Source organism: Hippocampus guttulatus, chromosome 18 (genome assembly GCF_054856545.1).
Source record: "Hippocampus guttulatus isolate MCC_2025c chromosome 18, RoL_Hgut_1.0, whole genome shotgun sequence".
Taxonomy (NCBI): Eukaryota; Metazoa; Chordata; class Actinopteri; order Syngnathiformes; family Syngnathidae; genus Hippocampus; species Hippocampus guttulatus.
In genome coordinates this window covers 6,107,714-6,354,062 of record NC_141278.1, presented here as the reverse complement: position 1 = coordinate 6,354,062, position 246,349 = coordinate 6,107,714, and the positions used below count along the sequence as shown (strand labels likewise).

General features: G+C 44.1%; 16 protein-coding genes and 2 long non-coding RNA genes across 29 annotated transcripts; 9 read left to right on the top strand and 9 right to left on the bottom strand.

The window, feature by feature from the left end:
* Positions 1-58,109: 58,109 nt before the first annotated feature.
* On the bottom strand, positions 58,110-80,144 carry LOC147190867 (uncharacterized). The gene is made up of 3 exons (XR_015103627.1): positions 80,047-80,144; positions 76,411-76,585; positions 58,110-58,187 (listed from the first exon to the last, which is right to left on the bottom strand). It is a non-coding gene; the product is annotated as an uncharacterized LOC147190867 (long non-coding RNA).
* Positions 80,145-119,579: 39,435 nt separating this feature from the next.
* cdca8 (cell division cycle associated 8) lies at positions 119,580-124,280 on the bottom strand. The gene is made up of 11 exons (XM_086136815.1): positions 124,177-124,280; positions 123,835-123,927; positions 123,545-123,673; positions 123,347-123,387; positions 123,192-123,267; positions 122,634-122,701; positions 122,470-122,552; positions 122,063-122,158; positions 121,815-121,944; positions 121,598-121,684; positions 119,580-121,417 (listed from the first exon to the last, which is right to left on the bottom strand). Exons 2-11 carry the CDS (start codon positions 123,923-123,925, stop codon positions 121,388-121,390), a joined length of 831 nt encoding a protein of 276 aa, XP_085992941.1. The 5' UTR covers positions 123,926-123,927; positions 124,177-124,280; the 3' UTR covers positions 119,580-121,387.
* A 117-nt stretch (positions 124,281-124,397) lies between these two features.
* Positions 124,398-125,904, top strand: airim (AFG2 interacting ribosome maturation factor). Its single transcript, XM_086136038.1, has 4 exons — positions 124,398-124,820; positions 124,991-125,170; positions 125,248-125,366; positions 125,549-125,904. The coding sequence occupies exons 1-4, from the start codon at positions 124,552-124,554 to the stop codon at positions 125,587-125,589; spliced, it is 609 nt and encodes a 202-aa protein (XP_085992164.1). The 5' UTR covers positions 124,398-124,551; the 3' UTR covers positions 125,590-125,904.
* A 57-nt stretch (positions 125,905-125,961) lies between these two features.
* On the bottom strand, positions 125,962-127,415 carry cldn35 (claudin 35). The gene has a single exon (XM_086136036.1). The coding sequence runs from the start codon at positions 126,717-126,719 to the stop codon at positions 126,030-126,032; it is 690 nt and encodes a 229-aa protein (XP_085992162.1). The 5' UTR covers positions 126,720-127,415; the 3' UTR covers positions 125,962-126,029.
* An 834-nt stretch (positions 127,416-128,249) lies between these two features.
* ago4 (argonaute RISC component 4) lies at positions 128,250-144,303 on the bottom strand. 3 transcript variants are annotated; one of them, XM_086136033.1, is made up of 19 exons: positions 144,118-144,303; positions 139,602-139,773; positions 139,388-139,508; positions 139,022-139,203; positions 138,727-138,863; positions 137,960-138,094; positions 137,692-137,779; positions 137,414-137,561; positions 137,188-137,307; positions 136,895-137,056; positions 134,579-134,727; positions 134,241-134,425; positions 133,979-134,138; positions 133,684-133,855; positions 133,452-133,595; positions 132,578-132,712; positions 132,371-132,472; positions 132,021-132,220; positions 128,250-131,925 (listed from the first exon to the last, which is right to left on the bottom strand). In XM_086136033.1, exons 1-19 carry the CDS (start codon positions 144,134-144,136, stop codon positions 131,817-131,819), a joined length of 2,640 nt encoding a protein of 879 aa, XP_085992159.1. In that variant the 5' UTR covers positions 144,137-144,303; the 3' UTR covers positions 128,250-131,816. The 3 variants fall into 3 exon arrangements, with proteins under 3 accessions (XP_085992159.1, XP_085992160.1, XP_085992161.1); XM_086136034.1 differs by having other exon boundaries at positions 134,579-134,712; XM_086136035.1 differs by lacking the exon at positions 144,118-144,303 and adding an exon at positions 141,435-141,702.
* Positions 144,304-145,157: 854 nt separating this feature from the next.
* Positions 145,158-154,065, top strand: clspn (claspin). Of its 2 annotated transcripts, none has more exons than XM_086136873.1 (24): positions 145,158-145,370; positions 145,875-145,992; positions 146,211-146,593; positions 146,822-146,971; positions 147,058-147,114; positions 147,203-147,275; positions 147,367-147,469; positions 147,713-148,284; positions 148,360-148,548; positions 148,709-148,863; positions 148,966-149,135; positions 149,389-149,438; positions 149,545-149,744; positions 149,875-150,394; positions 150,519-150,552; positions 150,766-150,823; positions 150,940-151,070; positions 151,208-151,369; positions 151,482-151,603; positions 151,685-151,815; positions 152,015-152,135; positions 152,807-152,874; positions 153,064-153,225; positions 153,696-154,065. In XM_086136873.1, the coding sequence occupies exons 1-24, from the start codon at positions 145,344-145,346 to the stop codon at positions 153,819-153,821; spliced, it is 3,882 nt and encodes a 1,293-aa protein (XP_085992999.1). In that variant the 5' UTR covers positions 145,158-145,343; the 3' UTR covers positions 153,822-154,065. The 2 variants fall into 2 exon arrangements, with proteins under 2 accessions (XP_085992999.1, XP_085992998.1); XM_086136872.1 differs by having other exon boundaries at positions 152,804-152,874.
* Positions 154,066-158,337: 4,272 nt separating this feature from the next.
* c19h1orf216 (chromosome 19 C1orf216 homolog) lies at positions 158,338-161,580 on the top strand. 3 transcript variants are annotated; one of them, XM_086136876.1, is made up of 2 exons: positions 158,338-158,455; positions 159,477-161,580. In XM_086136876.1, the coding sequence occupies exon 2, from the start codon at positions 159,499-159,501 to the stop codon at positions 160,495-160,497; it is 999 nt and encodes a 332-aa protein (XP_085993002.1). In that variant the 5' UTR covers positions 158,338-158,455; positions 159,477-159,498; the 3' UTR covers positions 160,498-161,580. The 3 variants fall into 3 exon arrangements, with proteins under 3 accessions (XP_085993002.1, XP_085993000.1, XP_085993001.1); XM_086136874.1 differs by lacking the exon at positions 158,338-158,455 and adding an exon at positions 158,476-158,599; XM_086136875.1 differs by lacking the exon at positions 158,338-158,455 and adding an exon at positions 158,616-158,825.
* Positions 161,581-171,273: 9,693 nt separating this feature from the next.
* Positions 171,274-172,506, bottom strand: cdca5 (cell division cycle associated 5). The gene has a single exon (XM_086136756.1). The coding sequence runs from the start codon at positions 172,369-172,371 to the stop codon at positions 171,613-171,615; it is 759 nt and encodes a 252-aa protein (XP_085992882.1). The 5' UTR covers positions 172,372-172,506; the 3' UTR covers positions 171,274-171,612.
* On the top strand, positions 172,498-180,144 carry psmb2 (proteasome 20S subunit beta 2). The gene is made up of 6 exons (XM_086136757.1): positions 172,498-172,702; positions 173,158-173,280; positions 173,364-173,434; positions 179,530-179,692; positions 179,776-179,825; positions 179,969-180,144. The coding sequence occupies exons 1-6, from the start codon at positions 172,612-172,614 to the stop codon at positions 180,065-180,067; spliced, it is 597 nt and encodes a 198-aa protein (XP_085992883.1). The 5' UTR covers positions 172,498-172,611; the 3' UTR covers positions 180,068-180,144.
* A 1,951-nt stretch (positions 180,145-182,095) lies between these two features.
* Positions 182,096-191,051, bottom strand: tfap2e (transcription factor AP-2 epsilon). 2 transcript variants are annotated; one of them, XM_086136754.1, is made up of 7 exons: positions 190,867-191,051; positions 188,943-189,386; positions 186,930-186,984; positions 185,917-186,148; positions 184,765-184,883; positions 184,212-184,350; positions 182,096-182,959 (listed from the first exon to the last, which is right to left on the bottom strand). In XM_086136754.1, exons 1-7 carry the CDS (start codon positions 190,903-190,905, stop codon positions 182,698-182,700), a joined length of 1,290 nt encoding a protein of 429 aa, XP_085992880.1. In that variant the 5' UTR covers positions 190,906-191,051; the 3' UTR covers positions 182,096-182,697. The 2 variants fall into 2 exon arrangements, with proteins under 2 accessions (XP_085992880.1, XP_085992881.1); XM_086136755.1 differs by lacking the exon at positions 190,867-191,051 and adding an exon at positions 190,210-190,508.
* LOC147190858 (uncharacterized) lies at positions 182,834-185,547 on the top strand. The gene is made up of 3 exons (XR_015103729.1): positions 182,834-182,979; positions 184,715-184,893; positions 185,418-185,547. It is a non-coding gene; the product is annotated as an uncharacterized LOC147190858 (long non-coding RNA).
* Positions 191,052-191,985: 934 nt separating the features above from the next.
* On the bottom strand, positions 191,986-196,135 carry ncdn (neurochondrin). Its single transcript, XM_086136412.1, has 8 exons — positions 196,024-196,135; positions 195,718-195,948; positions 194,504-195,536; positions 194,020-194,189; positions 193,438-193,676; positions 193,072-193,287; positions 192,759-192,901; positions 191,986-192,603 (listed from the first exon to the last, which is right to left on the bottom strand). The coding sequence occupies exons 2-8, from the start codon at positions 195,901-195,903 to the stop codon at positions 192,179-192,181; spliced, it is 2,412 nt and encodes an 803-aa protein (XP_085992538.1). The 5' UTR covers positions 195,904-195,948; positions 196,024-196,135; the 3' UTR covers positions 191,986-192,178.
* Positions 196,136-196,233: 98 nt separating this feature from the next.
* Positions 196,234-209,366, top strand: kiaa0319l (KIAA0319-like ortholog). Of its 3 annotated transcripts, none has more exons than XM_086136410.1 (26): positions 196,234-196,340; positions 197,588-197,794; positions 197,954-197,996; positions 198,403-198,687; positions 198,784-198,887; positions 200,050-200,318; positions 200,392-200,466; positions 200,655-200,874; positions 202,127-202,225; positions 202,385-202,482; positions 202,865-202,955; positions 203,207-203,299; positions 203,395-203,527; positions 203,710-203,815; positions 204,142-204,264; positions 204,384-204,507; positions 204,624-204,756; positions 204,908-205,056; positions 205,257-205,408; positions 205,732-205,870; positions 205,965-206,124; positions 206,366-206,508; positions 206,699-206,821; positions 206,955-207,045; positions 207,181-207,272; positions 207,387-209,366. In XM_086136410.1, exons 4-26 carry the CDS (start codon positions 198,653-198,655, stop codon positions 207,578-207,580), a joined length of 2,946 nt encoding a protein of 981 aa, XP_085992536.1. In that variant the 5' UTR covers positions 196,234-196,340; positions 197,588-197,794; positions 197,954-197,996; positions 198,403-198,652; the 3' UTR covers positions 207,581-209,366. The 3 variants fall into 3 exon arrangements, with proteins under 3 accessions (XP_085992536.1, XP_085992537.1, XP_085992535.1); XM_086136411.1 differs by lacking the exon at positions 196,234-196,340 and adding an exon at positions 196,635-196,925 and having other exon boundaries at positions 198,403-198,593; XM_086136409.1 differs by lacking the exon at positions 196,234-196,340 and adding an exon at positions 196,635-196,925.
* A 1,027-nt stretch (positions 209,367-210,393) lies between these two features.
* Positions 210,394-218,919, top strand: cap1 (CAP, adenylate cyclase-associated protein 1 (yeast)). 2 transcript variants are annotated; one of them, XM_086137659.1, is made up of 14 exons: positions 210,420-210,540; positions 211,812-211,865; positions 213,286-213,390; positions 213,639-213,739; positions 213,930-214,007; positions 214,160-214,303; positions 214,395-214,480; positions 214,590-214,695; positions 214,817-215,012; positions 216,129-216,310; positions 216,427-216,550; positions 217,321-217,403; positions 217,495-217,638; positions 217,736-218,919. In XM_086137659.1, the coding sequence occupies exons 3-14, from the start codon at positions 213,288-213,290 to the stop codon at positions 217,817-217,819; spliced, it is 1,431 nt and encodes a 476-aa protein (XP_085993785.1). In that variant the 5' UTR covers positions 210,420-210,540; positions 211,812-211,865; positions 213,286-213,287; the 3' UTR covers positions 217,820-218,919. The 2 variants fall into 2 exon arrangements, with proteins under 2 accessions (XP_085993784.1, XP_085993785.1); XM_086137658.1 differs by lacking the exon at positions 211,812-211,865 and having other exon boundaries at positions 210,394-210,540.
* ppt1 (palmitoyl-protein thioesterase 1 (ceroid-lipofuscinosis, neuronal 1, infantile)) lies at positions 218,917-221,959 on the bottom strand. The gene is made up of 10 exons (XM_086137661.1): positions 221,831-221,959; positions 221,101-221,223; positions 220,427-220,536; positions 220,221-220,348; positions 220,074-220,144; positions 219,898-220,000; positions 219,728-219,818; positions 219,546-219,644; positions 219,396-219,467; positions 218,917-219,285 (listed from the first exon to the last, which is right to left on the bottom strand). The coding sequence occupies exons 2-10, from the start codon at positions 221,213-221,215 to the stop codon at positions 219,163-219,165; spliced, it is 912 nt and encodes a 303-aa protein (XP_085993787.1). The 5' UTR covers positions 221,216-221,223; positions 221,831-221,959; the 3' UTR covers positions 218,917-219,162.
* A 79-nt stretch (positions 221,960-222,038) lies between these two features.
* LOC147190852 (ras-related GTP-binding protein C-like) lies at positions 222,039-225,847 on the top strand. Its single transcript, XM_086137660.1, has 8 exons — positions 222,039-222,186; positions 222,289-222,416; positions 222,810-223,013; positions 223,084-223,283; positions 224,235-224,349; positions 224,456-224,598; positions 224,665-224,813; positions 225,266-225,847. The coding sequence occupies exons 2-8, from the start codon at positions 222,333-222,335 to the stop codon at positions 225,421-225,423; spliced, it is 1,053 nt and encodes a 350-aa protein (XP_085993786.1). The 5' UTR covers positions 222,039-222,186; positions 222,289-222,332; the 3' UTR covers positions 225,424-225,847.
* Positions 225,848-226,009: 162 nt separating this feature from the next.
* On the top strand, positions 226,010-238,189 carry LOC147190851 (four and a half LIM domains protein 3-like). 2 transcript variants are annotated; one of them, XM_086137662.1, is made up of 7 exons: positions 226,010-226,382; positions 227,311-227,390; positions 233,677-233,849; positions 235,914-236,088; positions 236,816-236,985; positions 237,125-237,311; positions 237,443-238,189. In XM_086137662.1, exons 3-7 carry the CDS (start codon positions 233,694-233,696, stop codon positions 237,592-237,594), a joined length of 840 nt encoding a protein of 279 aa, XP_085993788.1. In that variant the 5' UTR covers positions 226,010-226,382; positions 227,311-227,390; positions 233,677-233,693; the 3' UTR covers positions 237,595-238,189. The 2 variants fall into 2 exon arrangements, with proteins under 2 accessions (XP_085993788.1, XP_085993789.1); XM_086137663.1 differs by lacking the exon at positions 226,010-226,382 and adding an exon at positions 227,213-227,231.
* Positions 238,190-242,486: 4,297 nt separating this feature from the next.
* Positions 242,487-246,057, bottom strand: meaf6 (MYST/Esa1-associated factor 6). Of its 2 annotated transcripts, XM_086137548.1 has the most exons (8): positions 245,919-246,057; positions 245,055-245,170; positions 244,879-244,966; positions 244,738-244,783; positions 244,475-244,667; positions 243,726-243,755; positions 243,277-243,310; positions 242,487-243,178 (listed from the first exon to the last, which is right to left on the bottom strand). In XM_086137548.1, exons 1-8 carry the CDS (start codon positions 246,006-246,008, stop codon positions 243,164-243,166), a joined length of 612 nt encoding a protein of 203 aa, XP_085993674.1. In that variant the 5' UTR covers positions 246,009-246,057; the 3' UTR covers positions 242,487-243,163. The 2 variants fall into 2 exon arrangements, with proteins under 2 accessions (XP_085993674.1, XP_085993675.1); XM_086137549.1 differs by lacking the exon at positions 243,726-243,755.
* Positions 246,058-246,349: the final 292 nt, after the last annotated feature.

Genomic DNA, 246,349 nt, shown 5'->3' with positions numbered 1-246,349 from the left:
CACACAAAGGAAACGTGCACCAAGGCTACTCGCATTGTTTTTCGCATGAGCATTTTTGAGTGCGGTGTCCAGTTAACACCCGGCGGATGCCAAAAAAGTTCCATAAGACGGGTGACCAAACTTTTTTGTGAGGCTAGTGGTTTTTGGAAAACTAAGAAATGGCCTAGCTTTGTATCCAGTGTTGAAACTCGAAGGCATCACTTGAGTACAAGGTATAAATTTATGGAAGTGGGTTTTACGTTGTCTGTAATAGAAAATACAAATGAATTTTGCCAACGGCAAGATGATTTTACAAAGCGTGCGTAGTATAAAAGGCAACCCTCCTCCCCCCCTCACCCCCCAGCCCTTTCTTCCTGCTGTGACTTTTTGGTGAACCCTCAATCATCTGCCTCTCCCGGGCAAAGCTCGATATCCTCCCTCGGTGAAAGGTGCCTACAATCTTACCTTTGACTTACTTTTCGACAATTCCATAATCCCTTTTCACCTGCCCCCCCCCCACCCTCGCCTCACTTCTCTCACCCCTTCGCTTTGGCTTGACTCCTTTTGGCAATCGCGTCGCCACTTCCTCTCATTTTCACACCGACGCCAGCCGAAGTGAATATGCCCTAAATATTTGATGATGTAACCACCCCCTATGCTTTTGCAAGACGCGTTCAACAAAGGATTCGATTTTAATTCGTGAGGCTCCTTTGCTCCGACATTTGGGGAAGAGGTGGAAAGCGTGAAAGATTGACGGTGCGCTGTGTTTCACTTCCACGGGATACAATACATCAAATGAATGTGATACAATGATAAAATGTACTCTGAGATCACTTGCGGGGACTTGATAGCTGGGGGAAAAAAATGGTTTGATTAATTTTGCTTCATGAAGATATGATAGGGGGGCAGGGGTGGGGGGGGGCGTTTCTGTATATCCATTTACTCAGCGCCGAGAATTTGAATTCAGCGCAAACGTCTAAAATGTTGCCACTGATGAACAGCTCTTCGATAGTCACTTCAACAACGATGGCGCCGGAATATCTTTTTTGAATCGGTCAAATCATCCCATTGTAGTAATTAAAGAGTGCCGTGATTAATAAATACATTCCGGCAGTGGCGTGCGGAAAATGATGAGATGCCATTTCTCGGAGTTGAAAGCACTCGTTTCTGCTCGCTCTCTCATGCATCTGAGGCTGAGAAAGTTTGACGGCTAAATTAGGCAACCCGAACGCCTGTGCAGCTTTTAAAATGCTGGTTTTAATTTTAATTTTTTTTGTTTGCTGGCTTATTTTTCTCTCCCTCCGTTTTGTAGTAGTTTTAGATTTATTTTTTTTGGTGCCTTAATAAATTAAATTGGTGTTAAGAAAATGCATTTTGTATTTTCCTGGGCAGTGTCTGTGTGGTATTAAAATGTTTTTGATGAACTGAAACCTTTCTATGTGACAGACATGCAAAGAACACAGAAATCAGGAGGGGGGGTGTCGGGGGGCACACATGATTTCACTGCATTTTGGACCCTTGACTACTTCAGTGTATGTTGGATTGGGGTTTTTTGTGGGGGGGGGGAGCTTTTCTGAATTGCTTATGAAGCCCAAACACCTTCGACATCATTTTGATGCGACTGAATGCAAGTGTCACGCTACCAAACGGTGATACAAAATTGTACCTTGCAGTCGAAGCGCATGAATAAAATGAATGCGGGGTTGAAACTCATTTAGTCAGTCGACACTTAAGATTTTATTGTCTGGAATGACTCTCAGAGCGGTCATACCCGGTGCTTCGCTCATCCCGTGAATAATTCACTTATGACAAGCATGTCTTCATTAAATCAACGTCATGAAAATATTTTGCTTTTCATGATCGTAGCAGGGATTGTTTGTAAAACACTTCGGGGAAGGAGCGTTTGCTGAGAAAAACAGGAGTCCCTGGGATTTTGGTCTCAGTTTTCGACTGAGCTTCAAAAATGATTTCTAAAAAAACGGGCTTCTGACGTCGGCAGTTATGATTCGACTCTAACAAGAGGGGTAGACATTTAACATGAAATAAGTGAAGTCGAAACGGGACACGTGGAAAGATATTCAAGGCGATAAACGGAAAAATTGAACAGACGGGTGAGAAGAATAGAGATGGACGAACTTTTGGGCGAAGAATGTGCTTTGAGGTTCCCGTTTCATTCCTCTAAAGTAGTGGCGTGGCGGTGGAGGGGGAGCTTGGATTTTGAAAGATGAGTCGACATGTAAGCAAAAGATTTTTCGCCACCAAGTATCCCCGAGGGTCTTTCTCTTACTCATTGTAGTGCAAAAGTTGATTGAGAATTTCAAGCAATCGCCAGCACATTTTCAAATAAATACAGGAAGAAACGACACAAAGCGGCCTGAGCAAGGCGTGATCCCATTCAAAAGGCTCCGCAAGAATACGCCTTCACTCCAGATCAGCTGGAGGAAAAGCAGCGCTAAGGGAGAAGCTCAAAGCTCTCCCTCGGAGGAGCTCAACGGAGAAATGTGCGGACATGAAGGAAGATGAAAGTGGCATGAAGACAGAGAGAGAGGACAGCCGAACTTCAAACTGTGGTGGCCAGTGATGTGGCATGCATGGAAATTTTGACACTGAAATGGAATGAGAAAGCAAGGACGGATGCTCAGGTAGATTTAGAGTGTTACATTTCAACCCCCCCCCCCAACCCCCACTCCGCCCCCAATACCAAATCATGGTTGTAGTAAAACTGCAACTTTGTGTGAGTGGATGAAAATTAAGCTATCGCTGCGATCATTTTGGTGAAGCCAGTCAGAATGTTTTGTTGGATTTAACTCCACGACATGACATGACTCCTTCTTGTGACCGGCTCCAAGTGAGCCCTGGCTTTCGATCATTTAGAAGCTCGAAAATGACGGCACGAAATAGACCACCTGACCCAATCAAAACTGTTTCTACCATTTCAAAAATGCTTATGCAAGCTGAATGATGCAATACTTGGTCCGCCCGGCGAGTCGCTCGGCTTCCAAATCTCTTTGTGTGAGCAATCAATTTTGCCAACCTTTCTGGCAGGAGAAAACCTTGATGTGCAGAAAAACTGGAGAGAAGTGCACCACCAGGAAAACGTGTATAATTTAAAAAATATTTTACCGGCAGCATGGTGTGCTGAACCTCTTTAATTTATTAAATCATGTCCCCCAGACACAGGCTATTAAAAGATACAAACAGAGTTTGCTGTTGTTGTTTTGTTTTTTTAAGCTGCTAATGTCTTCAGGGTGAAGTAGACGTGCGGGAGATTAGTTGAAATCAACATGAAGATGCTTGAACTCTGCATGAACCTGAGAGTATTGAAGCTGCATTATCAAAATATGCTTTGCACCGACATTTCAAAAGTTAATAAAAAAAAGGGGAGGGGGCTGGGGGGGAGTAAACACAACTCACTTCTCAAGCTAGTTTGCATTTGTGTCACTCACATTTCCTACCTATCTTATCCAAACACCTGTAATGAGGGCTCCCTGCAGCGTGAGCATCAAAAAACATTGAATAGACAGAGAGGGGGTGGTGGGGGTCGGGGGGGGGGCATGGGGGTCTTGAATTCGTTTTGTGTCATGTTAGGTTGGATGCTGCATTTGAGACTGCTGGGGAAGTTGAAAAACTTTACATGGAGCTAACAAGGTGCTGTAAGTCCGATACATAATTCAACTGTCAAAAGCCCCGACAGCAAAGATATATATTTTTTAGCAACCAGGATATTATTTTTAATGTGTCATACAAAGGCAGCGCAAAGTCATATATCTTGACAATATCGGTACAGAATCGTGACCTTATTGAGGAGAAAAAAAAGGCTTTTGTCTGAGCCGTGTTCCATCGTTCTAATTACAAAATACACATTTTAACCCTTTGAGGGACAGCGGTTACTACAGTGGACAGCTTATCATGTTATCAGGTTACAGGGTGCATGAAAGGGTTAAATGTCACTATGCGCGGTCATTAAACTGACATCTTTCCCACTTGAGAACATTGTGCACAAAATATGAATTCATCATAGCGCCCAACACATACAGTATATGAAACATTTAGAGTACACTATTGTCGACCCTTCACCAGTTTCTTGAACCATTTCTCACAAAGAACAACTCCACTAAGACATTGTACAGTGTCGGGGGGTGGGAAAGAGATTTAATTGTTTTTTTGCCCGGAGCTAAACAACAGCCATTATTCACAGCGCTTTGAACCGCAGACCAAAAAGAGGTTTCATGATAAATTGAAGTGCTATGAAGTGGAAGTTTATGTATGTCAGGGTCATGTTGACCAGTGAGGGGGAAGCTGGAGCCCCACAATCACATTGGTGCTGCAGGAGGTGAGAGCTGAGAAGGCAAAGCTCTCAATTTTCCAGTCGATTTATTTCCCAAACTTCACTTAAGGTCACAGGCTCTGGACAGTGACCGAAAAGGATGCTCGCAAATATAACCTGCCAAAATGAGTGTTGTGTGAAGAGTGACTCGGGCTCACTACACGGAGATAGGATGAGGAGCCCGGACATCAAGAGCTCAGACTCCTTCGCACTCATGAGTGGTTGGCCTGCCCTCAGAGAGGCTTCTCTGACATCTCGATGACAGCGGACAACGGTGACAACGCAAGTCTGTCGCTTAAACAGCAAGGTTAAGGTCACGCGTGCGTTGAGAGACCAGCACTTTCATAGTCACACATGAATTAGGTTTCATTTCCTCCCTGCATTCCTTTCGCTGCTTCGATACAATATGTCCACGCAAATACACGTGCAATGAATCACCCGCCCACCCACGATACGTTAAAATTTGAGCCAGACCATATGAGAAGCATTCAACATATTTAAAAACGTACTAAAGCACACTTTTTGAAAAAATTCCAAGCAGAAAATACTCATGCTATATTGTCTGTGTACAGACATAAAACTTTCTCTGGCAAGTCTACATGGATGTATCTGGGGCTATCCCTTACACACTTTGCTAAAAAGGAGGCAAAGTGCTCTCGCATCAACCTACTTAGGTGTCAGTCACCGTGAAAGTGCACGGCAAAACTGAAGGGACGGTCTAAATCTGCGCATGGGCAGGCTAGACTATGATTTGTTATTTTCGCAGCACCGTAAAAGCAGGCTCAGCATGGCCCATTGAATAAAAAGAGCATTGTGCGCCGTGGTGGGCGTGAACACAACTGACCTGATGCACTGCCAATCGAAGCGACTCTTTGCATTCCCCTTTAAATGTGGTGTGTGAGAGGCACCCCGAGAGTCCCAGGGTATCAGGCGGCAATCTTAACCATTTGACCATAGCTCAAATTTAAATTCACCATTTTGTTTTTGCTTTGTTCTACGCGGAACTCATTTTAAACATTTTGTTACTGTCTAACGGGTCGATAAACAAATAAACAAAAACGTTTTTTATTGCAAACTTTTATAAGACAAACATGAAATGCGTTACAGTGACTTTCAAGTGCCCTCATGGTCAGCTAGGTGCCAGACAAGCTTCAAGTGTCTTGCTTTTTTGGAATGAGAAAAAACATTGCCGTGTCAAACACAGAAAAAGCCCAAAGGTGCCACAATTGACGGCTGGACAACTTATGGAGCATGTTCTAAACACTCTCTGTTGAGCCTGACACGTACAACCAGAAACTGCTTGACTGTAAAATATAGCAGGCGTCCTCACTATCTCCCGAATCAGCAATAATAAAGCACACACATGCGCACGCACATTTTAGGAAAAGCATGTCACCTGACTGACCAAGCAAAACTGACACCGCGCAGCATGTCACACAACAAAAATGCATTTAGCGCCTTTGCGGGCGTCAGGATTTAATGGGAGTGTGCGCACGCCCAGATTTAGCGTGGCCCTCGGAGGCGCAAACACAAGGGTACGGTACATTAAAGCTTTTGACTAATGGAGGAAATATTGAAGTTGGTTCATGTTTACATGGAAATACAGATGAGAAACAAGAGATTTGGGGACCCATTAAAAATATACCATTAAGCCCCCATTAGCTGTTTAATTTTGGTGTGCTGAGAACCCCGACTAGAGCGAGGCCCTTGACGGCATCCCGACTTCCCTTCTGTGTGGCACCCCAACGTCCGATTGTGCGTGCAGCTGTGCTGCCTGAAGGAAAAGTAGGCTACAGCAGGCTTTGGTCACATCACATCTTTTTTTTTCCTTCCCCTTATTTAAGAAAGTCAGTTAGTACTCGTCCTGCATCCAACTAGCACAAACCAGAACGTATGAAGAATGAATGTAACGCCCACTCTGTATTTTTGTCATTTTTAATTGCTAACTTTTTTTTGGTTTTCTAATTTGTCATTGAAAGTAGAAATTCTTAAGTCGTGGGTGTTGTGACACGATTAGTTGAACTTTGTCAAGTAGTCGAACGTAATGCAAATTGATTCCATTTTTCTTGGATCTCCGTCTAGCGTTGGATTGCATCCAAAAGGATGAAACAGGAAGTGAGACAAAAGGGTTGGGATTGAATCTTCTGAGGTGTTTCAAATGACCTACCACGCTGATATTTTGTAAGTATATGTACATTAGTTTGACCCTGGAGCAGAGGGATTTCACACCGTGCGTGGAAAAGTTGTTGACAAAGCGAAGGCAGCTTGCTGACTTTGTCAAAATGCAAATGCCTGATCGCAATGTTACCTTCACCCACTGGGGAGCCGCTGTGCAGGAAGAGAAACATCTGTCCTCCTCCATCATGTCGACAAATGTGAACAAATGACACATTCGCTCAAATTTGCGCGAGCTTGAGTTTTTGGAAAATGTGAACATTTGTGTCCATTACGAGTATAAATCATCATTACATTTGACTCGGCGCCCTGTGCACGGGGGCTGCAGTATTGAGGCATGGCGGACCCCAAATGCAGATGCCGAGGTGAGGTTGAGGCAGGAAAAATGCCAACAATTCACCATCCTCACCGATGTTAAGATTTGATACAAAAACGGAACGCATTGTGCCGACTTCTCTCACAGTCTAACCGGTATACCTACACACAACATCTGCTTTGACAATCTGACTGCCTGCTGTAGTACCGGGACTGACCTATGAGAGGCAGTAGTGTGCTAAAATACGCCGACAACAGAAGAAATAGTCAAAGAAGAAAAAACATGGAGAAAGCTCAGCTGACAGTTAGCTTTTTTGGGCAATGTCAGTCGTATGTATTCTTTTGGTGAAAATCCGCATCAACGGCATGATAAAATTTCAGACTCATGGTTATAAATGAGGCCTGAGGCGATTGGGTGTGAGTCTCATTCTTAATTAGCAAGAAATGAGTGTCCTAATCCGTCAGAGCAGCGCCGTATAGCGAGCACAGAATATCAGATCTTTAGTGGAGGCTTTTTTATCCGGAGCACCTTGCATGACGGAGAATGTAAATATCGTCGGCATGAGTGGGTCCATTGGGAATTTGAAAACACAATGTGTGGTTAGTGTTAGTTTCTCATGTGAATCTTTTTGATCGATGATAAAAAGTAATGAAGCTGGAGAAAATATTAAAAAAGGCTTTTATGGGAGTACATTAAAGTAAGTCATCATTAGCGGCTGCATCTAATGGTGTTACCTTACGGTTATAGCCGTTTTAGATTTTAGTAAATTAACTTTGGAGTTCCTTAAAAATTCCGCACTGCCTCCTCTAATTAGCAGGACTCTGATTCTCTGATCATCGAGTCCCCCGCTTCTCTCACTGAAAGTCAGCCGGGATAGGCTGCGGCTCACCCATAAGCCCAAGTGAGGATCAAGAATATGTAGAAAATGGCCAAAGGAATATTCAAGACTTTTTCTTGTGGCGGGCAAGCTTATCGTCGACCTCATCTCGACAGTACCTGCACGTTTTTGATCATAACCGCAAAACAGCTTTATAGCCGAAAGGAGACACCGTCAAAGACATCGCCATCCTTGTTATGCTATTTCACGATCGTATCATCGTCATTGAGATTAAGCTTTAAATCTACGCCGACCCCTTGCATCTTCGCGACGGGAGTAGTTATTTGTATGCGGCTGAATATTGCCGGGTTGATGTCAGCGTCCTCCCTCAGGCCGGTTATTTTTAAGGCCCCTACATAATATACGCAAGCAGATGGAAAGAGTCCGCGGTAGTTATGATTAGCGACATTTTAACATCAAATGCGGGAACCATTTTCCTGGCTAACGCTCCCTTTTAGGAGGAACAGGGGGCTAAACTGCAGATTGCTTGGTGGCGGAGAGCCAAACAATACAGATGAGGCAGATGCTGAATGTGTGTGGGGCCGTGTGCGTGTATATGTTGGACTTAAACATTTTTTTTATTTATTTTTTTTTTTTTGTATCATTGACCAATGCTACCACTTTCTTACCCAAGACCAGCTTATGGTGTGCACACACCAAAGCACATAATTACAGATTTGCTATGCAACTCTATTTTAATGGACTATTCTCCATCAGCTTTTTCACTGTGCCATTTCCCAGAATGTCATTATTTCCACTTCATTGAAAATAACGATATATTGCACGCCGCACGGTTAAGATATATTTCGGTCATGCGTGCAGGTCTGTTCGCTGGGAATTTATTGCGTTCAATGTTTAAATCCGATAAGTTTTCCTCCATTGGTGGTGGTGTGTTGATTTTGTTCTAAATGATTGTTATTGTAGGAGAAACATCCAAATATTAAATCAATAAGCCGCATGCCTCTAAATAAAAAGTTAATTTAAAAAAAATTGATGAACAAAAAGACACAATCAAGTGATACAGGCAGCGATATGGACAGCGGTGATATATACCAGTGCATGCATCAACCTGACAATTCTTACTCGACTACGATAGAGTCAATGGAACGCACAATATTGTCAATATTGAGCAATAATAATATTCGGATAACAGAGCTACAGCAACGTGAACACCCCCCCCCCCAAAAAAAAAAACGTGACAGGAGGAGGGAGGAATGTCTTGACTACGGAGACTCAGCTCCTCAGAGAAAAGCTGAGCAGCAGAAGCAACTTACAGTAGAACTGTGGTAGAAGTCATCAATGATCACTGATTCAACGCCCTGGCAGAGTAATTGTGAGGAAAAATTCAATAAAGGCAATTTATCAAGCTATACGTTCAACAAGCAGCGAGCAGCTCTATTTATAATACACCAGCTAGTTCAATGTGCTTCACATAATTAAAAGGAAAACACCCATAAAAAACATACAGTTTAGAGATGAAAGTGGACTTTCCTGAAAATTCTGGAAAATGCAAATAGTTTGTCCACCTTTCTAATGTAGTCGAACAAAAAATATCCGTTCAAGTCCTTTTCCTCAAGCCATGACCACTTCAACGTGTTCCTAACACTCGCGTCTATTGCACGTATGTCCGCTTGCCTGTCTACCTGTTTGAACATTGCGCTGGGGCCGTACCTGGCCGATCACGCATGAATTAGTTTACACAAAACGCTATTCAAATACTCGACATTCAATTAAGAGATCAATCTGCCTTTTGTGTGCACCCTTTGTGGCTTGCGTTCTCACCGAAATGTCGAAATCTCGGAAATATGGCGAGGCCATGACAATGCGAGGGGAGGCGTGTTCCTGTTACTAGTGTTCGCGCCTCAACATGGCTACACTCGTGAAAACAAAACAACGAACTCAAACGCGTGTTCGTTCAATGTTGTCAACTAATATCCGGATTAATTTTAGGCAATTTTTCTTCAATTTTCCGGAATCCAGAATTCCGGGAAAATCCGGAGGACTTTCATCTCTAACAGTTAAAGTTACATTAAATGGTAACCACCGTGTTAAATATTGAAATATGTATGATACATACCTCTGGAAATTACATTGCATTACACATTGACACACACAAACCGTGTTCCATACATAATCAAATACCCGATAACATGATTATCCCCCCACCCCGCCATACTCACACATGCATGCAACACACTCACACAAACACACACTCACGCAAACCTACACATGTGCCCCCCCACCCCCCCACCCAGTACCCCGCGAACGACGCAGCTGCTCTTTCACAGAGGCACAGCAGGGCCGAAGCGAAACTATTTCAGGCCGGGGCGGCCAGATTGAATTAAAGCCGGATTAATCCCTGCAGAATTTGTGTCATTCTTCCAAGCAACACTAAATCCAAATCAAATTATACATCGTGTACCCACAAGCCACCCCCACTGACGGCAAACTGCCGCATCTACGACAACCTCGCCCAACACGTCACCCGCTCCTTTCTCCTCCCTGTTTTCCCGTTCCCGTGATCGCACATTTCCGCCAACCCCCCCACACCCCCACCCCCCATCCTCGCCCAACCGATCCTTTGTTCCTCTCCAGCTGTGACCGATGTAATGAAAGTTAATTGATAGCGACAGTGCCCAAATCCAGATGAGGAATCGTTAACTGAAAGAGGATTTTAGGTCGGTCATCGGGTTCATAGCACGGATACTTCTGTTCTCTACAATTCTCCTCCCGTCTCTGAATTGTTTCAAATTCTTGCATTCAAATGCATACATCGATCCCAATGTCAAGCAAAGTACAGTCATACCTTGGTTTTCGACCATAATCAGTTCCAGAAGGCTGTTCGAAAAGCGATTTGTTCAAAATCCGAAACTATTTTATTAGCCCATGATTAGGGGGTAATACACTATGCAGAAATAACGAAAAAAAAACGTCCAATTTGCGTAAATCACAACAAACACGTCTGCTCACAATGAACGTTAGATGAAGCGTCACTTCCTCATGTAAGGAAGCCAAGAGGAGTTGAGTGGCGTATTCGGGTTTGCTCCGTTTGGTCGAAAACCGGTTTTCGGTCATAATCTGAGACATAAAAATCTCGAATTTTCTGGTCGAAATCCGATTTCGTCGATAACAGAGACGTTCGAAAACCGAGGTTTGACTTTAATATCTTAAAATGAACTCAAAACTCTACTGGGAGCCAGTGAAGAGACGTCACTGTGGTTTTGTGCGCCCTCTTACGAGCTCCAGTTAGGAGGTGAACAGCAGCATTTTAGACCAACTGGAGACGCTTGAGGGAGGCCCGGCTGCTTCCAGAATGTATTGAACACTTTGATTAGCTGTACGGTCATCCGTCCATTTTCTTTCGTGTTTGTCCTCAGTCGCATCACCAGTGAGGAGGAGCTAATCCAAAATTTGAAAGCGGCACTCTCAAAATCTAACTGTATCGGTTGACATCTTGTACATTTCAAAGGCGGTACGTGTAATACGTGAGGCGCAAAGCACAGATATACTCCACAGTTTCCAGTAAAACCTCAAGTGAGGAGCCACATCCCTTTTGCAGAAGATTAAGCACCGATGGATTACACCAAATCCAGACACTTCATCCCAAACTGGCTGGAGTTGTTTGGGGAGCGGCTTTTCATCGTATCTATTATAGTCCTCTGGGATCCCATTTGCTGATCACTTGTAGCACTGTAGGCTTTGTGTGTGTGTGTGTTCACAAAAGGTGCTTGGAATGCTTGCGGGTCCACAATTGTTTTGTGGGGTTTTTTTGGCGTCCATGTAATCCCCGAGAGAGAGCTCTGTTGTTATTTCAAACAAACAAACAAACAAACTATACCACCACATATACTGGTGAAAGTTACGTTTTGTTTTGTTTTGCTTTGCGCTGAAAAACAAGACAGATTTATTGATTGAATTCTTCCAGTCTGAGGTTGTCGTGTGTCATTTGAATCACAATCTGAAACCAAAAATCGGGGAATAAGACGAGTGGACTGAGTCACTGGTTCTCTAGTGTGGCTTGGTAGGAAGTCACGACGCAGTTTGCACTTAAATCACTGTCACCCATCGATCTAATCTGGGAAACGTTAATCTACAATCTGCCTTGAGTCACTGCGTCACTCTCCGGATAAGAATTCAAGAGCCACTTTGTGTGCGAGTTGGCTCGGATTTGCCATCTTTTCTATGTTTAAATCGGAGGACAGTTGGTGTCATGCATTGTATTGAAGAGTATGGCTTTAAATTAGCGTGCGGGCGTGCGTGTGTGTTTTTCTGTTTGCGGTTCAGGGACATGGAGTGGAAGATGCGTGAGGGAGAAGCGAGAGAAGCCGAAAACAACAGCAGCAGCAGCCGGTGGCGTGAGGCTGTGAGATGAGTTCATTTCCTGACGGGGCTGACACACTCGGCCAACGGGGGAAAACCTGCTCGCTCTCTCGGGGTCTCTACCCCTCTACACACACACGCACACACAAACACACACAACCACACACACACACGCACACGCACCCATTTGCGTGTTACCTTAAATCACTCTGTTGGTTAAAAACTAGTGTCAGTCCTCACAATGTCAAAAGTACAAGAACACACACACACACACACACACATACACACACGCACCCATTTGCATTTCCTTAAGAGGACATTACAACTTGCAATCATTTGCTTAACCTGCTCCAATACTCACCATAGCGCCACCAACAACCCACATTATATTTATAATGTAAAAGGATGAGGTCATAAAATGAATGCAGAAAATCTGCCTCACCAAAAAAAATCTTGTACTCAATTTTTAGCGGCACTTAGGGAGGAATTAATTTAACAATACGGACTAGATTGTAGTTTGCGCCGGCATGGAGCACAGGTGTTGTATTCACTTGCAGCTAAATAAAACAACCATGATTGCAATCTGTGAGATTGTTTAGGTGTATCCAATGAAGTGCCATATCATTCCAAATGTGTAAAAAAAAATTTATTAGGCAGACTCACGATGTCGTGAGGGCAGTGTAAGACCCAATTTATGTGTAACACTGCCATCTAGTGGTGAACAGTGACAGTGCAAATTAAAACTACAGTGACCAACTGCTATTTCACTGAAGGGCATCCGCAAATTTGTATATTCGCAAATTCTTTTTCTTTCTCTCTTTTCCAATATTCTCCTTTTATATTTAGGATTTTTGTTGGGGGGTTTTTTTCAGAATTTCTTTCAACTTGCCCCCGCCTCCATTCTTTGTGGAAAACACATACAGACTGTTTGTCAGCATTTTAATAAATCTTTGCTGTTTGGTTTGAACAAAAAACGAATTCTCATCTTCCAAGCAATCCGTCGGAACGGCCATCCCCCCCAAAAAAAGCAAAAGCCACAGAAGCCAGAATGGAGAGATCAAGTTTTCTTGCTAACAGTCACAACCTAAGTGGCTAAACTGGTGGGGGGAAAAAGTGGGGAAGCCAAGTGTTGACAGCGCAGCCTATCAGCAAACAATGTTGCCTGCTTTTGTATCATCCCATTCCATCTCACCCTGCGATGAAAAATTGCGAGAGCATTGTGACGAAAAAAGGGATGAAGAGCACATGGTGGAGGGTCAGGAGAGTATGAGGTGAATTTGTCCTATCTTGTGTGTCGCTTCCCAGTAGCTCCCGTGCAAATAATTCTCGAGACATCTCTATAAAAAAGAATAGGATCCAACTTTTTACCAATCTCATCCGTCTCAAAGCGATTATTTTTTTTGCAATGATAATCGAAATATGGTTCGCATTACTATAAAAATAGACCCCATAAAAAAAACATACAATGAATGTCTTTGAAAATCAAAAGCTGTGCTGATCCTTCAAGTCAAACAAGAACAACACTCAGCGGGGTGTTCTTTAGCAACGCATCAAAACAAAAATGCGAGTCAAAGAGATAGGCGTTTATTGAGGTCGGTTGTTCATCACGGCAGATCCGAACACGGCCAAAGCTTTCAAGTAAGACTTGAAAGACAAGTAAAAATTTCTTGAGATTCAATGAAAAGAAGACAGAGGTGATATTGTTTGGTCCCAGTGGCCCTTGTACATTCCATCCTGTAGACTTGGGCCCCCTGTCTCCTTAAGTTAAGTCAACAGTCTCAAACTTGGGCCTTAAACTGGACAGTGATTTCAAACTCAATCGGCAAATTGGTGCCGTTGTTAAATCCAGCTTCTTTCACTTTAGACAGCTGGCCAAAATAAAACCTCTCCTCTCACATGAACACTTTGAGACAGTAAGTCATGCCTTTGTCACATCCCGGCTCGATTACTGCAATGCCCTTTACTTTGGAGTCAGCCAGTCCTCCATTAAGCGCCTTCAGCTGGTCCAGAATGCCGCTGCTCGCCTCTTGACTGGTACTCGTAAGAGGGAGCACATAACTCCTACTCTGGCATCCCTTCACTGGCTCCCCATTCATTTTAGAGTTATTTTCAAGATCCTCTTATTTGTTTTCAAATCTCTGAATAATCTCGCGCCACCTTACCTCTCTGAGCTCATCCGCCCCTACACACCTGCCCGGCGCCTCAGGTCTGTGGACCAGAAGTACCAAGAACTAAACTGAGGCTCAGAGGGGATCGAGCCTTTTCTGTTGCTGGTCCCTCTCTCTGGAATGACCTCCCACTAAACATTCGGCAAGCCTCCTCGCTGCCCATCTTCAAAACCCTCCTCAAAACTCACTTGTATTCTTTGGCATTCGACTCAGCATGACTTAGATTTGTTCTTGGTTTTACTGTTTGGTGCTTTCTACCGCCTTTATTACCGATTTGTCTTACTGTTTATTGTGCATGTTAAATTGCTCCATGTACAGCACTTTGTATGCAGCGATGGCTGTTTGAAAGTGCTCTATAAATACTGTTGACTTGACTTGACTTGACTTTTAAATTGCAAGAAAATCAAGGTCATGCACTCCACTTGATTTGAAGACACTCTGCTTTCTCGATGGGATGTCAATGTGTCTCTCACTGCGAGTGTGACACCGCTCACTTAGAAAATGCAGAAAGTCAACAGAAGTGAGAGGCATTCTATGTCAAAGGGGGAAAAAACCCACTGATTTTTTTGTTTATTTTTTTATTTTTTTTACGATCGGCAATGCAGACCAAACTCTGACACCAGTCATACAGGGACCTAAAATATCAGGGAGTGTATTACAGGACTCTCCAAAACCACAAAGGCCGGTAACCAGTCCAGGGTGTACCCCACCTCTCACCCAGTCATCTGGGACAGACTAAAGGCTGATCAGCAACTCAAATGACGACAAGCAGAATAGAATTTTCTTGTTTATTCTTTCTCACACACATAAAAAAAAAGGTTTCAGTCTGATCTAATATTGGTTTCCGTATTTAACACCCACACAACAGCCTGCTCAGCCTTCACATTCATGTTTATGTAAAACAAGAGAGTGGGCAGGCCCACGCACACGCGAACTTTGCATGGCTGCCACAGCGTTACACCGCCCTGGCTCTTGACAACAGTCTAATTGGTAATTATTCACATGTCTCCCTCTTGGGAACCGACGATCCTAATGAAATTGCTTCGTGTGTCTGGGGTACAGACAGGTCTTGAGCTCACCCTCCCTCCTGCTCCCCACACACACACCCACGCAGATCCAGCCCAAAAAACTAGTTAATTAACTCGACCACTGGAAGAGACAACTTCTTGAAGCAACTTTTACCAATAAAATGTAATAACCTTGGAAGACTGCAAATTGAACTCATTCAGTACCAGCCAATTCTGGACCAAGTCTGAAAAGACGTTTAAAAAACGTCTTTGGGAGTGAATGAGTTTTAAGGTGTAGGGGGCTTTACAAAAAAAAAAAAAAAGTATGGTAATGTGTTCAATATATATTGAAAAAAACACTACAAAAGGGCCCCAGTGATGGTTGTCATGTATTAAATAGATTGCTTCTCATCCAAATATAACAACAATGTAATTTTCGTTTTTAAAGAGCAGCCAGTAATTGATGCAACGATGATATGGCTGAGGAAACAGTTGACATATTGACATATCCAATGATTCCTCCCCCCGTTATTTCACCGAAAGCTAGAAAGCCTGAGAAGGTCGCCGTGAGAGGAAGAGCCGAGTTAGTGCTGTCAGTCACAAGAACTGAAAGACGATGACAACATAAACTGACACCTTGAGACAATATGTGCCGACTTTGTTCTTGCTTACAGACACTTTTCCGCATGACTTCATCCTCCCCGCCCTCCTCCGCCAAACCCAGAAAACCCCTTGCCTGTCATGACAACATATTCACCTAAATCTGGTTGTTTTGACAGGACAAGAAAAGGTTGATGTGATAGGTCGCCGTCGCGGGGTACAGTACGCTTTACTCGTGTTAAATGCCTGAGGAAAACTTGCACAGAAGAGCTACTGCACAAATAGCTGCAGTATGTGAGGAAGGTGTCTCATCTCGCCGGGCTCAAAGCAGACTCGCGTCCTTTGTCCCTGCGTGCGCTCCTCACCCTGAAATTGTCGCGGCATCGAGATTTCAATCCGAAACGGGAATGACTGGAATGACAATCTTTTATTGATGCCAACACTTACGGGGGAGCCTGAAGTTTAGCCCTGCTAAATTGTAGATGAGGTGTCGAGAAGGAGAGAGGATTGCGTGCCGCAGGTTATATCGCAGGGAAAACATGTCTTCGGAATCGGCCGCAAAACAATATAGACCTCATGAATAATATATACCTGCTAGTATAGAAGCCTATAGGAAGGTAGGGGGAAAAAAATGAAAATATGTATGAAGAGGTGGGAAGTGAGGTGGCCTAAGGTAAGGGAGGCAGACAGAAAGAAGGAGCAATTTGCAGCAAACTGGAGTGACGGGATACGTCCAACTTATTTGACTTTGCCGTGTTTGGCGTGAATGTCAGGTGTTCGTTTAACATAAGCCTCGAGACCATGACGTGACAATTGGCGAGGGAGAATGAAAGGAGGAGGGGGGGGGGGGGGGGGCTATGGGGAGCCGGCATTAAAATCAGACAGTATGGATGGGGGAATGGGGAGGTGGGGTTGGGGGGGGGGGGGGGGGGGGGGCGTCTGTCGCTTGTTCCTGCTTGCACACGAAATGCATGACGGTTTGCAGATGCCGTCGAACAAACACAAACATTTTGAAAAAGAGAAAAACAACAACAACGATGACAAAAACATAAATCACTGTCATTCATGACCCCTCAGGGTGTCATCCAGTGCACCGTGGAAATGTGGCAGATTTCCTTTGAAATAAATGTCTCGCCTTGCCATTAATATATTTATATGTGCTTATGCACATGATTGAAAGCACATCAAGTGAGACTTTGAGCTATATGAGCTTATTTCTTATCTCCCAAGACAAGTGAGCATGACATCCCCCCCTTCCTCTTCCTCTTTCTCCCCCTTGTGCTCAAACCCCCCCTTCCTCCTCCCTCCTCCCTTCCCCATCTCAACACGCTGCTGAAATGGGATTTGAGCGTTTGGGGTTCATTCGGCGGGCATCGAGTCTTGAGGACCAAAAGTTTCTGTTCCGTTTTCAATCATTTAGTTTGGGAAAGTTGAAGCGGTACCCACTCGCACCCCCGGAGACATGCAATATGATAAGAAGGCTGTCTCAGATCTGATAAGCAGTTTCATAAATACAGAGTAAAGTGAAAAGGACAAGCCTATGTCGCCTGATGGAACAGAAATAAAGAAAACCCATGTGCTGCATCTTAAAATATCGCCTTGTGTTCACATCTAGAACAACGCGTCGCACGCTGGCTAGCCAAGCCAAGAGAGGCGCCGCACACACTCACACCCGCACGTCCTCATGATCCATTTCAAACAGGATATTCTTCTTTTTCCTCTGCCAAAACAATTCAAGAGTCATTAGAATTGAACTGCCGTGCTTTTACCATGCTCCCATAATGACCGCCTACACTGTAATTTGGAAAAAGTAACTCACGCTTGATACGCCGTCACCTTTGCAGTTCCTTGTTTGATGCCTAAAACACATATTCGGGCTCAGTTAAATGAACAGTCCTGCCGGGTCGACCCTCTCTTGTTAAACGGTCCTCGGCCTTTGCGGCAATACAACTGAAGACCGACTTCTCTCTTTTCCAGAACTGATGAAGCGGCATCGCTTTCATCACGTCGGTCTGCGCTTTATGGATGATAGCTGGGATGACGCTCCCAAACCGTGACAGTGGAAATTCTCAGATGGTTGTGCTCTGTGATTATTAGGGAGTATATCTTTGTGTAGCCGTGGGTGTGTACCCATCGCAACATTTAGTAAAGAAATTCCGCAGCGAGGGTGCCATGTATCGCAAAGCTCCCAGTTGTGGATGTCTTGGGAATCGTGCCCGATGTTGAATATTATGATCAAAGGTAAGAGTAGAGTCATGCTTGGGTGAGGGGGACCGGAGGGGGCGTCAATAATGTAGCAAAAGGCAAAGAAAGCTAGTTTACGAACGTAAAACGAATGTCGCTTTTTCAAGGTGAATGCGGAGTCAGTACAGTGAAACTCCTCTACAACAAAACCTACATGGGCGAAAATACCCCCCTAGTGTGAAAAAAATCTTCATGCATTACCACCATTCCCACCTTCCTGACCCCCATACAACGGAAAAAAACCTAGTTGCGTTATACGAAATCTTTTTCTCTGCTCTTGCCTCGTGACGAGATTCACTACAATGAAGTCTAATCCAACAGCGACCTCTACTGCTTCGTTCGGAAACGGCAACTGAAAATGAGAAAATGTAGTCCATTTGCCCCGTGTCTTCCCATGACCCGAATGACTGCTCAGTCAAGACATGTCAAGGCACATTTACCGATGACATTTGACGCCAGCTCCCATCTTGACTTTTCCTCCCCCAAAAAAATCAATACGTTTTGATGTCGAGATATTTGAAGTCGATTGGTAGAAAATTGGACCTGTCGGATTGAAAAGTATGGTTTAGAACTCAAAACAGGAGCACAGATCTGACTTTTGACAAAATGAATAGTCTTCCTTTCATCTAGACATAATACATGAATCCCTTAAAATGTAACGACTGATATTGAATCTAGGATTGTAAAAAACCTTTCCACATTCAACGTGTGTTGCGTTTGTTTTCTTCGCTGGGATGCAATCACAGACCCAGCCACTCCACACACACACACACGCACACACTCAAATCAACACAGAAAGCACAGCAAAAGGCACCTTGACAAGCTTAGGAAGGTGCCAGAAGAAAAAGTATTTGCACATAACACATTTGGTAACTGATTTAAGATGGGATTTGGGTGAAGGAGAGCATGTCATCAACAAAATCAGATGGGGCGGGGCATAATAGAACCCGCCCTCAGTCGCTTTCTAGTTCCTTTAGGAACTGTGTGAGGGAAAGGTCGGATAGCATGGAAATGTATCTGTATTGAAGGAACATTTGTTAACTCATTCACTCCCAAAGACGTTTTTAAACGTCTTTTCAGACTTGGTCCAGAATTGGCTGGTACTGAATGAGTTTAATGAGAGCCACGCAAGAGTTTGAATTTTTCGAATCTAATCTCAACTATCTCGACATAATTTCAAAAACCCAGGACTGACTACATACAAAAAGCCAAAATCCATTTTTGAGCCAGATTTACCGTGGTGAGGGTTCATTCTAAGCCAGAACTGTCAAAAGTGTCGAAAAAATATTTACATTAGCAGTAGTTAGAATGCCTTACTTAACAACCGATTTGTGATTCATTGAAGATGACTGGTTTTTGTTTTTGTTTTTTTTAAGGCATGGAGGAGGTACAGTTTTGAAACTCAAACAATAAAAAAAGGGACAAAAAATTTTGGGCGAGAAGGGAAAGACAGTACTCATACATTTGCATTTGATGACGCGTAGATAGATTTCACTGTGCCGCAAAGTGCGAAACGGAATATCCACTTCTTTGTCCAACATCTTGTTGCTGTCTGACCCTGCTAATCAACAAACCGACAGTGTTACAAAACAACGACCAAACTATTCTGTTTTTCAACGAGTTTTTTTAACATTCATTTCAGGTTTGTGTTTTCGGTCTTAATTATTCCCCGTCCAAATGGGTGCAATGTAAGATGCTGAATGGCAGCCAGGCAGGTGCTCTCTGCAACAAAAGGAAGCTAATGACACTGAAAGGTTTCACCGCAGGGGGATTTGCTCACTGCTCCCTGCCTGCCCAATGCCGGCATGTCAACTGCTTTGACCTTTGTAGTAGTTAGGCACCATATACTGTACGCACACACCAATAACCGCGCACATGCATCCTTTCATTCTCTCCCGTTGCGCAAGTAAGAAGCGGACAGAACCATTTACTCAGAATATCGATCATCTGGCATCTGTGTCAGGGTTTTTTTTTTTTAGGGTACGGTGGCAGAAAGGAAGTAAGGAAGCGCGGATTGATGACTTGTCAGCCCGCTGTCGCAGCAAACAGAGAAAGCCTTGTCATTAATAATGCATACATCACCATCGAAAATTGACAGAAATAGAAACCTTGGCAGTTATTGATTTACCCGGTACTCTAGGTATGACATACACACTCGGTGACGCTCACTCGCGAGCTCGTTAGTCCATCTGCACACCTCCCCAGCTCCAATGGTAAGAAACTATGAAAATGACTTAACTTATGTGTTCCATTAGTAACTATCGATACTTTTCGTTTCCTTTCACATCTCTGTGATCCCCTCGCAGAACTGACAACCCCATTTCCAAGACCGCCAGAGTCGAGGCCCCGTAGGGAAAGTCTCCCTTCCGATCGGAAGCACGTGACTCACAATGCTTGCTTCCTAACGTGTGAGCAACTTCCGTCTGTTCGCATTAAATATTAAACGGCGCGGACGATCTTTTTGAAATCTATGTAAAGGCATCCGCGATCTGTTGCGCTGCAGGATAATCGTCACTCCGCCATGTCAGCACACGACCCGCCTGTTTTGAAACACCAAAATGGTGCTGGCACAGAGCAACAGATGACTTATTAGCATATAATTGCGGTAATTCTGTGATCAATTTGCCAGAGGTTTGTTTACTCACTAACTCTTTCCGAGCAGATGTGCGGCTCACTCCCCTTCCGTTCACTCGGTTTCACAGCAGCCGAGGAGGTGTGACGAAAAGCAGAAGCTTCATTAAAATGCATAAGAAAAAGGCTTCTTCTTTTAAGTGGTGAGAGCACACCTTTGCTACTTGCCAAACATATGCATATTACCGTCTGGAAATTGTGTGTGTTTGGTGGAGGGGGGGGGGGGGGGGGGTCCGGCTACAGTCAAACTGCACAAAAACCAATTTCTTTCTTTGAATACGTCTTGAATTTTAGCGCATGAATAACAAATTAACAGTTTTTAACTGTTAAAAAAAAATAAGAGTTTTTAAGAAATTTCTTAAAAACTGCACAGCGGGAAATGAGGGTTTTGTGTGAGTTAATCACAGCAGATGATAGCAATTTGCGAAATCAAATTAGACTTTCTCTTTTAAAATCAACGTTCACCCTTTTACTATTTCAAGTAGTAGGACATCGTTTTTTTTTTTTTTCAAACAAGGTGCTTGAGCACAACTTGTGAATCCAAAGTGAATAGAAACGAATTATTTGGCAGTTGCCACGTCAACAGTCATGCCGTCACAATTAACTTTAGTTTCACAAGTTTTATACCACACTGTTGAGACAACAACAACTAAATGTTAGCGTGAAAAACTGAGGCTCGTACATATCATACAGTAGTGTAAACTAGTCAGTAACGCATAAATTGTCAACAAAGCGCAATCAAATTGTATTCGATTTTGGTTGGAATGGCATCCTGGGTATTTCCGACCCAAATTATCCTACACACTCAATAAAATGACACCTTCAGAGCCCCCAAAGTGGCATGGATGGAGAGAAAAAATAAAGTTTCTCATTAAAACGAGAATGTTTCACAGGAAGCTAGCTCACGCAGGTGAATAAGCTAGCGCTAGCTAGCATATGTTTTTTTTCTCCATGTCACTTTAGGGGCTCCGTAAATATCAGATTACAGGAATTTTAAAAAAAGAAAGAAAGAAAGAAAAATGACGAGATGTAAGTCTGTAAAGGAAGTAAAGATGGTTTCAGCTAAGTTATACAACAAACGTGAACTACTTTACACAGTTTCAAGTGAACAGGGGGAATAGTGTGGAAAAGTATCCGAAATAATTAGTGAACGCCAGCTACTTAACCCCTCCTTTTAAATTCTTCCTGGAGTACAGCGTGGTGCCTGCCAGCTGTTCCTCCACAAATGAGACAGCTGTAGAAAAATGTAATGCGACATGACACGGTGCCTCATGAAAAAGCTGAACTTCGAGGACCTTCATCAAACGTTGGGAAATATCGGCGCGAGCAAGCCGCCGTCCCCCGACCGATGGCGCCACGGGAGCTTTCACGGCATGACGGCGGGACAAATAGGAGCAGGCTGGCGGCAAAAGTACGCAGGCAGCACTGAATTTATTCCGACACCAATTTTAAATGAGCGCCGTTGCTTTTTTTTGTTGCTTTTTTTAAATGGAGCCATTTAAAAGTGATGATTTATTCAGCAGGACTGAGGTTTATTGGATTGGACAGAAAACGGAGGGAGGTTTGATGATGGTCGGAAATGTGTTTTTGGATGCACGGCCATTCATTTCATAGGTCATTACCTCCACAAGGGAGGGTATACTTTTAGATTGTGTTTTATTTTAGCGGGGATTACCTAAAAAAAAAAAAAAAACTTAAATCAGTTCCCATTAGACTATATGGAGCGATGGCACGATCTAGTTCAAGGTTTTGGATCCACAAATTTAAGCAATATGAATTTAGGATATGTTTGGGTCACACGTTTGCCTCAATGACAAACATTTTGGGGTTGAAGTCTTGTGTTCTTTTCAGATATTATTCACAAAGCATTGAAATTGCATTCCATGCGGGGTACATCACCGAATGAATTTTTACAACTTGATTTTAATGAAGCTGTATATCTTCATGTTACGGAAGCGTGGGCGCTTTTGGGTTAAAAAAAAAAAAGCATCTAATTTGGTTTGGATCATTTACATATGTAAAAGAAGTTAATAAAAGGTGCTTGCGATGGCGGCGTAACGCATGCTTTGCCTTTTTATATTGCTTCATTGTGACACATACAGCAAACATTGTGCGGGTGTACATCATTCTGTTTTGCTGTGATTTGAGTACCGTAGGCGCTTGAGGTTTATTGGGGGCCAGAAAAAAAAAACTTCTTGAGAGCAATCGGTTCTGGCGAGTACAGATGGGGAAAGTGCATACATAAATGATTGATGGTATTTAATAGTTGCTCCATTGCACTGAGATTTATGAGTAAGCAGAGTTTACCTAAGTAGCTTATTCATCACGCGCAAAATATTTAGACTGAGGATGATGCATACGAAACCAACATTTGCTTACTTTGATCCCCATAAGAAATGTGATTGGATCAATATTAGACAACGGCCGTGCGAGTTAATTATTCCGACGTTCAGGGAGCTGTTGTCATTCACGTTTACTCACATGACGAATGGCAAACATCTCAAAACTATTTTGCTGAGCGGAGGCAGTTCACGGTGCAACTTTGAAATGCACTATCCATTATTTCTTTCGGGCGCTTTTAAACAGCAGGCACTATTTTGCTCAATACTAATGCTTGGTGTGGGCGTGCATTCTTTGTACCAAAAAGGTTTTGAGTCCTAACTTCCTCTCTTGTGTTCAAGGAAATTGCAATTGATGATGCAAGCGGTTCAATGGGAGCGCAGAGTGCTCATGTTAATTTGTCTGTTCTTCTTAAACAGCATTTAAAATTTATTCCAAGAGTTAAATAAGAGGAGATATGTTTACCAGGGAGGGGGGGGGGGGGGGGGGGGGGTTACTTTGTACAGTATGAAGCAATTTGACATGAAGTGGATACATTAAATCAAATACACGCACAGTAGATCAGGGGCGGGCAACTGCGGTCCTCGAGGGCGACTACCCGGCATGTTTTAGACCACAGGGGTCAAACTCAAGGCCCGAGGGCCAGATCCGGCCTGCCACATCATTTTATATGGCTCGTGAAAGCAAATCATGTCTGTCAACTTCCATGAACCTGTAAATCTGTATCGCGATGTCAAATTGTCAGGAGGAAGAAATAACATTGAGATCTTGCGGTAATTTTGTTAGCCTGTTTACACTTACTTGAACAAACTACTGTAATATAGTTGACTTGAGTGATTTCACAACTTAGTAAGCTACCAATTTGTTCTGTAGAAGTAATGATACAATGAGACGATTAAACATTTATTTGGTTTCACTGGCGGGGAAGACTGACAAAAACGAGTTTGCCACCCCTGTTTTAGACGTATCCCTCCTCCAACATCTAAAACATACAGAATAGCGGCCTTCAAGGACCGGAGTTGCCCACCCCTGGAGATGATCGCTAGATCGATAAATGCTCGTTGAAGTCAATGAAACTGTGTTAAAACATTTATCAGGCTCTATAGTCGGCCACCCAGAATGAAACGCATCATGAAACAAGTCAAATTGTCTACATTAAAAAAAAAAACACTAAAACTAAGTTAAATGTGCAAATGCGCCTTCAGGCTTTTGGGATGAAAATAGCATGAAGTTCACCGATTGATATTCTCACGCTGGAAACATTTAGATGAGGCAGAATGTTGAAACTCTCCAAAAGGAGTATTCGGCCCATTTTGACCTATCCAGTTCATTTTCATCTGGATGTACTGTAAAAATCATGGGAAATCATCTTTTGATCAACTAAATGTCTTCAGTGTACAGTTAACACAAAGGAATTGACCCTGCCATTGCAATACTTTTGGACAAATACACATACACACACTCATATATTCTATAGTGGGGCGTCATGATGATTATTTCAGTCTCGTTGCCTTATATGATATGTGGCCTAATGTCACACCTTGACATCATGGCAGCAGTTCAAATCCCAATCCTACTTGAAACTTGAAGGATCCACGCTTGCATTTGTGTTGAGCCAAAGCGTATAAAACAAGCAGCCAGTCTAAGTCTCTTTCATAGAAAAACACCCCCTCTACTCCCTGCCCCCCTGCTGCCATGTAAGTCAAGCCTCTGCAGGGGTGCTCTGGATGGGACTGTGCCCCTTGTCTTCGCCCCCCCCCCCCCTGCCCCCGGTCTTGGCTGCCGCTCATTAGGAGACAACACGACTTGTCAAGCATGGAAATGAATGCGCTCCGAATATTGTGCGTGTGTGAATGGTGGTATAAGTGACGGAGGGGGATTGATCGATTGTGTACAGTGTTAACGGAAATTGTTATTGAGCCGGCGCCTGAAGGAGATGATGAGAAAGTGTTTCATGATGTCATTAGTTGTCATCCAATCAGATGTATGACAGCAGGGGGTTGAGGGAAGGCGTTGTGCAGACACAAATGTCTCTAGAGGTCATTGTGCTGCATTTGAAGGGGGTAAATGCCGAGAAATAAAACAACCGAGATGATGGACACCCTTATGCTTAACTATAGTGTTTGTTATGGACGATCCGTCACGCGCAGACGCCCAATAACAAAACGTTACCAGGGATTAGATTACGGGGAGCATCCTCCCAATCACGCCATTCCAGTTCTCCCTTTCATTACCCACGTGAAATTGATAAGAAGATGAAAATGAGAACCACGTCGTCTCTTCGGACCGCGGCCAGTCGGGCCCCGTGGGCGCGGGCGCTCGCCATCGAGGCCTGCCCCCAAACGCTGGCCCCCGTGACAGACGGCCCCGACGAGGGAAAATACTGTCCATTTGTGTATTTCCCCAAGCGCGCTCTATCAGTGCCAAAATAATGAAAATATCAAAATGAGCGTGTTGACTCCGACATGTGCTCGGGCCATTAATTCAAATTGCATTAAATCAAACTCATGAGTGATGGGATCGGTACCCCATTGCATATTAAAAATAAATAAATAAAATGACTTCTGTCATTTAATGGAAGAGTTGTAGGGATAGAGCAGACCAGAGCTATGTAGCTCACCATAATTACCTGATACAGAAGGGAATAAAAATAGATTTTTGCCGTGTTTTTCCATTAGCCTTAAGAGGCGCACGTCGTGAGCATTAACCAGCTAATGAGACTCCGAAATGGATATGTCATTATCTCCCCCCCCCCCTCCCTGCATGATTTAAATGAGCAATACACGCGACGCCGAATTTGTTGTGTGTTTGTAAAGCGCAAGACAAAGATTCAGATGTTAATTGTTGTGTATTCATTTAATCAAGGCGGGTGTTATCGTTATTGCGCAATATAGGATACCCAGACCAAATAGGCTTGTAATTTCGTTACGGACATTAAGTGGCATTGTAAATGAAAACGTTGCATCAGCCCCTTTCTCCGTCCTGCTCAACCTCGCTTGTAATTGATTTATTAATAGGTGAGCACCGTATTTAAGGGGTTGGCACATCTGCTTCACGGTGAAAAGGTTTCTCGGTTTAAAACTTGGTGAAAGGCATGTTTGCCCGGTGCGTACGGTCTTTCTTCCAAATACCGACTAGGTAACAGATGTCTGTGCATTTTAAAGGAAATTTTCTTCACGGGCCGGTGCCAACAAACAGATACTAATTAAAAACCGAGAGATAAAACACTGGCATGTTTTTTTTCTTTATATCGCTATCAAAACAGAGCTACAGAATGAGAAACCAGAACGAGGATCGTTTTTAAACAAAATTAATGAGACCGTTTGGGGCCATCTTCACACTAAACGACACATAGCAATTGAGTAGCGTGCAGCTACTGACGCCCCCGCCTCACACGCTCCACATTTATTTGAACCACGAAAACATGGCGCGATTAGCGAGGAAGAAGCGTATTGCTAAGGAGAGAGGGTGGGGGGCGGGGGGGTTGTAAATCTGTGAGAGCCTCAGACAATCTTAAGAGTCCGAGGTGCACACGTGCACTCCTAGAACGGAGCCCAGTGAGGTGCAAATGCCAAATGATGTTTGCTCTGGAAATCGCCAGCGGCTCCTGTCATCCTGCTGTTTTATTGGAGCCTCAAAGAATCCTGAAACAGAACAGGACACTATCTTTCATTGAAAAATGTCATCTAAATTTCAGACTGGACTTTAATGACTATATTAAAAGCCCGTTAATCCAAGGTAACGTTAATTTATGGTCATTACCTAGGTGCCTATCAAACACTGTTTTTTATTGTCAGCTGCCACATTACGGGGGGGGCATGTGTTAACAATTTTGAGAATGACCGTTAATTAATGGAGCGAGTCCTCTCCGGTAAATGGCAGGCCTTTCACCGAATGCGTTCTCTCCTTTGATGCGTATTAGTTCAAAAATGTTTGACATTTGATCTGCTTTTTTTTTTTTTTTTTTTTTTTGTCACCTGTATTCCTCCTGGCTTCTTTTATTTCCAGCCCTAAGGCAAATTCACTGCTTTATTTATTTATTTTCATTGTTGCGAGACGACCAGAAAATATTTAACGCCGCCATGACACAAGAATTTCTCTATTTCAAAGCACAGAAGCGTTGAATTGATCTCCCCCACCCCACCCCCTCCACCGGCCACTGTCTCAACATTAATTTTCGTGAGCTTCCTACCAGATGAAAGATAACCGCAACCGTTTGACTCCGCCGACTCCCGCATAAACTTACAAGTTAAAAACCAGACGGACTTTTTAAGCCCACCAGAAGCTCTGACTCTTTCAGAAGAAAGCAAAAGAGAGAAAGAACACCACTGGCAAAACGAGACGCCGTCGAGTAGAACGGATGGATTCAAATTAAGAGAACAAGGATAGAGAAACAAGGTCTGAAGAGTCGATTCATTTGGAGGGTTTTTTTTTTTTGCGCATGAGAGGTCAAACAACTTCAAGACCCTCAAGCAAAATCGAGTTGCCTTCGTCGAGCACTTAGACTTACACTTAGAGAGACAAGGCATTGAGTTGTTAAACTTTCAATTGCTCTGTAATTGAGCTTGAAATTGCCTCATATGGGACCTGAACAGCGAACTTATCGTCACCTTCACATATCTTGTTTACTCCCTCTGTCACATTTTTTTTTTTTTTATCATCTGCCTTGCATCTGTTCCACTTTCTCCTTTCCGTGTCCTCTTTTTTTTTTGTTTGTTGTTGTTTTGATCAAATGTAACATTCACTGGTTCGAAACCCGCCAATCCCGAAAGGCTGACATGACTTATTCGAAGCATTTCCAGCGCGGTAAAGCAATTACAGTTCAACGTCACTCTTAATTATGCAGCGCTACCTTGACTTACAAGTTTAATTCATTCCACGACCATGCTCGTAACCGCCACCATTTTCATACGTGGTTTGAAGGAAGAAAATTAGTTGAGTTACGAATTTGGAAATTCTTATCTCTAGCTACAAGAGTCCATGCAAATTAAAGTGTAATACCCACAAACATGCATTTTCTCTGTGCGGACAAATGCAGAGATGTAAGAAAAGAGAGAGGATTATTGGATAATGTGGAATTTTCACAGTGGTGATTTTAGAACAAATTAATACACAACGAAAGCAAGGGGATCAAAGTATAGGAGAATTTCCGTCACTGATCAGAGTCCTCTTTCATTCATTCATTCATTTTCCGATCCGCTTATCCTCACTACGGTCGCGGGGGGTGCTGGAGCCTATCCCAGCTGTCTTCGGGCAGTAGGTGGGGGACACCCTGAACCAGTTGACAGCCAATCGCAGGACACACAGAGACGAACAACCATCCGCGCTCACACTCACACCTGAGGACAATTTGGAGTGTTCAATCAGCCTGTCACGCATGTTTTCGGAACGTGGGAGGAAACCGGAATACTCGGAGAAAACCCACGCAGGCCCGGGGAGAACATGCAAACTCCACACAGGGAGGCCGGAACCGGGATCGAACCTATGACCTCTGTACTGTGAGGTCGACGCACTAACCACTGGACCACCGGGCCGCCCTGAAGATGGGGAATAAAATTTAATGTGGGAGGAAACCGGAGTACCCAGAAAAAAACCCACGTAGGCCCGGGGAGAACATGCAAAGTCCACACAGGAAGGTCGGAACTGCAATTGAACGCGACCGGGGGAGGTGCCTCTGCACTGTGAGGTCGACGCGCGAACCACTGGACCACCGGGCCGCCTGATCAGAGTCTTATTTTTATTTTATTTTTTGTTGTGCAATCACAATCCGGTAATGGATTTGAAATTGCAAAAGTCGTGTGACTAGGATTACAATACGATTCTCACAATGTGTTGTGAATGACGAAAGTGGTAAACAAACCACTTGCATGAATACACTGGGAAAACATTTTTATGCCCTTTTAGTGCAGCTTTAAGCTAGCTTGGGGATATAAGTTATGTCAACTGAATATGTGCATTATTATGCTATATTTCGGGTCAGCTCCCAACAAGGACAGTTTTAGAACATTTAAAAGCCACCACCCAAAACAAAAAAAACCCCAGAACAAAATCAAACCAGGAACCGAAATAGTCCCAATTTCCAGTGACACATTCCCTCAGCTACATAAATACGTATAGTTGCACTCACGCGATAGTACTTGGGCACAACTCGAATCTTTTCTGCTTGGAGTGCTCGTCCACCTTGCAGAAACAAAGTGTTCCAAAAAGCCAAAAGAAAGAGAGTCATTGCGGCATTCATCCCTCGGTTCTTAGATTGGAGCAGAGCATTGAGGTTGTATTCTTGACGAGCCGATTTTCGGAACGCTTGCTTGCCGTTGTCAACAAATGCTACAAAAGGTGTTAGCGAGGAGGAAGGCGAGGTAGACTGAATCGCACGGTTGTGTAGAGCGGGCCAAGCAAACATATCAGATATTGGGCCCCGCGCAGCGCGCAACGTCAACAAGCACACTCGGCTGATTAGCCTCCCCAGATAGTGACGCAAAACAATAAATACACCCAAACTTGTACAGTGGTGAACATCGGGGAGAGAGCAAGCAGTGTGCTTTAGTTATATGTGGAGGTTTTCCTTGGCGGGGGAGGTGGAATCAGGAACCTCCAAATACAACCACACTAAATGTAACCTGTTTCCTTCAGGGGTAGGATAAAAGGCCCTTTTTCAGAGAGAGAGCAGCCCGAAGGGCGCTCATGCACAGCTCATCTTGCGATCATGAGACAGATTCATTTCGACATTTAATTTTAGACATTTACGCTGGCATCAATCGATGTGAGAAAAGTAAAGTGGCGTGACATCCTCTCTTCCTACCTACGTTCACTCTATTATTGCACTTAGGGCTTTAATCATCCCCCCCCCCACCACCACCACCACTGCCGCCACTCTGGGGTTTAGCAAAGTAATGATCTGGCGTGGCTATTAGGATTGTAGTGGAAATTTGATCATAAAGATTCTGAAAAGAGAAGCACTCTTTTGCTCTTTATTAGACCCTCAAGGACCATCGAATGTTGAAAAAAAAAAAGGGGAAAAAAACGACCCTGAAAGAGAATGAAAGACTGAAGTATGTGGACCAGGATTGTGTTAATCTAAAAAACGTTGGCTCATCAGTACTTTTTTTTTTTCCTTGAAAAACCTTTCAATGTGTGCTCCTCGGCATGCACTTTGCTCCACACAAAGCAAGAATAATTCAACATCATCTCACCGTGCGATCAAACAAGCTTCATTCGCAGCCTGACCACTTCAAGATGGCGCCGCGAGAGTGGCTGCCTTTACAGCAGCTCCTATACTTTTTTGTTCTTCTACTTTCTACCTTTTATAACTTTGCTGCGGTAAATTGTCTCCATTGTGAGACGAATAAAAGTTTTCTTATTCTTTACAATATAACGCATTGAAACCGTTGACCGCCTTCTGAACGGACTATCGTGAATCTGATGCATCCGCAGGTTTCCATTACGTTGGATAACCGCTCACGCTACCCATGAAGGTCATTGTATACAAGAAACGGAACTGGCATGATTATTGAAGAGAAAGAAAGAAAAAAAAAGATACACACATTGTACAATTATGATGTGGTTCATTCTTGTATCGTCATTGTGAGCTTTCTCTCGATAACACCTTTCAGAGGGGAATGACCCGAAAATGACCCGCACACCGCAACCCTCATCCTCTTCCAATCAACGAAATGATTATGTTTAAATTGCAGGCCACTGAATTTAAAGTGGCCTGCTTCATGCTGGTGTTGGTGGTGAAGGTTGCTCAAAGGTCAGAAATGTTGGAAGTCGTACGCCGCAAAGAGAATTTTCACTCGCACGAATACAAAATCATTTTTGGGAGGCAGTTCTTTTTTTCATACTCGGGGGGGGGGGGCTTTATATCAGCTGGGGGCATTTGAGACACATTTGCGAGATCAATTCGCATTGATATTCTGAGTTTTAACCCATAGCTTATTTTAAAGCAGACTGATCGGTCGATCTTAGTGTACAGCTCAATTCAATGCAATGACATGGGAACTTAACACTTAAAAGGACAATGACATCTCCGTCGCATGCATAGTTTATGGGCGTGTTGCCCTCTGCCACCCGCATAGCACCGAGGTTCCTGGTGCTAGACCCTTGGAAAAGGCAGGTACAGTACTACTTGATTATTATTATTATTATTATTTCGCACACTATTGATAGTGCCAGGCTCTAGTGGAGGCGATCATTTTGTGCTTATTTTTATTTATTGGAAGCCTGGAAGCTGACGGATACAAACCAAGCAAAAGCAATGCGATCAGAAACCGTGTGAGCAGAATTGAGATTTCAGGAGGATTATTTCCAGAAATCGTGAATACCAACAGAAATAATTCAGCATCGACGTGCCTCGAGGCGTTTATTGATTCTCGCCGTTTACGCTCGGTGCTCCGTCTGCACCTCTCGCGCTACGCCTTTCTGAAATAAGAAGACACAGAGACCCCTGTGAAGAAACCTACTGGGGAATTATCTTGACTTTTACACTGCGCACAACCCATGCACGGCATAACAACAAGCGACGTTGAGTTTACTTTCTTCAAACATACTGTAAGACTACTTACCCCCTATACATTCATATTTGCCGTCTATTTTTTTTTTAATTTAAATTTTTTATTCCCCATCTTCAGGGCGGCCCGGTGGTCCAGTGGTTAGCGCGTCGAACTCACAGTACAGAGGTCATAGGTTCGATCCCGGTTCCGGCCTCACTGTGTGGAGTTTACATGTTCTCCTCGGGCCTGCGTGGGTTTTCTCCGGGTATTCCGGTTTCCTCCCACATTCCAAAAACATGCGTGACAGGCTGATTGAACACTCCAAATTGTCCCCCGGTGTGAGTGTGAGCGCGGATGGTTGTTTCGTCTCTGTGTGCCCTGCGAGTTCTCCTCGGGCCTGCGTGGGTTTTCTCCGGGTACTCCGGTTTCCTCCCACATTCCAAAAACATGATTGGCAGACATGATTGAACGCTCGAAATTGTGAGTGTGAGCGCGGAAGGTGGTCCGTTTCTGTGTGCCCTGCGATTGGCTGGCAACTGGTTCAGGGTGTCCCCAACCTCCTGCCCGAAGACAGCTGGGATAGGACCCGCGACCCCTTGTGAGGATGAAGCAGATCGGAAAATGAATGAATGAATGAATTCCTCATCTTCATATGATATTTGCTCATATTTCCATTCAGAGAGTGGGCCTCTGTTGGATTCATTGTCCAACGGACACCTGATAGAAGGAGGGCAAGGACGTTCAGAGGGTCTAAAGTGTGCAGCGAGCATAAATGAGCCCGCACACTTTATATTTTATAAATCCGCCGACATAGCTTGTAGAAATCGCCGCAGGAATGAGGCTCGTTAGGGCCACGTGTCAGAGCCTGTATTCAATTACGAGAGACTTTTATAGTTCCAGTCCATTTATGCGGCGAGTCAGACTAACAGACACGACTACTTAAGCGAGTCCTCGGCAGCTGAACGGGAGGGAGGAAGAATACTTTGTCACGCGGAAGACTAAGGTGACTCAGTATCCATAAAGCCAGTCATTTATGCGGCGTCCAACCTGCATTAATACTGCAGGCGCTGCCCTTGGTAATATAGCTGAAGTCCTTCAGAAGTCTTTCTAAGAAGTCATGCTTTTTTTTTTTTCCTTTTAACAAGAACTTTTCTTCAAAGTGCCGGTAAATGACAAGCTAAGAAACTTCAGTCAGACGTTAACTTTGATCGGTAATTAAATACGGGTGCGCAAGTGTGACTTGAGGGTGGTGGTGTGTGAAATCTTTGGCAGCTTGAAAAAGGGGGGCCTTTGCTTATACAGTAATGAGCAAGATCAATTTATAATTATGAATTAAAGCGTTTAAGACCGTTAGCAAAACACTGGCTTGGACGATGGATCGAAAACATCTTTGGAGATTGTTGTCAACTGGCTTTGCCTTTTGTTTCCGCAGCTGACTGGTGGCCAATGTCGGTTGTACCGTGCTTTTTGCTCAAAGTCTCCTGGGCAGGCTCCTTTCACCCGCAACCCCACCGAGAAGCATTCAAGAAAACGGATCAATGGACGGCAAACAACGCTATCTGGCCTTTCCCCTGGATGGAAATACGCATGGAGTCTAGGGCCCCCCACCACCAACCCCCCTCCTTCTCGGCCATGGACTGATAAGCCGGGACTGTCTTCATGATGAGCAGACCTCGACGAAGCAGCTATGACCTGTACACGCATACACGTACACAACTGGACAACCACACGCGCATACACATCCTTGTTATCACCGTCTTCATCGCTCCGATTCTTTTTCCCCCGTGACGTGGTTCGATGATGCGGAGCGCAACGGTGACCGTGCGGCTGGTCATCGTCGGCCGCGTCGCGGTTACCCTACCCTACCCCCCCTCCCCCCCTTCCCATTCATCCCCCCCCTTATACATGTTATGTCTTGTGACTTGTTGTAACTGTCTAATGCTTATTCATGTGCTCGGGTCTTTTTTATCCTGGACTTAAATTATCCTCGGAAGAGGATAGTTCGAGCGTGTTTTTTTTTTCCCCTCTCCCTACCCAGCGTTTTTCCTTTCTGAATTCTGATTGTAATTTCCCCATTGCGGGACAAATAAAGGATATCTTATCTTATCTTATGAATTATTTTCAGAGGAAAGATAATTCAGTGATGTTTGGTCGTTTGCCTCTTCCAATCACAATTTCATCCATCCATCTATTTTCGAATCCGCTTATCCTCATGAGGGTCGCGGGCGCGCGGGAGCCTATCCCAGCTGTCTCCGGGCAGCAGGCGAGGAACACCCTGAACTGGTTGCCAGCCAATCGCAGGGCACACGTAGTCATTAGTTCCAATTTCCATGGTGAAAACTGTTCCAACATAGCAAAACTGCAAAAACCTCTTCAATACGGGCGCCTCCACCACTCCTACCCCGGATGCCAACGGTGCGCAATCCGTTCGCGTGAGCTAACGCGCAATTTAGCGCCCGCCATTTGGGATCTTGGTCAACCAGTTCATTGCTTTTTGCGAACTCCACAAAAGCTGCATCGTGACTCACGTAAGTTTGACGACCGCAAGAAATTGTCATCTTAAAAGCACTTCATGCGTCAGATCCGCATCTGTTGCGAATTTATGGAAAGTAGAGAAGGCATGGCAGCATTAAATAACTGTACAGAGACTTCTGGAGAAAGCGGACGAGCCATTTGGATTAAGAAAAAAACAAAAAAGATTTACCACTTAAGACCTCCTCAAGAGAGCAACAAATAAACAGCACGCGCGGAAATGCAACGCGTTCTCCCGCCATTTATCAACATTAATCCCGGTGTGCATCTTTCCACCACCCCCCCCCCCCCCCGCCTCCCATCTGCACTCATGTCAACGGCTTTTGTATTCCCACCTCAGCTCTCTATAACGTTTGCACCTTTCGCTCGACATTTCCATTATGCATCAAGTGTCATGATGCGGCACATGAATTTATGTAGAGCACCCCGACGTTTGCCTTCAAATGTATTCGAGAGCCACGGTAAATGCCACGCAAATTAATATTATTCTCGTCTGTGCACCTTTTCATGTTTTTGTTGATGTGAAGATTACATCAGTGGAGGAAATCCGCAAGGGATAAAGCGAATAATCTAGTCCCTCCTCATGGGCGTCTGATCGTCTTTTAAAATGCTAATTGCTCAGGAAGTAACTTGAAGCGCAAACTCTGGTCGGAGCTGCAGAGGCAGCTGAAGACATCAGGGTACAAAAAAAAAAAAGAGAGTAAAACGACAAAAGAAGAGGAGAGAAGTGGCTTGAAGGGTGTTTGGAGGGTAGTTCGCAGTGATGGAGGGCGGCAGAGCAGAAAGCAGGGGGGGGAGGGAGCGCTAAGTGTAGAATAAGATGTGATATTGTTAATGCTACAGTAAATTAATATTCACGTGAGGTCATCCATCAGGAGGAGAGCAGGCGAGCCGTGAGAAACATGATAATGGAACCTGTCGCGAGGAGGCAGAGAGGAGCGGCGAGGGTGTGGAGAGGGGTGGTGGTGGGAGGGGTGAGGAGGAGAGGGGAGGATCTATAGGCATAAAGAAATGAGGGAAAGCAGAGACACGCATCAAGTCGGAGGCGAGGTCAGTGATGGAGGGAGGGCGATGAGGAGAAAAAGAGAACAAAAGAGGCGTGTTTGATGGAAAGCGAAGAGTGAGAAAGGGGAGAAGTCGTACCACCAAGTTCACAGCTTTATGGTGGAGGGGGTGGGGTACTAGATATTTGACCTCCTGTGGCCACAACATTAGGCACGCATCCACAATGCAGTTTGATCTAATAAAGCAGGAGTGTCAAACTCATTTTTTGTCGCGGGCCACTTCGGAGTTACGGCTTCCCTCGGCGGGCCGGTGCAAAATCTCGATGTTATTTATTACCCAATTTGACATTTCGCTACAGATTTCAGCAAGAATCATGACAGTTGACACACATGATTTGCTCCCGCTGGCCACATAAAATGATGTGGGGGGGGGGGGGGGGGGGATCTGGCTCCCCAACATTCATATTGTGACAGATGAATTGAACAAGAGGGAGGCTATCGTATATTTCTCTGGATGTAGTTTGCAGTCATACAGTGGTGTGAAGCATTTTTTTTGGGGGGGGGGGGGGGGGTTGTTTTTGTTTTTATAATCCTGGTCTCCTCACTGTGAAGCAGATGTGCTTTACAACGTCTGTCTGTTTGTTTGCAAACTTAAAATTGGTTTATGCCATTAAAAAAAAAAAAATGGAAAAAGTTTACTTGGAAAAAAAAAATAAGTTGAATAGTTTCATGTTAATGCTGATGAAATGGAGAATATAAGTAGGACCTTCACATGACCGGAAATAGTTTTAGATGAAGGGTCAGCAACCTAAAAAAATGAGCCATCATGAAAAAATTGTTTTTTCATTATTTGCTGCAAAGTCCTTTTTACTTACTGTGACAATATACATAAAAAGAATGTGTGTTTGTTTAGTTCTTTTGTTTTTGGTTTTTTTATAACATCGGCCATCCAGGTTAGATCCGCATAGATTGATTGATTCGAGGGAACTGGATTCTTCTTGTTTGTTGAATTTTGTCCTGTTTCCCAAAAAAAAAAAAGACTGAATATATTGGATATTGCCCCGATATGTCTGCATACTTGTACTTACATACTTCAGATTTCCGCCACGTCCAATATGACAGCGAGCTGGACGTACAATTCGTCACGTAAGGTTGTATCTATGATCACGGTAATATCCAAATTTTGAATTACTTTACGTAATCAATCATTCGCGATACCGACGGGCCCAGCAGAGGGATGAACGAGCCGTGGGTTGCCGGCACTCGTCCTCGTTGATACACGTCATCCATCCCACACGGATCCTTGTTTATGACATGTACCGTAATTGTTGTTCGAAAACACAATTGAGCTACAAACGACAGTCATTGAAGTGGTGGTCGGGATCCAGCGAATACCCCGCCGTGAATTTGTGAAATTGTCGGCTCACACTTTTATGCGTGTCTCTCGCTCATGTCCATATTTGCGGTGACGCTCAGTCTGGTAGGCGAGCAAAAGGCATCAGGTGAGAGTCATCTCAACATCAATGCTCGTCATCAAAGAAGCGACCTAAGGTGGCATTTCTGACAGCGGGCTGCTGTTTGCCATCAGACGTGGGTTTTTGTTCTCCGCCAGCTGCTCCCTGATATCATATGATATTTGCGTGAGCTCATCCATCAGCAGGAAGGGAGAGCATTGTTGTTTTGAGCGTGGGAGCGGCGGATGTGGGGAAACACATTGTGGATTGATTGGAATGTTTTTCGAAGCATCACAGTTGCAATTCTATTGTTTGTCATATTTTTCCATTAAAATCGATTGTAGGGGAATTTGATAGATTCTGTTTATGTTTTTGCAGCATGTCTGCAAAATGTTTAACTCATTCACTCCCAAAGACGTTTTGAAACGTCTTTTCAGACTTGGTCTAGAATTGGCTGGTACTGAATGAGTTTTAATTGTGGTTTCAGAGAATGATGCCCAAGTGGCGGCCAAGTGCTGAATGTGGAATGGATGTGGAAAGAATGTTTTTTGAGTCCTAGTTTTTCCTGATGTGTCCCCTTATCCTCATGTGGGTCGCGAGCGTGCTGTAGCCTATCCCAGCTGTCTTCGGGCAGTCGGCGGGGGACACCCTGAACTGGTTGCCAGCCAATCGCAGGGTGCACACAGACGAACAACCGTACGCGCTCACAATCACACCTAAGGACAATTTAGAGTGTTCCATTAACCTGATACACATGTTTTTGGAATGTGGGAGGAAAACGGAGTACCCGGAGAAAACCCACACTGGTACAGGGAGAACACAGCAAGGCCACAGCTGGAATCGAACCCTGCGCCTCTGCACTGTGAGGCAGATGTGTCCTACCAGTCACCCACTGTGCACGACCCCCCCCCCCCCCCCCCCCGCCGCCGCCGCCAGTGTAATTTAGTGCCTGCAACTTTACATGTACGTTATATTCATTCCAAGAGAAAAATGAATGCTTAATCTGAACAGTATGAAGTCGACAGAAAACATGTCGTATCAACAGAAGTGCATGTGCGTATGCGGGAATGTAACACTGCGCCCTTTGGGGACTCAAATCTGCTTACAAGGTCACATTGTGGAGACTCACCTTCCTTTTGTGGACAATCAAGTCCCAGCATCATAAATCATTGCATTTTAGTGTAAGGAGGGGCAAGGGTAGGTTTAAAAATAGGTGGCAGTGGTAAGAGAACGGATAAGACAGGAAATTAATGTATGTCAATGCAATGTCGTCTGATGTCATCGAAATAGGAGTCGAAGGGGGAGAGCAAGAGAGAGCATAGGAGTGAGTCTGAACGTGGAATCCAACTCCATCTATAAATTACTATGAATAATTAAACCACGGGAACCCCCATGAGGATTTCAATGTACAGCCAGGGAAAATGAAGGCATGCCGTGTACGCTGAGCAGCCTGATGTGAAAGCTACCCGGGGCAACTCTTGACGCTAAAGCCTCAGGGAAGAAAGCCGAGCATAACAGGAGTCCAAAGACAGACGGAGGGAAACGGTTTTGCTCCGTCAAGAGGTCGTCAAATTGAAGGAAAAGCAGAGGATGCCTCGACGACACGGAAAAGGGACGAAGTGACACAAAAAAAAAAAGAGAGATAAGCGAAGGTAGTCTTTGGTCCCTGAAGCAGCTGCTGCAGGCATCAATATGAATCTCTCCAACATTCGCATATCGAATGCACCGCTCACCCCCTTTACAGGTCAATGCGGTGTACGACTTGCATCACCACGATGAGCAGGGTTCAGAGAAAGTTGTTGCGCGGAGGCTAGCTGCTACACTTGAAGCAGAAATCGAAAGAAATGAAGGGAGCCCCTGTTAGCTAGAGCAACTGACAACAACAACAAAAGCTAATTTTGTAATGAGAGAGACTTGGAATATTGGGCTGAGTCTTCCAGGAAGGATTTAAAAAAAAAAAAGAAAAGAAAAAAAAAAGCACACTCGGGTTGACTTTAACCTTCAGAAGTTCTTCCAAAAATAGTAACACGTGTAAAATGGCTTCTCTTCTAACGCCGTCTTCTGTGATTTGCATGAAAGGTAACTTGTAGGAAACTTGTCTTATGATGTGTTAAACTAGGCCGTCATTCCGGTTTTGCATACTTGAACACTACACACAGCATCAGAAGGTCATTGCGCCTTGTGAGAACAGAACTCGACCGGCCTGGTTGCACACATTGCAATGAAAGCACGTGAACTTTTCAACATTTTCTCACACTGACTTCAGCGGCCAGTCCAAAAATAGTCAATTGGAACATTTTGCTTAGTTTAGCCAACATCATATCAGTACCTCAAATTGACCCTGCAACAACATATGCATAAGGATGACAATTAAGTTTGCACAAATCATTGATTTTGCGCATCACAGCCAATGGGGACAAAGTAGGGACAAAGTCAACATCAGCAATCAGGTATAAGACAAGGAGAATATTCAAACGCAATTGCCACAAGACCCGTGTGGCACATGCAGTGCCGTTTGTGCCAATTTGGCTTGCAGGTCCGTCAGCTCCTTGAGGTGACTTGTAAAGATAACAATGGGCCAATCGTTGCCTAATTACTATAGATAACCGGTTCAATAAATTCTTCTGGTCCAATTTCACTTTAATTGTCTCAATTGGTTTCAATTAGATGCTGTTGTTATTTGAGGAAGGGGCGAAAGTTAAAGCTCGGTCTCGACAGGGTATGTTAGTAGCTCCCAACATCCCACATGTACTTTGTAGTACATGCCTGAACGTCCATAAAAATACATCACTACACACAGGTGGCTTATGTACTGTGCGCTAACAAACGGCAACATTCATATTCTTCTCCACTCATTATTTAACAACTCCAATTTAACAAGAAAGTGCTTTGCCATAACCGTGTCTAAAATAATATAAAATCCCCGGCATGTTCATTCATTCGGTATCTGTGGAAATTCACAACGTGGGCGCGAACCAAGATTGATTTTCTCACCGGCTAAGTGATGGCGCTCGGATAAAAACAATGCCGAGTTTTGACTGACGCTGCCAAATTTTCATTGAACAATGTCTTTATTATTGTGGTGGCATTTTTATTTTATAACAATTCAAAAACTGCACTGCAGCATGCCAAGTGCCGCTGTTATTTTATTTTATTTATTTTTTTGCTGGGGGCTAAATATAAAGTACACAACAGAAGTATAATAAAACTGAAATAAACCTGGCAGTACAACCGCCACAATAAAAACACTGATTTAATACCTCACCAACAGTCAATTATTTCCAAAAGAACAGATTTATTTTTTTTTAAATAGCTCCGTGTCAGACTTTATTTGAACAAGGGGTAATGAGTTCACGCCTCCCATATAAACGCGTGCAGAAGAAATGAAAAGGAAAAACGGCACGTGCCCCATTTCTAGTTGAAGATGTCTGTACACAAGGCGCCCTTGAACAATGACCACGATGAAGTTACGAAACCGCCACCAGAGCCCACAGAGTGTATAGTTTCTAGGCGTAAAAGCCGTTGATGTGTTCTCACATGTTCTGAATGCATAATGGGCAAAAACAAGGCAACATCTGAAGGCCCGTATACGAGTATAATGCGCTACGATACGTTGCGCCATCCGAAATGTTCATTTCAATTTAAAGATGTCGATTTCTACTGCCCGTTTTAGTTGCCCTTTTCAAGTGACTACTTGTCATTGCGATAATGCCCTCCATACTTTGTAAATGTTTCACCGAGAACTTTTCTTCTTTCCTTCGCTCTTAATGGGGAGGGGGGGGGGGGGGGTTGTTTTGTTTTGTGAATGCACACAAACACTCGTCTCTGTTTGTTTTTTCGACAGACTGTACAAAACAAAGCAGCAGAACTGGTTCGGAGGCAATACGTGTCTGGATAAGACAGCGAGGAATCTGAAATTATTGCCCTTGCGGTTGTTGGTATCTGACACTGCACATTTGAAGAAAGTCTGGAGCTCAAGGTTTTGTTTAGCTGTATATCGGCGGGCATTCACTTTGTCAGGTCATTTGGCCTCACAGAAAATAAATAAATAAAAGACCAGACCAGGTCATGAACGCAAATGGTCAAAATGACCTTTATTGATGTTTCGGTGACATGAGTAATTGGGATCAGGGAAGTCAAAAATCCGATGTCAATATATACGAAGGTGATAGTAAAGGGACTGCATGGTGGACGGACGACACACTGACTGCACAAAAAGATCAAATCTCGACATGGACATCATAAATCCATGTCTAGATTTTTCGTTTGTAACAGTTTGAGCTATAATCATTCCGATTAATATAATGCTCACGGGAACATAGATCTAGAGAGTTCAATTCCGGCCCAGTTACTTTTATGGCTGAAACATGCTTGCAAGTTAGCATCTGGAACACCACAGCTAACACCACAGCTAGCTTACCTTGCTTGTTTCCGTGAACTGACTGACCCGTCGCTCGGGCGTACAAGGTAGTGATCAGCAACAACGGAAAACCTCTATGCAGTAAAAGAAATGGTACCCAGTTGTAGGGTGGGGGGGGGGGGTCCTTGAACAAGGCACCAAACTACATGGGGCTACAAGTTTAGCCATTTGAAGAGGACATTGGGGAGTAGTTTGAGAGCACAAAAACTAGGGCAAAATGAATTCGACCCAAGTGGCGGGGGGGGGGGGGGGGGGGGGCTTAAAATCGGGAGGCAAAATGTCGAGTTGAGCGAGGAAACAAGAAAAGGAAAGAGATAATTATAGAAATGTGAATCTTGCACTCGTGAACTTCACTTAACCTCTCTTATGACTGTTGAGTCTTAAACCGGCGTCCTTTCATCTTGCTTTTTCGGCCCTCCTCGTGAATCCTCTTTCATTTTGACTTTTTCACACACACACCCCCCACCTCCTCCCCCCCCAGGTTGCCTTATTCACTCGCTTGCTCTCCGTCATGCTTTTCATATTCAGACGTCTGGCCTCCCTTTGGGCTCTTCCCTTCCCGTTTTATCTCCTTTTGCCTTGACTATTCCTTTCATCTCTCCGAGTTTGCGTTCTCGCCCGGCGACCAATCAGAAGCCCTATAATACGCAGAGCACAGGGCTTGAGTCGTGTCATTCAATGTATTTATTTGTAACAATTACATCATCAATAGACAATCTTGGCAACTTGTTTCACATTTTGTTTTTAAAACGCGGCCGTGGGAGAACTGTCTTAACGGTTCATGGTGATACAAATTCCCATCCTGCACACACGATGACTATCTACAATTTTTGTACTGCTCTTTTGTGTTCATATCATGATACATTACGTTTATTGGTGATCTTTGTCTCCCGGCTTTAACCTATCGGACACGCTGACACCCGGCACCAATCATCTCTCTCCTCAGCTATGGCAATAGAGACTTTTCCCCGTAAATGACGTAACAATGATTAACTGTCAGGCAGCACGATAGAGCATTTGGTTCGCCTGTGCGGCACACGGTCAAAAGGTTCTATTTTAGTTGTCCTGTACGGCAAACGGAACATCTGACCTCTGATTTTGAGTGAACACTGCGGCGGTGGGCGACGAAACCCTCTGATTCATATTGCATTATAGATGATAAAAATGATCATCTACCAGAATAATTAATGTTAGGGAGAGCACTGTGGAATTAAATCGGACGCTCCAAATTACCCGGAGGTGTGAATGTGAGTGATGGACTGATGATTTGATTGGAGGTAAATGTGTTTAAAATACCAATATAGCAACATACAGTTTGTTGAATTCAAAAAAATAAAATGATAAAAAATATATATTTAAAAGTTGTGTAAAGCTTTATATTTCAACAGCTGTTTTAGCAGTCAAAGCATAAAGGGGGCCTTCGGGTCAGACGGCGTCTGATGCACTCCGATTCAGCTGCACAGCATTATGCCGACTCAGCTTTTATTTGAAATTAATCAGCGTTTTTAATTAGCTGTTCGCTGCAAAGTTTGTGTTGCAGCTGGTCGTGCTTGAGTCAAATGAGGCGGGAATACTTTTTTTTTTTTCTACCTCATGTTTTAAAATATGCAAGAATGTATTAATGGGGAACAATTGGATTACAGAGAAAACACAGTAGCGGTGTTGGTTTTTGACTACTTTTGTCAAATATGTCCAATTGTGTCTTTTCTTCTCCACCTGCACGTACTCACTATCATACTAAGCTTGACTATTGACAAGCTGTCTAAATATTTATCTCTCTGTGGTGATGCTAGCCGGATTTTCAGCAGTGCCCTTTGAGCCGACAAGTACAATAACATGAAGCGGATGCACAGAAAAATTAACATATGATCTTTAACCTGCCGTGACTTCAAACAATAACGTGCAAACATGTACATGTGACAGGAGTACACCGATGAAGGTCAAAAAGTGTCCACGCACAGAAAACGAGACGTGGATTCTCTCCTTTGTTGTAAAAGGATGCCGCAGCTTTCATAACCATCTGGCCTCTGACGCTATGAAACACACATACACACCCCAAGACACAAAGTCTTTGTGAAAAGCACGGATATTCACACATACTTTGTCTCCGTGACACAAAACACTCCGTTCCCAAACATGCATGCAAATGTTCTCTCCTTTCTCCGGTGTATCAACAAAGACACTTCAGTGTTTACTGAACAGCAGGGCTTTTGGTGTTAAAGTTCTTCTGACAGTCGAGTTAAGTTCAGGGACTCTGACTGAGAGAATGTTTTCAAAATATATGCACTGCCCCGCAAAAGTCTTTTTTTTTTTTTTTTTTGTGGGTCGATTGAAAACATTTGGGTATGTCTTCAAAAATTTAGATTCGGGGAATGCATAAGTAGCTGGCATTTAACCATATAAGCAGATCAGTGGAAAAGCCGAGACTTTTGGTAGGAAACAGCCAAGCAGAGCGACAGAGCAACACATGCCCCCCTCCCCTCAGGCACCCCCCATCATCCCACAAATACATCCGAATTTTTTCCTCAACACACTTCTTCATCTGCAAATATATGCACACACACATTCTTACAGTGTGTCCCCACACAATACACAAGGGAGGCTGAAAGCGGATGTAAACTCTCATTGCTGTCCCCGTATCCATCATGAAATGTCAGGATGTGGTTGCGAGGGGAGGGGGGGTGGGAGGGGGACCATTAGACTGCACTGTCGTTTGGTGGAAGGACTACCTGCGGTTATACACCATACAATATATATGTATATACGATACGGGTAATATATGGGCCAAGACACGGAGGACAGCGAGGATGGCGTTGAATATGGAACGGTAAAATTGTGCTATATGGCCGTGGGCGCTGTGGTGGTCGGAAAGGCTTTGAAGGAAAATAGCAGGGAAATAAAAGCGCTCAAACTGGCCGTTTCTTGCCAAGTCGTTCATTAGCGTTAGACTCAAGTGTCGACAAAACCGGATTCTAATTGGAGGCTTTTGTGTTTCAAAGACCCTGTGTAGGAAACACTCAAAGGACAAAGCAGCTGATTAAATCTGACCGGCAGGGATAGTTGAGGATGAGGATGATATTTGCTTCATAATACACACAGATACTGCAGAAAGTAAAGTACAGCTATGTTCCCTGCTAACTGATTATTACCTCGACTACATTGGCAAACGGAAGAACGACATTTAATCAAAGTTGAACAGGTGAGATTCATATTTTAAAGCGCGAAACAGCGGGACTATTTTGAGTTACTCTCAGCTTCAGAAAATAATGGCCATCGCACATTCTGTGCCGTTGACAAAGTGTTATCGAGCTTCAAAAATGCTACCATCACATTGAGGCTTAAAGAAAAAGACACATGACAAGACAAAAATAAATAAATAAAGGAAACGTGATTCTTAAACGTCACTGTTAAAAATGTTAAAAAAGCACTTCCAATTAAGTCTTACATTGAGCGGGGCTATCGGCATCTGGTGAACAAAACTATTCAAATCACCCGTCGTCTAACTTAGTGACTTTTCAACTCATTGGATCAGGAAACTTAACTAAGTGACTTTTAAAGTCAGGAAATTAGTATCTATGGCCACTGTACAGCTTCTTGTCACTTCACTCTGACTAGAAGGTTAATGGGTGATGTTAACAGTCATTTAATATTCAATCACTGTCCAATTGTCCGCTTATTAATTATTTTAACACGCTTCCCTCGACTTCACTTGGCCTTTGCCTTCGTCCTCTCCCTGATTCTCTCGGCTTTTCTGACATTTCATCCCCGAGCTATACGTTTGCTTTTGCGAGCGATCCTTTGCCACTCCTGTCCTCTCAGCCACCTGTTTTCCTCCCCCCCCCCTCCCACTCCCCCACTGGCTCCCTTTCCATCCTTTTCCTCGATTGAGCATAAGGGAGCTAATGTGACCTTTATGTGCTGTCAACTCCTCGTATGGCCGTCAGTCATCTGATGGAGCTGTCGGCAAAAATGGAGCCCCGCCATTAATGTATGCAACCGGCCCGCCACTGGCTGAGACAAAGCACGACAGGAGCAGGGGGGGTTGCAAGAGACAGAAAATGACACATACTATATCAGGAAAGGACCCGACACAGACAAGGTGTGGAAGCCATCTCTCCTCTGCTATCTCCATTTGGTTTGTTTACGTCAAGATAACGGTGTTTTGGCCCTTAAGGAGCCAAAATAATTTGTATCGCAACCAGGCAGGGAAAAAAGTGGGGTACTATCTTTGAGCTCTTTTTTCATCCCATCTCATTATCACTCTTGAGTCATAAAGGAAGAGATTTAGTTGCGCTCATCCTGCCCTCCTTGTCTGCGTTTACCCGCTGTGGTAAGTCGCTATCTGCTCCTGCCACTGCTTTTTCTCCTCGACCCGCCTCCTTTCTCAAGCGGCCTTCAGTCCCCTTACTCCCTCCTCTCACGATTTTATTAGAATGCATCTTTCGTTCTTTACAGCCTCTGCTATTCTCCAGCTGCCGGCATCGCTCGCCCCTTTTCGTTTATTCCTAGCGCTACCTTGTTAACAAGTTTAATTCACTTTCCTCTTGACGCTTATTCTCATCTCTAATCTTCTGCAACCTTGATGCTCTCCTCCGCTTTCACATTTTTGCTTTTGTTTCTCCTGAAGTTTACTGATCAAAACAAAACGTAAAGCATTTTCAAACGAAGCAAGAAAAGTTATGGGACCTGTCTCCTAACCAGTTCATTAATCAAGGCTAGACCGCACCTAGTGTGCCTTGACTCCTAATTTCCCCCCATCATAGGGCCCTAAATATTGACTCAAAACCTACCAATGTCGGCTGGAAAGCTCAAGATGAAGAGGAATGATACCTTTTTAGCAGGATAACGATCCCAAACACAAAACTATTGCTTCAGCGCAAGAAACTGAACGTTTTAGGAAAGCTGAGACAGAGTCCAGACCTCTATCCAAGTGTCTGGGGTGACCCGGATTTAATAACATCACATTAAAAAAACAAACATATGTAGTATGTTTTTGATGATTATTCTATAATATTGTGAATAAAATTTATATATATGTATATATATACATATATACACATATATACGTATATATACAGTACATATGCAGTATATGTATATATACATACATACGTATATACAGATATATATATACATACAAATAAAGGTTATCTTAACTGTCTGCTGTCTATTAAGTGCAGAGTGGAATTTTCGGAGTGTGGAGCAGCTGGCTCAGAAGTGATTGCCATTTAATATGTAGAATTAATACATTGACATTTCAGACCCAATCATACCCGTTTATTAATTTCTCCGGAAATATGACATGGGCTTTAATGACAAGCCAGGCTTATTTCTAGTCTGACAAATACAGGCGAGCACCTGAACGGGTGTCAGCCGTAGATTGAAATATAATGGAAGGGTGCTTTTTAAGGGCACTGTAAGTGCACCTCTTATTTGTGATTGAAGCTCATTAGGAAACACGGGTGGTTGGCAGATTTTTGCACTCAATGCCCGCAGCGTCTCAACCAGAAATTCAAATCGGAATATGGCTGGTGTGCGCCAGCATGGCGGCGAGCAGCTGCGTTAACGGTTCTCGTTGGCACGCAAGGTCAGTTAGCATTGTAAAAAAAATAATAATAATAAATAAATAAAATATTGGGCCGGTTGTCCCAGAATTAAGCAGGAAGTCAGAGAAAAGGCTTGTGTCTGTGTTGACCCCGCATAGTGTATTTTTCACGGAAATTAGTATGAGTTGGGCAGCAAAGGAAGAGGGCAGTAAAATGGAGAGGCGAGTAAACAGGGGTGCAGGAAATTAAGGCATGAGTGACAGGCCGCAAATGGAGATAAAGAGGAACTATGACCCTGTCAAATGGATGTCGCCGTCAAAAATCTTTCCACTTTTCCTCCCTACCTCAATTCCACTTTCATCTGCGAGCACAGTCTTCCCATGAAGCAAATGAAGAGCACTTCAAAGATGAGATGAATCAGCCATTATCCCCCCACCCCACCGTATCCCCCGATCTGAGACTGTCAATAGGATGAGCTGACACGCCGTCCTTCAACTTATGCTGACTTTTCAACACGCGTTTCGTTGACGTCGGTGGAAATCACCACTGAGGGCACGATGACACTAATGAAAGGACTTTGTTCGTTGTTCACCCTTTCGATTTAAGATGTGCATCTGTGTTGAGATTTCATTTGAGCGTATGCGGTTTCCATCAACAGAACCCCAATTCCGCTGTATACTGTGCAATGATATGAAAGTTCGTAAATTGTAAAATGAGGGCAAATATCAGAAAAGCAACGACATATTTGGTTACTCAAGTGGTACCAGTGGTACTCAAGTGTAAAACGAAAGAAAATATCAATGAGCAATAATTGAATATAATTGGATTACAAAATACATATTATATGAGTATGGTTAAGTAACATAAACAATGAGGATGTGATTTAATACTAACTAAATAAAGTATGAATTCATCAGAGAAATATCCATCCATCCATTTTCCGATCCACTTTATCCTCACATGGGTCGCGGGGGGTGCTGGAGCCTATCCCAGCCGTCTTCGGGCAGTCGGCGGGGGACACCCTGAACCAGTTGCCAGCCAATCGCGGGGCACACAGAGACAAACAACCATCCACGCTCACCCTCACACCTCGGGACAATTTGGAGTGTTCAATCAGCCTGTCATGCATGTTTTTGGAATGTGGGAGGAAACCGGAATACCCGGAGAAAACCCACGCAGGCCCGGGAAGAACATGCAAACTCCACACAGGGAGGCCGGAGCTGGAATTGAACCCGGTACCTCTGCACTGTGAGGTCGACGCGCTAACCACTGGACCACCAGGCTGCCTCAGAGAAAGATTTAAAATAAAAATACGACATGGTTTTGCCTTTGTTTCATTGTCAGGTCGAGTGCATTTAGCGCTCGCATGTTCACCTCAGCCCAGAGGTCCAACATATCAATGAACCGAAGTCGATCGTTAAATCACAAGACTGAATTTGTCTTGCTTTTTTTTCTTGAAGATGGAGGTAAAGCAAGTTCACCTCCCCAAATAGACGCACCTGTCAATAAAACGGAAGACGGTTCAACCGTGGGTGCGTGTGTTGACGTGTGCGCGCAACCCTGCTTGAAGGCGGAGCTGGAACCAGAACAGAACGCGGAGAGGGGGCAGCTGAACAGATGGCGTTTGCTAACTTTGCACGAGTGCTGTGGCCTCAGGTGGCTGAGGGGAAGTGATGTGAGGTGAGATGGCGATGATGCGCCGTTCTCATTATGGCAAGCCCGATGCTCAGCTCTCACACCACCCACCTCTGCCCTCATTTTCCCTTTTTAATAACAAATTAACAACGGCACATCTTTCCGCTTTAAAATTACACTGTCTTTTCTTCAAGCTTAAAGCACAGAATTAAGGCAAGGACACATGACCTCTTGCATTCTCTACTAATGAATGCGAAGCAGTACTTATATTTTATAATCATCGACAACTAACTTTTTCACGGACTTCAACTTTTGCGTGCAAAAGAATCGAAACGCTCTGAAGCTAACTGTAAAGAGATTTCTGACCAGACCTGGAGATTCTGAGCCATTTTCACTGGAGCAACGTGTTTTACTGGATTTTGACTGATCTTGCAAGGCCCACAGAATATTTGGTTTGAATGCTATATAAACATGGAGCCTACCAAAATAAAGTTTGGACTCTCTTCTTTCAGCAGAAAAAAAATATTTTGTTTGTTGTCTTTTTACATTCTTCAGCAATCGGCATTACAAAATGGCTAAGTTTCATGAAAATGGCGATTCCTGGGCAAAAAAACGGAGATGCTTTTTGTAAAAGCATGCATTTCAAGCACGTGGGGCACCGCTGCCACCTACTGGTCGCTTTTTTCCATGATTTACAATGCAAACGGCTTATTCTCATTCACAGATTGCATCAGACCCTCCTCCTTTCTATGACGCAAAAAAAAAAAAGATTTAGACATACAAGTAAGGCCTTGGTAGGCGGGGCCTAATTTTAAAAAGACGTACAAGTACGTCTTGTGGAATGAAAGAGTTAAATGCTCCAAAATGTATTTATTTTCATCGAATGGGTGAAAGTCCTCGCTTTTGGTTTCAAGGCACGGCGGGGACACACGCGAGATCCATCTGTAGCCGCTAATTTGAAAAGGGATGCGCCATTATGCACGATAATCCATTGTGGTTACCTCAAGTAAATCATGCACACCCTGCACCAAGCTGCTGCAGTCCACCCACACAAAACATTCGACCTTCCGTTCACGGCAGACTAATTAGTCATAAGCCTTTCTCCAATTAACTCAAGAGGACAAGGTGACATATTTGAAGACTTTTAAGGAGGGGGTTAGGATACCCAAAAAGGGGCCGCATGGTGTACATTTGAGATTACTTGGCATGTCTTCCCCACAGTCAAGAGATCCCCGGGTTCCGAGCGCAATCTGGAGTTTGCACGTATGGCTAAGTCGACAACGTGCATCGCAGGCAAGCAAAAGTTGCTGCCCGAGCAGATTTCCTGACGACGATGGCGGCACGCAACACACCTCATTAGCAAAGCAACATGCCACAGCCGCCTCGCTCCGAACCTTTAAACGTACACTAGTTAACATTTAGTAGTTCCATCTAATTAACAAACCGCATTCGACACACGCAAGGTGCTCACTTTGAAACCCGCTTCACACACATAACACTCACACAAATGTTTTAATAACCCATAAATTTGTGCTTACTGCACATGAGCCGTGCATGAAAAGAGACGACGGGTGAGATGGCAAACATTTTCAGCTCTCTGTGCAAGCATCAGCTGGTATCTCCGCCCCGTTGCCATCGAAGCACATTCATGAATAAATGTATGCAGAAACTCCAAACAACATTGTAATTAAGATTAGTGAGATGTCTCGAGATGAATCATGATTCCTTTAAGCATGCATATCCAAATTGGGCCGAAGGCTTAATGCCTCTGGGTCGGCTATGACAGGGGCAGCAATATGTTTTAATGAGTCCCGAGTCCCTGGATGAGACTCTACATTTGTCATTCAGGTCCTGGAAAAAGGACACCGGCAAGACTATACGAGGCGTCTTAAAAAGTACTTACATGAAGCTCCGTTTTTAACTCATTCAGTACCAGCCAATTCTGGACCAAGTCTGAAAAGACGTCTTTGGGAGTGAATGAGTTAAATGAGTACGTGTTTTATGAGATGATTCCGTTGAAAGATGTTCAAGGGAAGGAAAGGTTTTGAAGAAGAAAAAAAAAACTTATATGGCTGTGTAATTCGAGCAGATATGTATTTTGTTAATGAAGGTATCAGACTGGATTGGAAGAGCTGCATAATAGGCAAAAGCAATGCTAGGTTTGAATAAATTGTCATATAAAGCACAACTGCATAATTTTTCCGTTGTTGACGCGAATCGTTTGAGTGAAGCACACTGACTGCATGATGCGTCTTTATCTTTAATTATATTGTGTTTTTGCAGCAGCTGAAGCTGTAACAAAGCACCTTACTGAACCATTATATATATATACAGTATATACAGTATATATATAACAAAACCCACAGCATAAAACTTGGACGGTCAAACAATCGTAACAACTATTCCTGCATTCACTTTGTTGTTTGAAGCAGTTCGAGATGAAAGAGGAGAGCAAGAAAAGTTAACCTTAGGGTGCAGTGTTCTTTAATCGCTCGGTTCAAGAGGCTACATGAGTTGCGACACAATGGAAGCAGCGAATAAATTAACTTTTAATTAGTCATATTATATTCCAATTTGCACCGCTTGTTTGTTAAAAGCATCTTTGTACATTTAGCTAGCAACTCAATGCCGAGCAAGCTCAGTCCGACAATTCGAATCGAAAGGTGGGAGGGTTCACCAGTCGTAATTATTGGCCGCAACAGCCAAATGTGTATTTTAAAAAAAATGGAAATAAATATTGTTGTGCTCAGTTTGAATCGCTAAGCAAACATCGAGCGCAAATTCAAAGTGACGTGATTATTGGTAATGTGTACGTACCAAAAAAAATAAATGGATTAATTTTTGCTTCATGCACTCGCCAAACTCTTCATTCGATATAACTGCACAAAAGATGAACACAATAACACTTGCCGTTCGTAAAAAGGTGTTTTTTTTGTTTTTTTTATAGCTGAATAATGATGATGGTATCTTAATGATGATGTCCTGTACGGCAAAGTCAGCTGCAGGGCAAAGGCATCTCCCAGCTAATGGATTCGAGTTCCCAGCGGCCATCTTTCGACGGTCTTCAGAGACGACTTGATGAAAGGCGCCACACAGATTAAAGACTTTCTCCTCCAGTTCAAAGTTGGAGGATAAATGTGAAGTATTGAACCGACATTAATTTGTCCATGCATGTGCATGAGACTCTCCGACTCACTTATTAACTTTCCCCAAAGCTCTGAAGTCGACCATAAAAAGCGAGCAGACGAGACCGCGTTCACCTTTTAAGACCCAGTGTGGCTCGATCAAATATTGATTACATTGGTGGTCGCCGCTTGCGGCAAAGTTTCGGTAAACTTTTTTTTTTTCTCCCCTTAAGTATCCGCTCATTTAAAAAGCGTCCGCCTTCGCCGAGAGCCAGAGCAGAAAAGAGCATAAAAAATACTAAGCGTAATTAAAGGTCATTATTCGAGTATAAAAAGATATCCGGAGGTGCAGTCAAAGGTCTTTTGATGGTGGACTCACCCACTCACGTTTACGTGGGGGGTGATGAGGCATTTCTCTTTGCACCCATATATTCATATATCATACGGACCGGGACTTGGACAGAAAGCAAGTATGCACACTCGCTCGCATGCCAAGAGGGCGACTTGTGTGAGAGTGGACCACGATGCCAGGCCACTGACTTCCATCTCTGGGGTGGTTGCCTGGTAATTAGTTTTGTTCTAATGGCTACCTGGCAAGGTCAAGAGATTCCTGTAAGCCCTCCTCTCTGAGTTCACCTCCTGCTCGCCTCTTACGGCTAATCACTCTGACCCATCTTCTCTTCACTCCCAACAACGTCGCTCCCTCAAGAAATCACATGGCCTCACTCCTCATTTGGCCCGACCCGACTTGAGTCAATGTTAAGCCCCCCCCCCCCCGTGTAATGAATGCGCTACTTCCAAAGCTGTTTATTCTCTTTGCCTTATTTTTCGACAGTTTCCTTGTCAATGCATAATAAACAATACCTCCCACACGTAATTAACACTATCCCAATTCTCCATCTGGATTATTATTTTTTTCCCCCCATTTTCTCTCACCTCCCACATTTGGCTTACGCTGTACTTGTCTCCATAGTTCAGCGCAGCTGAAGAATTTCATTTTCAAATCATTTTTAAAGCACATACTGTATTTTCTTCACACGAGCCACCGTGATCTTTCTATTTGATAGTTGATATTATTAATTATACAAAAAAATTCATCCATTCAAATTGGCATTCGGTGAAATATGTCATCTGGACCGTTTTCAATTGTTTGCAAAGAAAGAAAAAAAATCCAATATTGTCATCCAAATGAGGCAACATCTGTGAAAATAGTATACATTGTTCAGTACAGCAAAAACAACGCGTGAGACAGAGGCCTGTCTAGAATATTTATGCCAAGCGGATCCATTTATCTTCGACTCAACACAAGTCCATGGTGATCCGTACGCAAGAGTGCGACATAATTAGGTTTTTGTGGAAGAGCATTATAGTCGCACCACTCTTTCTTGCTAATAGCACGCAAGCAAAATGAGTCCTTGTACAGAAACACTTTCCAGGCAAATGACATCTCTAAAAGGAAACCGTGGAGACAGACAGGATTAAAGTTTCTGCAAAAGGTAGAAACAAACAGAAAAATTAGTCCACCCCAAAAATATGAGACATACTGTTGTGATAACTGCGCTGTGGACGCAGTCACCCCCTTTCGGATCCGGGTCATGGCACCAAGTGAAAAGCACTGGGGACCTTTCGCCGGCCCTTTATCTTTCATGCTCACTATTACTGACATCAAACTACTGATGACTGTGCATTCTCAGGTGAAATGTTCAATTGATGCCAGAAAGATCGACTCGTCAAGCACTGTTCTGTCAGATGCAGAAGAAGGTCAGTCTTCTTCAAAATGACCACTACTTTTATACCGCTTGGGCCACGCCCATGAAGTCGCGCAGCATAACATTGTCTTGGTCTCAACTATATGTGTGACTCAAGGCCAAGCGAGAAGACTGGTCACAGCAACACAATGGCCGAGCTCAAGTCACCTATCTAGTTGTGAGGCTTCATCTAACAAAGATGTTGCACCAAAAATGACGATTGTCCTTGGCTAGGCAGTCTTCCATTGGACCAGAAAAATAGGTCAAAAACTAGGTGCTCGGAAGAAAGTCGGCTGATCGCAGAAGCTGTCCTCAAACAACACGGTTCCACAGGAGTGCACTGTACAAATCCATTTGGGAGTTATTTCAAGGTGAGTCGTTTCCCACCGCCTCGCCCATTACTTCATAGCTGAGACTTCGCTCGGGCACCAAATTCCACTTTAATCCCTGCTTCCCATTCTTGACCCTCCTATGACCCCTGACAATTGTTGACCCTCTCTATTGCTTACACCGTCAGTATCTCCCCATCCCTCAGCACCCCTTGAAAGAAAGAAATAAATAAAATCCTGCAAGCAGCTTATGTGCACAAAGCTCATTTGTCGCAGGAGTCACAAAAAAGCAGCTGTGCTATTTTCTACCATATGATGAAAAGACAACACCTCGGCAGATTGCTGGAAGCGGAGGCTGTATATACTTTTTTTTTTTTAACTGGGAGTTGTTGATAAAAACGGAGCCATACATAAAGTACAAATCAACCCATTGTGTCAAGGTCTCAATAAAATTTCCTTTGTATTTCATTTGCATTTATTGTCCATCATACCCTCCTATGTCAGCCAATTAGCTCGGCCTGTCGAGTACTTGTTTTCACGTCAGCTGCGTGCTATGTAGTTTCTTGTGCTCCAAGGTTTTAGTGACATCTTTAATAGGTCCATGCTTTACATCCGCTTTACCTCCGGTGTTTTTCTTTTAGGGTTTTGTTCATGAAATATTTTTGTTTTTCCACTCCTGGCTGCTCTGGTTTTGATAAATATGATAGTTGAGAGTTTAGTTACTCCATTTTACAAATTCAGTGAAGAGGGTGGGATCTTACTGGAAATATTTTGTCTCTATGACAAGGAAAAGACACTTCAGTTATTAGGCATTTACTCACAATGTCATGCAGGACAATAGATCATTACTAATGACATTGCGAAAGAGTCCGTGTGTGTGAATAAATGAGACTCTGGTGTCTGGCACACCTGGTTCACTGAGCAGCTCATTTTGGAGCCCAGGATTAGGCCTAATTACCGCCATAATTAGGGAGTCGCTGAGAGCCACGCCACGCCCCGCCGCTATCGCCAACGGCGCACAGCTTCGCCAGCTCGGGCAGCGGGGTAGGGAGATCAAATGAGCTCTAATTGATGGCAGCTTAACATCATAAAAGCTGATGGCGGGAAGGCTGGTGCGCAGCTGAGTCATGTCAATGCGAAAGACAGGTGGGGGGGGTGGAGGGGGAAGGGGGGAATATTCATATTTATGAATAGGGGTTATAACTGGTAAAACAAGAATATAGAGGACGTGAATGCCATTCAAAGGGAAGATATGCTCCACAGACAACATAATGTCAAAACAAAATGGGATTAAAATGTTTGGCCAACGTTTTGTACCCAAAAACACCTGAGATGGGTCATGTGGTGTTCGCAAGCTGAGTCGTGGTTGGTCGTTACCCGAGCCCTGGGCAACGGCGATGTCATTTTCATTCAACAGCAAGTGGCAAAATGGCCACCACCTGACATGGATAGAATTGGGTAGATTTTGCTGCCTAATTCATATTCCAGAAACAGAATATTAGTCAGGATGCTATGTTTGATTATATAATAATATTTTTTTAAAACATATTGAATTATTTATTCCATTTTTTTTTTCACCGACAAATCAGATTTGGGGCATATAATTGCAAGTGTATGTAGTGTTGCTGAGTGCAAAGGCAAGCTCACAAGAAGCCTTACAACTGCAGAACATTTTCGCGGAGGTCCCGGGTGACCACAAAAAAAAAAAAAAAAAAAGCACTAATTTCCTTGATTCCAAATGTCAAGTAATTATGGCAGCATGAGGCAAATTGCCGCAATGGATTTTATGGATTGAAAAATAATTAGCGGGGTCACCCTCGAGGTCTCACTTCCATGAGGAAAGGATGAAATGTATTCTGTGCTTACTGCGATCATAATCCGAATAATTGTTCAACCCTTTGGTGGTCCCGCAGCTGACCGACCACAGAGGTCCACAGGGGACGGACGGGATTGACTGTCTGACAAACAGAGAAGGGGCCCTCCAGTAATGGACCTGTCTGGGGTTTGCGTTTATTGCCTCATCTTAAAGTCATAATGGCTTTCAATGGACAGGACTGTTTGGATGTCTGACAGACACAATGTCTGGACTGCTTCTCGACTAACAGCCTCTGTAAAGAGTTCCCAGAACATTACTGGCTGTGGGACATAATAGACTAATGCCAACCTTTATTTATGGCTATTCCAAAGCAGTACGGCTATAAATTTGAATACCGTACTGATGGATAATAAGCTATCAATTCACTATAGTATTGTGGCATGACATGTGTTATGCAATATTTAGAGGCTAAAGGATTTAAACGATGCAATCCTACTGGACACCTGCCCAATCACAAGGTCTGCATATACAAGAGGTGCGGTTAGCTTGTTTCCCGTTGGACTTCCGAATGACGTTTGAGTTCATCCATAGTGGTATGAAGTCATTTCATTAAAGGCTCGAAGAAATCGATACGTGATCTTCCGGGCAGTCGATAAGTGGTCTTGTAAAATAAATGTCATTGTTCAAGGTCACAGACACACACCACTTCACTTAGCAATGCTATCAGTGATGCACACTCACCACAAGAGGCCTCAGAGCCTTTAAATTATATCCCAAACATTGATGCATAACCGTATTTGTCCGGAGTTTGGCGCCAATGGCAGTCAAACCGCTGATTTACTCGAGACTGGCTCACACGGTGAAATTAGATTGATAATACAGTCTCATAAAACAATGTTTAAAAAAAACGGCCGTGGGAGTCCCAGAAGTTCAGAGGCGGCCCACGGAGGCCGCTAAAGCGGACGCATGATAGACGATGTCAAATTTGTGATTTGTGATGAACTCACAACACTCGACCACATTAAATTTTCATGGTGAAATTGTAAATCCTTGAGACAAAGAAAGAAAGGAGAGTTAAAAAATAATAATTCAATACCCGACCCAGTAACCCTCTTCAAGATTTCAACAGACTTTTTTTTCTTCCACCATTTTCCCTCTTCATACATATTTACGCAACAGGATGAAAGGTGACTGCAATTACAGTATGAAAAGACTAACTAGCAAATCTTTGGCAAACACAACGGCAAATGAACAACCTTCAAGGTCAAGGAAGTGTGCTTTCCGCAGCCCGCGGAGAATGACACCGAGGTTAAGGACACACACAGCGGAGGGGATGTCTATCAGTTTTGGTTCTTGGAGCAATTCCCTTATTTTCCCTCCGACTTTCATCCTAAGCACCTGACCTTTTCTCCATCAGCCCCCCGCCCCTCTCCTTCCTCTTGACCCCCCCCCTCATTTTGAGGAGGGGGAGGGGAGGAGCGCCAGACGTTAAAGAGACACCAGGCAAGATTGCAAATAATCATGCTGGAGTAAGGAAGGCGGGTTTGGCGAGTAAATGTTAAAGGCTGAGTGGGAGAAGTCAGGGAGGGTCAAGGTGGGGGTGAGACGGCAATCGTTTCTCCTTCTCTCCCTCACTTGTCTGTTTTTCAAGGGTGTAAAAAGTGCTGATTCAAGGCCTCGTCAACTGATTATTTTGTTGCACTCTATGTTGATGTGATCAGTGTACATTCTGTATATGATACTTCCTTGATATTTATATCCATATATGTGCATAGAGTAGATCCAATTCAATATTTCCGCACTCCTTGAACTTTTCAAAATATTTGCTTTGCCCTTGATTTGGAAAATAACACTCTTGATGTTGCCAGAGGAGAACATTGCAGGTGGCTGCCAAAAATCTAAGGAGGCCCAATGCTTCAATGAGGAGTTCAAAGTAAAAACTAGAGAGCAGAAATCTGGCAGCGCAGTTGCATCACGGGGCGGAGGTTTCGTCAGCACGGTTTGGGTTCACTCGGTGATATTTGCCGATCAGAAGAACAACAACAAAAGCAATGACAGTGGGGGAGAATTTGCTTTGGAAATCCGCAAGAGGGTCTCACTTTTCGTTTTAGCCACCGGGGCAAGGCTTGTGACTGCGTGAACGGATAATAAATATCATGGCGTATTAAGGGCTCTTTACAACATAAGAATTTTTTTTACCTACTAATCAGGACACTTCCTTTTCTGTGTCTGAGCTTTGTATTAACGCACAAAGTCAATCCAAATCCCAAGCAGCATGCCCCGTCATCCAAAAACACCGCCCCGGGCTATTTGGGGCTTCTTGCGCAGAAGGCCTAAACAGCTGGCAAGACAACTGTCAGCCATCCCAAAAAAGGGGCTGCTCTATAATTCCCTTTCATTTTCTCATGACGGTCTTCAAGCGGGAAGATGATGCAGGAAGAAACAGGTGTCGCATGCATAAGCGACAGAATTGAATGTGATAAACACAGCTCGCCTCTGTGATCCGAGCACGACTGTATTTTCCACACTTAACGGCGCACTGGATTATGAGACGCACCTTCAATGAATGGCCTATTTTGTCATTTTTTTCATATCTTGGATGCACCGCATTATAAGACGCAAGCTACAATTCGTCCACTAGATGGAGCTACGCTCAAGGAAACGCCAACAGAACGATCAGATGTCAGTAAAACTTATTTCATTAAGCAGCAACACAGTTCACTTAACCAACAGCAAGTTATAACATTGACTCGTTAACGTCGAACTCTCTTGCCGCTGCTCTATTTCCGTGTTCAACTGCGAAACCGATCGCCTTAGGTTTGAACTCTGCGTTGTAAGCATGTCTCGAGCAAGGAGTCATTTTGGGGTCAACATATTACCGTAATAACCATACACAAGGCGCATCGGATTTTAAGGCGCGCTGTGAGATTTTAAGAACATGGAAGGCTTTTAAGTGTGCCTTTTAGCGCAGAAAATACGGTACGTTCTACTCAGAAAATATCCTTACCTTTTTTTCCAGCCCCCCCGAGATCAATGTCCATCTCCATATCAGTCCCCCTTTCACCGTCGCCGTCTCCCTCACAAGGCGTAGAACGATCAATCCTGAAAAAAGAGAAAGAAATTAGAATCGAGCGGGGAACCCTCTCATTCCGAACGTCCCGGAGGAGAATGCGAAGGGTAAAATTAGTCGTGTTGCGATAGTGGGGAGGGGGGAGTCGGCAATCGATTACACAAATACAACTAATTTCAAGAACAGTACAAGATTAATTAACAAAGGAATGGAGGGGTTTTTTTCAACTTGGCAAGTCGGCGTGCTGGCTGAGATGTGCGGGAAAATTGACCCAAAGTATTTTTCCAAGACGGTGGCGAAGAAGGAATGGAGAGACGCCTTAAACCGACACCGAAAGGCTGAATGTGCAGTCTTAAGTAACACAGACAATATTCTATAACGACATGTTTGGCGTCTCGTAAAGCTCTTCCAAATAAGCCGAGTCGGCATTGCAATGTCTGCCGTGGCGGGAAGAATTGAAATGTGATTCATTTCATTTTGAATTTGCATTCATAGGAATGTCCGCGGCTGGGATACACTTGAAGAAGATGTTTCTTGTGAAGGCTTCATAAGAGATCTGCAAAGCGTGTGGCGGAAGGAAGTCCAACGCTTATCGTCAGAGATTTAGTACAGAATTTCCGAATACAATTTTTTAAAAAAACAGATTAGACCAATTGAAGACATTTTGAGAAATACCACCTGGGGTTATGACTGTGTGACACGCTCAGGATTAAATATGAGCTTTTAAATTCATATTTTGTACAAAACAATGGATGAACATTTCCTTGAGTGAAGCTCCATCTAGTGGACGCATTGTAGATTGCGTCTTATAATGCGATGCGTCCAATATATGAAAAAAATTACAAAATAGGCCATTCATTGAAGGTGAGCCTCATAATCCAGTGTGCCTTTTCATGTGGAAAAGACGATACATCGAAACTGAATATTGAGCAAAAAGATAGCGGACATCATTTGAGACTTCGGAGCGGACTTCAACCCTGCAATTTACAACCTCTTCCCATTCACTGATCGCAGGTGTCCCAAAAAAAAAAAAAAAAAAGCAGAACTGCTGGCCTGTTTTGAATTATTGACCATCTATTGTAATTCTGTGGCTAAGCCAGCGCTTAATACTGGCCCTCTGGCCAGCTATCAACCGAGGTTCAGTGAGGTCGCTCCACCGAGCTACGGTATTGTCTCTGATTGACTTACGGATTAGTTTTGCCTTAATACCTGCAGCCAAAACTAACCACTGTCACGCTCCTGCCTGTCAGTTTCCTGCCGGCTGGAGAGAGCTTTGTCTGACTGACTTTTTGATACCTTTTCATAACAGCCCTTTTTTCTCTCTCTCTCTCTCTCTGCATGGATGAAGGGTGATGGGGCAGACAGAGGGGGAATAAGTAGAATGGATAATATAATGATTAAAGGGGATAAGGAGAAAGGGGTGTGGGGAAGGGGGGGGGGGGGCACAGACTGCAGAAAATAATCATAGTACATGTGTGACAGCAGGTGAAAGGGGAGATTGAGAGGTGGCACAGAGAAGCGGAATGATGCGGGGGGGAGCCCAAAAAAAAAAAGACCAACGATGGACTGATGAAGACCTGAAAGAGACAGGAAATGGATTTATATTCACCGCTCATTTTGCGCTCCGTTTGACTTTTGGAAGGGAAGCAGATGTGCCGCGGTGCACACCGACAGCCTCTGTCGGCTGCGGGAGTGATTCACAGGCTTACAGATGAATATGGAACAAGCCAAGTCCGCGACATTAGCGGGCTCATTTCCCGCAGAGAGACAGACATTTAGTCAATCCGTCACTTTTCCGCCATACGAAGAGACAGAGGGCGGCGGGGGGTTTGGGGGTAAGAAGAGACGAGGCCGAGGCAGACCCGCAGAGGAGCGGGAGCGGGGGGGATTGAAATGACAAACGAAATGAAGGTGGCTGAAAGACGGCGGGGACAACATGACATGAAGTGAACTTGCCAAGTATGTTTTCTGGTGCTGCCGAAGGAGGGTTAACAAATACGCCGTCGAGGTCACGCGATCCAACAAGACGTCTCGCCAAGTCTCCCGAGCGACGGTCACGGCGCTATCGAAAGCAAATTTGGATCTTTTACGCAAAGAACTGTCAACTCGTGTGGTTGTGCAGAGCATTCCTGCAAATAAAGAGATCATTAGTTCTACCAGCTACAACTCAACAGATGGCCAACGCCAAGTTTTAAAAACAAAGTAAAACATCGAGACAGCTGTTGTAACATTTATCTACTAATTACATTTTTTAAATTTAAAAAGAAAACGGCAACAACAACATAGCAGGTAGACATGTTTCAAAGTCAGTCATTCATGAAGCTGACTGTGGGCTGCAAAGCAAAAAAATATATCCATCCCTCCATTTTCTAATCGGCTTACCCTCACATGGGTCGCGGGCGTGCTGGAGCCTATCCCAGCTGTCTCCGAGCAGTCGACGGGGGACACTCTGAACCGGTTGCCAGCCAATCGCAGGGCACATATCAACAAAGAAGCATTCATGCTCACATTCACACCTCGGGAAAATTTAGTGTTCCATGAACCTCCCATGGATGTCTTTAGAATGTGGAAGGAAACCAGAGTACCCGCGGAAAACCCACGCAGGGACGGCGAGAACATGCCAACTCCACACAGCAAGCCGCAATCGAAGCGTGCACCTCTGCACTGTGAGGCCGATGTGACGACCACTGTGCCGCCCCCAAAAATATGTATCATCTAAAATCAAATATATTGTAACACGTCGAGTTTAAATGTCTGTTCTGACCACCCAGAGGCAGATGTGAAAGGCCCCAGATCACCCGTTCGCCTTCAACGGTATGGATTGAAATTTAGTAGCAACATTGTATTGTACCGTTTCATTGAAGCCGACGTGGTAAATCCAAACCCAGAGCAGTATCCATGCATTTGATAAACAGCGAAAGCACGGTCCGAAGCCAAAGAGGCCGAGCCGGCCGGCCGGCGTGGAACTTTATGACCTCTGAAACTTGACTGTTAAATCTTTATGACAGCGTTTACAACTCAAAAGTCATCCATAGGTTGCGCTGTTTACGACTCGCTCCGCCAGACACTATTTCACCAACTTCTCAGCCACAAGTGCACTCCCGCAAAAGAAAAATCACCTGCGTCGACACAAAAGGACGCCAAAAGGCAAGAAATGCAGGACGCTGCTTACGTGCTGTCGCCAAGAAGATTTTGTCCGTTTCCAATAAACACGGTATGATCCTTTTCATGCACACATGTAAAGGCACTAAATGTAATTATAAAAACTATACCGTCCGAGCGAATACAACACAAGTGCTTCTGTCTGCTCTGAAGAGTTATTCAGATAACTAGCATAAAGAACATACTAAGAAGTTTACCAAACTATCAGTTTCACTCCAAATCACTAAATCCAATGAAATCTTCATTCTCGGGAGGTAGACGATGCGCCGCTACCTCTTCTACATCGCTTACGTCAGACGTATCGTTGATTTATCAACACAGGCTGAGACCGCCCTCTTGTGGTTTAATGTGAAAATAACATGTGAAATGACATAATCATGTGTTAATAATTTCACACATAAGTCGCTCCAGAGTACAAGTCGCACAAACTATGAAAAAAACTGTGATTTATAGTCCGGAAAATAAGGTAATTACTTTTCTTTTCTTTTTTTTGCCTTGGAAAGAGATGCAAACCGCTGCTAAATCCAGTCACGTAGCCGCAAGCTGGAAAGCCACCACATAAATCCCAATTTTCAGCAGGTGACGATTCTAATGCCGTTTTCTCCCAGAGTGTACCAAGTCTCGCGGACATTTTTCAGTCCTCTATTTCAATGAACCCGATTAGTACCTCCGCACAGCATACTTCGGCAGTGACGCTCTCCACCATATGGTAGCGCCGCACAGCCAAGCTAGCGAATGTGTCACAACCCCAAACGTATCACAGCTCTCCACCTCCCCGCACTTGTCACTGTAGCTTACCGTTTGCCGCTCTGCAAATTATAAGAGACACACCAATCACGCAGTATAATAACAGACATCAGATCTTGCCTCACCATATGGCATTGACACGAAGCTGAGGGTGGCTACGCTATCAATGCCAACTTGTGGTATGTTGGACAGCGAAACATAAGACGAACATTTGTTATTGTTTAACAGGGTGGTGGTGGTCGTCAACAGTGTGGGTAAATTGGCTTCAGATGGTATGCTTGATCAGAACCGCCTCAAAATGTAATCTGACCTCAATGCTCGGGGGAAATTGAATAGACAGCAGATGGACAAACAAACAAACAAACAAACAAACCAATACAGGCAATACAACCTCTGAGTTGAAGGTAAATATCAAGCAACGATGCCGTCCACAAATCTCAGCAGTTCTACCGAGGGCCGGTGGGAGACACGGGTTGTATTAAGCTAGCAGACATGTCCAGTAGAACAGTCGGCAACTCCATCAGTAACACCTCTTGACACATAAGTGCATTCTTCCTCACTAGTGGGACTGCAGCATGCGCTACAGAGTGAAAGACGATCAACAACCGGAATGGAAGAAAGATGCTGAAAGAGACGAGAAAAAATATGTATAAAAATAGAAGCTGAATGGGAATGATAAGGAGATGTAGGTGAGAGGATTCTCTGTTTTGCCCTAATGCGGATGTTTATTAGAACTGACAGTGCAAAACCTTGCTGTTCTATTTCAGCACATACTACCCAAGAAAAAAAAATCCAGAAAAATGCTAAAACTTTAGCTCCCTCCCAAAAAAACCAAAAAAAATCCAGAAAAATGCTAACACTTTAGCCCCCTCCTTTACATAATCATGTGAGTTTAATTGTTTGTTATGATCATGTACGGTTCCTCCGGATGCCGTCCAAAGCAGAAAACAGCATTTTTGGTTTGCTCAGAAAAGAATCTTAATGGCAAATTCCGGTAAGTGTTTTGGAATCCCAAAGAGTACCTGAATAACCATTCAACAATGTGAGACCTCCCCCAGGGCTTCTAATCGCAGCAGGCAAGACATCAAACGCTCCCATTTTGTACATTTGCACTCTCTAAAAAGGGTTAGCGAAGCTGCAGCCAAAAACGTGACCTTCACCAATGTAAATGGCTGAAACAGGGTCACCAAAATACTACAAAGTACAATCCAAATTTGGATCATAAAGGCACACAGCCACACACGAGGCCGCCACTTTAAAAGGTAGGACAACGGGAATAAAAGTATCTGACTCTCTTCCTGTCCAAATCTCATCTCAGTGGCTCCCATTTGCCCCCCCCCCCCCCGCCCCCACTCCCCATGCCCCTTAAAGTGGAAGTTGATGTGACGTTAGCATAGCCTCAAATAGTTCAAAAGCAATTTGATAACGCCGCATGCTGCCGCTCCTGCTGATCTGCTCAACCTCCCAATAGTATGACCATTTTCTCCGTGGGACCGCCTAAGTAAATATCTCACTTAGCTCCAACAGCCATGAAGTGGCTGTACAACTCGGTACACGAAGAGAACAGAACCAAAACGTGCTGTTAAACGATACGGTGCGCGTCTAAAATCATCAACTATAATAATTTGTAACTTGGGTGCGAAATAGTAGCCAAAAACATACTAATAGTACACACAAGTGGATCTTTGATGCGTACAGGGGGAAAGAACCGCATTTGGGCAGCATGTGGACCTTTTTTTCTTTTTTAAGAGAGCAGACATCTGCTCAACCGCAACACTAATGAAGAGTACTGATATTTCATGATATTTTTCGACAATGACCAGTGATTCATTCATGCGTACATTTCCACAGAAAGCTGTTTGCGAACAAACCGATGCCTCTAAAAAAAAAAAATCAATCAATCAATCAATAAACAAATACTACCACTACAGGATGTGTGACACGACTCCCAAAGACATTTCCTTTCTTTGCGACGTAAACTCACGTGCGCATATATTCATGAGCACGCACACCTTTGTTTTGTAGCTTTCCATCCTTCAGCTGCTAGACAGTGAACGTTGCTCGAATAAGACAACAAGCAGGGAGGCAGGAGACCTGACAAGAAAATGAAGAGGAGCGGTAGAACTCGGGACTAATATTGGAGGGCAGAGAGAGAGAGAGAGAGAGAGAGAGAGAGAGAGAAATGAAGGGTTTGCTGTGATCAGAAAGAGAGATGTTGATGAAAGTCCTGACAGCGCTCGTCTCCATCGAGTTTCACCATCCCGACAGCTGGACAGACTGCTTATGCAGCAATACCCTTCTGTGTCTTCCGCTTTCTCCCTGACTCTCACACACACACAGTCTGCTCATTGTGGGTCCACAGCTCATCCTCCTCTTCTCTATTCCCAACTTGTCTCCCGTTTGCCTTGTCGTGCTACCCTGCCTGCCCCCCTCCCGCCTCCCCATCCTCTCAGCGCTATTCTATTTTTTTTTTCCTCCCCTACACGCAGTCTCACCTTCAAGCATTTCACATCTTTTTCTCCCCCTATCTTGTTGAGATAACCGGCCACCCTCACTGGCATCCATCCTGAACACGACCAAGCCTTCCACACTGCCTGAACTCTGCCTCCCCTCGCCGTGTCAGTCAGGGTAAGAGGTCTTTTTCTTTTTTTCCTTTTCGTGTGCTGTGAAGAAGAGATTGGAAAATGATGGAGAGAAAGTGGAATATACCCATTCACGTACAACTAGATGACATACAGACACTTCCTTGACAATTCATTAAATTAAAGTTTGTGATCTTTCTGGATAATAGAGAATTCTGTTTTTTTTTCTTGCAATGCTGGAATGAGATTAATTAATTAAATTGTTAGTTACTCAAAGGGTTGATTATTTTTGCGATTAATCAGCGGATCGGATTTAAAAAAGTTCATTTCCTGAGAATGCAGAAAAAGGACAGACAATGAGTCAGTGACCAGTTCGATTTGCAACATGTCACAAAGTAGGAAATTCAAATAATGATGGAACCCTTTTTTTTTCTTTTTTTTTTTTAGAATTTAACGATCCTAAGAAAAACGTTTACTCTTGATTTTGTGCATGCTTGTAACAGTTTTTTTTATTTTACTAATATTGCAGATAAGATCATGCAAGCTGCAATGCAACTGCCCCCAGTGAAGCAGCGCTGCTCAACGGTGAATGTCCGCCACAATATCGGGTTGAGCCGCCGCCTCTGTTGTGTGCACTCAAATTTGTCAACAATGTCATTTGTGCGACTACATCCTGTCTCGCGTTAAGCTGTGCCGCAGCGGATGAGAGAGAGAACTGCCGTACTCGTTTAAACGTTGCCTCTGTAACCCCCCACGGACGACATTGAACTCAAAGTTTGCGCCACCAGGAAGAGACGCCATTACACCTGTCCTCAAATTACTGCTTCCACAGCCCGCATGAATTCAATTTATGGTTCTCTTAAGCTTGACCTTGCCGTAAAACTGATCAGCATTCTCTCAGGGGAACGACTGTCAGAGGAACTGGTGCCATTCAGAGGGTAAAATCCAAATCCAGTCAAGTTGCCTTTGGGCTACTTTGTTCCTGGAATGTCACTTCTGTAAGGGCAATTTACATTTATTTCCCCGTTGTATTTATGAGAAGAAATTGGCCTCTTCTATTGTTTTTGTACTTAGACCAGGGGTGTCAAACCCATTTTTTTTCCGTTGGAGGGCCGTTATGACTGAAACCATATAAAAGTTCAATAATTACGGTTTATTCCACTATTGTTTAAGTTACTGTAATGAGGGGTTTGGTAACAAGAAATGTTTATTTATTGAATTAATAATATACTGTATATATAATTTTTAATCTAATGTTATTTATTACATATGATAATTTTACATTTGGTAGAGATTTTAGCAAGCATCATGGAAGTTGACATTCGCGGTCCACACGAAGTGATGTGGCGGGCCAGATCTGGCCCCAGGGCCTTGAGTTTGACACCTGTGTACTAGACTGATGTATAATGATCATAGGTTGGGCAAGATGTGGTTAAAACTGCACTCAAAATCTTCACAGCATACCGACTTTCCTGTGATGTGGGGTCGCAGGGTTGATTGAGTTTTTGCATTTCATATTTGTGATATTGTCCTTGAAATCTTTCACAGTTGAGGCCGACAGCGAACGGGTGGGTTTTGAACACTCAGCTAAAACCGCCGCCTTGAGCTTCTAACGTATCCCTCTTCCTCTCTGAAGATTTGGACGCTGTCAGATCTCGAGCTAGGAGATGACCTCGGGTTCATCGTTACAGAAGTGCTGACCGAGTACGAATGCGACAATAGCTTTTTGCAGGGCGACTAGAGTGCCGCTTCTCTGTGGTCCACCTGTGTTGACAATGTCCTTCAGAAGTCATGAGACGGCTTCGCTATCAACCAAAAGCAAAATGGATTCTGACAACGTGGCGGTCATGGGATTGGAAGAGGAAAATGCTGCGAGTGGTGCCACGATGTTTGGAAGTTGGAAATAGAGATAAGGTACAAAAGGTATGAAATAGAGGTGTGCCTTGATTGGCGAGTTGAATTACCGTAATTTAAAAAGCACCGTTTTGTGTAAGGTTATTGGAGTTGATGAAAACTAACAACAACAAAATACAATCAAAATTGTCAAATTATTTTACTTCACGAAATAAAATAAAAGCTTTTTTTTTTTTAAAGGCAAACTGAAACATCTGATGTTTAGAAAAAACGAATTCCAGTATAGCGTGAACGTCCTTGGCTTTCGTCTTTGTCAATGTCATACATGAGCTTTTTGAAGTTCATTTTAGATGTAGTTGTTGTTTTATCTTGCACCCGACAAACGCCCGATATTAAACGCCCAAACTAATACTAAATCTAACAAAAGCTCAATTAAAAACGAAGCCTTTTGGAAAAAAAAACAACCCTGCTCTAAAAACTAATAAAGACCAACTTAAAAACAAAAAAATCAAAATGATTTTTTTTAAAACTGTATAAAAAAAAAAATCCAAACCTATAAGAACTCTTGACGTGATGACGTGGTATCGTAATTCATCCACCCACCCTCTGATTGGTTGTTAATCAGTCCATTGCGCAACCCCCCCCCCCCCCCCACTCCCCGCCTGTCACCCGGTCTGCTAGAATCGAGTCCAGTAACTCACAACACCAAATGAGCACAAGCGATATTTGCATGCCAGGCAAGCGATTGTATCAGCTCGTAAAAAATGCTCGTGATAAAAACACAGATGGTGTTCATGCGAATTGTTCCAGACACGCTAATCTTTAAGGCCGTGCCATTGTCTTCTGCCATAGCTTGCAGTTTTGTCATACACGATCTTATGCTGACATAAGGAGGGGATGCATTACCTTTTCCCTGTGCATTGTCCAACTCTATTATGTAAATAGCTCGCTCTTCCACCGGACATGCGTGCGTGTGCGGGTGGCTGCAGGCCAGGCCGACATACACAACGCTGATTTACATTTCCTCTTGTCATTTCGGATTTGTCATTAATCTACCTGCCAAATGGATTGTTTCCATGCTGCCATTGCACGCATTTTTATTTTTTATTTTTTTGTGCAAGTGAAACGGTTGAGGGCAATTGCGGCTTGCGCACAAGGACATTTCCCAGCGATTACAGAAGACAAAGGACATCAACTGCGCCTCAAAGTATGGATGGCTCCCGCAAGAGACATACATGCCATATGCCGTGCTCACGCGCCTGCTTAACCACTTCTACGGATGAGAAACAAATCTTTTCCTCTCGTCCGCGTCTTGCATGGTTTGGCGTTATGGATGTTGGTAGGTTGACTGACTGGCACACCAAAAAAAATGAAAAATAAATCCAGCCATGGGTAAGAGTGCATTTCCTTTTTTTGCATTTTTGTCCCTCTTTTCATTTCTCGCGTTTTCCTTCACTACAGTGAAGACATCCACACAGCTGTAGCATTTTTACAGTATATTGTGTTGGGGGTTTTTTTGTTTTTTTTTTTGAATGAAGGTAGCTTCGGATATCACAATCTCACCCAGGGGATTGCTTGTTTGGGAATAATTATCTCTTGCAGATGGCAGAGAGAAGGAAAAAGAAGAAGGGGGAGGGGGGGGAAGAAAGGATGTGTGATGCATGAATATACGTCTGGATTAATAGACAAAGTGGTGAAAGTACACTTTGGGTGAAAGTTTTGTGAGACCTGACAATTACACGACATAGATTTGGATCTGGATAATCCAGCCAAGTTCTTCTCATTCTTGATTTTTTTTTCGGACCTTCCCATGTGTACAAGGTCGCATACAGTCGCACACACAAAAGGGCTCCCTAATAAGTTGGAAACTGAAATGTTCAAAATTTGAAAATTTGTATCGGTCTAGTTAAATCCCTGCTTGATAGTTTCAGACTCTGAGGTCCCAAAATTATATTCTGACAGGCGCAGGTCAGAAATGGGGAAAAAATAATAATAACATGCAATTTTGCCATTCTTAATCCAAATTCTGGCATTTAATATTCATTATTCGGCACACTGCACTTCTACACGCACATAAAACCAGAGTCTTATTGAAATAGAACATTTCTAAATGAAACTGTTAGAATAGAACAAACAAGACATCGGATTGGAGATTAAATCCAGTTACCGTTTTTTGCGTGCTGGACAAGCCTGCTGAATAGATTTTCCTGTTTTGTAGCAGCTCTGCGGATATTCCATTGAACCCACCTGACTGCAGTTTGTGTAATAGCACGCTACATTGGCTTATCTATTGAGGCTGACCAAATACAAACCCAACCAAAGCAAACGCCATCAATCCCCTGCTGCTGACGCCGTTTCCCCAAACACGCGTGCGCATGCAACGCACTCGAATGTAAATGACTGCGGATGCACAATGATGCAATGAAATGCCAATACCCCGACTGATCCGACCATTTTATTTCCTTAAACCCGCCGCCTATCAGTTTCCTCTTTCAATGTTGAATCTGTCCTCTCTTACCGCGCCGTGTCTTGTCTTTTCAATCTGCTTTAAGAATGCTGACAGAGCCAATAAAGAGGAATGGATCAATGCTACAGATTCAGCTTGAGACGAAGACGACTTCAAAGCCGGAGCAAGAGAAGGGGTCAGAGGAGAAGAAACTAAAAAGATCGTGTCAGAGACACGGCGGAAGGAACAAGATGAGTGGAAAAGGAAAAGATATCAAACCAGGTCGCATTACCTGTCTAGGAGTGTCTGGTAAATTGGAACAGTTAAAAACTGTCTAAACCAGTGGACAGAAGAAAAAGACCGGTTAAGAATTGATTACCCCTGACATCATAAACTAGCATATGAAACCAGTACTCTCAACTGTGAACAATACTCTTTGCCGGCGAACCCCACAGTGAAAGGCAGTAAAATAATACCTGAAGTTGTCACAGCGGCGTTTTTCATAAGCCAAATTGGCCATAAAGTCCCAAAAGTTTTTATACATTAACCTTAAATGTCTGCGAAATGCTCTGCTGAAGAGAATTTCGTCAGTTCAGTTTTTGAAATATTGAGGCCGGTCCAAACCTGCACCCTCAAGCAACCCGGATGAAATCCTGATAAACCAACGGTATGTGAAAGCATGGCTTGTTCGCCCGCTCATTCTGATTTGACTCATGAACAGCTGCTAATTTATGACATGAGAGTCACTCTCACTCCTCACACGTGCGCCCCCACCAGCCCAGTGCCGGAGGGGCACACATAAATCTACCTTATCACCGTTGGAGACAAGGGCACATGAAGGACAGTAATAACCATGCGCTGACCAAATCAGCCGCTAATCTCCTATCTTGTTTTCATTGTGGATTTTTTTTAACCCTTTTATATACATAAAACATAAGGATTAGGGTTGCTGATTATGAAAATACGATTTAATACTTGGATGTCAACCACAAAATGGCTAATTGAACATCCTCGAAAAAAAAAATATGAACCTTATTTAGTAGTCATAGTATTTAGTAGCGTGTGTGCGTACCATGCATGCGTTTCTATGTACATGAAGTCATTGCTTCTACCTCTAAATTTTAAAAATATAACGTCGCAAACACTTTGATCAATCTACAAGCTGCTTGTACTGAGAATACAGCTGAGTTGAGTTGGTTTCTTTAAATGGGGCACCATGAAGGGGAGAAATGTAATCCCGAGGGCCCATGATTGACAGGGGCCTTAAAAAATATTATTTTTACTTTGCGGAATTGATTTGGTGGGACCCCAGATCCACGGTTGCGCCCCTGACTGTGAGTCAAACACGTTCTGGCTCCTTATCATCCGACTGCTGTTTATGCCAATTACAGAACAATGGGGGCCTTCAGAGCAAATCAGAGGATGAATGAAGGAAGGAAGCTTCAGTTCAGGCTAATTACCAGGCTACTAAAGAATTCAAATGAGGCTGAGAAATTCAACTCGTGACATACCTTGCAATGTGAGATTTGGACAAAAGAAATTTAAAACAGCCTAAAAACAACCTGAGGAGATTAACGACAAGAAATTGAAATTATAATATTAATACACTGGACGGAGGCATCATGGTGTGTGAGAGAAAAGGGAGAGCGATCAGAACACAGAAGCGAAACAAAATGGATTATAGTCGGAAAGGATATTATTAGTGCCCCCCCTTCCCCCCCGCCCTGCTTCCCCCTCAGTGCACTGCGCCCTGCAATGCTAAAAGGAAACAGAGAGCAACCGGGCCCACTCTATTCCAGAACAACGTCATTGATTCATCGATTTGATATGTTCGCGCTGCAATCGTACAACGTGAGCGTACATCCACACCAATCGTTTACTTTCACCGAGGCCGAACAGGTTTGTCTGACTTGTTTTGATTGAGGAATCATGACAAATGACGCCGTACTGTTTCCATATGGCGCATCTCCAAAGACTAAACCAGGAACGAGAATCATCGCTCTGGACAAAATATGTTTTGTGAGATTTTCTTTGCAATCATGTTATTCCTTTCTTTCTCTACTTCCCCAAGACACCATTTCCCTTGGCCCATACTTAGGCATTATTTCAAGTGCGGAAAATCCGAGCATTTTCCTGTAATTAAATGTGCGCATTAATCATTCACATGCACGTATAAGTACACGTGTCACTTAAGCTTGCTTTTTATCTTCATACTCCTCTTGGCTCTTTCTCTCAAGAAGGAGCTGACTTAATTGACACCCCCGCTACCCCCGCCCCAACTAATAAAAAATAAGCAGTGCTGCTGAGTCTGGATTAGACTCAACAATCAACCAGCTTTTGGAAGAAAAGGCTCCTAAGAGAGGGGCCTGGTAGTGGTTGGGGACATCCCATCTAATGCAATTTCTTCAAGAGATAAATGAATAAACCCCTCACGGCATGAGGGCGAAATTAATTTAAAACGGTGACAATGAAATCAAGACGGGATCGGAGGCTACACAGAGGAGGTGCACTGATACTTTTAACATGACGGCGAAGAAAGGATGGCTTTTATGTTCTTTGTACACAAGCAGCTGCTGATTTTCGGGGAAGGCAGAGCATGTGGGAAGGTGAGCTCTAATTATTGCCCGCGGAGAGTACTGCAGCTGTGATTGGCCAAGTCAATAAATAATCACTGCAACGGAGAGACAGGAAACAAAAACGAACTATTTACCTCGACATTAGAATCGTATCCAAGTGCAAGTATGTTTTCATAACACTGCTACAGAAACTGTGACAGAAAGCAAAATTTTATTTGCAATTTCAAAGAAACACATGAATACCAGCGTATATGATCAACAATAAACAGGAGCCTCCTTGTTCTCAGACCAAAGCCATGTCTAAAATAAAAACATTGCTTTGGGACTATCGTGTGGCCAAGGAACTACAGGCAAAAAACATTTGTGGGTTTGTCTCTATTAGCAACGAGGATGGGTCACCTATACCCGCAAATATCTATTGAACGCTCTAACACCACAAAAAGTCGCGTGATTTCCCGTTTGACGCATTTTGTTACAGTGAAACTCCTCTACAACGAAATCATGTTTGCAGAAAGAATTTTTTTTCACAACAGAGGACTGTAGCAAATTTGATCTCAGACGTAAACATGAACCCACACACAAAACGTATATGTGTACTTTATTTTTATTCCAATAGTGCATAAGTATGAGCATTCACTTATTTGACACTTCATATAGCCAGCGTAGAAAGAAAGGGAAAGAAATTGCGAAATTTCCGATCAGCATTTACTTTCACTGACATCAGTTTCTTGCATTATGTCTTTTATTTTGCCTCCTCCATCTTATATTTTTATTACCTTTATCCTGTCTTCAAGCGTGAAAGCTTTTCTTTTCTTAACTCCTTGGTATGCAAAGATCCGTTTTGTCGCATTGTAGCAATGAAACGTTCGCGCTGCGTCTGAAACAAATACTTCCTGTACTACTGCGCATGTGTAAAGCAGTGTGGTGGTTGCAGTTGCCGTTTCCGAACGAAGCAGTAGAGGTCGCTGTGGCATGCTGAGGTTGCGGGAGGCTTGTTTTCGTTGTAGTGAATCTCGTTGCGAGGCAAGAGAAGATTTGTAGAACGGAACAGGGGGACTTTTTGTTGTAGGGGGAGCAGAAAAGTGGTTATGGCTTTCACACGTGAAACATTTTTCACACTAGGGGGGTATTTTTGGCCAGGTAGGTTTCATTGTAGAGGAGTTTCACTGTAATGTGCACTGGGCTCTCGAGGCTTTGGAAAAAGGTGCGACCTAGAGCAACGGAGTTGATAAGGATTCACACTGTTGGTCCAAGTGCCCAATTCCAATGTAATGCCTCTGGAGTGAGGTGAAGCCCTGCCCATTTATTTGATGAGGGAATAAACACATTCAGCTGGTGTTTACGTTGAAATAATTCATAATTGTTGGATTGAAGACAATCAATGTAAAGCATGAACCAGAGAAATAAAATGGAACATATTATTCTCCTCACATGCACGGGGGTAGCCTCACTTGCCTACCCTGACTGCACAATCCTGGTCCATACACTTCATTCATGAGTGTGCATCCGTTACTCGTAGCCAAATTTGGAAGAGGCCCAATTCCAAACTGCAGATGCACATTAAATTATGGAACTTCAGAGAAAAAAAACAAAATCTGAATTGTATCACTTTAAGCATAAAGTGTAAATTCTTGCTCATCCTGAAGCAGGACATGTCTGAACACAGGACAAAATTTCAGTCAGGTTTCACTTTCAATAGTCCGTCAAATTGTGGCGCACATACAATATAAGATTTTACTGCCTTTATGGGAGCTCAGCCCCCATTGGCTCCTACATAACTCAAAGCCTGATAAAGACATCCTGTTCACTATTTCACAAGGCCGTCTCCTGCTTGACAAAACACTTATCTTTATGTGTTTTACTTTGCGCAGTAAAAGACAGGTACACTGCACCGACAGATTTAAAGATCGCAGTTGACCTTGGCAACTGGTGACACAACTGGGGAGATAAGCATTCAAGAGAATGGGGGGGGGGGGGGGGGGGGGGGGTTGGCCATGTGAGCACAATCTGCCTTGGTCATTAAAAGTCTTTTAATGATCATGTGGCCCAAACACCCACTGACTCATGTCTGTGAATACAGTTTAGCGAATACATTATGGAAGATTTTTGCCTCATTTGTCTCAATTGTTGGAAGCATTAAAGCCAAATCCCTTCTTGTGTCGAACGTGCTAATCCGATGACATCAGTAATGGCGGTTGTCAAGTTGTGGCTCCAGCTATTATTGGTGATTTGATTTTTCACGGTCACATTTTTTATTCCCCGAGTCGCACCCAGCTGGCAGGCGCAGAGCTGGAACTAAGCTCATTTTCACTCGCTAATTACAACGCTTCCTTAATAAATGCAATGAGCTTCACGGCCATGTTTTGCTGTGTTGCCTTTCATAGAAGGGTGCATACGTCATGTCGCAAGTTTGATGATTTTCCGTTTGATTTAGCAGAGGTGATTGATGGCGTAGCGCCCCCCCCCCCCCTCTCTGAAAGCGAGGATGAAAAATGAAAAATGTGTTTTTCAACCACGGGCAAAAAAAAAAAAAAGGCACAAGCTCATCTGACAAACTCCGGTTCCGACATGGGCACAGGCGCCTACAATCGCAATGGCATAAAAATGCATCTCCCTCTTTTTTTGCGCCGCGCACCTCCATGTTACTGCCTCCTTAATGGATGGAGTGAAAGGAGGGTCTCATTTGCCATGTGTCTGCTCTGGACTGATTGCAGCGAGGTGATGAATGGCTGATGGAGGCTCGGTTGGGGTGCAGAGGAAACAATTAGTGCCATGTTGATCTCGCCTCTTCTCCTCTGCCCTCCATCCATCGCTTATCATCGCCCCCCCCCTCCCTGTGTTCTCCAAGTCAATCATTCTCTATCTGTGTTTGCCATCTCATCAGCTCGAGCATCTCTCTCTCAAAAAATTCCCACCTAAGCGCCATTAGTATTAATATGCAACATGAGGCAAGAGGGGGAATGAATAAAGGCGAAAATAGGGAATAGATACATGCCGACTGGCAAAGAGGACAACGGAGTGCCTCATTTTTGTCATGACAGCGTCATCAATGTTAGCCGGTTATACGGGGAAGGGGCGGAGGGGTTTGCAAAATAAATGAATCGGGCACGTCCCTGTCGATTTTGTTTTGGCTTCATCATCTCTGTTGTGTTATTTATTTTTACAATGTCACCTTCAAAGACCACCTTGCGCCTGCCGCAATTAGAGTCAGCCGCCGCGGTGATTGCTTAGCAGACAAAATCTGACCCGCCTTTCACCTCCCAAGAACAAAAGATATTATTCCGTCTTATTTCCGGAGGGAATTGCAGTTAGTCGAAGAAGACGGAAGACACTACGTGGTGTTGATAAATAGAACGTGCTCCAAAATCATTTTGCACTATTATTTGAGAAAAATGAAACTACAATAAAAGGTGACCTCTATGGGCCAACGCCCTTGAGCTTGTCACCTCACATATTTACGACACTCGGTCAAAAGAAAAAGAAAAAGGACCAAACATTGCAAGAGGATAAAATATATAACTAAGAATAATTTAGCAAAATAACAACCCCATTCTGTCAGCTGTGAATGACTCCAAATAATGGAAGGATTTACTTTGGGGTAATGTTGGTGAAATGGCTTAATATGTTTAAATCCTCCACTAACACCGTTGATTTCGCTTTCCTACTTAATGTTGTTTTTTTTTTGTTTCCTACTCAGTGTTTCCTTCAATCGTGTTTGATGTTGGTATCAATTCGCAAGACTTTGTTTTACCTCAGTGGTTCTTTTTCAATTCCAGAAACAGGTCTATTCATCCTGTTTTGCAAATGAAATTAAAAACAGAAACTCTTTATATATCTACAACCATACTAACAAAAACAAGTTGGGCGTAATGGTTACATTTGCTTTTTCTTGCGTCATTTTGGCATTTTACCCCTTGTAGCCAACAAGTAGAGCCACATTTAAATCTCTACCATGGAAAAAAAAAAAACACAAAATTTTTTGATTGGGTATTCATTCATGAAAGAGCTGCCAAAGTGTGTGCAGAAAAGCTCTGCGGGCTTTTGCTAGCCATTATGAGGAACCCTCCTGGAAATGAAGAGAGGGAAAGGGCCCTCAATGGGCTATTGATTTATTTATTTTTAAAGATAATGCGTGTGGGAGTGTTATTCTGTGGTTCAGCCATGGTCGTAGGTAGGCTGCCGGACATATGCTCACTGGCCACTTCATTAGGTACATCTGTCCCATCTCATGAAATCCAAACACTGTTGATTAAAAATCTAATTCTCATCCATCCATCCATTTTCCAGGGTCGCGGGGCTGCTGGAGCCTATCCCAGCCGTCTTCGGGCAGTAGGCGGGGGACACCCTGAACCGGTTGCCAGCCAATCGCAGGGCACACAGAAACGAACAACCATCCGCACTCACACCTAGGGACAATTTTGAGTGTTCAATCAGCCTGCCATGCATGTTTTTGGAATGTGGGAGGAAACCGCAGTACCCGGAGAAAACCCACGCAAGCCCGGGGAGAACATGCAAACTCCACACAGGGAGGCCGGAGCTGGAATTGAACCCGGTACCTTTGCACTGTGAGGTCGACGCGCGAACCAATGGACCACCAGGCCAGCTAATTCTCTCGAGAGTAATTTTTGATGCAACTCATGAAATGGATCTGTCAGTGACCACAGTGATATGGGTGAGAGGTGCGTAAGGCTCACGGCTCGGGGGCCCTTGGTTCATTGGCGACAGTGGGTGGTTCCCTTTTCCTCTTTGACCAGACAGCTGAACAGGTCAGTTAAATATATTGCGGCCAGTGAACATACATCTTCATTAATCCTACTTGGATCTAAAAGTGTCGCTAGCACACATGCGACGCCGTTCAAATACGCACACACGGTCGTGTTTCACCTACCCGCTGTGGGTCCCGGAATGTGGCTGACAATGACAGAGAAGCAGAACAGCGGGTAATGGAGTTTGTAGCAGCGGAGAGTGCATCACGGCGACAGATGCTAGTCCCCTGGGACACTGTGAGGGACGAAGCACTCATTCACTGGCGTCGTCGCATCGTGGGAGGACATGGAGTACCCCTACGGACACACACGGGTGGAGACAGTGATATGTTACACATTCACAGATGGTCATGGGACGGGAGGGGAATGGGGCTTGTTGAACCATGAACTGTACTAAGAGATGGACAAAGCTAGATTTGGAAAAATGAAGCCAAAATAGAAGCCAGCCTGTCAAGCAGGGGTTTGGACTTTTTTTTTTCTATCAGCATCAATTTCAGTTCTCTGGTCAGTTACTCTAACTGAATTTGTGAAGAAATAGAATTCATCAACACGGGTGAGAAGTCGGGGGTTAATTTTTTTGAATAAAATATGGAGGGCAGCTGCCTAATTTTGGGCCACAACCATATTTAACTCATTCACTCCCACAGACGTTTTTAAACGTCTTTTCAGAGTTGGTCTAGAATGTGTTTAAAAGCGACATCATGATATCTATTATCAAACCAACATGTCGACATTTTGTAACCCTTAAAATTATGTCCAAAAATACACTAAGCACCAACCTCCACTTGTCAAACGCTGTACACGAATCATCACGTCGACTCATTATCACAAACACTCTGACGAGAATACACTCAAAGACCTCTTTGTGGCTGACTACGTGTCGCACTTTTCTGTTTAAAAAAAATATATTCTAGCACATGACACAAGTACACATTACACAGTACACCCAAAATTATCCTGCCGATGTTTGTTGCTACTGCAACCACTGTGCTGCTCTGAAGTCATGCTCAGGAATTGCTGTTAAAAGGGGAGTTGGAGAGACCAATTTTATGCTTGATGGACAAATGTGTCTGTGTCTGGACTGCAAGGCGGTTTGGACCACATCCTCTCAAGGATGTCTATGCTGTGATTATGGTTTGTGCCCAATTTGAATTGCAGTGCTGCCGCCTCACCAAACAAATGGGACCAAAGTACAGCCCCGAACACGTTTGTCCGACTCTATTATATCAATTACAGAAGCGGCATTTTGCCAGCTTTACACACTTCACTTGACATTGGGCTAAGAGTTTCCCTTTGTGGGAATGATTATTTCATAAATTCAACTCATCTTCATATTTTTGTTTGCATTATGTTTATCGCTGATGTATTCAGCGTGCTGTCAAATGATTTCTCTGACTGCCGTCGGTCCTCGCACATAAAGCACTCATCCAAATTAACTCATTCAATCCCAGCCATTTTCACTGGAGCAACCCCCTCAATCCCAGCGCTTTACTGGATTTTGACTGATCTTGCAAGGCCCACAGAATATTTGGTTCTAATGCTATATAAACATGGAGCCTACCAAAATACAGTTTGGACTCTCCCTGTCGGTCCTCGCACATAAAGCACTCATCCAATTAACTCATTCAATCCCAGGCATTTTCACTGGAGCAACCCCCTCAATCTCAGCGTTTTACTGGATTTTGACTGATCTTGCAAGGCCCACAGAATATTTGGTTCTAATGCCATATAAACATGGAGCCTACCAAAATACAGTTTGGACTCTCTTGTTTCAGCAGAAAAAAAAAATCTGTTTCTTTTTCTTTTCTTCAGCAATCGGCATTACAAAATGGCTGTATTTATGCATGCACACTATTTATGTACAAAAGAAAAAAATTCTCCTCACACCAACATTTAATCGTGTTACGTCTGAGGAAAAAAAAAAAAAAGAAAAACGCCACACATTACCATCACATATTGGAGACAAGAAGAGTTGAATGAGCAATTAGTTCTTTTATGACAGTACGATAGACCTCCACAGAGCGATTTGTTTACAAGAGGCTTTGCTAATGAGCATCGAGGTGGTTAATTGCAGAGCATAAACAAGAGGCTTTTTTTTTTTAACAGTCCTTTAACCGTAACAAGAATTGCACTCTGAACGTTTGGTCTCGCTTTAAATGAAGCCAGCAGGAGGGCGTTCTAGCCTGAATACACTTTGTGCGTGAAATACAAGATCTGTCAAGTAGGACGCCCGGGTGACATACAAATGTCTAACCTTAAAAGTTGTACTCCTCAAGAACTTGATATTCAAGACGGGGAGACTTGACATCTTCCGCCATCAAATTCTCCTTTCCTATATTGTGCAGCATAAAGCACTTTTGGGCCTATATTTGTGACTCTCTCCTATAACACGCTGCCCTTGTCATGTCCCACCTCGTTACCATAAAGTTACATTGACTCATTCCAACTTGAGGATGCACAACCTGCTGTGTGCTCTATAGAATTGCTGCCTCAGTCCAAAAAAATAAAAAAATACTTTCAGTCATTTGCATGCGCTCACCGGTCTCCTGTGTGAATGCATGGAAAGAGCGGTAAAATGGCCCTGTAGTTGTTGCGACTCCATCCATAGCGGTAAAGCGGAAACATGCTGAGGCATCTGCCTGATCATTTGGAATACATATACAGGAAACGGGAATTCTTGCATAATTATCTTTTCCCGTTTTATTTTCATTTAAATGTAACATTAATGGATTACTTGTATGTGTTGTCGATGAAATATGCTGTGGGACACTTAAAAAAAAAAACTCACAAATAGCCCTGATCCATCCTTTGGACACCACTATTTTAGCCCGTGTGTGTTTGTGTGAAAAAAGAAAAATAGGTTTTATTATGCAGACTATTTATTTGCCTCTGACCAATATATTATACTGTATGGGACATGAATGGGAAACGACTACAAAATATTGTATGTGCAGAAGGGCACTTTTGCAGCTTCACACGGTAGAATGTCCTCCTGCAAAGCAGTCAAACATATCCATCAAAGACAGGCGGTGTCGTATTTGTCTCCCTTTGTGCAATTCCAGTCGGCTACAAGATCCTTTATTGGCACGACATTGAAGTTCATCTTTGTGACCATGTAGGAACCCTATAGCAAACTCAAAATAGCCTTGATGCGCACACACACACACACACACACACACACACATAAGCACAAACAGGCAGGAAGGAAGTGAAGCCCACCGTAATGTAATTTTGTCTCGATTAAAATGGTGGGAATTGGATCTGAGGTAAAAGGCCATGTCAAGAGAGAACAAATGGGAGCAGCGGCGTATGGCGGAAGATGAACGAGTGTCCGGGAGATTGAGAGTCGGGGTGGAGGGAGACAGAAATGATAGTAGGGGGAAGGGGGCGGGAAAGGGGAGGGGGGGGGGGGGGGGGGGTTATATGGGTCTATATTAATCCGTTATGGAGAAGGCGCCTTGCCTCTCGACGCGTGATGACCTCCTTGTGTGGAGGGGAGGTCATTAACTTTCCACATGATCATTTACCACCATTATATGTTGCTCCTCTCTGGTGGACTACAAATTTACCCTCGTACTAGTTTCATCCATTTCTGCTCGACATTTTTATATATATATATATATATATATATATATATATATATATATACAGTAGATATATATTTTTTTACAATTATTACATGTTTGTTTGTAACAATAAAAGGCAAGGGAAACTAGACTGCACGGATGAGGCTCTAATTATGCAGAAAATGTAAATACCTGAAGGGTAGTGAATGCCGAAGTTGAGAGCGACGTTTCGTTCCCTTGAGCGTGGTACGTAACTTTGATCTCGCGCCGAAAGATTCCCGAGCAGCCGCCGATGCCCCTTGGCCTCGACTGCAATGACATATGACATCTCAAGGTCAAGAACGCCGCATGACGTGCTACTTTGCACAGTGGTGTAAAAGTGCGTCGGTGCACGACACTACGGCAAGATGCTGAGCATTTAATCGCTAACCTGAACAGTCTTACGGAGGACAAAGAGTATGCTAACACATCTCGGGGGCACTTTACGGCATGCACTGACTAAATTCAGAACACTACTTTTCATAAACAACATTTTTGGACTTTGAATTAATTGTGCATTCCCCCTAAAAAAATAAATATAGTGTTATACTAACACTACTACAAAGTATTCATGCTAGCAATGTAGCAGCCATGGCTAATGCTGGCTTGTTTACAGTGCTAATGCTATCTTTGCGCTGCTATATTGTGAAAGCTGCGACTTGTGTACCCGCCTCTCGTCTCAAATCAACTGGGATTGGCTCCAGCTCGCCAGTAACCGCGAGGACAAAGAAAACGGAAGGAAATGTGCTTCTGCTAAAGACAAAATTAAACCTCAGGATCCTACAAGATGGCTGAGCTCCATCTTGAATGAAAGCAGACTGTATTCACGAGTTTTCACACTGTTTTTTAATTCGTATGCTGTTCAGGTTTGATGACCTCTTGCATTTCTCTTAATTCCCCCCCCCCCACCCACCCCGCCCCCCGCTTGACTTGTAGTGGCAGTTTTGACCAGCCAGCCAACTGATCACATCACATTATGTACCTACCAACAACAAGATAAACGACAGTATCTGCTTGTGCGGTTCATTATATGCTAAACAATCCAATTCAACAGAGTGACTCTACACCCAGACAGAACACGACAAGACCGATGAGACCGTCTTGCGTCCCTGATATTTCCATACCGTGTGGTGACCCAGAGTCTATGTGACAGCCTCGTCGGAATAAACACATGCAATACACGTGTAACTGACACACATCCAGGACTGTATATTTGTCAGCGAGGGAAAATGAGCCCTTTCCTGGCACCGAGATCCGCCAGACGTGACAGAGTGTATTACGCCGAGACGTCAGATTTACAGAAGATTATCAAGGATGATATCATCACCTGGAGCATATTCTTTGTAGAATACACAAGATCAGTACGAGTTGGTTGACAGCAGGCTTTAAAAAAAATTGAAGAAAAAGGATTGGGGCTGAGTACACAACATCAATCGGGTTTCTTTTCAGCAGGGTAGCAGTGTGTCAACCAACGTTCTTCCACTTTGCATATTTGGATATTTTATGACAAGCCGGCGTTTCACGCGATTGAGTTCATCTTGAAACTTGATTTTAAATTGGAACTTTCACACAAAACGTTGACTTTCCACCAGCAATTTTTTTTTAAAGTCTCTATGGCAAAGGAAAAGGGGGGAAAAAAATGTTTTAAAATGAGCGGTTAGCAATCGGTATATCAGTAGTCGGAACTAAATTGCGAAATTATTTGTCCATTTTGCAAAAAGAAAAGAAAGTTGGCAGAAAACAGTCCGAGTGAGAAAAGTGTCATTCGTTGGACGCCATACACACTGTAATGTGCAGCTCCCAAGGGTGACTCCGGGCAGAGAAAGTAATCTGTGATGCCGAATAATCTCTGATCTCTTTCAAAAGGTCAATACATAATATCAGACGGCCAGATTGTCTGCGTTAATTTCATCCAGAATGTTTCAGCAGCACACAAGGGGCAACGGCCTCAAAACCAAAGGCGAGGCACCCGAGTCGCATGCGTCACCCGCCAATTTTAGGACTTGGCTCAACAAAAACTTCTGAAAGGCTTGACTTCAATTAGACTCAAAACATCACTTGAAAAGGAATTTGTTCATGTTTTGGTTGCAGCATTGAAACAGAATTCAAAGACAAGACTGCAACTACGGTATACTGGAACATCGGACGACAACGTCATCCATCATGGTGAAACCTCTTCAAATGTGTTTACAGTTTGGCTCACGGATAGCGAGTTAAACTTTTAGCGATTTTTTTTCCCTCCCAATTAACTCATTCAATCCCAGCCATTTTCACTGGAGCAAACCCCTCAATCCCAGCGTTTTACTGGATTTTGACTGATCTTGCAAAGCCTATAGAATATTTGGTTCTAAATGCTATATAAACACTTAGCCTACCAAAATAAGGTTTGGACTTTCGTCTTTCAGCAGCAAAAAAACATTTTGTTTCCATTTTTTTCCATTCTTCAGCAATCGGCCTTGGTAGGCGGGGCTTAATTTTAAAAAGACGGACAAGTACGTCTTTGGAATGAAAGGGTGAAGACGATGATAAAATGATGGGCAACACGAAGAACGATTTGGAACCATTAAAAAAAATAATTATAAAGGTGTTAGCATTGACATGTATACATAAACAGTTGCCTATTTTCAAAAATAGGCAACCACCGATTTTTTTTTTTTTACTGCACTTAGTTTTGTACACCCGTCTTGATGGGTGGGCCAGGCACTTCACAGAACCAAATTTTGTATAAAACCAATTTAAAAATTACATTATACAGGAACATGAGTATATGTGCCAAAAATAATAAGAGCCATATACAACCAGTAACATAGACCATTAAATAATTGCTTTACAAAAAAAAATTGTTCCAAATAGATATCCAAGGGCATATGTTGGAATTTATATTGTCATGAATGTTATACACCCCACTCTCCCCCCCCCCAAAAAAAGAAGAATAAAAAAAGAAAAATATTTCCATATGGATGTTACAAACAGATGATTTTAAAAAATCATAATAATTTAACGCAGCACAAATAAAAGTGATGATGGCAGCACAGGTATTCAAAGTATCGATTTTTCCGAAGCAGATGATGAAATTGCAGCCGGGCTTGATCATTGTTTTGAATGGAAGCGAGCGCCAGATATCATCCAGACGCGCATGGCGTCGTGCAATCGCATCCAAAGGCACCCGACCTCAGCGTTGCTCATGGAGCGTACACACCAAAAGAAAGTACCCAATCTCACTTGACTGCAGAGGGAAAATGAGAGGGACGGCTTGGAAAATTGAAGAGAATAGGAGAGAGTAGGAAAAGAAAGTGACACCGGAAGAGGGGGGAAGATATGTTTATGAAAAGTAAAAAAGAAAGAAAAAAAAATGAAGGCAGGCAAGGACAATTGGGGATAGACGGGTGGGAGGGGGGGGGGGGGGGGCTTATTTGAATGGCTCTCAGATTTGACTGTCTTTCTCCTTGCTTCTCATTGACGGAGTCCGTGCCTATTAATGGATCGATCGGAGACGGGGGAACCGCTGAAAACATTTAGGGAGTCATTTCAAGTTGAGCCTGACTTACCCTCGTCACTGTCAAAAGACAGTTAAACATGACAGCCTCAAGTTTGGATTGGGTCCCAAGAGTGGAACGGTGGAACTCTTTGCTTTTTCCTGCTTTCCTTTTTTTTTTTGTACTGTCCTCTTTTCTCCTGCCTTTATTTTTTATTTATTTTTTTGCTGTTTAATATCAGCTCATCAGATCTGACATTAAGAAACCTGTTTTGGGCTCAAAGTGTCAGCTACAATTTAATGCAAACGTCCACGGGCCTCATTTGTCACTCTGGGTGTCTGAGCACCCGACGAGTTATGATTGTGCTGCGCAATCATAAAACAAATTCTCATGATGAGTTCAGTATTTAGTACAAATATTACATTGTCTTTGTGTATACTGGTTTACATTTAAGATTGAGGTTGTTTTTTGTTTTTAACTAATATGAGCATCAGCATGCATGTTTTATTAAGATTAAGATATCCTTTATTTGTCCCGCACTGGGGAAATTTACAGTCTACAGCAGCAAGATTGTGGGTAGAAAGAAGAAAAAAAAAAAAAACACCGTTCAATTAAGTGCAATATAAATACAAATATGGATAAGGTCGCAGTGCTATTTACAATTGTTTTTCACATCATTTAATTTATTTTGTATTTTTTCAGCAGCCTGACAGCACTCTAAACATAAACAGTTATGTACACGTTTCAGAAAATGCTAGCTCTTACTTTTTAGGATGAGGCTTGTTAAAATGTTCTTTAAAAACGCTGCAACGTTATCAAAATCAAATTTGAGTCCCAGTTACGTTTGTTCTAAAATGTCTTTTTTTTTCCTTCCATGAAATCTGACGAGTGATGGGTGAGGTTGCATATCAAATCGTTACTGCGTGTTACTTCCATGAGCTCAGTGAGTCGTAATTTCCTCGTTTTAGAAAAGATCTGCCGCATGATTTCAGAGGTATCTGATATTATATGTCAGAACTGTAGGTGCCCCCTTGTCGCACTCAATCGATCTCTTATCAGACTTTCCGGGATTCATTTCTAATTTATTACTCGATGCCAGACAATATTGATTTCAAAGAATATTCAACTAAAAAGAGGCCTAATAGCTCAGACTGTCTGTATATATTCCACTGAGCTCAATATTTCAAAATCTGATTCCTAAGAAACTGGAGCTGGAGTCAAAGATAACGTCAGAGCTATTTTTGCCGGCGCTTGGCACTTTAAACCCATTTCCCTCAGTATTCCCTACTTAAAGACATTTGCAACATACACCAAAAATGCGCGTTAAATATTAACGCATGGCCAATTTGTGGGATTTTTGTATGTACGGTCAGACACGATGTCGCCCACGATTGATGTTCCAGTCAAAGTTAGCGACGATGGACTGTGAGGCAAACATGCCGACGACCTAAACGCCATTCTCCCTTGTCCCGCGGTTAGCTCGAACAAAATAGAAACGAACATACAGTATCTGTCTTCAAATGGAAAATAAAAGCCAACATCGCCAATCGATGTTCTTGTGCGGTGTTATGACAATAGCGGGTGATTATGTTCAGCAGCAACATTCTAACATAGGGAATGATTGGTAGCCACACCGTCCAACTCGGAGGTGGGGGTGTCAAATAAATGCCTTCGCTTTTTTTTTTTTTTTGGTCAAAAAAAATTCGATGGCAGATGACACAGTCACATGTTATGGGAAGCTGGTCGAGAACTCTTGTCTTGGAAACCAAGACAACTAGTATAAAAAATGATAAGATTTATTTTATTTTATTGTGTGTGTGTGTGTGTGTGTGTGTGTGTGTGTGAATGCTGAATGATTGCCTTCTCCGATGGTTATCGTTGAGCAGGGTTTATGTTTTGTTTTTGGAACGATTGTCTTCTCCGATTCTTATTGTTGAGCAGTGGTTTTATTTTGTTTTCGGCTCCGATCTTTTTTCGTCGAGCGATGGCCTGAGAGTTCCGACCTTGAGGGTCACGGAGCGTTGATTGTTACTCTGATTCTTATCGTTGAGTCGTTTTTTTTTTTTGTTTGTTTTTGTTTTTTTGTTCCTTTGCTCCGACCTTGAATTTCATCAAGTGTATTAATTTTATTTTATTTCATTTTTGGTCTTGAGAAGACTGAAAGTGGGAAAAATGGGTAACTCACAGAGTAAAAATGGACCGGAACAAAATTCCGAATTTATCCTTCCCAATTTACACTCAAATAAATCTCATCTCATTTTTTTTATAATATTTGTTGTCTTGGCTTCCCTGGACAAGACACTCAAGGGGCATTACACGACCATTAGAGAGACAACGGACAGCATGACAAGGAATCATCTGTGTGTGTTTTGATGATATCGCCGTGAACAATGAAGTACCCCCCCCCCCACCCCCGACCCTAGAGGCCTCTGTGGTGAGATAATAGGAGAAACTACAGGACTTGTGCTGATAACGTCCCTCGAGGTTGTTGAAGACAAGTCTGTTTTTGGAGACGTTTTCACACACCATGTCACCCTCTCTCTCTCTTTCCTACTTTCTCCCTCCACACACACAAAAACAAACAAACGGAATGCATTTGGGGATACTGAGCTTCATCGATTCCTTAAAACATCCATACTCCACCAAAAAGATAACTTGTTTGTGTCTGGAAGAAACCCCCTAGCAGAGTATGATACAGGATATCCATCCCCGTATTTCATTCGTCGCCAATGCTGAGTGTATGTAAATTTCTGACCGCGGCTAACGAACGACGCTGCACAAGGATCGGCGTTCCCGGCGGAAGTCTGCACTCTATCGAAATATAATTGTAGGTCTGAAACGGGTTCTTGGTCTGACAAAGAGAAATGACAGTTTGAAGAACACTTGGAAATTGTGAGCCTCTCTGGTCCCGGCGGGATAAAACATTCAAAGAATGTGAACGCAATCTTTTTTTTTTGCCTTGTCCGTGTTTCATGCCAGTAGTTAATAAAATGGACACGACTGTGAGGCATGATGATATTTATGTAGCACGCGGAGATCATTTATTCGAAGAAAAATGACTTTTTACTGGCCCATGTATGATAGCCTGATTTATTTTCTCCTTTTCAGCGGTAAAATCGCCCGTATTCACACTTGCTTTTCTCTCCTACTTACAAAATCTATAAATTTCACCTCGCTAACAGTCACAGGCTACTTCTCCGCTCCCGCCGCTCAGGGCTGATTAACTCCGAGGACAAATTGCAGCCTTGTATCTATTAGCGCCATTCGGGTGCTGGGGCCGATTGAGCAACGGCAACTTAAAAAGGTCCACAAAATACGCTCCCGACAAGCCGCTCGGATTTTGATCCGTTTGTAGCAAAAGGAATAAGCGGCACATTAAGAGACATCTTTTTTTTTTCTTTTTGCACGCTGTCTATGCTCTGTAGTCAACCCACATCATTCTACCCGACTGCACTTGCTGTCCTTGTAAAATAAATATGATTGCACACGGGAGGGTCGGGGTGGGAGGGGGTTACATTTAATTTGTGCAACACAGAGTCCCAAGTCAAATTAAAGTGAGTATTTACTGGCAATACATGCAAAGCAGGCACCAGAACAAAAGTTGGGGTGTCAAATGAATGACAAGTAATATATGAAAATGCCCACAAGTTATCCCTGTGGATTCTCTCATCCATTCCAATCCCCAAGCAGAATAAAGTCCACATGAAATGTAGACGCCCCCCCCCAAAAAAAATGACAAAGTGATTAAAATTGAAGAAGGGGGTTCTATTTTGACCCGAGGTGAGATCCGCCCCCCCCCCCAAAAAAAGTTGTGCCAACACACCACTTGAACGGGTTCTATTTTAAACCGTCCCCTGTGTTCCGCGCACACAAATCAGCATCAGTGGTCGACTCGATAAAATACGAACACAATGTCTCCCCCGTGGGGTGCATTAAATGATGTCTGAAAATGGTCTATTAACCTTGCAAGTGAGCGGTGGCATCTTGCCAAGCAGCCTAAAGCTGCTATGATAGCGGCTTGGCCAAAAATAACTGGACCAATCAGTGTCCTTGGAAGAGCACAAAGAGCAGGCCCTTGTTGATAAATGACAGCCCCGCCCCAAAAGCGGCACTCACCAATATTTTTTCAACTCGGTGCTTCTTCTTGGGTACAGTCGAACCTCGTTTGAAAAGTAAGCCCGTTTACAACATGACAAAGTCTCGTGTTCACATAATTCATTTTCCAATTTGCCAATTTTGCTTTACAACGAACACCTTCATCACATCATAATAACGACCAGATTTTTCCCACCAATAATGAAAAGGCCTTTGTGACAACGAAACGCGGGGACGCCAACTGTCGCCGTGACCTTGCTCGTGAACAAAACGTACAGCGCGGGATTCCTCGAGGTGCGGTGCAACGAGGTTCGACTGTACCGATGAATGTGACGAGCTACCCGTTTGACACGCACTTCTGGAATTTTGACTCGCCAATACTTGATTTCTATAAATCTCTGAACGCGTTTACGTACGGTCACTGCGACAGCATTCCTGGGAAATCACAATGTCCCATCACCAGTGTGCCAGTTTGAGGACAGGCAAGCGGGCTACTTCTGAGGTCCTAAAGGGGCCACCTGATGCCCGCGGGCGCCATGTTGATGGCCCTCAAGATGTGAGCATAAATGCTAAAATAGCTCCGAGTTTTATCACAAGGGGACAAAATGTTCTCATGAAAAGAAAAACGACGCAGTAGAACTAAAAGGTTTGAAAAGAAAAGACTCGTTTCACAAGATACGATGGGCACGAGTTCAGCAAGAGCCATTAAGCGAGCAGACGCTTGATGGGACCAAAATGGATCCTTTGGACGCTTGTAGTATTTTCGTCACTGCTTTTTGGAAAGAGTCGGCCCTTTACCAATCAATTGACAAGCTCGGCTCTTGCTTTGTTTTTGTTTGTTTTGGTTTTTTTACCCGATACTATTCGAGAAGATGAGTGTTGGGGGGGCAATCAATCAATAAATAGCTGATCAACCACATGGTGGCCGCATCAATTGCAACTGTCGAGCAAATCCCCCCCGCACGGGGCGTCGAAAGCTGCCTTTCCTCCGTCAATCACAAGTCTGGATCCTGTCAACATCAGTGTCATTGATTGGCACATGGCCAGCTCGCCACACACTCACCAAGTGTGCGTGCAACATTCCGTGCCTCTCCGGGCATTTGCGAAGCCGGCAACCGGTTAAAAAAAATAACAACAGCCGTCGTCAATCGAGGAAAATTGGTAAAATGAAATTCTTCACCTTTATTAAACATCGGGAAACGAATCCATGAAACAATTAAAGATTGTTGTTGTTTTTTATCCGCGACATAGTTGCTCTGAAAAAACACTACATCACAGTTTCCTGTTGAAAGATGGTGAGGAAAAATAGTTCAGAATTTTGGGGGAACTATTTTTTTTTTTTTTTTGCCCTTTATCGGCACAGAATAGATCTGAAACTAGACTGAACAAAACTGAAAGTTTGTGAAGCTACAATACCGCATGTCTGAATAAAACTATTTTGCGTGCATTTATGGACATTATTTCTGACGGGAAGCAATCATAGCGCAATTATGAATCGACGGTGACAGGGGCTAATCTACATGTAAAACGCCAACAGAATCTCAATTTTAATGTGTGGAAAGAAACATTTTAGCGCACCATGAGGTGTGTGGCCTGGCCCACCTGTATTATAGTAGAGGTGATGTGGGGTTGCCGTGGCAACAACACAGATCCTATTGTTCTTTCAATCCACTTTAGCATCCAACTGATTTCAAGGCGTTTCTTTTCGATGGATTCGAACTAGACCTCGGGAATCTGACTGATTCGACACTCAGAGCCCTTTGAATACAAATCCTAAAATTCCAAGTCAATCAAAAAAAAAAAATGACACTGAAAATTTTGGGGGGCGGGGGGGTATTACTTCATTGCAATTTATCAAGTGGTTGCACTTACTCAAGTCATCTGGATCCAGATGATTTTATTTGACGTGACCACTTGACCAAATAAACTTGAGTAAATTCAACATTTTGTTTTGTTTTTTTCAGTGTACAAGCAACCGAGACTAAGCGGCTACTTGATATCGTCCATATTTGCGGGGGGGTTATATGTTTTCCCTCTCACAAGGGCATTGGACATAATGAACCAAGTCAAGTCACGTCAAGTCAACAACCAAAGAGGGAAGTTAATCGGGATGCTCACGTTTACCAATTATTTTTTGTTTGTTTGTTTTACTTGCTTGAAAATGATCTACGTTACGTTGTTATTTAAAACACGACCTGCTCTCTACCAGTCAAGGGTCAATCAAACAGATTGTGAGACACGGACCCTTTTGAAATCCGACCATAAAACAGACTCTCTTGTGTGCACTTCCGAATTTTTCATCTACTTCCAGATGTTCTTCAGAACCGCTCCGGGGACCCGTAGTTTTCAAGTCGGGGGGCGTGTCATGGATGGCCTTGCAAATTATTCACATCAAAAACATGACATTTCCACAGGCACATCCCCGGCCGGCTCTTATCCTCTCTCACGTGCCCGTGGTCACGCAAACACGTGACCCCGTCAGATCAACCGCAGAGACTGCAGAGAAGTCATACACCTGACTATGCTAATGGACACACCGCAGGCGCCGTCGTAATATGGGCTGAAATTAAAACTAAAATTGCTTTTCTAAAACGCACACTCATATCGAAGGGAAATTAGCGCAACCTAACATTAACACAACACGCACATCCCAAAAGGCCCCGCCGGTGCTCTTTCATTACTTATTAATTCTTTCAGACAACCTTCCTAACTGCCGAGCTATTTCAGGGGGCGCAATGATCTTCAAATCATGTGCCAGTGAGCCAGTCGCTTCCTGCCCTCATCACTCTCCTGCCCGAATCGTCTTTTTTTTTTTTTTTTTTTTTTTTTCCTGAGCGCGGGTGGGGTTGGTTGACAACAGCCGTGGTCGGACAGGGTGGAGGGTGTTTGCACGTAAAGCGACAAATAGAGAGACCACAGTGCACCGCAGGCAGAGAGATGTCAGCTCTGGCAAGGGTGGCGCTGTGCAGTCACACAGCGCCCTCTATAGGTCACTAACGGAACCGCCATAAATGCCACAAAAGAAATGTTGATTTTTTTTTTTTTTAATCATGTACAGTACAATGTAGCACTTTTACACCTTCCAAAATCTGGCTATTTATTTGACTTAAACTACAACTTTGTATGAAAATGTTCGTACATCAAAGTAAGGTCATATAGAGTCCTCAAACTTAAAATGGTCTTTTTGGATCCATCCATCCATCCATTTTCCGATTCGCTTCATCCTCACAAGCTTCGCGGGGGAGCTGGAGCCTATGCCAGCCATCTTCGGGCAGTAGGCAGGGGACACCCTTAACCGGTTGCCAGCCAATCGCAGGGCACACAGACGAACAATCATCCACGCTCACCCTCACACCAATGGACAATTTAGCGTGTTCGATCAGCCTGCCATGCATGTTTTTTGGAACGTGGGAGGAAACCGGAGTACCCAGAGAAAACCCACGCAGGCCCGGAGAGAACATGCAAACTCCACACAGGAAGGCCGGAGCCGGGACCGAGCACACGACCTCTGCACTGTGAGGTCGACGCGCTAACCACTGGACCACCAGGCCACCCTGGATCCAGCTTGGAAAAATCTGTAGTCAATCCTATTTCTTCCTTGTTCTTGCTACTGTAAATGCCCATGCTATAAATCTATTCATGCTGCTACCATAAGCCCCCCCCCACTTTGTCTGATATGAACTTTCTTTGTTGTTTGTGGTGCTTCAGGATCTTCCTTTGCACCAGTATTTCCTCTCTGAGTCTTGTGCTGCTTCACTGCAGCGTGTGTGTGTGCGTGCGCTGTCACCCACGTCACCCACACACTTCGCCTTTAGTTCCCGCCAGTGCTCCCTGCAGGTATCGCTCAACTCTTATTTCATTTCGCTCAGCATCATGAGTCCTACCTCTCTCACGCTCGCCTTGCCCTTGCCCCCGAACGGTTAAGCCGCTTCCCAACTGAATCTTCCACAATGAGAAGCTCCTATAAGACTGAACATGAAATCAAATGTGCGATACCCTCTCATCCGTGCTCCCGTCGGTTTGTTTGTAGTTTATCAATTGACAATATTCATCTGTCGTGTAGTCTGTGGAGTAATGGGAAAAAGAATCAGCGCATTCTCGTTATTCGGCTTTTCAAAAGACATCTCAAGAATGCAGGGGGGGGGAAAAGACCAAATAAATAAATAAATACGTTCACAGTCACATTTTGAAACCATGAGGCAAACCTGTGTCCCAATACAACGTAGAAAAATAAATAAATAAATAATCTACTTTGCAGCTCTGATTTAAAAAAAAACAAAACCTTTCAAATGTGTTGACCAGTGTAATTGTGTCCAAAGATTGTAATACAGTAGTTATAAAATGTAGAAAGGGACTGAGGAGGGTATGACCTTCAATAATCTTCATCTACTAAACTGAGCTAAAATACTTTCCATTTTTCATCCTCAAATTGACGGCGTCAAATTTACTGTGCCAAAGAAAATAGTATGCTGCCATCGAGTGGCCGACAGTGGAATTACACTGAAAAAGATGAATGATGTCATTTCAGTTTGGTGATTTACTTCTCGGCAACAAATTGAGGAATAAAACTGGTCGTCAAAGGTAGCAAGAAGCGTCGTACTGACCGTTAGCACGGTCCACAAAGATGAGCGGGAACTACTGCACAATATGATGTACGAAGCAAAGACGTCTGTGAAGGAGAAAGGTGCAAAACAAGAAGATTGGGAGCTTTCGCATGGAACTGCACGAGTGTCTTAAACCCCTGCGGGTCCAAAAGCAAAGCTCAAACCTTGCATCTGCCTTTCTTTTTGGCAGCTTGTTATGTCCGCTCCACTGTGTAGAAAGGGCCGAGGTGACTATCACGCTCTGACTCAGTCACCAAGTGGCAATTGCACTCCACAGGAAAAGGAAGAAAAAGCTATGCGCTGTCTCCCGGATTGCACAAGTCCAGGTCAAGCTATAAGCACCAAGGCCGGCCGACACGTTGATGACCCGCTCGTCATTTTTTTTTTCCCTCGATATGAGTCAAGACTGATGCACAAGAAGGTCTGCACTTTACACCTACTCTATAGCCCGCCTCATCATTCCGGGCCTCGTTTTCCTTGAGGAGAGCCGCATCAGCGATGATCATATTGCGTCAACGGATTTTCATGCCTCCGCATTGTTTCAGCGCGAATAAAATAAGTCACAAACTCGAGCAAGTCACGACAACGGAGCGAACAATAAAACACTTGATTCAGTTTGAACCAATAAATTAAGTATTTGATGCGCTTTTGAAATTGTTTTTATTTGGAAAAAGTTTGATACCAATCAGAATGTTAGGCTCCAAACAAGATAGATTAATTTATATTAATGTTGTCAAGATCACTGATCTATTTTCTCATTAATACCACCGCCAATGTTTTTTCTCTCACATCACAGAAGAAAAAAAAAATCAATTTTCGTATTTCATTTCCAGGAAACCAGCGTTAAAACATACACAGCGTAACCAAATTAAAATTGAACTGTTCAGGCTCTATTGAATCGCGTCGCATCCCTTCAGATGACGTTACATGCCAAATTGAAAAACATGCTATGGAAAAAATTCCTGTCGCATAAAAAAGCATCAGTCTCAGTTGGAAAGGCATTCGTTGGTATTCTGTTACCGGGGGAAAACAAAGCAGCACCCTCGCAAACGCGCACACACGCCCACGCACGCTCATGAATATGAAACAAGGGCATCACGATAGACGGCTTAGTATTGCCAGATTGTCCTCTCAACAAAAACTATTTCATTTAAATTAGGACATATGCAAACTGAAAACGTCCAGTAGGACAAAATGTTGGGCTTGATTAAATAGGAGCAAATTGACTTTGTTGTGGAAAATCGTTTATGACTAGAAGGGCTCCATTTTTTTCCAGCTGATTACCTCATTTAAAAAAAAACTAATTAAATTTCAAGGGTGATTTTTAAAAAAAGGTGTAGATCCAGAAATGTATGTATCCATCAGTGAGGGGAAAGGATGCAATTGAGGAATAATAATGCAAACTACTGCCACCCACAGGACTGTGGTGGGCCTACAGCAGTTTGTACAAGGACATTAAAGATTTTTTTTTTTAAAACATGACTATGTCAAAAACTAAAGAAGAATCTTCTTTAGTTTTTAGCGTGTCTTTAGGAAATTCCACCAGCTGCCACGGCACTACAACCATCCACTAAGTCCCAAACAAAACCCAACCAGTTAATATTCACCAAACCCCTCATTAGTGAAAAATAAAAATGTATATTTTTTACAAATTCAAGATATTTTAAAAAAACAAAAGCCGCATTCATGAAAAACAGAAAAAAAGTAAATAAAATTTCAAGAGACAAGTATACTTTTTTTTTTCTTTCTTTTTATGACGTACTATCACGACAGTGCCCCGGTGACTACTGAGCGAACTTAATTTCCCGCAGCACTGATTGGACAAGCAATGAAATGTGATCATCCGCAGCCAGTGACGTCAAACGTCTTTGGGAGTGAATGAGTTAAGAACCACTGCTCTCGAAGCACACGCAACGGCCTTCGGGGGAGGTTTGCCTTCTACATTTTGACATGCCTCCACCAATAGCAAAATCCTGATGGGGAAAGATGGCTGTTCATTTCGCGGTTTGTTTGTAGCATCAATCGGAGCTATTCTCCACTAACCTAAAATGGAGCCTGTTACTGATATTTGGATAATTGACGTAAACCGCCATCATCTTCCATCATCCCTGTGATTTGGAATCCTGATTGGACAAACAGATGAGCGCATGACTTGTTTACGATGACTCGAACAAGCGGGGAGGAAAAAAAAAACAATCGTGTGCATTCTTCAAAGAATCCAACAACCGCTACAATGTTGAAAGCAAGGGCGGAAAACCTCCTCACCCTCTTCTTCCTTGTGGCTTCTTCTCTACCCAACGTGATTACCGGGAATTTGTTCATTTTGGCGCTACATATTGCAGCGTGTGATTAGGCCTCCGAGACAGACGAGAGCAAAGCACACAGAGCACGATATATGACATTGGGTTTCTTCTGCCTGGCTGTGCCTTTGGCTCTTTTTGGAGAGGTTGTGTTGAATTACACCAAAGAGCTGCACGAGGGCAAGACTTCTGCGATGTAGCTTAGCGCGCTACAAGGTGAGTACACAGCTAAATCTAAAAGGATACTGCAGGGCAACAATAAAACAGCCAGGGAGAAAGTGCGTCGGGGCGGGTGGCGGGGGACCGAGCATCGGGGAGGAAAAGGCGGGCGGGTTCAATGAGAAACAACACTGAAGTGTTAGAAAGACAGGGACAAAAGAGTTTCCCTCGCCTGCAGCATCTTCCTAAGACATGACTAATACATCACTTTCAGTCCATCAATCACAAGACTCAAAGCATCGATCCACATGTCTTTATACCTTTGGAAAATAGAGTAGATGCAGTGTTCCACTTGACTAGTGTCATGTATCAGGGAATCATACATATCGGTTCTTTTTAAAAAAATTGTTGTCTTTTTTTTTTTGTGTCGCCATTTATTAGCTCTATTCATAGATACTTTACAAAGACGTTCCGGAGGATTCACTGACGAATCGCCAAATTTCGACTGTAATTTCGAAGGCGAGCATTGTGATTTCAGTGCAGTAGCAGGTAAGTGAGGCTTTTCAAGACTTACTCTGCGACTAAATCACTAAACAACCAGCAGTCGAATACGGAAGAGGCTAAGGCGTAACATTACAAATGCTTTTACGCCGCCACGCTCACGAAGACATTGCATCCCACATTTCTCGCCGTCAGAAATAAATACCGAATTTTCCGCAATAAAAGGCACACCTGAAATCCTTCCATTTTCTTAAAAGCTCACAGCGCCTTAAAATCCGATGCGCCTTGTGTATGGTCATTACAGTAATATGTCGACCCCAAAATGGCTCCTTGCTAGCCACATGCTTACAACGCAGAGTTTAAACTTAAGGTGATCGATTTCGCAGTTGAACACGGAAATAGAGCAGCGGCAAGAGAGTTCAACGTTAACGAGTCAATGTTATAACTTGCTGTCGGTTAAGTGAACTGTGTCGCTGCTTTATTAAATAAGTTTTACTGACATCTGATCGTCGCTCTATAAATCAGGGTGTAGTGTAGCGTTCTCTTGGCATTTCCTTGAGCGTAGCTCCATCTAGTGGATGCGTGGTAGATTGCGTCTTATAATGCGGTGCGTCCAAGATACGAAAAAAAATGACAAAATAGGCCATTCGTTGAAGGTGCGCCTCATAATCCAGTGCGCCTTTTAGTGTGGAAAATACGGCACCGTACTTCGCACGTACAAAAAGGAAATCGCACATCCACACACTGTGTCAAAGACGAAAAGCGTTTTTTTTTTCCCCCCCTCGGAGCCTGCTTGCTTGCTTTCGGATACCTTTAGTACGGTCGATACAGCTCATTTGTAAAGTTCCTTCCGAAGAAAGGAAGGGAACTTTTTGAACCCTGAACTTTTGTTTCCCTCTGGACACCAAGCAGAACATTCTCTGTGAAATTAAGTTACTCTTTGGTGCAATTCTCCCTGCAGCAATGCAGGATAGAGGCATTGGAAGTTTTGTGCCTTTCCAAAATGCCTTCAACTCAGTGGAGGTGAAAAAAAAAAAAAAAGAAAACATAAAAGTATTTTTGGACACAGAATTTCCAAAGCTTAACAATTAAACTGCAGTCACTTAAAAAGAATGAACTCGCGGGAGGGAGCCACAGTTGTCACATGCTCTGCTTCGCTCAACCATGCGGTCCAAAAGCAAACACTTCTGACAGTTGGCATTGAGCTTCAATGTTACGGCTGCGGCGAGCCAAATAAATGCGCGTGTGTTTACGAGAGATAGGGGAAAAACACACATCAGTCTATCAATGATTGTTTTGGTTTTTTTTTTAACCGAGTATTCTACCGAACGTGTCGTATCCCCGGTGACGGATTCAGCTCAGCAGCGTCCATTTGGAGGGACAAGGCGCAATCGTACACGCAACAGAGCCACAGCGCCGATGCACTCAGTCGCCTGACTGGACATCGGCAAATTGGCGAAAAATCAGGTCCCGCGCGGTGAGAGCGATGAGAGGATGTAAACAACTCGGTTTGACGACACTCAGGAAGGCACGGAAATTCAAGTGTGTGTACTCTCGCTTTGAAAGGCTACAGAAAGCCTTTCAAAACGACATGATTAATGATGTACTAAATATCGTGAGATAAATTGCTTGAACTTGATACAAAGTCATTCAAACATATTTGTACAAAATGTTTTTTTTAAGCATATGGCCGAGATTTGACCGTTACCTTCGAACGACTTTGCAGTATCTTCAAGCGGCATCGCCCATTCAAAACGGTTCACTCCAGAATGGATGGAGTGACGTTTCAATTTCTACAATGGGTCACATGAAGGAAAATATCGGCATTTGCCAACAGATGTATGCATTGGTCCGTCAAATCATTTCAGGTTTTATTTCATTGAGCTTATGTGCTAAGGTCATTGGCGCGTGTGTGATCATGCAATTTTTTTTTCTCCCTTGTTAATTTTGCGAGGCTCTTACATTTTTTCTTCAACTAAAAATAATTGTGAGTTGTGGGGTGTTTTTTTTTTTGTTTTTTTGCAAAAAGCCGCCTCCTCGCCCGTCGTGACACTCACACAGCACTAGGTTGCGATTGTCAATATCGCGACAATTTTTCATCCGCGCTGAATTTTACTGGACCCGGCCGGTGGCGAGACGATAAAAGGACAGTAAAACTTAGTTTGTCAGTTGCTTGCCTCGCGAGGAGACACAAAAACAAACGACTCGTGATCATGACTTATACCGTGGATATAAATCAGAAGAAAAAAAACTTGGTTGATGTCCGTGTGGGGAAGAGCTGTGCTAGATTGAGCTTTTGGGGGTTGGGGGGGGGGGGGGGGGGCTGCTTCATATTCCATCACTGTTGTGAGAGGATGATGCCCTGCTACATCAGGGATAGACTTCCCTGAAATGTATTCCTTCACCTCATTCACTCCTTTCCCCATCTCTTAATTAACCCCCCCCCTTTCTTCACCTTTTTTTCCTCCCTCATTCGTCTCATTCGTCTTGGTGTCTTTCACTCGAGCTCTCAATCTCTCTGCCTTGCTGCGACACCACGGCTGCCGCTGATTGATGACGAGACAAATCTCTCAAGGACGGGGGGGCACCTTGTTAAAGTCGGACCGCGTGCCATCTGTGGGACCAAATGGAGACGGAAGGACTAAGTTAGTCTGATTAATTTGGCAACCTGATAACGAGGTTCGAAAAGGAGGCAATTACACGAAAATGGATGGAATATTTTCAGAAAGCATCCATGGTAAAGTTCAGTTTGGGAATTTTTCAATTTATGAATATTTGATCATATATGCGAAAATGAACATGCAGGCAAATTCAATTTGGACTTTGGATGCGATTGTATTTTGCTTATGGATAGTACTATACTTACTGATTGTGATTTTTGTCCTAACTGTGGATCAGTTGACCGGTTACACCACCTTTGTCAAAGTCAAGGCCCGGGGGCCAGATCTGGCCCGCCACATCATTTAATGTGGCCCACGAAAGCAAATCAAGCATGTCAACCTCCATGATGCTTGCTGAAGTCTGAACCCAAATTTCAAATTATCAAATGTAATTCGCAATAACAGTCATTCTTCTTAACGTCTAACTTTAAAAGTAGTTATTCATCAATTTGTTGTGTGCTGTGTAAGTAATATGTGGAGGGGATTCAACATTTTAACGGTTTCCCAAAATTCATAACGGCCCTCCAAGGGAAACCGCAACTACAACGTGGCCCGCGACAAAAATGAGTTTGACACCCCCGAGCTACACGATCAGCAGGCTCCCGGATGGTGCATGTGCTTTGCTTAACGAGAGGTGCTCAACTTTGGCCCTCGGGAGTTCTATGGTGGGGTGCGCCGCATGTTGATAGCAATTCATCCAGGCCCTGCAATAACAAAGCAGCCCCAAACTATGAAGCCCCCTAGACCAGTCTCCGGTGTGTTCCTTCCAAATAACTCAACTTCGGTCCACACAATTGTGGAGACAGAATAACTTTAATTATTGTTAAGACTTGGATGAAGATCACATCAAATGTTATGACCAATTTGTGCAGAAATCTAGGTAATCCCAAAAACTTCAAATAATTTGCTTTGGAACTGTATTGTTATGGCACCGTACTCTTGTTTTACACCCTTGCCAGGCAGCACAACTGTAAGGTCCTTTATTTTTAGCACCCCCGCAGAGGGAACGCCACCAGAGGGCTCGCAAGATGGGCGTGTCAATTGTCATTTGCAGAGAAGTGGGGGCAAAAGGGAATCGGAGGGATCCACTGTCTGTGGTCGCCCCCCCCCCCCCCCCAAAGGAGTGGGCTGAGTCATTTTGGACAAATAGTGACAAGCTGTGGTCTGATTAATGATGTGGAGGTCGATGTTTTTTCACTACTTCACATCAGCCCTGAGAGAAAGACTGTTGCCGTTCTGTTAGATCGTTTGGGAGTGGGGGTGGGGGGGTTGACTATATAGTCATATACCTTCAATTGTGATACATACAGATATTTCATTTAAATAAAGTTCATACTTTTACGTTTACAATGGGCAAGTGGGAAGTATTCCGTAGGCATTCCGGAAAATATTTTCAGATGTCATAAATCTATGCAAATATATGGTTAACATCATCAAACTTTTTGTAATTTTGCCCTCTTTCCTTTGAGGATTTAGTGTTTTCCTTCGTTGTATCCTGGGGTAAACAGACCATAATTGAGCAGCCGGTCAAACAAATCGAAATAATTGTCGTCGCGTTTGTAGATGGGGGAGAAAAGGGACAGGGATGAACAATGGAAACAAAATCGGAGAGGCAAGGCGATGCCACGTCTGCATTTACAAAACATAGCCGCCTTGTCCAAACAGATGATTTCTCATTGCCTTGCACTGGCGGAATGAATAAAACAAGCACTCAGTCGCGGGCCATGAGTACCTGAACAAATTGTGATGAATTGGTGTCCTCCGCAGTCAAATGAAGAGAGCTTGTTTTGAAATCAGCCAGCCACTCACAAATGGAGATTAATGTAAATCGCTTTGATTTAATGCAACCTATTGAGCACTCTGCGAGTCTGATCATGACTAAAGCATGGTCGTTCAAGGCCACTCGCAACTTATGAGGAACTTTTCCCTCTAATCATATCAAGACTCCTGGCTCACGACTGCTCGGGGTGATCCGAATTAAGAAAAGGATTTGATCCCGCGAGTCTCAGACGTACAAAACGGAGGCCAGCGTCGTTAAACTACCTTTTAATCACCATGGAACGCAACACTAGCAAGCATCATTCGTGTAAATGCAACTTTTTTTTTTTTTTGTAGTGTTGACTATGCAAACATTCAATCTCGCATTCTCGATTGCTATTCCGTCCTCTCCCCCCCCCCACTTCCTCTTCATCCTTTCCTCTCCTCTCTTCTCCCCAGGCCTTCCACCGACTCATTCAACATTTATGGCTGTCTGGAACATACGCTAGCAGCAGAAAAACCAATGGGCGTATAGTCTTATCCGAACGCCAGCAACCAACACGGGTTATTTGGTATCTGACTAGGCGGGTTTCTTTTTCTTTTTTTTTTGCTGCAAACGCTATATTACATCAATTCTCTGGCGGCATCTCACGGCTGAAGACTTTTACTGGAGCAAACAGTGTCTGGAGCTCAAAACAAATCTCCCCCACGGGGGCGTCCTCTTAATCTTGTCAATTTCGCCTGTCATTTGAATGTAAATCACAAGTCTGCTTTGGATCGCTAATGCGGCGCAGGGTGCAGGATGGCGGCTGAAGCTGCGGTGGAGCACTGTGATAATCTTGGAAAACGTGCAACTGCCACACCAGAACAGATTATGACACTTTTTTTTCCCTCCCCCGAGCAGGAGCGTTATATGAATGTTCCCATCTTTAGTCACATATTTCTTCTCCGAAATTGAATCGTAGCAGCTTCTCCTTTCACAGATTTGCACTCACAACCACGGATTGCTGCAGTTTTTCCCTTCCGGCTAAATGACATTCCATTGATTCAAATTGCTTTTTTTTTTCTTTTTTTTTTAAACCAAGGTACTATTTTATTTTTGCTCTTTCGGGATTTAAAAAAAAAATAATCTCAATGTGGCGATAAAGTGTCCTGTGGCACAATTGGCGAGGAACACCGGCCGTTTAGTCTTGTCCAAGTGACATTTGAGAGAATGAATACTTCGTACCTCCGGGAAGCCACAATAAAAGAGAAATGTATTTGATTAGCATGATATGGTGTGAGAATGGGCCTCTCCGAAGATTGAAGGAACGGCAATAGGCTTTTTTTTTTTTTCGCTTCCACTTCGCTGAGCTCTTTTTATGTGGTGCGGAGCCTTAATGGGCAACCATTGACATGCTAAGCACATCTGTAGTTGCAGAAATAGGGATTCAGCAGTTCATATTTCAGAAGTTCTTTCACTCCTATGCCTTCGGCGTGGCCGTTACATTCAGCCAGGTATGTTAATAATGAAAGGTGGTTTTCTTTGGTTGCTAATCTTTCTTATTTGCTTTTTTTCAGCCACTTAGGGCAATTTCGCTCGATCTTGTGTTTGAATACATGGCCCAGTGGGTATTCAAATGAGATGAAATGGGATTATAATTACGTGAGAACCCTCAAAGGCAATCCCGGCGCAGTGCTTTTCTCTCAGGCACCACCGCAATCACTGTGGGGGAATATTAATTACTGTCAAAGCACTGTGAATGTTATTAGGATTTCTCATTATGTATCTTGCAGTTGCTGGTATGACTAAAAGCACAGGAGTGGTAGCCACTTAAATTTCTGCATGGGTCCTTTTTGCATCGACAGTGGAACATACAAAGTCGAACGGAATCTATTCTGACACACTGTTTGATATTCAAACTGTTCTCATTTTAAAAGTACGTTTTCCATAGGAGTGAAAAGAAAGTGACGGAATCAATGAGCATGAGGAGAGAGGAGCGTCGGCGTGAAGCGCGGTTACGTATTTGGACCTGAGAGTCAGTGCTTGGAATTGAAGCGGATTTACACGCGACAGGAGAAGTGAACCAATCTCTTTTTTTTTTTTTCCCCCGGCGGTTTACTTTCAAACTGAGCTTGTAGCAGACACATTTTGAAGCTCATGTCTCGGACCCGCAGGTGAAAAGACAGTTTGATTCTGTCATTTTTCATCGAGAGCTGCTTCAGACAGCAAGGCGTATGCTGGAATATGCTTATGATTGCATGACTGTCCATATCTTATATTCGGTGTTGTGTTATAGTACCGTATTTTGTTACCGTATTTTCCACACTAAAAGGTGCACTAGATTATGAGGCGCACCTTCAATGAATGGCCTATTTTGTATTTTTTTTTTCATTCACTGGGCGCACCGCATTATAAGATGCAATCTACAATGCCTCCACTAGATGGAGCTACACTCAAGGAACAACCAACAGAACAATCAGATGTCAGTAAAACTTGTTTAATCGCTTTATTACAGCCGCAGCTATTGTGAAAGCGCTATCTCAAAGATGTATTGGATGTACTGTATGCACAAAAGTTACTGCCAATTCATAAGCAACACTTGTTTTTTGCCTGCTTTCTTGGCTTTTGTGGAAATTTCTTTTCTTGTTCAACCTCGGCCTTCCTCCCACTCTGCCCATCTTTCCCTCCCTCCCACAGGCACAGTGGATCAGGGCTTTTCAGGTGATAAATACCTTGGACCAAGGGCTCACCAGCCACCGATTCCTGCCACTTTACTGTGTCACATTGTGGCCGAGGCCTCATTAAAAAGGCATTAGCCTCCTCTTGGTCCCATGATGGCCATGTCTGGTTCAGTCCCTGCCGCAGGGATTTATTTAAAAGTGGCGGCTGGAATAGATAAGGACAGGAGAGTTAGTAGAAGAGAGAGAAACTGAGAAGGAGGGGGAGCAGGGGGGAGATCTAATGAAAGGGAATATTTGGTTGGAGTGACAGAAGAGTCGGAGGGCATGGCGTGTCTGACGATGAACCCAAATCTGGTTGTCGAGGGACAAAAAGAAGGCGGGCGCAGGGATAACTAAAAGGAACCCTCTCGTGAGTTCATATACTATCCCACTCTAATTGAAACCAGCCAATTAAAGCCACCCAGGTCTCACCTTGATAGGGTCAGGAGGGAGGGATGTCAGGGGTTGGCAAGAAGATTAAAGGGATGCCGGGGCTGGACGAGATGGGAAGAGGTGAAAAGCTGAGGTGGAAGGAGAGGGAGGAAAACACAAGGGGAAGCATTTGCCGCGCATCATTAGTAAATAAGTAGTCGGAAGGGAGGCGGGAAGGAGAGAGAGAGAGAGAAGAGGGGGGCCGAATGCGGTGGAACATGGAGGAAGCCCACTAACTTGATCCCACTACTGTAATGCAGGAACTGTGGAAGCCGATGAAACATTCAATGATTAGTTCTTAAGTATATGTGGTATTCAAAGACAATTCTGCCATCGGTTGAAACGTCACCCACCATCAAGTTCACTTCAATCTAACCATCCATCCTTTTTTTTTTTTTAAATACGACTTGTCCTCATTAGGTTTTCAGGTGAAGTGGAGCCAATTCCATCTAAAATCCGGCAAGAGCCAGGACACAGTTTAGTCTTCAATTGACCAAACAAAAGAAGCTTAGCAAAGATTCAAACCAGAAAACCTCTCGAGTGAAGCAAATGTATTCACCACGACAGTGAAACTCCTCTACAATGAAACCTACATGGGCGAAAATACCCCATAGTGTGAAAAAAATCTTCATGCATTAACACCATTCCCACTTTCCTGCACCCCATACAACGGGAAAAAAAACCTGTTGCGTTATACGAAATCTTTTTTTCTGCTCTTGCCTTGCGACGAGATTCACTACAACAAAGTCTAATCCAACAGCGACCTCTACTGCTTCGTTCGGAAACGGCAACAGCAACCACCACACTGGTTTACACATGCGCAGTAGTCCAGGAAGTATTTGATATTGTTAGTTTCAGACGCAGCAAGAACGTTGCATTGCTAAAGTTGCTACAAAACGGATGTCAAGCAGCTAAGAGAAGAAGAGCTCTGATGCTGGAAGAGAGGGTAAAAGTGATCAAAATGAAAGACGGAGGAAACAAAATAACGCTGATCGTAAATTTCGCAATTTCTTTCCCTTTTTGTCTTTCTACACTGACTATATGAAGTGTCCAATAAGTGTATGCTCATAATTATACACTATTGGAATAAAAATAAAGAGTTCACATACGTTTGTGTGTGCGTGTACACATTGGTTTGTGAGTGTGTGTGTGTGTGTGTGTGTTTCCATCCGAGATGAAATTTGCTACAGTGAAAACCCCCCTGTTGTGAAAAATGATTTCGTTGTAGAGGAGTTTCACTGTATCACCGTACTGCTCCAGCAAACTAGCAACTAGCAAAAGTTCATTCAGATCTACCACAAGGATAAAAGCGCCTGCCCGTTGAAAGAGCCAGCCACCGAATAAATGAGAGAGTAAAAGATGGGACGATAAAGTCAAGAAAACATCAAATACCGTGACAGTCAGACAAGTGTTGCGGCAGACTTTGGGTGGGCCTGACAAGAGATGCAAGGTGACAGACTATTTATCGAAAGCTCCGATTCAAATGACGCTGCCCTCTGCCCTCCTTTCCGTGATGGATGGAGGAAAAATAATTGCGTGGTTACCTGTCACCGCCGACGCATGTGTGTGTCCATCCATCCGTTGACAGGTTGAGGAAATAAAGCACGGGTGCGGGTGGCTCAAATGCAGGATGGGGTCAGACAGTTGAGCATTACTCAGGTGCTGAAGAATCCGGTCTGGGTGGTAAAATAGCTACAGACAGACGGATCGGGGTGTCAGTTGTCAGGCGCACCTCAATCTATACGCGGTTGGCGGTTCAGAGATCAGACAGGAGGCATTGAGGGAAACTCGTGTACCAATGCAGATCAGAAAGACGGGGTCATGCGCACGCGGAAGTCTCAGGTGGAAGATCAGCTCGTTTTCTTTGGGAGGGGGGGGTGGTTGAATGGGGCGGGCGGGGGGGTGTCTTTTTTTGTACAGTTATATACAGACAAACTAGTTTGGAGTCTTGGAGTTTGACTTTACTGTCCTTCAATTCAAGCTGGTCTCACATATTTAGCATAAAATCAGCGTTCGAATGAGGTTGAGCTCGCTAATTTGCCAATGATCATTTATAGCACGTGTGTTAAACTCAAGGCCCGAGGGCCAAATCCGGCCCGCCAGGTCATTTTATGTGGCCCGCGAAAGCAAATCATGTGTGTCAACTTGTTAAAGTCTGGACCGAAATGTTAAATTGTCACATGTCATAAATAACGTATTTTGTTATCCTGTTTACACTCACTTGAACAAGAAGTGAATAAACTATGATAGTTGACTGATTTCAAAACTAGTAATCTATTCATTTGTTGTGTACAAGTAATAATTTTGTGGTTTCACTGTCATAACGGCCCTCCGAGGGAAGACCTAACTCCAAATTGGCCCGTGACTAAAATGACTTTGACACCCCTGATTCATAGCATAATTTGGTGCGCTGTCAGTCTGTTACTCTCTGACTAAGGTCTCTAATTGGAGGCAAAAATCAAGCCTTGAAATACTTCATTTTGTTCTGTGTGTGCATTGGCGCACAGCTTGCTCCATTTCTAACCAAACTCTTGTTGACGTAGCAGCATGAGCACAGCGAGGCCATCAAGAAGTAGTCGAAGTAGACAATATTGCACATCCCAGGATAGGAAAGTTCTTCATCTGGCAATTAAAACCCATTCAGAGCATCAACGGTAACCGTCGAAAAAACATTAGCGATGCTAAGAACGTGCCTCTGGAAAATGTTGACTGCAACCACAGCACATTTCGCCTGCTGCTGTCTAACAGTATGTGCGGCACATCTGTGCTGCCCAAACATCGGACCACAGAGCATCCCACTGCTTTGCAATATGAAGCAGTTTTTTTTTTAATCTTTATTAATTATTAATCCATCCATATCATGTTTGCTGCAGTGGGAGCATCAAATAAAAGGAGCTGCAAACTTAATCTCCTCTTCTCGCTGTTATTTCTGTTTCCCGCTGAGAGTTCTTACCCAGAGCCCGCAAACTTAATCTCCTCCAATAAGCTTTTTTTTTTTTTTTAAATAAAAGATTATTTCTAATAAACGAATCAGAAATGCGTCCTTTCTGTGAACCGCGTATCGATCGGGTCCTTGTGTGCCAAGCAGCAAATTGTAACTTTTACAACTTTGAGAGACTGTGGAGAACTCAAGACATACCCAGTTGGTACGTTTTAAGTTAGAGATCCGTTCTTTGTTGTCGAGTTGAACGTCGAGATCATGTCGCGACATGCTAAAATTGTTTAGCAATTTTAATGGGAGTTGTGTTACTTAAGAAAGAATTTTAGACTTGACATCGATCTGATCGGCCAGATCAGACCAGCAGATATTTTGCATTTTCACGCAAAATCGGCCGAATCGGGTGAGTATAAGAGAAAAACTTAAAACAACTTGGGCCAGTTTCTTTCGACAGACAGTCTGATACTTTATTAATATGAATCAACTTTTCATCATCCATATTCATATTTAACTCGGGATGTTTGTCACCAGAGACGAGCGTGTATGTTTTAATCAGCAGTCTCGCAGTCACTTCAAGCTTACTTACAAATTCATAACTTCTCCTTGTTTATGTGCAACATCTTTTTAATAATCTCACCGCGCATGGAGAACAGGACGGGGACGAGGGAGGATGTTGCTGAAATAGTCAGACAGTAATGAGACGACAAGAGCGCAGACATTTTTGCTGACGCCTGTAGAATCCCCCCCCACCCCCCCAAAGTAACTAATAATAGGATTCCTTACACTCTCTCCATACATCGCACTATTCCTTATTATTTAATCCCTGCTCAGCAGGCATGACGTTCCCATGAGCGCGCTCCTGTATCAGCCTCCCAAAAAAAGGTCAAAGTTGAAAGGCAATCAGTTCCCAGCCTTATTCCCTTAGAGGTGATTTACTTCCTGCGTCTGCATGCGAGAAGGAGCTGGGTGAGGGGAGGTGGGCCACTTCCACGGCACGATGGTCAGGGGGCTTGTTTACGAAATTTAAAAAAAAAAAAAAAAAAGATGGTGTGCGGTCGTTGAGAGAGACCCTCATAACGGGGTTAATGACAAGAAAACCTTCATGGAAATTATTAGCAGTAAGAGGCGGGGGAAAGGGAATCGATGGCCTCGCTGGATTACAAATCAAGTATCGTCAAATCTCAATAATATGGCGATTACTAATGTAAATTACAACTGGGCAAAGCTCACCACACTGCAGCCTTGAAGCACTTTATGGTTCAACAAGGCCCCGGTTTCTACTAATTGAGCTGTTATCTTTATTTGCAGTGGTCGCTGGGATATTACAAGATGCAATGAATGAGCATTAAAATGGTACCGGTAATTGAAAAGGTTTTATTAGTTGCAAGATTATTTTCGTGCGTTTATCGGACGGCTCAACCAGCCAGTAGTATGCAAGTCTGCCTATTAAAAATCTCACATACCAGAACTCCTATCACCCAAAAAATAACTCTCTCACCAAAAACTAGTTAAAAAGAACTTTACATACCCCACCCCAAAAAATTGCAACTGAAATACACCAAAAACCTCTCTCAGGCACATTAAAAAACTCACACTGATAGACCTCTCGCTCACAAAAAACTAACATGAACCAAAAAATCTGTTATGCACACAAAAGAAAACACCAAAAAAATCTACCAGACATTATGAAAAAAAAAAATCACATTTAACAGAATAATTTCGTTCCACGAATGTGTAATGACAAAGCAATCCAATCCAAAAACTCACACCTAAGAAACTCTCACCCATCAGGTTTTGGTGAATAACTACGCAAACTCCACAGAGGTCGGGCCGAGCGGAGATTAGAACCCGAAAAATTATTTGTGTTGACGTACCCCCACACAGATTTCCACAGACTCTAAACTGCTTGCAGCTGTGACGTTGATTGCATTAAAATATTAACAAACAAAAGCCCAGGTGCATATTTATTCATCCAGGAAAACGAGATAAATGCTGCGTTTGTGGTCTATGATTAGTTTGTAATGAGAGCTGTGTCCTTGTTCCCCCCCAAGCCTATTAAAACGCAGTATTTCTCAAATTCTCCCCTACAAACTGGAGATGGGTTACATTATGTCTTTTCTAACATCATGTCTTTAATCAAATTCCATATTGGTGAGGAATACTGTTACTACATTTGAAACTACGGTGGACATAAGCCTCTCGCAGTGGTTATTGCATCCTGGCAGTCTTTTGACTTAAAAGTACAGCCTCTTGCAAAACTGAGCAACCTACTCAATTGACATTTACGAGCACTCCAAAATACCACGAGGACACCCGGTGCCCGCACTCAGCTACACTTTCTCTTCGTCGTAAATATGCGAGCTCTCCTCCATGGAAGTCAGTGAGATTTGTAGAGTGATTTTTTTTTAACTCATTTAATGGCAAGGACTTTTTTTTTTTTTTAAGAATGCAGACATTCAGTCACAGGTACGCCGATGTATTTTTTTTTCACATGGTAGGGTAAAGAAGGGTTTGAAAATGGCTCGTATTGAATGAGTTCAAACACACGTGAAGAGAGGTTACACAGCTAAGTGAGCTTTTACCTTGGGTAATACACAGTGAGCTGGGTCAGGCCGAATTCCACTCGTTTATGGCGGAATAACCTTTAACCCCTTTCGCAGTCAACCGTGGAGCAATCTGGCCAATACAAACCTGGAGTGTGGAAACATAAAAAATCTGAGGTATGATGGATTGGGATCGTTCCAATGCGGAGGCAATCCATTGACTTTGGTTTTAGTGGAGGTGGGCCAGACGGTGTGGCCCGATAGCGACTGATAACCTTGCTAGCGTCGGGATAGAGGATGACAGAAGCAAGTGTGACGGCCCATTTATGGAAGGTGGCAATTTGCAGCTCCTGGAAAGGTGGACTCTCACTCGGTCCCAGACAACGATCACACCGCATACATCGTAGCTCTCTTTACAAACTAAACACTGTCTCGACTCTTATTAAAAAAAAAAAAAAAAAAAAAAGATACAAGTTGATCGTATAGGAATTCAAACTAAAACGTGATAAAAATTATAATCCCAGTAATAAAATGTTACAACTATATACAGTAAAAGAGGAAAAGAACTCTTATTTACGAAGGGTCATTGAACACATCAAATGCAGCAGAAAGGTTCGGACCATTAATACAATCGCCTAAATGAAAATTAACAACATGAACAACTAGGTACAGCAAAACTGAAAAGAAATAAACATTACTGTACCTGCAACACACTATGGCAAGAGGAAAGGTGAACTCGCACTCGGTCCCAGACAACTATCACACTGCATTCCTCAATGGCTCTCTTTACAACTGAAACATTGTCTTTAATGTTATTAAATGAAGAAAAAAAATACAAATTGATCGTGTAGGAATTTAAACTAAAGCGTTATGATAATCCTAGTAATCCAATTATACAACTAGATGCAGTAAAAGAGAAAGAGAACATCATCACTCTCATTTACCAAGTGTCATTGAACACACCAAACGCAACACAGACGATTGCGTAACAAGAATGGCGGCCGCGATGTACTGCGGGTTCGCATCATTAACTCATTCACTCCCAAAGACGTTTTTAAACGTCTTTTCAGACTTGGTCTAGAATTGGCTGGTACTGAATGCGTTAATACAATCGAATAAATGAGAAATAACAACATGAACAACTAGGTGAAGTGCCGCTCGGTTCCGGACAACTATCTGCGCAACAAACGTTTACTACTTAACTATTGCAATACATCCTGATTTATATCGCGCTTTCACAACAGCTGCAGCTGTAACAAAGCGCTTAACAAAACAGTCAACTAATAAACACAACACACAATATAAAACACGGGCAGTCGTGCAATCCTAACCACTTTTCCCTCATATGCTTGTTGTTTAAATTCAAAGTTTCAGTTGTCAAAACGTGACTTGAGTAACGAAACCGAAAACAATGTGGGCTCAGAACAACTAGGGGAACTGTTTGAACACATCACACAACAACATAAGGAAAAAGTAAATGATATACTGTTTTAAGGTCTGCGATTGGCTGGCAACTGATTCAGGGTGTCCCCCGCCTACTGCCCGAAGACGGCTGGGATAGGCTCCAGCACCCCCCGCGACCCTAGTGAGGATCAAGCGGTTCGGAAAATGGATGGATGGATGTTTTAAGGTAAAACTGTTAATTGATCCGGATTACAAAATACATGTGACTCACCACTCCACATTCCTCGTAGCTCTGACTGAAGCGAAGGCGGGAAGCAGGTACCACCTTTTGTGCTGTTACGTCACTTAATTGAATATACTTTATGCGTAACTTCGTTACACATGGATAGATGGATATTTCAAGTTCTCACTTCCAAAAGTTGGATGTTAGCCCTGTGCTGGCCAATAGAAGCAACTAAATCCCTCGTGGATGGGTTTTCCATCTCACCTCCAGTTTTCCAATCTGTTTTCAATCTATTGCTGCCAAAATGTAATCAAGTCTAGATCTTGACAATATTGACCAGTCTGTTGAATGATGTCAAATTCTATCGAGCTGCACTTGGCAATTATGTGCACCCATACAAACTCATATCGGTGAAAACAACGCATGCGCGAAGGCTAATAGCTTAGCCTAATGTACTCCTCTGCCAGTTCAATTAGATTGTCAATTACACAAACTCTCCCGCTCTTATATTTGCCTTTAATATGTGCGCGATATCGAACGGGCACAGTGGAAACGCTTTGAAAGTCTCTCAATCCCCGCCGTTGAAAGTAATAACCCTTTTCATTAGTGTGTTGTCACAGAAACTGCACATTGCGAATAAACCAGACAGATAATGTGGGTCATTATCAACATGTCGGTGCATTTTATCCCGATAGACAATAAAATGGAACCTGCCGTAAAATTAATCAACCTACTAACAATTGAATTATTTATTAAATGTATCATATGCGGTATGTATCATTTGATTTGGTCTCCTTAGCAACACGGTGAGTAATGAGCAGTTGGTATGTACTGGAAGAAAAAACAAGGTATTTTTACATTGTATATATATATTTTTTTTTGTTCTATCTTCCGTTCTTGCACACCCACGTTTCCCCCATCTCAGTTCCACCTCAGCCCACCTCCTTCTGTGTAAAGCCTATAAATCATATGGTGATAGATTAGCCCCGCTGGGAATGTCCCAACCAGAGGCTCCGGCGGGCCTCACTCACCAGATACACTCTTTTGTTCTGAACCCACATCAAGGGGGGGGGAAATGATATTTACATGAAGGCCACTGATCCCAGGAAAGGGAAAAGAATAGATTCCATTCAAAGAAACATTTTCCCGAAATGGTTTGGTTTGTCGTCAACTTCCGTGCACCGCCGTACCGCGTGATTTTCATTTCCCCAAATTCCCGATGGCCGTGACAGCTATTGACACTCAGTGGAACGTCTAATTGGCGAAGGTATGTTATGCAAGTGGGTGTAACAAAAGTGACAAACGGAATGGTTACAGGGTGCAAAGGTCAAAGGTTAAAATGTGACTTTTAGGAACCTGGAGTATCATTCTACCTTTTCTCCAGAGCCTTCATTCGTTTAGGTTGAGTCACTCTTGGGGGGGGGGGGGGCGCGATCTCCCGCAATCATGTGCAATTCTTAGTGACAAGCTAGAAGGCTTTTTAATAAATGAAAATAAGAGGAAATTTCTGCCAGCCGACAGGAACCTGGAAGCTTTTCGCCGGTTGCCTGTTAAAAGTGTCTCGGTCTGTATTATACTGTGGCGCTTTTCGGGGATGGCTCCAGATAAGAGTAAATAAAGCTTTTATTGCCTTGATTCCTCCAACGATAGACCTGGCGGTGTAATATAGCCACTGGGATATCAGGGGATTGGTGAAAAATAAGGATGAGAACAAGGTACGATGAATCCCCCCCCCCCCCCCCCCCCCGCCACCTCACCCCACATCCCGCCCCCACGGTGAAGCAGACGGAACAAAAAGCTTGCAGCAATTTAGAACATAATTTCTTATTACACGTAGCACACAAGCATTGCAAATTGTTGTCAATTAACATTCGAATGACGCGTTTGTCTAATGAAAAAAAAAAAAAAGAAAAACGTCAACAAACCACTTTCTCATCATGAGACAGGCGTTAATCAAACACGAAAATGGCAAGTGAGCCTTGTGGTAAACGTGCGGCCGCGCGTTTCATCTGCGGACCGCCACCACGTTAACACGTGACCCCCCTCCCCCCACTCCCACCCCTCGCTAAACTCCCCGCCAACCCCACCAGCCCATTATAATAAGGTCATACGCGACAGGAAAGCATTTCCCTTCATCACCTCCGTCTGCTCGCTCGCATATGGCACAGATGACACTTATCGATCCAGTATTAAAACTGCTAAAGACCCAGCATCTAATCAATACATTGCCACCACCCCGAAAATTCCTTTTGTGCAAGAAAAGCTCTCAAGCGGTTTGATTAATGTCTGACAGCACGGCTGAATGCTTTCTGAAAAAAATATATATATATACTGTATGTTTTTTTGTTTTGTTTTTAACGTTGATTTTATCAATTAGCATGATAATACAATACAATACAAGCTGATTTATATAGCGCTTTCACACACAAATGATTGCTGCTAAAAAGTCTCCCGTCGTGAATGAGAAGGGCCACTTTGATAGGTAACAAAAGGAGTCGGTTGTGTTCACTCCCACATTGGCGCAAACCACCCTTTTTTTTTAATGCACGGGCTTGCATGCAAAATGACCAACAACCAGTCTAAGACGTCTGATCACATACTTATGTGCCACGCTGGATTTGAGTCGACCCTAAAAATAGGCTTTGTGGAGTCAAAGATTGTGTAAGAAAACAAAACTTTGATCATATAAAACTCTGCTGAACACAATCCTCCTTGGTAAATGAGACACATTAGGCAAATCAGTCTTGAAATGCTTTTCAGACAAATACAGAATTTATTTTCTTAGCGCATGAGAGTGACTATGGCCTCTTCCCACTTCCATCCAAATTCAGGTTACCAATCTTGGATTTTGATTTGCAACAAGTATTAAAAGAATCATCATTGTAACTATGACGATCATTATGGTGATCCTGCAGCCTTGTACTTCTTCCTCTCATCTGATTGCGCTGGAGTACCAAAATTCAGCAGGGGAACAAACGGTTTATTTCAATTAATTTTCAATTCACAACTTCGACAGCAAAGAGTATTTAATAAAAAATAAAAATAAATAAAAAGGACGACACCCATCCCAGAGTGCGGTACTCTGACCCTCGCAATTTCCGTGGAATTGTTTAATCCTCCCAGTGCGACGTGCTGCTTGACAAGGAAATGTTAATTACCCGTGTACATTCGACGCATTCTCTTGTTGACTCTTGACTCCAATTTGCACATCAGTGGATTGCGATTTTCAAGCGCCGCAATCTTCTGAAAGCTTTCGGAGGGTGGAAGGACGCCGCTTGCTTCAACACCGCCGCAGGCTGCGAGTCACTGTGGGACAAGCCAATGAGCTTTGTTTTTGTTTTGGGGTTTTTTGTCGGCCATGTTGATCTGTTTTCTTATAGCTTCCCTTGCTTTGCGAGGGAAAAGTCCCAGCGATGTTGGTATCCAGGAGGAACAGAGGACAAAACAAAGGATATCAGAGAAGGAAAGAGTGTGGAAGCAAAGTGGCATGGTGTTTACTCGGCAAGAACTAAGTCTCAGAAAAGATATCCGACACAGATAAGACCTGCGTGTGATTAGAAATGCGTAATGTTGCAGACTTTGGTTCAAATCTTCCAAAAGAGGGAGGATATGAGCAGTTGCGCTCATCAAATTAATCGTTTACATCGTAGGGTCGGCGTGTTTCTTTCAGAACAAAAGAAAAGGGCACTACTTCAGGCTGGAGTGCTAATAAACATTTTCCACATTTCAGTGCTCACCCCGGCAAGGATGTGAAGGTCAAAAGCTCTGTGATGTATAACAGCCGAACTGCCAGCTCAGCATTTTTATTTTATTTTTATTTTTTTACACACGCGCCTCAGCCTCCCACGAGCAGAGATAAACATCAGGGAAAATGATGGGAGCATCACCTTGACTCGCGCGTCCGTTAATCTTTCCGACACGAGCTTTTATTCGCTTCAAATGTTTTTTTCCACTCATCCAAAAGTCATCAGTACATCATTCGCTCATCGCTAGCATTCATACAACCATCGATACCAAGTGTCTATGCCAAGAGCAATTTGGGGATTGTATGATGACTTTTTTTTTTTATTAATTACGGTATCTCTTAAAAGGGAGAAACTGAAAGATGATGCAAATTTTTTTTCTGCTTGCATATGTTGCTGCATAGTTGGGTCTTTAAAATATCTGATATCCATCTAGTGTGAAATTTAGTCAAATCCAGAACTTTTTTTTTTTAATTAGGCATGCTGCGATGACATCACTGTGACGACATCACGGTGCACCCAATAGAACAGAAAATATGGCGTCGGAGTGATTTCAGAGTGACATGGAGGAGAAAAAAAAACACGAATGCAGTGTTCCGAGTTCTTTGACACAAAATGCCGCACGACTACCCCCCCCCCCCCCCGCCGATTATTGCCCCAGACGTACATTTCCCCAAATCGCTTGCCCAACGCCGAGTTGAGGTATCCACAGACTAAAATTCCAATTTCATCTTTAATTTAACATAAAGGGTTATGCCAGGATATTAATCAAACAGATGGCAAATGAAGCTTTGGGAGCCAGCAGACCGTTCTTAAGTAAATAGTTGTTTGAAATATTCACTGTGCTGTCACTCAAGTTATGTTAATTAACAAAATCATCTATGTAGAACATTATCGTATTTAGAGTGTCTGTGTGTGTGTGTGTGTGTGTTTTTATTGGGAATGGAGGGATCATTGTGTTGTAACTCTTGAGGCAGCGCCCCTAATCATATCACTCACCACTGCTTCTAATAAAAAGAGGAGCTGGGAATGAAGATAAATTGACCCCCGCCTCCCCCCCAATCGATTTATTGCATCAGAGGTCCGCTGCCACAAATCCAAGAGACAGGTGTTTATCAAGCTTTCCAAATGGCCGGCTGTGGAATTTTGTGGGTCTCACAGGACCAATATAAACATTACTAGCTCTTACGTGACATATTCCACATCCAAGCTTAGAAGGCAATAGGAGAGTCCACCGTCGCTTTTTTTTTTTAAAGCAGGATGTTATGTTTTATTATAGAGCCAAAAAAAAAAGTATGAATGACACACGTTTAGAGGTTGTGAGCGCTCGCGCATCCAAATGGAACCTGAGGGATGTCTTCCAATAGCCGTAAAGCATTTGATTGACCACGCTGGAAAAACACAATGTTTAAGATGTGTCAATGCTGTACGCCTCTCAGTGTTCACGACCGAGGGACAAAACTTTACATAGGAGCAATGGCAGCATCATTCCCCCTTGAAAAATGTTTTTAATCCATATGCAATTAAATGCGCCACTACACCCCCCGCCCCCCACCTCTTTTTGATTGATGAATAGTTTACTGTTGCTTACCTAGCAAAATCTGACATCTTCGGCTCTCTTCGAATCAATAAACATGTTCAGGAATAACTGACAGTGCGATTACAGGAGCGTTATTTTTTTTGGGGGGGGGGGGGGCATTGGGGGAAGACACCATTTTTGATGCAGCTCTTGGATTCTGCATGATGTGCAAAAGAAGATAATATTGCTGTGCGGTCATGAGCAGAAAACTTGCAATTCTCCACACAACATAGTGCAGATGATAAAGACAATTCTTTCCCCCACCCTCCTACAGTGTGAATGGTTCGACATTTGAACTTTAAAAAAAAAAAAAAAAAAGAGGGACCGTTTTGTTCAAGGACAGAGTCTCGGACCCTTTGCGTCCTTCCCAGTCTCCTAATGAATTGGTTTTAGCCTCTTTCGGAGCAAATTATCCTTCCCTCCCCTCCTAATTTTCCAATTTGCTGTGTCATTTATACCTAATTGAGGGCCGCACGGGGCTGCATTACTCTCACAAATAGGGCGATATACTTTATTGAAGGTCTGCTTTATACAGAGGAGCTGGTAAAAGCAAACATCAATTGTAAGAAGTATCGAAGATGGGGATTTTCCCCAAGAGGCTCTTGCAAAGAGGCTTTAATTATTTCTCAAAGGCAATCCCCCGGCTATTGCTACTCGCTACCTACCGCGACTCATTTTATGGCCTCGCTCCTCCTCTTTCTGTAATGGAGATAATTAATGAGGTGAGAATTCACTTTATTTCATCCCTGCTCCGTCGCCTTGCCGGGAATTTGTATCACGTATTCATTGAGCCAAATAAGAAACGAGTTTTCAATCCGCCCGAGTCCGGCCTGAAAAGAAGGGAAAAGTTATCTGCCTACATTGGGCATCATCTGTTTGGATCTTATGAATCATAAAATATATTTTTTTTCATTTTTACGAAATAACACATTTAATTGGAAAGTGTTTACCTTTACAATCAGGAATAAATTATATAGGATTATTTACAGAAAGACAAGTCAGGAACCAGACTCACAGGATACTTCCTTCGAAACAAGATCTACATCATACCTTGATGAGGACCCCCCCCCCATATGAAAAATGGTTAGATATATGTTATGAGGTAATATTTTGGTCTGCTGGCTTCACAGCTAACAACGAGGCACTCTAAAGCAACCTAACTAGCCCAAAGAACCGGTCCACAGCCATCGATGCAAGCAAAGGCACTCAATTTGTTTCACATTAGATTGGATGAAATGAGAAATCTGATTTCGAGCCTCCAGTGATGTTAACGATGGGGAAGGATGCATATAGTTGGACTCTAGACAGTCAGCGTCGACGCACCCATTTAGTTACAGCTTCTACTGTAATACAAGCTACTATCTGAGGAACGCCAGTGCATTTCCTGTCATCTCACAACGTTCCTATACTACACACATACACGCCGCAGCTCTCCAACCCCTGCCCCCATGAGCACTATACACACATATGTTGATATTACAGAACAACAATCACCATCCAACATCATGTCCTTTGCTGAAAAATATCTCCGTTTTTAGTGTCGCCAAGGGAGTCCAAGGAAAAGCTTGTCCGTGCGCCATCAGCAACTCTCGCTTCGCTTCCTTCGGAGCCTAATTTCCATCGGATTTTTTTTTTTTAATGGCAGCAGATGTTCTTTTCAATCCCACCTGTCATCAGGGACCGACCATCAAAACACCATCAGGACCCTGCTGCTCACCCCAACAAATACGTGTCTAGAATGCAACACGTACAGGGGGGCCCCCCATCCAGTCTGCCGTTTCACCACGTCATCATTTTTAGGTTGTCAAATGACATTTTCATGATTTTTTTTTTCCGATGACAAACATAGCAAAAGAACGGTGTCAACCCATGGTTGTTTCACTATGGATTGAGTGAGAGACAGTGGCAGGAGACGATGTAACTTTGTGAATAAATCGATTAGGAGAGCACTTGACGGATGGGATTTATAGGCGGCCCCGACGCGATGGAGAATTCATTTCTCCGAGAGAACGTGCCCCCAACAGGTTCATCCGTCTTGGCGGGAAATTTGGCAGGTTCCCCAGGGGTGGGAGCTCAATTAACCAAAGGGCTCCGGCCCGTCAGGGGGAGAGAACAGCTCTGTCGAGGAACGCGCACGGAACGGTTACAGCCGAAACCAATTGTGAGGTTGAAAACTGTAAGAGATTAAGACATGTATCCATGACAACATAACTTACTACAATGGTAGAGAAAGCAGCAAAAATCTCCGCTGAGCAAAAGAATCCATCCAGAAATGTGGCGGACACCCGCACGTGTTCAAATGTGGTCATTCATTCAACCCAGAAATAAGTGGCTCTTCTGAGCCAAATCCATCCATTTTTAACATCATTCATCCTGAACAGTCTCGCGGGGAGTTGCTGGAGCCTATGCCGGCTGAGTTCGGGCGGGAGGCAGACTACGCCCTGTTCTGGTCGCCAGTCAGTCGCGCGGGCACATGTAGAGATAAACAACCATTCACACCCACATCTACACAATGCCACTTAGTGGGAACCCAAAAAAAAGTCTCAAACCAACCAAGCATTTTTTACCAACATATATTCAAATTAACGCACAAGCCTGCACCGAAAACAACATGATGTACAATCAACAACTGATTTGCAAAACCTCCTTCCGCACACAACTAATAAAATGAAATTAAGATGTATGCTCATGCAGACATTTGCATGTCGGCCTACATGTGCACCGCCGGCGCAATTTATTTTTTTAATTAAATCCTATGTAAGTCATTTACTTGGATCAATTTGAAGTGGTATTAGATTCGTGTGGATCACAGTTTGTAGCATATTTACAATTTAAAATACCACGAGAGATACTGACTCGCCCTCCTAAGGTCCTTTGAAAGCTTGTTCGGAAATGTTTGAGACACACCTAAAACACGGTCCTTAATTAATTAGAGGCTTGAAATTGTCCTTCGACACATACAGAAAAATGGAAATCTAACAACAATCAGCTTCTTGAAAGGTTTTAACCCCCCGCCACGCGATATTGTTATAATAAGACAGATGCGCAGTTTATATTTTGACCGTCGTTGAGTCACATTGTGTCAACGAAAACATTTGACCCCAATTTGGACAGCTGCCATTTATGACATCAAGCACCTTAATCTGATCGAGACATTTGACAAAATTGGACAACTTGAAATTAGTACTTCCCCAAAGGCTTAAATTGAGCTATGTTGAGTCAAATCAACGTTCTCGAAAGTGGTTTTAAATATCGTGAAGTAACTGAAATGTTTTGTTTACCTGCGTGAGACGTACTAAAGTTGAGTATCCAGGTATGGTCTCGGGTCGCGATATCTCAGATTCCAATCCTTCATCCCGTACATCACAGCGGATGATTTCTGTGGAAAGGGTTGCTCCGCGGCCTCAAAATCTGCCCCGGCACCGCTGCCTAAATGCTTATTGACAAGCCAGCCATTCATGAAATATGGCAATCGTACGGAAGACGATTGGGGCCAATTAAGAAAAAAAAACAAAGTTGGCAACATACGCACTTTGTGTCACTTTCATCTTTAGAATATCAGAATGCTTACTTAAAGTAAGAATTCTGACTTTTGAGTCTGAGACACGAATTTCGACTTTTAAGTAACACTGCCGAGATAAAAGAAAGTATTTTGCCAACTTTGTTTTTTTTTCTTCATTGGTCCTTATCCTCTTCCGTACAATCGTCCACCCAACAAGAGAATTGGGGGAGGAAAAAAATAAGATACGACCCATTCGGATGCGAAACTGAAGGTTCAGATATGTAGAGCAGGTGTGCAAAAGACTTTCGCCAACAAGGGAGTTAAACTGCATGCACTGCTGACCACAACATCTGTCGTTTTCGAGGCTACGGAGGTGATTCTTTTTTTCTTTCGGAAGCACCGCAGTAGTTTGCGCGGTGAGTGACAGCAGATGATCAATTGCTTAATAAAGACCAAGTGTGAAGTAAAGTTGGCCAACCATATTTTTGAGTAATATCAATGGCTGAACAATTAGAAGCATATTTCCGTTATTTTTTTTAACGCAACCCTTCCAGATTCTGTTTAACCCTTAGCAACGCCCTTGACAACGAAAATGCTTTTCTTCGGCAATCTTCGGAAATGACGTCACATGGAGAGATGCGAGGGAAGTCCTTCCATTGAACAGCATTGTTGCATTGCTTGTTGGTAAGATGCCACGGCGGTGTGTGGATGGAAGCGGGGCCAGGGTTGGTCTCTGTCAGGGGCAGAGTTTCAGTCCCACGCCTTGGTGGCATATGAGGCATGAGAAGCAAGCGGGAATAGTTTGAGAGCATTTGTGCGCTCGACTGCAGAGACTCAAGGTGAGCCCCGGCCTGACCCACTGCCGCATCCCAGGTGAAAACCCCAACTAGGTCTTTCGGTGTCATAACGAGCTTCTAATTGGCAGTTCACTTGTCCCTGAAGGTCAGAGTGCGTGTTCCTGTGCCAGCAGCGGGAGAGGCTGCCACTTCCTGCCAACAGCCGTGTTACGCCACTCACGAATATCCCTCTGTGCAAACAAAGTCATGAAAGGACAAGGGAACTTGGATCCGAAGCAAAAAGCAAGAGTTTACTGAGGCATACTGGGGAAAATGCAAAGTAGAAATCTCCAATTTAAAATTATTTGTCAATTTATCATGATGTCACTTCATGGAGACGGCAATTATAGACTTGGCTTCCCCTTTATATATATATATATATACTGTATATATAATTTTTGTACAATCCTGGTGTTCAATGCGCTCACCCTCATCTAAACATGATACTCCGATTCATTTTGTGCTTGTAGAATATGAATTAAGCAGAAGAAAATCCACCTGCTTTTATCCATCTCAGGGAGTGGCCATTTTGCTTTGTAAAGCCACCTGTCATCTGAGGAAAAAAAGAGCTCAAACTCACCCCTGACCCGAATGAGGGCAAGCAGTGTCGACAATGGATTAACAAGCAACCTAAATATATTCATTTTAAGAAAATGAAGCAAGCATTGCACGAAGGGTGAATGTTGTGAAATTATCTGAAATATCTATAACTACTCCGAAATGGAGGCATTTGTTGTTTGAAAATATTAAGGGCAGTCAATGAGTCAGCCCTGCAAAAAATGTCAATGAATAGATGCTGCCATCTAGTGGCATTTTTGCTGCAGTTCAGCTAATACATTCTAATCTAAAGTGCCCCCTCTTGCGAGTAATACTTGGTATTGCAATTGCAAAGCTACCAAAAAATATATATGTACAGCTGAAGTGTGTCTCCTTGACATGTAGGCGAAATAAATACCCACAATTACGAAACCATGATATAAATAATTGTCATACATTCGGTGTTGGCGCTCAGTTCCTTTCTGTATTATGTACATTCAAATGAAAAGGCATACAACCAACAAAGCACCAGTTTAACCCTGGAGAACCCACGGGGTCAAATTTGGCCCCTATAAATTCTGCTACTCAAATGCTACCCTTAAATCCCAAAGAGTCAAATTTGGCCCTAAATCCTAAATTAGGATTAATGCATTAAATATTTGAAAAAAACATTTTTGTGTGGCGGCCCGGTAGTCCAGTGGATCGCAGCCCGGTAGTCCAGTGGATCGCACATTGACTTCACAGTGCAGAGGTACCGGGTTCGATGCCAGCTCCGGCCTCCCTGTGTGGAGTTTGCATGTTCTCCCCGGGCCTGCGTGGGTTTTCTCCGGGTGCTCCGGTTTCCCCCCACATTCCAAAAACATGCATGGCAGGCTGATTGAACACTCTAAATTGTCCCTAGGTGAGAGTGCGAGCGTGCATGCTTGGCAACCAATTCGGGGTGTCCCCCATCTACTGGCCGAAGACAGCTGGGATAGGCTCCAGCACCCCCCGCAACCCTAATGAGGATGAAGCGGTTCGGAAGATGAATGAATGAATGTATGAATATTTTTGTGTTCAGTGAACATATAGCAGTCATTTAATGTAAAATGCATCATTTTCCAAAGAAGAAAAGGGTTCTTGGGTTCTCCAGGGTTGAAAGAACAACTGAGCCACGTAATTAAAAAAAAAAAAAATTTAAACATCCAGGTTTAAGAGTGTGAAGCAAAAATAAGAGACATGGTTGAGTGCCCCCGAGGTTTAAAGTAGAAATTACAGATAAGACCCCTAACATTACAAAATGGCGACAGAACACAAATGGAAAAATGTATGCATTTAAAATGCATATTTCCACACAGACAGCAGTTAAATGAGTGAATTCCAGGGAATGTGTTGGAAAACAAATAAAGAACAGCACTCTACAACACCAAGACAATCTTTTGAAATAGACATGGGGGCGGGGCAGATAAAAAGCATCCAATATTGCTATTTTACAAATCAACAGGAGGTGGCTTGCTGAGATCTACGATTCACAAAGTGATGTGAGGCGATTCTGTTGGAGAAAGAGAGAAAAACCATTTGAAAACAAATGGCACTCCGATCACTATACATGAGCATTGTTTAAACTCAATAGGGGCTCTTCCAAACAGGCATCGTCCCGCGACGTAACGTGTTAGCTCTTGGGCGTGTCGCGTCAACCTAGCATCATCCAGATATGGTGGCGATACGCTACCTGCAAACTGCGAATGCTCCTCGAGGCCGTTTCACCCAGCAGGGACAGGTCCACCGAATCCACCTGACTGGCCAACAGCTGAATACTCTGAAAGGAGCCCCACAGGAAGGGAATCGCAAAAAAATATTCACAAGGACACGGGAGCCATTTTCTTTTTTGACCGATGTCGCCTTTGGAGGCAGATTTTATTTCAGGGCAGGTTCTAAAGTGCACTCACCTCTCCATTCCCAACCGGGACACTGATGACAATTTCTTCACTGCCGGCTGAGATGGGGGAGCCGTTGACGGAAATGCTGAAGACCCTCTCTTTGTGGCGAGGAACTCTCACAGCTGGAGTCTTGGGAAGCCTGAGATCGGCAACGTTTGAAAATTGAGTCACGCGTTTGGACCTTTTGGCCAAACGACATCCTCACAGATGCAGCCGCGAGCAACGCCAGGTGCGGTGCCACACGTTGGAGCAGTTACCTGGGGTCAAAGCGTGGCGTGATGAGGGGAGTTGGCCCTATCAAAGAGTAGTCCAGCAGGGTCCTGGCAGGAGTCACCACAGGATTCCTCGATGATCTAAATTTAGAGAGCACGTTAATCAAGACAATACTATCTTGTAAAATCTTTTTTTTTTAAATTGAACCCCCCCCAGGATGTACTGAAGGGGATATGCGTGTCATTTTTGTGTGTGTGTGTGTGTGTGTGTGTGTGTGCACTACAGCCACAGTTATTTTCCACACCTAGCGATTAACTTATTGTTTTGTGTTTTTTGTTATTGTAAAGTGTCCTTGGGTGTTTTGAAAGGCGCTTATAAATAAAATGTATTATTATTATTATTATTATAACTGGAGCACAAAGTCAAAGTCACAAACTCATTCCTGTCCTACCTTCTGATTGGTGCATTTTGTTGGCTGACTGACAGAGCTCTGGCTCGTTTTGATGTCGTCGGGGGCTTCCTTGAAGTTTTCCCCTGAATGCAGAAGAAGTGGTTACAGACAGACACTGTGCACAGATGACGTATGGTGCATGTCAATCAAAATGAGCAAATCACCTTCCTCAACGTTCTGGGTGTGTTTTCATCATTCAGACTGGATTTGGTTGCGGCCTTCTTCTTCGACACTGTGTGTGTGGAGGCAAGCAATAAAGTCATTGCGTCTGCTTTTAAAAAGCATCAAGAGGCTAATTCCATCTAGTTTTTTTAAATATTGATAATACATAATCTCATCTCCACGAATATGATCTAAAGGTGACAAATTATGGAAAAATATCTTTTGAATTGTTTGTCTACAAATACCGGATCTATCTTCGCGACCAGTTCTGCGCTTCCGCAACACAGTGGAACAGCGCTTAAACATTCCCTGCTGTGGAGGGAGTCTCGGGGTCTCCAATAATGCCACGAGTCACTTGATTTGTCACATGACATCCTCCTATCGTCGCCAAAAAGGTTGGCAACACTCAATTAGCACCTTAAGTGAAGCAAATATTAAGTGCAAGGTATTTCTTGACCCTTTATGTATTTACATCTAAGAATGACGGGGACACCAGGGAACTGTTTTAAATTATGTCCATCATAAAATATTGGGGGTAAAAAACTCCAGTACTATCATACTTTTCTTGACTGCTTTCATGAGAACTGCATGGTCTTCTGCCACAACATTCTCCACAATTGCTGCCTCCTCTTGCCTCTGCGAACAGATTATGATAGATACTCTAAGCAAGGTTAAAAAAGGAAGACGAAGCCCGGGACACTTAATCGCAACTCACTTTAGCATCATCCACGTCCGGGGACTTGGGTTTCTCAACCTCTGCAGATAGACAAGGAAAACATTGAAATGGTTTTCCATGTGTAAACCACTCCACTATAGTGCGGGGGGGTTGTCTAACTTTGACAAATTCTAACAATGAGTAAACAAATTATGGCTGGCAATAAGAAGTATTAATGAGATGCAGTCCTACACTTACTGAAATGTTCCATCCATGTCATTTTGCGAACATTGGCTGGGAGCTTAATGAGTGCCACATTATAGCTGTTGCGAAGATCTCTCAACATCTGGATCTTCCTCTCTTGCAGCTGTCCAAGTCTTGTTTTTACTGTGAAAACAATATTTTAAATTAACGAAGAAACGTCAATGGACACAAACACTAAAGAACGTACTCAAGTGGACAAAAAGAAACAAAATGACAGTGATGGGTACGCATGATTCCGAATAACTATGTCTAACGTTTCCATCCTCTTCAACACATTTTTTTACCTTCACTGTCGAAATCATCCAGAAATGCTTCGAGTTTGACCATCTTGGGTGATTTTTTCCCTTGCTTAGTTGGTCTTTTCCTGGGAGCCATGACTGGATGTAGAAAACAAGCAAAAGCTAAACGTTTTAGTCGTAAACTACATAGCAAATAAAGAAAACATTGACAAAATAGGCTACCATGAATATGCAGCTAAGTCGTTATGCTCCTTTGAGCCGCATGGAGGTTGCAAGATATTTTCGACTTTAGCATTTAGATTCCGATCGTCCAAACCGTTTCATTCGGCCACCTAAATCTACAATGTTGCAACATTTCAAGTGTTGTAGGTTTATAAGCAATATTACCTGAACCTTTTTCGCTCACTTTCACCTTTTAAATCGCGTTCTTTATGACCAATTCCTCCTTTCAAGGCGGTTTGCAAACCGTAGTGTAATTTGAAATCCTTGTGGGGGAGGGGCTAATACCCAAAATGCACCAATCAGCTATTGATATCTGACGTCACTTTCCATCGAGAGCAGGCCAATGAGAATCCAAAACGTCACCTATTTACAGTTTCTGGCCGGAAATCGGCGAAAAACCAACATGGAACCATGTGAATTGTAAAACAGGAGCGACTTGCGTATTTATTTGAAGAGTTTTGTTTTGTTTTTTGAAGGGAACCTGATAGAAATGTGTTGGTGTCTATTCGATGTGCACCAATTGTTCAGATCGATCCTAAAATGTCGAAATCTGCCCTACTAACCATCCATCAAGCGTTGAGGAGAAACTTCCATAGTCTGGAAAACAACCAAAAATTGTGGAAGACCGTCTTAGCAGAGTGCATCCCTCTGATGGCATCTCTAGAGAACTTGGCAGAGCAGTCGCGGGCGCTTTCCAACGTCCAGATCTCCAACACGCCGCTCAAAGACTTTCCAGAAGTGGAGGAACTGCTGCGTTTCAAGCTCTCGCAAGCTATGGATACGGTCTTGTGCAAACTCCACGAAAATATGTAAGTAGATATGCGTCACTAACAAAAAGAACTGTACAAAGATGGTGGTAAATGGTCAAAATTTAATGCAATCAAAGACAGTGGGTGACCTTCATCGTTGTGGTACTTTTCAGGGTTAACATGTGCTAGTTTTACACTCCTGTGATTATTCCCCTGACTCTTTCTCCCAGGGCTTCACTCCAGTCACTGAGAGACTCTCTGACAAACCAGGTCTCGACAGTCGTCCAGTTGTACGAACAAAACACAGACACTCTGGATCTGGTCACAGTAACCGAGCGTTCAGCCACCATCCCATCAGTCGTCGACATGCTGGAGTGTCTGCAGGACGCACAGCGTCACTATCGACAACAGTATCCTCTTGCCGATTGCTTGGATATGGAATTGTATCACGTAGTCTGTTGTGCCCATCCTCAAATCGTGTGTTCAGATTCGTGAGGAGGAAGACTCTGCTGCACGCACTCAGTTCAGGCAACCTCAACTTTTTGGCAACGGCTACCAAGAAATGGAAAGAATTGGACACTCCCGGCGCAGAGGATCAAATCTCAGGTTGATGTTAATTATTAGTTTGTGCTGTTAACATTGAAAGAATATGTGCTACACTCTCAAGCGCATTGATGTGAGTTCATGTCCTGTTTCGTGTGAACGAACGACCGTTGAAATTGCCTTGGTTGCATGTCAGATCTTGCTTGTAAGGCTCATGAACTAATCGCTTCGTTGTCCAATTTCAGATACACTTTGCAAAGTGTCCTTCTTCGTGGAGTCGAGCTAAGCGGAGGGGAAACGGACACGGGCGCAACGCTCGCGCTCTGCGACGGCATCGCAACGGCATGAGTGCGAGTATCAGAAGAACCAATACAGAATTGGGAGATTTATTCACCAGATCGATAAGAGATAACAATAGGGTCTTGTTTTGGAACAATGAGAACAGCTTCATTGTGTTTCCTTTATTGACAAAATGTCTCCCAATGAAATATATTTAATCATACGGCACACAAAAGGACAGGGACGCACCCACACGGAGGCTGTAAATGACAGGAAATAACTTGTTAGCGAAACATAACACATTAAACAAGCATCGTAGAAACCTGAGTGGGTTGTTTTTTTGCAGAACACAAAAGTAAATAGGCAAACATCAATATAGTCACTGAATAATTGAATACCTTTTTTGTCATTTTGCCATTGCTTCTCGACAGCCGGAATGTCTTCTCTCTACACGTATTCTTTAAGCGGGAGACCGGTCGACGTGATGGTTTTGGGGAGGTTGGGCGCAGACGCGGGCGAATTAGCAAAGCTGCGACCCGCGTAGCCCCTGCGGTACCTGCCGCCCCGCTGCGCGAGGGGGCACATGCTGCTTAGCACAGCTCCGCCGATCATCAAAATAACCGCGGCGGCCCAACCCAGATAAATGGCCTGCCCGAGCTCATGTTTATGCATGACGGGCACGTTGGGGTTGTAGAAATCCTGAATGACCGTGTTAGCGGTCCAGGAAACCGGAATGAGAACGCACAGGCCCGTCAGGATGAAAAGAATCCCGCCGGAGAGCGCGATGCCCGCCTTAGCTTGGCGGTCATCTCCGGCGCAGGTGGTGCACTTCATGCCGCAGCAGGACACGGTGCAGGAGAGCCAGCCCATGAAAATGGCCAAACACATGAGGGCGCGTGCGGCCTGGATGTCGGGAGGCAAGGCCAGCATGGAGTCGTACGTCTTGCACTGCATGTGACCGGTGGTTTGGTAGATGCAGCTCATCCAGATGCCCTCCCACTTGATTTCTGACGTCAGGATGTTGCTGCCGATAAAGGCCGACACCTTCCACTGAGGCAGGGCCGTGACTGCTATCGCCATGATCCAGCCGGTCACGGCGCAGGTGAAGCTGATGAGTTGCATCCCGGTGTTGACCATGGCGACGGCCGAGGTTTGGCCACGGCGTCGGGAGCTGAGCGGCAGTTTTGAAGGATGGAAATTGTTCTCTGGTCTTTGTCGGGATTAAAATTTCCCCGAGTGTATTTATTGGCTCCCTATCTGCACCCAAGTGACTTCTCTCAGCTCACGGTGTCCCCTTCCGCCTGGCATCCAGTTGCTGCATCGACCAAGCGTAAATCTCCCCACCCCCCGCCTGACTTTCTCCTGGTATTAGACATCCATCCGGTGAAAAGGATCACAGTGCCACACACTTTCTCCTCCTTCTCATTCCTGAGCTTGACTCAATGCATTATTGAGTAGGCAATAGCTGCGCGGCCACCTGTGGCAGCCCTTGGGTGCGGGATTGATGCGGGCGCAGCGGAATTGAAGTTCAGCAAGGGTTTGGAAATTGGTCTCAGTCCCCGACTTTGCTCGAGTGGAATTTCCAAGCTGCCTCGTGTTTCAAGTTTAACAATCAGACTTGAGTGCGAAGCTTTACCTCGATGGGTCCGGCTCACACCTCATATCAAGCAAGATTAAATCTGCCGCCCTTATTTTGTATAAAAATATCCACGTCGTCTTGTGAGCGATTCCCAAAAGAAAAGATCTTCGAGAAAGGTGGAAAAACACGCAGCGTGAACTCGTCATCCAACATCGTCGCTGTGCAGATAAGCACTCTGGGCTCCGAGCCTTGATAAAGCCACTTCAGACTTCAGCTGCCGCTCGGCTTTACCCTCCCCACCCCCCCTCCTTCCAACCGCCTTGAATGCTAACAGGGTAGTCCGAAAGGGGTCAGATTCGGTGTTGAAATAGCAGGTCGAATGGAAGATCAAGTGTGACCTGCCGTCTTCAAATGTGGGGGGCGCAATACTGACCGTGTCCCCCATTCACATGGATGCAGTGGGGGGGTGGGTAACAAAAGGAGGTAGAAATGGATGGATGGTTGGTGGATCGGTTGATAACATTGGGTCCTCGACAAAGGAGACGTACGTGCAGTTTCACGTCATGGCACATTTCTTTTAAAAAAGGAGCAGGTCCAAAAGTTGCTTTTTTTTTAACACCACAATGAAAGTATTAAGTCATTTTGAAAATAGCAAAAAGTAAAAACGTCGGCTGTTGTACCCTGACCAAAAAAAAAAAAAAAGGGGGGGTGGGGTTTGAGACCCTGCCGTGTGATTTCTACGCGATTGTGATGGAATTGTTTTTTTTTTTTTTAAGGGTAAAATATCCAACATAAAAGGCATTTTAAACTTTTTAAATCAATACTGTTCTTCTCCCCCCACTTGCATTATATACACCCAACCTCCATGCGCTCATGAATTAAATATGTCATGATGAAGATCTGTGTTTCGGGTTTCCTTTATTCTGTCGCACAGCTCACCGAGGTAACAGTGGTCATGACAACAGGTTGGGACACAGGGAGCGGGAGGCGGTCTCCATTGTGAGATTTGTGGGCCGAAAACGCCCTCTTGTGACAAAATGGATGCACACAGAGGCCTGATAAAGCAAAAATGATCAGAAGACACAATGTTACGGGCATAAAATACCAATTTATTACTTTGCACATTAACACAAGAGTTCCCTGCAGGCTAAAAAAAGAAAAAAAATGTACTTGAGCAATACCGTGTGAATGGCCCAATACAAGGGAGGGGGCTCTACAACATGCCCCAACTCAGCTCAGAAAGTGTTGGACAGCTCCATCCATTGGATTGAAGCATTCCAATACTTTCTATTGCTATTAGAGAACACTGACAAAATTGTAGAGTAGAGCCAAGTTGCCCCCCCCCCTTCAAAAAAAAAATATAAAGAACTCCATTAAAGATAAGTGATATAACAAAGTGATCATGGGAATTGAAGAGCTTTCTCATGCTTTCTCCCCATTTGGGACAGAAATAACTTTTTATTTCTAATATGCGACTTGTTAGGGGATGGGGGGTGTTGCCATGGAGACAGGAGACTCCCCAAAAAAAAAAAAAAAAAGAGGCTCGGCCACAGGTACAAACCACGAAGAAGACAATGTGGAGGATCACAACTGTAACTAGGTAAAGAGGAGAAGGGGGTGCTCTTAAACTGGCCCGTATTTGAACAAAGTACCTCGTTTGAATTTGAACGTGGCCCAAAGAGCAGACCCGCCCTCTCCCCCACAACACGTCTCCGCCTTACAAAACAAAATTGACATTGTGTGGGAATCTTAAACAAAAAACAGATATTGCTAAACAGTTTCAACAAAGTGATCAACATTTACACCCAAAAAGATTTTGATTTTTTTTCTTTATCCTTATAAATATGATTCCAAAAACGTTTTTTTTTTGTTTCCTTTTAAGTAGGAGAATAGTTTGGCATGCAGGCAAGCAAAAATCTAGTTAATGAAAATGATCTAAAGCCTATAACTATACCACCAAATGCACATCCCCACTGATTGATACAAGCAAATGAAACGTGGTGGGGGGGAAAAAAATAAACTAAAATACAGGGACGACAGTAGACCAAAAACCACAATGGCAAGAACGACAGCTTTGTTTTTCCTGCATTTTCACCATCCAACTGGGCTATATTGCTTTTGTGCTGCCATTTTTACGAACAGCACACGACGGTTAATCCGACTTTGCCTTCGGCGAAATATTCAATCGGCAAAAATGAATATTAAAAAACAGCCCCATTTGCCTTCAAGTGCCTCCTTTCACGCCGTTCCAAAGTTCCGGACAAGCCACCCTTCTCTCTCGGCTTGAGGCCAACGCGCACGCCTTCAACAGGTAAGTGCTCAAACTCATTCCGAATAAACCTGCTGCTTTACGGGTGGTTTATTACAAAAAGGGTTTTACCTCGAGCTGTACCCCCCTGATGAGGCGTGCACGGCGACTGCCAGCCCGCGCACTGTCGGCTTTCCAGAAGCAACGCTCTGAGGGCGCCGCTTGCGCAACTACCGAACGGCAAGCAATGCTTTCATGGGTGTTAAGTGGGCAGTGCTCACGCTAAAGTCGATTCGGTCAATCCAGTGTTTAAAAAAAAAAAAAAATCATGAGAATGAGAAACTCACACCTTGTATAGCAAAGACTTTAAGAGTTAAAAGGGGTAAACATCAAATACAGTCATTGAAACCATTTAATTAGAAAAAAAAAAAATCTCATTGCCTATTGCAAACCGCTTGAAAACAACCCCACCCCCAACCACCCAATCTAGCTCCACTACAAGTACGATCCCTGATTGTCTCCAGCCAACTGGTCAAAAACCGGCACACAGTGACACACAGAGGCAGATCTGTTTCATCACTACGGAGTGCTACACAAAAGCCCCAAATTGCCACGAAGCTTCAAGCTGTCCTTGGACCAACAAAGGAAGCATGAGTTTATCCATGCCAGGGGGAGGGGGTGAGGGGGTGGCACATCTCCTCGCCATTAGCCGGGATGCTACAACAAAATTCCAACCGCCCTTGACCTGCAACCGCTGAACTACTTGGAAAAAGATTCACCGCAACCGACTTAAAAAAAAAATCACAACAATTACAACACCGACAACCACCACGACGTCATCAACGGTAGCACTAAATTCTAAACAGTTGGGATTTTTTAAAGATAACCACAAAAACATCCTTATATTAAATTTTTTTTACAAATCTGATTTATTGATTCGTATGTATAAATGCATAAAGGTAATAGAGATCGAGAGTGTCCTCTGTTACTTGCCTAGCGTCCCGGGTCAGTGCAATGAATTGGCCGTCATTTGGAAATGAGACCTCAAAACAAAAAAATATATATACACGACTGTTTTCTGGCCCTAAAAATTACCACTAAAAGATATTTATATATATAAAAAAATTCCAGCAGTGTCATCATAAAGTCTTTCAGATAATCAGGTCCAAAGAAAAATCCAATTTGTCACACTGCTGATACGACCACTGTGCTGCCATTTGTTTTTTTTCGCCAAACAGATCCCGACCTCCGACATCACTGTCCCTCAGATGAAATGTCACGCACAACTGGAAATCAATCGTCGCGCGTGTGCAAATCCCGCCCGTCGTCGTCAAGGCGTTACCCGATGTGAATCAATACGTGACCCAGGACTGCTAGAAATCCCCCCCACGACGCCTCGAACGAGGCCTGCTAAAGTCATTTCTGTCAAAGCTGCTCTAGAGATGTAAATATACTTTTTATATGTACTGTACGCGTGAATAGGAAAAAAAAAACAACAACAACAAATCTGAGGCATATACAGCAGTTATCTCCTCAATTTCCCTTTACAATTCAGTGGCCTGCCATGAAAAGCATGTGGACACGCAAACGCACTCAAACCGACAGCACAACGTATTTACAGAGACGCGCACGCATACACCGGCTACTCGTTCGCAAGGATGGGAGGAAAGTAGGAATGGGTATGGACACCCAGGTCACCTCGTTTGTAAAAGACTCAAGGAGGAAAAAAGTTAAAACACACTCATAAAAAGGAAAAAAATATATATCATATATGTACTGTATATATACTCATTCTCAAAAGGTCAAACCCCCCCTCCATCTCCTCATTTGGAGTTCCCTCCCGACCACCCAATAAAACCCAAGACCTTGTGACAGATTTTGCCCTGGTGGGCTTTGAGGTAAAAGTAGATCAGAGTCCTGCTTAGCTGGGAGAGCGAAAGAGCTTAGTCGACGCAAGTGGTGCCGAAATACTCCATAGCTCAGTGTATCTTAAAAATACGAGTGCAGACATTCAGATTCAGAAAATAAAATGAAATCAAACACAAAATAATGGCTCAATTAGTAGTAGTATGTATGTGTCTCTTTTTTTTTTTTTTCTATTTTCCTGTCATTTTCCTCTGCGCATTGGAAACCCCTGCGGGTTTGCAGTGCTGAATTGCTGGTTAGGACGGCGACTTGACTCGGGGGAACACTGGACTGAGCCTCGTTTCATTCGAAAGCTAGTGGACACAGAATCCCGTCCAAAAAAAATGTCGCTCCGATGCACATTTGAGGGGAAAAGTGACTATGATGAGAGGGGACAAGACGACGAGGAAAAGACGAGCGGTGAATGGATTTGAAAAATAATAATGAAAAATACAGACGGGATTGGAAGTCCAAGTGTGGACGGGCGGATAGGCTCCCAAGTTCAGGCGAAGTACATGGTGTGTTGGGTGTCATAGTGGATCTGAACCGCCTTGGCCAAAGCTTGGGGGTCACGGCCGTTACTCTGGCCTGACACATGGCTACCCTCAGCACTGCAAGACCCAAAAAAAAAAAACAAAAAAAAAATGGAAATAAATGTTTGTCTCGCGACACCAATTAACAATTTCCAACGTTTTTGCAAGCTCACCTGTCATGGTCTTTGTCCACCAAATGGTATCGGGCACGGAAAGCCACCAGCCTGGCGTAGTAGGCGGGCGCCGGGATGGAGACGGAGCGCGTGCAGCGCACGTACGTGTGGCAGAGCTGGTAGGTGAGGAGCTGCAGCTCATCGGCCGTGAAACAGTTGTCGTCCCACAGGACGTGGTAGTGGGATGGACGGCTGGTACCCTGATGTGGCAAATGGATTTGACAGTGGTACCTTGACTCCGAGTTGACATCACGTGATCATCCATGACCAAAAGTAGTACCAAATCGTATGAACTCAGAATGGAATTGCGCTATAAATTAGTTTTTGGGATTTACAGTCGATTGCCTCACCTGAATTCCAGCGTGGCTGCACAGATAGAAATCAAACTCCGACGGATGTGTAATGGTGCTGTCCACTGTGGTGCCAGCTGGCACGTTACCACTCTTCCCAACCTAAAAGTGACACACGGAAAGAACACAACCGTTTATCATGTAGTTTTAAAATCATAAAATGAATGTTCGACATTTAAAAAATATATATATGCAAACAGTTCTGACCCTCTCAGCTTTGTCAGAGCAGAAAAGGCGCGTGTGGTGGCGTTTCTGCACGACAATGTAGGTAATGCCGGGCCGATAATCCTCCTCCAGACTGATGCACGCCTTCCTGATGGCGATCAACTCCGGCCATGCTACCTGAAAACAAAAAAACACAGGGCTGTTCTTAAAAAAATAAAATGGAAAAAAATCTGAGTAGCAGTGTTAATCGTCAAACAATATTTCTCATGCACTGCATTTCAATATCCAGTTTCCTATGGGAACATTTTTTTATCATGGGGTATTACAATAGGTTCTATAATAACCTGGGAGTTTGTCTTTTATTTTATTTTTTTAAATCATAACTAGTCATTCTAAAAACAGCAAAATTGTAGCCGTTCACCAAATTTCCAGAAATTGATCAGCCTGTGGGAAACATTTCCAGGTGTGAGCATCGGTTAGGGGTGGCCGAACTACAGCCCGATACATGACAGAAGATCCTGCAAAAAAGGTTCGGGCAACTACAGATGCACCCGCCACTTTCAATCCCGGCAGAGACTTTATCAACTTGTCTTTTATACAATGCATGGGCTGAAAGATTTTTTTTTTTAAACAAATCCTTTTTCTTTTCACATACGCATGACGCTCTCCCCGAAGTTTTCTTGAAATGTTTTCATTCCACAAGGCAATCAACTATTTCACTCAGAAAATTATTTGTGCGATATGCATTGTAATCTTTGGTCATTTCCCTTTTAAACGCCGCAGGTGTAGCTGATAAATAAAGCAGTTTGAGACGCATAGCAGTGATCTAAAAAGAGTCAAAAGGAAAGCATATTTTCTGCACTCCTCCACGCATAATTAGGAACTCAGCAGACAGAAGATGTGCGCAATGCAGAACCTGTTTCATCTGGCCTTCAGACACACCGCCCCGGTAGTAGATGATACGAGTGGGCTTGAAGCGCGTGGACTTGTAAAACTGGATCAGGAGCTCCCGCACCATGTTGGTCAGATCTTGGATGACCTCCTGACTGAAGAGCTGCTCCTGAAGAGTCCAGAAAGTCTTGTCGTTTCCAAAGACAGGGTGACATTGCTTCTGGGGTTAAAAAAAAAAAAAAATAGCGCTTACAAACCTGGGACATGTCTTGACGGGACGTCTGGACTCTGACTGTAGCGCAGTAACGGCTGGGGTGACCATCCATGCTGCCCACAACCGCCGCTATCGACGGCTTCTTCCCATCACCTGCTGGAGGGTGAGTGACATCTGCACCCAGGAAGATGACGGGCTGCTGGAACACGGACGGCCTGAAAAAGGCAAAACACACACCCCCCCAAAAAAAAAAAAAAAGTCACGGAAGAGCAAACGATTCTTTTCATATTTGCTGGAAAGCAAACCAAGAGAATAAAACGAAGAAAGGCTTCCTCGACCTCTGGTGCGGCACGAGGACGTTGTTGATGCCTCCCAGCTTGGCATTGATCTTGAGGCAGAGGTTCGAGAGAGTTTGTGGGGACGTCTTGACCACATTCTTCACCTGAACACACTGGGTGGCCATGCCGAGGAGGGTGTCTCCCACCCGCTTCACCTCAGCTGCGGAGAAGAACCCACAGGTGACCAAATAATAATTTCAGCCTCATCTCCTTTTACGTCGTGCAATGGGGCAAAAGAAAAAAGAAAAAATGGTGCGCTTACCGTAGACGGGCGTTTTGCCCGGCAGGATGACAACAATAAGCTGCAGACCCACATAGGACATCTTGAGGTGCTTGAACATGGGCTCCACACTGTCCGCTCCTTGCGCGTATTTACAGAAACACGGCTGGCCCTGAATGGGCATCCCGGCATCCTTTGAGATCTTACGCAATTGGTCGGTGAAGCTCCTAGCAAAATGAAGCCGGGCTCATTAGCGATCAGCAGAAGCCAGCCGAGGCTCTCCATCAAGCGCCAACGTCGTCGCCCGGACTAAGCGTGCCTTCAAGCGCACGAAAAGCTAAGCAAGCGACGTTTCTGATTTGATCCAGTCCGGCACTCACTTCAGCAGGTCCTCTCTGCACTGTTTCTGCGGCGCGAAGCAAGCCACGGCCCAGACCTTGATCTCGATGCCGGCGTAGAACTGCTTGCCCCTCATGTCCCACACGCCCTGATTGGGCGTGGCCACCGTTTTATTCTGCGGAGAGAGTCCCTACCCTCTTAGTCAACCCCCCGGTTGGACGAGCCGATACACGAGGTTGACTTGCATGAAGAACGGAGCGCGCTTTATGTTTTGTCTTCCAATCAAATCCGTTCGCATTGTGGGATGACTTGCACACACACAATATCTTCACTAAGGTTGTAAATCCAAATCCAAAAAGCTTTCTACTTGGTTAACAAGCTTTACCAAAGTCTATTAAGAGCCTCGTAGGCCCCTGAGCAAATCACCCGAGTAGTTAATCGCAGACATTTGGCGGCAGCATGGGCGAAGCATTTCTCTAATTCTGAAAGAAATACCCGAATACAGACTTGGATTGAAAGTTTTAAAGGACAAACGTGGTATCAGTCAAGGATTATGTCGAAATGAAGTCATGGAGTATGTTACAAATGAGCCTTTCCCAGATCAAGTGTGTGACTTTAGGCAGTATTGTCCCGTGCCCCCCCACAATTGAAAGAAAACAGCATACAGTTTTTAAATGAAAAATCAATACAATTCATTCATAGCAATGAGAAAATTTTAAAAAAGGATTTGACAAGTCCACATTTAAAAGTGTTCACTGGAAGCCGATTAGACTTGCTGTCCCAGGTGGCAAACGGCCAAGCGTTCAACTGAGAGCGGAAGAAAAGAGCGCCGGCGGGGTTTGAGCACTTCAATCAAACAATTTGAACGACTGTAAATCAAGCGCAAAACAAAAAAAAAAATGGAGAAATCCTCCCAAACGCTAATAGAGAAATCAGGATTACGTTTCGTGTCAGCAGAATGTCAGTTTTATTTCCTGAATGAAAGCCAAATTGACCCTCAAGTGGCTTAAAAAAAAATTACTGCTGGCCACGTGCTGGGTGATAAGTCTCATCGACATCCCCGTGGCAACGCATTCATCTCACACTCACTTCCTCGCAATCCCTGAATCCCCATTCAGCCTCTCTTACTAAAGAGGAGCATCGTGCTGGGTTAAGTTGACAGGCAGGCTCGAGTGTTCAAATACGGATGCAAACATCTCAGCATTTCCACATGGATCAGCATGAGAACATTGACAGCCAATTTTTGTTTTCAAGCACGCAATTTAACGTCCTCTCTCCAGATGCGGGCCGGATGGCTGAATTGAGATTCGGTGGGTGAATCAGCAGTCTTTTTGTGATTAGACCAAAGCCACCCATATCATAACCCCCCCCCCCCCCCCCCACCACCCCATACACGTTAAGAAATTAAACTTTGTGTACATATTAACATCTTTACCGTCTATTATATCGGTTATTTGCGCAACAGCTAGGTCCTCAATGTGGGACTAATAAAAGGTCATCTTCAGCATTTACAAATAACATACCATAGCTCCACAATTAGCGGCGTATTAAAACGACACCATTTAATGCATCATATGATCAAGTCAAGTCGATTAACGTGGAATACGATGGAGCACACCGGCGCACCCTCGGCAACTGTTCCAGTTTTTCACATGGCGCCTTTGGAAAACTAACCCCTGGTAGCGAGGATCTGCACACCGAGACTGCTGAGTTGCACCACAGGATTCCCCCCACGCAGGGCTAGTTCCAGGTCTTGCAGGGCAACTTCATTTAATCGCTGCACTCGTCACCGCATTTTCCGCACGATAAAGCGCACCTTCAATAATCGGCCTGTTTGCATATATAGGGCGCACCGCATTTTAAGGTGCAGAGAACAAAAGTAACAATAGTGGCTGCGGTTGCGCTATGCATCCACTAGATGGAGCTACGCCAAATATAGCTTTATTTATATTGAGCTTTCACAACCGGCCGCAGCTGCAACAAAGCGCTTGAAAGAGCTTTGAAAATACTATGCCCAAGAAATCAGAATATCGATCTATTTAGAAGGTACATCGATTTATAAGGCGCACAGTCGATTTTTGAGAAAAGTGAATGTTTTCAGGCGGGCCTTATAGTGCGGGAAATACGGGAGTTTGTTTTTTAAGGTGATGTTCGGCCCTTGATAAAGCCATGTGTGTTTATTTTGATTCAGCACGAATAAGGCGAGCATGAATATCGGTAACTCAATACGTTAACTCGTCCTGCAAACCTGGAAAGAAAAGCCCTTTGTCCAAACATTCGCTCTGACGTAACGCCAACCCAATTCATTCATCATTTGGCTCGTATCCCCAAAAGTGTCGCCCCGTCCCGATACTCACCCTGCCACAGTCCCTCCCTGTGTCTGTACTCACCCGGCCCCCATACTGTAGCATGGGCGCTGGGAGCACTCGACCGGTCACCTCGGTCATGTCATTGTGCACCACAATGCCAAATTCCTTCAGGTACGGGTCCGGGCCCCCGACCATGCTGTTGCTTTTGACCTGGGCGAGATGAAGAGAAGGTGAGGATAAAGAGGCGGGCGGAATATACGGTAATGTGGTTACTTTGTGTTCGAACATTTGACAGAATCCCCCTCGTAGACCCAGTGGCAATTCCAAACATCTTCACTCACCAGTCTGCTGATCTCTTCTTGTCGGTCAGGGGCGGAGCGTGCGGTCGCTTTGATCATAGTGGACGTCTGGTTGTCTGTCAGTTTTTTGATACAGCGTTGTCCAGCTACGATGTTACAGACCTACATTGCAAGCGCCCATACCAAAAAAAAAAAAAAAAAAACAGTGAGCGCTCATTCTTTTTTTTTTTGAATGATGTTTCAAGTGTAAAAAGAATCTCCTCCTCACCTCCAACGGCAGGTAAGTGTGCTTCTGTTCCTGCCCGACTTGCAGACACGGTAAATGTGGATACTTGAGCTGCAGATTGTACTTCTGCTTGAAATACTGAGCGACGGTGCACTCCATTGCCTGGCCGTTCTCAAGCTGTAAGGGGAACCTATCCAGAAAAGGACAACGCGGATCAACGGCAAACAAACAACACAGTCCAATTCGTCTTCATGCAAATTCCAAAAACAAAACTGCTTGAGATTGGAAGTTCGAGGTGACGATATCTGGAGGTCATTTACGTTTGGTGGCTGGCTGGCCGGCGTGTAACATTGCACACGCGATACTTCCTCTTCATCTGACCGCAGTGTGTGACCTCCACTTTCAAGCCTGTTCAAAAATGAAAACAGCGCAACGGCAACGCAAAGGAGCAGGATTCAATTTTCGCAAACTTTGCAGTGTGCCAGTTGGAAATACAAGAAAATCTTGACCGGCGAGGATGTAATGTTACATGTGCGCATCTTGCAGATGTGAAATCCTTTCACATGACACTATTTAGCCAACGCTCACCTCTTATTTCCTTGGTAAATTTGACACGCTGCGAATCCGTCAGGGGTTTGGTCTGTTCATTGATGTTCTGTATATCCAAAACTTCGCACATGAATTCAATCACGGGCTGAGCACGGTAGAAAGCAGTGGCCGACACTGGGAGGATAAGAGAGACGCCACATCCAAGAGTCAAGAGTAACCATTCATTAGTAGCTACGAGCAGAACAATTTTGTGCATGAAATCGTCGCGGGGGGGCGAGGATGGGATCAAGTGGAACAGGCAAAAAGAGGAAAGCATGATGTACAGATGCTTTTTTTAGGAGGCTTCGGACAGATTGCAGTCAGGCTGAAGGTCCTATTTCAAGAAAAATATTTGGGTCGAAATAGTGCATCGGACTTTCCGTAATGGAACCGCCACAAATCTTGTGCACACATCAGGCCGATCTTCATAACAATAGACCAAGAGCAAAAAGACTATCGAGCTGGAGTTACTCAGCAGGTTGCTGGAGTACAACAACCAACTTTTCACACGTTTTGGAATTGTGAAGGTACAATAATTGTTCACCTAAACGTTAAGCTTTGGTCAAGCTACACATGGGACTTTTAATTTAAATAAACTGCATTTGTGGGAGGTGCTGAAAAGACGATGTAACACATGATTAAAGAAACTACGTTTTTGCAGAAAAAAAAAACAATCACCCTAATGAGACATTTAGAACATTTCCCTTTTTCACAGTAATTGTATTGTGAAATCTGAAGTCAGCCACAGAGTTGCAGCACAGGCTTACCATCGATGTTGAGCATCATGTTCCACATAGCGGGACGGACGGACTGGTGGAAACCAAACCACACTTCCCTGCCTCCGCCCAAAGGATGGTAGTAGCCCTCGGGAGGGGAAAAAAACGAGCGGCCCACCGGAGTGTATCTGTGGAAAGAGACGCCAAGAAAAAAAATTGCAGACTAAAAAAATTAAAAATCCCTTGCATAGCGTGGAATCCAGCTGAAGACTCCTAAACAGCGAAATGCAATCAGAAGCGACATGTACTGAATGACGTGTTGTAAACAGACAAAATAAATGAAGACCTCATGGAAGGGAGATGCCGCGTGATGACATCCAGAGCCTGAACCGAGTCCTCCGGGACTTCGTTCAGGTGACCGGACAAGGCTTCAAGGAGCATCTGAAGACTGACCACGGACACCCACTGCAGGGACACCTTGAAAGTTTGATCTTTCCCTTCGCCCGGTAGGGTCACCTCCAGATCCACCTAATCGTGACGGAGAAACTTTAAACCACAGAGCAAGGAGATGGGTGACAACAGCAAGACAAGTAATAACTGCCAAAAGGGCAGAGAGGAGGATTAAGAACTCGAGAGCGGTGCCTTACGAGTGCCCCGTTGACTTGTGTTTGAACCATTCTGAGTAAAAGGGGAGCTCATTTGAGAAACTAACCCTGTCTCTTCCGATTGGCAGTGGATGTGCCGTGTACATATTCCTCTTCCCGTCATAGCCAGGCTGTCGATCTCCAAAAATTTGCATCTTGAAGTGCCGCACCATCGTGTCCACCACCTCTCTGGAAGGCAAGAAAATGGGTGTAAAAATTACACTAGAAAAATCATCACGCAATCCTAATGCGGGGGGGGGGTCCAAATGTGTGCAAAGCTACCTGTTGACCCTCCGCGGCCGCTTCTCAGGCTTGATGTCAATATCATAGTGATAGACATCAATCTTGGGAATCTGCACTTGGAAGTGGTTGGCCAGGAGACGGATGGGTTTCCCCACCGTGCCGAGGCCGGGACGCCGCGGAGGCTGGAACAGAGCGGTAGGGGCAGGCGGGCCTGGAGACAGGAAGGAACAGCCATTATGGGAAAGCACATTGACGCACGCTGCCCAGGACATGAGAACGATTGCAGTGCAGATTCTTTGGGGTGGGGGGGGGGGGGGGTCAAGCAAAAAAAAAAAAAAGTCCATCCATCCATCCATTTTCCGAACCGCTTGATCCTCACTAGGGTCGCTCAATTTAGAGCGTCCAATCAGCCTGCCATACATTTTTAATCAAGATGCTAAACTTCAACTGTCTCAATGCCAGGCTTGTTCACCATTTCATCAGGGTGGCCTGCGCTGAAATAGACACACGCGCACGCACATAGAGGCACGGCGCAAAAGTGCCGCAATTGATCCAGAACTCTGCCCCCCTTGACCATGTGGGTCAAAGAGGGGCCGGCGAAACAATGCCTTCCAATTATCAGTCAGCCCACCCCCAGATCCACCCAGACATACGAGGGCACCCACCTCAAACACCGAGACAAAGCCGAGGCTTCTCTCAGACAGACAGCAGCAATGCCATATGGAGGGGTGGTGCGCAGAGTCTGGGATTACCGTTCCATTTTGTAAAAGCCGCAGATATCATCTTTTTTTTTCCACTCCCAGGACAACTTGGTATGATTTACTCAGAATTTAGTCACATTCGGCACAACGTCATCTATGTGAAACGAAGCCAACGATGTGCCATATCGCAGCTCCCTCCTCCACACACCGAGTCATCTCCCTCACATCAAATTTCCATCCAAATGGGGAGATGAACGCATTGTAATCGTAGTTCTGCCTAAACATGATCACTATATTTATCTTCACTTTGAATTCATTGGACACGCATGACCACGCAGACGTTCAGTGTCATCACTTTTGGTGGTAGGAAGGGCAAAGGTGGGGGGTGGGGGGGTGCTTAATGCTTTTGTCAACTGCCAGCCTAATGTGGGGGTCCCGCTGAACTCCATGGAGCCACACGCTCCAGTTAACAAGTGAGGCGCGAGAGCACAGACAATCAGGACCCCATTGCCTCCCCCAAAACACAGTCGCCTGTATGCCCCCCATCAAGAGCGGGCCCCCAAATGACACCCTCCTCCACACAGCTACACACCCCTCCAGCATAGTAGCGGTAGTTTGATTGCTGCCTTGCTATTGTTACCTTTGTGTGACTGTCTGCGCGTGACTCACCCTTCTTGACAATGCGCGGTGCCTTTCTTTCCCGACGTGGCCTTGATCGAGCCACGATACAGTCTTGTCGTAACATGCGAGTTTAAGTTAGCTCGGCGCTCAACTAGAAATGCGCCGCACACCTCCACATATTCCAAATTCTGCCGGGGTATAAAAACATCGAAGCCTCAGTGTGCATTCGACATCATTTACATGAAGCATAAAAAAAAAAAATAAGAGCTTCAACCTATCTATTGCTTCCTTGGCTGATACTTGGAAAAGTACAGCGAAGGCTCATCACAAAATATGACCCCAATAACTAGTTGACTTTTTTTTTTTTAGTACTAAGCGACTCCCTATTTAAAATGAAAGTGAAACACGCTTTTCCTGAACACAGTCAATTCGGCAATCTTTCTGCTGATTTTGTAGTCAGTGTGCGTCACTCAGCTTGCATTTAAATGGCCACCTAATGTCCAAAGACCACCGGAGAAAAAAAATATTTAAAAAAAAAACGCTACTTTACCGGTAAGTGGCACAGTTCTGCTCTGAATCTGGCTTCCATCGCCATCATGGGGAGTGTAGGCGGAATGGTGAGAGCCACGTAAACACGCCGACATTCCGTAGTCCGCTAATGGATTCAACAAATGACAACGGCGATTGAAAGGTGTGCATTTTACTGTCACTAAATACAGCTTCCTATTATTTTGGGAACCTGCACGATACGAGCCGTTTTCCACTTGCATGCCACCGATCTGCACCCAACAGCACTGTTTGGTGGTAATGGGGCTAAAAAAAAAAATTGTAACACTTCTGACCCTCCCCCTTGCATTTACATGTGCAGTGATGAAGGCACGAATGTATTATGTTCATGTTGATGTGTCCCTGGTAACCACAGCGTGATGAAGCAGTTGGAGAGCCGAGGCTCTACTGAGCATGATGATCGGACCAGGTGATGACTCAGAGACCGAAGCGATCTAAGCGGCCAGGGCACTGATACCCACAACTGCAAATACCCGGATTAAAGAATTGCGTTTTCATGAGATCCAACAACAACAACAAAAAAAGCAGTATCCAAGTTCTGCCCTTACACTGACAACATGTTGAAATGTTCTATTTTCATTGCAAATGAAGCAACTACATTTGGAGATGCATTAAACTTCACTGTATGCGGAGGATTTTAATGAGCGAGCCAAAAACAGCATATCACTGCAAATCGTCACACCAAAACATGATGTGCAATTTGTAAGATAGAAATGTGAGACAATATTATTTCGTTGGGGCTCGAAAGCACAGCATGAAGCGCCTCTGTCACCGAAATGCACAGGTGCTGTCAGTGAAGGTGTGTTAAATCATTACATGCAGTGCCTGTCAGAATATTTTGACTTTCTCCTTTATTCTCTCCTCCCATTACGGCAAACTGCCTCTTCCTTGACCGCCGCACCAAATTTTTGTGGTTTGATAAGTAATACAGAGCAGCATACTATATGTGGAGCCTCAAAACCCATTAGAGCAGTGGTTCTTAACCCGGGTTCGATCGAACCCGAGGGGTTCGGTGAATCGGTCTGAGGGGTTCGACGGAGACACACCCGACTCAAGATGTCAATTTGGTATGACGCGCCCACTTGGCAATCGCTGGCTGCAGGTGATCGCATTAAATTACTTGTCCAATCAGTGCTGTGGGGAAAATTTTGTTCGCTCAGTCGTGAGAGTATGTCATACAATTTAAAAAAAAACTACATTATGCCATGTAATTTTATTATTTTTCTGTTTTTAATAAATGTGGGGTTTTTATGTCTTGAATTTGTTTTTTAAAAAAAATCATATTTTTATTTTTCACAAATGAAGGGTTCGGTGAACGTGAATATGAACTGGTTGGGTTCGGTACCTGTAAGGAAGTTAAGAACCACTACATTAGAGGGTTGCAGGTGCACGCCTGGAGATGCCCGGTGCTCATTTGCTTGGCGTGCGGGTTGCCTACGCTCATTTTATTGTGCGATGGTCCACTTCATTTGCATTCTGCTGCAAGTTTTCTAAAATTGTAACAGTGCATTATCTGGTTTGATTACAATTTTGTGAAAATCGGAATAGTCGAGGGAAACAAACATGATAAAGCTTCCATGGTGTGTGAATACACACACCTGTGGATACTTGTCCAATTGACTTTTTTCCCTCCCCATTTCCTTGGACATTCCACAAAACCAGGATCTGTTAATGCCTTTCCAATTTTGACTGCCCACAAAAAAAAAGCACACCAATGCTTTACAGTCATGCGCGTTAATACATTTTAGAAAATGTTGATCTGCTCTCAACAAAGCAGTCTATTACAAACAAGAGGAAGGATGTGTTTATGTTACAAAAAAAGTGTGTGGGGGGGGGGGGGGGGGGGACATTTGCAATTGTTATCGCCGAGTGGTAGGGTGCACGCTTCCTTGCAATAACTGCACAGCCGGGAAGTGGCTTTGTTATCATATAGCAGATGAGTAACATGGAGCATGCCTGCAGCCTTGTGATGGTGAAAAGCGCCATCCATCCAGTACCGCTGTGTCTTCACATGCGGATGGCAGCTGGCCAGGCAGAGGAGCCCCATGCAATAACACGGCCACTAAAATATCACCAGCGAGTTGTTAAACGTCTTAGTTTTCCTGGGCAATCTTTGCCTTTTTTACCCCTCTTTTCTTGTTGGTGACGGATCTCGAACGAAGGCAGCCCCGGAAAGCAAGCACGCTGTCGCGATGGCTCAAAAACAAAACGGCTCGAGAGTAAGGGTGGGAAAAAATATGTGACATGATTGACTGAACGTCGGCCAGAGGGCCTGTTGTCACTGTCCAAAAACATCGCGGTTTTAATCGAAATGAAGAAACGTGTGAACACACTACGACGCGGAAGGAAGGAAGGAGGTCCTAGTTAAATCCCCACTCACACAATACCAGCTCCGACACGACGAGACGTGCGTGCCTCACATAAATAAAACCACACGGGCATGGTCGCAGAACACACACAATACACACGCATTCGACGTTCGAACACCCCACGTCGATAATGTCACGCAGAGAGACACGCGGGGTGGGTCTGTGTTTGTTTTCCGTCAGTGCTTCGAGGCCTCAGTGCAGCCGCGGCCCCCAGTGAAGTCGCACACCTGAGCCCACGAGTCGCAAGCGCGGATCTCTCCGCGTAATAGCTCGCCTCTCATTTGTCTCATTTCTTACCGGGTCCGAGCGCTTCCATTGCCGAGGCCTCTCTCTCCGACTCTGTCCCGGCCTGGCGGCTCCGTACCGACGCTGAAATTGGGGGCGGTATCGCGAAGCTTAAAGTGGCTAATTTAAGAAAAAAAATGGAATAAAAGACAGCGAAGAGTGCTGTTGACTGGGCTGGCTGACCCCAACTACTGATACTGCCGCTTCTGGCGTTGGGGATTTGTAACTGCGCATGCGCGAGTGGGAAGCCTTCAATTGTAATGTGCGCATGCGCGAGCTCATCAGGTGCTCATCAAACTTTAATGACGGCAGATAACGCTAACACATAATAGACAATTAGTCGTTTGAAATGTCGATTTAGCTTCATAAATCATAATATAAAATGAAGATTATCTTAAGAACTGGATGTAATTCTTATGTATTTTACAGTCAAACTCAGATTCATCTTTTCAGCCAAATATGTTAAAACAGGGTGCTGTGCCATCATTGTATGATTTATTAAACTTTGTAACTCCCTTTGTTGTGGGCTATTTAAAAATAAAAATATATTAAAAAAGAAACTTAAGTTTACCCCCATTTTTACCTTAATTATCAATTAAGATTTGTGCACATAGAAATAATAATTAGCAAGGTGTCTTCTGTGATCGTAGTACAGATCTGTTATAAAAATAAATCAGTAATCACATTATTTTATTTATACAGTATATATATTTAGAGAGAGAGAAAGAGAGAGAGTTCCATGTTGTTAATGTTTGGACCCTCAAAATATGAGAATCATTATAGGGAATAATGATAAGGTTTTTTATACGTAATTTAATTATTGTTGCTCGACCTGAATAATACTGTAATCACTTTCCACACGCCTCGATCCCGCCCGCCGAAAACGTCGCGAGACTTAAATCATGCACGCACAGGTTGTTTAAATGTAGGCGGGACATATGTGTCCCATCGACCAATAGAAAAGCAAAACGTCACCGATTGACACCTCGCTGACGAAAACTGTGGTCCAGCTGTCACGGCGCGCGAAAGATAAAAAAATGTGCTGTGAGAACAGGCGGGAGGACGAGAGGCAACCGAGCTAAAGGCGATCTCATTGCACATCAACGACTGAATTATCCGCCGTTGTTCAGGCATGAACTTTTTGGATGTTTTTTGACGCTGCCAAAACTTGACGAGACTTTTGATTTCTCGCCGCTGGTTTCTTTGTGACAATCTTCGAGTAGCAAGCGGGCAACGAGATGAGCCTGGTCCTTTCTCAGCAACAGGTGAGGATATAATTTTCACCAGAAGACATTTACGCCTGTTGTGTAATAAACTAGAATGTATCAATTCCTTTGTGTGATCAACATTTCTTTCCTATTGTTAGCTTCTGCTAGTTAGCGAGCTAGGCGACTTTGTCGCAGCTAGCTACTTGTAGATTCCATCGGTGGCTCCCTTCATCGTCTTGGTTGAACAATTTTACATAGCAATCGTGATTAAATTGTAATGTCAGTAATATTCCCCAACCCCAAATCGAAATAGACACCAGACAAGTTTCCTTTCCACTTCATGATACGAGGCCATCGCCAGCTAACGTATGTGCTCATTGTTTGGCTTGCTCCGAGGCGCCACTCATGTCCTCAAACAATCTTGCACGCCAAAATGCATGCATGGTTCAAGCTGTATCTGAGAGAGTCCTTCTTAACTACCTAAGTTGTTCTTTAGGATGTACATAGGACCCCAATTGATGTGCAACATGTGAATGTTCTTTTTAATGTATGTCTACTCAGGCTGAAGGTCTTCCTTCCATGGCCCCCTCGGAAACCGACAGCGATTCAGACAGTGGAATGGGCTCTCCAGCAGAGGGGATTGTGCCAGAGACAACAAATAACAGAGAGGATAATCCAGGTGACTTGCACAACAATAGAGGTTGAATGAGCCGCAGATGGGTCAAATGTTTCCGTGAATGGAGGGCGTCAAGGTCTCAAAGAAGACACTTTTGTAGATGGCTTGATTGGCCATTGATGTGTAAAGCTTTCATCATGGATGAAGAGTGAATATTATTTGCAAAAGAGCAACTATGCTTATCAGTATTTGCACTTTGTTCCCCCCTGTTGTATTTACAGACTCTGATGAGGAAGAAGACATTCAAGTTCGCCGAAAGCCTCGCTGTCATGCCATCAGAGACAGCGACAGCGAGGAGGAGGAGGAGGAGACGGCTGGGGCAGAAACATTCTTAATGTCTGCTTCTCGTGGAGAGGAGATAGAAACAGATGAGAAACAAGAGGTTGAAAAAAGCAGGAGAAGAATTTCTGCTCCCGTAGATGACGAAGACAGCGAACCCGAGCTGAAAGTGGATGAGCACAGGCAGAACACTAAGAAGGGCGCCAAAACAACTAAAGATCCAAAAAAGAGGGAGAGGAGCCAGAGGCGCCGAGACAAAAAGGAGAAACATAGTAAAACGGTAGAAAAACTGAAGAAGAAAGAGAGATTCTCCGACTTGGATGAAGTGAGTGATTTTTGGCGTACAGTGTGGTTACTTTTCCATCTGCAAGGCACCACTTCCCAGTTCTCTCAAAAATGGCTTTCACACCGACCTTTTCGGTTTCCTTGAATCAAACGTTTGCGCAATCCCGCTTACAAAAAATGAAACAACTTCCCCAACAATCTGTACAGAGAGGAAAAACAGCTCGGGGTGTTGCATCACACCGATAATGACGAGCCTCCTTGCGCGCAGGGTACGCATCTCCTCAGTGCCCCGAATGACAGCGGCTGCCTGTTGGCTGACACGGATCTCTTCGACGCCGGTATCGATGACGAGTTAGAGGAGGAAGAGTCACTGGATTCAATTCGAGCAGCTGTCAAACAAAAGATGAAAAAGCAACGGGTATGTTGCGTTGAACATGACTGGCTAGATTTAAATCAACTCATATTCAGGCCTTCATGTGGTTCTTTTTCCAAATATTAATCCAGGCACCTTTCCTGAATGAAGAAGAGGTTGGAGATGGAGTGGAAAAGCCCCAGCGTGCAGTAAGCAGTCCCGAATCCCTCGGAAAAAAATCCGACACGCGAGGAAGACAAAAATGTGAGTTTGACTGACTATTTTGTGTGCTCTTAGGAGAGAAAAGCCGCACGTGCAAGTAAAGAGGCAATGAAGCAGCTCCACAGTGAGTCTCAGAGGCTGGTCAGAGGTCAGTTGACACACACACACACACACAAAGTATTTGTCATCAATCAACCTGATGCTTCAATCTTTGATGTGCGTCTTTTCGTCTGATGTAGAGTCAGAGCTCGGCTTGCCGTACCACATGCCGGAGCCAAAGACCATCAGCCAGTTTTTTAAGAAGAGAGCCAGGCCAGAGGGACCTGCCATGGCTCTGTTGAAGTAAATGCAAATATGTTATGCATGGGTCAGGTTCGCTTATTAACTCATTCAGTACCAGCCAATCTAGACCAAGTCTGAAAAGACGTTTAAAAGCGTCTTTGGGAGTGAATGAGTTAAGGGTCTTTTGATGGCCGGCTACTACCTCAGCCTGACCAGTTGGGGTCTTCATTTTAACATTTCGCTGCTGTTGTAATTTGGGGCGGGGGGGACAGTCTTTCATTTTTTTATTTGTTTTATTTTTAGATCTCGACAGTATTCTGAAGTCATGTTGGAGAAACCGACACCGCCGCTACCCGCAGCCAACCCCACCAGCGAAGCCCAACAGGCGCCCGCAGAGCAGGACTCGGCTCCCACTCCGCACCACGCATCCTCTCAACTCAAACCGTTACCCGAGCCCGCCGCCGCGTCGTCGCCGCAGCAGGAGAACCCGAGTCAGACGCGCGATGCCGCTGCCGAGATCTTCGGATCCGACCGGGGATTCGCTCCGATGCTTTATCTCTCGGAGAGTTTGCAGGAGTCGCTTTCAGCGGATGCTTCGATGAAAACCACATCCGAAGAAGGGGGTCTTTTGAAACAAACCGAAGCGCTGTCGAACATCCAGCGAGCGGAGGACGGACCCCCAGCTGCGATTGAGCCTCAGTCTACAACTTTTACTTATCCCGTCACTGCCGAGCCCCTCACGCCGCTGGCCAGCAAGCCAAAGATGGACAAATTAGCCCGACTAAAAGAGCTAGGACTGGACCCCCCGCCTGTTGCTAAATTGTGCGCCAATGCAGGAGATTTTATCCTCCTCGATCCAGCGTCGCACAACCCAGGTCGGTCATGCTTTTTAAAACTTAACATGTCACAGCCGCCGGCCGTCATTCCTCTTACGATATTTGCTCGATCAGGCGTTGAGGCTCTGAAAAAGCGCTACCTTCGTCACATCCACGCTCCGGTCCGGCCGAAGGGAGAGCATACGTTGCAGCTCAACATCATCCGTAAAGACAGCACGGCGTCTGGCAAGGAGGAGTTGTGTGCCCAGTCTGTCGCCGTCACCGTTAAAGAAGGACAAGAAGAACCAGCGCCAACCAAACCTGGTATGAAACCAAACGTGGACATCATGCAAGTGATGTCGCGCCTCATATACATCTCCAAAATGACAATTCGGGCGTGAATGATGACACAGCGAGGGGCCACCGTTTCGTTCGTTTTGGAGGCGGCGTTGTTCTTTTGACAAATAGTGGCTTCTTTTCACAGGAGAGAAATTGTTGACCCTGAAGCAGCGGCTGCAGCTCGCCATGGCGCAGCGGAGGCAGGAGGAGCGAGTGCGCAAGGCCGAGCTGAATCGCCTCGATAATGAAGACTGTGGGGAGGAAGAGGAGGAGGCCGAAATGACGGATGAGGACGATGAGGTGTGTGTGTGTGGGGGGGGGGGGGGTCTCGTTACCTTGACAACCAATGTGGTTTTGCCCCTTTCTGCTATTGACGTTCACTTCTGGTTTGATCCATCGCAGGGTTTAGATGAATTGTTGGGAGGCGATGACGAAGAAGAGGATGGCAGCGGGGCGCAGAGTACCCGAAGTTTTTCCCCCGTGGCACTGAATTGCCCGTCAGTAACTCCGGACATCATGAACACTGATGGCACCCTCATACTGTTCCCTGGCAACTCTTGCTCTCGCACCGGGTAAGTTGCTTAGATATTTGCAGTTCACCTGCCTAGTCGCTTTCCGATCCCGACACTTCTCAGTAGCAGAGAGAGAGAGAGAGAGAGAGATTAGGACTTTGCTACGGCATTGGTGATGGCACATTGTGACCTCTGACCTTGTCACCGTAGTCAGGGAAATCTGCTGTGTGCAGATTTTATTTTTTTTATTTTTGTGTGTGTGTCTACTGGTCACCGCGTACACCTTCAAGGACTTTTTTTTCCCCCCTTGAAGTGATGGTGGAAGGAGATCTGGAGCGGGACAATACAGTGCGAGTAAAGTGGGTAAGCTTGTTTGATTTCCAAACTTATTACGATTCCCTTTTTTTTTTTTTTTAAACCCCTCAATGACCGAGGTTTGACACTCAAGCGTTGATGCCGTTGTCTCCAGAAGAGGACGACTCGCTGTCTCTAATGAAGGACATCAGCCACAACAGTAGCTTCGAGCTGGCCGGATCAATGATCACTTCCTATCAACCCATCAGCCATCAGCGTCCGGGGAGAGGCGCTTGCAACTCCAACTCCAGCTCGCTGTTCCGTTCGCCGTCCCCGTGCCTCTTCAGGCCGAGCCTCCTCAGCTCCGCTTCCAAGGTGGGACGCCAAACGTGAAATTCAGGGCAACGCGTGTCTGCCAGAGATTAAAAGGGGTGTTTCGAAATGTTTCACATCAAGTTTGAAGATCTAAATTATTGACATGACACTTGTCGTATCTTTCTGGCAGAGCTCTGGTAAACTGTCCGAGCCTTCGCTGTGCCTACCGGTTGAAGACTCCCAAGATTTGTACGCCCCTCCTTCCCCAGCGGACTTTGAGCCTCGTGGTGAAGTCACCGGACACGGCGGTCTGGGCGGAGACTCTCAAGGTCGCTTCTCTCTCGAGGACGATGCCCACTCCCAGTTACTCGACGCCGACGGCTTCCTGAACGTGGGTCCGCATCCCGGTGCCGTCCACTCCCACAAGAGAAAGTTAGTCTTGGACAGCCTGGATGAAAACGCAATGGACGCCAACATGGGGGAGCTTTTAGGAATGTGCTCGGGTGTTTTCGGGACGGCGCCGAGCGGCGAAGCGCCACCGGCCGCCCGCGAAACGCAAACGGAAGAACTTCTCGGATTATGCTCGGGCGCATTTCCAAGCACGCATGCGGGAGAGAAGTCACAGACTGATCAAAGCAAGGAGAATGAAGACAACGAAAACAGCATGGATGAACTACTTGGCCTTTGTTCTGGCAAATTTCCGAGCTCAGGTACCTTCCTTTTCGCTAAGAACTATTCCTCCGCTCGTATCATTATCGTTGTAGTAATATTTTGCTCCAAGCACTTGTTAACACGATTCCTGATAAGGTTACGGTTTTGCTGTCCCCTTTTTAGGTTCTTCCCACATGAGTTCACCAGCACAAAACAGGTATTGTCGTTATTATTATTATCTTTTTTTTTTTTTTTTTTTTTACCCTGATTTGTCGCCTGTTAACCCTTTGAGTGACGGCGGCTACGAGACAGTTGTTCATGTTATAGGGCGCATGAAAAGGGTTCAACTCAGAATTCATGCTCTCTATTGAGAAAGAGAGGAAATCGTGTGCGGAAATTGACGATCGTGACGGGATTTTCCACCTCGCAGGACGAAGACGCTTCAGGATGAGGAAGAGGACTGCGAATTTCGGCTTCTTTCCGACGTGGTATGGACAGTTTACACCCCCCCCCCCCCCCCCGCCAAAAAAAGAGGCAGAAACATCGCTGGTATTGTTTGAGATTCCATTCAAATCCAACACCAAATCTGAATTTGTCTTTATAGGAAGACGACGAAAGTGATGAGGATGAGGAAACGGATGCTGATGAAGAGGACGAAGAGAATCATGAGGTCGAAGAGGAGGAGCTGAATGGAGTGTTTGCACCCGATCTCGCGAAGAAAAAAAAGAAGAAAATGTAAGTGGAGATTCAAGCCGAGGTGAAAAATGCCACTCGGCGTACGGTGCGATTGTTCGACATGTCGCGCATACGAATGTCGATGTGGATGTTTTGGCTTCCGGGCGTTGAGCTGCAATTTTCTCCACCTTTTGCAGGCACCTGACCGACTACGTGGACTCGGAAGCTGAACTGTCAGGCAGCGACGAGGGCAGTGGCGATGAAGATGACGACGGAGGGAGCGAGTATGAGGAAGAGGAGCTCCTGGAGGAGCTTCCCTCCGATGAAGAGCTGCACCGCCAGGTCAACAAGATCCACATGTGAGGAAAATGCCACTTTCCGTTGGACTCGCGAGCGCATTGTACAAAATCTAAATTCAAAACTGGAACTGTCAAGTCAAATTGTTGCGTTAAAGTTCACGTATCCTGACAGGAAGCAGATCATGGATGATGACAAGCGACGCTTGCGGCTGTACCAGGAACGCTACCTCGCCGATGGCGACTTACATTCCGACGGGCCCGGAAGAGCTCGCCGCTTCCGTTGGAAAAATCTCGGTTTGTTACAGGAGGGGGGCGGACAGGATTTGCGAGGCTTCTTCCCCAATTTTCATATCACCGATGGTCACGGCATTGCAGATGAGGCCTTCGACACAGATAGGACTGGAGCCGAGGGTGAGGAGGAGCACGAGGATGATGATGACATGGATCAGATTGAGATCCAGAGGAGGAAGGAGAGACTGGAGAGGGAACAGTGGCTCAGAGAGCAGGTAGAGTGAAAAAAAAAAATAAAAAAAAACCCCCGTTCCTGCTTATCCTCCCTGCATGAGGGTGACGTGACTTCAATTTGTACGCAAGTCCGAACATGCCAGGCTAACATGAGGAGTCTGAATTAGTGGAAATATTTGGAGGGAGGAAGGGAAAAAAAACGAGCTCATGTTGACTCTTCATTTCCCCGCATCTCTTCAGTCCCAACAGAAAGCCAAGAAAGCGACAGATTTGGAAGAGGAGGACGGCGAGATTGGCCAGGAAGCTAGTCAGTTCCTGAAGTTGGCCAAGAAGGTGACTGCGAAGACTCTGCAGAAGAAAGGTCCGTTTGCTCCCGAGCCTCATTACGGTGGTACCTTGACTCACAAACGTTCGATGACAAAGTCACAAGCTGTTGCTTTGTGCAAATGTGTGCGTGTATGTATATATAAAAATATAATTTTATTTATATATTTATTAGGGGGGTGATGATCGGGAAAAATCCAAAATGAAAACACTGTACCTTCTTTTGTCACTTTCTAGGCCACGCCCCTTAAAGGCACACGTCAGCACACAAAGTTTTTTTTTGTTCAAATACTTTGAGCAAAAAGATTTTGTGGTGGGTTGGAACAGATTAATATCCCCCCTACGTCAATGGGAAATTTGATTTACTTGCAATTTGCAAATAAAGCCTGTCAATCATGGTACAACCATATTTTCACAAAGATATTCCCGAACACATGGCAGTTGAATCTAATCGAGGGTCAAGGTCATCTTTATTGTCAAATATGCTTTATGTATGACATGCAGCATAGATGAAATTTCTTCCTCTCAATCCTCAGTGCAAACATGCTATGCATTAAACACACACAGCTAAGACAAGATAGCAGCTACACTGTACAAAAAGGCATAATATGTCATCTGAACAGTATCGACAATGTCTTAAAGATACAAATCGAGAATGTTGGTGGGGGTTTTTTTCATTGAGACTTTTGTTCTTGATTTACAAAGCAGAGCTTCCTGTTGCACCGCCGCCGCTGAAGACATCATCAACCCTCAATCCCTTCCTGCGATCCTCACAGGTAGGTCATGTAAATAGAGAGGAAAATACAAATGTACAGTATGTATTCAATTCCAGATTAGTTTCTTCATCTATTAGCACTCTTTCACCATATGTGTTTCGAGGTACGCTGTATACTGTATTGTTTATGTTCAATATCAGATTTATAAGAGTGTTTTTTTTTTTTTTGTGTGTGTGTGTCTCCGTGAAGGTTAAAAGAGGCTCCTTGTTGAGTCAGCCGCGGGCTGTCCTTCAGAAATTGGCGTCCATAACCGAAGGCAACCCGCTGGCACCCAGGAACAGTCGTGCGTTCCTCTTTCAGACGTTGTCTCCCGAGAAAGACGACTCAACCCGGGAAGCGTCTCAGAATCATGTGAGTAGTTTTTTTGTTTCACATCGAAAGCTGGAGACTTGTTTTGGAACAATTGTTTAAGAAAAGAGTCAAACAGCCCCCAGTGTACATTTGTGGCGTGGAAATTCAACAAAGTGAAGAGGTTTATTTTTAGGGCGGCGTTCAATCAATGCGATGCACAAAATCACATCTTTAAATGTGGTGACTTGTTTTTGGAGCGAAACGTGACTTTCACGCGACACAAAGACACCGTATATTTGTGTCGCATGAAAGAAATCATAATGGAAAAATTGGAAAGTGATGTATTTTTTTTTCTCCCAACAAAAATGAGTAAGATCATTTGCGTTTGCTCGGTAAACTCAAGCAATCTAACATTTCGCCACGAGGCGGCGCCAAAGCCCGCATTTTCGTTAAGCAGACAGCCGCATGAATGTGAACAATTTTTGAGATTTTTCACCAAATTTAGGGACGACTTGCGTTTTGTTCGACAGACAACAAAGAGGAGGGGGAACACGGGAACCGTGAACCCGGCAGCCAAGAGGGTCTGCAGGCAGGATACATCTGTCGGACACACTAAGGGACCCCAGAGAAGCATTTTTAGCTTCTTGGACCACTGAATTCGGAACATAGCCTGATGAGTATTAACATTTCTACAACATGACTAAAACTCGTGTTTGCTTTTAAAAATTTTAAATTCATGTTGTGTTCAATTGATAGCCATCTAATTGTATAAATGACTTTTTTTATTTGATTTTTTATTATTATTTTTTTGCTTGTGTGTACAAAGGGATTTTTTTTTTGAAGTCTAAATTGTTGGGTTTTGTGTAATGTATTTTACATGTAAATACAATTATATTTTAAGACTTTTGTGGAAATGCTGTCTATCTTGGATTGTCACATAGTTTCAAAAATACTCGTACTGTTTGGTGAACACACATCACTCAACTTATGTTTGGGTGAGAAGCTGAAAACACCCCCGGGGCACCAACCGGTGACACACACATTCACACCAAAGCACAATTTGGTTTTATAAAGAACAAAAGTAACATCTGCCGCTGTTGTGAAAGCGCTATCTAAATAAAGATGTATTCAATGCATCTTTATTTAGACAGCGCTTTCATACATTGTATTGCATCGACTCGGAATGTTTGTTTTGGCTCATTTACTGTATGAAAGAATCTTCTTGACGCCTAAGTATTCTCGCCATTTCAATCCTAATGTTTGAAGTGGCTAATAATAGGCAGACATTTCAACAAGACCCTTTTGTCTATCCACCTCATTAGTTGCTATGGCGATTAGGAGACAAGTGGCCTGCGGTTAGGATGCCTTGCAGGAGGGCCCAAGTAGACATCATTAGGAGCCAATGCGAAGGGGAGCCTTCACTTTTTAGATTTTTGTCAGATTTACAGTATGTATCGTTTTATTTAACCTTTTAACGTGGTTTTTGCATCACATGGGACTATGAAAAAAAGAATAGTCCAGATATGTTATTATTGAGCCATTTCATTGACATGAAGCGGATTCCAAATGCCAGGTCCTTTTTGTGGGGTCAAGCGAGCCAATCGAATTAGATTTTAATAGGATCTCGAGATTGATATTCCTTTTTTATTTTCATGCTTTGTCTTCCTCCATTCCTCCAACAGCCCAAACACACCCCTTAGCCCCCACTCCCCAGGAGGGTGAACCGTGGGGTCAAAATCTGTAAAACTTAACATAAAACCTCGGTGAACTCTCATTTCACACAAGAGCGGGAAGGTTACACATTTTGGCACGGAGGTCCGAGCTTCTAAATATCTAGAGGACACGAATCCGCTTCTATTCTCATTATGAGGATAAGAGAGGACAGAGGGTGGAATAATTGAAGAGAAACAAAAGCCGCAGCACCCAAGGGTGTTTTTTTTTTTTTTTCTGTATGCCATGCAGCATCCACTTTATGCATGTGGGATAAAAGTGTAATTATAGTTCAAAACAAGCCATGCTGGATTTCACTTTCGCACGTCCAGGCTAGTTTGGCTCATTTTGTAACTGTGCTGGCTCACTCTCCTTCTCTTGGTTTGTGTTTTTCGCGCTCTCTTATGTGCATCTCTTCTCCGCACTGGCGATCTGACAGTGTGGCCCATGGGTGCTGGCCGCCCTCGGCCGCTGTCACAGCCCGAGACCTCTGCTGGACCAGATGTGGAGCCGAAGCGGAGGAAAGTGGGTCACGGTGCTGCAGGCTGTGGGAGCATTTAAAAAAAAAAAAAAAAAAAAAAGTCTTACTATGCACAAGGTAAGTTAGGTTCCTTTTTCCTTGTGTGGAAAGCGTTAGTGTGAACATTACGGTAATAGGCCTCAATTCCGCTGATATCGCTTTCTCCGCAGTGGCGCTGTTTTGTAACTTTTAAAAGAGTGAGATGGAGAGAGTGATGATTTTGCGTGTGACGAGGCCTCGGGCGTGTGGCTTGTGTTTGATGTATTTTTTATGGGCTTAGGCTACTGGTGTACGATGGAGAGGGGAGGGAGAGACGAATGACGCCTGGAGCTGGTGTATTTGAATGTGGATGTTGTTAAAGGAGAAGCAAGAAGGGATGGAAGTGTGCGTGTGTGTGTGTGTGTGTGTGTGTGCAAGCGGGGAGAAGGAGAGGGGATGAGTTTTTCCGCCGCCAGCGACGACACGTCAGGGGGACGAGAGCGGAGAGGAGAGAGACACTGAACACTTGTTAAGTCTGTCTGATGTTGCCTCTCGATACCACACGCATACGTATTCACCCCCCACCCCACCTCATACAAAAAAAAACAAAATCACTTGCTAATAACTACTATGCTTTCTTATATCTGAGATTGGTCATCACTTACAAGAAAATTATTTAAGGGATTACAGTTGCATTATGGGTGGCATTAAAACATTTCCATCTTCCAACTATTGTTTCATTAATTATAAACTAAACAAATTAATTTGTGTTTTTAGGTATGACTTTAAAAACACCCATGCTGTATCGCAAATCATTGTTCCCCATTGAAATGAATGGAAATTGAATTAATCCGTTCCAGGATGCCCTGCAAACACCAATATTTTTTGGGGTATGGTTTTTTTTCAGGACACAAATTGCCTTCAACAATATTGTGCTATATGAAAACGCCGTTAGATAAATAAATATTCTGTACTACAATTAATAAAATACGTTTATTCAACACAAGTAAATTAACTTGGAACCAAACAACTTGATCGTTAGAGGCCTTCGAAGAACAAATTGTCAGCATTTAGTCAATAGCATATGGAAAAAATAAACATTTATAAATCAGTCCGGGTCGACGTACTTAATTTTTTCCTGAATCCTTGAGCTTTTCAGGACAAGAGAGTGGATGGATACTGTACAACCTACTATGAGGCAGTAGAGCCGTGAGATTTGTCACACTCAAAAGTTTCTGGTTAACCTGAAAAAATGAAACACATACTGTCCATGTTTTTTTGGGGGGGCGGGGTGGTAGTTAATGTTGTCATTGATTAATCCAGCATCTAAGTACACTTCACAGGCTTTTTGTACTTTTACTTAAGTAATGGAGTTGAATCAGTACATGTATTTTTACGTGTCCTTTTTTTGTGTGTGTGCATATATGGTACTTCTTAAAGACAGAGAGTGAATACCTTTGCCCCCTCTGGTGATTTGGTTCTAATTTAAGGCTTAAAGTGTTTGCATAATTTTGAATCATCAGACCAAAGATGGCTTAACTCGAGATTCACACTGTGCTTATTTTGTACGATTCTGTATTTCCTGAGGACATAGATGAACTTGATGGGCCTCTTGATGTGATTGTATAACTTATCATGTGGCTATTTAAGTAGACAAGCGATACAGTGAAGGAAAGAATTTTTGGACCCCCTGCTGAATTTGTGCGGTTGCCCACTTCAAAAAGAAATTAGCGGTTGTTTAAAATATTGTGGTTTTTATTGAATGAAATATGTCAAGTCTGATCCCCGAACAACACATAGGTTTTGTGACTGTACCAGCTTTTTACGGGTCTTCAATCTTGGAGACATATGCGGCGCTTGACTGGTACAAAAAAATAAATAAAATGGGCCCTCGCATTTTGGCTTAGACCTGACCGTGTGTACAACCATGATTGAGGATTGTATGATAAACAATGCCTTCACAAGTATGTTTCCTGAGAGTGCAGGTGTCAAACTCAAGGCCCGGGGGCCAGATCTGGCCCGACATCTCATTTTATGTGGCCGCCAAAGCAAAATAAAACATGTCAACTTTCATGATGCTAGCTAACATCTCTACCGAAATGTTAAATTCTCATCTGTAATAAATAAGAAGGATATGGTCAGCATTCTCTTGTAACCAAACCCGTCATGACAGTAACTGAAACACAAGTGGAGTAAACACTTTTTCTTGACTTGTTTATATGGTTTGAGTCATAATGGCCGTCCAAGGGAAACGGTAACTAAAATATGGCCCACGACAAAAATAAGTTTGACCCCCCCCCCCTGCCTTCAAGGAAAATAATAATTAACCATATCGCGGCTTGGAATTGAAGCGGACTTACATGGGACAGGAGAAGAGGGCCAATCTCTCTTTTTCGTTAATGGATGCTAAAGCTTCTTGTTGCTTTCAAGCTTAGCTTGTAGCAGACGTGTGCACATTGCAGCATGACGTCTTTGATCCACTGGTGAAAAGGACACTTTGATTCGCTCCTCTTTCATCTATAACTCTTTCAGACAACAAAGTGTATGCACGATTGTCTGTGTCTCATGTGTTGTTTTGTATTATTTTGTCATTTTTTTGGGAAACATTTCTTTTGATAGCGGCGCGGACACCCGCAGCGGCTCCTCTTGTTTTATGTTAAGAGGGAAGAAATTTCATCTGTGCTGTATGTTACACGTACAGTACATTTGACAATAAAGTTTATCCAATCCAAACCAATTTGCCCCAAAATATGACAGCCCACCGGGCATTCGCTCTATCGGCTTTAATATGGCAGCATACAGGACAGTGCCTTTCTGCATCCCAGCAAAACACAATGTAAAAAAAAAAAAATGCATCCAACATGCTTTGTCACGCTCCTCTTATTCTTTCGTTTCCTGCCCTCCCAGTGCGTCTTTTTTTTCCCCCTGGAACCGCATGAGTCAGGAACAGAAGGGGGGGGGGGGTGATGAGGGAAGAGGAGGATCGACAACACCGCGTCGGAGGAGGGGGGGGAAAACGTTGGGAAAGGCGCAGCGTCGGTCCAGCCTCCCACGTCCAACGAGCAGCGGACCCGCACGAAGGTAAGAAAGAAATCACAAGCGCATGCAAATGAGGCTGAAATGTCAGTCAAGTGACTTAAGCGAGCAACAAATAGGAACGGGGAAGGGCGGCTTGTGTTGTTTTTATCCAGGAAGGGGAAAGAGACGAGAGAACACTGAGATGGGGTGAGTGTTACATAACGCGCAAGGGAAGACGCATTTAGATACGTTTCGTTTATTTCCGCGCTAACACGCTATTTATGTTATTACGACCCTTATTTTTTTTTTAATCAAACATGAAGTCCGTGAGCGCCATTAGTCGTCGTTTTTCTGCTTTCTATAAGCATCTAGCCAAATCCACGGAACCCCTCTTAAAGAACCGGAACGCCCATCCTGCTTCGACTCTATTTGGGTATTTTTCCTTCTCATTTTAATGGTTTTATTATTAAACTAGTATTTGTTCTCTAGTCCGTGCGTGCTCAGTGATGAGCTGTCCTTCAGCACCGCGTGAACGCGCATGCACTCAGAGAGAAGGGAGGGAGGAGGAGGGGGGGTGGGTTATGGGGATCGGAGGGGGGGTGGATTGACAGCAGCCTCAAGTCAGGATTACAGAAATTTCCATTCCGGGGTGACATGTTAATGTGTGATGCTAATAGAATTGGAGTGCAGCGCAGCCGCCTGTAGTTATAAACAAAAAAAAACTATATTGGGGGTGACCCGCAAAGGGTGATTTAGAGGTGAGAGAGTTTTAGGGGGTCTTTTCATCAAACGCATTGGATTCTGTTTTTGGTTGATTGCAGATACGACTACACGATTGTTGATATATTATTTTCTTTGTGAGCATTTTTATGTTCATATTATAATGTGTATCCACTTTTCGGTGACGTGTTTATTTGTGTTGGTTGCCTGACACTCTTTTCCGATGTATAATATGTGCCTCCGTTCCAAAAAGCTGGAAAACATTGCAGCGCAATAAAGTGAATGTCAATTGATTTCAATTATATATACAGGTACATACAGCACATTTGACAATAGAGTTCTACTTGATCCTGTGTCATTACAGTGAGAATCAGTCCAGACCGGGAATGCTTCATCAGGATCAGCCTCTGGCCTACAGAGGTCAAAACACAAATCGCTCCTCTTCCTCAGTGTCGAGCAGGAAATATGATCAAGATGGCAACCATAACTTCCTGACAAGCAATGGAAGAGGAAGAGGCGATGAAAATCAAAACCCGCATCGCCCTAGTAAACTGGGCCCTCTGGGCCCCGACCTGAAATCTTCCCCAAGCAACTCCGGCATCCTATCACCTCGCTCCCGCCTGCCCTGCTGGAGCACGCTGGAGCCCCTTCCCGAAATCGAATACGCTGATGACGGCTATGGCCGAGTGCCTCCCGATGGAGCTGAGGAAAAGAGGATGGAGGAAGAGGAGGGACAGATGATGACCAAGCACAGGGAGAAGATGGAGTTCCAGAGGAGGAAAAGCAGCAACCGAGGCAGGGATGACCTGGAGGAGATGATGAAGCTTGAAAATGACGACGAGTGGGGCGACAGCGGCTCGGACTCGGACTCTGGCGGGAGCATGTCCTCCGTCCGATTGGAGAGGGGAAGCAACTGGTTGTCGACGGGAGGCTTGGAACGGATGGCGTTTGTCGAACAGAAGCTGAGCCGCCACGACAGCGAGCCGACCAGAAGTAGAGAGTCATCGGGAAAACGGAGAAGCTTAGGCCGCAATTCCATATCGGGAAGTCACATGGAAGACCTCCTGGAGGAAGGAGCGGAAGAGAGGCATGACCAGTCATCGGATTCTGACGGCGAGCTTCCCGAAATGATGGATGCCGTGTGGACTCTGCGGGACCGTGAGAGGTTCAAGGCTCAGGAGATGGAGAAGCATCAGGTGCAGCTGACCATGTACCGGCGCCTGGCTCTGATCCGTTGGCTGCGCACCCTGCAAGGACGCGTGGAGGAGCAGCAGAACCGCCTGCAGTCCAGCTTTGATATCATCCTCACGCACAGGAAGGAACTGTTGCGCATGGGTGCCGCCGTGGTCAACGCCCCGCCGCCTGCCGCTGTGGGACAGTCATAGGAGCGGAAACGGGGAACAATGAAAGCGATATTAATTTCCTCTGAGATAAAAAGGAAGAAAACAAAAACATCTGTTCACAAGAGATGTATTAGCAAGGCAAAGCGACAGGAAGCGCTCTGAGTTATTGACATTGGGCAATTTCATCCAGTTAGAAGCCAGGAGCAAGTAAATACGTCTTTTTACGTTTTTATTTTATTATATTTTTTTATTTGTTTGGTTTTTTTTTGTGGAAAAGGTCACCCTTTCGGAAATGGCAATCATCTTGAGCTCTGCAGCCCGCCCAAATTCAACCCAATCTGATGGGTCAAAATAATTAACCCAATTTTGGGTAAAATTAACCCAATCTGCTCAAAGTCCAGAGCTACCCAGCAACTGGGTTAGGAAGAACAAAAAGAAGGTTTTTTTTGGTGTGGGGGGGAAAAAAATAGTAACTAGGGGAGTTCCTCTTTTATCATTTGAATATAAACTGCAAAGGAAAAGCATAAAATCTGAGAATATGTTTCCGAATTTGCACACTGTGATGTCATGTCAAGGTGACAACCCCCCTCCCCCCATCCCAAAAAATGTATCTCCCTTTTACTTGCACTTTGAAAATGAAGTTAGAATCTGTCGAAATGGATAATGTATATATATATATATATATATATATATTTTTTTTTTAATATATATTTGTTCAGATTCAGATTCACCAAACTTTATTTATCCCCGTGGGGCAATTAGAGTGCGGGTATGATCTCAGTTTAACCGAGAAATTAATACAATCTAGAGTCTCCTATATATATTTTCTGTTTGTTCGTTTGGTTTTTTGTTTTACATGTTTTGTGACTGGAATGATCCAAAATCTTGTTGGTGACTTTCTGACCGACTGGAGTCTATATCTACCATAGTAAACCTTAAAAGTAGTAGAAGGAATAATGTTTAATTAAAAAAAAATAAAAAATTTAAAAATAAAGAATGAAAAAGTTGTGGGATTCGTGTCGTAAGTCACAGTGTCGTCTTTGATTGTGACCAACATCTCAGAATCATGTTTTGATCCTCTGTATAGAAACGGTTAAACAAATGTCAATAAAGATATCAAAATAGTTTCTGTGTTTTTAGATTCTCAGCAGCTTTAAAAATGAAATGGTTTGTTTGTCTGCTCTGAAGGGGAGTACATTTAGCACACAGCCTTCATTTTATTCCTAATCAGCATGTTTATCGATGTTTTGCTCTGTCTGCTGTGCACACTGTAACCCACCCTCGGGCTTAATGTCCTTTTAACTCACAATTGGCTCTTTGTCCCGTGAATAAAAGTTGGCTTGTATGAGCCCATCACACGGGCTTGGGCAGAGTGTGTTCCTGCAGACAGTGTTATTGCCGTGTGAGGCTGCTGACCACCCCCCGGCACTGAGATTGTCTCACCTCTGTGTGTGTGTGCTCACACAGATACCAGCATCTTTGCCACCCTTTAATCGCCTGTGAAGTTGACGGGGGGGGAGGCCTAGCCTATGCAGAACGCCCTTAGGGGAGCATGTCAATCGGTACCCCGGGGCCCTGCACCCTCAAAGAAGGGTCCCCCTGGGAAACAGACGTCAGGTACAGGAGGGGAGGCCAAAGCCTGGGGCCGCCTAAGAGAAAATCCACGGCTATAGGCCCTCTAAACCTCTCCTATGTTCGGCTTGTCTTATCGCCCCTTTGCGGTGCAATCATCGCGGTGAGCGGAGCGAATTTCGGGATTGATTCTCCAGTTTGCTGGCTGGGCGTACGCAAGGCACCAAAGCAAAAGAGGGATAACACGTTTACAGCGGTTACAACGGTTTGTCTGTCATGTGCGTACGTCTCCAACAGGACACTGTGAGAACAAACGTTGCTTTGGATGCGGATTTGTAAAACACTCAAGCTGATTTCAAGGTGGGCTGGATATAAGCAACTGAAGACAAAAGGCAACCCATGTCTCTCTTGTTGTTATACGACTCATATTGCAGACTGAAATAAATCTTTTGTTGTTGTTGTGAAAAAAAATTGCATGCCTTATTTACATTTTTTTTCTACAACAATAGGCAATCCAGTGAGTGGCAATGTATGACAAATTTTGCCTTTAAAACAACTGATACTGTCCAGTTATTGAATGATAGTGGGGTGAATATGAGTGTGATTAACTGTATTAGCTTGTTTTGTTTTACAACTCATTTTTGTCGCGGGCCACATTATAGTTACCGGTTCCCTTGGAGGGCCGTTATGACTCTGAAACCATATAAGGAAGTCAAGAATAATGGTATATTCAACTATAGTTTAAGTTACTGTAATGAGGGTTTCGGTAACAATAAAACTTAAAATAGCTCTCTTATATATTACATTCGAGGATTTGAAATGTTGGTCCAAATTTCAGCAAGCATCACAGAAGTCAGCATGTTTGATTTGCTTTCGCGGGTCACATCAAATTATGTGGCAGGCCATATCTGGCCCCCCGGGCCTTGAGTTTGATACCTGTGCTCTGTACAGTTCATACAGCAATATACAGTAATATGTTTTCAAATTTCCCCTCGTGTGGTTTATTTTATGTGTTAACAAACACAAGGAATATTTCTTTCTGTTTAATCATCAAAAGAATCAGTTTGTTTTGTTTTTGAGGACTCAACTTTGTTTATGATGTTTATGATGATAACTTTGAGATGGTAATTCATGCCTTTGTCACATCCCGGCTCGATTACTGCAATGCCCTTTACTTTGGAGTCAGCCAGTCCTCCATTAAGCGCCTTCAGCTGGTCCAGAATGCCGCCGCTCGCCTCTTGACTGGTACTCGTAAGAGGGAGCACATAACTCCTACTCTGGCATCCCTTCACTGGCTCCCCATTCATTTTAGAGTTATTTTCAAGATCCTCTTATTTGTTTTCAAATCTCTGAATAATCTCGCGCCACCTTACCTCTCTGAGCTCATCCGCCCCTACACACCTGCCCGGCGCCTCAGGTCTGTGGACCAGACTTTATTAGAAGTACCAAGAACTAAACTGAGGCTCAGAGGGGATCGAGCCTTTTCTGTTGCTGGTCCCTCTCTCTGGAATGACCTCCCACTAAACATTCGGCAAGCCTCCTCGCTGCCCATCTTCAAAACCCTCCTCAAAACTCACTTGTATTCTTTGGCATTCGACTCAGCATGACTTAGATTTGTTCTTGGTTTTACTGTTTGGTGCTTTCTACCGCCTTTATTACCGATTTGTCTTACTGTTTATTGTGCATGTTAAATTGCTCCATGTACAGCACTTTGTATGCAGCGATGGCTGTTTGAAAGTGCTCTATAAATACTGTTGACTTGACTTGACTTGACTTTACAATTACTTATTTTAGTACAAGATCGATTTTGTTGAGCCTCCAATACCAATCAGAAATAACGTGATTCCTGTGACAATAAATGGAGTGAAATAAGAGCTGTCGCATGTAAAAATAGTGCCACTTTCACTTCGTATTTCATCGTGTCAAATAGTGTTGTGGCCCTCGTTTTTTTTTTTCACGTTTGAACCAGAAACGACCACTAGGGGGCGACCATAGATCACAGACACACGAGTATTAGCTTGCCATTGATTCCGGTTCACATCAATGGACTCTAAAGGGCAACGTTGTGAACTCAACGGACCCCTAAATCGAAAAAGTAATTTCAAAGGCATTTTATTTTGAAAATTTAAACGAGACTTTCAAGAAAAAACAAAAACAACACTTTATTTATTTTTTAGTTATTTTTTATTTGTAAGAATTACCGCGTCCCACAACGATTCGCATTTCCTCAATTTCACGTTTCTCGTTGCAGTTTTCGAATCAAAGGTTCGCCCTTTGTATTACAGCAACACCAACGTGGCATGTTTTGGCAACTCTTGAATCATCTTATCCAGGATTTGATATGAAGTCAAGTTTGACAGGTCAGTATGGCTTAATAATCACAAGCCCATGAACATTTCTTCTTGACATCTTTTTTTTTTAATATATACTGTATAACTGCAATCCATGCTGATAGAAAACCTGGAGGAAAAAAAAGTGTTTCAAGTGGCATTCGCCTCTTTCTTTTGGACAATATTCATCACATGACACTCCTGCTGTGGCCAAGTCTTCAGTTGGTGTGTGCGTGGGTCTTTTTGAACATAGACATGCATATAGAAGCTATCATAGTCTCTCTCGCCCCTTTTTTCCTCTGCCTGATGTAGTGTGACAGTGTGTTAGCCCGCAGCACTCTGCTGGCTTGGAAACAATCAGCTTTGACAGAAAGGGGGTGGAGGAGGTGGTGCTGGTGGTGGTGGAGAGGATGCGGTGGGGTGGGGGGAGCTTGCGGGGAGAGGTTGGATGGTGGGGGGTGAGGAAGGGTGAGTGAGGGTGCAGGGAACTTGCGGCCGGAGGCCTGGGTATGATAAACTGGATGAAAAGAGTTGTCGACTGAGGCAAAAGCTGGATGGACGGGTGCTTGAAAGGATGGACGGACAAAGTGTGTTTGACAGAAATGAGGATTGCAATACTTTGCTACACAGTTGGGTACCAGTGAGGAAATACGTTAAGGCCAAAGGAGCCGGAAAATAACTCACTCGTACCGAGCTCCTGCGCTGAGTGTGACTGTTCAGTCCAACACAGCTCAAGTGACAACAGCAAAACTAAAGAACAGAGGGAACATAAACTGCCAGGAAGACAGATGGAAGAGTACACAACAATGCGCCAAGGCTTTCATCTCATGTCTTTCTGGAGGATACAGTTAAGTTCCAAAATGTATTTTATTGTTCTTCCATTTTAATGTCGGGCAGCCAAATTTTCACACTTCTTATGCGTGTTAAAATGTTGCATCAAACATGGATTATTTGCATTTCCATTTCCTAGGGGGAGAATTGTCACATGATTTTTTTATTTTTTATTTTTATAGATTCAATTTAAAATATTCCCTGGCATGCTGGGTGAAGGGCGGATTTATCAGCAGACAAACAAAGGCAATCATTGAGTGCAGCCACAATTCCAGGGGCACCCAAAAACCTCATAAAATCTGATTAATAGATTTTCACTCATTTAAAACATTCGCTACCGTTTTAAGCTGAATTCGCATGCTTAAAAACCCATGATTATTATTAAATTATGATCATTACAAGTGCCCCACCGCCCCTCACACCATGACCCTTCTCGTGCAATGAACTCGTCCATCTTCTTACTGCACGTGTGCAGACTTGATGCAGGAACACAGCAGCAAAACAAAACAGGTTGTTTTGATTTTTAAAAAAAAATGCAATATTTCACAGTGACACTAAATGTGCGTCAAGAGCAATAGTCAGACTCTCTTCTTTTAATTGAATTTTCACCCTTTTTAGTGGATGGCAAACATAAATATTTAAAACCTTTCGATGACGAAGGCCCCATGACCGGGTTGGCCTTGGGCCCCCGGATGACTAAACACGCCCCTGGACAAAATGCGTTAGAGCAAGTCTTTTCTCATTTAAGCCATGTTTCAGTACTTATTTACTCATATGTGTTTGTTTTGTCAGGCATTGGTTAAATTAGGCCAAACATTAGCCAAAATGAGATTAACTTTGACCCAACAAGGACGAGCACAATAGTTGAATCTTACATTATATCGTAACCCGTTGAACTGAGCAGACCTTGTCGACCTCGTTGCCACTTAACCACTTGTCTCTCCCCATTAATTTAGTTAGTCGAGCAATCGGGTTCATTATAAAAGCCCCTCTCAAGGTGCGACCACTTGTCACTCACTTTCTGCGTGCGCGTCGGCGCATGCGCGCACGTGAGGCGGTGTCGTTGACGGCTCAGCTGCCTCGCCTGCTTTAACCAGCTAATAAATATGAAAACAGCAGGTTAAAGTTTTTATGTCTGAAAGGATTATAGTCTTCTATAGAGTCCCATGAAAAATCCCCCAAACCTCATAATGCTCAATGTTGTCCCATAAAAACCGTGTTGGACAAAAGAGGGAGACGGGGGGGCTTTTTCACGCATAAGAGGTTTTCTCAAAAGCACATTGAGTGGAGCCGGGCCCTCGACCCGCCCATAGATTATGTGGCTGTCAAATGAAAGCGCGGCTGGGAGCGGCAGGTGCGTGTGCCACGCACGGGGGGGGGGGGGGGTTACTGAGGGGGGGGCGGGGGTTACAGGGGTCTGGTGACCACTCAGGTTTGAGGTGTGTGTGTTTGTGTGTGTGTGTACAGAGAATGGTTAGCAGCTGCCGGCAGGAATGTTTGCACATTGTCACTTCCATTTAACTTGCTCTTTTTCTTTCCTCTCCTTTCCCTCACACATCAATACAGACCCCCATGAATGACCGAGCCCCCCCCCCCCCCATATGCCTCCTCTGCGGAAAAGATGGAGCTAAACGCTGACAGTTTGTCCACAAAGACCACATGGGGAGCAGGTCACCAACACCTCAGCGCTGTGAAATGGAGGATCAAAGTGATAAGTCAGAAGGGAGATATAGATGGCGCTTTGCTCGGGGAGTTGTAGGGAACTCAACATCAACACACTTTTGTGGCTTGTCGCGCTTTCGTCCCTGCAGGCCTCTTTTCTGCAAGTTATTGGATTCCGATTTTTGAAGCGACGGCGGCAACATATGGCGGCCTGTCGGCCGAGCTGTTGAATAATGCGCCTCGCGAATTTAGCCGCGCGACGTTGCCAAAAAATCAATCAAATAACACACGCAACGCAAATCCGCGCTGAATTGGCAAACGAGCCTCACGTCGTGTGTCTTTTCATGGAGTCTTATCTTTTTTTCGACGGTTGTTCGCCATGCTGACCCTCGCTGCATCTTCGCCCCCCCCCCTCCAAAACGAGCTGTTTGCACCATACCTTGGCGTCTAATCTCTGCCGTCCCATTCCAAACTGTGGCCTAAGGCTATGTGAGGGTCCTCGCTTAATCCGCCACCCCCCCCCCCCCCCCCCCCCGCAACCCCCAATCCATCCAAGTCCCACATATTCCGCTGGGATTTGGCAAAACTGTTACATGTCAAAGCTGCACAAGACTGCTTTTTCACACCATCTTCGAGCAAAAAGGGGATTAATGGCCCCACCATTATTTGCAATGAAAATGAATAACAAACAGCCGTCTGTTTATCCTGGAGAGAAAAGTGTGTCCTTGTGCTTTTTTTTTTTTTATCTGCTCGTCTTTGAGGAGGGAGTGACGCGTTCGAAAAAGCGTGGTCTGAAATCAGCGTGTTAAGTTACCATATGATGCGTTAAGTCTCCCTGCAGGGAATTAAAGTTTGCACATGGACGTTGGGTGCATATGATCACTAAAAAATGTTCGTGAATGAGAACCCACTTTAATCTGAACAGTCCCATGCTGGAGTGGATCTGAATTTTATTTTACTACATTTGTGAGGACACTGTTAAATGAAAAATGTAACCCTTTATATCAGGGGTCGGAAACCCTTTTGACTAAGAGCCATGAATTTTATTCATTTTTATTTCAGTGAGAGCCATACATATATATATTTTTTTGTGAATTCAACAAAATGTCATCATCATAAGCCTCAGAATGTATACTTTTAAATATTGTTGTTATAATACTCACCATTAATGTGAATGGTTTTCCGTTCCTCACGATTGCTAAAGATAAAGCAAAAACTACCGGAATTATAGTCAGCTTGCCGGGTCCATACGCGGAGTTGCTAGCTTGCACCCTGCTTAGTAGCTTGCACGCTTCCTTTCTACTGTCTCCCGCGGCGTATTTTGATGCGAACGTAGCATGGCGCGTGTCAAAGTGCCGCTTTACGTTCGACTGTTTCATCGATGGTATTTTGTCATTGCAAATTAGACACACCGCAGAACCTGTTCACGCCACAAAGGCGAATCCTTCGGTCCATTCATCTGAAATGTACCATACTCGTCATCTTTTTTTTCTTTTTCAGGATTAGCTTTGAACTAATGACCGAGCGGGCTGATTCAAAAAGGGGCGTTTACCCGTTTCCCCAGCAACGGTCTACGTAGGCCGGTATCATCCAATTAAAATTGCTCCCGCTGCCAACTGTAGCCCTGAACAGAACGTGAGCAGTGAAAAATCGATGGAGCGATTAAACAAGCGAGAGTATTTTGTTTTATCTGCGAGCCAGATGGAATCATCAAAAGAGCCACATCTGGCTCCCGAGCCATAGGTTCCCGACCCCTGCTTTATATGATACCTTTTTCAATTAAACAGAAGTTATACTTGCAACGTGTATACTCATATACATACATGTACATATGTATACACTTTTCACATGGCCTGTGTTGATTGACTCAAACCGGTAACCCTTTGCATGAATCAATTCTTAAGAAGTAGCTCTCAGCTTCAAAAACATTGGTGACCCCTATTTTAGATCAAGGTGCGAAAGGTATTTTGTTGCTCTCACCGAAAATAAAGAAAGAAAGAAAGAAAGAACTGAACCTATTAACGCTTTGAGGGACAGCGGTTACTACAGTGGACATCTTATCATGTTATCAGGTTACAGGGTGCATGAAAGGGTTAAGTTTAAATCGCTTGGAAATGAAACACATCCATTTGGCAACCCCCCCCCCCCCACCCCCACACCCCTGCATTTATTTCTCGCCATTGCACTATTTTCCGGCCTCCCCCCCCCCAGCAAAAACTTCATCCCCACAACTGCCAAGACAGACTACGCGGCTCGCCTGGAACATACGAAAATGAAATATGAAACAGTGTGTGTGATAAACTGGTAGATAATCATCTTTTCATTAAAACTTTCATCCCGAGTGACTTAAATATTCAAGGGGCCAATTACGGCGCTTTGTATCTCTTTCTCTCACACTCTGGCTATCCTTAACAAGAGCAGTCAGCGCGCGAGGGGAAGCCGCGTGGCTTGAGGGGTTGAGTGAGAGCATCATTATGGAGCGGTCTAGTGGAGGGAGGGATGGAAGGGGTGACCTACCGTCCCTCATTGGGGGAGACAGGGAGCAGCAGGCCTCATGCCAGGCTGTCCAAACACTGCGATAAGGACACGGCAAACCGAAAGATGTTAAGACTTGTAGTGCAGGTGCATTGGTTGGATGGGTGGGTGGGTGGAGGGATGCGGCGGGAAAACAGAAACAGACAGATCGAGCCCAGACAAGTATAGATTTTCCATGCAGATATAGTGGAAAGACGTACGCATTTTGATGAGCGCCACAAATAGGGTGCACGATTCTCTTGTATGTAGTGTGCGTGTGCGTGTGCATGTGTGCGAGCGTATTAGCAGTCGGCGCACTGAAGCCCACGGGCGATTCCTGTGTGAGCTTGCGATAAAGGGGGGAAAGGGAGAGGAAGTACAATGGGGGGAGGGATGGGAGGCGGGGGGGGGGGGTCTGCGGAGGATGGGGTGAGAGGAAGAAGTTAGTTGGTTGGATGGGAGGGGCTGGAGTAGAGGAGAGTTCTTCCTCTGTGCTTTAAAAAGCCTCTGGATCATGTCCCCGTTGGTCCTTCGCTTTATACACACACACACACACGAATCCCTCACCCAATTCCTCTCTTCTCCCCCAAACGCCCCCCCCCTCAAAAAGAGTGTCTTGGCAGGGTAATTAAGAATGGCCTCTAAACACAGGCGTAAAGCAGCCACGCTCCAGATGAAAGTAAATGATTAAAATAATTACAGGCTGCGAGATGACGAGCCGGAGTGTGGGGTGGCCGCCGGACATTTGTCAGTAATTAGATAATTAATCTGAATGCAAATGATGAGCCCTAACGAAGCAGTCAAGCTGAACCGGCGACAACTGCCGTGAGTGAAATGGGAAAGGAGGGGTTGTGGAGGGGGGGTGAAAGGCATGGGAGGGAAAGAGGAAAAACACATCTATATTGAGAGTGTAAAATATCCACCCTGCTAGAAAAATCAGCATGAAGACGCTCCCAAGCAAAAGGCGGCAGTTTGATTTAGTTGCTGCTGGTTGACAGCTTCCGTCTCACTGTTTGTAGCGTTCAGTGATGGTGACAAGCTCACTTGTTAAAAATATACCAAAAAGGCCTCGCACGAAGCGCTTCATGGCCCTCTGCCAGGCAGCGGAAATGTCAAATGAAGGGTACCGACACAATGTGGCACCTGAGGAGGCAAACAGTGCACATCCTTAAATGTATGAGTAAATTGTGGATTTACTCCCTGGCGATAAACATTCATTATTTCTCTGCACATTCATATCAACTGGTGTAAAACTCAAACTTGATACTTGCGGTATAGAGTAAAGAGGACATTGTCAATCAAAGTGATCTGTTTCAAATGAGGGGCTTGCTGTGTCATTCTGAGTGCCATGGATTTGTTTGGCCTCTTGCATTAAAAAAAAATTAATCGTCGTTCAAGGACGCCAAAAAACTGATGAACAAGAAACAAGGAATATTATTGAGGTACGATATTTGTCGTACATGACATTACAAATTCGCACAAAAATAAAATAACATAGCTAACTTTGTAATATGTGCAGTAAAAAGCCTTGTGTAAGTGCAACTAAGCAATGTCTGCCATCTAATGGCGATTGGTGATATTACAACTTAATACAACAGGTGATGACTGCATATTCACAGTTATGCACCAGTGGATTATGTTGACTGAAAAAACATGCTGTTGACTCAAAGCACACCTTACAGACAGCAGCTTCGATGAAGACATATGTGACAGCTCAGCTAATCACACAGTTTTGGTTTTCGGTTTGGTGGCAGGACATTTTTGAATGTGTTGGATAAATATTTTTCACGAAAGCATATGCATTCGATGTGGTTGGAAAATATTTCACTTGATAATTGGTTGCAATGTCACAAGCCCAAGTGACAAAAAAAATCTGAAATATTTATTGATGAGCAGATGTAGAATTGGACTTTCCAGTCACTAAAATAAAACAGAATAAGAAAACAATGTAGACAACTTCACCTTTACTCTTGTCTCACATACGACTTTACAGAGGCAACAAGGTAAACGACACAATGGTGATTAAAACAGAGAAAAGGGTTCAGAATAAATCCCATTAAGACCATACGTTACACCATTATGCCAGAATTAACATGCAGGAACAACTAGAACATGTGAAAAAAACCAACACATTACATTTAAGTGAACTGTCTGTCCTTTCAAAACTGGCATTTAATCAGCATGTCGGTGAACACAACATGCTGTCAGGTGCCCTCTGTTCAGTGTTTTGTCAGTCTCCATGTTTATTTCACTCCACAACCAACTCGAACTTTTCAGCCTCCCGGAACTCGGCGTTCATCTTGGCCGAAAGTGCATCCAGCTCCGTGAGGTCGATCTGCTGGACCTTCCTTCGTTTTTTTTTCTTCTTTGCCAACGCCACGCCGGGGATGTCAGGGACCGGAACGCAGTCCTCGGTGTCCAGAATGAAAGAACTGGGACCAGATGCGGTACTTGAAACCTCCAGAGTCGACTGAGCCCGACTCACGCTTCGTCCCACTTCGGGGGTCTGCAGCATCTCAAACCCGAAAAGAGTCTCTCGGGCGTCGTGGCTGTTGAAGGATTTGTCGCTGAGCCTGGTGTAGGAGCGACGCACTTTCTGCAACCACATCGCCTCGCGTGCATCCTCGGCTGGCTGCTGGGGACAAGGCTGGACCGGCGCCGATGGCGGTAGGATCGGCGATGGTATGGCGGCCTTGTTCTTTGCGCCGCAGGACCGCCGGGTCTCCCGAACCGGACCAGGAGTGGACATCTTTTGCTTTTTCTGTTGGCTTCCCTCTGATCGCCTCGGCGTATTTTCTTTGTCGTGCACAGCTGCAGTTGTAGTTTTCCTGGGTGCAATTTTCTTCAAGGTGAAACGCTTGACTGGAGCGTTACTGTTACGCGCCATGTTGTTTTCCGTATTTACCAAGGGAGATGTCAACCGCGGGGACCGTCTTCGCTGCGACGAGTCGTTTAGTTTATTCGAATCCGTCATCGTCTTGTGGGTCGTATGTGTTTGTCCCTTCATTCGATCTCCCGTAGAAAAACAGATATTCTTTTTGGAAGTGGGCTCGGGGAAAAACACACAGCAAGCAAAGTCCGTTCAAAATGCCCGCCCTCGTCGCGTACGAGATACGTCATTCGATTTCCGCCGACGTTTAGACTGTGCGCCGACGACCAGTAACTTTTGCTGTGTAATCTGTACTAGCGCGGCTCGAACGCGTCTTTTATATTGACTACTCTGCTAAAATAGCTCTCGTAATTTAAAATGGAATATTTAATCGGCATACAGGGACCGGATTTTGTCCTTGTCGCTGCCGATAATGTCGCAGTCAGCAGTTTTATTCAGATGAAACAAGGTAATGTGACAATGTGTTAGCTTAGCATTACTACCCGGCTAAAATGTCAATGTTATATTCGGATATTACTCAAACTGAAGAACGTCTTGAATGAAATGTGTTGTGTGTCAGGTATGACGTTAGCTTTTTCGAAAAGTGGCTGCATTCATCTATGTAATCAGCTATGGCAACATTTGCACCTTTATGAATGACGAGGTTGTTTTTGTCTTTTGCCATCTTCCATTTAGATTTCACCATTCGCAAATGCGCATGCATATCCTGTTAGTATATAGAACATATCCACGCCAGAAAGTTTCGTTCGGCAGTAACTAAATTCGCCCCAAAATACTAACGAAAGTGAAAGTCATTGCGTTTTAAAAATCAGTCCACCCACAGCAGTATTGTATTCTTTCCGATAGTGACTTATATGTTCTGGATGCACTTCGTGGTAGTTAATTGCTCCCTTTATGTGTCAGACGATGACAAAATGTTCAAACTAAGCGAGAAGATCTTGCTGCTGTGCGTGGGAGAGGCGGGAGACACGGTGCAGTTTGCAGAGTATATCCAGAAGAATGTTCAGCTCTACAAAATGCGAAACGGTAAGCACCTCAAATTGGACTACAAATCCACTTGACGAAAGTCTTGGTCGAAGTTATTTGTTCAATGTTTGTTTTCTTTGCAGGCTATGAACTCAGCCCAGCAGCCGCAGCAAACTTTACGAGAAAGAACCTCGCAGAGTACCTTCGAAGCAGGGTAAATATACGAAACAATCGTAAAGAAAAATATTTGGGGGGGGGGGGGGGATAAAAGAGACACATAACTCCCAAAACTGTCATATTTAGGGAGAGAATGGCAATCCCCATCGTAGGCAAACCGGATTTGGAAACGGTGTTGAAATAAGATGAACTGGTCATGCCACATATTATGATGTCATTTGGTTTCAGTGTGGTGGTTTTAAAAGAATAGTTTTAAAATAAGTTGAACACATTGTTAGTTTAGAATTCAATGAAAATACAATTTCCTGTACTTAATTTGTCATCATAAATTGTCACAGCATTGCCTTCTGTGTCTCAAAATTAGACCTGGAAACCTGTTGCAAAAAAACCCTTTTAAAACATCAAATATTTGTACATTATCGGTTTTGACGACAATTTTACAGCGGCAGCCCCTGACCATTAATGTGCAACAGACTGGTTTCACATGAAGCAATAGTTTGACAGACTGACTCAGAAACAAACACAAAAATAATAAATTGCTCACTAACCTGTTGCCACATAATGCACAGAGTGGCCTTTTTTTATGTGAGACTCCAAAACTCTGTTTTAAGTAGGACTTAAGTATGACTGTTGATATTCTGGATGCAGTGGCTACACCAGATTTTTAAATTAATCTATTAATTATTATTATTTTTTTTTTCAACCCAGTACCCAAAGTCCCACCGACTGGTGGTTCGGAATCCCTGCTAAATGCCAGTCCAGGGTACACTTGTGCTGCAATTCTACTTTTGATTTAGTATCACTATATGCCTCACACTAACACAAAAATAAAAAATTAAAATAAAAAATAAGTGATTATTAGAAGGTGTCTTGACGCTCGTGCTAATTTGTCAGCAGTTGTGCAGCTGCTTCCTTTCACAAGAGCAGAAGGGTGAAAATAATTACAAAAAACAATTAGTGTGGCCGGGAAGGGAATGTGGGACACATCGAGCCAGGGATAGAGGTGGAGTAGGAGCAGTAGGGGAGCGGAGGGAGTCCCAGCTGGGACAACGTGTACTCTCAGTAGACCCACACTGTACAAAATGGAGTGTGAGAACCAGGAGGAGTCAGTGTACACAAGACTTTAAATTCTCCTGTCCAGCTGGGAATTACAGCAGCACCGTAAAGGACCTCATATTTCTCTCAACCTATAAATGATCCGTTTGTCTATTAATTAATTCAAATAGAATTCACTATAAAGTGTCAGTCCAACCTCAACTTAAAAAAAAAAATCAAGATCATTTACATCACTGTCCTTGGACCAATTGACACTTTTCAGTTTGAGTAAACAACAATACGTCACACAAGGTTACAGAAGATGGGCATGATGCAGGGTGGGATCATTTGCGACCATATACGAAAGAAACTATAAAATGCACACCGCACAAAACAAAACTGCTCAATTGAGTCGACTCTACATCTGCCTAAAAAAGAAACCTCACATAATTTGCACATGGAAGAGGGCTGCAGGATCATTTGTATTCAGTCAAGGTTGGAAAACGTTGAGCTAGAAGGAGCATTTTTATTCATGTCTTGTCATCCGCTTCAAGGGAATCTTTATTTTTGTGCCTCTTGGTTACAACTTTGGCTTTGTGAGCGGCGGATTTATCAATGCTGCATTCTCAGGAGTGCCGAGAAACCAAATCCAAAGCATTTTTTTTTCCCAACCAGCATCCCACACCTTCCTCCAGCTATGTTTCCTCTTGCATTCAGCAACCTCCAGAGTATCCGGACATTTGCAGATTTTGTTGGATTAACATTTTCTTTTTGCAATGTTTTCTCTAAGTCCGTCTTGAGTACGGGGTCTGAAACGTCAATATTTCACGATCAATTTTCTGTTGTTTTAATTATGGCTGGCCAAATTGTTTCTGAAGTATTGGGAATGATAACAAAAACAAAAGGATGAACCGGCGGACTCTTCCTCCTATCTACTCTGCATCAGCCAAAACTAATGAACTCGCGGAGCTTAAGATGGTTGGCGGAATACGACATCATTAACTATCGATTTATGTGAAGATGCCTCCAGATGCCTAACCTTTTTTTTTTTTCCAGTTGATTTCTGGGCAACTGTCCCAGATATTTGACAATTGGTTTTAATTAATTTGATTAAATCAGAGTAGATTCATATCTAGCCACTGCAAAAAGAGGATTTATCAAGATAATGATTTGTTTTGGATCCAAATTGTTACTCCTCCATCCTTAAGTCATCTTCTGAGTGCATCAAAGTCCCCCCCCCCCCCCCTGAGCCCCCATCCCCATAAACGATCGCCGAACTGCCAACGTATCCGAAGCCCTAGGTTAAAAACACGACTGGGTGATAAATTAATCAGGGCTATATTGTTAATTCCCATGGCCTTATTCCTGCAGGACACATTCCAGATGAGTTCTATAGAATGAGAGATGTCACACTCCAGTGGCTGCCGACCACCGGGAGGTGTCGTTAACTCTCGCCAGCAGAGCATGTCGAAACGGAGGAGGCCGGGACTTGCCTTACGTAGCGCCGCGCTGGCCAACCTGCCGTTCAGGAAAACAACATGGCCGCACTATTAACCTCTGGAGAACCGCATTTACTCCAGCTTCAGGGAGCAAGGGAGAGCGAGAGTGGAGCGAAACAAAGAGAGGAGAGGGAAAAAAAAAAGTTGGCGGTAAACGTAATCACCTGAGGCCTCGACAAGTCCGCATCAGTAATGAGGCGCAGGATTCAGCGCAGGGCCAAACAAGAAGTTCAAAGCCGATGGGTCCGTGGAATCCTGTCTGTCTTCCGCTGCGTTTCGGAGCTTTTGTCTCGATGCTGAATAGACACGTCGATTTACCAGAGCGTTCAGAGGGTACCTGCCAAGGTCCTTGAGATGGCTGCAATGTCTGCCGTCTTCTGCGGGTCAAGATGAAATCCGAATCCTCTGTTTTCATCTTCAACATTTTTTGGCATCTTGTTTGTAACTAGGAGAACTTTTTTTTTTCTTTAATATACAATAGAAAATAGAAAAACACACTCATAAATGGCTTCTTCTCTTGTTTTGTTTTGTTTTTTTTTGCTGTAGTTAGCATAGCAGATAGTTTTTTCTTTTCTTTCTTTCTTTTTTTTTAAATTGACAGTGATTAACCGCTATTGTAGCAATTAAACATGCTGTTAGAATACTTAAGGGAGCGATGGATTTCAGGGCATCCCCCAGCAGCGATCAGTGATAGATTGCGACAGGAACCTGCTCTGTTAGGCCACGGCAACAGTTAGCCTCTGCACGGCGGCACGCTACAGCTGGGGCCCATACGTGTTGGAGATAAATTTTCCAACGGGGGCACACAACGGGCACAAATAATTACTGGTACCATATTGCGCACACAATGCAACGGCTCCAGCGCAGATGAACAATTAATACAACAGATTGAGGAGGAATGCCAATAAAGAGAACACGCCCGGGGGGGACAATCACGGAGGGGAGAGGAGTGGGCGACAGGAAAGAGCAGCGCTTAAACTTAGCAGAAGAGTTTGAACGTCGGTGCAGCATTTCTGTGCACTCTAATTTTCTCAAAATACTATTAGTGGAGGTTTGGTTAGGTTTAAAGGGGGGGGGGGGCAGAAACCAGTTTACAGTCAGCTCCAGAAATATTCATCTCATCTTTTTGGGTCGAAATATCACCACCATACATTTGAAATGAAATGAAACAAGATGTGCTTTAACTGCAGACTTTGCAGGCCTCGAGTGCAACTGTCTTTCGTTCTAGGGGTAATGAACTGCTTGCTCGGTTGGATAACAGGTTAGGTGATTGACTTTTCCAGCACAGACTCCCTAGTTGCTTTTGCAGTATGTTTCGGGTTGTCGTCCATCTGCACTGTGAAACACCGCCCAATGAATTCTGAAGCGTTCGGCTAAACATGATCGTATTTCCCCAAACACTTCAGAATTCACCGTGGTGCTTTTGTCAGCGGCTCGTTCTGATGTCCACGTCCCAATATTGATGGACCTGATTGTACCTTTCCAAAGTAGACCCTTTCTGAGGCCAAAACACGCGCTCTGATGATGCGTCGGAATTAGTCATCGGAATCATATCTTTGTATATTTTCATTTTGGACATGGGATTGTGCTTAAAATTGAAGGTTTGTGAAAAGAACAGTGGAATTTTGATTTGGGTTATCAGTAGGAACAGGCAGCTTTTTATCTTGTGTGTGCATTAATACAAAAGTGCTGTTGGGGAGTGGGGGGGGGGGGGGGGGTTAATCAGATGATGCACATTGTTTGTTAATGTGAATCAAGGTGTGAGTTCAGGTGGCGGGGTTAACAAGGTGCCTTTGAGGTGACATGGGAAGGTTATTTTGATGCCAGCTCTGTATTATTGTTACAATGTAACCAGTGAGGCAGGTGTCTGGTGGGTGGGGGTGATGCCACTTGGGGCGTTCGCAGGCTCACAGAGGAGTAAAAGTGCGCATACAAACACGCGCGGGTGCGATACGTGGCCGTACGTGCTGTGCGCCGATTTGCGCGCACACACACACACACACACACACACACACACACACACACACACACACACACACAGTTATGCTTTCGAGTGAGTGTGTGTGTGTTTGTGCGAGGCAATCATTAACACTCATACTAAAGCCCACTCCACAGGGGATATAACGATCATCCCCCTCGTGGCAAATATAACGCCAACATAAGTCACAGAAATAAGCAGGTCAAATGTGTGCCAAATTGAAATGACGGGGAAGGTGTTGAGATCGTCACCGGCCCGGCTTGAATGAATCACCTCGCTGCAAGAGGGAGCGACATTGTTATTATTTTTGTGTTTCTATTTGGCGCTAATCCAAAAAAAAAACACCCTTTGTCTGTCAAGCATTTAGGCTTCAAGATATTTTGAAGCCCTCCAAATTGTGTTTTTTTTTTAATTGAGGAAAGAAATTAGTGTACTGGAGGGAGAGAAGAGGCTGGAAGCGTGGAAGATGTAATTTCAAAAGACGGAGGGGGGGGGGTGCAAGAGAAACGACTTTAGAAGTTTTTAATGAGCCCTGGCGTGACTCGGGGGGCTCGGGGTGAAGGCAGCGGGAGAGGAGAGGAGGGGACGAGCGAAGCAAGGAAGAGGGAGGGAGGGTGTGATGAAGGCGGTGACAGGGGTGCTGACTTCTAGCAGATGTTACAATGCAAGTGACTAACCCCCCCCCCCCCCAAAAAAAAAGAAAAACACACATTTGACCCATCTCCCTCTTTCATATCAGAGGAAATGGATGAAAAAGGTCCCTAGCTATCGAAAATGTGGAAGTTCCCTTGGTCAAGACGGAAAAAAGCCAGCAGAGCTAAAGAAAGAATAATCTCCGTCAAAGTCATTCCTGGTGTTGATCATCAGCGTCGAGCGTCCTCCCACCACCAAAATGACTAAACTTTTGGAAATTATTCCTTTCATCCACACCTGCCACCTTATAACATGATAAGCTGTCCGCTGTAGTAACCGTTGTCCCTGAAAAGGTTAAAACAACCCCCTCCCAAAAATGGCTCGCTTTAGTTACCTTTAATACTTCAAAAACGCAAATGCCTGTGACTTCATCATCTTCCCAAACTTTTCAGCCGCCAGTCAATCAATAAAACCACTAATCTGTGCACAAATTTACCTTCACAACTACAGCGACTTCACTTATGACTGTCTATCCAAGCTTTCAATCTTGAGGCGACAACATGTCACACGGCTCCCACAGAGTGAGGGACAAGGTGGAGTTTTGGAACACACTTCTCAGGCAGTGCCGCATTCAAGAGAGTTAATTTTCGGGCCTGAGGAATTTGGAGGTTTTGAACCAGATGCTGATTTTGGGCAGAAAGAAATACAGCTACATTACAGGTGAATCGGGCAATTAATATCTCGTTGGATAGATAGAAGGTACATTTAAATGGGCCAGTCCTTTTCCTTTCAGAAATAATTTGCTGCCTCCCTCCACGATGGATTCCGCCCGCGTACTGAATGAACCTCTGGTCTTTTTGCGGTTATTTTAAGCCGGGAGCGTTTGATCACAGCTAAGCAGAAACACGCGAGGCCGCAGTGAAATTTCGAAACGGGCACGTGAGCAAAGGCGGGTGCCGTGACGCCTTCATCCTCCCCTGTCTTCAGACGCCATATCACGTCAACATGTTGCTGGCGGGCTACGATGACACAGACGGGCCGGGTCTGTACTACATGGACCACCTGTCCTCGCTGGTCAAGGCCCCCTTCGCCGCCCACGGTTATGGCGCCTATCTCACGCTCTCCATCCTTGACCGCTACTACAAACCAGGTGTGTGCTAGGCCCCCAAAAGCTACTTTCAAACATCTCCAATTTGTCCCCCCACAATTCATGGCCATCTTTGTGTCTTCCAGATCTGACCAGAGATGAAGCGGTGGATGTGTTGAAGAAGTGCATTGAAGAGGTTGGTTAACATTTCATTGCACTTTTTAATAACATAACTTTTGGAAAATTAGTAGTTACTTGCCATTTCTCACTCGATTCGGTTTCCCAGGAAAGTTTTGTTTGATTTGTTCTGATTATCACTGTTGTTTCTGCCGCCACCAGCTGAACAGGCGCTTCATTCTGAACCTTCCCTTCTTCACCGTCCGTTTGATTGACAAAGAGGGCATCCATGACCTGGAGAAGCTCTCTCCCACCAAGTGATCGTTCCCCTTTTTTTTCTACCATTGACCTCCTTGTTCTTTCTATTCCAATAAAAAGTGACGCGCAGTTGAGATATACGCTCTTTGCCCCTGTGGTGCTTTTCGCTATGCTTTCTAGTTTACTCATCTGCAACATGAGAACACGCTCCTGGCTGTGTACTTTTGCACTTGAATTCAGTCCGTGTGCATTGGACACTTGCTCATGCTTGTGTGCTTGCTAAAAATGTGTGTGGGGGGAGGGGGGGGGGCAAAGTGACCAAAAGCATTTTAGAAGTACATAAAAAGGGCAGATTTGTTGATTTATGATCGACAGGTGTACCAGATGAACCAGCACTCGTGCCCATTTGTTTTGAATCTTGTTAACGTGCCTAAATACAGTCATGGATGTAACTGGTGTAAGGTTTTGATAAATCTACCGGCTGCTTTTTTGGGGACTATCAATCTTTAGGTGTATTTGAAGGAAAAGATTTACTCTGAGGCATAGAGGCAACCCACAAAGCCTTCAATTGAAATCTCCTTAGTAAAGTGGAGACCTCTGGCAAGGCTCTCCTGTCCTTATTTTGGATCTGTATTAAATTACATTACCCATACATTTGATGGGATAGGAAATGGCACCCTGACTTTTGAGTTGACACCTGTGATTTAGCATGTGCTCTTAAAAAGACTGTTCCCTTAAATTTTAGACAGTTTGTGTTGCTGTAAATGTAAAACCCGGGACAGACTGGTAACCTTACTGAATAGACCTGTGTGTGTGTGTGTGTGTGTGTGTGTGTGTGTGTGTGTGTGTGTGTGTGTGTGTGTGTGTGTGTGTGTGTGCGCGCGCGCGGCTCCATTGCTGTCTCGCCACCTCATTCCACAGACAGGTGATTAATAAACATTAAACAATCCCTCCTCTCTCAAACACACCGGAATCTTCTTGACGGGAAGAGCAGCATATGTTTGCCTGCAGGCACACACACGGAGATGGAGAGCGGCCCTGCTGAGTGTCAGATAAGGGGCGGGGGGTGGTGGGGGGGGGCGTGATGGAGGAGGAGAGCGGAGGTTAGGTTACTGAGAGGAGTAATGAGATGGGTGGAGAGCGAGAGAGATAAGACAGGTATTTGAGAGGATGTGTGCGGCCCCGGGAAAGCTGGAATAGCGTTTGGTGGACCAGGAGAGCTGGTCCATGGGAAGTAAGTCGCGCACAAACAGATGGTTGAATCTGAGTTGCTTGGCTTATTGGACATTGGGGGTCAAACCTCTGCATGGGCTCATCCCGTCATTGTGTTCAAGTCTGCAGATGGAGCGGAGCCCCCTTGAGTCTATTTTAGGCCCCCTTAATTTTACCACAGTCACCATGTTAAGAGATTTTTATCCAAGGTTCGCACAGTTTGATGCCGATAGGAGGACGAAGTTCCACGATCCATCTGTAGTGTTTGCCTTGAATGTTGAACTGCGGGGAATCATGTTAAGAAGTCACAAAAACAGGAGAGCGCGTCCTCTGGAGCCTTTGATGGTCTTGTAAAGAGAGTCGTTTTAAGGTTAGTGGGAACTCGACCGTCAATAGAGGAAGAGGAAGTCACTGCAGGCTTCATCCTGCTGTTGATGAGTACTCTATACGCTTTGAATACTGTAAATCTAATTGCTATACTATGAGGCAAAATATTTTTTGAGGTGTCAAATTATTGTTTTTTAAAATATATCTATAAATGATTAATTGAACCTTCCGGCCAGCTTTTCCCTTGAGCATGGGTCACCAATGTGGTCTCCGCATTCACCAGGTAGCACCCATGGACATGAGTAAGCCGTGGGCCTGTTCTAAAAATACCTTACCAGTGGTGGGACATTGTAATTATCTAGGAGTGATGTCATGTTTGAAAATGTGAACATGTTGATTTCCCCTGTGGTCAAAGGATTGGAGGTCAATGTATGATTGTTGACCTTTACATATGTAAAGTGTTTCGTTGCGTGCAGTTAAAGGGGCATGGGAGGTTTTTTTTAATTTTTTGATATACCTGATCAAAACATTAAAAAATCCATCAAACAGATCCATTCTTATTTTTTTAAATAATATATTACATTTATGTTGTAATACAATGATAACAGTAATAATAATAAACATACACACAAAGTACAAAATGATTTTGCTCTTTGCTTCACTTAGGTACACAACACGCAGAAGCCTCCCCTCGCCTTGAGCTGCATTTTCAACCCTCTGTCCACTGAAGACCAAACATGCACCTGCCATTTCCCGTGAGCACCTTGCTAAGAACTACAAACCGAAGCCGAGAAAATGAAGTCTGTCAGCAAAAGAGCAAGTTGTTGCCTCAGATATGGCTTATGTACGACACGTCCGGCATGAGTCCAAAATGTTGGAAAAATCCGCTTCCACGAACAAGTCATTAAAATAAACAAAAACAAAAAAAAAAACAACCAAGGTTGGTGTGAAATTAAACAATACTGCCATATGTAGGAGTGCATCCTGGTTTGGATGCAACTAGAAGAGGTCCATTTGAAATGAAGTTTATGGACAAACATTATAGTACATTACAGTAGACCTCCTTATGCCTGAGGGTCCAGGCTGGTCTCTCTATTTGTCCCAAAGGTTGCAAAACCGAGAAGTTTTGGCCTCTTTTTTTGCCTCTTCACCGTCTATTTACGATGTTTCATCTCCTTGTCGTGGTGGCCTTTCCCCACGCCGTCTCCTTTGTCCAGCATTTTAATGGCCTCCATCAGGTAACTCTGGAAAGCGGAGAGCGCAGCGCAGATGGCGGGGGTACCGAAGCCGTGGGTGAGCAGGCTGAAGTGGGTGAGGCTCCCCTGGAGGCTAGGCTCCAGGCAGGGGTTAGGTCTGCTGCCCCCGAGCGGAGAGCGATCCTGGGACATGAGGTCTACAAACTCCTTGCAGATCTCCCTTTAAGAAAGAAAAAGAAGGTGAGGGGGTGGTGGGGGGTCTCACGGTTTTATTTAGACATTTTCCGTTGGAAGCATACACCTGTGGGACACAACATCAGGCAAACCTGCACCATCGAATGAGAGCCAGTCATGACCATGTGACTTCATGTGACCATGTGATGTCACATGGTCATGGCAATACAAGTACAAACGTTTAGTAGATGTCTTTTTCACAGATCGATACTGTTGGTCATTCCCCATGTGTGTATTTGTATTTTAACAATTTGACAAAATTTGTATTTTGACAAATTATTCACCATATATTTATTCCTGCTCGGATCATGATGAGTGTGTTGGGCGAGATTGATTATATGTGTCGGTTTTATATCATTAAACCCTGACTGCGGATGGTTTCAAACAATGATTTCTCAGGCCATGTTGAAAGTAATCGTCTTGATTATTGCTCACCACGTATTTGCAATGTTTTGTTATTCGCAATTTTTTTTCAGACACTGTGCTGTTCAATAGTATCGAGACTTATTCAGAGACATAATATGTTTTGTGGTACATCATCCAAGTTTCTCAGTGTAGTATGACCCTGTAGAATGTGCAGTAAAGCCATACTAATCCTCTGATTCATGTTCATCAAAATAATACCCCAGATGTGGCCACCGTGTAGCTCCGCCCCTGCTCGTTTTCTTGCAACACAAAGCAAAAGTCACCCAAAAATATATGTCGATTGGTGCGCTAATTATTTTCCACTGTACTGTTCAAAGAATACCTCTGAAACAGTAGGCCACAGGTGTCAAACACAAGGCCCAGGGGCCAAATCTGGCCCGCCACATCATTTTATGTGGCCTGCGAATCAAATATGTCACCTTTCATGATGCTTGCTGAAATCTCTACCAAACTTTAAAAATTCTCATTTGTAATAAATAAGAGTGATACTGTCAGCATTTTCTTGTGAACAAACCCCTCATTTCAGTAACTTAAACAATAGGGGAATAAACCGTTATTCTTGACTTCTTTATATGGTTTCAGTCATAACGGCCCTCCAAGGGAAACTGCAAAAAAAATCTGGCTTGCGACAAAAAATGAGTTTGACACCCCTACAGTAGGCTACCAATCGAAGAGCTTGTCTTCAATCGAATCCAGAGAGTGCATCTCGTGAGCTGTCCCAGTGAATGTTCTCGCTATACTTGGACTCACATTGCAGGTGTGCCCGTTGTCAAATGTCACCCGTCGACTCAAATATGGAAAGTCCCACTCACTTGGTGGCGAGGAGCATGCTTCGTCGCGTGGGAAGCTGGTCGGGCTCACTCTGCCTGCACAGATACTCGGCGGCGGCTCTGGCGGGGAACTCGGTCTCGCACACGTATCCGAAATCCCTCGCCAGATGGACGGCCTCACCTGCAATAGGAGGAGGATGACGACGATAGAGATAGTGTGAGTCTCGTAGAGGATTTTCAATTTGGTATGTTGAAAAACAGGGCTGTTATTGTGACATCTGTGCGGGTTTCCTATTTAGTAGCCATGAAAATCCCTTCAAAATGCTGCACAATCTGCTGCTTTGTCAAGTTAGGTCAGGGGAAACATTGTGCAACCATTTTCTCACTTGCAGTACTTACACAGTTCACTGGTCTTTTGGCTTCTTTTTTTTTTTTTTTTACGACACCCTGGACTTGTGTGTGTGCGCCTGTGTATGCCACCCTTGCCTGGTTTAATATTCACATCAGCTAATTTGAACATCTTTCTGCATGTCTCTATCTGTTAGGATGTGGGCAGGTCGGTGTTGGACGGTGTGTGTGTGAGTGTGCGTCGCACCCTCCACCAGAGATGTTAGCAGAGTGACGTTGGCTGCCTTGCGTCGCCCGGCGGGCAGGTTGAGGCCAATCTTCTCCAGACGCTCTCGCAGACAGCGGCCACCATTCTTGGACTTCGCCCTGAGGGGAGGTAGAGACAGCGAGCAGTTTTTAGTAGATGGTCCAATCTCTGCGTGTGTGTGTGTGTGTGTGTGTCTCACTGAAATCCTCCTCTGATCCCTGTCAACACTCAAAATGTGTTTTGTGTGTTTTATTTCCTTGCCTTGTTTTCACTCCTTGATATTCACCTTTATGGGTCTGTTGATTTTTACATAAGCACACTTTTTTTTTGGGGGGGGGGCATGACAAAGAGCGACAAATTGTCACCAAGCAGGAGTTCGCCTCTCTCCGTAGAGGAGAAAGAAACTTACTTCCCTTTTGATCCTTTAATGAGCCCCATCCATGAGTTTGCTCTCTCTTGCCCCGAGGCCCGGATTCATTAAAACGTTGCCCGCTCTTGTGATTTAGTCCCATGACCCATTTTGGGTCCGTAAGCTCTGACCTCACAGTTGCTTTGTATAGGCGCTTTTATTCGGAAGACATCACCAGAGAGGTTCGGATTGAACTGAGACCACTGTTGACACGCATTCTCAAATCCTTCTCGGTATTTTGCAGTTGTGCATCAGTTCCATGGCCCACCTCAACTTGGTCACTGAGCGCAAGCCTCTTTTGGGGTCAGTATCATTACAAAGTGCCTTTGGTGTCAGCATTTGAATCACTCCATCATCACTGAGAGTAAAACGCCATGTGGTCATCCACGGCGGTTGGAATAATACACAAGCTTATTTTGACCAATTAAGAAGTCGAAAGCACCGGTGTGTTGAAATGGAGCGATTGAAAGTACAGAATTCGTCAAAAAAGTGAATATTCAAGTAAAATTATCCAGCTAATCTGAAACAACTCATACTGGTATGTGTGTATTTGGTTTTTAAATTTTTTTTATTAATGGCCAATTTATCTTCTTTTTTTTTTACGGCATTCAGAACGTTAGCCGGAGCCAATGCTAGCTAGCATGTTAGCTAGAGCAGAACAGAATGGTAGTATTTTTATCCACCTCTTGTGGAGGTATGAATGGAATTCTGTGCGATATTATTGGTGCTTTTTTTTCTCTTACCTGCGGAGGACTCCGCCCAACAGAGAAGCGTTGAGGCACTCGGGCGGGGAGAGCCGCCGCTGCACCTCTCCGACGGTGACCTTATACTTGGAGGTGGAGCTGAGCAGCGACAGGCGGCCTGGCACCGAGCAGAAAACCTCGGCCGGGTTGGACACGGCGCCCATGCCGAGGCCGTCCTTCCCGAGGGACAAGGCGGACAAGGATGAACCGTTCAGCTTGGATGGGACAGGAACTGGAAGGCCCAAAAAGAAAAGAGGTATTTCCACTGATACCGTGATCGAGCTAGTAATGATATTTTGTTGTTTGTCTTTTTATCCGGATTGCAAAAGTAGAGGTGCAACAATTAATCAATTTTGTTGTGTCTTGCAAACTTATCGAAGTTTGCAATGAACCAGCACAGCGTTCACACAAGCGTTCAAAATCATATTCTTCATAATGTTGAGCCACACTCCTATGCAGACTCAACTAACGTCGACCCCCACCTCCCACACTTGCATCCTGACTCCGCCATCTTTTAATGCTACTTGAGTTTTCTAACTGTGCCCCTGTGTCTTCCGAAAAGGCCACAAAAAAAACTGCCACTCAATATCTGTAATGTTAGCACGACGACACTGCAAATGTCCCCACAACTCCGCTTTTATCGTATCATTTTTTTTCCTTGGCCCACTTCTCTTTTCTGTTCACTTTAATCCCTCTCTCTCTATCTCTCACTCATATGACCATGAACAGTTCATTAAGAATGTGTGCCTTTGGGGTGAAAGTCTGCAGCTGAGTATTAGAGGACTTCTTGACTTCAAATGAAATAGCAAAACAGAATTATTTATAGCGTGTGTGTGTGCGTGCGTGTGTTTGTGTGTGTGTGTCAGCAAGGCAAGACTGGTGTTGGAGCGCCATTACTAAACACAAAAACCCCTTCAGCATGTATAGCACAATTATATAGGTGCGCACTTTGGACACAGGCGCTCGCCCTTTCTCTTCACACACACACACACACACACATACTGGGATCCTACCTTTTTTAATGACAGAGTGGTCCAGGATGCCCAAGGCTGATCCTTCCTCCATTCCCTGTGTCAGACAGACAGTCACTATCATTTATCCACTGGCCTTATAGCTTACACACACACACACACACACAGATCCTGCTTTTCGCTTTAAAAGGCAGGTAATGCACACCCTCAAAATTAAAGATGCTTCAGAGGTTCTATATTGCTTTCCCGTTTGTGTAGCACCCCCCACCCCGGTACCATATACCACCATTTTTCACCTCTGGGGTACTTTATGGTGCTGGTTCTTTAGAAAAGGTGATTTTGTAGCAGCAGGGAAGTCTTTTGATCATAGATTAGGATTCATATCAAAAAATCGATTTGGTTCTCATTCAGTGCTATATCCGAACTTTGGATAATAGTTGGTTCCATGTAGAAGAATGGGTGCTAAGTAATATCTGAAAGTGGTACACGTGTGTGTAAGTGTACATATGTATACACACATTTATATACACACTTTTATAGACACACACAGATATATTGAATTAGTGTGTTAAAGCACATCGCTATAGTAAGTAATTAATTCAAGTTAGTTTAATGCAATTATTTTTGTCCAAAATGTTTGCAAAAAATTCACACGAAGGCTAATAAAATTATCTGTCGACCTAATTAAAGCATTCAGCAACGATAAACGAAAGAGTGTAAAAATCATCTTTCGTGTTCCACACTATTGTATTAGTTTAGCAAAAAAATAATAATAATCATATTGGATTTGCACGGCAGCTCCCAAAGTGCAATTGCGTCGCCATCAAAATATTCGTCGGCGTGGCGCTCGTTTGACTTAATCCAATCCGTTTAATACGTTCGCTCCAATTCATTCAAGCATCGATAAAAGGACACAAGGCGAGCTTCCTTTGTGCTTAATTCACAGTCGGCTTTCAAGGTGCAGGATATCGCCCATTAATCAAATAAAGACGCTTGTCGAACAGGGGCCCCCGTTTAGCAGCGACATGCCCGCCTCGACTGTGTTCTTCTGGCTCGCCTCCGCGACGTCGCTTTTTTCTTCTTCTTCTATAATAATGAGCGTGAACATCAATTGGTCGCGGTGTGTTTGTGCGGCACGCAGGGCAACAAACAGCGTCTGCAGCTGCACCTGCTGCGGGGGAAGCTGACTGCTCACTCAAGCTGACAAACTATTCTTCTGGGCTGGGCAAAAGGGGGGAGAAAATAAAGTGTGAAAAGTGGGAGTTATGATGTCTCATATACGCCACGCGTAAAAAAAAAAAGACGCGGATCCATTGATTTATCACGTGCCTGCTGTATATAAATAACAAAACAATTGAATTCTGTTAATCGTTTCGGGAAATATGGCAGCACACAATGTAAGAAAATGACGAATCTGCCGCTAGAACATAAACAAATATCTGTTTTGTGATGGAAATATGTGTTCGAAAAGTGTTTTTGTCACTATTTTATTTGCGATCTATAACTTTTAAAAAGGTTTTTCTGAAGTGGATTTTTCCCGTGTAAACTTTACAAGGCGATGCCAAAATACGTCTAAAAATAGAAAGTGAACTTTTTTTTTGTAATTTTAACATAAGATTCATTTTTAGTCAACCTTTCAGGTAATCGAGATGCGTTTTGGGGAAATAAAAATAGTATTGCATTAAAATCTTTAGATGTTTATAAATTTCACACCGATTGACTGATTTATTGCCCTAATCGTATCGGCTATTTTTACACCAGTTGTGACACTGGACTGTTTTTTTTTTTTTTTTTGCAATTTACAAATATTGCCTCCACAGTAATATCATTTTTAAAGTGTCGAGTAAAAAAAACATATCGACTTGATCGGGTTTTGATTGTTTAAAATATATTGAGAAGGCAGTATTACAGCACTGCGTTTTTCACTTCATATAAAATCACGTACACTTTTTTAAAAATCGTCAACTTTACGCCTTCGCCGTTTATTTCACAGCACCACCATTCCAAAAATGGAGGGGGCGGGGGTGAAGAAGGCGAAGCCATAAGAGAGATCACCTGAAGCTCATCCAGGCCGTGATGTCCTATGTGCATCCCCAGGGGTCCGTCCCCGAGAGCGGCGGCTCCTTCGCCGAGACCGTGGAGGAGGCGGGGGACAGCCGCGTACTCCCTCCGGGGGTCGAGCCCGAGAGCCCGGTGCGTTTGCGACAAAAGCCCCCCTTCGTCGGAGCGTGACCTCTGGGAGTGCCATGCGGCTTGCTGATGCTGATGGATGGAGTTAATGGAGGGGTAAGGGTCCGACAGGTGGGAGTAGGCCGAGTCCTGGCTCTGGGAGTATGACAGGGACGACTGCGGGTACGGGGGAGGGAAGTACGGTGGCTGGAAGTCGGAGGCCGGAGTGTGGCAGAGGGGGGGAGCCGAGGAGTAGGCGGCCTGGTTGAGGGAGGACAACTGGGAGAGGCGCCCGCTCGGAGAGGAGCTGCTCAGTCCGTCTGCGCGCTCCTGCACAAAAAAAAAAAAAAAGCACACACGTTTGACACTTTGGTTGACGAAAAAAAAAAAGCCAGGCAATGCCATTCACTCAATTGGAAGCTGTGCAAAGAATATAAAATGCACATTAGATTCTACACCAAAATGATGGCTGCAGCTCTCTTTTATGGCCGGACATATAAAACAAATATTTTCATCTGATTTAATGCACGCTGGCAGAATAGCCCCTTGGCATGTGTCACAAAGGTCGCAGCCACCACAAAGCGCTGCAAAAAATATGCGATGCACTATGAACACTTTCTCCAAAATGTTGCATCTTTACATTCACATTTGGCGTTGTAGTTAAAATTATGCAAATATTCTCGAAGTCGTCCGTCAAAAAGTTGTTGAATCCATTTAGCCTACATTTAGGTTCACACATATCCTGACACAATTGGATTTTTTTTGGGGGGGGGGGGCTGGGTCAGCCGAATCAATGTGGCTCCATTATTTGACACAGAAATGCTCTGCACCACTTTATTTCAAGTGGAATTTCAAATGTGCCGAACAGTTTCCGCTCCACATTCTATCATTGTCAATGCTAAACAATCCACTTTTCATGTCATTCGTTTTCCAAATTAGTGCGCAAGGACTGCAAAATGCAAGTGTAAAGTCACTTATAATAGAAAACTGGTTAAAGATTTTTGACTCAAGTCAGTCACTATAAATATGCAAATAATAAAACAAGCAAGTTGGGTATTAACTGTCACGAGACACATTCGTTCTGATATCACGCGCAAATAGATTACAAAGCGGTCCAAAAAAAAAAAAGATGCGTCAAAAGCGCCACACTCACCATAGCCGAATAAGTGTGGATCAACATCTGGACCCACTCTGAACACCCCCAATGTTAAAAAAAAAAAAAGAGAGAAAACAACCAAAATAATCAACAGGATGCTGAACCTTCCAAGGGATCAGGAAAATTCTCCACCATGTAATCCAGGTTCGTTGCACGGGTCCATTAATGAACCCGATGTGTTATTTACACTTTCTTCAAGGCTCGGTGTCTTTAAAACACACACACACACACACGCTCACAAACACACGCGCACACATGCACACACGCACACACATATAGACGGAGGCGTGGATGCTCTCCATGAAGGCACTACTTATAGGTTTGGTGCAGCTGCAAGAATAAGGGGAGGGGTCGACGGGGTCCACTTCTCTTAAAGAGATATATTCAGTCAATTAGTACAATCACTTCAAAAAAAAAAAAAGAACTTTAACGCGCCGTTTAACGCTTCAAATTTAAATGAGAAATTGCATCTTTTTTTTCTACGAATTCCACCGACCTTTTATTTTGACACATAGACATTTTACATGATTCGTGGCGCGTTTTCTTTCTGCATTTCTGATCAATTTAACCTCTCACTTTCAAATCCGTGCATTCAACGCCCCCAGACTTTTACCCACAGCCCAACAAAACTAAATAAACGGAATAGCGATATACCTGCATGCCATCAGTCTTGTTCCGAGCCTTCCACAGCATGCTTTCGCCAGAGCAGCCCGTCAGAAACAATTCAGCTGAAGGGTTTAAATGAATTTAAAATAAAGAAATAAATTAATAAATAAACGTGGGGTGCATTTGGGGGGTGGGGGGAGAAGAAGTGATGTTGGATGGAGAGGTGAGAGAGAAGAAGTGAGTTAGTGTGTCACGCCATGCAGGAGTTTGTATGAGCGAGGAGTCGAGAGGACAGAAGAGGGAGTAGGAGGGCACGTTTCAAAAGAATAGAGGGCGGGAGGTGTGAATAGTAAAAGGGGGGTAGATCGATCGAAACTTTTTAAAAAAAAACGTGTCATTTATTTATTTTGAGAGCAGGGGTTCTCGTAAGTGTTGTACAGTTCCCCCTAGTATACACTGGCCCCCTCTTGTGGTACGCCGGAGAATCACTGCCTGAACAGAGTTCAGTTATACGTCACTTGCAGCTTTGCTGTTTGTTTTTTTGTTTTGTTTTGTTTAAACATGTATTCAAATACAGTTAATATTTCAATTGTATGTGCAATACATTTCAATTGAATCGTGATTTACGTGATTTACGTATACGTTATTTTCAGCGACTTGGGTGTTCAAAAAAAAAGTGGAGAACCACTGTGAGTATGCTCTGGTTTAGACCATTTTTAAACAGTAAATGCAAAAGTATGTTTTTTTTTTAATGTCATAAATTTCAGTGGGAATTATCGGACAATATGAGGGCCGCTTTCCATGATCTATTGAGATCCAATACTAACGCTGTATCAGATGTTGTACCTTTATACATATATGATTGCTCCGTTTTGAATTTTAACAATCCGTCTGGTATATTCCTGATTGCAGTTGTGTGCTTGGCTAAGTTGCTGTGTCACAGTGAGCGCTATTTCTAAAAGTTTTGCCCCTTTCTCGTGTCTTAATACACCACAAAAAAAAAAAAGCCATTTCAGACGTCTTCAAATTAAATCAATCCGAGAACAGAGAAAGGACACGCTGAAGAAAAGTCACATCAGTGTCATAGCACCACCTTGTGGTCAAAGGGAGTAACTACTCGGTTGCGCTGAAGAGAATCAAATGAAGTGAAACGCAGGAAAGAAGGAATATTGTTCAATCATAAAAAAGTATTTCTTTATTAAATTCTGTTACCATTTGACAATTATTTCCAATTGAAGTATGATAAATTCAGTTGGTGCTCAATGGTAACTGTTGCTCGTCACAGATGCACCTTGGCTTCAGGATTTCCCTTATTTCATTACAACCGCCTGCAAGTGTTGAAAGCTTTACTTTTTTTCAGTCATTTCATTCCTCTCATCTTCTTAAGGTTTCTCATACAGCTTAAAGCTCCTGTATCATGATGCTTCTTCATGACATCCATAATGTCCTGTTTGCAGAGTGGGCACTGGTTGGCCAAGGCACACAGAGCCTCCTCTAGCGCCTCCTGCGTGTGCTGGTCTGGTAGTGCGCTACAGCAGCTCAACATGCCGAGCGTGTTCCTCAACCATCCATCCTCTCTGACCAGCTCGGTCAACCAGGACTGAGAGTGGAAACAGCCCCCCAGAGCCTGCAGAGCCAACCTCCAGAGTTCGGCGACCTCCTCCCAGCTGTCCTCCCAGCCGGCGCTCACCTTCACCGGCCCCGGGCTGAGCTCAGCGTCCAGGGCGCCGTGGAGAAAGCGGAGAGCCGTGGAAAAGAAGCGCCTCTGACTGGCTTCACCCGAACCTGGTAAGAAAAATATAAGACTTTGCTTTCATTGCTGCTAGCATTTGGTGACAATGCATTAATTCAGCCCTGAAAATGGTAATAGCATAATGTATTTTATATTAGGGCATCTTAATAATTAAGACCAGTTTGATGGCTTACTAAAACAACATTACCTGTTGGAGCTGATTTCAGTCTGCCAATCATCAAACCCAACGTGCAGTAATTTGCTGCAAGGACAAGGAGGCCAGATTTGTGCACCAAAACAGGAAGTGCTTCGCTGAGGTGCTTCTCCAAAGTTTGGAAGCATTGATCCTTCCTAGAAAACACAATTGCATTACAAATGTTACATGTATCACATGACAAGAAATGTAATTTAATCGCATTTAATTGTTTTGCCTGTCAACTAGGGGATCAAACACGCGAAACGGTAAAACAGCAACCGACGCTTGAGAATCGGTTCCAAGTTGGAATGAGGACGGCAACCACCTGACTCTTTCAGCCTCGGTGACGGAGAAGTTAAGGAGGGCCGAGCAGGCCGTCTCCATGCTGGGCTCCCTCACTGAGGACGCTCCGCTTTTACCCTTCAAGGAAGTAAAGCTGTGCGAAAGGTAGTACACCAGCAAGGCCGGCGTGTCAAGGGTGAGCAGCACCTTCCTGGGCCCTTCCTCGGCAGAGAGGTGACACAGAGCTGGCAGGAGATACCTAAAGACATGAGACAGGTCTAAATATACTTAACTCATTCACTCCCAAAGACGTTTTTAAACGTGTTTTCAGACTTGGTCTAGAATTGGCTGGTACTGAATGGAATCTGAAACCAATCCATGAAGGTGTCAGTGGTCTCGTTAACTTTACCGAAGCGCCTCTTTGCCCGTCCAGGTCCCGCTCTCATCGGTGACGGACATCTTCCCCATCCAGTCGGAGAGCCCCTGCTCGGATTTCTCGGCCATCAGGTGGCTCCGCGAGTAGTTGATGAGAATTGGCAGCAACGTGGTCACTTCCTCCTTGAGGCAGGAAGTCTCCTCGGCCAGCCAGGAGCACAGGCAGCGGAATGTGGCGAAAATAAAAGGGTCGCCGTAGCGACTCTGGTCCAGCTTGGAAAACAGGAAATGACCGTGATTTCGGTGAGTGACGCGCACTGACATCCAAAGTGTAACACACGCGCATTAAACACACACAACACAATGAAAGACGGTCACACAAAGTGTAACGCAAACACGAATAGTCGCACTCACTGAGTCTCATAACACAGAGGAACGAGGTAATACTGCTCAAGTTTGATCGTTCGATGAATCGTGTCAGAAAAGGACTACTTTTTATTTGTTGCTCATTACCAAAACTGAATTTCATCAATCATCCAAAAGGTGAATCTGTGGTCACAGTTCTTCCGTTGGATCTCGCTCATGGTCCACAAGCTTTTCAAATCCATCGTCTCACCTGCTGCAGGTGGTACATGAGAGCCGAGAAGGCCTCCTCCAGTACGCCGAGCACCTGCCTGCTCTGCTGCAGACTTAAGGTGGAGATGGAACTCGGAGCGGGAGAAGCAGCGGCCATGACAGCCGGGTTGCAGGCCTGCTCGATGGCCGCCTCCATGATCCGATAACAACCTGGACGATGATGAAGAAGGAGGTTAATGGTGTTTGAACACATGCTAAGCTACACAGCGCCACCTCGTTTATGACCCAATTTTAGTCTTGTCATTATTTATTGCTCGCCAGAAGGCGCATGGGACTAATTGTATTTATCAATGGAGTGAATTTATTGTGCCAATTAAGTCGGCGACAGGTGTCTTATACCGCTTTTTGCTCCTATTTAGAGCTTATGCTAACAAGCAAGAACTGGTGACTACTTAAGGCACAACTTATTTCAAGACATAAAAGCATCTTAAATAGATCTTAAAATGTTTCAAAATTTCATCTACCCGTGAGCGTGTCTTGCAGCTCTTGGCTCAGATCGTTTCCAGGCGGTTCCTCCAATCCCATCCGGACCTCCACACAAGCCCGATTCACCAGTAAGCAGCAGAACTTTGGCGATCCAGCCAGCTCCCAACCATACAAATCAAGCAGACAAGCGCCGAGTACCAAAACTGGCCCAATCTGTCTCGGAGTCAATTTAGCCTGCACCATGGGTCTCAGTGCCCCCCACACTCGGCTCACCACGTCCCTCAGCACCTCTCTCTCTACTGTGACTCCTCCTGGGGGTAGAACATTGACCAACTGGGAGCACATATCCAGCCTGCTCTGATCTGTGGATTTGCAGAAGTCTTTGGACATCCTGACCAGCAGAGGCAGCAGTTCGGCTGAGTGTGTGCGCCACGCTTTCTCTTTGGTTTTCCCCGAGAGGAGGCAAATAAGCAAGGGAAGCCCCATCCTATGGCTCAAGGTCTGGTTCCATTCTAAAGCCTGGCAGAGAGCAGGAACAGCACCTCGGTTCAGCAGATGGTCAGGACCCCTGGGTTGGGCACACACGGCAGTCAGGACCTGGTAACAGTCAGCCGCTACGGCCTCATCAAGTTTTCCAGGTGGTGAGTTTGGGTTCGGCGTTGATGGTTCGTTCGCCGCACCGTTATCATCATCATTGCCCTTTTGCATGCTGACCTCACTTTGTCTTGCTGTCTTCGCCTCATCACTCATGCTTTTTGGAATCTGCCCAGCGTCTCCGTCTCCATTTTCATCACCTGTCTGCTGTTGGTCGCTTGCACCGCATGCCAACATTTTCAGCAGTAGGGGAATGGTGGCAAGGAGCTGAGGCTGAGAGGCCATGTCTGGATCGGTGCTTAAGGCAGACAACAGAGCTGCACCCAATGAAAGGAGCTCGTGTGGGGGCAATCCGGGGTCCCTGCTTCCCTTCGCGGCAGTCACCAATAGCCGAGCTGGAAGGTTGAGACCCACAGCCTCAAAGATACGCCTCAAGGTAGGTTTGTCCAGTTGGCAAGCTGGGCACAAGCGTGTGATCTGGGAATGCAGAGAATTGATGAGTTTTTGAATATGTACATTTTCGATGCATCGTGTTGATACTTTGTGATCCTCCCCGTTTTAAGTGCTTTGCAGTCATCTTGTTACATTTACAGGTAAATTCAATCAACGTATCCTGTGTGAAATATCTCATTAAAAAGGAGAGCCGATGAAAACGTACCAAAAGTAGTGCGGCCAAAGTCTGGCTATCATTTTTAGCATGTTTGAGAGCGTGGAGGCATCTCTCCAACACTTCCCTCTTAGCATCCGTCAAACCACCTCCCGCATCCTTCTCTGGACCTTTTCCTCCACCTTCTTCTCCTCCTGAGAACGGATCGCTCACGTCTACTGTTGCACCGTCAGCCATCGTGGCCTCACAGTGTCAGCAAGGCGTCATAGAGAAAATACAGTACTGTGAAAAGGTTGGGATTTCATTACTAGCGGTTAGCAACGCACTGCAATCAGGAAACCAGCATCATCTACTCACGGATGTTTTCGCTGCTCGTCTGGGTTACTAGAATGAGGAAAGATGACGGTTTTGTTTAGAAATAGCTTATTTGAACGAAAGATTCAATACGTTTCTTGTGAGCTCCCGCCGGATATGGAATGTCAAAGTAAAGCTACCGGGAGCCAATGAAAACGCTCCTACAAGATTAGTTGACCAATCGCAGTAACGCTACTTGGAAGGTGCCGTCGCCATTTTGGTCCAGTTTGAAGCGAAATTGGCCACAATAATTAAAAGAAATTCACCCTACGCCGTTTGTTGTATACTACAATCCCGAATCATTCATGACATTCCACGAGGTGAGTGTTTAAGTTTTGCATTTCGTCTTTGGTAGTCGTAGCGCACAGACCGGAAAGAGTAGGATTAAGATACAATCATTTATCCGTCATTAACCACTGGCGTGTCAAAATGTTTACTTTCACAACAATCCGCATTATGTATCATATCATTTTAGGCTAGTAATTGCTTTCATCCTTTTCTTTTTTGTCATGAGGGAATGTGTGTGTCATTCTTTCTTAATCTCGTTAAACGTTAAAATACCTGGTACACGAGTTATTTATTTTGAAATTGCCACCGGAAATACACGTCTGTCTTATAAGGGGACCTGGTGAAGCTTAGAAGTGCACATCAGCTGAGCAAGTGAGAGGAATAGTGACCCAATTTACTGTACCGCGGGGGACAATGAGGATTTCACACGCCATGGCGATCGCGCGACGTGAAAGGCGAATGAGTACGACAACGGTTATCTTCTGAAACGGTGTAGCGGTAGCAGCATTTCGGAAAAAACCCACGCGATGGACCCGTGGCCACGGCGTGTAAATAAGTCATAGAAATGCCAGCAGCTGTTTGGCTCAAGGTGCCTTAAAGGACCCTGGATTGAACAGGTACCGAACTCTTCGCATGTCAGTATGCAATGCGTGAAGCGATACACCAGATGCGATAAATTCCTGATCCAAGCGTTTGTAATGGCGTGTTCGTTCAATGGACTCGCCAAGCACTAACGATCGGCCTCATATAGGACCGCAGTATGATTTAAGTAGAGTCGTGCAGTCTTTTCTGAAACCAGTGAATATGAGCTGGCTAAACTATACAATGCTTCTAAATTATACAACGTTGCCCACCCACCGTTTACAGTGCAAGATGTTTTTCAATGTATAACATGGCAATCCATTTATTTGCCTTCATTCGGCCATCATTTATCTATCCAGAATTCTGCTATTATCGGAATGACTTATAAAATACTGTTGCCTTTATTAGTTCCCCCTGCACATTTTATGAAGCAACCACTACTATTGACAAACTGCACGTCTCTGCCAAGCACAACTAAGCTTGACCTTTGCATCTGCAGTTGTGATGCTACTCTTGTATGTAATCCCATTACATTGTACACATCTACAATTACAGTGATGAAGCAATGTATCAAAGGGACATGTCACATTTTTTGTCACAATAATCAGACATTATTCTTGTCCAAATATTTTTGGAATAAAAATGTGGCAGTTGATGCTGGAAATGGATTAAAATGTATTTCTTTTTTTTTTTTAAGCCTAAATAAAAATTTAAAGCCCTCATCCAACCTGACTGGAAGCAAACCGAGTTGGCAAGTGTGCTTCTCTTCATCTCAGAAGGACGGGGAGAGTGAAACAAACCCGTGACCTTCACCCTTGGTCACAGAGACCATTTTTCTGATGGAGATTCTCAGGAGAAAAGGAGCCTTTTAGACCGAAAGGTCTCCTCGCTTTCATCAACCCAGGTGACCAAGTTGACTTCTGCCTCACCCAAACTTGAGGCAAAAAAGGAATATGTAACAACAAGGTGGAACAAATGTGGCTAAATTACCCCCCCCCCCAACAGTTTTTTCTGTTCTGGATTATTTTTTACCCGGATTATTTATATATTTATCTTGCCTCAGATGCACGGAGGGGGAGTGGAGGCAGACTGTGTCATCAAATCAGGTTTGTGTCAGCTTGTTGGTTTGAGAAGTCAAAAGGATTTCAAAGTGCTGCTCGACCCGGTGAAAAATGATTTGCTGATATGGAGGGTCTGTTTTGCTGGAACAAACTGTCGACGCGGCGGATTTGGGTGAAACCTGCGCAATTTATTTCCTGATTAGCTCGTGATAGTCTCCCGATGGGATAACTGAAAAACTACAAATATTCAGGAATCAAATAAATCCGCTCCTGCATCTGCGTGGATAGAAGACATCACATCGAAATGGATTGTGTTCATTAATTGTTAGTTCACATATGTTGTAGTCGTAAATAACATGTCGGAAGGGATTGGGGGCGGGGGTTGTTGTAAATGTACTGAGATTCATATTCAACACATTTTTTTGATATTCTCCCACTGTCTTATCTCCAGCTTTGAGTTTGAGCATCTGAACCTGTGCGGGCCCCACCGACGGCCATGCTGCATGTCCTCCGCACATTGTCGGTCTCGTTCCTCCCCCACCTATCGCCTCGCGGCGCCCTGCTGCCACCCTAGCTCCACACAGCACGGGAATAGCGACTTCCCTCAGCTCCTCCCCGCAGCATCTGGCTGCCGAGCAAAAGGTAAGGTTCCGTTGTGAAACAGGTGCGACGTTTCTTTTTGGCAGCACTTTGAGGAAGACATGCCCAACCCTTGCAGTGCTTCAACGCTTCTTGGGTGTGTCTCGAGTCCTGTAGCAATCCAAATTGTCAGCATACAGTACATTTCACCGTAAATGAGAAGCACTTGACAGTGCCCTCCTTCTGCTTTCAGGTTGTTTCAAATGTCTTCTGCATACCAGCATCTCCTCACTTGGAGTTTACCACACCTCCTCCTCCTGCCGCTGACCCACCTCTGGCTTTTGGCCCCTCCCACAGGTAAAACAAACTCAATGATAAATCTTCCAAAAACATTTATTGACTGAGGACTGATAAACAAATTTGACATGTGCAGCTGTTACGCTACGAATGGGGAACTGCAACGCAGTCGCGGCGGTTACTCAACGTGTGTCCTCATCCTCTTTGGAATCCGTTTGCAGTTTTTTTTTTTGTTTGTTTTTTGCTCGTTTGTTGTCGTCGCTCATCTGATCCCATCAGAGCCATCAGACTCGCGGACTAAATAGTGTGACGGGGGAGGGCGTGGGGGCTCCCGGGTATACAATGTGAAACGGAACAATAAGTGCTCTGTGTGTTGAGGGGGGGTGACAGAAAAAGAGTGGACAAGAGGTAGAGCGACTGAACAGAGGCCAAAGAGTCTTTTTTTTTTTTTTTAGCCAAACAATCACTGGCTTGATGAGTCTTGTGTTCTCTTTCCAGAAAAAAAGTTGAAAATAAAAATTCCAATTCACAGCAATGTGTATCAGCTCTGTTAAGTGATTTGTGGAGTGCCGTCATGCCACCAACGAGGAACAGACTGCAGCAACTCACTGCACTGACAGATGACTGCTGGTACCCGTCGGCTCAGAGGGCGGAGTCTTGGCGTTTATTGCGTAATGCGCTCCGGGCTCTAATCAGCGAGCGTCTTGTTTTGTCAGGGAAAAGCCTAATTTCCTCTCTCTCGGCTGCTGACGGGGCAGATTACTCAAGATGCGGCTGTTTTCTCAGAAAGGCTCAGTCAAAGCGCCAAAACAGCCTGCCTATCAAGTGACAGTTGCGACACTCCGCGGCGCTCTTTTCTCGGGTTTTTCCATTTGGAAAACCTGACTTGTTGTCATGTTTTTTTACAGTGATTCTGAACGATTTGAGACTCAGGAAGCTTGAGTGGCGCTTTTATAATCGCATCCCTGATATTTGTTCTTTACACTCTGATTTTTTACTACCGGTACTTTTATTTTTTATAAAGTACAGAACTTGTCACCTGTTATTTTTCATGTTAAAAATAATTAGCATCTCTTTGACAACTAGCCCCAGATTCAATAGTTGTATGCAGCACGAGCTCCTGTTATCACCCCAGTCCAACATGCCCACCCCCTGCCCCTGCCCACCCCCAACCCCCAAATGGCCATTTAGAAGCTAATCGACTTCCTCGGACTCTCTCCAGGTGTGTCGGCAGATGTCTGCCGTGTTACCGGAGGAGTGCTGGGGCTCCACTGGACAAGCGTCGTGAGCTTGGGTTGGTACCCTCTCGCAGACGGGAGGGGCGGGTCGACGTGCTGGGAGACTTGCTGCTTGAGGCCCAGTTGCAACGCTGTGTGGAGCCTCGGTGGGCGATGTGTGCTTCTTAGTTGCGCCCTGAAGGGGGGCTGTCCCATCTTGTTTCTGCCCCAACCTGATCAGGAGTCTCTCGGCCTCCTTCAGATACTGAGCAAGGTATGACCGGCTTTTCAGAAATGCTTTGATGTATATATATTTTTTATGCTTTATTTGTGGTCTTTTTTTGAAGGGTCCTGCCGCCAAAAGATGGAGGAACGTTCGTCAGGCAGGACATGAAGGGGAAACAGAACAGCAGCTCAGCACGGTAATAATAGGTTCATGTATGTCCTTTCTGTTCGATTCTTCTCACATTTTAGTTTTTCCATTCAAATCTCTTATACTGAATATCTGAAGTCCTCAGTCCAATCATTACATGGACACAATTTCTCACTTTCTTAAAATTCGCAACTTGTTAGGCTGTCACACATTCGCTCTTTCTGACCCTTTCTTCAGGAAAACTCCCAACTTGATTCAGCGCAGTCAATGCTGCCGATGGCCAACCCAAGCGTCGTTCCAGAAGCCGAGCAAAAGAACATCACTCGCATAACCAACACGACGAGTGACCGTGCCTCACATCACAATTCCACCGTTGTCGAGGCTGCTGCGTTTTCCAACGGGAGCGATGTCGGCACACCCACGACAACCACCATCAGCGTGGCTCCAACACAGGCTGGTAAGAAATGCATGACATCCTCACATAATTGAGGTTTGGCATTCGCAAGTTTGCTTCTTGGTAATTTTTAAAAAATTTTGCGGTGGGGCTAATTTAGAATTTTCTTGTGATCCTTCACATACGGACTTTCCAAAGTACAGTAACTCTTTGGCGGCAGCGGGGTTACGCGGATGTGCACAGGAGCGCGCTGAGAGAGGCGGCCGTGAAACAAACAAGAAGAGCTTGCCAAGGCGGTTTCACCCGTTGACCGAAAAAAATGACAACAGAAAAGTTTCAGCGGCAACTGCGGTGCGAGTCGTGGCATATGACAGTATTGAGCTGTCCTGAGCCACATGGATTAAAGCAGATAGCATAGCACGGGAATAGCGACTGTTGTCTACACAGAGATATTGTAGAAAGGTCATCTCTGGTTGGAAATAAGCTTAAGTGATTGACACACTCTCAGCCGCCTGTAACTGCCAGCAAGTCCCGGTAGTGGCTTACAACCACGTTTCCGTGCTCAACCCGTGACCCAGATGCAGTCAGCCTTGGCAAAGGTTTTGTTTGTTCAGTGTTTCTTTGCCTTTGGGAAATAGATTTTTTTTTTCTTTCTGTGTAAATCTCACAAACGTAATCAGTTTGATTGGTGCTCATCAGCCTGTGGAAGTTCTCCTCGAAGCAAAGAGAGATTTTTTTTCCAACTCTTATTAACTCATTCAGTACCAGCCAATTCTGGACCAAGTCTGAAAAGACGTTTAAAAACGTCTTTGGGAGTGAATGAGTTCATTAAGCTTTTGGTCTGAAGGCCTGAAATTTAAATGCCACCTTTTCTAGGGTTAATTGGGTTTTGCCTTCAACGTGCAACTGGTTTAATTCTTTAGCCACTGCTTCCTTTGAATACACTCGCAAGCTCACTGTGACACTTTTAGACAGACACGTTTAAGCATTCTCTTTATGATGAAACAAGGCATTTTGGAAAGGTCTCTGGAAGAAATCTCGTCCCCCTGAGATCAAATAACGAATCCAAAATACACAAGTTAGTGTCGTCTTACTCCAGCGCTATTAACATTTCATGGGGCTTGACATTGTGCGGCTTGTAAAAATAAAAATAAAAAAAATAAAAAAATAAATTCACAACTTCAAGCTAAGATTTTGTAAATATTTAATGTGTTGCAATAAAATCTCCCGCACGAGGACATTAACCCTGAAGAGTGCCAACGTTGTTGTTGTCATGCTGCGCTGTTGCCGTCACCTGATCTGTTTCCCATGCTAGTGAGGGAGCTGGTGGTGTCAGCGGGGGAGAGCGTTGAGGTCACGCTACCGCGCAGCTCGGTCGAGCTGAACGCCTTTGTGGTGCCCCCACCTCCGCCAGGTGAGACGGAGAACTCGATTAATGATTGTGCTTGATTTTGTTTAGCCCCATTTTCTCTCCTCGGCGCGCTTGAATGAAGCAAAATGGGAAATGCGTTATTTCAAATGATCCTTATCGGCAGGGTATTTCTTGACTTCTTCTGGCTCTGCTTCCCAACAGATACGAAGTATGCATTTGATTGGCGACTGATAACGCATCCCAAAGATTACAGCGGGGAGATGGAAGGGAAGCACAGCAAGACCCTGAAACTCAGCAAGGTATACAGCCTTCGTAATCAAAGTGGAGCGATTCTGTTGAATAGAAAATGGAAGCGTTCCGTCAGTGCCTTTTTAATGCATTCAAGAAAACTATTCAACCGAATTGATTGAAAGCAGATGTTCAAAAGGCAAAATACTAATCTGACGCTCCAATTTTTTTCCAAATTGTATATACATACTCAGACTACTTGGACTGGAAAACAAATCCCTGTTTCCCGTCTATACGGTGGCTGCAAATTGGGACTGTCATAGCGTACTGTGAAAAGTGGAGAGAGCAAACTGTCCATAAGTCTTTAAAAAATTTTTTTTTTTGCATGGACCCATAGTCGGTTTTGAAATCGCTTTGTCTTTCCGATTGCTTGACCGGTATTTATTTTCCCAGCTCACAGTTGGTCTGTATGAGTTTGAGGTGACGGTGGACGACGGGGGAGGGGCCCATGGAGAAGGTTACGTCAATGTCACTGTCAAACCAGGTAAGCGAAAACATAAAATAGACATCGTGCTATATATGTCACTTTTTTTTCTTTTTTTTACGTGTTTGTTAACAAAGTAGCTAGTTGCGCTGTATTACAAATGCCGTTTGCATACTACAAAGCATGCCTGTGCTCCTATTGCATCCCGTGTTCTGTTTGACCCTTCCACAAACATTGGTTTTGTGCCTGAGTCACTCACAAGCGGTTTACAGCTCACCAAGCATATTACGTGCTTGTTTTCCACCTGTCAGAGCCGCGGGTCAACAAGCCCCCCGTTGCCGTAGTTTCCCCGAAGTTCGAAGAGATCTCCTTGCCAACGCGCTCTACGGTGATCGATGGCAGCCGTGAGTTTTCGCATCAGCGCACGTTACCAAACGTTGTTGCCACTGTGCCTACATGCTTAGACTGCCCTCTGATGTTTTGTTTCCTCCTCCTCCAGAGAGCACAGACGATGACAAAGTAGTTGCGTGGCACTGGGAAGAGGTCAAAGGTCCCCTCAGGGAGGAGAAGGTGTCTGCCAACACGGCCGTCCTCACGCTCACCAACTTGGTTCCGGGGAACTACACGTTCAAGTACACATTCATACTGCCTGTCATCCAGAAACTTGTGCATCCCCCCCCCCAAAAAAAAAAAGAAAAATGTCAATACAGTTAACCCAGGCGATTTAGTGGCAATTAGGAACCGAGCCACCGTCACGGAAGGCCTCATTAAAAAAACAAAAAAATTATGCTTCTTATTTCTTGTCCTTTGCCAGTTTGACTGTCACCGACTCCGATGGCGCCCAAGACTCAACACAGGCCACCCTGTCTGTCAACAAAGCCAAGGATTACAAGCCCGAGGCCAACGCCGGCCCCAACCAGGTCAACATTATTACACAGAGCTCTGCTACAATAAACCATCCATTTATTTGTATTAGTTTATTTGCAGGTCATCGTTTTTGGCTGTGGTTTTTTTTTTTTTTTTTTTTCCTCCTGACTGACTTCCACAACTCTGTAGAGAGGCGTGGCATGGGGACCAAGGAAGTAATCATCAAATTGGGAATTCCAGATTTTGGAGTTTTATTATTTATTCTTGAGAAATTGGACTCTACTGCAGAATGTCAAGAAACGGCTACCAGTTAACGCAGTGAAATAGCGTGAGCTCGAATTATTATTATTTTTTCATGATTTGATTTTCTGTGACGCAGGTCATCACTTTGCCACGTAACTCCATCACTCTGTATGGCAATCAGAGCACAGATGACCACGACTCCCTTGCCTATGAATGGTCGCTGAGTCCTGAGAGCAAAGACAAGGTGGTGGAGATGCAAGTGAGTCTTTGCGGGATCTTAATTTTTAAATTTTTTTTGTTTTACACTGAATGAGACTTTTTTTTTTCCCTGCAGTTTGTCAGGTTTTAAAACGGGGTCCCGCGTTTTGCATTTTTCAGGGCGTGCGCACACACACCTTGCAGCTGTCAGCCATGCAAGAGGGAGATTACACCTTCCAGCTCACTGTGACCGACTCCGCTGGACAGCAAGACACAGCCTATGCCACGGTTATTGTGCAGCCAGGTAAACGCCTTCAAGTCACATTAGGCCAGTCCACGCTTGATTAGAGTGTGAGGTGGTTCCTTCCGATAAGCGTCTTGCCGCTGCCCTCTTGTTTCTCTCTCCCTTCATCCCCGCAGAAAACAATAAACCGCCAGTGGCAGACGCAGGACCGGAAAAAGAACTGACGCTACCGGTTGATCGAACTATGCTGGATGGCAGTAAGAGCAGCGACGACCAAAAAATAGCAACCTACCATTGGGAACAGACCAAGTAAGTAGAATTTATTGATGCACAATCACGTAGTTGTGAGGAGTTAAAGAGTGTGTGGAGTTGTGTACAAACGGGATGAAAAATTTGCATCACTTTCTCTTTCTCGGTCACGTTTTTTCCCCCTCTTTGCCATCTGTTCCCCCCCCCCCAGGGGTCCCGATGGCGTGAAAATTGAGAACGCAGACGGCGCCGTTGCCACAGTGACCGGTCTCGAGGTGGGCGCTTACGAGTTCACCTTGACAGTGACGGATGAGAGGAAGCTGCAGAGTAGCGACACCGTGACGGTCATCGTCAGAGAAGGTGCGCGTTAGGATTTGTCGGTGGGGTCGCAAATTTTATATACAAATTTAAGATAGCTTTTTATCTGCTGAATTTTTGATTGGTACATTTTTTTTTGTGACAGAAGATTTATTTTACTGCCCTTGAATCCGTGGAAGTGGGAAAAAAAAAATACTTGATTGAATGTTTAATCACCTCCACCGGAACTTCTTTTCAACCAGAATTGGACCAACCACCAGTTGCTCACGTGATTTCCAGCCCACCCGTCTCTCTCCCTGTGCGGACCGCCACCCTGGATGGATCTCACTCCACCGACGACAAAGGTGGGATCAGCTACCTGTGGACCAGAGATGACAGCAGCCCTGCGGCCGGGGTGAGACAATCTCTGACTTTGTTGACAATTCCTCCGCTAAAAAGGTTCAAACAGTTCCGAGAAACGGTACTTGCATTTTTTTTTTCAAGCAAAATACAGCGCACTTTTTTTTTGTTTGTTTTAAAGTGAAGTGCTGTCAGTCATTGTCAAGTCATCCACAAAGTTTCACTTTTGAGATCACGGCTTCATTTCATCAACAGACAATTGAAAGGCATCTTGCCAGACAGGAAATAGAAGTTCATCACTGTGTTGTTGACTCGCTGCACAGCCCCCCCCCCCCCCCAAAAAAAAAGAGCTCAACATACTTGCCACTTGTCTCACAGGATGTGCTAAACAACTCTGATCATCAAGCGGTTTTGTTTCTGGGAAACCTGGTGGAGGGCAAGTATAGCTTCACTCTGACGGTCACTGACAGCAAAGGTCAAACCAACACAGACAGCGGCACATTGGAGGTCAAACCAGGTACGCGGTAATTAACACATGTCGAAAACACAGACAGGCCGCTCATACTAGTTGAGAACCGCTGAATGAAATTGCGTGTCTCTCTCTCTCTCAGACCCGTGGGAGCGCGACCAGGTGGAGCTGGTCTTAGAGGTTCCCATCACGCAGGTTTCCCACCGTCAACGTGACATGCTCCTGCGGCAGGTCGGAGTGTTGCTCGGCGTCCTCGATAGTGACATCATCGTTCGAGAGATCGCCGCGTTCAATGAGCACAGGTGAGTCAAGTTATGACGCAAAAATATTTTTGGGCGACCGGGATGGATGAATGGCATTTCAATGCGCAAACTTGGCTTCATTTTTGTCAGTCATTGGGAAGTTTTTTTCTATATGCGTACATTTTGTTGATTTTTTTGTTTTTTAATATCGTGTCTAGATAAGTCCAATGCTGAAGGAAATTATTATTTTTAAATGTTATGTGGTACTCCTGCTACCTGTCCCCTCTTGTTCTGGCCTTAGCACCCGGTTGGTCTTCCTGGTGTCAGGCGGTCCAGGGCGCCCTCCGCTATCTGGTCACAGCGTTGCACTCAGCCTACGCAACAAACTGCGTAAACAGAAGAACGACTTTCTCATTTACAAGGCGCTGCGGGTGGACACTGTCAGTGAGTTCTGTACTGTACTTCTTATACTGTTGAAGGTATTTGTTGAGTAAGGACCGATTTGGGTTCACTGGTGAAAATCCAAAGTTGTTCCCAAAAGATGCGTAAAGTTCTCTCGTCCCAAATCATGTCATAACTTAAGTCACGGTTGTCCTCTAAAATGTCCATTTATATCACGCCGTCCTCTCTCAAGTCTGCCAGCTGAACTGCTCCAGTCACGGCGAATGTGACTCATTCACACGGCGCTGCGTGTGCCAACCCTTCTGGATGGAGAACTTCATCACAGCTCAGTTCGGGGAGGCAGAGAGCAACTGCGGTAAGATGAGACGAATCCGCCTTCAGCAGGAAAGCACCCAGATGAACCTGTTGACATGGACCAAACATTCCACTCGAATTTTCAAAATAAGAAAGCCATTTTGGACCTAAATGATAAATGTGCTTGCTTTCAGAATGGAGCGTACTCTATGTGACCATCGCGTCCTTTATGATTGTGGTTGCTGTGGCGACAGTTGTCTGGGGGTGTGTGTGTTGCTGTGACAGGTGAGATCAATTTCCGTAGTCACGGGCATATATTCTTAATCATCTGTTTAACAAAAAAAAAAAAAGTTTATTACTGCAGTTTGATTCCACCACTCGACTTACGATACGGTTTCTTTTCCCGGTCTTCCTACAAAGGCGCAAGAGCAAAGCGCGCAGAATCAAAAGCCGTTATAAAATGCTGGAAGCTGACGAGCAAGACGCTCTGGAGCTCCAACCACCCAAAGCCGGTAAAAATGCCACATTTAAATGCATATGAATGATTTAATTACAATTACCCAAGTACCGGATGTGTCGCTAATGTGCATACAGTTACTAACGGTGCTCTGGTGCCACCTCCCCAGGCCGCGTCAAGCCAGTACCCGCCCCCACCTCATCCGCCCTCATGCACTCCGACTCAGACCTGGAGAGCGACGACGGACAGGTCGGGTTTCCGTGGACGGAGCAGGAGCGCGGTCACCTTCTGCGACCGCAAAACGGCTCCTTGAGGAACGGCCAGGGTCCCATGAGAGGAAAGAAGCACAGAGAAGAGCTATAGCGTCATGGGGGGAAACTCGATTCCGTCCTCAAACACACACAGATCCGTCCATCCTTTTGATGCTTCTTCCATTTCCCCCCACCTGGACACCTTAAGGACTTGAGAGCATGTCACGCTGTTACACTGGAAAAAAACTGAGCCATGGCATAGGAAAAAGCCTACCGTGTGTACCGTGTTATGGAGAGAGAAACACAGAAAAGGACCTGATTTTTGAAACCGAGATATTACCAAGGTGACTCACAAACTTAAAACCAGCAAGACCACATCACACTTCCCAAGCTTGCTTTTTGTCGACATGCACGTGAACTGTCCATCACACTGTTACAGGTTAGCCCGATTGCTACCAAACACTGCCCACAAATCCAGAAGTCGGCATAGCTGATTTACTGAAACTAAAACAGCGTTAATCACAAATGGCACCAGATTAAAAAACAAAAAAGTGCATGACAAGATTTTTTTTTTCTTCCCCCTGGCTGATGTGCCAAAACGTATTTCTTCCAAGTGTTGTTTATGTGTAGGTATCTGTTGCTCGCCTGCATCCTGATGCTTGATTGCTCAATTGTCAGACAAATGCATCGAGCCAAAATGCTGCTTTTATACCGAAGGTTCCGCTCCGCACAAAATGAAGCCACTGGAATACACGCTGGAGCGTACAACATGAACGAAGACCACTTTTTAAACAAAATCCTCCTGCTGTGATTCAACGCCGATGCACTTTTTCTTTCCAAGTCCTCACTTGTATCCGCTTGATTCAGAAAACGTCACTTTCTTCAAAGCAGCCCAATCACAGCCAGCATCTTAATCCTTGATTGCAATGTTGGATTTGTTCTTATTTGGAACACAATTATGAGCTTTTCAGTTGCTTTGTGTGAAGAAGCTAAAACCAAATAATTTATTTACATTTACTTTTTTTTTTTAACTCCAGCGGCCACACACAGAAGTATATTAAAAAAAAAAAAGACCAAATAATTTTTTTGCGTATGGGTCATGTTCCAATTCCACTTTGCGATCGCTCCGCATGCAAGAATGTGAAACACAAAAGAGCCTGGAAGTCACTCGTAAAGCGTTGAATGTCGAGAAGGGTCGTGTCACTGTTTCATCTCAGTCTCTAGTTAATGTGAAGCAATCACTTTAGAATGTTTTGTGGATAAATGTGTACTGTACTGTCAAATCATCTCATTGTGAGGTCAACTCTGCTGCACTACTTTTTACTCTGCTGTGCACAGCAGGAGTGTAATTTTAGTTTTCATTGGAGCTGTAGACAAAGGAAAGTGAAGCGCACCCAAGTGCCAACTCTACGCTATCTTTTTGAAACAGTGCAAAAAAAAAAAAAAGTCACATTCTCCCATTTTCTTTGCAACTGTCCACACCTGGAAAAACTCAAAAAGCTGATTCACGGAAAAAAAAAATGTTGTCCAAGACACAAAAAACTGCCATGAATTGACCTTGACTCTGCTGGAGTCCACTGTGAAGGCAGAAACAATGAATTGGGGAGTCATGACGGACGGAGGAGTAATTTAACATGTTTTAAATCAGGTTTAAAGGGAAGGATTACATTTGTGTTCAATGTGACCTGATACAACTGGATAATCTGGGAATTAGAATAAAGACTTTAAATTTTATTCTTGCCCTTATGAAGGAGAGTTGCTTCATGTTTTTACACGTTCCCGACTGGAAACACATTGGGCCATGATTTGTGTTGTTTGTTCGTTGATGCTATGAGACAAAGATGGTGACACTGAATTTCATGTGATGACATTAAAGACCTTCATGATTTTATTAAGTATTTACAGACTTACAACGTTGAATGTCATCTTTAAATGCAAGGTGCCAGAATACAAACGGCTTCAAAAAAATAATAAAATAAAATAAAGGCAACATTTGGAGTTACATTGTGCTCTTTAAGTGTTCCCTTTATTTTTTGGAGCCGTATATTTCAAACCTTAAAACTACAAAGTATTCCCTTTGAATGTGGGCCAGATGATTAACCGGCACATCTACAAAGAGATCGCGCGACGGTTGTTTCAAGCCGACCCACAATCACTTGAGCATCTGACAGTTCCTGTCGAAGAAGAACATTGTTCTTCTTCGAACTAGCCCAACCTCCTTTCTCACCTGACATGGCCGTGTAGCTCTTGTCTGCGATTGATGCCCCATTTATTCAAGCCATATCTTGAAATAAAATGCGATTTTAATAAATCACATTTTATTTCATCAAACCACGGCTGGATAGTATGATAAACAATGACTTTTCAGCCAGGTTGTATACCTGATATGGTGTAAAAGTATTTTTTTTTACTGACATTGACTAAGAATCAAACATTCTTTGCGAAAGGTTACAGGTATTAGAAATTATCCCTCGATGTGGGGTGTCCAGGGCCTCCCCTGGCAACCATGTAGCTCCGCCCCTACATATATGACACCTTCTCGATTTGCACTTAAAACTTCCAAACGTGCATATGGAATTTGACTGCATATTGAGAAAACAATGTACAAATATAATGCACTCATTCGGTCATGTAGAGATGGATCAATACATCCCTGCATCAGAAACATGGTAGCTGCGTGTGTGAAGGTGAAATATAAAATTTGCAAAACATTTATGGGGGTAAATTGCAATCTCGTTGCAAGAATGATGCTGTCATCCATGTAGATGACTGCATTTGCATTGTGAACAATGCGTGATTTTTCACAGAACGCGTCATTGCCATAAAATATGAAAAAATTTGAGCTTTTTTTTTCTTTTCGCTTTCCTCCATATTTTTTCCTTCCGTGTGTGGCTCACACGCCTTATATGGCAAAGGAACGGCTCGCTCGGACAAGGGCGGAAACGAAGCGCGGTGACAGCTGGGTAAGTTCATCCAGGAAGGAAAAAAGACCCAGCACGATCTGCTTCGTTCAGGCTATACAGCCCGACGTCCGATTCAACGACCGAGTGATCACTTGACCCGTTCTCGTCGGTAAGATCAACATTTGTTGCACTGGTTTTACGGTTGTCTGTTGAAGCTTTTTTTTGCGTCTACCGTAAAACACAACGGAGCGTCGCATCATCATTCAGAAATCACCATTGCAATCAGTGGGACGCTAACACACCCGGTTAGCCGTCGCGGCTAACACAACCGCGGCACTGTTTTAGCACGTATATTGGGAGTTATCACACTTGTTCGCTTATTGTAGTCGAATAAACCGGCTGAATGTGAGGTTTGTTTATTTTTTTAAAAGTGTGGATTATAACCAAAAACAGATTGGCATAATTGTGCTCACAAGGGAGGGCGTGATAACGAGAACCAGGAAATACCGAAAGCTGCAAAGAGGGAAGGAGTAAATACACAGACGCATGATGTAAGCACTTTACGGTACTGCACTCACAAGTGTGTCTGCACCGCAGTTAATTTTAAGTAAAACGACTGTGACTGTTGCTAGTTTACCGTGTTCCCGATACTGCATTTCGTTCTCCTCACGCCATGTCGAAAAATCATCGTACCATCTCGAGTCCAAGTTACTCACATTTTGTGTGATTTACATTTAAGTAAAAACATTATGTCGTCGTTGTACTTTACAAAGAGGTTATTCTAGTGTGCCTGAACTTGCCGAAAATGCAGATTCTGCAAAACCACCGCCAGCCGGACAGTTTTCCTAGCCGTGCTTCGCCGTCATCTCTGCTTGAATCGCAAAAACAAGTATATTTGACGCATTAAAGTACATTGACTCGAGTCTATGGGCGGTTTTTGTTTTCGTGCTACACGTTCGGGAGTGAGGTCGTTCGGCGTTTGTTTGTCTCATGCTTTCAACAAACGCACGTTTTTGTTCCCCGCAAAACACCCCAAAGAAATGTCGTTTTGTAACGTCACGCACTTGAAAGAGCTCTGTATGAGTTTGTTGTTCATAAAGTAGACAAAGAACTCATTGGTGTGCCTCTCGTGAACGAACTGGGCAGCAGAGTAACTCTCGTTAAGGCACCGTAACCAACAACTCTTCTGTTGGCTATGTCGAATTAGCGGTTTTTCAAAACATTACAGCAACATATAGGTGGCACCGGGTACTATTTCCTAACTAAACGCGTAACATCGACGAAAAACGGCAAGGATGTTGAAATCATATTTTGATAAAGTGTCCATGTTTGTGCGGAGCATAGCCTCTTTCAAAGGTGAGCTGGGATTTTCGGCAGCGCGGAATATCCGATTTTCCGATGGTAACCTGAACGTCTCACTGCCTCATGAACCTCTCACAGGCTTTCTTCCTGCTGCATGGTGGTGCCCTTTGACAACAAAGTTCTCCGACAGATGTACGTAGGTCTCTAATGCACAGACTGTAGTCGTGTATTACAACTAGACTGTATCGAAGTATAAATATTCATTATATAGAGGATTTGTGACATGACTCATTCCCATGTAATAAGACCACAGGAGACTCAAAACATCGCAAAAGTAGAACACAAAACGGCAACGTGATTGGCTAGACATTGGCCTGAGCTGTTGTTTGTGTAGTGACTCAGAGCAAATCTTTTTAAAGATTACATTTACAGTGTAATGGTAGTGTGTTGAATTTAGGATCGCAACAAATTATTTTAGTCATCAATTAATCTGTGGATTTGATTGTTTTCAATGACTGTGATTAAGAAAAAAAATTCCATTCGTCTATTCAGAAACATGCTATTATTTCCAGTTGACGGCATATTAAATGCTTAAAACATAAATTATGATTCAATACTGGTTTGGTCCAGAACCTGTCAGAACATTTTGAGATGTCTCAAGTTTTGAGATGCAACGCTGTATGGTGGCAGTGAACTCACCCCACGACACAACACGGCCATTTGAAGTTGACTGTCAAAGTAAACGTAAAACAAAGAATTGCACCTGGAATTGTGAAAGTTAAACTCCCCTGAGGTGCAAATGCTTTTATTGGCGCTGCAGAGCAATTGGGTCATGGGTATTAGTGGTGAGTGTCCTTCCTTAATCTAATTATATCGCCAAGCTTGGCTCAGAAATGAATTTACTGCTGCCTCTCAATGATCAGGCAAAGGTGAGCCGTCAGCCCGACCTATTTACTCGGTTCTAATTTGTCCATCCCAGATGTCCCAAAAGATGAAGCCAAGTCTTTTGTTTTAAAAGGGGGCCGGCTGCCGCTGTAGCTTTTAATTGTTGATGATGTTACCGTGCTATCTGCTCAGGTGGCTGTGCCTGAAACTGTTGTCAGGTTACAACACTCTTGTGTAATGTTGACAATATTTGTCACCGGCTGCCAGTACGTCCACGAACTGGTTGATCATGTCATTAACGCCCACTTAGGAATAAGTACAGCAGTGCTAACCTTTTGTCCGCAAAGGACTTTCCGAACACACCTTGTCTCTGGTATCTACATACCTTTTCTCAAGTCTTGACCTGCTTCCCTTAACTTGCATTCCTAGTTTTTTTTTTTTTTTTTTTTAATTTAAACGGCGCAGTCGTCTTTCAGGGATCGCCCATTTACAGGAAAATACATATGATCGTCATTTTGCAGAATGTTTTTTGTCAAGAACATGTCCTTACGTGCATCGTTCTAAATTGTCTGTTTGAAAATGTGGTCATTATTTTTACATTTTATTCATTTATTTTGCCAAAGGTGTTTTGGAAAAGCTCCAGGCTCTGTTTCTTACCGGCCTCACTCCACATTGGTGTCACCTCGTCCTGATTGGGCGACATTCCTAATCGCTTCTAATCCATTAGGTATGGCAGAGCTGGCGAATCTGGTGCAGCGGCTGGAGTTGGCCGTGGGCCGTCTGGAGGCGATGTCGGGCCCCGGTGGCAGCAACGAAGGTTCTGCTGGTGGAGGTAATTCATTATTATTGTTATTTATTTTATTTTTTTCGAGAGAGAAACGTGCTGCGCAACCCGTTTTTTTGTATAAGATGTCGTTGTCTGAAGAAGTTTTTTTTAGTTGTCATCGTGAAATCCAGCTCAACGGCCTTGTGCTTGGTGACGGCAATATAATTATAATTGTGAGCTAATGACTAGTGATGTCACCAAGAGACTAAAATTGTGCTGAGATCTCCCTCCCTCGCCCCCTATTTTTCTTGCAGCTGTACCAGCCTACGTTGAGGCCTTCGACGAGATCATCAGTGGTCCTGTGAACCAATATTACTGCCACAGTCAGCAGATCGGGGGCGATGTCCTGAAACATGTATGTAACCCGTCACGCCTAGCAGTAGCTCTTGAAATCCAAATGGCGCATCTACCCGACCAGCCGCATACCTTCAGTCATCCACGACGATGTTACGGGCAGTATATTTGACAAAAGTTTGGAGAACATCCCAACGGCTTTGTTCCAAGTATTTGTCATGACTGCTGCCTCGTTCTTGTCTTTCTCGCAGGCAGAAATGATGAAGCAGGCGTTCTCCAGTCAGCGACAAGTCATTTTAACAGCCTCCGCTGCACAGAAGCCATCGGATGTATGCCACTCATGTTTTGAAATGTTTTCATTTGCCACATGATGAGTTAGAAACAAACAAAAAAAAAATGCTGTCGTCACTTTCCCCGCATAACAATTGAAGCGTCACCTGGCCCGGCTGTAGTTTTTCATGCCAGTTTTCGGTTTGCTCAGGATGTTTTGAGCACCCTCCTGCAGCCGGTGTGCCAGGTCATCGAGCAGGTGCAGGCGTTACGCGAGCAGAACCGCACGTCGCCGCATTTCCACCATCTGTCCGCCATCAGCGAGAGCGTGCCTGCCCTCGGATGGGTTGCCGTGGTGAGATTTTTTTGCGCGCTTAGACATGTGGTCAGCGTCGCACTTTAAATCAAACTGAGGTTATCAAACAAATGTTCTCTTTCTGTACTAGGCCCCAAAGCCAGGCCCCTATGTGAAAGAGATGCAGGATGCCGCCATGTTCTACACCAACCGTGTGCTCAAGGAGTACAAGGAAAAGTAAAGAAAATCTTCCTTTCTCCGATATTAAAATCATGTATGGGGCTTCGTAAAAACCGAAAGAGTTGAAAAGCAGCCTTTCTTATCCCATTTCCTGTTCTGTTGAAAGAGACAAGACGCACGTGGAATGGGTGCGCTCCTATTTGGCAATCTGGACCGAGTTGCAGAATTACATCAAGGAATACCACACCACTGGTCTGACCTGGAGCAAGACCGTAAGCACCGTCTGTCTTAAAACACAACACTTATTGCCACGAAGGCTTTGTTTTGAGTGACAGCGGATAAAGCAGAGTGTGCTTTTGGTGGGCTGGTTCCAAAACCCGATTTCCTGTCCAGGGCCCAGTGGCTACCGCCTCCGCGGCGCCTCCCAGCAAGCCTCGCGGCGGCGCTCCCCCGCCCCCACCCCCACCCCCTCCCGGACCACCCCCGCCTCCCGCGGACATCGGCGGCTCTTCCGAGCACGGCGATAGCGACGCCCTCAATCGGAATGCCTTGTTTGAGGCCATCAACAGGGGGGCCGACATCACCAGCGGTAAGCCGTCAAAAACGGGGACGGGTCCGCACGGCAGTAGACCGTAAGGGCTTAGGTCTTAAAACTGTCCTTTCAAAGTCCCGTGGCTGGCAAAAATAATCGCTGCTGTTCAGGCTGTTTACTGTTTGAGTAGTTTTTACTCAACTTGCTGTTCTCTAACAAGAACTGCAGAATTCAGAACGGGTTTATTCCATGAATCGACTTTTTTTTTTTTTTTTTTTAGTTCCACATGATATGCACTTCTGTGCCTTTCTGTTACTGTGTCCGTTGCAAGCCGCTGAATGTTGACACACTCAGTGGCAACTTCCCTCTGAGAGCATTCTGTATGACGCCTGCCAAATGCCAAGAAGGTGTTGCCGTCTTGGTCTGAGCGATGTCAAAATGTGAACAGTATCAAGAAGACGACAATCGAAATCTCAATTCTGATCTCGAAAATTCACCGATGGGTCGATTCATGGTTCAAACAATTTTGTTATAATTTTTTGTTTTTTTGTTTGTTTTTGAGCAAGTTGAGTAAAAGTACTGGAATAAAGTGACGTATGCATATCAAAGTTGAGAGAAATTTAAATTCGCCTGTGGAGGTCTGCGGTACATTTTATCTAAATTTTGTGAAGCGCTTTGTTACAGCTGTCGCTGTTGTGAAAGCGCTATATAAATCAGCATGTATTAATCCTGAGATGAAACTGAATATTCATATACAGTCGAGTGTAATCTTGGGCTTTCTTCTTGAAGGCTCATGAGAATGAGCAGAATTAAAGGAACAAAACCTAAAATAAACCAAGCAAATGACAAGTACATGCTGTGCTTGTGCAGCCTGCCAGCAGACACTTTCCTGCTCCCTCTTTCATTCCATGTCTGTCAGGCGTCTTTAAGGGTGTGCCGCGTTACTTCATTTCTGCGCAGCCATCAGCAAATCTTTTGAATTGACAGCTAAATCCTTGAGTACTTAAGACTTGGCCTGTAGTAAAAAGTGTTACGGCGATGGCTTAGGCCTGGTACGGACAAATTTGCGTTATTGCCTCGTGTTTTGAAATGACAGCAATTTGGAAGTCAATCGCAGCGAAGGAACAGTTTCCACGAGGAAATATTTTCAGTGTCCTCGGTTTCCCTTTTCAGCCCTCAGGCATGTTAAGGATGATGAGAAGACCCACAAGAATCCTGTACTCAGGGGTCAGAGTGCTCCCGTGCGTACCGGACCGAAACCCTTCACTAGTCCTTCCCTCCGAGCCGCTCCGTCGGCCGCCCCGACACGCAGCGCACCCCCCGTTCTTGAGTTGGAGGGCAAGAAGTGGAAAGTGGTACGTTACGTGGCCCACCTCCTAATTGGCCTCCCCAGACCTACACGAGACTTCAACCCGTTTGTGTTGGGCGAGCAGTCCGTTCCTGATTTTGTGTGTGTGTGCTCGCTCCACAGGAGAACCAAGAAGGTGCACAGGGACTGTTGATCAGCAACACTGAGCTCAAGCAAGTGGTTTACGCTTTCAAGTGCAACAACAGCACCCTGCAGGTCAAAGGCAAACTCAACTCCATTACTATCGGTAAGAACCAGTTTGGGTCCAGTGGAGTTTTTTTTTTTTGCGGGGACTTGCATTGTTCTAGTTTGGGACCGGTGAATTTGAATTTTTATTTTTTTTGAAATGTGTAATGCACCTCTGAAAATTTCTTTACGCACTATTGAGACATGTTTGTTCATGATGATGAATAAAATATACCGCACCTATATATAATAATAATAAAGCCAACTGCCTGAAACCCCCCCCCCCCCCCCCCCCGCCCAAAAAAAAATGGCAGCCTTTGTAATTAGAAAATTGCATTATACAAACATCTGCTATCTCGACCTTCTCCTGATGAAAGTACGCACGGAAGCTAGTCCCCCACCATCACCCCCTCCCTCATACATTCCCTTGTTTCACCGTCTTCATTGTTTATGTCTTGTGACCTGTTGTAACTGTCATATGCTTGTGCAGGAGTTTTTTGCCTCACTCAAATTATCCTCAAATGAGGGTAGTTCGAGCGTGGTTTTTTTTTTCTCCCCCTCTCCCTCCCTTGTTTCTTTCTGACTTTCGGGTTGAGTGAACGCTGGCGCGTTTTGGCTGCCGCTGCTCAGCCCGTATTGTTTTGTGTTTTTTGTTATTGTAAAGTGTCCTTGGGTGTCTTGAAAGGCGCTTATAAATAAAATCTATTATTATTATTATTATTACAACATTGCGATGTCATTTTTTAATTTTGTGACTTGTTCGGCTCTACTCAAAATGTCAAATCGGTGTTATAAATGTTCAGTGTTAACCTTCTGTAATTTTCCCACCAGATAACTGTAAGAAAATGGGCCTGGTGTTCGATGACGTCGTGGGCATCGTTGACATCATAAACTGCAGAGATGTCAAAGTCCAGGTGTGTACAACCCGCAGTGTCTTAGTGCAGCATTTGATCACATTTGATTTTCGGCGGCGTTAAAAAAATGAGAGCGGGCCGTCACGCGCAGGTTATCGGTCGGGTTCCCACCATCTCCATCAACAAGACCGACGGTTGCCACGTGTACCTGAGCCAGAAGTCGGTGGACTGTGAGGTCATCAGCGCCAAGAGCTCAGAGATGAACATCCTGGTGCCCGGCAAGGATGGAGAATTTGTGAGTATCCCACCACTACTTTGGTGGCGCGGGCGGATCAATTCGTCGATCAGCTTCAGTTGGAAGATTTACAGTGACGTTTCGTTGTGGTCCACAGTCGGAGTTCCCGGTCCCTGAGCAGTTCAAGACGGTTTGGGACGGCGCAAAGCTCGTTACCACATCGACAGAGATCGCGGGATAGATGGGGCGGCATGCCACGCGGCCGCCTTTTCTCTGCACCTCTCGCGCGCCTGCCCCCCCCCCCCCATTTCGCCAAGCCCACCTGACTGATGACCCCGCACTCACCAGCTAACACGCGCGCTGTAGAGTCGAGAATCGAACGTCATGCATTTTGTTTTGGGGTTTTTTTTCTCCCCCACCCCCTTCTCCTTGGCCAATCAAGAGCTTTTGCTGTTCCTTCCCACAGCCAATGAGGACTGCTCACGTTTATCTGAAGCATTCCTCCAGCCAATCAGCAGGGAGCACTTTGCCAATTGTATCTGTATATTTATCCGGATAATGCTGTACTAAATTAGCCGTCATAGTTAGGTGGATATCGCCTCTGCAGCCACAATTATCAGGATGCTTCGTGCACTAATTATCTTTACTGGCTCAGGAGGGACCCCCCCCTCCATATGCCCCTCCCCCAAGTTACGGCCTGGAAGGTTTCTGTTCCTTAATATGCAATTCCATTAAGTCCTTGTGAACAAATTGTTTCCACAGCCTCCACATAGCACGCTAAAAAAATATTCACGGTTGTTGTGTATGTGAAATATTCCAACGCATTAATTAGGTGTCAAATCAGGTTGCGTACGTGCCGACATCGTAACGGAAAGTTTTCATCTCACGGATCATTCGAATACAACTCGGATCACACTCGCGCGTTTTTGTATACACATTCCCAAGTGTTAAGACATTCCATGGAAAGAGGCTTGAAAGAAGAAAAAAAAAAACGATGGCAGTGAGGAGCAATGTGGAATTGAACATGACTATTAGTGACGGGCTCCTGCTGTTGTTTGGAAATGGAAAACGGGCACCCCACAAAGTCATGTCACCACGGCCTTGAAAATAACGTTGAATATCTGTGTAGATGTTAAGTCTTATTGGCGCCACCATCTCCCACTTGACAACTTGCTCCAAGACCCATGTCTGTACCATTTGGTTCATCAGCACCTGGAAGCTGTGGATTGTCTTTTATATTGTCTTTCTTTTATGTTTTTTTTGTGTGTGGGGGAGGGAGTTGGTTTCAGAATCAGATTAATGCTCATTAGTACCGGAGAGATCATTAAAACGTTGCAATAACATTCTCGTCTTTATTTGGATTTAGAAGCACGTGTTAACAGCAACTCTTTAATCTTGAAAAAGGTTCTTAACATTCCAAAAGCAAATTTTAACCGAATAAAATAAAAAAAATTCACAAAGGAAATAAGACCACAGAAGACTGGTACAAATTGGCTTTACCTTTCACCAACAGCAGGCTACAGATCAGTGCAATGGTGGGGAATCATGTGCTTTCTGCATTCCCCTTTTTTTTTTTTTTCACTCTTAGCGCAAGTAAGGCATCAGGTTTGCATTGAACCATTCTCTAGTAAACTGCAGGTGGTCTCCTTCTGTTGCAAGAAAAATCAGCTTTCCTGCCTTGTCCAGGGCAGCCAGGCCCAGGCGATCCTACGTTAGGACAAAGTTTGAAATTCTTACTCAGACTAAAACTGCTGAAGTGATTCTCTTTTTCTATGTATGCAAAAAAAAAACAGCTCTCACAAAATGACTTTACGCACCTCTTTGTAGAGAATACTCTCCTGCAGCGTTTCAGTCTCTTTGGCCTGACCCGTTTTCAAGAAGCCAAACCACTTTGAAGAGAAGAGTTGAGGGTTGTTAGTCCAAAACGAAATGAGGCTGCACATCCAAAGGGACGTTCGGTACCTCACCTCCGAATCAACGGGATCCACCACCGTGTCATGCAGAAACTTAACCATGACAAACTTGTCCAGCATCTGAAGATTTTTCTTGTAAGTCTCGTTTACAACCTTGAAAACAGAAGTTGGGGGTCATAATGTGATTCATAACCTTTGCTCCATTCACTAATTTTGTAACAGTACAACATACTGACCCTCTCCTGGTTGATATCCGCCAGGAAGAGACTGTGCTTCTTGTACAGGTCGTCATTTAAAGGGTCATGCCAGTACTGGGCCTGCACCAGACTGAAAAAGGCAAGATGGTCAAAGCTGCTTCAAATGTGGATCAAATGAACGTCAAAATGGAGAACTAAAACCATTTTACTGTTTCTGAACCACGTCGGTGTAAGCTTCGGTGTTAAGGGCCTTTCGGATCATGTCGCAGACGTGAGATGACTCTCCCGGACACCTCGGCACCCCGTACACACCTGAGGATTTTACATTACTCGCCGTGGATGCGTTTGGGCCTGAACGACTCTCGGCCATGGTGCATTTTCATACCTTGTTGCTGGCCCCCGACAGAGATGTACGTCTTCATCGGTGGAGAAGGGCATCGCTGTGCCACGGCTCTCCTGCGCAAGGGAAGCGATTTGTTACGTCATGCGCAAACCCTTTTTGTGTCATTAGCATGTCCGAGTAGTTACATACAGAAATTGCGCCCCCTGTGAGAATCCCATGGCATTATATCCTCCCTTTAAATGAGGGTCCCGGGCCAGCTGACTGCACACCAATGAGACCTGCTCATTGACATTCATGAAGAATCCATTTGTGGTGTCCTGTGAGCGAAATATTCAAGACATCCTCGTGACGGTGCAAGCAATTTAAAACTGAAACTGAAGGCGATAGAACGGTACCTGCACAATATTACTGCCGATCATTAATGAATGCACATAAATTCCCGGAATCTCCTGCTGGATCATTTTCTTTATTGCTCCCATGCTGAGCGGGTTGCAGCAATTGTCACCTAGACGCAGGAAGAGTTACCATACTTAAAAGAAAATCAAGTCCAAAACTGCAGGTAACAGGTATGAGATTACTGTGATGCGGTACAAACTTTCGTGTTGGAGCCCATTCGATTTTACAGACTAATCTTTTTTTTTTCCTTTTGGCTTTTCCCTTCAGGGGTCGCCACAGCGAATCAGTTGCCTCCATCTAGTTTCTCCTCCAGCTGTTCCTTGCTCTCACTACAGATGACAATGTCATCTGCAAACATCATAGTCATGGAGATTCCTGTCTAACTTCATCTGTCAGCCTGTCCATCACCATAGCGAATAAGAAGGGGCTTAGAGCTGACCCCTGGTGAAGTCCCACCTCCACCTTGAATTCCTCCGTCACACCTACAGCACACCTCACCACTGTCTTACAGTCATCATACATGTCTTGCACCGCTCTAACGTACTTCTCTGTCATCCCAGACTTCCTCATACAATACCATAGTTCTTCTCTGGGCACTCTGTCATACGCTTTCTCCAGATCTACAATAGAATTTTTTGTTGACAACACAATTTGAGTACTGTACTGTACTTACCCATCCCATGCCACATAACCAGAGGTACTGTCCCATTGATGGAATCTTGAGTCGGCCTACTTGCAACCAGCATCACTGGAGCCACCAGGAGGAACCACAGCACAACCATTGTCATCTTGGAACCTGCAATGCATGAATTATGTCTGTGTTTTCCCCATCACGATTGGTCCCTAAATTATATACATAATGAATATTCACCTATGTGGTGACCTATTGTGACAGGTGGAATAATTAAATGCTCTTCCACTAGATGATAGGTTAATCGTAGTTATATCTACTTGCTGCTATTCATGCAACTGTAATAGCTTTGTGTGTTCAACTAAACACGGCCGGATTTCATCAGCAGCATCGTTCCAGTGTTTACGGTACATTTTGTGACATTCTTCTTGGTGGTGTGCAATGCGATTTAAAAAAAAATATGTGTCATGGCCCAATAAAGGTTGGGAAACATTATATGATGAGATTTCAGTCAAACGTGGTGATATCATTGACTTTATCTGTGGTTCACAAAGGCACACGTTGTGGCCGTTAACAGTTTGTGGTTTTCGCATGGCCTGATTCGTTCGTCGCACAGTGACGGATTGCACAAATTCGCGCCTCAAAAATTTTCTTACACCCCACATGTACAGAAGCTTAACCACAGCGAATAAAACACACTGTTGTTATTAGAGCAGATATAACAAATCTCAACACCGGAGATATCAAATTTGTGTTTGCCAGCCATACTCACCGTTCTTGAAATCTTCCGATAGCTTATTATCACGTGACAACGGGTAGGCCGACCAGCCAATCAGAGCGAAGGGGAGGGGTCCCGTAGCAAAAGTGGCCACACTTGTGACTGGTTTTGTATAGCCGAACTTTAGCCCGTATTCATTTGACTTTTTATGACATAATGACACTTTAATCTGGCGGTCTGGTTTAACTTGCACACCAAGAAGATATAATTCGGTTTAATGTGATGTTTACACATTTTCACCGGACATAGTGTGTCGGCTAAGTTAGCTTGACATGCTAGCTCGCGCTGAACATTATCGACATCATTCCTCGTCGGATCGTTGAGCCAGTTGAAATACTGCTCACACTCCGGTGAGTCCGTGTCATTAAAGTGGTTTGGGTTTCTTCGACAAGGTCCACGATGTCGATACAGTTCGAAGAGCCAGAGTTAACCGGGAGTTACGATATTTGTAGGCTCATTCCCCAAAAGTTTTGGATACGGGCTGGTGGAAGCAGACATGGAGGACAGCCCCGTGTCAGCTGACCAGCCGAGGATCCTACTGATGGGACGGAGGCGCAGCGGGAAGTCGTCCATTCAGAAGGTCAATTCAAAATTTAACCTCGATATATTTAAGTTAAAGCGACCGGTTATTGTTTTAATAAAGCACACGAGGTCCTGTACAATTTTACAGCGCCCTTTTGAAGTATTAAAAAGTGAATTGGATACAGGTGTTGGTCATTACATCAACGGTGTGTTTTTTCCAAGATATTTTAAACAAAAAACGCTCATTTGTGGTATATCCCCACTTATTCAAGAATGTATTTGGTTAAAAATATATAAACTTCGTGTCTACAGTTGCAGAAAAAAAATACTACGTGAACACTTATTTTTTTTTGTACCGTGCTATCGTGTATGGAAAGCACTTTTTCGACTGAGCGAAGGTAACCTTTGACTGAATTGACCAACGACATTTCTTTTTTTTCTTTTTTCTCAGGTGGTTTTCCACAAAATGTCACCGAATGAGACTGTGTTTCTGGAGAGCACCAACAAAATTTGCAAGGATGACATCTCCAGCAGCTCCTTTATCAACTTCCAAATCTGGGACTTTCCGGGCCAAGTGGATTTCTGTGACCCGACGTTTGACAGTGACATGATCTTCAATGGAACAGGCGCATTGATCTTTGTGATTGACGCTCAGGTGAGATATGACTAAATCTTGAGTTACAAGGCTCAAATAAAACAGCTTTTCCTTTGTCCCCTGTTCTTAGGATGATTACATGGAGGCTCTTGAAAAGCTCCAAGTGACGGTGTCAAGAGCCTACAAAGTCAAACCTGATATCAACTTTGAGGTGTTCATCCATAAAGTTGACGGCATTTCCGACGATCACAAAATCGAAACACAAAGAGACATTCATGAGCGGGCCAACGATGACCTCGCAGACGCCAGTCTCCAGAAAGTTCACCTCAGGTAAGCGATGGATGATGAGACGATGCTGCTTTACGGTGAAGCGGCTCAGATGAAACTCCTTCCCAGTAATTTCATTCCTAGAAATCGCTTTTCGGCTTACCTCATGATTCCGTTGATCCATTCCTCTTAGGAAAGTAAATTTAAAAAGCGCTTTGATCGGCGCTTGTTTGCTGGTGAGGCCGCTGACGCAGCGAGGAGAAAAGCAGGGGGTGAGAGTGGGTGATAGGAAAACAGGAAGGATGAAAGTTAGAAGCTTTGCTTTTGGCTGTTCTCGGTTGTTGTTTAAAGTTGCTGGATCAGCTTGCCTTAAAAAAGAAAAAAGTGTTTTTTTGTTTTTTTTTCTGGATCAGAGTGGACCTGGGCACTTTCCTAAGGGACTCTACTATCTTGCACGGCATGTAAACCCCACATTAGGAATTTTGATCTCTTGACACATGGTACATAGAGAACCATTTTGGGGTTTTTCCTCCTCATGATACATTAGACATTACACAAGATACAGGAGTGTGGCCCGGTGGTCCAGTTTTTAGCGCGTTGACCTCACAGTGCAGAGGTACCGGGTTCAATTCCAAGTCCGGTCTTCCTGTGTGGAGTTTGCATGTTCTCCCCGGGCCTGCGTGAGTTTTCTCCGGGTACTCCGGTTTCCTCCCACATTCCAAAAACATGCATGGCAGGCTGATTGAACACTCCAAATTATCCCTAGGTGTGAGTGTGAGTGCGGATAGTTGTTCGTCTCTGTGTGCCCTGCGATTGGCTGGCAACCGGTTCAGGGTGTCCCCAGCCTACTGCCCGAAGACGGCTGCGATAGGCTCCAGCACTCCCGCGACCCTTGTCAGGATAAAGTGGATCGGAAAATGAATGAATGAATGGATAAAAGAGGATTGTGTACTTAACATCAAATTAATGGCAGACTTCTTTGGTGTCTTAAACGTCCTTCTGTTCCTTCCTTAGCTTCTACTTGACCAGCATCTACGACCACTCCATTTTCGAGGCCTTCAGCAAAGTAGTCCAGAAGCTCATCCCTCAATTGCCAACTTTGGAGAACCTCCTAAACATTTTCATATCTGTATGCTGCTTTTTTTTTTCTCCTCCTCCCTCCCCATCCTGTTTTTCCTTGTGTAAAAAGCTGAAAAGTATATCCTCTCGTGAACCCGGGATTCATGTGTTGGTAGCATTCCGGGATCGAGAAGGCCTTCCTGTTTGATGTCGTCAGCAAGATTTACATCGCCACAGACAGCTCTCCTGTGGACATGCAGTGTTATGAGCTCTGCTGCGACATGATCGATGTTGTGATTGACGTCTCGTGCATTTACGGGTAAGATGTGAATTCGCCGAGACCCTTGTTCCTTCGATGGATTCCACATTTCTTATCCCTCGGCAGGCTGCAGGACGATGGCAGCGGCTGTGCCTTCGACAAGGAGTCTTTGGCCATCATCAAGCTGAACAACACCACCGTGCTTTATTTGAAACAGGTCACAAAGTTCCTCGCGCTCGTTTGTATCCTCAGAGAGGAGAGTTTTGAGAGGAAAGGTGTGTAACTTAGCGCAATACAAATGTTTTGTATTCTAGTTTCACACGGCAGCCTTTAACTGTCAGCTGTTAGCGCAAAACGCTAACAGCGGCGCAGGTGCCGTGTGACGCAGATAGCGGTGATTGATCATTCGTAATCGATCAAATCAGACATGTCTAGATTCTCCGCACACTGAAAAGAGATTTTGTAATATTTTGGTTGACTTATTTAATTTGATGACGGGGGTACAATTTTAGAAAATATCGTAAAAATACAACTGCAGTACAAAAGTGAGCATTATTTTTGTCCAAGCATAATTTATTGGAGATTATATTGTGAAAGTCGACCGAATATTGCGAGTGGGTTTATGTCATATTTATGACCTTTTCCTACGTGCGTTTTCATGTCACATTTATGGATCAAAAAAGTTTTTCACGCAAATTTGAGTTGTAAAATCTCTCCCTCGCCGCAGGTCTCATCGAGTACAATTTTCACTGTTTCCGAAACGCCATCCACGAGGTGTTTGAAGTTGCTGCAGCCTACCAAAGTGCCGTCTTGAAGGAATCAGACTCGTCCAGCGGCAGCCCGAAATTTGCTGCGCTAAATGGGAACAGCCTCGAAGCGCAATAGCAAAATGCTATGACCTCCCCGTTTTTGTTGCCTTGTTTAGTGCCACTGTGGGGGAGGCAGGTTTGTTAAAATTCCAGGTTATGCATCCATGGCATATGGTCTCCCATGTCATGTACAAAAGTGTATTCATCGCTTTGAAGATGCTGTCAGCTTTGTGTACCTACTCAGCCGGTTTGTTGTGCAGCGCGACATATTTGGAGGGGCTTCCCATTGCGCTCGGCTTTGTTTGTTCTTGTCTCTCTTTGAAATAGTTAACCTGAAGGGGTTTCACACACACTCTGCGTTTCCCTGTATGCTATGTCGTAATAATACAGGGGCTTTACATTTTTCGAAGGCCAAATAGGAAATTCCAAAGGCCATGATTATTTTTTTTTTACTGTACATAGCTTCTTTTAATAAAGACATTTCTATTTTGTTGATTGAAGCAGATCTTCTGATTTTGCTTTTATTTTTATTTGGTTATTGTTGATGCTCATTGGAAAATTAAATTTCAGACCAAAATTGTACATGCATTACATGACATGGAAATAGTTGCCGCCTTTTCTTAGCTCTCGTGAGTGGACAAGGTTAGGCTTTATCTCAGGTTGCTAAAATTGAGTATACTTATCGCAGTTTTGGTAAATATTACATCTTTTTATTCAACAATGCTGTAGAAATCACACTGCTACATGGTAAAGTAGTTCATGTACAGCTTGTATATCTGTACTGTAAATCTACCGTCCTCTCAAAATAACGCCACACAACCGTTGACATTGAAATGACCAGTAACAAAAGTGAGTAAACCCGTTAAGTGAAACGGTCCAAATTGTGCTCGGTGTCAATATTTAGTTTGGTGACTGTTTTTTTTTTCCACCCTCCGCCCCTCCTCCAGCACTGCAGCAAACCTTTTTGCTCATGGATTTCGCCAGAGATTCACAAGCCACTGGAACCCTGTGAGACTCCTCCAGAATGACATCATGGTGAGTGTTAAATCACTTCTCCACTCTTCTTTTCAGGATGCTCCTCAGATGCTCAATATTGAAGTATGATTGAGTAGTCCGTCACCTTTACCCTCAGCTCCTGTATCAAGGTCTTGGTCCTCTTGGAGATGTGTTGGGGTTGTTGAAATAGGGCATAGCTGCATGTCAGTCCTCATGTCTCCAGTCCACTTGTCCATGTCCATTACCTTGACAGGAAACGTTTCTCCTGGGACATGGCCCTGTATTGGCCATAGAGTGTGAAGTACTGTAATTTGCAGGTTTGTACAGAAGATGGCAGCATAGTTCAGCATGTGCACCTCAGCGTTTTCAAAATCCACCTGCATGTGCTCATTCATCTGTGGTCCACATACACGTTCACGCACATTTAATTAAAGGAAGCATAATTCGTGACCTCCGCACTTCCTGCCCAGACCGATAAAGAAATACAAGCCACACTTGTGTATTTAAACAAAATAAATACAACAAAGTGGGGGAAATGGAACTGGGGGGGGGGGGCTGCAACTGATACGCGGAGGGGGTTGAAGCTGGGATCATTATTGTGGAATGCTCCCACAGCTCCCATATGGAATGATTGTAGTCAACAAACACTTAAGTGGCAGTTGAGAGCCAGCTGATTTTCTCACAAGCTCTCTGTACGTCTAATTATCTCGACGCGCACTCATTTGCCACAAACTGATCTGCCTCCTCCGAGTGGGAACTCCCGCCGAGGAGCCAACAGGAGTGCGAGACGACGCAGAGGAGGGACGAAAAAAAAGGGGGCGGTGTTTGAGAGGAATGCTTGGCGTTTTTTTTTTTTTTTTTTTTACGCATCTGAAGCGCCCGTTTCAAGTCAGTGTGCAAACTCATACGCAAGCGAGCCCCACAGGAACCCACGCAGGGCTGTAATTAGTTGTCATTTTGTCAACAGGGGCAACACACACTCGGTCAGAGTGGAAAAAAGACCCGGCTGAGAAACGCTGCCCGCTGCCTTCAGATGCGCAAAGAAAGGTAAAGTCCAACATTATTTATGAGTTTGTATCTTGGGACGATGACGAAGATGCCGGTACTTTGAATCTCTACATGATGTGATGTACGATCGTTTTATATTAATTCTGAAACCTCGATGCACACTGATTGCGTATGCGTTGTTTTTAACGCCTTCCTTCCCAATGTAAAAGTGTGCTCAATCGTTCATTTGGCGTCTTTCACTCGTGTCTTTTATTTTTAAATCTCTTTTTATCCAGTTTTAGCAAATATATAAAAGACAATCACATATACACATTTTTGGTGCATTTTGAAGTCAACCATGTAACTCTGGCCATCCAGGATGCACCCGAAAGGATGTCCTTTCTTGAGAAGATGGAAATGGGCTGAGGGAGTTGGAGGGGGGCTAAAATGTGTGTCAAAAGTGTGTGGACTATTACTACTAAAGGCAAGACAAGGCAGCTTTATTTATAGTGGGTATTCATACACAAGGTAACTTAATATGATCCATATACTGTACGGTAGTTTCAAAAACAATAAAGGCCACATTTAGAGGCAAGCAACACCATTTAAAGGGAAATGAAATGTGAAATGTAGTAGGTCCCAGTGGACAGTCTTTAGGACTTGAGTAAACTATTCTGATCTCTTTGCTCTGGTAAGAACCCCAGCTGCAGCGTTCTGGATGAGCTGCAGCTGGTTGATGCTCTTCTGAGGGAGTCCAGTCAGAAGACCGTTGCAATAATCAAGTTTACTGGAGATAAAAGCATTGATAAGGGTAGCATATACAGACTGGACAAAATGGTACCAGGGACTGACCCTTAAGGAACCCCACATCTAATGACCATTTGATCAGATTTAAAACTTCCAATGGTGACCAAATAACTTTTCTCTAAGTAGGACCTGAATCATTTTAGGACTGTTCCATTTAGTCCAACCAAAATTTCCAGCCTGTTTAACAGTGTCCCGTGTCAAACGTTGCACTGAGATCCAATAAGACGAGAACTGACACCTTCCCCGCCGCATCAGTGTTCAATCTTGTATCATTTAGTATTTTAAAGTGTTGTTTTTAATTTTTTTTTATTTTTACGAGAGTCATAATGGAAGTATTTGAGAGAGAAAATAGTCACCTGCTTTCTCTCTCTTACAAGATAAATTATTCTTTAAAACATGTTTACAGCTAATTCATAAGTGTGAGTTAAAATGACATCATGTCTCTTATGCTAGATGCCCCCAACCCCCTCCTCTCCCTTAAGAAAACCATCCATCAGGTTCATAGTTTCCATCCAGCATCACACCAGCATCTTGTTCTTGTGCCATTTGGGTGAAACTCCTGCAGGCATTCCATTTCTCTTTCCGAAGAGGTGTTGTCATTTGTTTCACACAGTAATTGGGTTTGTTCTTAAATAAAACAGGGCGGGAAGAAAAATGTTCTTTTCCTACTCGTTTCTCAGAGCTGCATAATTTTGCCATGTCTTGACCGCAGTCACATTCCTCTGAAATTCTTACATTGGGGGGAAAACAGTTGAGACTGTGAACCAGAATATTCAGTGGAGAAGAGCGAGTACTATCCTTTCTGAATGATAGGAACAATGCATGCCAATATGAGTATTTCTTCAATATGAAATATGGCAGCAATAGATTTGCTTCGCGTAGCAACTGGAATCAGGCAGGAAAATATAGCCTGACCAAATTCATGTCATGTACATCATAAAACTATTTTTTTTCAAGGCAATTTTTGAAGTACCTTTTTAGAGCATTTTTTTAAGCGTGAATAGTAAAAATAACAATAAGATACTCAAGCTTAGCTTTGTCAACAAGTGACCGCACGGACAAAAACAAAAAACATTGGGATACTGTATTCCCTTTTCTTATGTGGGTGTATTCACCTCCCACCTTTCCTCCCTTCGAAAGTTACTTTTCTCTAAATACTACTTGTTGTATCACAGTAAGCACCAAAAAGACAGTTAAAAAGCAAAGAAACAATAAATCCAGTTCTTGTAGATATCGTTGCTCAAGTTCAAAAGACTAAAAGACGTACAACATAAATGTTCTCCTCCAACTCTCTGGAACCAAATGAAAAGAAGAAATATACTCCCCAAACTGGAAAAAACCCAAACATTTTATTCATCCCTCTTGCATAATTTCCCTCTTGTGCAGGTTTGACGTCTCGCCTTTTGCCGCAACCATTTATAGGCGAAACACCTCAGACTCAAAAAGTCTGCGCGGCACACAAGCGACTTCCAAATGAAAGGCAAATAAATCAAGTAGCCCGAGCGTTCCTCCAGGCTGCGTCTCTCGGATAACAAGCACTTGTGACGTTAACACCCAAGACCTAAAGTGGACACCCCGCTGTGACAAATCAGTTGCTTGGAGAATCCTTTTTTTTTTTTTTTTTTATTGTCTATAGTCAGCATTTCAGCTGGTAACGTTTGCCTCGAGTGGATGATGATCTCTAAATGATTCACATCACTTCACCTGTTTCTCTGAAGGTGAATGTGAAGCTGCCTGCCCCCCCCCCCCATCTCTGCGGTCTATTTGGTGATTCATTTTGACGTTTGTCAGACATCCTGCAATACATTTCACTCTACAAATGAGTGTTTCTTGTTTTTTTTAACCAATTACTATTATTTGCAGCGACAGGTTACTTGAAAAAATATGCATATAATACACTGTCCAGGTTTTTTTTTTTCGGTTCAGAGTTGCCTTTCTTAATTGGTCTTACCGAAATCGTGTTTTTTTTTTTTGGTGTGTGTGCATGTGTAAGTGGCGTTAAGGGGCCGCAAACAACAGCACTTTGTACTGGGGATGAAAGGTGGCGCAGTCATCTGATGGCTGCAAGAGAGCAGCTTTGTTTCTTTGTTTTTACTGTTAGCACTTTGCAAACCCGAGGGTGTCACTTTTCCTCCAGAGCTGCAGGCAGGGCTCCTCGATGGGACACCAGCATTGTGTGCGCACTTCCATCAATATTCTCTTTCACCCCCACCCCTGCCCCCTCCCCAAAGTCAAGGGTGTGGAAGTCAAGAGCCAAACAATACCTGGACTGTGCTGAGCCGGAGAAAGCCGTTAAACCCCCTCCAAATCTATTCCTCTGTGGGAATAAACAGTTGAATTTTGGGAGGTAATTATAACCCCACTTTGTTACTGACTGTGCCGCTCTGGGTCATTTGGCGGTTTTACATTAAAGAAGAAAGCGCTGATTGTTACCTTAGTGGGGGGGGAAAAAAAAGAAAAACACTCAGAGTTTCTGTTCTCATACCATTTCCTCAGCGTACCCTAATAATTTGCAGCCAAGTTGGAAAAGGTTCAAAGATGTGCTGCTGCTGCTGCTATTTTCCACGAAAAGAATTGTGCAACAATAATGTGGTCATAAACCAGAGACCACGCAGATGCAAACAATTACACCTTGATATGAAACGCGCCATTTACGCCCCAAATGGGGTTGAAATTTAAGTTTTGCATCAACATTTCAGGTTAAAAATCTTTCATATGGTGCTGGAAAGGCTTTTTTCTTTTTTTTTTTTTTAAACCAAACGTGGGCCAATTTGGGTGTCTCCCCCAGGATAAGAGCGGAAGCACCCCACACTCTCCTCAAAGAGGTGCTGAGACTGTACAGTCCGTAAATGTGGTATCACAGATTGGACACATGTTCTGTACACGCTTGATGAAAACTGCACTTCATTACGCACGACGGCGGTTTTCATCATGGAATAATTGTCTGAATTCCACCGCTGGGAAAATAAACGGCGACCCCAGCGGAGTGCGTGGGGCTGGTGCATTTCTTGGCTACGGTCATAGCAAACCTGTCAAGTCGCTGTCGAGTAAAACAACAGCGGCGAACCACGACGGGACGTTAGACAGTATTCTTCTCAGTGGCTGATCCCGGGAGACATGTTGCCATTTGACTCTGGCTCCAAAGCCCTCGCAGCCAAGCGGACTCTGCTAAATCTCTCGGTGGGAGGGACTTGGTTTGAATGCAGGATGTGCACTCGTCAAGGTGAAGGTTGAAATAGTCACGGCTGACATTCAAGAGAGAGATGGGTGACTTTTTTAAGGTGGCGTGTTTTATTTTATTTTATTTTTTAATACACGCACAATAAGTCACACATTTAGTATGGGTGTAACAATTCCAGCCATGTTTGAGTCAGTCATGCAAAAAGTCATTCTTGGGGGGGTAGTTTGTAATAGTGATGGATCAATCTGCCGTGAATGACAAGCGAAAAAAACGGCAAAGCAAATATTTGATACCACTGTTTGTCTGCAGTAGCATCAATCCCATACGAACCCATTGGGATGCGCAATGGGGGGGGGGGGGGCAAAAAAATTAACGACAACAACTGCAGCCCACACAATGTTTGCATCTGTTGTGGCTTTAGACGAGAAACATGTGGGTGGGGGGGGGGGGGGGTCTATGTCCGGAAGGAAAGCCATTGTTGTGTTGCGGCATTGATCGCAGCCAAGCATCAACGTGAATAGAAAATGGACATTTTTAGACCTTTTCAGAGGGAAGTCGGACCGGGTTTCCTCACGCACAATGCTCCGTGTGACACGAAACAGACGGAGAGGATGGGATGTTTTGACTTGACTCGTTAAGGTTTTTTTTTTCTCTGAATGTTTTTTTTTTTTTTTTTTTTGACCCAGCAAGAAGAAACATTGTCAGCAGGGAGGGTTGTCTTAACTCCCAGTACGACCATGCCAAAGGGTTAAAGATGTCTCTTCTCAAATGATCTTCCCTCGTTCCAGCGTCTTCCTAAGAAGAAAACTGTTTATCTTTTCGTGCGTGTTTATCTCATATACAGTAGCTGCATCGTTGCTTACTGGATTTTATGTCGGCGCAGACATGCGGAATGTAAACGAGATGTAAAAGATGAGTTCTTTGACACACCAGATGCAGACTTAAAAAGCTGCTGAACGCAGTATCCGTAAAGGTCAGCATTCTAGAGCAGGAAGCCTTTTCGTAAATGATCATTATTTCAAGCCACCTTCATAATAAAAGGCAACATTTACGTTCAGAAAAATATATGAGGCCTTCGGTAGTTTGTGAGCTCTGGGTTGTGTCATTGTTTCGACTCGGGTCTTCCACTGAGGCAGTTAGGAGGGGAGTCTCGGCTCATTCCATGTTCCCCAAGGAACATTTCGGAGCCTTTTGGTTACTCAGCTGCACTTTGTTGAGGTCATCTCTTCTTTTATGATGTCAGAGAGCCACAACAAAGCCATATGGTGCCCAAATTAGGGTAAAAAGATGGAAGTCAAACAGCCCGGTCTTTGTAAACGTAATGCCCCAAATGTTGTCACATTTAAAAAAATAAAAATAAAGACAAAATTCTGATGGCAGATGTACAAATTACAGATGTAAGATTGTAGTTGTATTGATGAACACACACATGAGCTACATTTAAATAGGCTTTCTAAACCATCAAGGAGGGTGGCTAACAATGCTAATATTGATCTCCAAACAAATGGAGGTCAAACGAAGGCTAGAACTGCGATTCCTGACTGATTGATAACTCCACCAGTGAACATGTAATATTATTGGGTTATAGTATTTAACCATAAATGCCTCTCGAGTGTTGAACTGAATTTCACTTAGAAATGTTGCTTCTATCTCTCTCTCTCTCTCTCTCTCTCTTTCACCTTTTGTTGAGAAATTCACCTCCACAATACCGTATTTTCTGCACTAAAAGGCGCACCTAAAAGCCTTCCATTTTCTTAAAAGCTCACAGCGCCTTAAAATCCGATGCGCCTTGTGTGTGGTCATTACGGTAATATGTCAACCCCAAAATGGCTCCTTGCTCGAGACATGCTTACAACGCAGGGTTCAAACTTAAGGCGATCGATTTCACAGTGAAACACGGAAATAGAGCAGCGGCAAGAGAGTCCAACGTTAAGGAGTCAATGTTATAACTTGCTGTTGGTTAAGTGAACCGTGTCGCTGCTTATTATTCATTCAATAAATTTTACTGACATCTGATCGTTGCTATATAAATCAGGGTAGTGTAGTGAGTGTTCTGTTGGCATTTCCTTGAGCGTAGCTCCATCTAGTGGATGCATTGTAGATTGTCTCATAATGTGGTGCGTACAATATATGAGAAAAATGACAAACTAGGCCATTCATTGAAGGTGCGCCTCATAAACCAGTGCGCCTTTTAGTGTGGAAAATACGGTATTTGAAAGCGACAGCCGTGTTAGCCCTTCCCTTCCTTTTTCCTTTCCTTCTATCGTTGAGTGTTTGACCGACTCCCTCGCCCCCGATCCTCCCTTTGCCTTCGTGCTGCTGACAATGTTTGCTAAACTGTGAATTCTTTGTTCGCAGGAGGTCGGCTTGACATCATGAGCGATCGGTTCGACTGCAAGAACTGCCACGAGTCCCTCTATGGACGCAAGTACATCCAGGTGGAGGACAACCCCCACTGCATCCCGTGCTATGACCACCTTTACGCCAATACGTGCCAGGAATGTAAAGAAATAATCTCTCATAATGCTAAAGTAAGCTGACTTTTTTTATATCTCATTATTATTGTTTTCTTTGCCACTGTTCCTCTTTTAGCAGGATTATGCAAAACTACCGTGGAAGGGTGTTTCATTTAATTTAATTTTTTTTTTTTGCAATGCAAGGTAGGACATGTTAAGATGATTTCCCATCCCAGTGAATAATGAGTAATGTTTTTAAAAAAATGATGTCAAGATTACATTGTGAAACCAATTGTCCATTTGCATTGTCCTCCTCAAACTAGGAAGTAGCATGTCAAGCAACAAACAGGACAAGCACGCTCAACAAATCTCCCTTGGGGGAGGCCTTCACTTAACTGGTTCGAACAACTGCTTGCAGCGCGACCATTTTAGTTCCATCTAAAAAGGAGCCTTGAAAGAAAACACCCACGGATGTCGTGAAGGCCACGATTGTCCTGTGAATCATGCGCTCCCCGTGAGGGAGCGACTGTAAATTACACTGCTGCTTACTTTGGCCCTCCAGCCTGCTCACAAGACGTAGCGGCGGCCATCCCTCATCCCACTCTCTCCCTCGCATGTAATTGTTTTTGTGAGAGCCCACGCCTGTAAAATACGTTTTTCACCCACTGTTCAATTGGCCCATTTCTCAAAAGGCCAACATGAACTGCTGTTGAACTGGATCGCAAGCAGCTGTTCAGGAACAAAACAGAGAAACGTGCATCACTCCGTTTTCTGTGCCGCCTGTCCTTGAGCAGCAGCCGGGATACGCCCCGGCCATTTTTCCAGAAGTGATTTTTAACAGGGATCTCCTAACTGTGAGACAGATTGTTTGACCACAAGGGCACCATTGCTGCCAACAGAGGAAAAACATAAAAAGGAAACCGCATCAACGTGGGTGACAATGATGAGGAAAGAGGCAGAACATTGAGAAGGAAAAGTACTGTGCTAAGTGCCAGTCTTAGTCATTATTCATGAGAAATATATTTTGTCTGGGGGGTGACTTTCATCCTTATGCTGTCAGTACAACACTGTCTCATTTGAACCAGTCATATCCCAGCTAGAAAAGGGCAGCGAGACATTTTTGTGGCTGGTCGGCAGATGGCGCTATGGGGCGTCGTCGGCCTCTCGCGCAACCGAATTATCTTGAGAGGCATACAAATTTGTGAAAATGAAATATTGTAATACAAATATCCTGCCTGTCCGTTTTTAGACGAGTAGGGCTAATAAGATACAGTTATCGATGAGTGAAATTGATTCATTTATTTCTGGCGTCTCAAAAATGGACTTACTTCGGGTTTTGAGGCCCAGACGATCGCGGTGCGACGTGTAGATATGGTGCCCATATTGGATGTGGCTCAGCCAGGCTTCTACAGGAAGGTTTTTTTCATGTACAACTCAATGAAGTACCTTACACATATTTCAAGAGGAGAACATGGAGCCCGACCACAGTGGTAAGAACAGGTATGGTGGATTTAATCATAGGTTTCCTCAACAAAATTACAGACAGGCTACAGTGCCTTTAAGAAAGGCATTGACTGAAAAGTTCCACAAAAATCACACCAGCTGACACTTTTCATTAAGTCTGTGATTTACTGTATGCACGGTGCCATTTTTTGGGGATAAAACTGCAATTGTTGTTGTTGTTGTTTATTTATCCTTTCTGACTTCCGGGTTGAGTGAACGCTGGCGCGTTTTGGCTGCCGCTGCTCAACCCGTATTGTTTTGTGTTTTTTGTTATTGTAAAGTGTCCTTGGGTGTCTTGAAAGGCGCTTATAAATAAAATGTATTATTATTATTGAACATAAAACATATACAGTAATAATTTGACAGAAAATAAGGTAGATAAAATAGTAAAAAGAAAGAAATCAGTCTTCATTCAACACAGATATAAAATCATGTGGTATTCTATTAATAGGAGGCGATCATGGCATAATTAATTTACAGTGAGCACCAAGCACAGAACAAACTTGCTTCAAGTCTCAAGACATACATTATTCGATCACATGCAATGGTCCGTTCTGGTAACGTTCACATTCAGCATATTGTGATTGAATGTTTTACAAGTTACACAGGGTGACCCGCTTGCCTTTCTTCCTCCAGGAGCTCTTCTATAAAGACAGGCACTACCACGAACACTGCTTCCGCTGCATGCGCTGCACTCGCTCTCTGGCCGACGAGCCCTTCACCAGCCAGGACGACGCTCTGGTGTGCAGCGAGTGCTACAGCAACGAATTCTCCTCCAAATGCGTGGTCTGCGACAAGAAGGTGATGCCTGGTGAGATGGCTTTCATTCACCCTACTGGCCTAGTCCATCGCCGAGCTCACACTTCCACCCTGGGAACCGAGCCACCGAGTTGCCCTTGGGGGCAAAAAGAAGCTCTTCAGTGATGTAGGGGGCTGCGTTGTTTTCATTCGAGGCCTGACAGGTTGGATGTGACAAATTGATTGCGCCTGCGGTGTCAGGCTGTGGCAGCTGCGGTGGTGTCGGATGGCTGAAAAGTTTTCCTATCATGTGGCTTGTTGTGAGGGTTATTCCAGCTACGTAACTTAAGTAGGTGGTTTCCCTTCACCCTGGGATGCACTTCAAAGCTGTTGACCTTTTAAAATGTTAGCACTCAGTTTCAACCTACAAATCAGGTGCCAGAAATTGTTAAACAGCAAGACCTGTCACTATATGTTGCCCAAAATGGACGGATGAACAAAGATCCATGAATTACAATTCGATCATTTCCCACCACACATCTGGTGGGAATCGACTGTTAACTCATACCAGGAAGTGTGAAGTGTAGTCAGACAATCTTGGCGCATCTGCGGAACAGGTTTAAGATAAGATAAGATATCCTTTATTTGTCCCGCAATGGGGAAATTACAATCAGAATTCAGAAAGGAAAAACCATCATTTCCATCATCAGTTTAACCATCATGTTGAAAAATCACATCGTTCCCGTCGATGACACTAGAAGAGAACGATCACAAACATTTCCGTTTCTCCTCTGTTGCAGGATCCAAAATGTTGGAGTATGGTGGCTCCACGTGGCACGAGGACTGCTTCGTGTGTCACGGCTGCAACAAGCCCATCGGCGCCGAGGCCTTCATCCCAGCCGAAAACAATTACTACTGTGTGCCGTGCTACGAGGGCAGGCTTGCTCCTCGGTGCAGCCACTGCAATAAGGTGAACCTGGCCTCACGTCGCAATTTTGCCTATTGAGTAGAATAAACAGAAAATATATCGACTCCCAAGTTAGAACTCGGTCAACTCCAGAAATCCCTTCAAATCACTTCATGCATCGAAATGTGTTTTTGACCCGCAGGCTCTGACTAAAGGAGGGGTGACCTACAGGGACGAGGTGTGGCACAAAGAGTGCTTCCTCTGCACGGGCTGCAAAACCACTCTGGCTGGCCAACCTTTCACCTCCGAGGGGGAACATCCTTACTGTATCAAGTGCTTCAGCAGCCTCTATGCCAAAAAATGCGCCGGCTGCAACACGGCCATCACAGGTCAGTCCAGCTCGCGGCAAAACTCATTTCCAGCGCTTTGTCCGATTGCGCCTATGTCAATCTGATCGACCCATCTCGCTCAAAATCGGAATCGCCGACCACTTGTAACTCGTCACGTGTCCCCCCCACAGGGTTCGGCGATGGCAAATACATTTCTTTCGAAGAGCGACAGTGGCACCAGCCCTGCTTCAAGTGCTCCCGGTGCTCCGTGTCATTGGTCGGTTCCGGCTTCTTTCCGGACCGCGACCAGATTCTGTGTACGGACTGCAACAATGACGACTGATTGAACCACAAAACCTCCAAAACTTCAGCGGTGCACATGAACACTGCAAATGCCCCAGTTAGTTCACTCCTAGCTTATCCATCTCCTTGGGCATGACATGTATTTGATCATTGAACCCGTCATTAAAATGAATGTCATATATGTCATCAACTAGTTTAACTTCATCCCTTCTGTCATGTTACTTCTTAGAACACTCATACGAGACTGAGCTCCTCCCACTATGCTTCCCAAGAATAGCGCTTCCATGCGAACGGACTCTTATAATTGCCCCAGTAAAACCGTAAAAATATTTACAGTTCAGCACCCCTGTTCCGAGCATGCTTACATAATCATGACCTCATGATGTCGAAATACCAAGATGTCGTGTAAAAGCCACCGCTTCATCTTTGAAGGACTATTTGCAAACTAATAAAAGCCACCCGAAAAAACAAAAAATTTAAATAAGGGGAGGTCATGTGTCAAGCATCCTTCCACTTCCTGCTTCTGAGTGCCATTTTTTGACCTTTACTCCAACAAGCCCCGTCGGCCTGACACTGCGCTCGAGTTCTTATCCACTCCTGATGAAAAATAAATAATAAAAGGGCCATGTGGTACAGTTTCGTTTTTTTATTTATTATTATTATTATTTTTTTATGTCTTGTGTGTGGGACCGGTTTCCCAGACCTCATCCTGAAATATATTTGACCTTGTTTGAGGCAGTGAAGGAGAACAGGACTTGTTTGCTCCCCGGAGGATGAGGAGGAGGAAGGAGATGGTGGAAGCTCCACGGCAAATATTCACAGAGTCGTGTCATCCTGCCTCAGCCTCTGTGGACTCCGACCCATCTGGTGGAGGCCGTTTAGGTCATCGGCACTGACTGACATAAGCGTGAAAAAAAAAAAAAAAAAAGAGGCAACTCTTGGATGATGTGGATTCAAAGACAGCAAAGCCCCCACTCAAGGCCCAGGTATCCAATGCACACTCTGCCACTGCAATATATAGAAATTAACATCAGAAATTTGAACTTAAGTTTTTTTTTTGGGGGGGGGGGTTACAGTCAACTGGAAACTGGTTGAATCACTCTCATGCATTTTGTTTTTATGAGTAAAAAAAATGTCATGCAAATTCCAAGAGCAGCTTTTAAAAATGTCGAAAACAAAGCGGATCCTATTACATGTCACTCGAACCCAACAATTTTCTACCCCCCACCACCGCAATCACAAACGGCTTCAGGCCACAGACTGCCATTTCCTCTCTGCACTCAGGAGGACAACCAAAATAAAAGTCCAATCCAGTGACTCTCTTGATAATTACTGTATAGCTGCCGTCCTAACACAACTCCTCGAGTCATCCGGTTCCATTTTAGGAATACTGCTCAGCTCCACAAGCTGCAATAAAAAAAATAAAAATAAAACCTTGTCAAATTTCCCGACGTGACAGGAAGCGCTCTTAACACATCCAGTAAGCATGTGCCTCCTTCAGTGGCGGACCCTCAGGGCCAGCAAGGCCTTCTCTGCTGGCCTAAACATTCCTCCAATAACATAAATGTAATTCATATTATTTTATTTTCATAAATATGTAAACAAAATTATTCTCTGTATTCTTTACGTCATATTATTTCCACTTAGTCGAGTGGCTTTCAATGTTATTTTAAAGAACATTGAAAGCCACTCGATGAATAACTTATTTATTATGGTAGAGTGTTTAACCAATCATATTTCAGCTGGCTTGTGTTGCCAGGTAAATTAAATTTGCTCGTGGCCTTCAGATTAAACAGAGCAGGCCCCTGTGCGCTGTAAGTGAACGGGGACAGTCAGTTTGCAATAGCCAATCAGATCACGGATTCTGCGGACCAGGGCCAGCTCGAAGGCCTTACGTCGAGACTGGACGTGCGCGTTCGGTGATTGGATGAGCGCCTGCTAGAGGGAGCTATCACTGCATTTTAACCCAAAATGGCCGAAGAAGAAGACGTTGATCTGGTTGCAGAACTACTTTCCACACAATTTTCAAAACGGACCTTCCACGAAAAGCTGGATATTGTGCGAAGAGGTCGCCCAACTCATGCGCTAGCTAGCCTGTCCCAGCAAAGAAAAGGGTTTGTCCGTCGTTTTCAGACGAGCAATTATGAACGGTACCCGTGGCTCACAGCCTCTGAGAAACGCTGCTGGGAATGCCTATTGCTTGCAACCGACCGATTTGGTGTTTGGAGCCACACTGGATTTACCCATTTAAGTTGTTTTACCAAGGCAGCAAGGAAACATCGGAGCACGGCTGGGAACTTACAAACTACGGTGCGTTTAAAAACCTTTGGGGACACTCGCGTAGATGTGCAGCTCAGTGAACAGGCACTACATTGGTGAGTAAATGAATTTTATTTTATATTGATTCATGTCATTTTATTTCGTTAGTATTAAGTTAATGATAACGAAATAAAATGACAAAGATACAAAATGTATCAAATAAATCTGCTCACCTGCAATTTATAATGGCGCATTGTCGTCACCTTCGTGCACAAAAGTTCGTTCAATCTCAGCTGCTCAACATCGTCAGTTATTTGCTGTTGTATAGCCGATTCTCAAAATGCAAATGATCTGTTTATTTTCAAAGAATAGTTTTTTTTGTTGTTGTTTGGTTGGTGATTCTCAAAATCCAAATGATCTGTTTATTTTCAAAGAATAGTTTGTTTTGTTGTTGTTTGGTTGGTGTTTTATATGAAACTGCGACATTGCGCAATTTATTGGACAGACTTGTTTAAGATCACACAGCGTATTTTGGGTGGCATTTTATTTAGTATTTTTAAATCATCTTTTTATTTTTGACAATATCTATAATTTTAGTTTCCTGCTCTTAATTATGAATGCATACTTGATGGTTTTAAATGCTCCTGAAATTAAGTGCTGCTTGACGAGCCTATACTGTATTGTGTTCATGTATGTGACGTCACTGAAGGCCTAAAGTTGAAATGCACGGCCCGCCACTGGCCTCCTTAGTCATCCACATCAGAAAGTGGAACAAGTGGAACGCGGTGTAATGTGATCAGAAATATTTCCAGAGAGGGCTTAGAGGTACTCAGTCGCCAAAGTCCTTCTCTGTCTACTCAGCGACGACTCTTAAGGGCAAAGATAATGATACGTATTTATCTGAGGTGTCAAATTCATTTTCAATCATGCCTTCGCTCAGAGGGCTGTTATGACTGTGCCACAGGGGAGCTGCAAAGCACTATTTTTGGTGAAATTAAACTCAACTCATTTCTAAATCGCTCCTTGACATCCAGACACCAGACGATTGCCACAAAGCACTATAAAAATGTACTTGAACGCCAAAAGGTTGATTAAACTTTATTGGACCCTGGTGAGGATGCTGCTTTATTATCAGAGATTTACTGAAGCTATTCATAACTTTACTACCTTCCTTCCGAATAAAGATTCAGCAGCGACTCGTGTATCGAACTGAAAACAGGCACAATGTATCGAGGTGTTGCTAGGCTAAATTGTCACAGTAAAATGCTCAATCTTCAGGTGACTGCTTTCATAATCTGGTTTATGCAAGCGTGAAACTGTATCATTATCGGTCTTGGCTTCAAATGATCTGATTATGTTGGTCCCAACCTGGCACCCTGCAGGGCTCAAACCATCAAAGCATAAACAACTGCCACCCCTCCTGCACCCCCATTGCCCTTCTTTTTGACCTCAACTATAACCGTATGTTGCACAACAAGCTATGTATAACCGTGACGGAATCTCTCCACAGACAAACCATAATTATAGTGGAAAAGCGGTGTCTCCAGTACATTTTGGAATGATTCCGCATGACACCAGATTTTCAGACCACCTCTGCGCCCAATGCCAGCTAATCGCCTCGGTAACTGAACCGTCAGTCTAAAGTTTCTGACCCTAAAATGAACAGTTTGAAGGCCTTGTTGCTCCCATTTAGGAAAAGTACTGAAGAAAGGGGTAAGCCAAATGAAACGTGACTCTAGGATGGGAAAGGCAGTCGAGCTGCATGAAACCAGGGAATGTATTTTGGAGACTTGACAGTTTATCCATCACCGCGTCTGCCAGCAGAGCATTAAGTTCTCTGTTACAGTTTCCAGCTTCTTTGTCATGCGGATGGGCTACTTTTGTCCCGTGAAAGATTAGGGGCGTATTTGGAACGTTAATGCTACGCTAAATAAAACCACACGCCAGTGTCAAGCCTCAATCTACCTTTATTTATTTTATGTTTTTTTTTTTTTGTCCAATGAGATTTCAGCCTCTATGTTGACACATTCGACGTAATCTGCCCGTGAGATTTCAGAATCAACAGCGCCGCCCAAGTGGCCAATGCTAACTTAAAACTATTCTCATCGGCAAGCGTTAAAACCCAACAGCAATCTGGCCAGTCGCGTGCTGTTGCCTCGCGTTTTTTGTCACAGTCGTTGAGTTAGCAGTCCTTGTACAAGCTGTTTTGACCACGACTGTTGCTTCTCTTTTCGATGCCCCGTGGCTCTATGCTGCCTCTCACAGGCCAGTCTTGGTACTTCACCAGACATCGGGTTTGGGAGAGATGACTCAGGATTGTCGGTGGAGTCACGGGCTATTTATGCGCGGTGGTGTTGGTCATTTTGTGTACCCTGCACACTAAAATATAGACTAGCACCGTCAATTATGTATAAAAGAAATATACAGGGCCGAACTGCAACTGACAAAAGTACAATTCACGAGAAAAAAAAAAGATTATGTTCCAAGATTACAGTTGTATTTTTCCAAAGCAAAATGTCAGTTACTAACAGAATCGGAGTCTGAAATGTAAGTCGAAATCAAATTTTAGCGTTTGTTGAAAAATAAAAAAAAGAAAAGCCAACATGTCTTATTAAACCTCTGGTGTCACTTTTCAGTTCGACCCTATCGTCACTCAAACTTGACACATTTGAATTTAAAAAAAAAACATCAGTGGTATTTTATTCTCTTGAAAAACACAATGACATAAAAAGAATACAGATATTCATACGGGATTCACAACAAAGTGGCCACAAAAAAGAAAAAAATGTTAATTGCCAACAAAATAAATAGTCTTTTGTTTTAAACACTGTAGCAGTGGTTCTTAACCTTTTTAGAGGTACCGAACCCAACCAGTTCATATGCAAATTCACCGAACCCTTCATTAGTGAAAAATAAAAATGATTTTTTTTTTTTACAAATTCACGACATAAAAACACATATTAAAAACATACTAATTGTGTTTATTTTTTTCTAAGTATAATTTTATTGTGCACAAAATGAACCAGCCAGTAATGGCCAAGCGAGCATGTCATAACTAACTGACATGTTCAGTCGGGTGTGTCTTCACCTCCATGGCGGAGGCTCTGTCGAACCCCTGAGACTGATTCACCGAACCGGTGGGGTTCAATTGAACCCAGGTTAAGAACCACTGCACTATACAAAATGTTACTGGCTGGTGTGGAGTAACATGCAGGACGCATGGAAGCTGGGGAATGTTTGGAGCGCAGTACAGTCATCACAGCTGAAATATAACAACTGGGGGGGGGGGGCATACATGTCCACAAAGTCTCTAATTTCTCTTCTTGGTCCACATTTTGCACTTGTCTTTCTCAGTTAGAATATTCCTGCATAAGGGGGGAAAATTGAATCGATCAACTTCAAAAAGGCAGAAATCGCTGGATTTGGGTGGGGGTCTAGGGGAGGGGTGATAAATCAAACTTACGGCTCTCGGTTTCTTGTTCACTTTCATGTCGAACCTGCATTGACAAAGAGGGGTCAGCTTTAGATATGAGGTTCGGTTCTGAGAACAACGACAACAAGCGGTGCCACTACTGTACCACGAGGGAGCCTAAAAACCAAACCACAGCCCATTAAAAAAAAAAAAAAAAGGCTAAACTTTGTTCTTGGTTTTGCAGACAAACTTGAAGCCAGCCCGTCATCTTACAACAACAGCACAGCTTTTGCCAAACGCACTTGCAGAAAAGATGAGATGCCAGCCCAGTGAGAAGCCATGAGGGGGGTGATGGATGCTGACAGGCATTCAAAGACATGCGGCACGGACTCAAAAACTAGCAGGCTTCGACTCGACACACAGGAGACGAGTTCAGGATGCGGTGACGAGCAGACAGGATGCGCAGACCACAGGAGCAGGAAGTAAAATTCAGGACTTACTCAAAGTCATAATCAAACATGGCAGAAGGGCTGGGGCAGAAAGGGGAGGAGTCAGCATGACAACAGGGGAGGAAAACATCAGCAGCTGTTAGTTTAGTTCACCACCCACAGTCTGAACCCCGCTATCGACACAGTAGTCCACAGATTGACACGCGTCACCTCAGTGTGTTAGCAGTAGAGCCCGCTGGGTTAATATATAGTGAGAGGAGGAATACCCAAAAGTATGAAAAATAAGGTGTAGACAGCCACATTTTCCCCCCAGCAATCTGGATGTCTGACAGTGCTGCCTCTCACAGGTCACTATTGGTATTACACCAGAAATCTTCATATTCTTCTAGTGGTCGTTTTTCCTGGCAGTTAGCAAACAACTTAATGGTGCATTACCACCACCAATTGATCTGGAAGGTGGGTCCTGATTTCACTCAAAAAGAGCAACACCAGAAATCTGCTTTGTGCGACGCAACTTGTGATTTATTTCAGCTTTATTTCAAAAGAATATATTTCTCTGTCATAGCAACTGCCAAAACTAAAACCAAGATGGATATTTTAAAATTCTCTGCAGTTTTGAACGCAGCAAGAAGAATATTTTTAGTGCAGTAGCTCAAACTAACAAGAGAAATCCTGCTTTGTTTATTTGGTCATGCCACCTGGAGCATGGTTTCTACCATGTTATGCTCTCTGCTATTGTCTCCCAACAAATTGACAAGGCATACTAAACTAGTGTCCAATTTCAGGTCATTTCTGTCTACCTGTGCCTGTTTTTGTTCTTCCTCTTCTTATGGCTTCCGTGGTGGCTGCCAGATGAAGAGGAAGACGCAGCTTTTTGGGGCTTCAAGTCCTGCAAGGTGGAGTCTACATCCTCAGTGTCCTCCTGGCTGGGTTCGTTCTCTTGGTTCTGGAGGTCCGGTGAGGCGTCGCTTTCTGTGCCGCTGCCCACCTCACCTGGCCAGAGAACACTGAACTCAGCATGCGTACATTATGGCAACACGGCTTTCGGGCGCACATCACTCACGTTTTTCGTTCATGTGATCTGGTATACCGCCTAGCGCACATACCGCCTGTTGATTAAAAAAACAAAACAAAAAAAAACCCATGTAAATGTTCAAACCTACGTTTTTTATGAAATGGGAAACACAAAGCGACAGAGACTTACTGCGACTGAGGTGACTGATGACTTGCTGAACAGACGCTCTGCTTCCTTGAATTTTCGATTTCTTCGATCGGTTTTACTATTCGAGTTCCTGTAAGAAACATGATATGGATTAGTAATGTTTTATTAGCTACAGAGAACACACAGGTACAGCTTTTGCACCCTCATTTACAACTTACTTTTGGTTGGTTAGGTATCTGTCCCATCCTCTGATGATGTTGCCATACATTTGGGTGTCTTCTAGGTAACTGCCTTCAAAGGCGTATATTTGCCGTTCCAAATTCACAAGCGTCTCCTACAACACGATTGAAAATTAACTCAAAGATTTATTTTACATTGTTGAGCAGCAGTGTGTTGTGTGCCGGAGCAGTGAAAGTGGAATGCTTTATCCCGTTGTTTTTATGATTTTGTTTGGAATTATTTTCACTTCATGGCAGCTGCATTTATTAATATGATTGTATTTTGTATGAATTTCCCAAATTTCCCCTCATGGAATAAAAAAATATTACAGTATCATTTTATTTTTATCATTGTGGAACACGAGTATCGTTTACTGGTACAATTTTTTTTCTTCTGCACGTACATACACGTATTTATACATTCCATTGTGTTAAATTTAAATCAAAACACTTGTTTGAAATGGGGTCGTTTGAAGTGTGTCCATGTTTGATGACGTCATGAATTTTAATCACGCGAGAACTTGACACTACCGCGGACCCCGGTGAAGCTGCTAGCATGTTAGCCTCCACGGAAAAATTAAGCTGGTGCACAAACATAGGACGTAAGCGTCTTGCAATATCAGTAAGTTTAATGACATAATGTGGAACATAATATGTCAAACACACGATCAATACGTGCCCAGATTTTAGCAAAGGAAGCGGCGCGACACAGATAGCCGTTATTAGCCTAGCATTTAGCAAGGCCTAAGCTATCAATAAACACCCTGGTTAAAATGTTATATTTAACATTTGAGTTTTGCGTTAGGTGGGCTTCCACGCATTAAGACCTTTACATCCGTTTTTTTCTTCATAACATCAACATACCGCAAGCTCTTGTTTCCTCTTTACCAGTTCGGCAAGCTCCCGGCGGGTGTCTGGGATCTGTGGTGGAGTAGCTTTAGCGTGCATCGCCATGATGGATGGAGCAGTGTGGATCGTGGAGAAACAAAAAGATGGCGGGATAGCTTGCAGCGACTCCTAAATGGGTCGCTGCAGCCAATAGATGGAGCTAAAGGACCGCAGAAACAAGTCGTGAATGACTCATTCGCCACCAAATCACCATAACAACAAGCTGGAGCGGAGCGCATTGGTTACAGCCCACGGCCTTACGTCATACCTTCAGCATTTTTTGTGGAAATTCTTGATGATACAGTAAAATTGAGCAACCACACTATGTAGTCTAATTAAAGTTAAATACGATGACGCGTGTGCAAGAAGAACCAGAAAGCAAAAGGTCTCGAATCTGATCTGGGGAA

Bases quoted from the DNA above. Each gene is read 5' to 3' on its own strand.
- cdca8 (XM_086136815.1), bottom strand. From the start codon at position 123,925: ATGGCTCCCAGGAAAAGACCAACTAAGCAAGGGAAAAAATCACCCAAG. The intron at 123,674-123,834 runs GTAAAAAAATGT...TTGTTTTCACAG, and splicing joins GGATGATTTCGACAGTGAAG to TAAAAACAAGACTTGGACAG. The intron at 123,268-123,346 runs GTGAGTTGCGAT...ATCTGTTCGCAG, and splicing joins CGGACGTGGATGATGCTAAA to AGGCAAGAGGAGGCAGCAAT.
- airim (XM_086136038.1), top strand. From the start codon at position 124,552: ATGTCGAAATCTGCCCTACTAACCATCCATCAAGCGTTGAGGAGAAAC. The intron at 124,821-124,990 runs GTAAGTAGATAT...TCTTTCTCCCAG, and splicing joins TGCAAACTCCACGAAAATAT to GGCTTCACTCCAGTCACTGA. The intron at 125,367-125,548 runs GTTGATGTTAAT...GTCCAATTTCAG, and splicing joins CGCAGAGGATCAAATCTCAG to ATACACTTTGCAAAGTGTCC.
- cldn35 (XM_086136036.1), bottom strand. From the start codon at position 126,719: ATGGTCAACACCGGGATGCAACTCATCAGCTTCACCTGCGCCGTGACC.
- ago4 (XM_086136035.1), bottom strand. From the start codon at position 141,654: ATGCAAGTGGAAAACGGCTCGTATCGTGCAGGTTCCCAAAATAATAGG. The intron at 134,728-136,894 runs GTGAGTATCGGG...CTAAGAGGGTAG, and splicing joins CAGGGAGGGACTGTGGCAGG to GGACTCTCTCCGCAGAATAA. The intron at 132,713-133,451 runs GTTCTGCATTGC...TTTTGTTTTCAG, and splicing joins CTGAAGGCCAGATGAAACAG to GTAGCATGGCCGGAGTTGAT.
- clspn (XM_086136872.1), top strand. From the start codon at position 145,344: ATGAGCCTGGTCCTTTCTCAGCAACAG. The intron at 146,594-146,821 runs GTGAGTGATTTT...CCTTGCGCGCAG, and splicing joins GATTCTCCGACTTGGATGAA to GGTACGCATCTCCTCAGTGC. The intron at 152,875-153,063 runs GTAGGTCATGTA...GTCTCCGTGAAG, and splicing joins CCTTCCTGCGATCCTCACAG to GTTAAAAGAGGCTCCTTGTT.
- c19h1orf216 (XM_086136874.1), top strand. From the start codon at position 158,478: ATGCAAATGAGGCTGAAATGTCAGTCAAGTGACTTAAGCGAGCAACAA. The intron at 158,600-159,476 runs GTGAGTGTTACA...GTGTCATTACAG, and splicing joins CGAGAGAACACTGAGATGGG to TGAGAATCAGTCCAGACCGG.
- cdca5 (XM_086136756.1), bottom strand. From the start codon at position 172,371: ATGAAGGGACAAACACATACGACCCACAAGACGATGACGGATTCGAAT.
- psmb2 (XM_086136757.1), top strand. From the start codon at position 172,612: ATGGAATATTTAATCGGCATACAGGGACCGGATTTTGTCCTTGTCGCT. The intron at 173,435-179,529 runs GTAAATATACGA...CCCTGTCTTCAG, and splicing joins CAGAGTACCTTCGAAGCAGG to ACGCCATATCACGTCAACAT. The intron at 179,826-179,968 runs GTTGGTTAACAT...TGCCGCCACCAG, and splicing joins TGAAGAAGTGCATTGAAGAG to CTGAACAGGCGCTTCATTCT.
- tfap2e (XM_086136754.1), bottom strand. From the start codon at position 190,905: ATGCTGTGGAAGGCTCGGAACAAGACTGATGGCATGCAG. The intron at 189,387-190,866 runs GTATATCGCTAT...TTTTTTGTGCAG, and splicing joins ACAAGACTGATGGCATGCAG to GAGCGCGCAGACGGACTGAG. The intron at 186,985-188,942 runs GTGATCTCTCTT...TGTCTGACACAG, and splicing joins ACGGCCTGGATGAGCTTCAG to GGAATGGAGGAAGGATCAGC.
- ncdn (XM_086136412.1), bottom strand. From the start codon at position 195,903: ATGGCTGACGGTGCAACAGTAGACGTGAGCGATCCGTTCTCAGGAGGA. The intron at 194,190-194,503 runs GTAGATGAAATT...ATCATCGTCCAG, and splicing joins GCTGCAAGACACGCTCACGG to GTTGTTATCGGATCATGGAG. The intron at 193,288-193,437 runs GTAAAGTTAACG...TCATGTCTTTAG, and splicing joins ACGGGCAAAGAGGCGCTTCG to GTATCTCCTGCCAGCTCTGT.
- kiaa0319l (XM_086136410.1), top strand. From the start codon at position 198,653: ATGCCCAACCCTTGCAGTGCTTCAACGCTTCTTGG. The intron at 203,528-203,709 runs GTACACATTCAT...GTCCTTTGCCAG, and splicing joins CCGGGGAACTACACGTTCAA to TTTGACTGTCACCGACTCCG. The intron at 207,046-207,180 runs GTGAGATCAATT...CTTCCTACAAAG, and splicing joins TGTGTGTGTTGCTGTGACAG to GCGCAAGAGCAAAGCGCGCA.
- cap1 (XM_086137658.1), top strand. From the start codon at position 213,288: ATGGCAGAGCTGGCGAATCTGGTGCAGCGGCTGGAGTTGGCCGTGGGC. The intron at 213,740-213,929 runs GTATGTAACCCG...TCTTTCTCGCAG, and splicing joins GGGGCGATGTCCTGAAACAT to GCAGAAATGATGAAGCAGGC. The intron at 214,008-214,159 runs GTATGCCACTCA...CGGTTTGCTCAG, and splicing joins CTGCACAGAAGCCATCGGAT to GATGTTTTGAGCACCCTCCT.
- ppt1 (XM_086137661.1), bottom strand. From the start codon at position 221,215: ATGACAATGGTTGTGCTGTGGTTCCTCCTGGTGGCTCCAGTGATGCTG. The intron at 220,349-220,426 runs GTACCGTTCTAT...TTTCGCTCACAG, and splicing joins TCGGCAGTAATATTGTGCAG to GACACCACAAATGGATTCTT. The intron at 219,468-219,545 runs GTGAGGTACCGA...TTCTCTTCAAAG, and splicing joins TGGATCCCGTTGATTCGGAG to TGGTTTGGCTTCTTGAAAAC.
- LOC147190852 (XM_086137660.1), top strand. From the start codon at position 222,333: ATGGAGGACAGCCCCGTGTCAGCTGACCAGCCGAGGATCCTACTGATG. The intron at 222,417-222,809 runs GTCAATTCAAAA...CTTTTTTCTCAG, and splicing joins GGAAGTCGTCCATTCAGAAG to GTGGTTTTCCACAAAATGTC. The intron at 224,814-225,265 runs GTGTGTAACTTA...CCCTCGCCGCAG, and splicing joins GGAGAGTTTTGAGAGGAAAG to GTCTCATCGAGTACAATTTT.
- LOC147190851 (XM_086137662.1), top strand. From the start codon at position 233,694: ATGAGCGATCGGTTCGACTGCAAGAACTGCCACGAGTCCCTCTATGGA. The intron at 236,089-236,815 runs GTGAGATGGCTT...CCTCTGTTGCAG, and splicing joins CGACAAGAAGGTGATGCCTG to GATCCAAAATGTTGGAGTAT. The intron at 237,312-237,442 runs GTCAGTCCAGCT...TCCCCCCCACAG, and splicing joins CTGCAACACGGCCATCACAG to GGTTCGGCGATGGCAAATAC.
- meaf6 (XM_086137548.1), bottom strand. From the start codon at position 246,008: ATGGCGATGCACGCTAAAGCTACTCCACCACAGATCCCAGACACCCGC. The intron at 244,784-244,878 runs GTAAGTCTCTGT...TTTAATCAACAG, and splicing joins CATCAGTCACCTCAGTCGCA to GCGGTATGTGCGCTAGGCGG. The intron at 244,668-244,737 runs GTGAGTGATGTG...TTCTCTGGCCAG, and splicing joins AGATCACATGAACGAAAAAC to GTGAGGTGGGCAGCGGCACA.